The 243,793-nt window shown below is 32.2% G+C and overlaps 32 protein-coding genes, 1 long non-coding RNA gene and 2 other non-coding genes across 48 annotated transcripts in view; 15 read left to right on the top strand and 20 right to left on the bottom strand.

Annotated features, from left to right (window-relative positions):
* The window catches only part of LOC114187594 (pentatricopeptide repeat-containing protein At4g31070, mitochondrial), a 2,129-nt gene extending 1,040 nt beyond the window's left edge, over positions 1-1,089 (bottom strand). The window contains exon 1 of the mRNA XM_028075872.1: positions 1-1,089. This exon is cut by the window's left edge and continues 838 nt beyond it. Coding sequence (XP_027931673.1) covers positions 1-1,063 — 1,063 coding nt within the window. The 5' untranslated portion in view covers positions 1,064-1,089.
* Positions 1,090-3,031: 1,942 nt separating this feature from the next.
* LOC114186934 (anthocyanidin 3-O-glucosyltransferase 7-like) lies at positions 3,032-4,763 on the bottom strand. The gene has a single exon (XM_028075012.1). The coding sequence runs from the start codon at positions 4,665-4,667 to the stop codon at positions 3,300-3,302; it is 1,368 nt and encodes a 455-aa protein (XP_027930813.1). The 5' UTR covers positions 4,668-4,763; the 3' UTR covers positions 3,032-3,299.
* Positions 4,764-16,002: 11,239 nt separating this feature from the next.
* On the top strand, positions 16,003-19,299 carry LOC114187141 (gamma-glutamyl peptidase 3-like). Its single transcript, XM_028075283.1, has 4 exons — positions 16,003-16,399; positions 18,520-18,675; positions 18,756-18,923; positions 19,012-19,299. The coding sequence occupies exons 1-4, from the start codon at positions 16,082-16,084 to the stop codon at positions 19,129-19,131; spliced, it is 762 nt and encodes a 253-aa protein (XP_027931084.1). The 5' UTR covers positions 16,003-16,081; the 3' UTR covers positions 19,132-19,299.
* A 4,029-nt stretch (positions 19,300-23,328) lies between these two features.
* Positions 23,329-25,265, bottom strand: LOC114189042 (coiled-coil-helix-coiled-coil-helix domain-containing protein 10, mitochondrial-like). Its single transcript, XM_028077739.1, has 5 exons — positions 25,087-25,265; positions 24,547-24,588; positions 24,306-24,377; positions 24,046-24,218; positions 23,329-23,606 (listed from the first exon to the last, which is right to left on the bottom strand). Exons 1-5 carry the CDS (start codon positions 25,100-25,102, stop codon positions 23,508-23,510), a joined length of 402 nt encoding a protein of 133 aa, XP_027933540.1. The 5' UTR covers positions 25,103-25,265; the 3' UTR covers positions 23,329-23,507.
* Positions 25,266-26,020: 755 nt separating this feature from the next.
* LOC114188217 (dynamin-related protein 3A-like) lies at positions 26,021-34,200 on the bottom strand. Its single transcript, XM_028076783.1, has 20 exons — positions 33,826-34,200; positions 32,701-32,983; positions 32,586-32,614; positions 32,383-32,484; positions 32,087-32,155; positions 31,947-32,006; positions 31,217-31,330; positions 31,047-31,095; positions 30,786-30,895; positions 30,214-30,306; positions 29,922-30,014; positions 29,703-29,840; positions 29,351-29,464; positions 29,153-29,248; positions 28,989-29,031; positions 28,549-28,820; positions 28,312-28,458; positions 27,412-27,464; positions 27,216-27,315; positions 26,021-26,793 (listed from the first exon to the last, which is right to left on the bottom strand). Exons 1-20 carry the CDS (start codon positions 34,198-34,200, stop codon positions 26,518-26,520), a joined length of 2,616 nt encoding a protein of 871 aa, XP_027932584.1. The 3' UTR covers positions 26,021-26,517.
* An 8,897-nt stretch (positions 34,201-43,097) lies between these two features.
* On the top strand, positions 43,098-46,184 carry LOC114188220 (gamma-glutamyl peptidase 3-like). The gene is made up of 4 exons (XM_028076786.1): positions 43,098-43,494; positions 45,217-45,372; positions 45,627-45,794; positions 45,888-46,184. Exons 1-4 carry the CDS (start codon positions 43,177-43,179, stop codon positions 45,987-45,989), a joined length of 744 nt encoding a protein of 247 aa, XP_027932587.1. The 5' UTR covers positions 43,098-43,176; the 3' UTR covers positions 45,990-46,184.
* A 9,998-nt stretch (positions 46,185-56,182) lies between these two features.
* LOC114188221 (coiled-coil-helix-coiled-coil-helix domain-containing protein 10, mitochondrial-like) lies at positions 56,183-58,054 on the bottom strand. The gene is made up of 5 exons (XM_028076787.1): positions 57,876-58,054; positions 57,335-57,376; positions 57,094-57,165; positions 56,834-57,006; positions 56,183-56,394 (listed from the first exon to the last, which is right to left on the bottom strand). Exons 1-5 carry the CDS (start codon positions 57,889-57,891, stop codon positions 56,296-56,298), a joined length of 402 nt encoding a protein of 133 aa, XP_027932588.1. The 5' UTR covers positions 57,892-58,054; the 3' UTR covers positions 56,183-56,295.
* Positions 58,055-58,798: 744 nt separating this feature from the next.
* Positions 58,799-70,518, bottom strand: LOC114188218 (dynamin-related protein 3A-like). Its single transcript, XM_028076784.1, has 20 exons — positions 70,144-70,518; positions 69,019-69,301; positions 68,904-68,932; positions 68,701-68,802; positions 68,405-68,473; positions 68,265-68,324; positions 63,871-63,984; positions 63,701-63,749; positions 63,440-63,549; positions 62,868-62,960; positions 62,576-62,668; positions 62,357-62,494; positions 62,005-62,118; positions 61,807-61,902; positions 61,643-61,685; positions 61,326-61,474; positions 61,089-61,235; positions 60,190-60,242; positions 59,994-60,093; positions 58,799-59,571 (listed from the first exon to the last, which is right to left on the bottom strand). The coding sequence occupies exons 1-20, from the start codon at positions 70,516-70,518 to the stop codon at positions 59,296-59,298; spliced, it is 2,493 nt and encodes an 830-aa protein (XP_027932585.1). The 3' UTR covers positions 58,799-59,295.
* On the top strand, positions 63,991-67,944 carry LOC114188219. Its single transcript, XM_028076785.1, has 2 exons — positions 63,991-66,774; positions 66,864-67,944. Exon 1 carries the CDS (start codon positions 65,095-65,097, stop codon positions 66,502-66,504), a length of 1,410 nt encoding a protein of 469 aa, XP_027932586.1. The 5' UTR covers positions 63,991-65,094; the 3' UTR covers positions 66,505-66,774; positions 66,864-67,944.
* A 1,038-nt stretch (positions 70,519-71,556) lies between the features above and the next one.
* Positions 71,557-73,408, top strand: LOC114187034. Its single transcript, XR_003605184.1, has 3 exons — positions 71,557-71,648; positions 71,750-71,819; positions 73,203-73,408. It is a non-coding gene; the product is annotated as an uncharacterized LOC114187034 (long non-coding RNA).
* A 1,386-nt stretch (positions 73,409-74,794) lies between these two features.
* Positions 74,795-78,009, top strand: LOC114188628 (probable glycosyltransferase At5g03795). Its single transcript, XM_028077195.1, has 5 exons — positions 74,795-75,334; positions 76,222-76,511; positions 76,639-76,871; positions 77,067-77,224; positions 77,494-78,009. Exons 1-5 carry the CDS (start codon positions 74,795-74,797, stop codon positions 77,593-77,595), a joined length of 1,323 nt encoding a protein of 440 aa, XP_027932996.1. The 3' UTR covers positions 77,596-78,009.
* A 2,296-nt stretch (positions 78,010-80,305) lies between these two features.
* On the bottom strand, positions 80,306-85,193 carry LOC114188079 (KH domain-containing protein HEN4). The gene is made up of 7 exons (XM_028076590.1): positions 84,412-85,193; positions 83,493-83,978; positions 83,100-83,375; positions 82,254-82,661; positions 82,084-82,166; positions 81,153-81,264; positions 80,306-80,750 (listed from the first exon to the last, which is right to left on the bottom strand). The coding sequence occupies exons 1-7, from the start codon at positions 85,003-85,005 to the stop codon at positions 80,613-80,615; spliced, it is 2,097 nt and encodes a 698-aa protein (XP_027932391.1). The 5' UTR covers positions 85,006-85,193; the 3' UTR covers positions 80,306-80,612.
* Positions 85,194-87,563: 2,370 nt separating this feature from the next.
* On the bottom strand, positions 87,564-95,421 carry LOC114187018 (protein EXECUTER 1, chloroplastic-like). Its single transcript, XM_028075118.1, has 11 exons — positions 94,961-95,421; positions 94,429-94,545; positions 94,273-94,338; positions 93,436-93,542; positions 92,036-92,117; positions 90,404-91,138; positions 90,130-90,253; positions 89,845-90,014; positions 88,529-88,603; positions 88,293-88,385; positions 87,564-88,175 (listed from the first exon to the last, which is right to left on the bottom strand). Exons 1-11 carry the CDS (start codon positions 95,240-95,242, stop codon positions 88,083-88,085), a joined length of 1,944 nt encoding a protein of 647 aa, XP_027930919.1. The 5' UTR covers positions 95,243-95,421; the 3' UTR covers positions 87,564-88,082.
* A 3,203-nt stretch (positions 95,422-98,624) lies between these two features.
* LOC114188851 lies at positions 98,625-101,284 on the top strand. Its single transcript, XM_028077510.1, has 6 exons — positions 98,625-98,945; positions 99,020-99,115; positions 99,243-99,283; positions 99,660-99,777; positions 100,323-100,403; positions 100,967-101,284. Exons 1-6 carry the CDS (start codon positions 98,742-98,744, stop codon positions 101,015-101,017), a joined length of 591 nt encoding a protein of 196 aa, XP_027933311.1. The 5' UTR covers positions 98,625-98,741; the 3' UTR covers positions 101,018-101,284.
* A 3,826-nt stretch (positions 101,285-105,110) lies between these two features.
* Positions 105,111-109,310, top strand: LOC114186817 (uncharacterized protein At4g38062-like). The gene is made up of 3 exons (XM_028074849.1): positions 105,111-105,212; positions 105,421-108,221; positions 109,061-109,310. Exon 2 carries the CDS (start codon positions 105,456-105,458, stop codon positions 108,174-108,176), a length of 2,721 nt encoding a protein of 906 aa, XP_027930650.1. The 5' UTR covers positions 105,111-105,212; positions 105,421-105,455; the 3' UTR covers positions 108,177-108,221; positions 109,061-109,310.
* A 109-nt stretch (positions 109,311-109,419) lies between these two features.
* Positions 109,420-110,622, bottom strand: LOC114186818 (magnesium-dependent phosphatase 1). Its single transcript, XM_028074850.1, has 4 exons — positions 110,363-110,622; positions 110,104-110,275; positions 109,896-110,012; positions 109,420-109,815 (listed from the first exon to the last, which is right to left on the bottom strand). The coding sequence occupies exons 1-4, from the start codon at positions 110,476-110,478 to the stop codon at positions 109,645-109,647; spliced, it is 576 nt and encodes a 191-aa protein (XP_027930651.1). The 5' UTR covers positions 110,479-110,622; the 3' UTR covers positions 109,420-109,644.
* A 395-nt stretch (positions 110,623-111,017) lies between these two features.
* LOC114186816 (probable ubiquitin-like-specific protease 2A) lies at positions 111,018-120,573 on the bottom strand. 3 transcript variants are annotated; one of them, XM_028074846.1, is made up of 18 exons: positions 120,276-120,573; positions 120,099-120,173; positions 119,772-120,010; positions 119,571-119,658; positions 119,369-119,421; positions 118,034-118,231; positions 117,874-117,949; positions 117,452-117,569; positions 116,414-116,491; positions 115,614-115,745; positions 115,094-115,294; positions 114,961-115,016; positions 114,787-114,880; positions 113,117-113,207; positions 112,922-113,041; positions 111,954-112,343; positions 111,523-111,816; positions 111,018-111,437 (listed from the first exon to the last, which is right to left on the bottom strand). In XM_028074846.1, exons 1-18 carry the CDS (start codon positions 120,451-120,453, stop codon positions 111,174-111,176), a joined length of 2,745 nt encoding a protein of 914 aa, XP_027930647.1. In that variant the 5' UTR covers positions 120,454-120,573; the 3' UTR covers positions 111,018-111,173. The 3 variants fall into 3 exon arrangements, with proteins under 3 accessions (XP_027930647.1, XP_027930646.1, XP_027930648.1); XM_028074845.1 differs by having other exon boundaries at positions 119,571-119,664; positions 120,276-120,572; XM_028074847.1 differs by having other exon boundaries at positions 117,452-117,560; positions 119,571-119,664; positions 120,276-120,570.
* A 6,365-nt stretch (positions 120,574-126,938) lies between these two features.
* On the bottom strand, positions 126,939-132,198 carry LOC114188967 (MADS-box protein JOINTLESS-like). Of its 4 annotated transcripts, XM_028077654.1 has the most exons (10): positions 132,114-132,177; positions 131,889-131,942; positions 131,463-131,688; positions 129,045-129,126; positions 128,748-128,806; positions 128,568-128,667; positions 128,460-128,501; positions 128,276-128,314; positions 127,349-127,398; positions 126,939-127,247 (listed from the first exon to the last, which is right to left on the bottom strand). In XM_028077654.1, exons 3-10 carry the CDS (start codon positions 131,642-131,644, stop codon positions 127,220-127,222), a joined length of 582 nt encoding a protein of 193 aa, XP_027933455.1. In that variant the 5' UTR covers positions 131,645-131,688; positions 131,889-131,942; positions 132,114-132,177; the 3' UTR covers positions 126,939-127,219. The 4 variants fall into 4 exon arrangements, 3 of the variants coding, with proteins under 3 accessions (XP_027933455.1, XP_027933454.1, XP_027933453.1); XR_003605533.1 differs by lacking the exon at positions 131,889-131,942 and having other exon boundaries at positions 128,460-128,482; positions 131,463-131,709; positions 132,114-132,171; XM_028077653.1 differs by lacking the exon at positions 131,889-131,942 and having other exon boundaries at positions 132,114-132,198.
* A 2,557-nt stretch (positions 132,199-134,755) lies between these two features.
* LOC114187603 (MADS-box protein JOINTLESS-like) lies at positions 134,756-147,147 on the bottom strand. 8 transcript variants are annotated; one of them, XR_003605292.1, is made up of 9 exons: positions 146,958-147,147; positions 146,576-146,760; positions 138,015-138,093; positions 136,980-137,041; positions 136,783-136,882; positions 136,569-136,626; positions 135,375-135,413; positions 135,150-135,247; positions 134,756-135,001 (listed from the first exon to the last, which is right to left on the bottom strand). XR_003605292.1 is itself a non-coding variant. In XM_028075889.1 (9 exons), the coding sequence occupies exons 2-9, from the start codon at positions 146,755-146,757 to the stop codon at positions 134,983-134,985; spliced, it is 639 nt and encodes a 212-aa protein (XP_027931690.1). In that variant the 5' UTR covers positions 146,758-146,760; positions 146,963-147,147; the 3' UTR covers positions 134,756-134,982. The 8 variants fall into 8 exon arrangements, 6 of the variants coding, with proteins under 6 accessions (XP_027931690.1, XP_027931692.1, XP_027931691.1 ...); XR_003605291.1 differs by having other exon boundaries at positions 135,150-135,250; XM_028075889.1 differs by having other exon boundaries at positions 135,150-135,265; positions 136,585-136,626; positions 146,963-147,147.
* Positions 147,148-157,639: 10,492 nt separating this feature from the next.
* LOC114187919 lies at positions 157,640-159,642 on the top strand. The gene has a single exon (XM_028076337.1). It carries the CDS (start codon positions 157,878-157,880, stop codon positions 159,381-159,383), a length of 1,506 nt encoding a protein of 501 aa, XP_027932138.1. The 5' UTR covers positions 157,640-157,877; the 3' UTR covers positions 159,384-159,642.
* Positions 159,643-162,756: 3,114 nt separating this feature from the next.
* Positions 162,757-166,039, top strand: LOC114187920 (beta carbonic anhydrase 5, chloroplastic-like). Of its 2 annotated transcripts, none has more exons than XM_028076339.1 (9): positions 162,757-163,078; positions 163,184-163,254; positions 163,808-163,969; positions 164,054-164,102; positions 164,277-164,390; positions 164,499-164,552; positions 164,989-165,074; positions 165,167-165,269; positions 165,615-166,039. In XM_028076339.1, the coding sequence occupies exons 1-9, from the start codon at positions 163,013-163,015 to the stop codon at positions 165,813-165,815; spliced, it is 906 nt and encodes a 301-aa protein (XP_027932140.1). In that variant the 5' UTR covers positions 162,757-163,012; the 3' UTR covers positions 165,816-166,039. The 2 variants fall into 2 exon arrangements, with proteins under 2 accessions (XP_027932140.1, XP_027932141.1); XM_028076340.1 differs by having other exon boundaries at positions 162,758-163,078; positions 163,176-163,254; positions 165,615-166,037.
* A 4,491-nt stretch (positions 166,040-170,530) lies between these two features.
* On the bottom strand, positions 170,531-171,898 carry LOC114188629. Its single transcript, XM_028077196.1, has 3 exons — positions 171,260-171,898; positions 171,038-171,172; positions 170,531-170,956 (listed from the first exon to the last, which is right to left on the bottom strand). Exons 1-3 carry the CDS (start codon positions 171,896-171,898, stop codon positions 170,531-170,533), a joined length of 1,200 nt encoding a protein of 399 aa, XP_027932997.1.
* Positions 171,899-181,795: 9,897 nt separating this feature from the next.
* LOC114187541 (RNA-binding protein 12-like) lies at positions 181,796-182,412 on the top strand. Its single transcript, XM_028075817.1, has one exon. The coding sequence runs from the start codon at positions 181,871-181,873 to the stop codon at positions 182,204-182,206; it is 336 nt and encodes a 111-aa protein (XP_027931618.1). The 5' UTR covers positions 181,796-181,870; the 3' UTR covers positions 182,207-182,412.
* Positions 182,413-184,473: 2,061 nt separating this feature from the next.
* LOC114188630 (protein PELPK1-like) lies at positions 184,474-184,758 on the top strand. Its single transcript, XM_028077197.1, has one exon. The coding sequence runs from the start codon at positions 184,474-184,476 to the stop codon at positions 184,756-184,758; it is 285 nt and encodes a 94-aa protein (XP_027932998.1).
* A 15,854-nt stretch (positions 184,759-200,612) lies between these two features.
* LOC114188094 (protein PELPK1-like) lies at positions 200,613-201,290 on the top strand. The gene has a single exon (XM_028076617.1). The coding sequence runs from the start codon at positions 200,704-200,706 to the stop codon at positions 201,067-201,069; it is 366 nt and encodes a 121-aa protein (XP_027932418.1). The 5' UTR covers positions 200,613-200,703; the 3' UTR covers positions 201,070-201,290.
* A 2,984-nt stretch (positions 201,291-204,274) lies between these two features.
* LOC114188093 (protein PELPK1-like) lies at positions 204,275-204,980 on the top strand. The gene has a single exon (XM_028076616.1). The coding sequence runs from the start codon at positions 204,348-204,350 to the stop codon at positions 204,807-204,809; it is 462 nt and encodes a 153-aa protein (XP_027932417.1). The 5' UTR covers positions 204,275-204,347; the 3' UTR covers positions 204,810-204,980.
* Positions 204,981-206,381: 1,401 nt separating this feature from the next.
* On the bottom strand, positions 206,382-206,671 carry LOC114188095 (dolichyl-diphosphooligosaccharide--protein glycosyltransferase subunit 4A). The gene has a single exon (XM_028076618.1). The coding sequence runs from the start codon at positions 206,651-206,653 to the stop codon at positions 206,540-206,542; it is 114 nt and encodes a 37-aa protein (XP_027932419.1). The 5' UTR covers positions 206,654-206,671; the 3' UTR covers positions 206,382-206,539.
* Positions 206,672-206,989: 318 nt separating this feature from the next.
* TRNAH-GUG lies at positions 206,990-207,061 on the bottom strand. The gene has a single exon. It is a non-coding gene; the product is annotated as a tRNA-His (tRNA).
* Positions 207,062-207,161: 100 nt separating this feature from the next.
* Positions 207,162-207,233, bottom strand: TRNAH-GUG. Its single transcript has one exon. It is a non-coding gene; the product is annotated as a tRNA-His (tRNA).
* Positions 207,234-209,407: 2,174 nt separating this feature from the next.
* Positions 209,408-211,734, bottom strand: LOC114187658. Its single transcript, XM_028075965.1, has one exon. It carries the CDS (start codon positions 211,127-211,129, stop codon positions 209,987-209,989), a length of 1,143 nt encoding a protein of 380 aa, XP_027931766.1. The 5' UTR covers positions 211,130-211,734; the 3' UTR covers positions 209,408-209,986.
* An 898-nt stretch (positions 211,735-212,632) lies between these two features.
* Positions 212,633-213,957, top strand: LOC114187158 (peptidyl-prolyl cis-trans isomerase FKBP12). The gene is made up of 5 exons (XM_028075306.1): positions 212,633-212,874; positions 212,993-213,026; positions 213,103-213,164; positions 213,275-213,327; positions 213,664-213,957. The coding sequence occupies exons 1-5, from the start codon at positions 212,787-212,789 to the stop codon at positions 213,763-213,765; spliced, it is 339 nt and encodes a 112-aa protein (XP_027931107.1). The 5' UTR covers positions 212,633-212,786; the 3' UTR covers positions 213,766-213,957.
* Positions 213,958-219,723: 5,766 nt separating this feature from the next.
* On the top strand, positions 219,724-223,317 carry LOC114187710 (transcription factor SAC51-like). Its single transcript, XM_028076033.1, has 4 exons — positions 219,724-219,804; positions 220,472-221,048; positions 221,253-221,411; positions 221,505-223,317. Exon 4 carries the CDS (start codon positions 221,522-221,524, stop codon positions 222,548-222,550), a length of 1,029 nt encoding a protein of 342 aa, XP_027931834.1. The 5' UTR covers positions 219,724-219,804; positions 220,472-221,048; positions 221,253-221,411; positions 221,505-221,521; the 3' UTR covers positions 222,551-223,317.
* Positions 223,318-227,155: 3,838 nt separating this feature from the next.
* On the bottom strand, positions 227,156-230,442 carry LOC114189039 (root phototropism protein 3-like). Its single transcript, XM_028077737.1, has 4 exons — positions 229,624-230,442; positions 229,343-229,412; positions 227,928-229,217; positions 227,156-227,845 (listed from the first exon to the last, which is right to left on the bottom strand). Exons 1-4 carry the CDS (start codon positions 229,734-229,736, stop codon positions 227,294-227,296), a joined length of 2,025 nt encoding a protein of 674 aa, XP_027933538.1. The 5' UTR covers positions 229,737-230,442; the 3' UTR covers positions 227,156-227,293.
* A 3,544-nt stretch (positions 230,443-233,986) lies between these two features.
* Positions 233,987-236,484, bottom strand: LOC114189040 (pyruvate decarboxylase 1-like). Its single transcript, XM_028077738.1, has 5 exons — positions 235,887-236,484; positions 234,951-235,765; positions 234,756-234,873; positions 234,488-234,676; positions 233,987-234,381 (listed from the first exon to the last, which is right to left on the bottom strand). Exons 1-5 carry the CDS (start codon positions 236,373-236,375, stop codon positions 234,211-234,213), a joined length of 1,782 nt encoding a protein of 593 aa, XP_027933539.1. The 5' UTR covers positions 236,376-236,484; the 3' UTR covers positions 233,987-234,210.
* Positions 236,485-240,894: 4,410 nt separating this feature from the next.
* LOC114186739 (pentatricopeptide repeat-containing protein At5g09450, mitochondrial) lies at positions 240,895-243,566 on the bottom strand. Its single transcript, XM_028074727.1, has 3 exons — positions 243,436-243,566; positions 242,977-243,229; positions 240,895-242,054 (listed from the first exon to the last, which is right to left on the bottom strand). Exons 1-3 carry the CDS (start codon positions 243,468-243,470, stop codon positions 241,161-241,163), a joined length of 1,182 nt encoding a protein of 393 aa, XP_027930528.1. The 5' UTR covers positions 243,471-243,566; the 3' UTR covers positions 240,895-241,160.
* Between the last annotated feature and the right edge of the window lie 227 nt (positions 243,567-243,793).

Genomic DNA, 243,793 nt, shown 5'->3' on the forward strand with positions numbered 1-243,793 from the left:
GTTCAGTTTCCTCACTTCTCATCTTATTAAAAAGCTCCAATGCTTTGTAGCTATCCCCTCTTCGAGAATAGCTCCCAATGATCGAACTCCATAACACCACATCTCTACAACAAGACCCTTTAAAAATTAACTCCGCAAGGTGCAGTGATTCTCCACAATCACAATACATATTTATAAGTGCCGATGAGAAACTAGGACTTGATTCAAACCCACGACGAAATGCATATCCGTGAATCTCCCTCCCATGCTTAACAAAGCCTGGCTCGGCACATGCTGGTAACAGAGCAATTGATGTCACTCTGTTTGGGCAAACTCCCTCAGCCTGCATTTCTCGGAAGCATGCAAAAGCCTCATCATAATCTTGGTTAGCAATGCATCCAGATATCATAGCAGTCCATGAAACCTCATTTTTCACCTCCATTCCATCAAACACACGCAAAGCCATCAAATAATCATCACACCGAAAATAAAAATCCACAAAAGCTGTTGACAGAAACACCGACTCTCCTATCCTCTCATCAACAACAACAAGAGCATGAATCTGTCTCCCTATTCCCCTTGAACCAATTTTCCTCCCACACATGGACACCACACTAGCTAGCAACTCAGGCTTAGGAACAAGACCATGAAAATACACATCTTTCAACACTTCCAAAGCTTCTTGGAAACACCCATTTTGCAGATAACAATTAATCAAGGAGTTCCAGGTGATGGGGTCTCTGTGAGAGATTGTGTCGAACACTTGCCGTGCTGATTCAACATCTGAAAACTTGGCATACATGGAGATGATAGAATTGGACACAACTGCTTCGGAGTGAGAGGCTGTCTTGAGAGCCAAGCAATGAAGCTGTGTGCCAAAAGCATGAGATTGAGCAGAGGAGCTTGCCTTGATGACTGAAGGAAGAACAAAGGGAATGGAAGAGTGGGCAGAGAAATGGAGTTGAGTGAAAAGTTGAAGTATGTGATGATGCAGACCCTTTGAAAGGAACGTTTTGATCTGGTCGGAAGGGGAAGAACATGTGGGGGCCACAGTGGTGAAAAGGCGACGGGTGAAGAAGGACATGCAGGGCAGAGATACTCCAAATTCAGAGTCACAGACACTGCATGCCCACTTCGTTCAAGCTTCACTCTTATATAAATTGGGTATACTTTTACTCCTCTAATTTTATTTTTTTAATTTAATTTAATTTAGTCTTTCGATTAGTTAAAAAAGTTTAATTTATAATTTTTCGTTAAGTTAGAATTAAAACCATATATAAACACATGTTAAATCAGTGAAATCTTTAACTTTTTTAAAAAAAATTTATAAATTATTACGTGTCAGATTATCCGTCGTATTACTGTTTTGACATATAATTTTAATAATAATTTTTTTCGGTTTAATCTTTTAATTAAATTTTTTGTTCAAGCTACGATTCAATCTTGTCTTCTCTGATTTGAAATCAAGTTATTAAACAAACTTAATTAAAATTATATATATATATATATATATATATATATATCATAATAATTTTGTTGAATATATATATTAAATCACTCTGTTCAAATACCCAAATTATTTTATTTTTTACATTTTTTACTTTTATAATGTTTTACAAAAATAAAATTTTGTACATTCGTAAAAAATAAAATAATTTGAATATTTAGATATAATGATTTAATATATAAAACAAAAAGAGTTATTTTAACATACATATATAATATATAAATTATAATTAAATATATTTACTAATTTGGTTTTAAATTAAAAAAAAATATCTAATTTCTTTTATAGTTATAATTATATTATATTATGTATTTATTTTTGTTATATTATTGATAATAATAAAATCTATAAATTTTAAATATTTTATTTTTTGTTGTCCCAAAGTTCATGATAAGATCCGTCGTTGCCTACTACACTTTTAGTTTCTCTTTTCAAAATATTTTGATAGCTTTGTTTGCTTTCTTGTCATTATGTATGGGGATGAATGCATAATTATTCTTCTCAGATCCATGCATAGTATTTATCTAATAAATCAATAGTCACTTCCTTGTATAAGATTTCTCTACAAACTTATTCAAAATCATCATCAACCAAAAATATATATGCACTCAGTTTTTCAATTGTCTTCTAATATGACTTCAAATCATCAGTCAGATATCTCAGTTTTTCAATTGCATTATGCTTCATGACTACTTTTCTTATAATGGTCTTCCCTAAATATCTCAACCAAATTAACGTTCTATTATTTTGTTTAGTTGGTAATGTCACGTGGTTCAAAACAAATAGATAACGCAACACTTTTATTATTTTGTTGTTTTTTCAAAGATTCTCTTCTTGAGTGAAATCAATCGGAAAAACAGGAAAAGTGAATCCAGAATACGTGTTATATGGGAACAACAACATCGATTACTTAGTCTTGGCTGCAATCCTCTTTTTCAACCCTTTTCAATTTGTAAGTTCCTTACAATGTTTTGTTTTAAACAAGAATATCTGACTACAATTTCTTGAAAGCCTCTTTCTTGGTTTTTCTCATAAGATCTTGTTTTTAATGGAACAAAGCTTTCCCAATCAAGATCTTTTTCCAGCATCCAAACCTTCTTCTACCACCACTGCATATCCTATGTTTCCCTCTCATGAAGCAATGCAACAAGAACACAATGCCTCGATGAAGAATAAAACCTGGGAAGGTGTTCCTCTTCCTCTCAAGAAAAACTATTCGGGTTTAAATGGGTTTTCAGAATCAAATAAAATGCATATGGTCCTGTCAATAGAAATAAGACACGTTGCTCGCAAAAGGGTTTAATCAAAGTTCTTCAATTTGATTTTGCAGAGACTTTTTTTCTTGTTACTAAACCAGTCCCTATTTTTTAATAGGTGATTTTATAACCCAATTCATGACAGGATACTGTGATCGCTATTTGTGATGACGATGATGAAATCAAAGCCACATCTTTTTTTTGTTGGTTCAAATGTCGTAAGTGATGTTTAATTTTTTCAATTTCTTTATCTCCATCTCACTCAGATCATTCCTAAAAAATCACGGCCTTGAAGACTTATCGTATATTCTATTAATTTTCTTGAAAAATAACTGCAAGAAAAAGGTAAAGAAAATAACATTCATGGCTGAAAATTAAGTTTTCGTTCTCACTTGACGTGTGGGAATCCTCATCCAACTTTCTCCACTTTTTATTTATGGTCAACTACTCCCACCAGTGAAAGATGAGACATTGATCTTATTATTCCTCGACAAGAGAAAATATGTAAAAAGAAAATTACAGTTATAAACTGCATTCTGACAACAGCAATGACCTAATTAAGATCTAGAAACCACTTCCACCAAAGTGTTCAAATCTTGTGCTGCTTTACCTTGTGCTCCAGCTGCATCCACCACTGTTGTTTTCACTTTCACAGCATTTTTCTTCATCAGATTCCCCTCTTCCTCCACCAGAATCAGTCTCAAGCATTTCACCAACCCATCTTTCGTGAACACCCCACCTTCCACTCTCACACCAATCTCCCAAACATCCTCAACCATCCTCCCAGTTAACCCATGGTCGCCAAAGAAAGGCCTGCATATCATAGGCACTCCATTCGACATGCTCTCAAACACCGAGTTACAACCGCAGTGAGTCACGAACACTCCCACAGAACCATGTCCCAAAACCTGAGTCTGAGGAGCCCAAGCCACAACTTTCCCACGTTCTCTTGTCCTCTCAAGAAACCCACTTGGCAGAACACCCTTCAGATGCTCCTTCAGAGACCACAAAAAGGGAAAGCCACTTGCTTCCAACGCTTCCGCCACCGCCACGATCTCATGTGGCGGTGGTGTCACCACTGTCCCGAAGCTAACATACGCCACTGACCCACCCTTCTGCTTGTCCAACCACGACAAGCACCCAGTGCCGTCTGTGTCTGATGGAGGCAAGGGTGGCAGAGGCAGTGAAAGAGTGAGGAAACCAACGTAAAGAAAGTACTTGAACTTTGACTTCATGTCCTTAGCCAACAAGGGTGGGTCTAGTTCCTCAAAGAAATTCACAACCACTGCCTCGGCTTGAGGTAACACACTTCCCAATGACGCTAGTGTCTTCGAAAACAGTGTCTCCTCTTCACCGACACCTTGGATCACATCTTCTGGCAAGTCTTCAACTCGCATCTTAGACAATCCAGGAACAAAATCCAAAGGGGTGTCTCGTGCTGCAGAGTTACACCTGTGGCGTATCAAATCGGTGTAGAAATGTGCAGAGAGCGAGCATGACAAAGGAGGCCAAACCGCAACCCATGGAACGTTCAGGCGCTGAGCCACGGTGAGAGAGGGTGCGACAAAAGCATCAGCGATGACAGAAGTAACTCTCTGTTTTGTGTGAGCCACTGCCATGTCTATTCCCTTCTGCAGGTTGTGAGGACAAGCCTGAAGAAAAAGGTTGACTCTTTCAACTGGGTGGCCACCTGGAACATGACCCTCTGGGACTCCATCGCTTATACTGTAGAACTTGATGGTGTTTGGGATGTGGGGATTTGAGATGAGAAGAGGGTTGTTGGAGTGTTCAGTGCCTATGAATGAGAATTGCAAGTTGGGAGCAGCATTAGCCAGCTTCAGCACCAGGTTTAAGAGAGGAGTAGGGTGGCTTCCAAAGGGGAAAGAAAACACTGCAACATGTTTCTTCTCTTCTGAATTTGCCATAATTTTATCTCAGAGAAATCAGAGCAATGGAGTTTTGAAGTTCTCTCAACACTTAAATATATATTCATGATTCCATCAACCGTTCCTTCACCATCTATCTGGGAAGTGTCTACTTGTCCACTTTACATCCATTCATATATTTTTTTTCTATTTTTTAGACAAATAATTATTTGTAAAAAAATAAAAGGTAAAATAAAAATACCAAAAGAACTTATAAATTTTTGGGACTATAATAATAATTTCGATAACAATTTATAAAATTAAAAATTATTAGTTACTAAAATCATTAAAAAAAATTAAATTTTGTTTTTAAAATTATTTTTTAATTAAGAATTTTCTTATATATTATAAGTGTACAAAATTATTAAATGTAGTTTCATATAAAAAAATGTTAAAATTAATCAAATATGATCATCTCCCTTGTTTTTTCTTCTTTCGAGTTCCTTCCATTCAAGTTGTGGTTGGGGTTATAAATCCCTTAGCACCACGTGAACAGAAGGTCACTCTCCGGTAACAATTTTTTTTTTCCAAGGATTTTTAATAAAAATTGAAATGAACTTTTTTTCTTACTTTAGAATTACCTAATACGTATAAACTCTTTCAAATGTATTAAAGCCTATACCCCATGAAGCACCACAAGTGTGAAAAGCTTATAATTTCTGTAATAGGAGAAAAGTATTAATTGATGTGTAGTGTATAAAAGTAATTGAGGAGAAAAATTAAAGGAATAGGAGAATATGAACAGCTTATAATTTCTGTAATAAAAATATCTTAAAATCTTATGCTTTAAATAAAATAATATATTTGTGTTTCAAATATTCATCTTAAAATAAAAGTTGCAGCACCTCTGGGTAGGGATGGCAACGAGGCGGGACGGGGACGGGTTTCACTATTCCATATTTATTTCCGTAAAAAAAATTCATCATCATCCACATATCCAAAATTAACGGGTATCAAACTTTTGTCTCATCCTCATCCCCACCGGGTAACGGATATAATCCCGTACCCATACCCGTACCCATTTTCTTACTACTTTAATATTAATTTTAATTAATTTTTATAAAATAATAAAAAATTACGGTAAAGGAAACATAATATTATCAAATATTCAATATTAGGAGTATAGTTGTTTCTTCGATATCAAATACTTTGAAATAAATTATAATTGTTTACATTTTAGATTATAATACCAAATAAAATTTAGTGAGAACCAAAACATTTATTAAATTTGCAAACATTAATGAAACCTAGTTGATAAATTTTAAAAATATTTTTAAAAAAATATAAAAGGAAAAAATATTTAAATTAAAATATATTTTAAATGTTTGTTTACTTCAATTTTTTAAATTATAATGAATATATTTTTTATATACTAATAAAAGTTATAATACATCACTTGATCAAAATGATGCAAAGAACAAATAATAAACATAATAATAAATTTTTAATATAGATCTTGTATCTTTTGAACCACAATATATGTTGGATGATGGTAAAAAAATATTCATGGCAATTACATTAAATTTTTATATTGTAGTAAATAAAACTTATTTATACAATTATAGTGAAAAAATTAAAGTATGATTGTCATGAGTTAGAAAATAAAAAATAATTAGATAAAATTTATCGAAATAGTATTCTACATGATGAAAATAAACAAAAAATAAAAATATTAAAAAATTAACAAATGTGTGTCTTATAAACAATTTGTAGACTATTGGAAGGAATCACACAAAGGAAAACAAATATATAATTAAGGGTATGATAAGATGAAAAATATCTTAGAGATCTAAGAAAACTTTTTAAATATCAACATATATACTCAATAGTTGATAAAAAAATGACACAAAGAACAAATAATAAACATAATAAAATTTTATCATAGATCTTGTATCTTTTAAACTCCAATATATATTGGATGGTGATAAAAAAATATTCATAGCAATTACATTAAATTTTTATATTATAGTAAATAAAAATTATTTATACAATTATAGTGAAAAAATTAAAGTATGATTGTAATGAGTTAGAAAATAAAAAATAATTAGATAAAATTTATCGAAATAGTATTCTACATGATGAAAATAAACAAAAATAAAAAGATTAAAAAATTAACATATGTGTGTCTTATAAACAATTTGGAAACTATTGGAAGGAATTGCACAAAAAAAATGTATAATTAAGGTTATGATAAGATTAGAGATCTAAGAAAACTTTTCAAATATCAACATATATACTCAATGGTTGAGAAATAACAAAAATTGTTTTAGCGAAATAAAACAGTTCTTCAAATGAAACAAAAATTAATAATAATTATAAGTAAAGAATTTTTTTATATTACCTAGTAAATGAAATGTTTATGCTATTAAACACTTAAATTGAGAGTATTAAACATTTTAATGTGAAAGAAAAATATACAATAAATCAAAATTTAAAAAATAATATAAATATTCAAATGTTAGACATAAAATTTTTTAATTGGCATACATCCTTTTAACATAATTACATAAAGATTATGATAAGATAGAAAAATATATTGGAGATGCGAATGAGTTTCATGACAAACCAAATATTCAGAAGAAATAAGAAATAGAATATATATATATATATATATATATATATATATATATATGATTACTTAATTAATTGTGAATATTTTAATAATTTAAACGAGGATGGAGATATGGCGGGGACGGGTATCATGGCGGAGATATATTTATCCCCATCCCCATCCTCATACCCAATTGAAAAAATCAGAAATTCCCCATATCCATACCCAGTCAATGCGGGAATTTTCCGTCAAAACGGAAACGGATTCGGACAATATTCACGAGAACGCGGACAATATTCACGGGAACGAGTTTATTTGTCCGTATATATTTATTATATTTTCAAAATATTTGAAATTAGAATGGTTGTTGTCTTGTTACGTCGAAGTCAATGCATTTAATGCTTGTCTTGTTGCGCCTCCAATTTACTATTACATGTTCCTCTTTTAATATAATTTATTCAAAAATTTATGCTGTGTCTAAAATAATATTTGGACAAAATTTTCTGTAAAAAAAAAAAAAAAACCTTATATGAAAATCATTTAATATGTAAGTTAGTTAATAAAAAACGTTATAATTTCTCCAAAATTTACTTATTAATTTTTCACAAAGTAGTTTAAATTTATAAAAAAATATTTGTACAGTATTCCTTTTGAAGAAATCTCTTCCAAACACAACTTATATAAATTTACCAAAGAAAATTAACTTACTTTCAAAATTATTATTACGTAGCTAATAGAGTAAATTGCTTCAAAGAAATGCGAATAGGAATGTGTTGTTTAGCATCTGTACAACAATGCAAAACATTAAAAAGAAAGAAAAACTAAATTATATCATTTAAAATAAAATATTTAAATTCTAAACATTTTGTAAAAGAATTTGATTGAAGACAGATTCCTCTGGTGAAATAAAACCAGATCGCATAACATGATTGACGTGGGCCTTTTAAGGATGTTGGTAGGTTTTGTGTAATTATTGACCGGGCCTAACTCTTCAGTTCATGGCCCAGCCTGAACTTAATTTAGGGGAACTTAATTTAGGGGCTTCTCCCTGTACCTCAAACCATTTTTCCTGTACCAAAACTTTTCCCATTTCCAATTTTATCCACAATTAAAAGATAAATGAAAAAAGAGAAAAAATAGTAAAAAAATATTAATTTCACTACACCCTTGCACCAGCCAACGAATATGTTTTTGTTGTAGACTTTTGCACTCCAAAAAATCAAAGAATCAAAGAATCTTGTTGACCTAAACGCACATTTAAATTCAGCCTGCTGCTGCCTCCTTCTTTGTTTTCATTTTTCCATTCACCCATTGACGTTGCTGAGTTGTTGTGTGGAGAAGATCATCGAGCACCAGCAAGCATCAACCCAAGAGCAGTCTGTGACGACGCTTCCAGCATTCACATACAGCCTTCTCCTTCTGCAGTTAATCCACACACGTCGTACAGTTAAGTTTTGTCAAATTTTTAATGTTTTTTCGTGAATGTATACGATGATTGATGAACATATATATATATATATATATATATATATATATATATATATATATATATATCATGATTCCATCTGTGCCAAAACTTGTTTTTGATATTTTTTTGTGTTATGAAACAAATTACAAAATTCGTTTCATGATTTTTAGAAACGGATACCAAAAGTCGTTTCTTGCGTTGTTTATATGAAACGGATTACAGAATCCGTTTCATGTTTTTTATAAACGGAGTCCGAAAGTCGTTTTGTAAATATTGCATTTTTTTATATGAAACAGATTACGCAATCTGTTTCACAACTTCCAGAAACGGATTTTGAGATCCGTTTTGTAATTTGGTGTTGTTATTTCTGAGACTGATTTTGCGTTCCGTTTCATGTATTTGGAAAACAGATTTTGATATTCGTTTCGTGTTTTTTTAATATTTTATTTTATTTTATTTCAGTTTTAATATTTATTTTGGGAAACAGAGTGATATATATATATATATATATATATATATATATATATATATATATATATATATATATATATATATATTAATTTAAAGTTAAACTCATTTTAAATTTTACTTTTTTATTTAATTTATTTCTTAATTAATTATATAAAAGAAAAATAGTAATACAAATTAAATTAAAAAAATACTTAATTTGTAAATTAAAAAAATTGTATTATAACTATTTTTAATTTATTTAAAGTATATGTTTTTTAAATTTTAAATGTTTTTTATTATTTATTATTTTTTGTTTTATTTTATTATGTTTTCATATTTTTTAATATAATTGAGAATCCACTTGAGAATCCAAGAAACTCAAATAACTAAAATGATGATCTTCCATAATGAGCTATAATAAAAAAATAAAATATTTTGTCAAACAACCCTATTAAGGGCAAGCACATAATAACAGATAAGAATATTAGAAAACAATGCAACCGATATCAGAGAAAACAATGCAACACAACATGACATCTCACTGGATTGTCTCACCTATTACACAACACACACTACATATGCAAAGTAAAGTTCTCATAGAGATGCAAAGTTCTCAGACAAACACGAAGTGAGACACAAATTCTGCCAACGATTCATCAATTTCAAAACTGTTTTAGTCAATTCACATTCAAAACTGATTGCATGGTGGTGATAGAGAATACAAACCATTTTCACCTCACTCATGCACACAATATACACTCACTCACAAACTCACGCACACCACTGCACTCACTCACCAACACACCAAATCCACAATCAACACGCACATAAACAACATTATTCTATTTCATTAATGGAAACAAAATATTAGGGTTAATAAAACGTCAAGAACCCTTCATTTAAAAATTTCAAAAACGAAATTCGCATTTAAAATTTTCAAAAACGGAATTCGTGATCCGTTTCAGAAAAGTATGAAACAGATCCCAAAATCCGTTTCATAAAGAAAACATGAAAATTTATGAAACGGATTTTGGGATCTGTTTCATACTTTTCTGAAACGGATCACGTATTCTGTTTCTAGAACAAAATTTAAAATTTGTGAAACGGGATTCTTGATCCGTTTCAAAAAAGTATGAAACGGATCCCAAAAGCCATTTCATCAAAAAAACATGAAAACTTATGAAACGGATTTCAAAATCTGTTTCATACTTTTCTAAAACGAATTACGAATTCCGTTTCTGGAAAAAAAATTACCAGACGGTTTTTGAAATTCATTTCGCTTTCTCTTGAAACATATCACGAAATCTGTTTCACATAATAAAAAGGAAAAAGAAAATACAAAAATGATATTAACATTCCAACCATTCAAATCAAATTCCAAAACATTATGGAAGAAGGATAACCTGCAGAGAAGACAAAAGGAGAGCTTTCCAAAAAAAATTATGAATGAAACTGAACCTCGGACAGGGAACACCTTCAAGGACAGAATGAAGCACAGTGAGAATGAGAAGAGAATAAACAGGAGAGCTTTCAAAAATAAAATTAATGAAACTGAACACACGAACATCGGACTAGGGACCACCTTCAAGGAGAGAATGAAGCACAGAGAAGAAAATTAAAATGAAGGGACCACTCATAAATGGGGTCACACTCATAATGGAGAAGAAACAGAGACGAGAAAGAAGCTATCGAAATAATTTGGGGGTGCAGCTCAGATAAGCAAAATAGTTGTTGCAGTAAATATCATTTACCGCTCTTCCACCCGTTTTTACCCACTGCCACCCACAAATTAATTAGGGGTAAAATGGTAAATTTGAGAAGTATTAAAGAAGAATTGGAGGTGCAGGAAAAGGCGCCCTTAATTTATTAGTGTTTAAAACTTGCTTCCATTTGCATGTTTGGGAATTAATTACATTTTTTATTTTGATCTAATATGTTTCTAATTATTTAAACTTGTATATTTTTTATTCTATAACTCAAAATTAAAAAATTCTTTTAGATTTTTCTAATTTCAGAAAATACATTTTTTTGATAATAATATATGCTTTTAAAATAATCATATGAAAAAGAATTTTTAACCCGTTTTTTTAAATGATTTTTACTCACTCAAAATTAAATTTCAAAAATTTAAAAATAAAATTTTAATCTTCTAAGTTTAAAAATATTTTTTAGTCCCAAATTTGAAAGTTGCCTTTTTAAGTATTGTAATTTTAAAATAATTCATTTTTTATTTTTAAAAATGGCGTATTGAATTAGATAAATGTGTTTAATTCGAAAATTATTATTAGAATCATCTTTGAATTGTTTTTTTTTTTATTTATTGTTTTCTCATCCTCATAATCTTCTTTATAATAGGGAATTAATGATTTTATGATATATGCAAAAATTTTGAATGTATTTTAAAGTATGAGTTTTTCAAAAGTAGGTTATATCATGTCCATTATATTCTCTTCTTCCACCTCCAACTCTACCTCATCTTCTCCCACCCCAACCCATCTTCTTGTTCCAATTCCACCCCATCATCTTCTTCTACGTATATCCTAAAAAAAATTCATAAGTATCCATTAAAACAAATTAAAAAAAGCATGAAATATGAAGGGTAAGGAATAAGATTAAAATCACGAATAAAATATGTGGAATGTAAGTTTTTTATTTCATAATTCATGTGCATCATAGATTTATAGATTGTATAATCTGAAATATAATTTTGTATTACGGATTATACAATTTAAAATACAAATTTATAATGTAGATCGTACAATCCTTAATATCTACAGATTATCAAAACCATAAATAGAATAGGGGTATAATGGGTATTACAAAAATATGGAGGTGAAAAACGAAAATATGGGGTGCACGAAGAAATTTCCTACGTTACATCAATCCATTTAAGTTTAATGCTTCTTAGAATTCTTATGAAAATGTTGACAAATGTCTAGGACAATGAATTGAGAATTTGATTAACCAAAATGACCTTTTCAATGTGTACTTCCTCTCTTTCAAAGTTCATATACATTAGTAACTTTTTGAAAAAAAAAAATTACTTTCTAAGTGTTATTTTTAAAATTTGAAGATAATATATGTTTTTAACTATATCCTTATTTTAATTTTATCAAACATTGAAAACTGTTTAAATAAAGAAATTAAAAGTTATGTATGATGATATCTATACATTTTTATAGACATTAAAATTAAATTAAGATATTATACTAATATTTTATAGAATGTATAAGTATTTAGTTTTGGTATTCATTTTTTTTTAGTTTTCATTCCTCTCTGTCTTTTCCTTTTTGTTTGTCATTATTATTAACTTTCTCAAAAGTAAAGAAATCAACAAATGTAATGTCAGTAAAATTGTCAAATTAACAATGTTGATGTTATAAAAAAATGTCTGGCGAATAACGAGAATGAATAAAAGATTATATACTAATAAGAACCAAAATAAAACAAATATGCTATTTATATGCGGACTAAAAAACGATATATTTGTGATGATAAAAGTTAAAAATGACATATCAAATAGACTAAAAGCTAAAAAATAATTGCAAATAGTAAAAATATAAAGTAACATGTTTAAGGGACCAAGGTAAAGAAAGTAACACATTTTTTTTAAAAAAATCTAATAATTTTCTATAATCAATATTTAACAACTAAATTTATCACGAAGGATATACTAAATAACGAAAATCACTAACATTCTTGAAATAATTATATTTAATTCACTGTTTTTAAAGCTCTACATAAAATTATGCGATTTTGTAAGTTAAATTGTCGTGATTGTAGGATTTAAAGAGAAAGTGAAAGAGTAATGAATAGTTGTTGTATTAAAATTTATTTTATTAATCAAATTTATCTTTCACCAAGTTATTTATTATATTATCAGGAGTTTTAGGGTTCCTTTAACTAACTTCTTGGTAAGAATTTATAGAAAAGTAAAGTATGATAAAAATTATATTAATTTTTTTATAAGTTAAAATCAGCTCATAAATCAGTCAATTTGTACAGAATCTCATATTTAGCCCATGTAAAAATCAATTTCTCTTTTTCATATTTTCCTCTCGTTGAAGCCTTTAGAGAGAACTTTGTCCATAAATCATCTTCCCATAATGCCAAAATATATTTTGTCAACGTGACTTCTTAATTCTTCTAAATACATTAATTACTATCTCTTTTCTTGTACTCAAGAAAAAAAAAAGTTCATTCATAAGACTAAGTTAAGTTTATTTATTTATTTATTTTATTTTACTGCTATAATGGTAATTTTCCCAAAATATCGTAAAACAAATAAAAACACATATTATTATTATGAGAAAAAATAGTAAAATAAAGTAGGTAAAATGTGTTCATATGTAATAAACAATATGATTTTTAATAAATAAAAGTAAAATAGTCTTATCTTAAACTTGATATCATATATATAGAAGTGTTAATTTAGTTCAATCTATAAGATTTTGTTCTTCATCCACGTGAACTAGAACAAAAAAAACCTATAAGACCAAAAAGCTCCAATTAAAGAAGTTCAGAGGGCAAAAAAACTTCACAAAAGCCTTGTGGATTGGCTCGTCTAGGTTGTTGATCCAGGTCGGTCCAACTCATATAGGTGGTTGGATCGGGTCGATCCGTTTGGATTGTCGGACCGGACAGTATGTCTGAGTCGTCGGCCTGTCTAGGTAGTCAGTCTGGATCTGATGACTTGATCTTTGGTTGTGACCGACTGAAAATACTTGATTTAATCTTTTAGTTTGACTTAAAATATTATTATTAGGAGAGCCTAACTAGCCTTGACCTTAAGTCACTTGACGAGACTTTAGGAACTTAAACTTTTTTTTCTCTCATTTGAGTCTATTAACCAAATTAATATCTCTAATCATATACCGATGATGCTTATGATAAAATTAACAAACATTACATTAAATTTAATGAAAAAAAATTAACAATGAATATAACAAAAATGAATTTATATTTTACTTAAAGAAAAAGTTGATCAGGCCAAGAATCCATTTTCACGTGATAGAATACGAAAGTCAAATTAAACAGTGACATTGTTCCCTTCACGCTATTATTATTATTATTATTATTTTTATGTTAAAGTCTCCTTTATTTGCTCTCAGTTTCCGTAATATTTCAGTGTGTGAAATAAATAAAAATATAGCGAATATGGGCCACTGATAATAATAATAAGAAGAAAGAGAATATTGTTAATGGAATTGTTACCCACGCACTCTATTAACACCCCTTCACGTCAAATATATGGTAATAAAAGCCACGCAAAAACAACGTGTGGAAGCTTCCAAAACGCGCACCCAAACATTTCCAACGTGTAAACCTACTTCACACGCATACCCACAGAGCGATTTCACTGATTTACGATCACCTATGTAAACCTAGGAAAAAATGGTCACATACTAGGATATCCAATACAAACTGTTTCTTTACTCTTCCAGATTCAATATACATAAAAAATTCACAAAAACTTTGTTTAAGAGTTAACAACTAATAATAATACTAATTTGCTTTTAAAAATAATGAACTGAGTTAATAACGTTAAAAATAGTAAAATAAAATTTAAAAATTATTAGGACGAAAAAATAACTAAACCAAATGGTAAAAGGTAGGGCGATGTATAAGAAAAATAGGGATAACAATGCGGTCGATCCAGCTCGTTTAGGCCAAGTTCACACATTATGGGTTGGATTGGCTTGTCATGCAGAGAAGTTGCAGGTTTAGAAACGTGATCTGTCTTACATGGGTCTACAAGTAAATTTGTATATTTGAACATTTTGAATTAAAAAAAAAATTAGACATCATAATTTTAATATTTGAAGTATGAAAACATTTAAATAATAAAACAAATCCTATAACATCAAAAGAAGTCCAATAAACAACATCATAACATTCCAATAAAACAACTCATCAACCACAAAAAAGTTAAGATAAGAAGCACCGGCGGATCTTGACAAAAAAATGTTGGAGGGATCAAAATAATATAATTTTGAGATCATTAAATTTGATTATTAATATAATACTTCAAAGAATGTGTTTTCATTCACAGTTTCTTTTTTTATCACTTTTAAACGATAAATTTATTCTTTTATTTTTTATCAATGTACACTTTTTTTGTAAATAATATTAAAAAATAATTTATCATAATCTAATAAAAAATTGAGACACGTAAAGATCGGTTATGAAAGAACACATGATGCATTATATTTTTTCTATAATACAAAAATGAACAAAAAGCTGATGAGATAAAAATAATGTTTTTATTATCAAATGGGACATGAGACAAAAAAGAAATAGAATAATTGAGAAATAAAAGCAGAAATAATGAGTTTGTGTCTAACTTTTTTTTTTTCAAAAAGAAAAAGAAAACATACGAGAGTGAGATATAATTACAATTTGTGCAAAAAACTAAAAACACAATAAGAATGAAAAAAAAAGTTATCTTAATAAATATTTGGTTTAATTAATCTTTTGATTCATGTTTTTGTTTAAAAATATTAAGTCGATTCTCTAGTTTTTTTAGTCTTAATTTGGTTTTGATTTTTTAAAAAACTAATGCAATTTGGTCTTTTACGATACATTTCTTTAAATATCTTAAAATGGATCAATGATTCTTTCATTAAAATTAAAACTCTTAATATGAATGATTTGCTTTGTTGATGTAATTAATATAATCCTATTGTTAATTTTTGATAAAAACAAGAACTAAAAGAGAAATTAAACCAAAATATTTTTATTTTTTATTATCTATTAACATTAGAGGTGAAAAACCCACGTTGTCATTCCGATAAAAAAAGACAAATAAAGAGGAAAGGACAATTTAGTAATAAAGGTGAAAAGGTGGGCCTTTAAAAAGGAGGCGAGAGTGGGAAAGTTAGTTATGTCCCTGAGAGGAAGCCAACGAGAACAACACCAAATCGTTTCTGTGTGTGTCTCTCTGAGATGGGTGAGGTCGGAGAGAAGAGGTATGCGGTGCTGATGTGCGGTGAGGATTCGGAGTACTTGTTGAAGATGCACGGAGGTTGTTACGGGATGTTCGGGAGAGTGTTGGCGGAGGAGGGAGAGAGGTGGGACCTGTACAAGGTGGTGCAGGGAGAGTTTCCGGCCAACCACCACCTCTCTCTCTACGATGGGTTTGTCATCACCGGAAGCTGTTACGACGCCCATGCCAACGATTCTTGGATTCTTGAACTTCTGGAACTCGTTAACAGATTGCACTCTATGCACAAGAAAATCCTTGGCATTTGCTTCGGCCACCAGGTTCCTACTTGTTATATTTCAATTTCCTCCCTTCAATAATGTTTATGCTTTTTTAATTACTTTCTCTCTCATATCTCATAGATCTCACAATCTATTTATTGTTTCATTTTTAAATCTTCACAAAAAGGACCTCACCAATATTCTAATAACAATATAGATAAGTCTCATTGGTGTATAGTTATTTGTTTCATTATTATATGACCATTGTACACTTTTTTAACTTACCTAAATGCCCATTGTACTGTTAAGAATGTTCATCTCTTTTCAAGCAGCATATTTAGTTGACTTTTTTTCTTTTTATAGTATTTAAAACATCATGGTTAGGTAAATGTTAAACAGTTCGAACCTTCTTCATCACAGACTGGAATGAAATAAAAGATTGAATCCATCTGTTGTTAATATAGTTTGGTTCAAATTTGAGAAGAGGGTGAATACCTTTTCCATTCGATTTACTCCTGCAGTGATAAAACTCTTTTAGCGTTTCGAAAAATAAACCAATAAGCTGAGTTAGAGAATTTAGTACGAGGAAAAAAAACAAGTTTAGAGATACATATTTGGGAATTGACGTGTGATACTGTATTGATTTTCTCGTACTCTTGTCAGTGATGTTGGAAGGGTTGGTGATCCTATCCACAGTGATCTTTTAACAGGAGATTAAAGTTTGAAATGTCTTACATTTTGTAACTAAACACTGCACTGCTCCATCCTGTCTTCTCCACGTCACATCTCCCAGGTTAAACTTTGTCAGTGCCGCATCTAAATCTAATTATTCAGTAACGGTATTTAATTATAAAAATTTGTTGGACAGTTAATTCTCTTATTTCAATTCTTACACAATTCATCAAAATTAATTTATTAAAAACATTTTTTTTAATTAAAATGTTATTTTTACGTATTTAATGGGAAACTTTTTTCTTTAACGATGAAAAAGTTTTAGTATTATTGGTTTTTCACCGATCAAAATCATAGATTTGATAAGATAAAAGGACGTGAAAAGTTATATAATTACACATGAAAAAAATTATATATTAAGTTAAGATAGTATAAATGTAATTTTTCATTCACATTATCTTAACTGAATATTAATTCTGAAAAATTGTAACTTATTCTTTTTAGTTTTTAAATTGAACGTACATACACCATAGTACACATTTATGGTGTTAAGAGCATTCTCGAAAAGTTGTGAATTTTGGGACGGTCGGATTAATTGTCTTGTGTTTCATAATTAATTTTTATTTTTCGTGAGGAATATTATACATTTTTAATAATTTCAAGAATATTTTTGGATGATTTCTTTTGCTTCTTTATTACATTGTTTATAAATAATTTAAGTTTTTTTATTGAGTGAAAACTTCAATTTATTTATTTATTTTTAGTTCTTTCAAAATGGGGTTAATTGTTTTTTTCTTTTTGAATTTTGTTTCTTTTCATTACCTCGTATTTTAGATTTATGTCAAGATTTTAGATATAAAGAAACAATATTTTTATCTAAAAGAAACTCTCTTCGTGATGATTGAATGCTGTTATTCTTTCATTTAATATACATTTCTCTCTTCCAAACCATATAATTCTCAGACATTCTAAAATTTGAAAAACTAGTATACGTGTATGTAAATTTATTGTATATTAATAATATTCTTCTTTTTGGAATTTTTGTGCCAAGATAATATTCCCTTCTTGCATGCTCCTAATTTGTCTATTTTGGTCCAACAAAAAAAGAGGTGAGCCTTCTGATAGAAGGCAAAATAAAGCGAGCACAATGATGTAATTTCATTTTTAAAATATCTTTAAGAGTGTGTTTGGATTGAAAAGAGAATTTAAAAAAGAGCGAGCGTAGTTAATAATTTGAGGAGATGAGAGGGAATGTAGAATTTGGATTCTGTACCGGTTTTCTGTGTTATTTCTCTGTCTTGTCTTCAAACTACATCCACAGTGACTAATTTTGAAATTTTAAAATATCTTGAAATATAGTGTATTTTTAATGATCAAAAGAGAATAACAATAAAAAAATTCAATAGAGAATCTCGATTCGATGAATTGGTTTTGTTTGGATTAACGAATGGAAATGTAAGTTGAATGAATTTGAGATGAAAGTGTATAATGTGTTGAATATGTAACAGATAATTGGGCGTGCATTGGGAGGGAAGGTGGGTCGGTCTACGAAGGGTTGGGACATTGGTGTTAAATCTATAAACATCTCATCATCTCTGCCATTCTCTTTCTCTTCTCTCAACCTCCCATCACACCTTTCCATACACAAATGCCACAGGGACGAGGTCAGTGTCTCTGTAACTTTTTCTTTTTCTTCTTCGAATTATGTTATATATATAGATATATTATGTTGAACTGCATGCAGATTCTAGAGCTCCCTCCTAAAGCACACCTCATTGCTTCCTCAGAAATGACTGCAATTGAGATGTTCAGCTATGGAGATCACATCTTTTGCATCCAAGGCCACCCAGAATTCACCCACGACATCCTCTTCCACTTTATAGACCGTATTATTACACGAAATTTGGTCCAGGTATTTTATGTTTTGTCTTGTCTTGTACTGTTTCTTCTGATCTGTCTATGTGGTCGAGTTTTATGGTGTTTTGTTTGGAATATTTTAGGAAGCTTTTGCTTTGGATGCAAAGGATAAGGCGGCACTACTAAAACCAGACAAGGACATTTTGAAAACATTATGCGTCAATTTTCTTAAGGGTCGATCATCACTTGCTACTATTCAATAAGATCAACACTGTAAAATAGTACCAGCGTGGTAATATTTGAGATGTTATTATTAGTCTGATTAATATTTGGCATGCTAATGCTATGTTGGCATCCATTATGAAGAATGAGTGTAATGTACCAGAATTCCACAATAATGATCTTAGGTAAATCCGAATTTTTCTTCTTAATACTTCAAATTTATTAGTATTTTACGTTATCAACAAATGATGCCAAGTCCACTCACGCTGATTAAGCCCTTATTTTTTGGTGTATAGCATCCTATTCTCTTTTAGTTGAGAATAAACTCCTTTCAAATATGAGGATTAAATTTAACATGAGAATCCAGATCTTTTCAATAAAATTTTATAAGAATCTCTTGCGAAATATAAAAGGCGCAGAACTAAATTAATATTCCTGTAATAAAACTAGTTTAATATTGAAATAAATTATAGTCGGAAAAAGTATGCAACCTAAGTTATATTTTCGTAATATTCAAGACCTTATTTAATATATAACTTTGATACAAAAGATTATAACAAATTAATGTATCTTTAAGAAATTGGCGATGTATAATATTTCAGTTCCACCATTAAGGTTAAAGTTCTGTGGATCCCTGGAAAATTATCGATTTATAATATTTTAGCCTGTTATCATATATATTGCTTGAGGTTTTATGTAAAAGTAACACAAGAGGAGGGAGACTTGAATTGTGTCATCAAAAAATATTATGGCACTTTAAAATTTATTCCTTTCTTATTTTTTTGTAAAAGCAGATTTGGATAGAGAAGGGAAAAAAATTACACAAATATATTTTACATTATTTTTTATCAGCACAAACTGATTTTTGGGTAGTACCTACGAAAACCTTTCATGCATTACTAATTGTAAAGTATTACAAATATTCTTCAGTATTCACACACGACATCAACCTAAATAATCCTTTTATTTGCTCTTTCAATCAAAATTTCCAAATAATTTTTACACAATAGTCTCTATTTTGGATTAAGGTAGATACTTCATTCAATTTGAAAGATACAGGAGTTATTAGATTGTTTTATAAATGGAGGAAAAGACAAATAGCATATACTGACTGCTTTTGAAACTTTCCAAAGTGTAAGCATTAACCAAAATATTATGAAAAATAATTTTTTAACGATTAAATATTAATAACTTTCTTTTTACGATATGAAATTATATATTTTAAGTAGCTTTTTAAATTTTTTATATTTTAAAACTATTTAAAAAATGTCATCAAATATTATAAAAAAAAAGTAGTAAAAGTATTATTGTCTAAAGATAATATCACAACACGTTAACATACATTTTTATATGTAATTATTGTGGTCGAGTTTCTTCAAGATGATGACATATATTCCAAGAAAATACACAATACACAATGCTTCTTTAACTTATTACGTTAAATAAGAAGACAACAATCTATATATAATTATGACCAAAGTGATTAGGGTGGTTTCTTCTTACACCCCATTTGTTTTCACCTGCAACCCCTAGTTTTTGAACTCTCGCACGTTTTATCTGAGTTGTGGTGGTGGAGCATGCATTCTTTAATGGTGGTTGCCAACTTTTACATAATACAATATTATCTAGGAGTATACTATTTGGATATATAGGACAATCCAAAATTGTAGTGATTGCTAATTTTTAATGCTACAAATGGTATGATTCTAAAGGATTTTTTATGCAATGATTCGGAAAAAAACACATAAGTATCATGAATCCAAAACGCTTATTCTAGAAAGCAATGGATACAAATTTCAGAACACGTATTTTGGATCTCTTAAAAAACTCTAAAACAACGTGTATTAATAATAACAAAGAATGTATAGTAAATAACGCTGACTATTTATTAAAACAACTTTCATAAACTAACGAAGAATGAAAGACATCATATTATTAATTAGTTATATTCACATAGTACTTTTTTTTGTATCACTTTCTATAATAGTTACTTTATCGTTTATTATATTATTATCTTATCATGATTAATTTATTTCATAAAATTTGTGTGTGATTATATTACAAACACAAAAAAATTCCACTGCAAACATACTCAGTGGAGAAAAGGATATTCCTATAATTTCCTACTAAATCTTATAATTTTAATAAAATAATAAAATAAACGACGCAAAGAGTCAAAAAAATAAAAAATAATAAAGTTCATCTTTTGAGTCGAAATAAACTACGCTTAAATCAACACAAATGTTATAGCTGTTTGGATTCTAATAAGCTTGTGGATCAATTTTATATTTGAAATTGATTTTACATTCTAAAGTCAATTTCATTTTTAGCTGTTTGGATTTCAATAAGCTTTGTGGATCAATTGTATATCCATTTTTTTATATTTTAATTAGCTTGTAAATGGATTTTATATTCATGTACTCTTTCAGATTTTGATCCGTTCAATATTGAATTTAGTTTATTAACAGATTTGTATAAATACACTCAATGGAGTGGGTATTGTGAGAATTTTATATTAGTGCATGCAAAAATATTGAATGCGAATGTTATGTTTTCTAAATAAATATGAATGTGAATTTTAAGCATGATTATGACTTAAAAGCGATGACTAGCAGCAACAGTAATAAAAATATTTTTAAATTAACCGACGATAAGTTTTTTAATTCTTTTATTGAAGCCGGTAGACACACACGCTGCATTTTAAAATTAATTAATTAATTTTTTAGTGATGTCGCATTAAAGGTGAGTGAAACCCACGTTTTCAGCATGGACGCATGACCGTCTCTACTTTTTATTTAGAGTGGGTTTTTCAATCATAGTGTCTGCTTTTTATCGACTCTTTTCTCCATTAAGACAACGTGTATTAATAATAATAACGCACGTTTTCAATCATAGTGTCAGCTTTTGATGAACTATGTTTTCCATTTTTGTATAGTGCTAAGTAGAGCTGTCAAAATGGGTTAAAATTTGTGAACCAACTCGGTTCATCACGGGTTTAGACAAGGTTGGATTGAAATTTTTTTACAAATTTTAATATGTGTTGATTTTTGACCCAGCTCATTTGGAACCCGGCTCATCCGGGTTGAACCCGTAGTGAGCCGGGTTAGCTCACCTATCCGTAGATAAAATGGTCACACAAGTGTTTTTTTTTATTAAGTTGGGCTTTACATTTGGGTCATGTTAAGTTGTTTTTTTATCCAACACATAAACAATTTGTATTTTTTTTTTATTTTGGTTTGTATTTGGATTGTATAAAAGTTTATTTAGACTTTAATTATAATTACAATTTAGTTTTGACTGAAAAAAAAATATTTTTTTAATTAAGTGAACCTGTGAGCCAACCAGTTTAACCCGTCAACCCGTGATGAGTCGGGTCGGGTTCAAATTTTTTTGGCTCACTAAAAAATGAGCCGAGTTGGGTTGGCTCATTAAATCATCAATCCGTGGTGGGTCAAGACAGATCGGCCCAAATTATCCGTTTTGACAGCTTTAGTGCTAAGACGTGTATTAATTAATAATAACAAAAAATGTACAGTAAATAATACTAATATTTATTAAAATGGTTAAATATTTAAAATTAGAATTAATCTCTATTAATTTTTTTTACCAATTAGTTTTCTAACTTTTAAAAATGTTTTGAATTGAATTTTTTTTTAATCAAGTTAAATTTATTTAATATTTTATATGTGTTTTATAATATTTTTTAAGCTTTTTATCTTATTTAACGTATCGCTTCGATGTTAGACCAAAAAAATGTGTTTGAATCCTCGTTAAATATTTCTAGTAAATGATTTGACATATATATATATATATATATATATATATATATATATATATATATATATATATATATATATATATATATTTTGAAAATAGATATCTAACCTAACTTGAAATATTTGTGTTCAATAATAATTCGAGCGAACCTCGATAATATTATCCTAATTCTTTTTCCTCTTCTTTCTTTCGTTATTTTCTATCAGGTTTCAACATGAAGCCTTAGACACCTTCTGATCCAAAGCTTTGATGATGGTAGGTTTAAGGAGTGGTATGCGATGAAGAGATGAACAGTGACTGAGAGAAACTCACACCCAAAAAACCTACAAGAGTTCCATGGAGAGAAAAAATCACTTCCGAATTACATGTTCTACATTCCAGCATTAGTTACTCGAAATTCTTATTCTATGTGGTATACACAGTAATAACAATCCAGAGAAAATTTGGGACAAAACCAATTATAATTTATTTGTAATAAATTAGCAATGTAGAACAAATTCATAACGGGTTCATGCCAGTTTGTAAGTGTTTACCAACACGGGTTGTTAAAAATGGAATATGTGCTATAATAAAAAAAGTAGTGCAAAGTCTTAAGTAATAGCATTGCAAGGCAAAACAAACGAAGGAAACATGTTCTTCTTCATGCGCTCAATGTGGCTCCGGAGTTCCTTCTGCACTGTGCTAAGCTGTCCATGTAAAACTGACACTTGCTAATGTCACTCCCATAGCTGTTCAGGCACTGCAAGCAATTCAACATCACCTTCAGTAATATTCTCATACAAAACAAATTTGCATTTACATAGAACACAATACAGAGTTACGAGAAGATTTTGTACATGTTCGATTCTTGTTTCACCTGTTAGTTTTAAATTATTTTATAAAACAAGTTCATACAACTCAAGAATCAATTTCTCATACAAAATGTGTCAAGTTTTGAAAATTACTTGTAAAAAGGTATTTCAGAAACCAGAAAAAAGAAACAATTGGAAGAGAAATGCTTTCAAATGTGTTCAGGAGGAAAACACATGCAAATGTATTCACAGGACAAACAAATTTTAGAAAACAGTAGAGAAACAAAACCTTAATTAAGCCTACCACCAAAAACACAACTTCATTACTACAATAAAATGGGGATTTATCAACAGAAAAGAACAGAGCCAGAACATATTGAAACGTACATCGTGGAAAGCCTTCAAGTGAAGATTACATGCATCACTACCAAAACTGTTAGCAGTTGCAGCTGGGACAGTAGAAGACCCAGTAGCTACTGTTTCATGTTGAATAATTCGAGGACCCAAAGCAGAATCCAAAGCCCTGTTGACCACAGCAACTCCACCACCGAAAGCCATTCCTAGAAAATGAAAAGGAAAATAAACTTAATTCAGTACCAGAATGTACATGTGACGGATGAAAAATCGTAGTGATACATATGACATACCTTCAGCTACGGTTCCTAAGAGAGATCCACTGTTGCCATTCTGAGCAGGAGCTGGAGGTGGAGCAGGGTTAACTGCATCAAGAATTAAGAAATTCATATATAATGCAAATCTGCAAAATAATTTAGATAAGAAAGTAACAAGACAAAAACTAAATAACCACATCTTCTTTCAAAAGATACATTATATATTATTAAGGGTTCAGCAAAACTTAGCCAAGTATACTAGCGTATTCATTCTGACCTGTCCGTGGAGCAGGACGTGGAGCTGAACGGTCAGATCCACCTGCAGACATAATAAACAACAACTCAATATGATTGACATAACCAGAAAAAGGGCATCGAAATGCAAAAACCATGTTCTATAAATAAACAAATACTATTTGATCGGCCAGAACAATCTCTTTTAACTAATATTAATAACACCAACACGTTTATTCAACGCATTCTTCGATTGTGATCCCGATCCTATATGGCTATATCATGGCAGAAACAGAATTAAACATGGCTAAGAAAGATTGATTTACAAAAATATCACAAAGTATAATAATCATCGGCATTGTACATACCTAAAAACACATACACCAACCGAACCGAGAATATTTATAAACAAAAACTGCGATTAAATTACCATAAAAAAAAAGGAGAAAAAGAAAACACTGGGCACAATCATTGAATCAAACAACTGAGACGCATAGAAAACTAGAAATTGTAAAACTAGGATTGATTAAAATAAAGAAAATCGAACAAAAGAAAATGGATGGGAAGAGATGGAGAGGCTGACCACTACGGCGAGGCATTTTACTCAAGACAAAGAAGGGAGAATCTGAATATCGACTCTGATCCTGCTATAGAATTTGAAGGATGAACAACACAAAAAGCAGTTACACTTCTAACGCTATGTTTATTGTTGCTAAGGTTTGAGGCAGTTACACTTTCTTGGATTTTGACAGCAGTTCCTTGCGGGCGAAGAAAAAGGGTTTTAAAAAAATTATTAACAAAAACTAAATTAATTGACTATTTTATATATATATATATATATATATATATATATATATATATATATATATATATATAAGCATAAACACAAACGTTGTATATGTATTTCTTTAATAGATGATGACGTGTTTCTCTTTTGTGCCTATCTTTTTAATTCCTATTTCACCTATTATTTTAAAAATAATTTAAGATGTAATCGTTATTTTACAGTTATTTTATGATTTGTTTTCTTCTGCAACACTTTAATGTTCTGTGGGCATCTTTTTTATGATTGTTTAATAATGTGCTTAATTTCAAAAACATTGAATAATGAGACAAGGGTAAAAGGAAAATAATTTCTTCACCAGTAGTTCTTAAGAAATATTATTAATGTTCTCTATTACTTTAATATCATTTACTATTAAATGCAAAATTCATCAAATAAGTAGAATTTACATTTCTGATTAAGATGTATAAGAGTGGATACAATGCGCTCACTTTAGATTATAAAACAAAAATAATTATTAAAATTATTAAAATAAAAAATGTGAATATATTTTAAAATATATATTATAAATAGTTGTAAAATATATAATTCTCATAATTTTATCATACCTTTTTTTATAGTACATAATTAAATTTAAAAAACTTAAATAGAAAAATAATAAGATGAGATATGCTAATAAGACTACAATTAATAATAAATTGTATAGAAAAAATAAATGACAGTCATACAACAATTATAGAAAGAATCCTCTTCATTGATAGGTATAATAAATAATAGTGCAATATCAGTCACCAACCTACATTATAACTAAAATTGGTAACTCCATATTGCTTGCAAATTCATATAGCCATGACGTCCTATTACTTCAAAATAGCAATTCATCCGATCTTTTTTGAAAAAACATCTGAATCTGACTAACGAACAAAGACAAATTCATATACACGAATGTATAGAAAGCCGATTCTCAAAAATGTGAAAGATCACCTGCTCCTATTATTCTTTCTCTGGAGCCTAGTAAAAAATGCCAATGCTATGAGAGAAAAAGTGAACTTATGAAAGAAAGCAATGGCCAACATACAAAGACCATTTTAGTTAGATAGAGTAATTTCATGAAGTCCAGCTCCGGGAGGCAGAGTTCTATATCCCGAAAGTTGTAGCGTAATCAAATGAATAAAATGCCTTGGGTTAACTCTTCAACAGACCAGTGAGCACATTCAAGTCACGTACAGCTCATGCATCAACCGTGGGATAAAAGCCTGACGTGAATGGCCTTCCACTTCCATTGGAATCTGATATAGCAACATGCATCGGTGATGGAAGTTCCCCTGAATGTGAAGACCTTTTCGACTTGGAGTACTTTGGAGAAGCTGCATAATAGTCTCCAGAATTGCTAGTTGAGTACATAGATGATGTTGGCAATCCATGAATTTTGGGCAATCCAGTTGTTTCGGGCAAACTGTATCCTCTTTCAACCGTCTCAGCTTCCATTGGCAGTTCCTCCAAGTCCTACAAACACGTAATACAGTTATCAGATCAGTGGCTATATGTTGCTAGGTTAGGCAGAAAACCTAAATAAAATAAATAAATCTTGGACCGCATAAATAAATCATGCGAGTAGAAAAGAAGCATCACATCATATTACAACCATAAACATGAATTTATAAAAGAAAAGGCACATCATGTTGCAACTACAACCCTTGTAATTGACTTACTATTTCAACTGATCACATAAATTTAATTTTGGCCATTTATGTATATGATTTAAGTGTCACGATTAGTTTCTCACCACTTCCAATAACATACACCTCCAATTAGAGATGAGTAACATGAGAAAGCAACCAACTTAAATAGAATAGAACATAACTAACATGCCAAGTAATACAGAAATTTTATAAACAATGCCCATTGAAAGTGCTAGGACTATCAACCTTAAAAGCCTGTTGATAAGCTCGAAGAAGTTCTCTACAACGCTTTCTTTTCAAGGCTATCTCATCAGGTTCTTGCAACATTTCTTCAAACAGGTTGTCTCTGGTTTGAATTTTAACATACACAGTACAAGCAGTAATCCAAGTCAGAGAAGCATACATCAGAATGAATTAGCATGCCACAGCCACTATATGTTACCTGTATAGCTTTTTAATAAAGACGTTGTGCAGCTCTCTCTTGGTGTTGTTTACCTGATATGATTTCGTAAAAAAGACAGTCACCAGTATTTTATTGAATGCATGAAAAATCAAGTATTGTCAACCACTCGAAAATAAATAGCATATAGTACATAATCAAATCAAATATTAAGAGCATAAGCAATAGGACACCCCGTCTTAAAAAACAAAGTGAAATGCTGAGCAAACTTAAATTCAGAAACGAGATATCACAATACTGATATTGCTTGCAACAGTGCAAAAAAGTAGGTGTCTACTCAATAAAAACCAACTTCTTGAGTACACTCACCATTTTCAGTGGGAGACACAATATACCTCAGATCTAGTAGACAATGTCATTTAGTTTAAAAGTACAAAGAAATTCCAGTGCAGAATAGAATTATTTTATTTACATACTCGCATAAATTCGAGTACCATAACTGTTAGATGTTTATTGGTTTAGTTCACACAACAAATTGTGTACACACCTGTCTACACAAGCTTTTTCATTACAAAAATGGATAAAAGAAAGTGGAATAGAAGCTTTCTCATTACAAAATGGATAAAACTCGGTTATGTTTCTTTTAAGAAAAGCAACTCAATCGATAGTTTTTGAAAAATATTCTAAAACCAGCATTTTTAATTTTTTACATTAAAAAAATAGATTATCTTCGAGTTGTTTAGGTTTTCTTACTTTTCTATTATCAGTTTCTTCTTATTCGTGTTCTTCTTTACACACATCTTCTCCCCCTTCTGTCTACAAATTGCTTTTGAAAATTGTTTCATTAAACAATTTTTACAAACTAAAGAAAATAACGCAATCAAACACGCTGAGGAAACTACTTATTTCTAATTGCAAGAAGTAGATGAGGCAGTAAAGTACCAAGAAGTGCATAATTGCTTTAGGGATAAGATCCTCAACATTTTTCCTGACAATGTCATAGTACGATCGCAGAAGCAATTTTGTCACTGCTATTTCAATAACTTCTGTCTCTGAATTGCTCTCAGATGGCCTCAAGACAGGAGGTGGCTACAAAATCCGAAGAACATTGTGAAATTTATACCTATAGAACATATTGATCAAGCTCAAGCTGACAATAAATGTGTCATGTACACAAACCTGTCTCAAGTTGATCATAGAGAATGAATGCTCCACACTGTGAATTGGTTCAGTAGGCGGTTTATACCTATAGAACATATTGATCAAGCTCAAGCTGACAATAAATGTGTCATGTACACAAACCTGTCCCAAGTTGATCATAGAGAATGAATGCTCCACACTGTGAATTGGTTCAGTAGGCGGTTTACTAGCCATATTCTCCTTCACGGTCATTCGGCTATCACCTCCACCAAAAATGGATGATATACCCCAACTTGATCCACCAGTGTTTCCTGAAAGATATTAAGCATTAAAATCATGAATGCCTCAAAATAAAAATAAAGCCCCTAGAGAATAAAATCACTTGACTAAAGATTGGACAACCAAACGATAATCTTCAAAACAAGTCCATAATAAAATAAATGCAAAAACCAAAACATTAAACAGCACATGTAAATTACCCGACGGCACACTTTTTTCAACATCTGATGCTGCTCGGACACCCTGTTTATCATTTATATAATAAGAATACAGTAATAACAACGAGATACTAAATTTAGTAGCCCTTAACTAGATTCCCACTAAGAAAAATTTATTGTGAATTAAACAATATAGAATTACAAACCGGATCAGTATCTACTCCATTAGCTTGTCTTGCAAGAATAGACCAGGATTTCACACTTCTCTCAGAGGCTGATCCTTTATCAGACTCCAGAGGATCCTATGGGAGTATGGTAAGAAAATTTTAAAAGTAAAGAAAGGCTTGCATAAATTACAATACATATCTCATGAAAATGTGGGGCATATTACGTAATAAGTATACCTTCTGCCTAGAAACTGGTATAGCAGCCCGAGAAGACTTGGACTGTTGCACAGCAATTTCTAGTGCCTTGCTTCCACCAATAAAATTTGGGTGGGAAGTGTTTATGTAGTCCATCTGTGGAATTATTGAGTAGTTCGAATAAGAAATCATGGACAAGGAAATTGATGATTCACTCTAATAGATTGCCCGTCACATATGACTACTCATTTACAGTTGAAACTGAAAGCAGTATGAAGAATGACATTTTGGGTATTATGTAATTGACACAGTTTTGGCTCAACAACCAATTCTGATAAGCTATTTTAAGTAGAGAGTATACATTTATACTTAAACAAGTTAAATTTCAGCACACCTCCATTTCTATCATGTGCGCAATCATATTCTCCGATGGTTCAAGGCCTTCTCGTAAAAAGTTCCCAATAACTTCATCCATACGCTTTCGCAAGAAAGGGAATCGCTGCAGTTCAGTAACCATACAGCGATGGCTGATCTGAAGAGAAGGGGTGTTGTTTAGGCACATACTTGATAATGCAAGACAAGAGAGATGTCAAGCTTAAAAACCTTTCACTACCTTTATTAATTCATCATATATAAACCTGGCACACTGAAGACTTGGATCCAATAAACGAGATATTTGCCTTCGCACAAGGACCTCAAATGGCACCTGATGAGATGGAAATAAATAGATAAACTTATTCTAGAGTAGGTTTTTTTTATAGACATATTTATGCATTTGGATTCACAAATTATTATGAAACATTTACAAAACCAACCAAAATTTTAAAATGTAATTTATATTCTTATTTTAAAATATAATTTCTATCTCAAACTTTTAAGGAAAAAGGTTGGGTAAAAAGACCTACTTCTGGAACAAACAATGCTGATTTAGGCCCTGTAGCATTCTGTATGGCAGTACGAATGTCATCATCAGTCAGGCCTTCACATGGATCCACCTCCTTCATGATAGCATTGAGTCACAAGGAATTAGCGCATTTTGCCTATTGCTTACAACTCGACATCATATGCTGTGCTTATAATAAAATCATTATTTCTCTGAATTTGCTGAATTATAGTCTGTCATTTGCTTAACCCATAATAATAAAATGATAACATTCAGCATATCATTTACAAAATTAAGATGAAAATCTGTTTAGCAACAAAAATGAAATTACATATTTTCATAGTTAAATCATACATACAATCACAAATATTCAGTTTTGTTTGTTTAACAATGTTTGATTAATATCATATGCGTAGTATATATAAATAATAATAAAAGGTAGGATAATAGTGCCTCCATCCATGAAATCCAATACGGTTGACAGGCTAATGAGTTAACTATAGCCTCCTCCGCATTTTCCATTTTTAATTGAATTGTAGCATGAGAAAAGACATTTCTAACAGTACCATATGGAAATACAGAAGAATTATATACCTCTAAACTTTTGACAAATATGGATTGAAAAATGTAATGGATTCGTGCTCCACCAGATAATTCGGATGTAGACATCTCTTCATTCTTTCCCTCAACCATTGAGGAGAATGCTGTTTTCAAGAAGAATGAAATTGAAGATACCATTTGCTTAACAGGGAAAAGTAACAATATGTGGCATAGCAGTTAACAAATACAGAAAAAAAGAAAACACAACTTCATTAATAAAAGATAAGAAACTAGGCTCTTGGGATAGTTAAGTACCTTCACAATATTTTGAAAGAATATTCAGGAGAAGTGCACCCTGACCAGCCTGTTAGAGATTAACACTTATAAATAATGCATTGCATAATTACAGCCAAAGTAGAAAAAATGCCGCTTCTTTTACAAAATAAGGAGAACATATGTGCGGCATACTTAGTATTAACACAAACCTTGGACTCAGTAATCTCTCCATAGCTTGCGTGCTCCTTTGCAACAGAGACTAGTGAAGTACTTATACGTGCTCTCAGCCCAGGTAGCACAGCCTTTATATGTTGTGCTAGAATCTGCAAAAGGATAGACAGGTAAATGTGCATACCATGTATTGGCTTGCATTAGACCAGAAATCTCAATCTTAGTATCAATCCATAATGGTTTAATATTTTATGGGATTTGAAAGAATTCAGTTCTATCGAAGAAGAATCTAACAATATTCTTTCTCCAAATTTGACACTGTAAGCCTTTACCCCAAGCTAGTATTAATCTTGCTATTTGCATACACTCTTCAAACTCTTATCCTTTACAGACCCATGCAAAAAATAAAGTTCATTCTTTCACAGCACTAAAAAGAAAAGAAACTTCAGTCTTTCAACCCTCCTTCCTCTTCTCCCTTCCAAAAAAAGATACAAATGATTCAAAGAAGAATTCAAGAGCCACCATCAAAATCAACAATGAAGGTGAAATAACTAAGTGCATTTCTTTGATACCTCCCTCCTAAAGATAAAGGATATACTATGACAATTTTGACTGCTTTTGTATAAAGAAAAAACCTAAATATAAAGTATCAATTAAAGAATGAAAAAGTGTGAAAAACCAAACTTTTACCCTGCATTTGAAATCCTTAAATAAGGTTAGTATTATAAACAATAAATATGCATGTTGTTAGTGTCATGAAGACTCTACCTGGTTCAATTTCTTTGCTAGTTGAGGAACACCACAACTATCTGCCAGACCACTGTATACCTATGAATAACATAAATGGATGAGTAAGCGTGTATAAGTAAAAGAACTTGACTATTAACTACAAATAAGAACTTCCTTACAGGACGACTTCGGAAAAATTTCTCTTCAGCAACAAGAGCATCCTTTATACTCCGGTTCATTTGAATATCCTAATATGATGAAACAATAACCAAAATATATTTCAGCAATCAACTCATATTTACCTCCACATCAATCAAGCAAATTACAAATATTTAGTTATTTGTATTTACGAGGTATCCTTATTTACGGTATTATTAAACAATGACCAATACTTTTAACAAAATATCAATAAGAACATGCACACAGGTCAAAGTAATTAAACAGAGCTATTAGAACTATAGTATAACATCATTACCTCCTGACTACGATTTACAACACCTACATAACCAAGTCGGAGGGGGATAACTTTTCCGAGTAACAGATTTCGGGCATCAGTACCTCTGTCCATGATATCCAACTACATTCCAAATAATAAGAGCCTAATATTGTCAGAACAAGGCAAAAGCTTAACAAATTTCACAATTGTGTCGGATAAAGTGTTACAAGAGTGTACCGAACCTTTGTGATTACGCCGATTGTTCTATTACCTATAATGGAAACAAGAACCTTTAAAAATCAAGTTAAAGAGGTATGAAAAGATTGAAGTTTCAGACACATGGAAGTAAAAACTCACCATCAGGATCAGCAATCCCTGCCATCTGAAGAGCATCTGAATTAGCCAAATCTGAATTTGCCGGTGTGACAGCCAGAATGAGACATGTAGGAGTTTTGATGTATGACATGATCATTGTTCTGATTCGAGCTTCAATATCAGAAGGTTGGTCACCGACAGGAACCTTCGTAATGCCTGGGAGATCTACAAGTGTGATATCGAGAACATTTGGTGAAAAAATCTTCAATCGAATCTGCTTGTCGGAGACACCTTTGTTCCCCCCTGCTTCCCTATCAGTTTCAGCCTACAGAAAGAGAGTGAATGTATATATAAAGGTAAATGAAAGGGATTAAACTAGTACACAATAACTCATCAGCACATCACTAGCAACGGTATTACATTCTATATAGATGCAACTAATGTCTCAAATTTAACCACATTTCAAGCTTAAAGCACAGAAATCACTTTAAGTAGATAATGGACCCTCAACCAAAACAGTATCACCGATAGATATGATAAAAACATTGACGACTGTCAAGCAATCAATATTCCTCAAAGTTCATTCAACTAACTTACACATTCTATTATACTCCATTATACTAGTTTCAAAGAACCAAGTATCTAAAGTGTCCATGTATTCCATTTTACTGTTGGAGCATTGGAAGCCATCTAATACCAAAGCCAAACACGATACACGCACATGAGCACCACGGATAGCCATCAGATCATACCCAAATTCAACTCAGTTCAGTAGCGGTTAATATGCCAAAGTGTGTGCATATCTTGTTAATGGGTGAATAAGTAAAGAAAACTGGATACAAAAAAAGTGTGAGAGACAAAATAATCTACATTAATGAAAGGGTCACCCTCCTTATTAAAGGAGTCTCTTCTCCCTTCCACTTAGATGCCGGCAAGCGAAAGTAATGTTACAAAAGGGAAAGCAGAACTCTAGTGTTCAATAGTCATTCAAAATACAAGGCAAACGCGAACCGAACATGATAACAATATTCTACTTCTCTTCTTCACTATTATTTATTCAATGACCTAAAACGGTAATCACCTAGCGAGTAATCAATGACGATAAGCTGTCGGCGTCACAAACATGTAAAAGACAAACGCAGAGGGTGGAGATAAAAAGTTCAGCACCTGAATTTCCCGGCGAATGTCGGAGAAATCGTGAAATTTTCTGCCAGGGAGATGGAGGAACTCGCCGTACTCATCATCGGGGGCGTCGGGCTTGCGCTTGGTCTGGACGAGCTGGAGGACGAGTGGACGACGAGTGCAGATGTCGTTGCCTCGGGGGAGAAAATCGCGGCCAACTAGGGCTTCGAGGACGCTGGACTTGCCGCTGCTCTGGCTGCCGACGACGGCGACCTGAGGGAGGTCGATGGTGGATTGGCTTCCGACGCGGGCGAAGATGTCCTGGAGGCGGTTCACGAGGGAGATCACGCTAGAACCAAGAGGAGAAGTAGCAGATGCCGCGGGAGCAGTAGTAGAAGAAGAAGAAACCTCTTCTGCCATGATGGATGGATCAACCGATGGAAGAAACCCTAGCTAGGGTTTTGGTTCGAAGCGATCGATTGAATGACTGGAGTGGAGTGGGGACCAACTCTCCCGTTGCTGGCTCGGCTTTCCCTCACCGTCTATTCTAATTCGTCTTGCGTTGGCGTTAGAGAAAGTTCAAAATGAATGAATGAATAATAATATAAGACTTTTAGGTCTTGTTAAATGAATTTGGGAGCGCGGATCATCAAATATATGGTATTCCATTGAAGGAATTCAGCTGATTTAAGAGCGAGGGTTTAAGGGATTCCTCGATTTTTCAATCCGCGCTTTGAAGAGAGGATTAGCGAATAAAATAGTGCTTTACCCATTTTATCCTTCATTTTTGAGTCTCGCATGCGAGAGGGTGGTCAGCGGGGTGGTGGAGTGAGTGGTGTTGGAGGTGGAGTGAGGGTGGTGAGTGAGGTTTTCTGTGGCGGTGCGGTTTGGTGGTGAGGTGTTCTGTGGGGTGACACCGGTGGCACCGGTGTGCTGCTTTGCATGGGGTGATGGCACCGGTTATGTAACCGGTGCCTAGTTTGTTGAAGGAGCGCGAAACCGGTGTCGTGGGTGTCTATTTTTTTTTTTTTTACCTTTTTCTTGACTTTTTTTTTTAATTTTTTAACTTTTTTTTAACTTTATTTAACTTTAGTTTAAAATTTAATTCTATAATTTTTTTAAAATTTAATTGTATAATTATTTTACATTCATAAAAATTTAATTTTTTTATTTTAAAATTTTATATAATTTTAATATTTTTTTAAGCGTATTAATTAATTATAATTATTTTTATAACATCAAATTACAAAATTATTCTCTTTTTTCGTCAAGGGTATTTTGGTAACTTTCTAATTCTATCTATTTTTACAATTTATTTTATTTATCACATCAATCAAATCTTTCACTAACTTTCATAAAATTTATCTCCAAATCTACTCACTTTAATCTCTAAATCCACTCAAAAAAACACAAAAATTCATCCACCCAAATCTACACAAATTCATCTTCACACTCTCCACCATATCCATCCTATCAAAGGAACACACCCTTAGACTTGAGAGTTGCCTCTGCTTGTGACGTGTGAGAGTTGTTGTGGGGCTTTATGCTGGAAGAGTGTTTGTTACCATCTCAGTTCCTAATTGTGTGACCACCAATTGCTTGGCTTAATGACTGAATAAATAAATCAGGCCAAATGAAGGAACAGAGAAATGAAAAGTGAGCAAGGATTGGAGAAGGGGTAACACAAATCTGAAATTTGAAATCAAAGAAAAGTGGAAAAAATCATGAAAATTATTTTAGAAGTTGTTTTTTAACTTAAAAACAGTTTGTTACGGTACGTGATTACTACCTCCAAACGGGATCATTGGGATTTCTAAAAAAAAAAATCTTTGGAAGTAATTAAATCCTACAAATTAATGTGTTATTTTTAGTAAAAACTTAATTTATTGCATTAAAGAAATTTAAGAAGAGTAATATTATCAAAAAATTTGAATTTTTTTGTGTGGATATTCCTCAAATCTATTCTTAGAAAATAAAAAAAAATGTTATTTTTTAAAGGATAAATCAAATGTAAAAAAAAACGTTTTGAGTTTTTTTAACAGTAAATTAGAAATTTTCTCATCTCCCAAATATTTCCTTAGAACATTAATTAAAAAATATATTTGAACACGTTAAAAAGATTAAAAGGGTTTTTTTGCTATTTTAATAAAATATTATCTTTATCAACACTATTAAAAGGAATTTCTTACCGTAAAAAATGTGGATATTATTTCTGAAATTAATGGTTTTAGGAAATAATTAAATTCTAAGAATTAAAGTGTTATTTTTACTTTAAAATAAAATTATCATCATAGTAAATAATTTAATAAAAGTAATATTATCAAGGAAGTTATATTTTCATCTTATATATATTTTTTGGAAATTCGTTTCATGAAGAAAACATGAAAATTTATGAAACGGATTTTGGGATCTGTTTCATACTTTTCTGAAACGGATCACATATTCTGTTTTTTGAACAAAATTTAAAATTTGTGAAACGGAATTCGTGATCCGTTTCAAAAAAGTATGAAACGGATCCCAAAAGCCATTTCATCAAAAAAACATAGAAACTTATGAAACGGATTTCAAAATCTGTTTCATACTTTTCTAAAACGAATTCCGTTTCTGGAAAAAAATTACCAAACGGTTTTTGAAATTCATTTCGCTTTCTCTTGAAACGTATCACGAAATTCATTTCACATAATAAAAAGGAAAAAGAAAATACAAAAATGATATTAACATTCCAACCATTCAAATCAAATTCCAAAACATTATGGAAGAAGGATAACCTGCAGAGAAGACAAAAGGAGAGCTTTCCAAAAAAATTATGAATGAAACTGAACCTCGGACAGGGAACACCTTCAATGACAGAATGAAGCACAGTGAGAATGAGAAGAGAATAAACAGGAGAGCTTTCAAAAATAAAATTAATGTAACTGAACACACAAACATCGGACTAGGGACCACCTTCAAGGAAAGAATGAAGCACAGAGAAGAAAATTAAAATGAAGGGACCACTCATAAATGGGGCCACATTCATAATGGAGAAGAAACAGAGACAAGAAAGAATCTATCGAAATAATTTGGGGATGCAGCTCAGATAAGCAAAATAGTTGTTGCAGTAAATATCATTTACCGCTCTTCCACCCGTTTTTACCCACTGCCACCCACAAATTAATTAGGGGTAAAATGGTAAATTTGAGAAGTATTGAAGAAGAATTGGAGGTGTAAGGAAAAGGCGCCCTTAATTTATTAGTGTTTAGAACTTGCTTCCATTTGCATGTTTGGGAATTAATTACATTTTTTATTTTGATCTAATATGTTTCTAATTATTTAAACTTGTATATTTTTTATTCTATAACTCAAAATTAAAAAATTCTTTTAGATTTTTCTAATTTCAGAAAATACATTTTTTTGATAATAATATATGCTTTTAAAATAATCATATGAAAAAGAATTTTTAACCCGTTTTTTTAAATGATTTTTACTCACTCAAAATTGAATTTCAAAAATTTAAAAATAAAATTTTAATCTTCTAAGTTTAAAAATATTTTTAGTCCCAAATTTGAAAGTTGCCTTTTTAAGTATTGTAATTTTAAAATAATTCATTTTTTATTTTTAAAAATGGCGTATTGAATTAGATAAATGTGTTTAATTTGAAAATTATTATTAGAATCGTCTTTGAATTGTTTTTTTTATTTATTGTTTTCTCATCCTCATAATCTTCTTTATAATAGGGAATTAATGATTTTATTATATATGCAAAAATTTTGAATGTATTTTAAAGTATGAGTTTTTCAAAAGTAGGTTATATCATGTCTATTATATTCTCTTCTTCCACTTCCAACTCTACCTTATCTTCTCCCACCTCCACCCATCTTCTTGTTCCAACTCCACCCCATCATCTTCTTCTACGTATATCCTAAAAAAAATTCATAAATATCCATTAAAACAAATTAAAAAAAGCATAAAATATGAAGGGTAAGGAATAAAATTAAAATCACGAATAAAATATGTGGAATGTAAGTTTTTTATTTCATAATTCATTTGCATTATAAATTTATAAATTGTATAATCCGAAATATAATTTTGTATTACGGATTATATAATCTAAAAAACAAGTTTTTATAATGTAGATAGTAAAATCCTGAATATCTATAGATTATCAAAACCATAAATAGAATAGGGGTATAATGGGTATTACAAAAATATGGAGGTAAAAAACGAAAATATGGGGTGCACGAAGAAATTCCCTACCTTACATCAATCCATTTAAGTTTAATGCTTCTTAGAATTCTTATGAAAATGTTGACAAATGTCTAGGACAATGAATTGAGAATTTGATTAACCAAAATGACCTTTTCAATGTGTACTTCCTCTCTTTCAAAGTTCATATACATTAGTAACTTTTTGAAAAAAAAAATTACTTTCTAAGTGTTATTTTTAAAATTTGAAGATAATATATGTTTTTAACTATATCCTTATTTTAATTTTATCAAACATTGAAAACTGTTTAAATAAAGAAATTAAAAGTTATGTATGATGATATCTATACATTTTTATAGACATTAAAATTAAATTAAGATATTAGACTAATATTTTATAGAATGTATAAGTATTTAGTTTTGGTATTCATTTTTTTTTAGTTTTCATTCCTCTCTGTCTTTTCCTTTTTGTTTGTCATTATTATTAACTTTCTCAAAAGTAAAGAAATCAACAAATGTAATGTCAGTAAAATTGTCAAATTAACAATGTTGATGTTATAAAAAAATGTCTGGCGAATAACGAGAATGAATAAAAGATTATATACTAATAAGAACCAAAATAAAACAAATATGCTATTTATATGCGGACTAAAAAACGATATATTTGTGATGATAAAAGTTAAAAATGACATATCAAATAGACTAAAAGCTAAAAAATAATTGCAAATAGTAAAAATATAAAGTAACATGTTTAAGGGACCAAGGTAAAGAAAGTAACACATTTTTTTAAAAAAAATCTAATAATTTTCTATAATCAATATTTAACAACTAAATTTATCACGAAGGATATACTAAATAACGAAAATCACTAACATTCTTGAAATAATTATATTTAATTCACTGTTTTTAAAGTTCTACATAAAATTATGCGATTTTGTAAGTTAAATTGTCGTGATTGTAGGATTTAAAGAGAAAGTGAAAGAGTAATGAATAGTTGTTGTATTAAAATTTATTTTATTAATCAAATTTATCTTTCACCAAGTTATTTATTATATTATCAGGAGTTTTAGGGTTACTTTAATTAACTTCTTGGTAAGAATTTATAGAAAAGTAAAGTATGATAAAAATTATATTAATTTTTTTATAAGTTAAAATCAGCTCATAAATCAGTCAATTTGTACAGAATCTCATATTTAGCCCATGTAAAAATCAATTTCTCTTTTTCATATTTTCCTCTCGTTGAAGCCTTTAGAGAGAACTTTGTCCATAAATCATCTTCCCATAATGCCAAAATATATTTTGTCAACGTGACTTCTTAATTCTTCTAAATACATTAATTACTATCTCTTTTCTTGTACTCAAGAAAAAAAAAAGTTCATTCATAAGACAAAGTTAAGTTTATTTATTTATTTATTTTATTTTACTGCTATAATGGTAATTTTCCTAAAATATCGTAAAACAAATAAAAACATATTATTATTATAAGAAAAAATAGTAAAATAAAGTAGGTAAAATGTGTTCATATGTAATAAACAATATGATTTTTAATAAATAAAAGTAAAATAGTCTTATCTTAAACTTGATATCATATATACAGAAGTGTCAATTTAGTTCAATCTATAAGATTTTGTTCTTCATCCACGTGAACTAGGACAAAAAAAATCTATAAGACCAAAAAGCTCCAATTAAAGAAGTTCAGAGGGCAAAAAAACTTCACAAAAGCCTTGTGGATCGGCTCGTCTAGGTTGTTGATCTAGGTCGGTCCAACTCATATAGGTGGTTGGATCGGGTCGATCCGTTTGGATTGTCGGATCGGACAGTATGTCTGAGTCGTCGGCCTGTGTAGGTAGTCAGTCTGGATCTGATGACTTGATCTTTGGTTGTGACCGACTGAAAATACTTGACTTAATCTTTTAATTTGACTTAAAATATTATTGTTATGAGAGCCTAACTAGTCTTGACCTTAAGTCACTCGACGAGACTTTAAGAACTTAAACTTTTTTTTCCCTCATTTGAGTCTATTAACCAAATTAATATCTCTAATCATATACCGATGATGCTTATGATAAAATTAACAAACATTACATTAAATTTAATGAAAAAAAATTAACAATGAATATAACAAAAATGAATTTATATTTTACTTAAAGAAAAAGTTGATCAGGCCAATATCCATTTTCACGTGACAGAATACGAAAGTCAAATTAAACAGTGACATTGTTCCCTTCACGCTATTATTATTATTATTATTATTATTATTATTATTTTTATGTTAAAGTCTCCTTTATTTGCTCTCAGTTTCCGTAATATTTCAGTGTGTGAAATAAATAAAAATATAGCGAATATGGGCCACTGATAATAATAATAATAAGAAGAAAGAGAATATTGTTAATGGAATTGTTACCCACGCACTTTATTAACACCCCTTCACGTCAAATATATGGTAATAAAAGCCACGCAAAAACAACGTGTGGAAGCTTCCAAAACGCGCACCCAAACATTTCCAACGTGTAAACCTACTTCACACGCATACGCATACCCACAGAGCAATTTCACTGATTTACGATCACCTATGTAAACCTAGGAAAAAATGGTCACATACTAGGATATCCAACACAAACTGTTTCTTTACTCTTCCAGATTCAATATACATAAAAAATTCACAAAAACTTTGTTTAAGAGTTAACAACTAATAATAATACTAATTTGCTTTTAAAAATAATGAACTGATTTAATAACGTTAAAAATAGTAAAATAAAATTTAAAAATTATTAGGACGAAAAAAAAAAACTAAACCAAATGGTAAAAGGTAAGGCGATGTATAAGAAAAATAGGGATAACAATGCGGTCGATCCAGTTCGTTTAGGCCAAGTTCACACATTATGGGTTGGATTGACCTGTCATACAGAGAAGTTGCAGGTTTGAAAACGTGATCTGTCTTACATGGGCCTACAAGTCAATTTGTATATTTGAACATTTTGAATTAAAAAAAAAAGTTTTAGACATCATAATTTTAATATTTGAAATATGAAAACATTTAAATAATAAAAAAAATCCTATAACATCAAAAGAAGTCCAATAAACAACATCATAACATTCCAATAAAACAACTCATCAACCACAAAAAAGTTAAGATAAGAAGCACCGGCGGATCTTGACAAAAAAATGTTGGAGGGACCAAAATAATATAATTTTGAGATCATTAAATTTGATTATTAATATAATACTTCAAAGAATGTGTTTTCATTCATAGTTTCTTTTTTTATCACTTTTAAACGATAAATTTATTCTTTTATTTTTTATCAATGTACACTTTTTTTTGTAAATAATATTAAAAAATAATTTATCATAATCTAATAAAAAATTGAGACACGTAAAGATCGGGTATGAAAGAACACATGATGCATTATATTTGTTCTATAATCAGTGGCGGATCTTGGCAAAAATTTATGGGGGAGCCAAAATAATATACTCAATTTATATATTTAAGATTTTTGTCATTAATTCAGGAAAAAGTAATACATAATTTAATATAGCTATAATTATAACAGAAAATACATATATCTAAATAATATTGTCATTCGTTTTTTCATATTCTTGAACTTATTAAATAATTGAATCATAACTATATTTTTTAGCTTTTTTTTTTCAATGTAAATAACCATATTATCTGCAAAATATTGATTTTCCATTTTACTAATATGTACATATCGATTCAAAAGTCATCACAAGTTTTTGTTCTCATCTTCACTTCTTTTTTATCAATTTTAAAAAATAAATTTATTCTTTAATTTTTTTATCAATATACCTGTCTATAAAACAAGTTTAAGACTAAAAAAATAATTTATTATAATTTAATCAAAAATTGAGAGACATAATTACTACAAATAACTATGATAATCAAGTTACACTTAAAAATCCTCTATAAAAGATCACATAATACATTATTTGCTTTTCTCTTTTCATAAAAAAATGAATATACAAAAGGGTAATGAGATAAAAAAAAAGGACTAAATATTAAACAAGTGTTGCACTACCAAGTGAAACAAGAGAAATTTTTTTCCTTTAAGAATAAGAGAAGATATGAAAAAGATGAAGACAAAAGTAATGACGTTTCTGCTTAACTTTTTTTTTTCAATAACAAAAGAAATCAGATAAGAGTAAGAAACGAATACAAAACATGAAAAAACACAAAAAACAATATAAAAAAAGATAAAAATTATCTTAACAATTTTTTTTTATTATATTTAATTTTATATTGTACTATTTATTAAAATTAAATTATGTATTTCATAAAAAAATATCTAATTTATTTTTTATTAATTTTTAATATATTACTGTCTAATTTAAAATGATATACATAATTTAAAACATTTAAAAATATATAATTTAAAAAATTTTAAACACATAAAACTTAAAAAAAAAAAAAAAGTTGGGGGGGCCGTGGCCCCCGCCTGCTCTAACGTGGCTCCGCCACTGTCTATAATACAAAAATGAACAAAAAGCTGATGAGATAAAAATAATGTTTTTATTATCAAATGGGACAAGAGACAAAAAAGAAATAGAATAATTGAGAAATGAGAGCAGAAATAATGAGTTTGTGTCTAACTTTTTTTTTCTTCAAAAAGAAAAAGAAAACATACGAGAGTGAGATATAATTACAATTTGTGCAAAAAACTAAAAACACAATAAGAATGAAAAAAAAAGTTATCTTAATAAATATTTGGTTTAATTAATCTTTTGATTCATGTTATTTTTTTAAAATATTAAGTCGATTCTCTAGTTTTTTTTAGTCTTAATTTGGTTTTGATTTTTTAAAAAACTAATGCAATTTGGTCTTTTAGGATACATTTCTTTAAATATCTTAAAACGGATCAATGATTCTTTCATCAAAATTGAAACTCTTAATATGAATGATTTGCTTTGTTGATATAATTAATATAATTCTACTGTCAATTTTTGACAAAAACAAAAACTAAAAAAAAAATTAAACTTAAATATTTTTATTTTTTATTATCTATTAACTTTAGAGATATAAAAACCCACGTTGTCATTCCAATAAAAAAGACAAATAAAGAGGAAAGGACAATTTAGTAATAAAGGTGAAAAGGTGGGCCTTTAAAAAGGAGGCGAGAGTGGGAAAGTTAGTTATGTCCCTGAGAGGAAGCCAACGAGAACAACACCAAATCGTTTCTGTGTGTGTCTCTCTGAGATGGGTGAGGTCGGAGAGAAGAGGTATGCGGTGCTGATGTGCGGTGAGGATTCGGAGTACTTGTTGAAGATGCACGGAGGTTGTTACGGGATGTTCGGGAGAGTGTTGGCGGAGGAGGGAGAGAGGTGGGACCTGTACAAGGTGGTGCAGGGAGAGTTTCCGGCCAACCACCACCTCTCTCTCTACGATGGGTTTGTCATCACCGGAAGCTGTTACGACGCCCATGCTAACGATTCTTGGATTCTTGAACTTCTGGAACTCGTTAACAGATTGCACTCTATGCACAAGAAAATCCTTGGCATTTGCTTCGGCCACCAGGTTCCTACTTCTCATATTTCAATTTCCTCCCTTCAATAATGTTTATGCTTTTTTAATTACTTTCTCTCTCATATCTCATAGATCTCACAATCTATTATTGTTTCATTTTTAAATCTTCACAAAAAGGACCTCACCAATATTCTAATAACAATATAGATAAGTCTCATTTTGTCGTACTCTTGTCAGTGATGTTGGAAGGGTTGGTGGTCCTATCCACAATGATCTTTTAACAGGAGATTAATGTTTGAAATGTCTTACATTTTGTAACTAAACACTGCACTGCTCTATCCTGTCTTCTCCACGTCACATCTCCCAGGTTAAAATTTGTCAGTGCCGCATCTAAATCTAATTATTCAGTAACGATATTTAATTATAAAAATTTGTTGGGCAGTTAATTCTATTATTTCAATTCTTAGACAATCCATCAAAATTAATTTATTAAAAACATTTTTTTTAATTAAAATGTTATTTTTACGTATTTAATGGGAAACTTTTTTCTTTAACGATGAAAAAGTTTTAGTATTATTGGTTTTTCACCGATCAAAATCATAGATTTGATAAGATAAAAGGACGTGAAAAGTTATATAATTACACATGAAAAAAATTATATATTAAGATAGTATAAATGTAATTTTTCATTCACATTATCTTAACTGAATATTAATTCTGAAAAATTGTAACTTATTCTTTTTAGTTTTTAAATTGAACGTACATACACCATAGTACACATTTATGGTGTTAAGAGCATTCTCGAAAAGTTGTGAATTTTGGGACGGTCGGATTAATTGTCTTGTGTTTCATAATTAATTTTTATTTTTCGTGAGGAATATTATACATTTTTAATAATTTCAAGAATATTTTGGATGATTTCTTTTGTTTTTTCATTACAATGTTTATAAATAATTTAAGTTTTTCATTGAGTGAAAACTTCAAATTATTTATTTATTTTTAGTTCTTTCAAAATGGAGTTAATTTTTTTTTTCTTTTTGAATTTTGTTTCTTTTCATTACCTCGTATTTTAGATTTATGTCAAGATTTTAGATATAAAGAAACAATATTTTTATCTAAAAGAAACTCTCTTCGTGATAATTGAATGTTGTTATTCTTTCATTTAATATACATTTCTCTCTTCCAAACCATATAATTCTCAGACATTCTAAAATTTGAAAAACTAGTATACGTGTATGGAAATTTATTGTATATTAATAACATTCTTCTTTTTGGAATTTTTGTGCCAAGATAATATTCCCTTCTTGCATGCTCATGCTCCTAATTTGTCTATTTTGGTCCAACAAAAAAAAAGAAAAGAGGTGAGCCTGTGTTCTGATAGAAGGCAAAATAAAGCGAGCACAATGATGTAATTTCATTTTTAAAATATCTTATTGAAAAGAGAATTTAAAAAAGAGTGAGCGGAGTTAATAATTTGAGGGGATGAAGGGGAATGTAGAATTTGGATCTTGTACTGGTTTTCTGTGTTGTTTCTTTGTCTTGTCTTCAAATTACATTGACAGTGACTGATTTTAAAATTTTAAAATATTTTGAAAAGATTTTTAAAGTAATAATATAGTGTATTTTTAATGTTCAATAGAAAATATATAAAAAAATTAATAGAAAATTTGGACCGGATGAATTGGTTTTGTTTGGATTAACAAAGAGAAAATGATGATGTGAGTTGAATGAATTTGAGATGAAAGTGTATAATGTGTTGAATATGTGTAACAGATAATTGGGCGTGCATTGGGAGGGAAGGTGGGTCGGTCTACGAAGGGTTGGGACATTGGTGTTAAATCTATAAACATCTCATCATCTCTGCCATTCTCTTTCTCTTCTCTCAACCTCCCATCACACCTTTCCATACACAAATGCCACAGGGACGAGGTCAGTATATCTGTAACTTTTTCTTTTGGACAAGTATATTCTGACTATTAAATTTTGATAACTTTCTCTTATAATATGATGTGCCATCTTTTAAGTGATTTTGAAATATTGAGAATAAAAAAATATAGAGATGGAGAACCATTTAAAAGATGTCACGTAAACAAAAATTATCAAAATTTAATAGTCAAAAAATCATTTTCCATTTCTTTTTCTTCTTCTTCGAATTATGGTACACATGTTATATTGAACTGCAGATTCTAGAGCTCCCTCCTAAAGCACACCTCATTGCTTCCTCAGAAATGACTGGAATTGAGATGTTCAGCTATGGAGATCACATCTTTTGCATCCAAGGCCACCCAGAATTCACCCACGACATCCTCTTCCACTTTATAGACCGTATTATTACACGAAATTTGGTCCAGGTATTTTATGTTTTGTTTTGTCTTGTCTTGTACTGTTTCTTCTGATCTGTCTATGTGGTCGAGTTTTATGGTGTTTTGTTTGGAATATTTTAGGAAGCTTTTGCTTTGGATGCAAAGGATAAGGCGGCACTACTAAAACCAGACAAGGACATTTTGAAAACATTATGCGTCAATTTTCTGAAGGGGCGATTGTGACTCTCATCACTTGCTACTATTCAATAAGATCAACACTGTAAAATAGTACCAGCGTGGTAATATTTGAGATGTTATTATTAGTCTGATTAATATTTGGCATGCTAATGCTATGTTGGCATCCATTATGAAGAATGAGTGTAATGTACCAGAATTCCACAATAATGATCTTAGGTAAATCCGAATTTTTCTTCTTAATACTTCAAATTTATTAGTATTTTACGTTATCAACAAATGATGCCAAGTCCACCCACGCTGATTAAGCCCTTATTTTTTGGTGTAATCCATAGCATCCTATTCTCTTTTAGTTGAGAATAAACTCCTTTCAAATATGAGGATTAAATTTAACATGAGAATCCAGATCTTTTCAATAAAATTTTATAAGAATCTCTTGCGAAATATAAAAGGCGCAGAACTAAATTAATATTCCTGTAATAAAACTAGTTTAATATTGAAATAAATTATAGTCGGAAAAAGTATGCAACCTAAGTTATATTTTCGTAATATTCAATACCTTATTTAATATATAACTTTGATACAAAAGATTATAACAAATTAATGTATCTTTAAGAAATTGGCGATGTATAATATTTCAGTTCCACCATTAAGGTTAAAGTTCTGTGGATCCCTGGAAAATTATCGATTTATAATATTTTAGCCTGTTATCATATATATTGCTTGAGGTTTTATGTAAAAGTAACACAAGAGGAGGGAGACTTGAATTGTGTCATCAAAAAATATTATGGCACTTTAAAATTTATTCCTTTTTTATTTTTTCGCAAAAGCAGATTTGGATAGAGAAGGGAAAAAAATTACACAAATATATTTTACATTATTTTTTATCAGCACAAACTGATTTTTGGGTAGTACCTACGAAAACCTTTCATGCATTACTAATTGTAAAGTATTACAAATATTCTTCAATATTCACACACGACATCAACCTAAATAATCCTTTTATTTGCTCTTTCAATCAAAATTTCCAAATAATTTTTACACAATAGTCTCTATTTTGGATTAAGGTAGATACTTCATTCAATTTGAAAGATACAGGAGTTATTAGATTGTTTTATAAATGGAGGAAAAGACAAATAGCATATACAGAGTGCTTTTGAAACTTTCCAAAGTGTAAGCATTAACCAAAATATTATGAAAAATAATTTTTTAACGACTAAATATTAATAACTTTCTTTTACGATATGAAATTATATATTTTAAGTAGCTTTTTATTTTATTTTTATTTTTTTATATTTTAAAACTATTGAAAAAATGTCATCTCATATTATAAAAAGAAATAATTATAAAAGTATTATTGTCTAAAGATAATATCACAACACGTTAACATACATTTTTATATATTCCAAGAAAATACACAATGCTTCTTTAACTTATTACGTTAAATAAGAAGAAGACAACAATCTATATATAATTATGACCAAAGTGATTAGGGTGGTTTCTTCTTACACCCCATTTGTTTTCACCTGCAACCCCTAGTTTTTGAACTCTCGCACGTTTTATCTGAGTTGTGGTAGTGGTGGAGCATGCATTCTTTAATGGTGGTTGCCAACTTTTACATAATACAATATTATCTAGGAGTATACTATTTGGATATATAGGACAATCCAAAATTGTAGTGATTGCTAATTTTTAATGCTACAAATGGTATGATTCTAAAGGATTTTTTATGCAATGATTCGGAAAAAAACACATAAGTATCATGAATCCAAAACGCTTATTCTAGAAAGCAATGGATACAAATTTCAGAACACGTATTTTGGATCTCTTAAAAAACTCTAAAACAACGTGTATTAATAATAACAAAGAATGTATAGTAAATAACGCTGACTATTTATTAAAACAACTTTCATAAACTAACGAAGAATGAAAGACATCATATTATTAATTAATTATATTCACATAGTACTTTTTTTTGTATCACTTTCTATAATAGTTACTTTATCGTTTATTATATTATTATCTTATCATGATTAATTTATTTCATAAAATTTGTGTGATTATATTACAAACACAAAAAAATTCCACTGCAAACATACTCAGTGGAGAAAAGGATATTCCTATAATTTCCTACTAAATCTTATAATTTTAATAAAATAATAAAATAAACGACGCAAAGTGTCAAAAAAATAAAAAATAATAAAGTTTATCTTTTGAGTCGAAATAAACTAAGCTTAAATCAACACAAATGTTATAGCTGTTTGGATTCTAATAAGCTTGTGGATCAATTTTATATTTGAAATTGGTTTTACATTCTAAAGTCAATTTCATTTTTGGCTGTTTGGATTTCAATAAGCTTGTGGATCAATTGTATATCCATTTTTTTTTATTTTAATTAGCTTGTAAATGGATTTTATATTCATGTACTCTTTCAGATTTTGATCCGTTCAATGTTGAATGTAGTTTATTAACGGATTTGTATAAATAAACTCAATGCAGTGGGTATCGTGACAATTTTATATTAGTGCATGCAAAAATATTGAATGCGAATGTTATGTTTTCTAAATGAATATGAATGTGAATTTTAAGCATGATTATGACTTAAAAGCGATGGCTAGCAGCAACAGTAATAAAAATATTTTAAAATTAACCGACGATAAGTTTTTTAATTCTTTTATTGAAGCCGGTAGACACACGCGCTGCATTTTAAAATTAATTAATTAATTTTTTAGTGATGTCGCATTAAAGGTGAGTGAAACCCACGTTTTCAGCATGGACGCATGACCGTCTCTATTTTTTTATTTAGAGTGGGTTTTTCAATGATAGTGTGTGCTTTTTATCGACTCTTTTCTCCATTAAGACAACGTGTATTAATAATAATAACGCACGTTTTCAATCATAGTGTCAGCTTTTGATGAACTATGTTTTCCATTTTTGTATAGTGCTAAATGGAGCTGTCAAAATAGGTTAAAATTTCCTAGCCAATTAAGCTCATCACTGATTCAGATTGGGTTAGGTTGAAATTTATCTACAAATTTTAATATGTGTTGATTTTTGACCCAGCTCATTTGGAACCCGACTCATCCGGGTTGAACCCGTAGTGAGCCGGGTTAGCTCACTTATCCACAGATAAAAGGGTCACACAAATATATTTTTTTTATTAAATTGTGTTTTACATTTGGGTCATGTTAAATTATTTTTTTATCCAAAACATAAACAATTTGTATTTTTTTTTATTTTGGTTTGTATTTGGATTGTATAAAAGTTTATTTAGACTTTAATTATAATTACATTTTAGTTTTGACTGAAAAAAAAATAAAAAAATTATATTTTTTTAATTAAGTGAACCCGTGAGCCAACCCGTTTAACCCGTCAACTCGTGGTGGGTCGAGTCGGGTTCGAATTTTTTTGGCTCGCTAAAAAGTGAGTCAAGTTGGGTTGGCTCACTAAATCATCAACCCGTGGTGGGTCAAGCCGGATCGGACCGGGTTATCTGTTTTGACAACTTTAGTGCTAAGGAAACGTGTATTAATTAATAATAACAAGAATGTACAGTAAATAATACTAATATTTATTAAAATGGTTAAATATTTAAAATTAGAATTAATCTCTATTAATTTTTTTTACCAATTAGTTTTCTAACTTCTAAAAATGTTTGAATTTAATTTTATTTTAATCAAGTTAAATTTATTTGATATTTTATGTGTTGTATAATATTTTTTAAGCTTTTTATCTTATTTAACGTATCGTTTCAATGTTAGACATAAAAAAAGTGTTTGAACCCTCGTTAAATATTTCTGGTAAATGATTTGACACACATATATATGTATTGAAAATAGATATGTAACCTAACTTGTAATATCGGTGTTCAATAATAATTCGAGCGAACCTCGATAATATTATCCTAATTCTTTTTCCTCTTCTTTCTTTCGTTATTTTCTATCAGGTTTCAACATGAAGCCTTAGACACCTTCTGATCCAAAGCTTTGATGATGGTAGGTTTAAGGAGTGGTATGCGATGAAGAGATGAACGGTGACTGAGAGAAACTCACACCCAGAAAACCTACAATAGTTCCATGCAGAGAAAAAACACTTCCGAATTACATGTTCTACATGTAGACAAATAAGTCTCTCTAGATAAACACTCTTTGTATTCAGATTTTGTTGTATCTTGAAATGAAGCACTACATGGTCCTTTTATAGGCTTTTGGACATTACCCTTCAACTACATTCATTAAATATAACTACTACCTAACTCACAATTAATACAACAACTTTTAACTACCCACCTTCCAACTACCAACTACACACCTTCCAACTACCAACTACCCACATTTAAGTTTACCTAACAAAATCCCCCCATAAACTTAAATGCTCTTCTTGTCCTTCATTCCAAGTATCATCTTGTTGTTCTCAAACAGAGAGGATGGCAGCGGCTTTGTAAACATATCTGCAGCTTGTGCACGACTTTCAACGTGCTCCAACTCTACATTTCCTTCTTTCACTTGTTCTCGGATGAAGTGAAATCGAACATCAATGTGCTTGCTTCTCTCATGATTGACCGGGTTCTTTGCCAATTCAATGGCCGACTTGTTATCAACTTGGATCACAGTCCCCTTTTCTTGCTTCAATTCCAGTTTGCTTAGAAGGTTTCTAAGCCAAACTGCATGGCAGACACTCCAGGATGCTGCAACGTACTCTGCTTCACATGTTGACAGTGTTACAATGGGCTGTTTCTTTGAAAGCCAGGTGAACGCCGTGCTCCCCATGAAGAATACATATCCAGACGTGCTTTTCCGGTCATCAACATCTCCACACCAATCACTGTCTGAGTAGCCGACTAGTCGATAATCATCCGTCCTAGTATACATCAGACCAAGTGACACAGCTCCTCTCACATACCTTAAAATTCTCTTTAGGACCTTCCAATGAGTATACCTTGGTTCCTCCATATACCGACTTGCTATTCCAACACTCAGCATTAAATCTGGTCTGGTATTTGTAAGATACCTGAGACTTCCAATCAGACTTCGGTATTTGCTCGCATCAACTCGGTCTCCATCTACATACTTAGAAAGTTTTGTGCCAGGTTCCATATGGGTGGAAACCGGGTTGCAACTTGTCATCTTGAACTTCTTTAAGACCTCCTCAGCATATCTTTCCTGCGACACAAAGATACCGTCCTTCCCTTGAATGACTTCCAAACCAAGGAAATACTTCATAAGACCTAAGTCGGTCATCTCGAACTCCTTCTTCATCACTTCTTTAAATGCTTCAATTAGCTCAGCATTATTCCTGTGAAGATAAGATCATCGACATAGAGGGCAATGAACATCACATCTTCTCCTTTCTTCTTTATGTAAAGAGCATGTTCATAAGGGCACTGCTCATACCCATTCTTCTTGAAGTAAGTGTCGATTCTTTCATTCCATGCTCGTGGAGCTTGCTTCAGGCCATAAAGTGCCTTTTTCAATCTCAACACTTTCTTCTCTTCGCCTCTTCGCATGTATCCAAGTGGCTGTTCAACATATACTTCCTCCTCTAAGACTCCATTCAGAAATGCTGACTTCACATCCATCTGCAAGATTGTCCATCTGTGTTGAGCTGCTAAGGAAATCAACAACCTGATTGTTTCCATCCTCGTCACTGGAGCGAATACTTCATCATAGTCTATTCCTTCCTTTTGCTTGTACCCCTTCACTACGAGTCGAGCTTTGTATCGCTCAACTTCTCCTTCAGCGTTTGTTTTCTTCTTGTACACCCACTTTACGCCAATAGGCCGAGCTCCTTTGGGCAAATCGGTTAGCTCCCATGTGTTGTTGCGTTCGATTGCTCCGATCTCTTCATTCATTGCAATTTGCCACTTCTCCTCCTGCACGGCCTCTTCAAAGTTCAAGTCTTCCGAATCTGCCAAGAAACATACAACATGTACTTCGTCAGTCGAGTTGTATATGTCTTGCAAGCTTCGTGCTCTAGGCTGTAGAGGTTCATCTTCTTCATCAGAGATCTCATGATCTCTCACAGCTGGTGGTGTATCTACTTCCAAACTTCTAAACTCCTTCTCCGCGTTGTTCCACTTCCACTCGCTCTCTTCATCAACTTGAACATCTCGGCTCATAATCACCTTCTTTGTTATTGGGTTGAACAACCTATACGCCTTGGTTTTTTCATCGTACCCAATAAACACGTACTTCTTGCTCCGATCTTCAAGTTTGGTCCTTTGTTGAGCTGGAACATGACCATAAGCAATGCTGCCAAACACTTTGAGGTGAGACACACTCGGCTTTCTTCCACTCCAGACTTCTTGCGGTGTCTTTTCGTTCAACTTAGCATGTGGACATCTATTTTGCACATAGATGGCACATTGCACTGCTTTCGCCCAGAACTCCTTAGGCAAGTTCTTGCTTTTCAACATTGTACGAACCATGTCAAGTATGGTTCGATTTTTCCTCTCAGCTACTCCATTCTGTTGGGGTGAGTATGGTGTTGTCAGAAATCTCCTTATTCATTGCTCCTCGCAATACTTCATGAGCTCGGATGAGATGAACTCGCCTCCTCGGTCAGACCTAACTGATTTGATAGGCATGTCTGTCTCCTTTTCAACCATTGCTTTAAACCTTTTAAACACTTGGAACACCTCGAATTTCTTCTTCAAAAAATACACCCATGTTTTTCTTGAAAAATCATCTATGAAAGAAATGAAATACCTTTTTCCACTGAAAGATTAAGGGGTAATTGGTCCACAAATGTCTGTGTGAATTAATCTAAGTTGTTCCTTTGCCCGGTACTCGGCAGTCCTCGGAAATGAGGTCCTTGGATACTTCCCGAGCACGCACTCTTCACAGAATTTCTTTTCAAACTCCACAGTCGGGAGTCCTCGCACCATCTCCTTTTTCACCAACTCAGCTAGTCCACCAAAATGCAAGTGGCCAAACCGGAAGTGCCACATCATAGCTTCATCCTTCACGTCAAGTTTCAAGCACCTCTCTTGGACTATTTTCAAGTCCAGCTTGTACATCCTGTTCTTCTTCATCTCTACACGGGCAATCAATCGATCCGACTTGTCTTTCAAGTATAGTACTCGATCTTTCATCAAAACCGAGTAGCCTTTCTCCATCAGCTGGCCCATGCTCAATATATTGCTCTTGAGATCGGGTACATAGTACACATCTCTGATTTCTCCAACTTGGTCGTTCTTCTGTAGGTACCAGATTTTACCCCGACCTTTTACTGCCACCTTTGATGCATCTCCAAATGATACGTGTCCAGCGTCAACTTTGGTGAGCTCCTTAAAAAGATTCTCGTCCCCACACATGTGGTTGCTTGCTCCTGTATCAAGGTACCAAACTAAGTTGTCAGAACAACTCGGACTTAGCTCGGCACCTGATCTCCTGGACATCATCAATATTCCTTCTTCCTCAGCGTCTTCAGAAAGGAAGTTCGTTTCCTTCTTGCTTTCAGATCGGCAATCCTTCGCGAAATGTCCAACCTTCCCACAATTGTAACATTTGACTCCTGAGTAGCAGTCTTTAGCAAAATGACCGTACTTACCACATTTGAAGCACTCAACTCCTGAGTTGTTCGAATGACCTCCTCGGCCTCTACCACCACGACCTCCACCTTGTCCTCGTCCACGCCAGTTTTGTTGGCCGACCTGTTCTTGACTTCTTTCATATCCTCCTCTGCCTCTACCACCTCGGCCTCGAGTGTTCTGAGTATAAGGAACCTTCTTCTCCCTAATGGTTGCCTTTGCTTGGAGTGCTTGATCAAGGGACTCCTCCTTCTTTCTCTTTCTCCGCTGCTCATGCGCTTCAAGCGACCCAGCAAGCTCTTCCACCGAGAGCGCTGTCAAGTCCTTTGATTCCTCTATTGCGCAAACTATATTCTCGAAGTCGTCGGTTAATGACCTCAAGATTTTCTCCACCACTCGGCAAGCAGGCAGCGTCTCTCCATTTCTACCGAGCTGATTCGCTACGGTCTCAACTCGGGAGACGTACTCGGCAACCCCTTCATCTTCCTTCATCCTCATCCTTTCAAGCTCGCCTCTGAGAGTTTGAAGCCGAACTTGCTTCACACGGTTATCCCCTTTGTATGCCTTCTCCAGAATATCCCACGCTTCTTTTGAAGACATAGCATTTGCTATCTTCTCAAAGCCGGACTCATCAACAGCTCGGTACAGCACGTACAAAGCCGTTTTGTCCTTTGCTCGTGTTGCTTTTAACGTAGCAATCTGGGCTATCGTCATTTCTCCAATATCCTCTGGTTCTTGGTGCCCATTTTCGACCACCTCCCATACTTCTTGGGAACCAAGGAGAGCCTTCATCTGCAGGCTCCAGTTATCATAGCTGACGCCTTTTGATAACTTCGGCAGGGGCATGCTGTTAGCTAAGTTGGCCATCTCGATCAAACTCTCTAACTCACTCAAACACTCAGGCTCTCAAGCTCTGATGCCAATTTGTTGACAAACAAGTCTCTCTAGATAAACACTCTTTGTATTCAGATTTTGTTGTATCTTGAAATGAAGCACTACATGGTCCTTTTATAGGCCTTTGGACATTACCCTTCAACTACATTCATTAAATATAACTACTACCTAACTCACAATTAATACAACAACTTCTAACTACCCACCTTCCAACTACCAACTACACACCTTCCAACTACCAACTACACACCTTCCAACTACTAACTACCCACATTTAAGTTTACCTAACACTACATTCCAGCATTCGTTACTCAAAATTCTTATTCTATGTGGTAACAATCCAGTGCAAATTTGGGACAAAACCAATTATAATTTATTTGTAATAAATTAGCAATGTAGAACAAATTCATAACGGGTTCATGCCAGTTTGTAAGTGTTTACCAACACGGGTTGTTAAAAATGGCACCAGTGCAGGAAGGGCCTTTGGCAGCGGTTGTTTATCATATTCTGCACCAGTTTGCGAACCGAAGCATATTGGGACGAGGCCAAAAGAGCACAGCTTTTGGCCCCGGTTAAGGCCCGAAGCCATAGAGTGCCCTTCTGCCTCGGTTCAGACGAACCCGAGGCCATAGAGCCCACCTTTTGGCCTCGGTTTTCTGTGCCACCCGAGGCCATATGAGCTGCTTTTTTTTTTTTTTTTTAAATTCGAAATCCTCCATCGTCATCATTTTCCTCTTCCTCTCCCTCTTCAGACCCTGCAACACTCAAACATGCTCTTCCAGTAACACAAACCCGTGTCCTCCGTTCTCCTCTCACCCTCCTTTCCCTTTCTCCTCCACACCAGGCTGTGGCCACCCCTCCTTCCACATAACCTGTACCAGCCCCCATTCTTTCATCTCCATCAACAACCTCTCCTTCTCCATACTCTCCCTACTTCACTAATTGCACCATCTGCCGCGCCAACAACAGCACCTGCGGCTTCAACTCTTCCTCCCAGAACAAAAAGTTCCTCTGCTTCGGCTACCGCTCCCAATCCACCCTCGCCCCACCATGGATTCGCAAATTCAAACCGAACAAAATGGCCCTTTTCAGCACCGTCATCGCCATCACCTCCCTGCTTCTCCTCATCTCAGTAGCCACCGCCATCCTCCGCTCCGCCAGATCAAAGGCCTCCTCCGCCGCCACGCAGCAAGACCCCACCACGCTCTTCCTCCGCCTCCACCGCTCTGCCACTCTACTGCCCCCGGTCTTCTCCTACGACGACCTCGCTGCTGCTACCCACAACTTCGACCCCAAGCGGAAAATCGGCGACGACGGGTTTGGGTCCGTCTACCTCGCGCAGCTCCGCGACGGCTGTTCTGGTTGTTGCTGCCGCTGGTTTTGCTCCTGCAGAGAGAAATGGACGAGAGAAATGGAGGAGCAGCGCGCGAGGAAGAAAGGGGCTGCAGTTTTGAGCCCTAATTAAACACTATGGCCTCGGTTCAATTTAGAACCGAGGCATATACACCATTTTGCCTCGGGTCCCCACCACCCGAGGCCTAACAGGGCTTTTGGCTTCGGGTTTTTCACAACCGAGGCCTATAAGTCAAAACGAGAATGGCATTTTTGAAATTTTGGGCATCCTTTTTGGCTTCGGGCCTTCTTAACCGAGGCCTAACAGGGCTTTTGGCTTCGGGTTTTTTACAACCGAGGCCTATCACTGGTTTTGGCTTCGGGTTGTAGGGGAACCGAGGCATAAAAGTTGCCAATAGTTGCAAAATTGCCACCGCGCCATTATAGGCTTCGGTTCCTGGCCAACCGAGGCCTATAAGACGAGGTAAAAATCCAATTCTGCACTAGTGTGGAATATGTGCTATAATAAAATAAGTAGTGCAAAGTCTTAAGTAATAGCATTGCAAGGCAAAACAAACGAAGGAAACATGTTCTTCTTCATGAGCTCAATGTGGCTCCGGAGTTCCTTCTGCACTGTGCTAAGCTGTCCATGTAAAACTGACACTTGCTAATGTCACTCCCATAGCTGTTCAGGCACTGCAAGCAATTCAACATCACCTTCAGTAATATTCTCATACAAAACAAATTTGCATTTACATAGAACACAATACAGAGATACGAGAAGATTTTGTACATGTTCGATTCTTGTTTCACCTGTTAGTTTTAAATTATTTTATAAAACAAGTTCATGCAACTCAAGAATCAATTTCTCATACAAAATGTGTCAAGTTTTGAAAATTACTTGTAAAAAGGTATTTCAGAAACCAGAAAAAAGAAACAATTGGAAGAGAAATGCTTTCAAATGTGTTCAGGAGGAAAACACATGCAAATGTATTCACAGGACAAACAAATTTTAGAAAACAGTAGAGAAACAAAACCTTAATTAAGCCTACCACCAAAAACACAACTTCATTACTACAATAAAATGGGGATTTATCAACAGAAAAGAACAGAGCCAGAACATATTGAAACGTACATCGTGGAAAGCCTTCAAGTGAAGATTACATGCATCACTACCAAAACTGTTAGCAGTTGCAGCTGGGACAGTAGAAGACCCAGTAGCTACTGTTTCATGTTGAATAATTCGAGGACCCAAAGCAGAATCCAAAGCCCTGTTGACCACAGCAACTCCACCACCGAAAGCCATTCCTAGAAAATGAAAAGGAAAATAAACTTAATTCAGTACCAGAATGTACATGTGACGGATGAAAAATCGTAGTGATACATATGACATACCTTCAGCTACGGTTCCTAAGAGAGATCCACTGTTGCCATTCTGAGCAGGAGCTGGAGGTGGAGCAGGGTTAACTGCATCAAGAATTAAGAAATTCATATATAATGCAAATCTGCAAAATAATTTAGATAAGAAAGTAACAAGACAAAAACTAAATAACCACATCTTCTTTCAAAAGATACATTATATATTATTAAGGGTTCAGCAAAACTTAGCCAAGTATACTAGCGTATTCATTCTGACCTGTCCGTGGAGCAGGACGTGGAGCTGAACGGTCAGATCCACCTGCAGACATAATAAACAACAACTCAATATGATTGACATAACCAGAAAAAGGGCATCGAAATGCAAAAACCATGTTCTATAAATAAACAAATACTATTTGATCGGCCAGAACAATCTCTTTTAACTAATATTAATAACACCAACACGTTTATTCAACGCATTCTTCGATTGTGATCCCGATCCTATATGGCTATATCATGGCAGAAACAGAATTAAACATGGCTAAGAAAGATTGATTTACAAAAATATCACAAAGTATAATAATCATCGGCATTGTACATACCTAAAAACACATACACCAACCGAACCGAGAATATTTATAAACAAAAACTGCGATTAAATTACCATAAAAAAAAAAGGAGAAAAAGAAAACACTGGGCACAATCATTGAATCAAACAACTGAGACGCATAGAAAACTAGAAATTGTAAAACTAGGATTGATTAAAATAAAGAAAATCGAACAAAAGAAAATGGATGGGAAGAGATGGAGAGGCTGACCACTACGGCGAGGCATTTTACTCAAGACAAAGAAGGGAGAATCTGAATATCGACTCTGATCCTGCTATAGAATTTGAAGGATGAACAACACAAAAAGCAGTTACACTTCTAACGCTATGTTTATTGTTGCTAAGGTTTGAGGCAGTTACACTTTCTTGGATTTTGACAGCAGTTCCTTGCGGGCGAAGAAAAAGGGTTTTAAAAAAATTATTAACAAAAACTAAATAATTGACTATTTTATATATATATATATATATATATATATATATATATATATATATAAGCATAAACACAAACGTTGTATATGTATTTCTTTAATAGATGATGACGTGTTTCTCTTTTGTGCCTATCTTTTTAATTCCTATTTCACCTATTATTTTAAAAATAATTTAAGATGTAATCGTTATTTTACAGTTATTTTATGATTTGTTTTCTTCTGCAACACTTTAATGTTCTGTGGGCATCTTTTTTATGATTGTTTAATAATGTGCTTAATTTCAAAAACATTGAATAATGAGACAAGGGTAAAAGGAAAATAATTTCTTCACCAGTAGTTCTTAAGAAATATTATTAATGTTCTCTATTACTTTAATATCATTTACTATTAAATGCAAAATTCATCAAATAAGTAGAATTTACATTTCTGATTAAGATGTATAAGAGTGGATACAATGCGCTCACTTTAGATTATAAAACAAAAATAATTATTAAAATTATTAAAATAAAAAATGTGAATATATTTTAAAATATATATTATAAATAGTTGTAAAATATATAATTCTCATAATTTTATCATACCTTTTTTTATAGTACATAATTAAATTTAAAAAACTTAAATAGAAAAATAATAAGATGAGATATGCTAATAAGACTACAATTAATAATAAATTGTATAGAAAAAATAAATGACAGTCATACAACAATTATAGAAAGAATCCTCTTCATTGATAGGTATAATAAATAATAGTGCAATATCAGTCACCAACCTACATTATAACTAAAATTGGTAACTCCATATTGCTTGCAAATTCATATAGCCATGACGTCCTATTACTTCAAAATAGCAATTCATCCGATCTTTTTTGAAAAAACATCTGAATCTGACTAACGAACAAAGACAAATTCATATACACGAATGTATAGAAAGCCGATTCTCAAAAATGTGAAAGATCACCTGCTCCTATTATTCTTTCTCTGGAGCCTAGTAAAAAATGCCAATGCTATGAGAGAAAAAGTGAACTTATGAAAGAAAGCAATGGCCAACATACAAAGACCATTTTAGTTAGATAGAGTAATTTCATGAAGTCCAGCTCCGGGAGGCAGAGTTCTATATCCCGAAAGTTGTAGCGTAATCAAATGAATAAAATGCCTTGGGTTAACTCTTCAACAGACCAGTGAGCACATTCAAGTCACGTACAGCTCATGCATCAACCGTGGGATAAAAGCCTGACGTGAATGGCCTTCCACTTCCATTGGAATCTGATATAGCAACATGCATCGGTGATGGAAGTTCCCCTGAATGTGAAGACCTTTTCGACTTGGAGTACTTTGGAGAAGCTGCATAATAGTCTCCAGAATTGCTAGTTGAGTACATAGATGATGTTGGCAATCCATGAATTTTGGGCAATCCAGTTGTTTCGGGCAAACTGTATCCTCTTTCAACCGTCTCAGCTTCCATTGGCAGTTCCTCCAAGTCCTACAAACACGTAATACAGTTATCAGATCAGTGGCTATATGTTGCTAGGTTAGGCAGAAAACCTAAATAAAATAAATAAATCTTGGACCGCATAAATAAATCATGCGAGTAGAAAAGAAGCATCACATCATATTACAACCATAAACATGAATTTATAAAAGAAAAGGCACATCATGTTGCAACTACAACCCTTGTAATTGACTTACTATTTCAACTGATCACATAAATTTAATTTTGGCCATTTATGTATATGATTTAAGTGTCACGATTAGTTTCTCACCACTTCCAATAACATACACCTCCAATTAGAGATGAGTAACATGAGAAAGCAACCAACTTAAATAGAATAGAACATAACTAACATGCCAAGTAATACAGAAATTTTATAAACAATGCCCATTGAAAGTGCTAGGACTATCAACCTTAAAAGCCTGTTGATAAGCTCGAAGAAGTTCTCTACAACGCTTTCTTTTCAAGGCTATCTCATCAGGTTCTTGCAACATTTCTTCAAACAGGTTGTCTCTGGTTTGAATTTTAACATACACAGTACAAGCAGTAATCCAAGTCAGAGAAGCATACATCAGAATGAATTAGCATGCCACAGCCACTATATGTTACCTGTATAGCTTTTTAATAAAGACGTTGTGCAGCTCTCTCTTGGTGTTGTTTACCTGATATGATTTCGTAAAAAGACAGTCACCAGTATTTTATTGAATGCATGAAAAATCAAGTATTGTCAACCACTCGAAAATAAATAGCATATAGTACATAATCAAATCAAATATTAAGAGCATAAGCAATAGGACACCCCGTCTTAAAAAACAAAGTGAAATGCTGAGCAAACTTAAATTCAGAAACGAGATATCACAATACTGATATTGCTTGCAACAGTGCAAAAAAGTAGGTGTCTACTCAATAAAAACCAACTTCTTGAGTACACTCACCATTTTCAGTGGGAGACACAATATACCTCAGATCTAGTACACAATGTCATTTAGTTTAAAAGTACAAAGAAATTCCAGTGCAGAATAGAATTATTTTATTTACATACTCGCATAAATTCGAGTACCATAACTGTTAGATGTTTATTGGTTTAGTTCACACAACAAATTGTGTACACACCTGTCTACACAAGCTTTTTCATTACAAAAATGGATAAAAGAAAGTGGAATAGAAGCTTTCTCATTACAAAATGGATAAAACTCGGTTATGTTTCTTTTAAGAAAAGCAACTCAATCGATAGTTTTTGAAAAATATTCTAAAACCAGCATTTTTAATTTTTTACATTAAAAAAATAGATTATCTTCGAGTTGTTTAGGTTTTCTTACTTTTCTATTATCAGTTTCTTCTTATTCGTGTTCTTCTTTACACACATCTTCTCCCCCTTCTGTCTACAAATTGCTTTTGAAAATTGTTTCATTAAACAATTTTTACAAACTAAAGAAAATAACGCAATCAAACACGCTGAGGAAACTACTTATTTCTAATTGCAAGAAGTAGATGAGGCAGTAAAGTACCAAGAAGTGCATAATTGCTTTAGGGATAAGATCCTCAACATTTTTCCTGACAATGTCATAGTACGATCGCAGAAGCAATTTTGTCACTGCTATTTCAATAACTTCTGTCTCTGAATTGCTCTCAGATGGCCTCAAGACAGGAGGTGGCTACAAAATCCGAAGAACATTGTGAAATTTATACCTATAGAACATATTGATCAAGCTCAAGCTGACAATAAATGTGTCATGTACACAAACCTGTCTCAAGTTGATCATAGAGAATGAATGCTCCACACTGTGAATTGGTTCAGTAGGCGGTTTACTAGCCATATTCTCCTTCACGGTCATTCGGCTATCACCTCCACCAAAAATGGATGATATACCCCAACTTGATCCACCAGTGTTTCCTGAAAGATATTAAGCATTAAAATCATGAATGCCTCAAAATAAAAATAAAGCCCCCAGAGAATAAAATCACTTGACTAAAGATTGGACAACTAAACGATAATCTTCAAAACAAGTCCATAATAAAATAAATGCAAAAACCAAAACATTAAACAGCACATGTAAATTACCAGACGGCACACTTTTTTCAACATCTGATGCTGCTCGGACACCCTGTTTATCATTTATATAATAAGAATACAGTAATAACAACGAGATACTAAATTTAGTAGCCCTTAACTAGATTCCCACTAAGAAAAATTTATTGTGAATTAAACAATATAGAATTACAAACCGGATCAGTATCTACTCCATTAGCTTGTCTTGCAAGAATAGACCAGGATTTCACACTTCTCTCAGAGGCTGATCCTTTATCAGACTCCAGAGGATCCTATGGGAGTATGGTAAGAAAATTTTAAAAGTAAAGAAAGGCTTGCATAAATTACAATACATATCTCATGAAAATGTGGGGCATATTACGTAATAAGTATACCTTCTGCCTAGAAACTGGTATAGCAGCCCGAGAAGACTTGGACTGTTGCACAGCAATTTCTAGTGCCTTGCTTCCACCAATAAAATTTGGGTGGGAAGTGTTTATGTAGTCCATCTGTGGAATTATTGAGTAGTTCGAATAAGAAATCATGGACAAGGAAATTGATGATTCACTCTAATAGATTGCCCGTCACATATGACTACTCATTTACAGTTGAAACTGAAAGCAGTATGAAGAATGACATTTTGGGTATTATGTAATTGACACAGTTTTGGCTCAACAACCAATTCTGATAAGCTATTTTAAGTAGAGAGTATACATTTATACTTAAACAAGTTAAATTTCAGCACACCTCCATTTCTATCATGTGCGCAATCATATTCTCCGATGGTTCAAGGCCTTCTCGTAAAAAGTTCCCAATAACTTCATCCATACGCTTTCGCAAGAAAGGGAATCGCTGCAGTTCAGTAACCATACAGCGATGGCTGATCTGAAGAGAAGGGGTGTTGTTTAGGCACATACTTGATAATGCAAGACAAGAGAGATGTCAAGCTTAAAAACCTTTCACTACCTTTATTAATTCATCATATATAAACCTGGCACACTGAAGACTTGGATCCAATAAACGAGATATTTGCCTTCGCACAAGGACCTCAAATGGCACCTGATGAGATGGAAATAAATAGATAAACTTATTCTAGAGTAGGTTTTTTTTATAAACATATTTATGCATTTGGATTCACAAATTATTATGAAACATTTACAAAACCAACCAAAATTTTAAAATGTAATTTATATTCTTATTTTAAAATATAATTTCTATCTCAAACTTTTAAGGAAAAAGGTTGGGTAAAAAGACCTACTTCTGGAACAAACAATGCTGATTTAGGCCCTGTAGCATTCTGTATGGCAGTACGAATGTCATCATCAGTCAGGCCTTCACATGGATCCACCTCCTTCATGATAGCATTGAGTCACAAGGAATTAGCGCATTTTGCCTATTGCTTACAACTCGACATCATATGCTGTGCTTATAATAAAATCATTATTTCTCTGAATTTGCTGAATTATAGTCTGTCATTTGCTTAACCCATAATAATAAAATGATAACATTCAGCATATCATTTACAAAATTAAGATGAAAATCTGTTTAGCAACAAAAATGAAATTACATATTTTCATAGTTAAATCATACATACAATCACAAATATTCAGTTTTGTTTGTTTAACAATGTTTGATTAATATCATATGCGTAGTATATATAAATAATAATAAAAGGTAGGATAATAGTGCCTCCATCCATGAAATCCAATACGGTTGACAGGCTAATGAGTTAACTATAGCCTCCTCCGCATTTTCCATTTTTAATTGAATTGTAGCATGAGAAAAGACATTTCTAACAGTACCATATGGAAATACAGAAGAATTATATACCTCTAAACTTTTGACAAATATGGATTGAAAAATGTAATGGATTCGTGCTCCACCAGATAATTCGGATGTAGACATCTCTTCATTCTTTCCCTCAACCATTGAGGAGAATGCTGTTTTCAAGAAGAATGAAATTGAAGATACCATTTGCTTAACATGGAAAAGTAACAATATGTGGCATAGCAGTTAACAAATACAGAAAAAAAGAAAACACAACTTCATTAATAAAAGATAAGAAACTAGGCTCTTGGGATAGTTAAGTACCTTCACAATATTTTGAAAGAATATTCAGGAGAAGTGCACCCTGACCAGCCTGTTAGAGATTAACACTTATAAATAATGCATTGCATAATTACAGCCAAAGTAGAAAAAATGCCGCTTCTTTTACAAAATAAGGAGAACATATGTGCGGCATACTTAGTATTAACACAAACCTTGGACTCAGTAATCTCTCCATAGCTTGCGTGCTCCTTTGCAACAGAGACTAGTGAAGTACTTATACGTGCTCTCAGCCCAGGTAGCACAGCCTTTATATGTTGTGCTAGAATCTGCAAAAGGATAGACAGGTAAATGTGCATACCATGTATTGGCTTGCATTAGACCAGAAATCTCAATCTTAGTATCAATCCATAATGGTTTAATATTTTATGGGATTTGAAAGAATTCAGTTCTATCGAAGAAGAATCTAACAATATTCTTTCTCCAAATTTGACACTGTAAGCCTTTACCCCAGGCTAGTATTAATCTTGCTATTTGCATACACTCTTCAAACTCTTATCCATTGTAGTAAGTATCGTACGATTCACGATACGAATCGTACGATACGATACGATACATCCTCTCCGCGATACGAATCGTTCGATGTATCGTTTTTACTCCCGAATCGTAAACGTATCGTACGATACAGGTGCGAATCGTAAGAATCATGATTCGATTCGCGATACAAAAATACCCCCAAATTAAAACCCTAAATTTTTCCCCCCTGCCAATTTACCCCCAATTTAAAACCCTAAATTTTCCCCCCTTTATTTTATTCACATTGAAACTCTCTCTCTTCCAAACATATTAACATTAACGAACCTCTCGACTCTCGTTCTCGACCTCGACTTCGACCTTTACTTGCACTGTGGTGGTGACGAGGTGGTGCTGTGGTGGTCGCACGGTGGTCGCACGGTGGTCGCGCGGTGGTCGCACGGTGGTCGAACGGTGGTCGCGCGGTGGTCGACGGTGGTGGTTGCGTTTCGTCTCGCGAACGCATCTTTTCGTCTTCTGTTCGTGTGTGCGGTGGTTCTGTGGTGGTCGCGCAGTGGTTCTGTGGTGGTCGCGCGGTGGTCGCGCGGTGGTCGCACGGTGGTCGCGCGGTGGTCGTGCCGTCATCGCGCGGTGGTTGCTGCGTTTCGTCTCGCGAACGCCTCTTTTCGTCTTCTGTTTGTGTGTGTGGTGGTTCTGTGGTGGTCGCGCGGTGGTTCTGGTGGTCGCGCGGTGGTTCTGGTGGTCGCGCGGTGGTCACGCGGTGGTTGCGTTTTTGTGTTGCGAACTACTCTGTTCATCTTCTGTTTGTGTGTGCAGTGGTTTTGTGGTAGTTGCGGGGTGGTTCTGTGGTGGTGTGGGGTTCTGGGTAGGGGATTTTTCATATGTGCAGCTGCTGAACTTCAAACATGAGTAAGTCGAAAAGGGAGGCCGACATTACTTGGAATTACTGTGACAATGTTCCACCAAATAGGCTACAGGTTAAATGCAAGTTTTGTTCTCACACTTGTTGGGGTGGTATAGCAAGAATGAAGCAACACCTTGCTGGAACAAAAAAAGATGTTATTCCATGTTGTAGTGTCCCTGATGATGTGAAAGATATATTTGTGAAGATGCTAAAAGGTAAAGAAAAAAAGACAGAGGATGGCAGCTTTGATTGTGGAGGAGACTTATCAAGAGAGGTGACAAAGGGAAAAAATGATCTTCAACAAATGACAATCAATGCAACATATAAAAATAGAGAAGATGTAATCAGAGAAATTTGCAGCTGTATTTATGGCAATGCATTGCCATTTAACCTTGTAAGGAGCCCTCTTTTTATACAAATGTTGAAGGCTGTTGGAGAATATGGCAAAGGATTAAAACCTCCTTCTTATCATGAGGTAAGGGTTTCATATCTGAAAAAAGCTGTGGATAATGTTAAACAAGGTCTAGAAAAGTATAAAACTGATTGGGAAAAATGGGGATGTACATTGATGTGTGATGGATGGACGGATGGTAAAGGAAGATCATTGACTAATTTTCTTGTTAACAGTCCAAGTGGGACTGTTTTTCTGAAATCTATTGATACTAGTGATGTCATTAAAGATGGGAAGAAAATGTTTGAGTTGTTGGACAGCATGGTGGAGGAAATTGGAGAGGACCATGTTGTCCAAGTAGTTACTGATGGAGCTTCTAACCTTGTGGCAGCGGGAAGAATGTTAATGGAAAAAAGAACCAAATTATTTTGGTCCCCATGTGCAGCACATTGCCTTGATTTGGTTCTTGAAGATATTGGAGAGCTTCCAGTCTTTTACAATACTATTAGCAATGCAAAGAAAATCACCACATACATATATAGGCATACATGGGTCCTTAATTTGTATAGAAGCTACTCTAATGGAAGAGAATTAGCAAGACCCGCTGTCACACGATTTGCTACTTCTTTTCTCACATTAAATTGTATTAAGCAACAAAAGAATGCTCTTAGATCAATGTTTGCTTCAGAGGAATGGGCTACTAGTCCACATGCTAATAAAAGTGAGGGTAAGCAAGTTATGAATTTGGTGTTGAGTGATGGTAGATTTTGGAGATCAATCACCTATTGCTTAAAATGTGTGATTCCACTTGTAAAAGTGTTGAGGCTTGTAGATGGTGATGCAAAACCAGCAATGCCATACATTTATGAAGCAATGGATAGAGCAAAGGAGCAAATTGCTGAAAATTTCCAAAAGATAGAAACAAGGTATAAAAAAGTGTGGAAGATTATTGACACTAGGTGGAATTTGCAACTACATAGGCCTCTCCATGCAGCAGCCTATTATCTCAATCCTAGGTAATGCATATTTCACCTAAATTTTTCCTACCAAGTACCTTTATTTTCGTTCTTCTCATGTCATCAATTTATTTTTGTTGTGTTAGATATCACTATGACAAAAATTTCAATCCGGATAGGGAGGTCTTGATTGGTTTATATGAAACATTTGAAAAAATGGTTTTGGATGTTAGCACAAGAGTTACAATTGATCAACAACTTGAAAAGTTCAAGGGAGCTAAGGGGCTTTTTGGAATGCACATGGCAATAGCTACTAGAAACAAGAAACAACCTGGTAATGAAATTACTCTCATTACCACTTTTATATGATTTATAATTTTTAATTACATTAAATTATAATTCAATACTTCTTTATTTTGATAGCTCTTTGGTGGGAGAGTTATGGAGGAGAAGGTAAAGAGCTACAAAAGATAGCCATGAAAATTTTGAGTCTCACATGTAGTGCAACAGGGTGTGAAAGGAATTGGAGCACCTTTGACCAAGTTCATACTAAGAGAAGAAATAGATTGGAACAACAAAGACTAAATGCTCTTGTCTATGTCAAGTACAATCTCCAACTTGAGTTGAGACAAAAGAGTAGAGAAGAGAAGGGGGAAACTTATGATCCCATATGTTTGTCAGATATTGAATCAGATGATGAATGGATTACAGAAAAAGAAAATCCTTGTTTGCCTATTGATTCGTCATGGATGGATATACATGAGTGCTTTGATGATGAAGAGGGAGCTCCAAATAAAAAAAGGAAGAGAGGTAATTATTTCTATTCACAAGTTGAAATTTGAATGTCAACAAACTAGAACTAAACTTTATTTCTTTTTCTTTTGCTAATATAGGACCAAGAAACTTAAATGCCAAGACCAATAAAAAAGGAAAATCCGTAGTAGGAGATGAGGAGGAATTTGAAGACATTAATGAAGGAGAAGAACTTTCACTAGAAGATGAAGATGACTTAAGTGATGTAGATCTTGGAAATGATGATGATGAAATATGAATGATTTAGACTAGAATGTTTTTTTGAGGTTCTTTAGGATCCAAGCAACAACAACACTTATTTTTTGGATGGCTATAATGCAACACTTGTTTAGTAGCATATAGCCATACTTAAAGAAATCTTAGGCAGCAACCACAATGTTTTTTGAAGGCTGTGTTGCTGAAATTGTGAATCTATGTGGTATATATACATTGGTGAAATTGACTATGACGTTGTTTTGTTATTAATTGTCTCTTTGCATATTTATATATCTTATATATTTAAGTATATGTTACATTTTTTTAATGTTTATGAATCGTACGATTCACGATACGATACGATTCACGATTCAAAATTTAAGCTCTCCGATACACGATACGATTCACGATTCAACTACCATGCTCTTATCCTTTACAGACCCATGCAAAAAATAAAGTTCATTCTTTCACAGCACTAAAAAGAAAAGAAACTTCAGTCTTTCAACCCTCCTTCCTCTTCTCCCTTCCAAAAAAAGATACAAATGATTCAAAGAAGAATTCAAGAGCCACCATCAAAATCAACAATGAAGGTGAAATAACTAAGTGCATTTCTTTGATACCTCCCTCCTAAAGATAAAGGATATACTATGACAATTTTGACTGCTTTTGTATAAAGAAAAAACCTAAATATAAAGTATCAATTAAAGAATGAAAAAGTGTGAAAAACCAAACTTTTACCCTGCATTTGAAATCCTTAAATAAGGTTAGTATTATAAACAATAAATATGCATGTTGTTAGTGTCATGAAGACTCTACCTGGTTCAATTTCTTTGCTAGTTGAGGAACACCACAACTATCTGCCAGACCACCGTATACCTATGAATAACATAAATGGATGAGTAAGCGTGTATAAGTAAAAGAACTTGACTATTAACTACAAATAAGAACTTCCTTACAGGACGACTTCGGAAAAATTTCTCTTCAGCAACAAGAGCATCCTTTATACTCCGGTTCATTTGAATATCCTAATATGATGAAACAATAACCAAAATATATTTCAGCAATCAACTCATATTTACCTCCACATCAATCAAGCAAATTACAAATATTTAGTTATTTGTATTTACGAGGTATCCTTATTTACGGTATTATTAAACAATGACCAATACTTTTAACAAAATATCAATAAGAACATGCACACAGGTCAAAGTAATTAAACAGAGCTATTAGAACTATAGTATAACATCATTACCTCCTGACTACGATTTACAACACCTACATAACCAAGTCGGAGGGGGATAACTTTTCCGAGTAACAGATTTCGGGCATCAGTACCTCTGTCCATGATATCCAACTACATTCCAAATAATAAGAGCCTAATATTGTCAGAACAAGGCAAAAGCTTAACAAATTTCACAATTGTGTCGGATAAAGTGTTACAAGAGTGTACCGAACCTTTGTGATTACGCCGATTGTTCTATTACCTATAATGGAAACAAGAACCTTTAAAAATCAAGTTAAAGAGGTATGAAAAGATTGAAGTTTCAGACACATGGAAGTAAAAACTCACCATCAGGATCAGCAATCCCTGCCATCTGAAGAGCATCTGAATTAGCCAAATCTGAATTTGCCGGTGTGACAGCCAGAATGAGACATGTAGGAGTTTTGATGTATGACATGATCATTGTTCTGATTCGAGCTTCAATATCAGAAGGTTGGTCACCGACAGGAACCTTCGTAATGCCTGGGAGATCTACAAGTGTGATATCGAGAACATTTGGTGAAAAAATCTTCAATCGAATCTGCTTGTCGGAGACACCTTTGTTCCCCCCTGCTTCCCTATCAGTTTCAGCCTACAGAAAGAGAGTGAATGTATATATAAAGGTAAATGAAAGGGATTAAACTAGTACACAATAACTCATCAGCACATCACTAGCAACGGTATTACATTCTATATAGATGCAACTAATGTCTCAAATTTAACCACATTTCAAGCTTAAAGCACAGAAATCACTTTAAGTAGATAATGGACCCTCAACCAAAACAGTATCACCGATAGATATGATAAAAACATTGACGACTGTCAAGCAATCAATATTCCTCAAAGTTCATTCAACTAACTTACACATTCTATTATACTCCATTATACTAGTTTCAAAGAACCAAGTATCTAAAGTGTCCATGTATTCCATTTTACTGTTGGAGCATTGGAAGCCATCTAATACCAAAGCCAAACACGATACACGCACATTAGCACCACGGATAGCCATCAGATCATACCCAAATTCAACTCAGTTCAGTAGCGGTTAATATGCCAAAGTGTGTGCATATCTTGTTAATGGGTGAATAAGTAAAGAAAACTGGATACAAAAAAAGTGTGAGAGACAAAATAATCTACATTAATGAAAGGGTCACCCTCCTTATTAAAGGAGTCTCTTCTCCCTTCCACTTAGATGCCGGCAAGCGAAAGTAATGTTACAAAAGGGAAAGCAGAACTCTAGTGTTCAATAGTCATTCAAAATACAAGGCAAACGCGAACCGAACATGATAACAATATTCTACTTCTCTTCTTCACTATTATTTATTCAATGACCTAAAACGGTAATCACCTAGCGAGTAATCAATGACGATAAGCTGTCGGCGTCACAAACATGTAAAAGACAAAAGCAGAGGGTGGAGATAAAAAGTTCAGCACCTGAATTTCCCGGCGAATGTCGGAGAAATCGTGAAATTTTCTGCCAGGGAGATGGAGGAACTCGCCGTACTCATCATCGGGGGCGTCGGGCTTGCGCTTGGTCTGGACGAGCTGGAGGACGAGTGGACGACGAGTGCAGATGTCGTTGCCTCGGGGGAGAAAATCGCGGCCAACTAGGGCTTCGAGGACGCTGGACTTGCCGCTGCTCTGGCTGCCGACGACGGCGACCTGAGGGAGGTCGATGGTGGATTGGCTTCCGACGCGGGCGAAGATGTCCTGGAGGCGGTTCACGAGGGAGATCACGCTAGAACCAAGAGGAGAAGTAGCAGATGCCGCGGGAGCAGTAGTAGAAGAAGAAGAAACCTCTTCTGCCATGATGGATGGATCAACCGATGGAAGAAACCCTAGCTAGGGTTTGGGTTCGAAGCGATCGATTGAATGATTGGAGTGGAGTGGGGACCAACTCTCCCGTTGCTGGCTCGGCTTTCCCTCACCGTCTATTCTAATTCGTCTTGCGTTGGCGTTGGAGAAAGTTCAAAATGAATGAATGAATAATAATATAAGACTTTTAGACTTGAGAGTTGCCTCTGCTTGTGACGTGTGAGAGTTGTTGTGGGGCTTTATGCTGGAAGAGTGTTTGTTACCATCTCAGTTCCTAATTGTGTGACCACCAATTGCTTGGCTTAATGTCTAAATAAATAAATCAGGCCAAATGAAGGAACAAAGAAAGGAAAAGTGAGCATGGATTGGAGAAGGGGTAACACAAATCTGAAATTTGAAATCAAAGTAAAGTGGAAAAAATAATGAAAATTATTTTAGATGTTGTTTTTTAACTTAAAAACAGTTTCTTACGGTACGTGATTACTACCTCCAAACGGGATCATTGGGATTTCTATACAAAATATCTTTAGAAGTAATTAAATCCTACAAATTAATGTGTTATTTTTAGTAAAAACTTAATTTATTGCATTAAAGAAATTTAAGAAGAGTAATATTATCAAAAAAGTTGATTTTTTTTTGTGTGTGTGGATATTCCTCAAATCTATTCTTAGAAAATAAAAAAATGATATTTTTTAAAGGACAAATCAAATGTAAAAAATTGTTTTTATTTTTTTATTAACAGTAACTTAAAAATTTTCTCATCTACCAAATATTTCCTTAGAACATTAATTAAAAATTATTTTGATTAAAAATTATATTTGAACACGTTAAAAAGATTAAAAGAGTTCTTTTCTATTTTAATAAAATATTATCTTTATCAACACTATTAAAAGGAAATTCTTACCGTAAAATGTAAGACCCATTTAAAATATGTTAACTTTTCTGTCCTAAAGTTAGTGGGCCTAAGGCCGGCCCAACATATAAAGTCACTAAGTCTGCCCTAATTTCACAATTTACTCCCACACTTGCAGAAATCAGCAGCCGTCGCCCTTCCGCACTAGAGCTCTGCTAGGGTTTGTTCTTGTCTCGAACCAGTTCGTCCCAACTAACGATTCCTGCTCCACGTAAGTAACTCTAACCCTATTGTACTTACCTCCTAAAGCTTTACATTCGTTTTCCACCGATTAAAGCCCGAAAATAATCGTGTCCTTCGCTGTTCCGTCAGTTCCTAGGTCCATCACTCGAGCTGCTGTGCTCCAAGGTCCCGCGTCGAAGTTCTGTTAGCCGCTTTCCAGGTACGGGAAGTAAGGGTTTCAGTCTTTTGGGTGTTGTCTTGGCTGTTCTTGAGATAGTTAATGATTTCATGAATGAATCCTTCGTTTTGGTGTGATTAAATGCTTGTTATGCTTGATGGATTTGATAAACATGGCTGTGACAGTGAAGAACAGTGGCGAGACCTGTTAATCTCGCCCAAGCAAGTCCATCTCGCCTAGGCGAGATGAAACAGGGAGCTCGCCTAGGTTTATTGCGCGAAAAGTCGCCCAGGCGGCTCGCTCAACTTTTGAGCGAGCAGGCAACTCGCCCAAGCGAGAGGGATCTCGCTTAAGCGAGATCTCGTGTTGCCCAGGCCCTGGTTTTCCTTGAGCCCTCGCCTAGGCGAAGGGGGGCTCGCCTGAGCGAGCCTGTCTCGCCTGAGCGAGACCCTTCAGCCTGAGCGAGGGGTTTGGGCGAGACAGTGCGGTGTTGGGTTGCATATTTGTTCTTTTGTGCTTGGACTTGTTTGGGTATGACTGCTATGATAAGATGCATGTACTGAAGTATGAATATATGCCTAATGGGTTGCTATATGTGCGTGACATGACTCATGAATGATGAATGATGAGAGTGGTGGGGACTTAGCATGTGAAATGAGTATGCGGTTTGAAACTAAAGGATCATGGTATAAATACGAGACTAAACCCCAGACTCATTGGGGGTGGTGATGATCAGGGGTATGGATTTGAGATGTGATTGACATGAGGATTAAATTTCGAGTTGATATGGAATTGAAAAACATAATTCAATATTCTCTTATTGCTAATTTATGAACGTTGGTCCGTGTCAGCGTGTAATTCCTTGGGGTCTCTAGGTGAGACCTTCGGGGTCGCGCTTCAGTGGTCGGGATGTAATTCCATGGCCCCTGCTAGTGGGTGTTCTTGGTGGTGCCCCATCTGTATAACTAGGTAAGGATTCAAGGTAAGGTTGCATCCTGACGCTCCGAGGAGCCAGTTAGTCTCACTTAGAGCGGACTGACTCTTGTGGTGGGAGTAGCAGGAGGCCTGAAACTCATTTAGGACTAACCTTGTGGTGGGAGAGATTTTTGATTCATCGTAACACTGGTAACACATAGCTCAGGATCGAGCAGCTCAGGGTCGAGTAGGGGTATCCACCACAAGTGCAAGCATCCGCTGAATCCGACCGAGTTATACGTATCCGGATGAGTCGAGTCGAGTCGAGTCGTAGTGTATTGAATGAAGAGTCATAACCTGTTTGGTTGCTATGTGGATGAGATGATGAAAAAATATTTGATTGCATGTTGAATATGTTGATTGGCTCTAGCTTACCCGTTTTGTTGCATGGTTGTGATGTATGTGGCTGTTCTTTCTTGCGATGATCATCAACTTGGTTGATGGGAGCAGATGGGCGAGGTCCTCGTGGTCAGCAAGGAAATGGAGATTCTGCCGCTTAGTCCGCGTGGATTGGATTATATTCGTTGTTGTACTTTTCTTTAGGGCTATGACCCTGTATGTCGTTGTTCTTGGTTTTGTAAACTTTCGGTCGAACCGTTATTCTGTTTTGGTTGGCATCGCGTTGTGCCTAGTTGTAGGGGTAGCTTTATGAACCCCAGGACTGCATTGTTGATTATCTCTGTGTGGCGTTCCTTTAATTTTACGTATATAAATTAAATGGGGCGTTACATTAAAAAATGTGGATATTATTTCTGAAATTAATGGTTTTAGGAAACAATTAAATTCTAAGAATCAAAGTGTTATTTTTGCTTTAAAATAAAATTATCATTATAGTAAATAATTTAATAAAAGTAATATTATCAAGGAAGTTATATTTTCATCTTATATATATTTTTTGGAAATTTGTCATAACTTATTCTCAGAATATTAAAATGTTATTTCGTAAAAGATAAATCAAAATTGTTTTACAAATTCATATTCAGAGTAAACTAAAAAGTTTCTGTTCTTCCAAATGTTTTCGAGAACATTAATTCAAAATTTTAAATATTTTTATTAAAAAGTTACATTAAAAAAACGTAAAAGAGTTTTTAATTTTAATAAAAATCATTTTAATTTCTCAATGTCTTCGAGATACTAATTTACATTTTCAAGCAAAAAAACATTTAATGATTATATATTATTATATAATAAATTTGCATTATCATTTTAGAATAAAATACTGTTTATTATAAAATCAATTGAGTTTATTATATAACAGTTGTGAGGAAATGATAGTTAAAGATTATTTGATTTTCCAAGAAATTTTTGTTCTCTTACAAATAATTTTTTATTACTTCTTTATTAAAATACACCCGTTCCTAACGTCCACTGTTTGACTAGTTGTATTTAAAAAATGATATATAATAAAGCTCATTCTTCCGTTTCAATAACGTTTAAAAAACATAAAAATGTTGTTTAAAGAAAATCTTTTGTTATAAATCAAGCTAAGTTATTCTTGATATTTCTAACAAAGTTATGACGTCCTTTCCATGAAATTTGAAAGGGTCAAGTGTTTTTTTTTTTTTTAAGTTTTTCTATGTTTAAATATTTTCTTGAGGTCTTAAATTTTACAATTTTGAAGAAAAAACATATTATAGAATAAATTTAAAATTATTTTTATTACGAGACATTTTAAAATTAATAATTTAAACAGTTGAAATTTATTTATGGATTTTATATTTTACAATGTATTATAAAATCACTATTTCGAAATATATTAATTTTGAATGCGTAATAAGTACTTTTAATATATTATAGTTTAAAATATTTTTTAAACCAAAATATTTTAAAATGTCATTTTTTATCATCGGAAGAAGTTATTATTTTAAAAATACAATAATTGAGATAATTCTCTGTTGTACTTTTCTGCTTTGTAAATTCTGAAAATTAATTTCGCAAAATAATTTAGAAAACTATAACAAAACTCAATTTAAGGCACCTTTCTTCAGACCTCCATATAGCAGGAAGAAGATCGTTACAACGAATCTCATTTTCCCGCCACAATGTCACCTTCCCAAGAAAGATCAATTTCCGTCGAAAACCTTCTGGGGATCAGAAACCACCCCCGCGGCTCTTGCGGCTGCGTACACCGCACCACCGCCGCGTGCATAGTCGTCAACATCATCTATATGCTCGTGCTCTACGTCTGCTTCAAGCAACTACACTCTCCCCTCCGCCAGGTTCCTTTCAAGTGCTCTCATCTTACTTTACTTCCAAATCCAATCTTACATTCACACCATTTCGTCACATCGAAGTTCGATTCCTATGCGCAGCGTGTCTTCTTGTTGGATTCCACTGTGTTCCACTCTCCGGAGGAAGCTTTCCACCTAGACTACGAGCGGATGGAGGAGGAGTTCAAGGTGTTCGTGTATCCTGATGGAGATCCTGAAACGTATTTTCACACGCCAAGGAAACTCACCGGCAAATACGCCAGCGAAGGATACTTCTTCAAGAACATCAGAGAGAGCCGATTCGTCACCGACGATCCGCGCCGAGCTCACCTCTTCTTCCTCCCTATTTCTTGCCACAAAATGCGAGGCAGAGTATGTCCTTTTTTTTTTCGTTTCGACACTAGTCGAATCAATTATCCAAAGCTAATTTGTGAATGAATTCACAGCGTGATCTCAACCATATCGATCGGATTGTGTAATAATGTAACTAAATTATTGCCATATTGCAGTTAATAGCTTAATAAGATAAATTTCACCATTGGATTCGATCTGTTCTGAAATGAAAATACCACTAATTTTGACTCCGAAACTTTAACCTCACTGTATGTAGTCAGTGATGAAACTGTTTAATTCTTGAAGCATTTGAATATTCATCACTTCAGTCCCTAAATGTATGAATTTAAGTAAATTTTAGGAACTAATTTGAATTATTTTTTAATATTGAAGAATTACCTAACATGATTTATACCACTACTAAGATTACTTACTTCCATTTAGGAGAGAGGATAATATGAGGAAACCGGTATTTTAGTCGTTCTCAAATGGTTTAACCATTCAACAAGCCTATTTAGTTAAACTTCTTAATTACATTTTTATATAAAATAATTATTAATAATTTCAAAACTATCTAGCATTTGTGACTCATTCTTGGAGGGGATTCCTGGAAAAATTTAACAACAATAAGACCTATGTTAAACTTATACAAAAAAATTACATTGCCTCCTAACTAAAACTTAATATGAAACTTCTTCCTTATTCATGTTACTCAATAGATTAAAAAGGATATAACACTCTCAATACCTAATTATTTATTCATTCCAAGTTAATTTTGCTTAAATTTAAATTGTTCATAAATCTGCAATAGATTCTCGAATAGTGGATATGTTTGTGTCTATGACCTTCAAGTGTTATATAGTGGTGGTGGAAGCTGCCTATCCTAGTTTTCGATGTGAGTTGTAATGCACAAACTAATTATGCAGGGGTTGACTAACGAGCGAATGACTGATGAAGTAAAGAAGTATGTACAATACGTAAAATTTAAGTACCCTTACTGGAACAGAACCTTGGGTGCTGATCATTTTTTTGTGACTTGCCACGATATTGGAGTCAAGGCTACTAAAGGTGTTCCGCATCTGATGAAAAATTCTATTAGAGTGGTTTGTTCATCACGTTATGACGACGATGATTATATTCCACACAAGGATGTTACCCTACCACAAGTGCAGCTACCATTTTATAACCCTCCAGGAGGGAATGACTTCAAGAATAGGTTAGCTTAATATTTTATTTTGTTATATTCTAAATCAATCCAACAGAATTGGTATCTGAACAAAAACTAGAATTCTTTAACCCACCAGAAACAGAAATTTCATTTCATGACAATGGAAATATTGCAGGAACACACTTGCTTTCTGGGCTGGTCTTTCTGATTCAAGATTGAAAGATAATCTAAGAGCTATGTGGAACAATGATACTGAACTAGACATCCAGAACAACAGAATTGATTTTCGATCGACTGGACGTGTGGTATTCATGGACAGACTTTATAAATCCAAGTTTTGTTTGTGCCCTCAGGGGCCTATCGGCAGCAGTCGTATCTCAGACTCGATCCACTTTGGGTGTGTACCAGGTAAACCATATCCGGCACCTGAAAATCACAACTTCTTGTGCTCAATATTTTGTTAGTTACCTCAAACTTTTGGTCTTACTTCACATATAAGCTATGCCTTTAGTTGCCATAAATAAAAAATATGCTGTTGATCATCTCCCTTATTTGTCTTGAAATACTGTTCCCTAATGGAAGCTCTTGTCGGTCTTTCTACAGTTATCATGTCAAACTATTATGACTTGCCTTTTAATGATATTCTGGATTGGAGGAAATTCTCTGTTATACTGAAGGAGAGGGACGTTTATCGGCTCAAAGATATTCTCAAAAGCATGTCTGACAAAAATTTCATGATATTGAATCAGAACTTAGTAAAGGTACTATCAATATAAAGTTCAGTTTATCAACCTATAAATATTATGCGATTCGATGAGAGATGATGAGGGTAGGGTAGCAGTAAAAGAACTGATGTTGGTTATCGTAGTATAAGAAGTTGGAAGTTTGACATCTACTTTCTTTTCAGTTACATCATCCTTCCAAATTTCTAAATCAAAGAAAGGAAATGAGACATTGAGTATTGCTCGTCAGAAGATGATAACTCCTATTTTTCCTATCTCTCTTTTAATTTGTTGCTTTTGTTGTTCAGATCCAAAAGCATTTCACTTGGAATACACCTCCTGTCAGACTAGATGCATTTCATATGGTCATGTATGAACTCTGGCTACGCCGCCATCTGATTAGGTACTGATTTTTTCAATGAATTTACGCAGTGTTATAGAAAGCAAGGAATTGTTTCTGTACTTAAAAGTTGATTCACCACTCCTGACCCCACGTTCGAAAATCCGCAAAACAATTGTAACCTGGACTCAAAATTGGCAAGGAATTGTTTCTATACATAAATGTTGATTCCCACTTCTGACCCCACCTTGGAAAATCTTCAAAACAATTGTAACCACAAAAGTAATTTTTTAGCTCGAGAACTTCTCTGTATAAAATACGGGAAGTAACAGAGCCCCTTTTAGTAGAATAATTGTTTAGGTCTGCACGAAACTTCAAACAGTGGAAGAAATAAAAGGTATTTTGAAATGTGCTTGCGAGAAAGCAAAAGAAGCTGGTGCATATACCAAAAGACTGTTTAGGTCTGCATGAAACACTAGTGTACCTTCAGGAGTACTCAAAGACTTCATTGCAGAATTCTGTGATTTTCTTAGCGAGATTGCTTTCCTAACTTTTTACCAAATAGGATAGTTTTTTAACATCTCCAAGAAAAAAATTTCAGACTTCAAATTCCAATCCAATGAAAAGCCGTAGACTAAATTCTAATCAACTGTATTTCTCTTATACTATTTTGGTATTAGAGAAGCTTTTATTAAAGTATTTCTTTTAAGAAAGTAATAAATTCTCTTAAATAACCATCTCTTTTGGAATATGCTACTAAATCTAGTTCTTAGAAGTAAACTTTGTACTGTGAAAATCAAATTTAGATAAAATTATTAATAATTGTTTATAAAAGAAGATAAAATAAATTGTAAAGGTATAATGAATCAAGGTTTTTGATTGAAGTAAAAAATTAATTGAATTTAACTATATGAGAAGTTTAATTATTTTGTTTTATTTTTCTACTAGAGCTTATAAAGAAGTATGAATCCAAGTGGCTATATTTTTGTGGGGATAGATAACAAAAGAGTGGAAAGAGATCAAATTACATCTTTCTCACTTCTACCATATGCTACACCCTTCAAATATCTTTCAATTAGATCATGTCTTTCAGATACTCACAGTTAGATTGAAAATTCTTTTTACATATAAAAGTATATATTGTCTTATAATCAACGCGATACATATTTTTAAAATATGAATCATTAGATCACTTTGGTGTTGTTTACTTTTATAAAATTAAAGTTTTATATGAATAATTAAAATGATATAAAATTATAGTTATAATTATTTGATGATTGTTTAGTCAAAAGTAATTTTCTTATCCCCACTTTCATGTTTGTTTTTTCTAGTAAAATTATGGTGATTAGTGAATCACCCTTGACTATGCGTGGTAGTCCTACAGAATTGCCCATAATGTGACTTCAAATCACTTCGAAGCTTTAGTAGTATGACGAAAGATTCATCGGCAATCTTTGTGCATAAATCGACATAGTTGAAAAATGTTACTTAGCAACAAATTTAAATATTTAATAAATTTAAAATTTAAGAAAAGTATATCAACGTATCAAAATACCGGGTTTTTTTCCCAAACTGGTGCAATTTTTTTTCAATTTCCTAAAATTGTGCAGTTTTTTTTTTTAATTCCCGGCAGAGGTAAGTCGTGAGAAAATGGCACGACTTCATCTTGAAGAAGTCGTGCCAAAATAAGGCGATTTTAATTAAAATAAGCTGAAATCGTGTCAACATGGAGAGACTTCTGTGTTATGAAGAAGTCGTGCCATATTCAGACGACTTTAATTAACATTTTAAGCAAAGTCGTGCCAATATGGAAAGACTTCAGTATTAAATTGTTAATGAAGAAGTCGTCCCATATTGGAAAGACTTCAGTGTTGTATTGATAATGAAGAAGTCGTACCATATTGGAACGACTTTAGTTTGAAAAGAAATAAATATTTTTTAGTCATATTAATTAGTTAAATAATAATGCATATAAGTAATTAAAAATTTCATGATGATTTTAGTTTCTTATAATAGGGCATGAAAGTGATCTATGAGAGCCTGTGTCACAAGGAGGTCTTCTTCGGTGTCGTCTAGGTCTAGGTGAAGATAATGATGATGACGATCCAGTTCAGAGACGACACCGAAGAAGACCTCCTTGTGGCACAGGCTCTCATAAATAACTTTCATGCCCTATTATAAGAAACCAAAATCATCATAAAAGTTTTAATTACTTATATGCATTATTATTTAACTAATTAACATGACTAAAAAATATTTAATTTTTATTCGAACTAAAGTCGTTCCAATATGATACGACTTCTTCATTATCAATACAACACTGAAGTCTCTCCAATATGGGACGACTTCTTCATTAACAATTTAATACTGAAGTCTTTCCATATTGGCACGACTTTGCTTTAAACGTTAATTAAAGTCGTCTGAATATGACACAGCTTCTTCATAACACAGAAGTCTCTCCATGTTGGCACGACTACAGCTTATTTTAATCAAATTCGTCTTAATTTGGCACGACTTCTTCGGGATGAAGTAATACCATTTTTTCACAACTTACCTCTGTCGAAAATTTAAAAAAAAAAAACTGCACCATTTTAGGAAATTAGAAAAAAAATTGCACCAGTTTGGAAAAAAAACCCAAAATACCGTATCTTAGTTCATATTCTATGATTCATTTCCCTATTTCCTTTCTCCTGTAGTCATCATAATTTTTTTTCCTAATTGACTAAAATTATAATCAGCATAAAAAAGCATACACATCAATACATTACGATGCATCATAATTAATATGAATTAAGTTTTCATTTTCTTAAAACGGAGCCTATAAATATCCGATGTAAACTGTACGAGTTGAAAGAAGACATCTGGTAGTAGAGATACTAATCAGATGAAATCTTAAAATGAAACCATCGATCGAGCTAAACTGCTGCTTGGTATGCACTAAAGAATCAAGTAATGATTGATGTTAAATAGCTACACTACACTACACTACACTAACGTCACTAACCAAAGATAGTTGGTGACTGTTTTTGAGATTGAATAAATCATACAAGGCTGGATATTACAAGATTTGTCATGTCCTCTATCCTGTCATGATGAGCCACTAAGAATAAATGCTTGGAGAAGGCTCTGCGCTGCTTTGGTTTCATCAGGTGAACCAGATATGATAATAGTCCTGTCTCTTGTTCCAGGACGACGTTCATGGACAACCACCTTCGCACCCGATATCTGATAGGGACAATAAAAATAAACAAATTAACTTCATATGACAAAGTAAAATAAGAAAAATGATTCATAATATCAATTATAAAAATATTAAAAAGCACCTCAATTATTGAAAATGCAAGAAAAAAAGGACTATTTTATCATCTAGTATAAAATTGTCATTCCATCAACCCTTTGCTCAGTCCATTGGTGAAAATATCAAGAGACCAAGTTGATAATGATAAAAAAAAAAAATCACATGATTTTCGAAAATGGCAGACTGAAAACAGACACTTCCCTAACAGATAGATAATTTAGAAATCAAATCAAATGTGGATCACAAATGCAAGTTCATAAGGATGACATGATAAGTGGTGAACAAGTTAACAAAAGTTTAACATATATAACTTATTCAAGCTTATGCACCTGTCTTAGACGAGCCAAATTGCTACCATTTTCCCCGTATACAGAATCAATAGTATCATCAGGAACCACAATTTCTACTGTCGTATTAGTCACGATGGCAGATTTACTTCCACTGCAAAACATAAAAAGAATAATAAGAAATTGACAATTGTGGCATTCTATTTTATATGTTCAGCTGTATTTTCATCACTTTATGTTGCCTACAACTTTACCCAAAAGCAAGGATTTCAAATAAGAGAAAATGAACAATAGCACAAGAAAAGCAGTGGCAAAAATAGTATATATACAATGGTTTGTCACCAGACACAGAACATCAATCAAATGAATGAATACAGAAGTCACGTAAAATAGAGAAAGGCAGTTTCTAATTCTAATACAGACTTATTACAGAACACCTGGCGCAGGATATGGTAGTTTCTATTGCATGTTCAAATAATAAATTAACTTTCCTAACTTGTGCCAGTGTGAAAGTTATAACTAAATTATACCTTAAAAACACTCAACTTTTTAAGAATTATTTTCATTTTTCCATCACATACAAAGTATTTATAATGCATGATACAATGTCACTAAATATTCTTGAGTTCAGAAAAGAGAAGGCACCCTCAGTATTGCAAGTTAGAAAATATTACAAGACGGCAAAGTTAGGCAAATTCTCGAGAGCGCTACTTGAAAATGTCAAGGGAAGTTCAAGACTCATCCACATTACATTACATCACACTAGAAAAATTAGCACATTACTGATACTAAAATCTTAAAAATTGAGATAACAAGAAACCTTGACGTTAGTTTTTGACCTATATATATATATATATATATATATATATATATATATATATATATATATATATATATATATATATATATATATATATATGTAGATTTGCTATTTGGGTTAAAACAAGGCTAGTTTGTTTAGTAAATCAACAACCTGACAAGTTCTAAGCCTCCTCTACGAGATGTCAATCCCCAATTAAAATCATTCACTCCTCTTGAATTTATCCCAGCCATTGTCTGCATCAAATTCAAATAAGAAATAGTTAATAAAAATAATAATTTCTTAGGGTAAAATTGATAGCAGAGAGAGAGAGAGAGATGTACAGGTGGTGTCCATAACCCTGGTGAAGAAGGACGATCTAAATTTCTCGTCCACAGCCCTGGTGAAAAAGGACGATCTAAATTTCTAGCCCACAGCCCTGGCGAAGGAGGACGGTCTAAATTTCTAGTCCATAATCCTGGGGAAGAAGGACGATCTAAACTTCTAGAATGAGCAAGATGATCAATGTCACGAGAAAAAGTATGCCTATTCAAACTATGAGAAGTGACTGCGGGTAGTTGGCTTCCAAGAGGAACAACATCATGCAGTCTCCCATAGGGGCTGTTATCAACTCGTAGAGAAGAAAGACTCCTTGTTCCAGCACTATTCTCAGTGCTGGCAAAAAGATTATCTCGCAGTCTACCAGTTGCATTATATAGTGCATCTTGCACACTTGAAAAGTCTCCTGATATCTGAGGGAAGAAGACAATATAAATGGTATAACTTATAAACACCTAAACATCATTATCATGCCTAAAACAAATATAGCGAAATACATATCCTAGGAGTTTTAGGCAAACATATAAATGCTTTGGGAAACAAGATTGATCTCTGGTAAATTCTTATCAGTGCAAGGAAAAACTACAGATAAACACTTAAGGGTGATAAATATTTCAGAATGAATGACGAAAGAACAGATGCATATAATTTAAAATATTCAAATATCACATAATCAAGATGAAAAAGGTGACTATCATTACCAAAGTAGCCCCATGAAGGATGAGAAATTATATTTTAGTTTGATGCGTAACAATTTATTGGTGTTGCCAGATACACAGAAAGTTTTCTTCAGCATATTTTAATTGTAAAATGAAAAAAAAAAAAAGGAAAAGAAGGTCTAATCTCCAAACCTGCACAACTTGATCATTATCTGAAGCACATTTTGGCACTTGCTCAGTCCCAATTATTCTTATGCTAGCCCCAGTAGCCTTCCGCATTTCTGATATTATTAGTCCACCTTTTCCTAACAAACAACCAACTTGGCTTGATGGGACTACAAGTCGTGCAGTAACAATTGACCTGTTACTTAATCCAGAGTCTAGCCCCCTCTCAAAACCAGATTCAATGGACCTGGAGTAAACAAGCACAGCAGCCTTTTGTGCTGGGGAATATCTTGACTCAGGATTCTGTATAAATTGAACCCACGCTTAATAAGTTGATAAAAAACAGTAATTATAATAATAATACACACAGAACTGAAAGACACAAAATAAGTAAAAATGGAAAGAATATATTTATCAGACCTCGGAAGCAGTAATAGTAATTACTCGGTCCTCACAACCAGCTACTGAAGGACCAATAATTATTCTAGCCCCGGTCTCACTCTGAAGAGCTCTAATAATATTGCCTCCCTTTCCAATAACACCTCCAACTCTATCATTTGAACAAAGTATTCTAAAGGTGACTTCCTGCTGAAGTGCCTTTGGTTCCAGGGAGGAGACTCTATTAACTTCCGCTGGCAATGAGTGAACTCTGGTACCATAGCTGTTAGAGCAACTGGACAAAGAAGACAATGCAGAGCTCCTTAGCGGAAGACGATCTATAGTTTCATGTGGTACTGCAGTAACTGCAGTTAAAGCCTCACGAGGAAGTGCATCTATGGCTTCATACTGAACCATTTCATAAGGTTTGCTTCCCATTATCTTTGTTCTATCAACAGGAGGACAATCTTGAAGACGTTGGGAGACCGCAACAAGTGCCTTCTTTACGGATGACACTCTACCTTCTATCTGTCACAGTACACAACCCAAAGATATTATCTCAGCATAAGAAAAATCTTCACACCATAAAAATTTTGAAGCCTAATTACCTCCAAAACACGAAAAACTAACCCCACAACAATAAACTAACAATCCATATAGAAATATGAAACACTTTACCCCAAAAGCTTGAATGAAAACTAAAATCTTGACCCTGAAATATTAAATGAACACACACTTGACCCCGAAACCCATTCATGTCTAAACAGAAAAACTAATCCACTACAATAAACTAACAAACCATATCTAACAGATGAAGCGCTTGATCATAAAAACTGGAACGATACTAGACAACGAAGCAACAGAATAAACAATAGCAGTGGTAATCGAATGCCTCAGCAGTGTTATCCTAAAAGTTCAAGTGACAAATCCAAATGTGAAGCAGAGCGAGAAGCAAAACTACCTCAATGATTTCATCCGAAGAGGAGGCACAAAGCGGCAAATCATCAGTTAAAACCCTAATTTTACATCCGGTGTTCTTCTTGATCCTCTCCACCACTCTCCCGCCCTTACCGATGACGGAGCCGGCTTGCGCCGCGTCCGCCACAAGCCGGCAAGACATGAGCATGTCGCCGACGTCAACGCCCTCCGTCTCCGCTGCCACATCGAGGATCCTATCGAACACCAACAGCAGCGCTTCCTGCGCCTTCGAAACCTCAACGGCCTCATCATTTCTCAGCAGAACCTTGCCGCTGACGGCAGCATCGGCAATGACCAGGATGATGCGGTCCGGCGACTCCGGCGACGCGTCCTCGATTCGGATCTTGGCACCGGTCGATTGTTGGAGTTTTTTAATGATGGAGCCGGACTTGCCGATAACGCCGCCGATTCGAGAGGCGTTACAGAGCAGGCGGAAAGACGCGTGGCCCGGCGGCACGGAGAGCGGCAGCGGCGGAGGCCTGGACGACCTGGAGCGCTTGGAAGGCCCGTTTGGAGGAAACGGGTTCGGGTCGGGTGCGGAACGCTTTGCTGGCGGAGAATGAAAGGTGCTTCCCATAGTTATCTTCTTTCTCTCTACAAATGAATAAAAAATTTCGACAAACTTTTGAAAGTAAGAGTTGCAGAAAGAGGAAGCGAATGAGAGGGTTCTGCACTCTGACGCTAAAATGCGCAGAGGGAGAAACGCCGGTGCGCACCGCGCCTAGGGTTTCTCAACGCGCGCAAACAGAGGCTTTGCTTTGTCACTTTTTTCTTTTATTTTATATATATATATATATATATATATATATATATATATATATATATATAATATAAATAAAATGACATATATATTTCAGTATCATTATGAGACGACGACGTTGACGACTTGATGGGGTGACGTCACTACTTAGCGTCACCACCAAAGCTTTTATATATATTCAATTTTACTAAAGGGTTTTATTAATAGCTTTTTATTATAGAATGTATAGAATGTATATATTTGGATTTAAGTTAAGAGAATTTAAAAGTACTTCGGTATCTCAAATTTTATTTTTTCCTTTAGATTTTTCGGAATTAACAGTTAATTCACACACATTTTTTTAGTTGTATACCAGACATAGTTAATATTGCTCTAAACAATATTTTTTATCATTACTTGAATGTGACCATGTAGATTCTAGATTTTATGTTGTGTTTCCATAAGTGCAAGTTAAAAGTATGGATTTTTCATATGCAGATTGTTTGTGTGTTTTCTATTTAAAGCATTTTTCAAATCCTTTTAAAATGTTTTTAGGTGTTCTTTTATATATTTTTTTAATTATAGTTACCATATACAAAGATTTAATGGTAATTTAATAATATTGGTTATCTTCTGGGTTATCCATTAAAAGAGAATAAAAGTCACTATAAATCCATAATTTAAGAGAAAATTGGGACTACGCTGTTGTTCATAATTTACATGACATTATTTAGATGTTGACTTGTAAAATGATAACAAATGTTAGATAATAAATAAAGACATGTATGGCCGCTTTTTTTTCTATTTACACGTGAAATATTTATAGTCTACTTATTATTGTTGATGATATTTTATCAATGAATATAGTAAGGAGTAAAACTATTATGTTTGAGTTGAGATTACATTAAATTAAGTGATGTTTAAAACTTGGTAATATTACTTTAATCTAAAGTATAAAGACTTTAATCTTTGGCATAAATATAATGGCTGCCATGGATATATGGATATATAGTTAAGTATTATTTAAGGGACACATGTAAAAGTCATGTTTTAAAGAAAAATAGTGATTACTTAAAATGGAGTGTTGGTATTAAGGCATGAGAAACATGCACAGTTATTATTTAATAATAAAAAAATGAAATTGTATAGGATTAGATCATCATGAATAAATGTGAATAGTAAAACATTTAGGATGTTTTCTGAAAAAAACATTTAGGAAGTTTGTGTTTTCAATGCTAATTATTTCTCTCATAATGGAAGAGAATTCATATTTGTATGGAATGGAAATTAATTTGGGTTTCCTTTGTATGGAAATGTTAGACTATTAGTAAGGAAGTTCATGAAAGAAGATAGTTACTATATTTCTCATCTCTATTTCCTTGGGTTAACATGTGAAATTAGTACAACTTAATTGACTTAAATTTCTAGTGGGTTTCATATTTGTAATTCAGCTCATTAGATCAAGCCAAAATAATTTGTTTTTCTTAAACTAAATATACACAAATGTTACAATAAAATAAAATAACGAATAATATTTGACCTTGACTAGGATCTTATAGCTCCACCTAGTCCATGGGACTTAACCTTTTTTTTTAAGCTTAAATTTTATGAGCCCGCTTTGGTATATTTACGACCATTTAAACAGTTTCCTAAGGAACTTTATTTTATTAAAAAATGGAAATGGTTTGAAGAGTTTGCAGATGTCTGGGTTGAATAAATAACTATTATTAGGAATTATTGTGGCATGAAGGTTCGAATTGTTAGATCCCTAAATCAAGACAGTGGAGAATTATGGGTAAAACTAGTCGCTAGGATTAAAATAAATTAGCTAATTTAGCACACAGAGTGAGAAATCGAATTGAATTAAAGCTCGTGTTTGGAATTATAGATGAAATATTAGTTGATAAAAAGGAAGCCTAAAAACTGAGTCTTTATTTTTTAAAATTTTAGTGATAGTTTTCTCAAAATTATCCTTTGCCATTCATATTAGGATGTTATTTGTGAATAACACTCAATTGCTAAGAATGATAGTTGTTCTCATAACTTACAAAATGTATTACTTGTACCACCCCAGCACTTTTTGATGTCCCATTAATAGTTTTGACACTAGTTAAGAATTGAATTTACTAGTACCTTCAATGAATACAAGGAAGCCTCTCTAACTATAAACATTTTTTTGTGTTAGGCCTTTTTTTTTTTATTTCTTTGTTATTTACAGTATCTTTCTTTCGGGTTTTCCTTGCACCTTTTTGTTTATGCGGGGAACACTATATTTAATAAACTGTTTACAAAATTCTTTCTTGGCTAATAATAACACGGTGTAGCTAATAATGATGAGCCAATAATGGTGTTTCCACCACAACACATACAGAAGATTGTGTAGTGGAAATATTCTGTAACAAAAATATTATATTATATTATATTAGTGATCTATCATTATACTTTTATTCTAATACAAATGCTGGTGTTTGCGTATGGCGATAGGATTACAAGTTCATAACCGAGAGAAAACAACAGAAAATGAATGGACAATACAAAGCCAAGACGTAACTCAAACGAGCTCTTCATTCCATCTTCTTGTCTAGCAAGGAGACACCATAGTATAAAGAAAGGAAACCACGTGCTAACAAAGATTGAGACGCCATAAAATTCATTACAGAAAAGCTAGATTCAAATACTCTGTTATAAATACAAGCTCTTTTTGCTCCACCCAAGAAGATAATTGCATATTAGATCAATTTTACTCATTAACCATGCCAACACTACAATTTATTGCTGAGAAGGGAAAAATAAATAAATAAATTTTCTGAGCTGAAGATTAATATGATATAATCTTAAACGTGGTCAGCATAGCTTCAGAATCAGTAGAAAGAATTTACAGGTTGACATTTTGTACAAGTAGAACAAAACCAATCCTATTCTTGAAGCCTCAGCCGAGTAAACAATACCAAAAAAGGACGTTCAGGGACCCAGTACACAAATCCAATAACAGGCCCTATTTTGTTGTACTGCAAATCAAACATAAAAACTTCAATCACAGACATTTGCATGATAAATTGTAAGGATGAGTTCGAACCGGACTCAAAATGGCAGGATAAAGCAATTAGACAAAACTGAACAAGAACCTTTCTGTTTAGTATCACAAGTTCACCGTCAACCCATCGAGGATTTTGAAATTTTGGCTCTGCAAGCCTCCCTTGACCTTTATAGCGTGCAATCTGTGATGCCAATTATGTCAGAATATTAAGCAAACAGCAATAATCATTTTTTTTTCACTCTGAACTAATGAAAAGAGGAGGAAAATGATAGAGAAAACAGTGGAAACAACTATTGGGGTACCAAGTGAAAACGCATTGCCTACCAATCCAAACTCTTCGGGAATTATTCCACCGAGAGGAAGCTGATGCCTCTTTCCAACTTTTGCTCGAAATGCTACCTAAGAAGATAAAGGAACATGACACTTTGACAAAAGTAGCTCAAAAAAGTAAATGCAGATTAATACAGCAACAAAGAAATGATTTAGCTTATAGTAAAGCTTAGGCCAATACAACATTGATTAGCTAATTCCCAGAGGAAAAACTGCTAAAAGAACAAATTGAATACTTTCCCTAAACGGTCAACCTAGTAACAAGCTTGATGTTTTGGTGCTTACATAACCAAACAGAATACATTGAATAATTTCCCACAACATAGAGTTTGCACCAACTGAAAGCACTGTGTTTGAGTTAACGTGTAATAGTGGCCTTTTTGTCTATTGTATACTTAATCCCGACACTGATATAAGCTCGATGAGACATACCCAACTTACAGCAGTAAACTCCAGAAAAAATCACGGCAATAGATTGAGGGCCACAAAATGGCTCGCAAACTCAGATACAACCCGTGTGACCTAAGTCACAAATTAAATTACAGTAATGTTGTTTGATTTCATGTTCAACCACTACAACCCATGTGACCTAAGTCATCAATTCACCATGCAAGTGAGTGAAAATGTGCGAAGGTATCAAAATTTAAAAATCTTTACCACGCAGATGCAATTCGAGTTTGTCTATATATATCGACACGATTTTTAAGTATCTAATTACCTAAATAAACTTATTAATTGAGTTAGCAATACATTTTGTTTATTTATTTAGAAAAAATGTTTAATAATATTAAAATTAATGTAACTTTTTATTTGAACAGTTTTTATTTGTAATTACTGGTGTGAGTGTCAAACAAGGTATATTAAAGACATGTTTAAAACTTAGCGGGAAATAAAATGTTAATTAATAGGAGGTTCACACTGGTGCTTCAGTGTTCAGAGTCAGACTGACATGTATGTCTTCAGAGTCAGACTAGCACACTCTTTTTGATCTGAAAATTATTAAACATGTCAATTTGCCGGATAAAGGTTAATGCGTTGTCCTACTTCCAAGAATCTGAAAACCTATATATATAAAGATAAAATACATGAAATTGCAATTTCTTCAAAAATAATTTAAACAAATCAAAGCAAGACTTGCTGCTCTTCTCGGACTCAGATACAAGACTCCTTTTTCCAAAAAAAAAAGAAAAAAACAGGGTAGTGGGGTCTAAGTTGCTACAAAGAAAGCAATATAACAAAATAGTAAAGGATGGAGGCATAAAATATTTTACATTGTTTATTAAATCTATCCAATAAATTTAGAGTATTACCTGGCCTGCTGGCACATAAGGATCCCCAGTCAGTTTCAAGGCTTCCACATACTGATAAAATTCAAGATCAGAAGACTCCTTATTCCCACCATCTTCTTGCCAATGGCCATATCTACATCTCAATTGAATTACTTCAGATGAGTAAAGCCCATGTGCACTAATATATAGACCTGATGAAAGTGAAAATATTTAATATTCAGTATACACTCAGATTAAAATCTTACAGTGAGCAGGCAATCTCAGCACCTCAAAAATACTAAATTAACAAGTTCTCTAGAATATCACCATTCAAAGGATCTAAAGAAGTTGGTATTTCAATGCGACTGAACATAGTAGACCCAGACAATCGTTCAAGGGGTCCATCCCGGCTAAGATTACGTCTTACTAACTCTCCCAAATCTTTAAGAACCTAAAAGATTGAAGCAAAACATTATCACATAAGCAATTTTGCAGCTAGACTCAACAAATGCGACAAACTTTGCAAACACTACAATTTGGAGGTTAATATTTTACTCAGAATAAGATCATATTAATTATCAGATAGTAAACATTAACCTACCTTTGAGGGTAATTTCCCCTTTCCAATGAACTTAGCAAGATTAAACATAATACTGTCAACAGAATGTTGGCCTTGAATTTTTGTTGATTTATCTGGTGAACGTTTCCCTTTGCCATGACCAACCTGTTCATTGACTAATTCCTTTATGGTAAACAAAAATGAACCGTGTCCGGACATCTCCAGCTTCGCAGGAACTCGAAGCAACAATTCTCTTGTAGGCAAACTGCTGGAAATTTTCTGAACCAGACCACCAATGACAGCTTTGACTGCTTTATCTTCTTCTGCAAGATCAAAAGCTTCCAGACCAGATCTTAATTCATTCTCATCATCAGTTTCAGACTCAACATCTTTCAGTTCTGGAGTTTCTGTCTCATTGTCCTTGTTAGAATATACATCTTCATCTTCATCTTCATCCCCTTTTTCCTCAGTTATCTGCTCAATCACATCAGATATTATATCCTTGTCTACTTTGTCTGGAGTTGTGAACTTCAAAACCTTCATCTTAACACCAGGGATTGTATCCTTCAAGATATTCTGAAATACAGGCATTCCATCAGTTGGATCAGAGCTATCATTCCTATCATCAATAACCTCCGGATCTTCAGGACTCTCAACAAATAGCTCACTTTTATCTTCTGGTGACTCAACAGAACTCAATCTCTCAGCAGCATCCAAAGCTTTAGTGGATTTTGTTGGGGGACTATAGGAATCTCCTCTCTGCTTGAAGTATACAGCCTGAAAAGCATAAGAATGAATAAGACCAAAGGTACTATTGAGTTTGCAACAAACAAAGAATTAAATCCAAATCAAACCATGGATTGGTTAGGCAATTCTTAAATAAACGACTTGTCACTTGGTTAGGTTTCTGAAATATGTAAACTGTGAAGCATGGTTGAGTAAAATTTTGATCCTCAAGCAAATTAAGCGGCAACATGACCAATATAGGCCACAGCTAGAAATATAAGTTGTCCTAAGTTTTCACTATTAATTTGTGTTTGTAACCCACTCTTAATTTGCCATGAAAAACAAGTTTTTAAATTTGGTGACATTCGTCATTTGAAAATTAAGAGTCAAGCAATATGAACCTCCTAATGAACTAGCATGCTTGTTTGGCCTAAGTCAGTATATATTTTAAACTAAAAAACAATGCAAAAGAGAATCATGTCCATCAATATTCTAAATCCAACACAGTGTTAATAATACAAATTGATTTCTATTCTAGACTGTTCTTAATTTATAGAAATACAAATATTTGTGTAAAAGATTTCATGAACAATTCAGATAGTATGGCCTGTGAAGTGAACGAAGTCTTTGGATCATAAGCAATATATTCCATTGTTGCATATAATCCCTGATTCCTCTATCATAATGCTTATGATAAAAAATTATTTACCAACAAATTATTGAAAGAAACTTTTGTAACGGCCTACAGAATATCATCGTAAGCACACTCATCCATACTCAGTTACAAAAAAGTTCAATGAACAACAATCCATTTTGAGTGCAATTAGTTGGCAAATAAAATAAGGTAATTGAACTCAAATTTTTTAGAGGAATGCTAATTGCTTATGTTGTAATGAATGATTCCAATAAAAATTATAAAAAATTAAGGGATTAGTTTAGAAGAGCTACCTGTGACTTAAATTCACCACTCTTATTCTTTATAAGAAAAAACTCAAATAGAGGAACACCAGCGGCAGAAGTAGCAAGTTGCCTGAAAAATTACAATGAAGGTCAGCACCGTGACCACCTAAAATGTCTCAAGTTATGAAAAAGAAATGCTCTTAAAAAACAGAACAGAACATCTTCTATGATAGAAGAGGTAGACACCAAAAAAAAACTTGGTAAACGTATCTCTAGCTTGGGAACAATTTTTTTTTTGGGGGGGAACACTCAAATGGTTGGTGAGTAACCACTTATTGACATAACTGATTGAATATTGTACCTAATTTAGAAAATTTTACTAAGATTTCCTTCTTTAAAAATTTGTCATAGTAAATTAACACCATAGGATATGGACAAGGAGCACACGAAGCAATCACGGCATGAACTTATGGAACATGAAATTCATAAAACAATTATATCTCATTATCTGGAATATTGTTGTCTACCTTTAAAGTATTTCATTCAATCATTGATAACTTTCTCAACCTAGTTCAAGGCATCACCATTATGACTAGGGACCGCACTCATAGATGCTCACAAGTACAACATGCTACGGATTAGATTTGGACAGTTTAACAGGTATTTGCAGGCAAAATAAATGAATTACTTCTTTAGTCATTAACAGGCAGGGCTGCTGGTAACGTACCTGTGTTGTGGTTGCCCACAATTTAAAACTACTTAGATACCCCCAATTATACAAAGTACGTTGCCCTACAATTGTTTCAAGAATCGAAAGACACAGTTTAGAGATACCCCAATATATGATTGAGTGGTTAAAGGTGATGAAGGAATTGTGAGGTTAAACCCACTGTCATCAAGTTGATCAAAGGTAAGCAACAAAGGACAAAATAGATTATAAATTTCCCACACTACTAAAAGGCACAAATTCATAAAGAGGAAGTTGAAGTCAAGTTCAAATCAACTGAACCTTGTAACACTTATGTTGTACAGAAATCTGATTTCTATCTTAGACTTATAACCAAATTACTCCATTAGAATCTTCTGTATTTTTATATCTAAGTGTGCAAACCAAATTATACACTTCAAGATTAGGCTGGTCTGTCTTCTCCACTTACTCTGCCCCTGTCACACTATCATGCAGTCAACAAGCTGGTAGAGAAAGACGTTTCATTTCAAACCATATTTTTACTTTCTAGTGAATTAAAGTTACAATTGTGTAAGCAAATAAGCCCAAATCAGTTCTACGTTATATACGATAATTCAATCCCATCTCTAGTTAATGTGGGATTTCTAAGGTATATAAAAGTATTGAAGTTCTAACATACATATCTAAATTCTAAGGTAGCATCTCTTTCCCCAAAAATAATTTTCCCTTTCATGAAAGAACCATAAGTAATAGAAAATACCTAGGACTATAACTCCTTGCCACGTATCTTCCATGCTCTGGAGTTATGCGAATAATTAGACCACGTGGACCATTGGTGTCTTTCGACATTCCAGCCCACCAACCCACCTGCAAAAGCCAGAACATATTGATGTCAAAGTATATCATTACCGGTAAGCTCAAGTCTTGAGATGTTACCACATCATGGTTATATTTGGATGCTTTGAATAAAATAAAGTGAAGAGTAGTTCAGACCATTAAGCCGAACAGGAGTCCCATTGGCGCTAGGGAAACCCTCATCAAGTCCCAATCATGGAAGATAGGTATTCACTAAAAATTTGGAGAGTTTTGGATAATTGAAAAAAGAGATTAACGGGATGTGCCATTTTCAAATCCACCATATCAGGCCACCAAAAAGTAAGGGAGAAGGGAGACATCATACAATGGTTATGGTTCCCATCATTTCCCATTTCAGTTTATTGCTTAAAATATCCCAAACCTTGGGTTTCAAACCTTTTCCTACACCACTGTATCAATTCAAACATAACCAATAGGTGAAGATCACATGTCCAAAAATATGAGCACGTTATAGGCTGGTAAGGAAAACAAAAAGAGCCACACCAAGACATTATTCCATCCTGGTCCACATTCTTAGATTTAACTGAACTAAAACAGTTCAAATCACGAGTATGAGCTATAGCAAGGAGTGTCTTGATAGCGCATACAATTTTCCAACCTATGTGATAGCAAGTTAAGTATAGTTACAATTATTACAGACTCTAGGATCACCTTTGACGTTGCATTTCAGATTCGTTTCCATAAAAAAATATACGAAGACATTCTTGCAATGAGAACTCACAAGTCCGGTGCCAGCTTCATCTCTGAAGAAAGCTGCATCACTGTACCGCTCTTCCTCTATGGCCCTCTGAAATATTCGGAAGGAAAATAAAGAAAGTCCAATGGAATGCAAAGAGAAAGCAGAAGAAATAAAGGCAATTGGACTGAAAATTTATACATTTAGAAGAGATATGACCGTTCCAACAGTGTCATTGGTAGCTATAGCTGCAATGGCCACCTTAAGCGCAGCCGCATCATCATAATCCTCCAAATTCACAGCAACACCGAAGCGAGACTGTTTCGTTGAGCACAAAAACATGTCATCGTCATTTATTAGCAGCATCATTAAAAGTTCAAACGAACAATGTACTGTAAATCATCTCTTTGATCCTGAAAGCGTCATGTGTGGTCTAAAATCAAAGAAGTCTTTGAATATTTCATTTTGGTCTTTGAAAACATCATTGAACAGGTGTAGGATAGAAAATTAAGGAAATTTCAAATAAGTCCTTGAAATTTGTGACTATTTCAGAGACTTCTCTTTCAATCTCTAAACATCTGCTAGTATTGAAAAATTGCACCTTTTAGAGGCTTAATTTGTTTTATTCGTTTGTTTGAAGACTAATGTCCTGTCGTTTCGTTCGTCAAAAATAGCTTTTTACCTGGATATTCGCAGCAAAAAATTTGAACTAGGTAGAATAGTGAGTGTGTACCTTGAGAATGTGGAGGAGACGCTCCTGTTCATCGACCTCGTGGAAGTGGTGGCGCCATTGTTCCCAATCCCATTCCGCGTCTTCCACGGAGGCAGAACAGCGCAGAGAATTAAAGTAGGAATTGAATTTGTTGAGGGAATTGGAAACGGCGTGGGATATGGAAGGAAGTGGAAGCGAGCATGGAGAGAATGAGAAGTGAAAAGAGGAACACAATTTGGAGTTTGGAAAGTTGAAGTGTGTTGTTGGTGTTGGAGACGATGATGATGATGTTATGGAAGCCATGGTGGATGTGTGAGTGTGCTGTGTTGTGAGTGTGCAAAAGTTGTGACTACTGAGGAACGAATGAATATGAGGCGGTGAAGTTCACGCTATGGCTAGAAACGGTTGGTTTGAGCAGAGCAAGGGATAAGGACTAACTTCGGTTCCATGGTTCCGTGATTTGTCATCACCTTAACTTGGTCAGAGACTAAAACGGCACGCGGTGGTGAATCTAGTTCTTAAAAGTGGGAAATTTATAAAACAAAAATAACTAACTTTTAATTTGGTTATAATTTAATTTTGTTATAATGCTAAACTAATGCACATGTATAGGTGACAGATGTCATATTAAGTTTAATTTCTCATGTGATTTTGATTTCTATAATAGTTTTGAATCTTTTTGTTAAGTTAGTTATAACAATATTATTATTTTTAATTTTACCTTTTTATTTTTTCCCCCCTCACTTTATTAATTATTTATCTTTATATTAGAGTCACAACTTAAAAACTTAAATACTTACTAGAAAGATAAATATGTGAGATATGCTTTTAGATATTATAAAAAACAGATTTAAAAAGTAATAAATTTAATTCAGACATAAGATTTTATTTGAAAATTTATAAGACATGATTATCATATTCTCAAATTTAGTTAATAAATATTGTTATATAATCAAATATAATCATTTAATAATTATAATAAATAGTAAGGTTGTTATTAATAAGTTAATCTAACTGATGTGGATCATTTACTACTGAATGAATTAAAAATGAGAGTACAGATTATTTTGTAATTTGTTTTTATGTTTTTGTCGTCTTCAAAATAGCTATTGTTCGTTATATTAAAAAAGATAATATACTTTTAGAACATAAAAATTGGTGTACAATTATATGTTTTGAAGGTACAACGTAAAAATCAATACAAAAATTTCAAGAGAATTCAAATCCCTAAGTAGCTTAATTTTTCAATGAATAATTTTTTTTACAAATCAATTCAATCTAACATATTTATAGATAAGTTAGGTTGATTTACTTCAAAATGAATTATTATCCTAAATTATTTTATATATTTATTATAAGTCGATTTTTCACTTAATTTTTTTTATCAATCACAATTATAAAATACAAATTAAAATTTTAGATAAATAAATTAATTAATTATGTATCAAAATTATTCAAATATTATTAAATAAATTTATCATTTTTAAAAATATTAAATTATCGATCTACATAATTAAAAAAGTAATAAATAATTATAATAAAAAAATTATGAAAAAAAGTAAAAAATAATAAACAGTGGTTATTGATTTGTCATGGAACAACAAATTCCAATCCGACTTTAACTTTTTAATTTGTAGATTAAATAAATCGATTTATTGTGACATCTGAACTATATTTAAAAAAAAAATGATAATTTTTTCACATTCTACCCAGTAAAACCAATTTTGATACCTATAATAAATAATACTTGTTCATTCACTTTTATTTATTTATCTAGTTCAAAACAATAATATTATAGAAAAATAATTCAAACTTAACATATTTTAAAATAGTAAGTATTTAAATATTGAATATGGTGAATTTAATATGAAAATCAACTAGGAGACCAAAAAAGTCGTGTATACAAATTATTCTATGTCTTAATAAGTGAATTGAATTTTTGGGTGAACTACAGTAACATTTAAATATTCTTCTTAAAATTTCGCCAACCTTATACGTTTAATTAACTGTTTCGTTTACATTTTCCAAAATTATGTTGAAATATTTTCAAATATTTAGCTTCATGTTGATTATTGTTATAAAATTAATTTTGAATAACTCTATGTTGGATAAAAAATCATATTGAATAGTACTATTGATTTATTTTAACAATAAACCTATTCATTTAAATCATACTGTACATTTAATTTTATTCAAAATCAAAATTCTCCAACCATGTATTGAAACGCGCGTTAGAGAGTTGAATTTCCCAATATATTTTCTATATTAGATGGATAATTCAATCCCCGGAGCACATAATTGAAAATTTTGTTTTCATCTATAAATAATTTTTTTGCTAGCAAGAGATGAAACGTAATGATGCATATTTTTCTATGAAAAACGTAAAAACCACCCATTATATATGCGACACTAAAAACGTTTCAAAAGTTTTAATGGAGACATTTCGATCATGAATATTAAGCTACATACTTTTTATTAAATTCGTTTTTTATCTTTTTTTTTTAATTATCTAGTGTACTAAGTCTAATACACATGTGAGAGTTGGAAATAAATAATACTCATTCTTGTTTATTTATGTAGTAAAATCTGATTGAATATAACGAACCACAACTAATTAATTTGCTGATAATTTTACTAATTTACCCTTAGTTCCTTACTTACAAGTCAACCTACATTCGAATTTAACACCAAGAAAGAATTCAGTTCGGATTTGTTAGGCAAAAAAATGGTTGAACATTAGTTTTTTTTTCATTATACACTAATGAAAATCGCCATTAGAAATATAACGATAAAAAGTAGTTAAATATAATGGAAACTATAATTATAAAAAGTGGAAGTAATTTTTGGTAGCATTCCTTTATATATAAATAAAAGAAATTATATTAGATACCTATTTTATGTAGATTTAAGATTTATTTCTAATTATTTTAACAATATTTAACTCATACTGTCAAAATAAAGTGTAAAGTAATCCACGCAAACTAAATTTGAGGATGAATAATTTCTGCAATGTTTAAAAATTAGAACCAGTCCATTCAAGCTGAATTCGTTGTGATGTAGTAGGGCATTAGGGGGAAGGAAATAAATTGATCATATAATTAGAAAACTAATATTCAATTACAACTTTAATTATTTGATTTTTTTATGTATTATATAAAAATATATAAAATTTTATGTAGATGGACAATAGTAATATTAAAATTAAAAAAAAAATTGGGTTGAAAATGAATTGATGTCATCACATGTTCATTTATTTAATACATTATGTGTAATGTTTAATTATTAATTATATAAATATTATTTTTTATATTTGATTAAATACATATAAAAATTCTAAAAGTAAAATTTGTTATTATTAGTTTTAAATTGAAGTGAGCTGATTTGTTTAATTCTCAACGCACATACCACAGGCCAATAGTTTTAGAAACAATATTAGGTAACTTGAATTCGACTTAATTAAAACAATTTGTTGACAGCCATTCCTTTTAAAAATAAAATATAAAGTTTTAAAATAAAATAATAATATATTTAGTTACATATATATGATATAAAATTTTCAAAGGGGTTAAATAAGGGTTTGTATACCGACACGTGTAAGTTGTATGCATGGCTTGAATGGCAGGTGAAGAATCGCACCCTGGAGAAGCAAACTGTGACATACAAAGTTGGAATTGGAATTGAAATTGAAAATAAAAGTGTGAGGGAAGAAAAATCAGAATGAAGAAATTATATTAAGCCATTAGATGAGACAGAGTTTGTTATATTAATTAGGAGTTGAAAAGTTGATTTGAAGAGTGAAAAAATGCGTAGAGAAGGTGAAGGTGAGAGAGAGAACGTGCCTCAACTAACTGCAAGTTCCACCAGGAGAAGGTTGAGAACGAAATTCAGACCAGACCCTTTCTTGTCACTATGCAGATGCTTCAGCTTCCTTGTCATTCTCTCTTCCTTTTTCTGCATCGCCGTTAACGTCCTCTCTGCAATTCGCTCATTCAAAAACCAATCCGATGTCTCTCTCTCTCTCTCTAAAGTATAATATTATTCGTTTCGTGTTCAGTTTTAATTGCGTGTTGTGTCTTTCAGATCTTCGATGGCATATTTCGGTGTTACGCCGTTTTCATAGCGTGCTTCGGGGTTCTGGCTGAGACGGAATGGAGCTTCATCATCAAGTTCTGGAAGGTTAATTAATTAATTAGTTAGTAGTTTCGTTCTTTTCTAATTTATTGTTATCGGAACGTGGATGCTGAGCAAATAAATGATGTTGCTGTTCTCACTTCCTGCTATCTAATTTCATGCATCGTTACAGGTTATAGAGTATTGGGTTGCCAGGGGTTTGCTGCACATTTTGTACGTTTTCTCTTTAACGTTGATGCTTTTTTTGCTTTCGATTCAATTATCTTTGTTTTTTTTTTTCTCTTAGTACCTACATTATCTTTATTAATTCTCTCTCATGAATAAGAAAAAAGGTAATAATGTGTGGAACAAATCTCAATTGACACCATAGACAGGAGTTTCTAAAATTAGAGAATACTTGAGTGTTTTGCATGTGGATGTTTTTGAGTTCAGAATACTTGTATTGCATAATTGGTTTTGCTACCACTGCCTGTTGTTAATGTCCAATAAATGTAGTGTACGGCGTAGAATTGCAAGATTTTGTTTGTTTGTATTATGAATTGATAATGCACAAATTTGCTTCTTAGTCGTGTTTTTTCTGTTTCTGCAGTGTTGCAGTCATGACTAGGGCCTTCCCTGACTATAGTGGGGAGCGAAAAGAGCTGATAGTTCTTCAGAGCATAGCGTGCTATATGCTTCTTGCTTGTGGCGTAATTTACGTTGTGTCGGTAAGATTTTTGAAAAGAACAAACTAATTAGTCAAATGACTAGGTTTCTGTAGTCGTGTATGCTCGGATGTTTGTACATGATTTAAACGAATTGATGCCTATTGTATATATGTGCAAAGTCATATTCAATTTGCATTTTATATTTTTTTTTTGTTGATTCTTCAAATTATTTCGCTGTGAGTGTTTTCCAATTAGACAGAGGTTAATATTTTTGAAAGCATCATGACCTGTATTAAACCAGGTTCTATAACATCTTACCTTTGCTCTTGTTTTAATACTTTTCAATTTCACTTTAAAAAAATCATTCTAAAATATTTTAACGGGCATATCATATTTCTGAGCAGAATTCCTACTTAATTCGTTTCTGCTGCCTTTGGACATGGTTCAATGAACTAACAATTTTCTATTTTATTAGATTATTCTTTTATATATATATATATATATATATATATTATAAATAGATAGATATTTATATATGAGCTTCCCTAGTCAATATTCTAAGAGTTCTAAATAAGAATTTCTGTTACATGTATTACCATTTTAAGGGAGTTCTTTGCATTGGTTTTCTGAAACGTTCCCGCCAGAAGCAAGAGATATCCAGAGAGCAAGCAGAAAAGGATCTTGAGGTAACGTAGCATATATTGTATTGCATCCACGTGCATATCAGTAGTTTTTGTCTTTCCTAAATACCTTCGTAACATAACATTGCACTCACTATGTGAAAATTTAAATTCTGGAACCTTTTCCATGACCTTTTATTGCAATCTTTTTTTATCTACCTCATAATAATAGCCCATGATTTTTTCAGCTCCAAATGCATTGTTTCAAATCAAGATATTAATTGACGTCTTCTCTTAATGAGCTAAAGAACAGAGAAAAGAAATCAAGGATTTTAGAAACCATATTATTATTTCTTTTCTTTAAAAGATTATATCCACAAGATGTACCATACTTGTTATTTCAGTAATCCTTAGAGGTTTCGTTGTCAACAACATCGTTTTCAGATTACAATACTACCATTCTCCATCATCTTTCGTGCACATTGGGCACAAAGATTCATAACTTGGACTTCTGTTTTTCCCTCAGAGTTCATAATATTATCTCTCAGAAACCTTCTTATCTCCATTTAATTCTTAATTTTTACTAAAAGATCAACCGAAATTTACTTGCTTCTATGAACACTTAACAGGAGTTGGAACGCCGTAGAGAAGAACTTGAGCAACTGCTTATTACAGAATAGGTTGAAGCTTTTGAAAGTAGTGCTGAAATTGTCTCATTTCGCACCGAACAAAACCTCCACGGGCAACAACCTATGAATACCGGTTTATGGCAGTGCTGTTGGCTACTACTGTAATACTTTTTCATTCTATGAAACAAATTAATTGCATTCTTTAAGGGAAAATTGACCTGTTGTGTAAACATGTAGAAGTAATATTCGAAAAGATTCCTCATGACCAATGTTCAGATAAACTCTTTACCATACATTAGTTCCTGTAGCAAGAATTATAATTTGATGGTAAAAGAAATTGAAATTTATAAACAGATTACAATTGATTTTGTGAAATTAAATTAAATATAATCTTACTTAATAAAAACGAGATTTGTATATTTCATATATTATTTTTTTTCTTTTATTTTAAAATACTATACTTACAAAATATAAATGAAATAAATTGAAGATTAAATTAAAATATAATATTTTTAAATATATAAAATCATAAAGAGATCACTTTTATATTTTCTAAGATATTCTAGAAAAACGCTCACATATTGTATCTAACAATTTATTTTCGACCCTTGGTCATGTATAAAATTTTTTTAAACTTGCATGTGAAATTAGGTTCTAATCTAGAGGGTTAGAGAAACAATCATATTCCTCACTTTATAATAATTAATTAATAAATCAAATAATATATTTTCATATTTATTTATTTAATTTTTTATATTAAAATATTTGTTCTTCAAATACCTTTTATATTAAGGTTTATTATGATTTAATGATGATATATAGAAAAATATGGAATTTTTGACATTTCTGGGCTCTATTAACATGTTTTTTTTTAATTATATTGTAACATTATACGCGAAAATGATATACCACCCATGAAACACAAACGACACAAAATAAAAATAGATTGAAAATTACAACTTTACCTTGACCAACAAATTTGTCTTGATTCAAAACAAAATTCATCTTTTTTTCCAACTATAACAAGAATGTTTCTCCAAAATATAATTTCTTTCAGGTCTTTTATGTTCTAAAATTTGTCTTAGGATCTGTACACTTTCTTTTCTCTTTAGAACATATTCTTTTTTGTTGTGTTTGTTTTAATTTTAGCACATTAAACCTGTTGAATAATTTTGTCATTTCAAGAAGTATTCCACACACATCGTTTAATCATACCTGTGGAACATTCTCACACTAGTCATCATCGTTACGTCACATTTTTTTTTAATTTACGAATCTCATTAAATCTAAACTAAAATTAAACTCATTAATTATTGTATGAAAACTAATAATTTTCTTTTCTTTTTTGCACTTTTCTTTTTTGCACAAAAGAATGAATTTTAGTTGTTGCACCATAAGTATATTTCTTTTAACTTTTAATATATGATAACTAATGTTTCAGGTATAGATATCTATCACCTATTTAAAATACTCAATTTGTCTTTACTTTCTCCTTGTTCAGACAATCGGGGTACATGTGTTTTGATGTTTAAGTCAGTTCAAGTATGTTTGGGTAAATGCAATTAATACTGTAATAAATGCGAAGTAAAAGTCTTTATCAAGTTACCTTGGGTTCCTGCTTATAGTGGTTGACATGGGTCTGTGATTAGGATTTTCTTAATCATGACCCAATTACTTTTTAAACTTGATTATTGACTTGTTTTACATTAATTTTCAGATTTGGTCTAATGTTCTCGACCGAAGGATCCGTGCGTGTTGTCGAGGGCCCATATTTATGTTATGGCGACAAAGTTTCACTGTCACGGATGGGCTGTGGTCGCTCGGGTCGTGAGCTCCCTAAAATTACTCTGGAAAAATTGTCATATCAACAACCCAAGAGATTATCCGTCTGTAGTGGACAGCCTTCGACCGCTTATCCTTAAGCCGCCTGACCGAAGGTCTGGCTAGGAATGTTAATTGATCATACAGTACAACTAATTTTTTGTTTTTTCTTTTATATAAATCCTTTACTTTTTATATTTCAAATTTAACTTTAGTATTATTTTTCTTTTAAATTTAATCAATACGATAGTTTTAAATAAAACAAGGAAAGTGGGTGCCACCGTATTAAAGTATTAAAGTTTATGGAATGTGAATATCATATATAAAAAAATTAGGAGATTTTGAGATCTTAATATCTATTTTAGAATTATCTTTCTACAAGAGATAATATAGGTATTATTTAAAACAACTTTGCTAACAATAATTTAAATTTCTCTTTAAATTTATTTAATATTTTATACTTAATTTATTTTGAAATTTATCAATGATGCGCGGGCTCTTTTTCATATGATGATGCAAGTCATTATATATTATGTTTTAAATCACATGTAATGTCATTGAATGTTATCGATAGTTATAAATAGGTATAAATACTGATTTGGTACCTAACTTTTTGGAAAAGTTCAATTTTGGTACCCGAACTTTAGTAATGTTCAATTTAGTACCTAAATTTTTTAAATGGGTTTATTTTAGTACCTTCCATTAAACTACATAACGACGTTTGACTTCTGTTGAAGTGACACTGTGCTGGGGATATGTGGCAGAAACGTTCGGATAAAATGAGTTGGAATTCCATTTTATTTGTAAACTTTAAGTGCCCTAATTTGTGGAGAGTGCCTTAATAGGTGGTTTTCTCTTCTTCTGATTTATCTAGACATTGAAGAAATGTCAAGGGCTCAATTATCTTCCTCTTGCTCTCACAATTCATGGTTGATGCAAAATCAAAGCTTGTCTTGTAATAGTGGTGGCTATAGAGGGTTGGGTGAAGCACCCACATGCAATTGCAGAGTGGAAGTTGTGCTGAGAACGGCTAGAACTATCAAGAATGGTGGGAGACAATTTTGGAAAACGGCTGAAGCTTCTTCTTGCTAGCTTCGCCCTCTCCAACGAACAGAAGGAAATCTTCGTCCTTCTTCTCCGATCAAACGCAAATCAACCACCGAACCCTAATTCCCAAATTTAGCTTCTACCCTAATTTTCCGTTCTGCAAATTTTTCGATTTCACATCCCTAATTTTTTCCCCAAATCGACAACAACGCTTTTGTAAAATTTTTTACTTCACAAATTATTTACTTCGATTTTTTTTTACCATAAAAATCATGTGCCCCACCATGTTTCTGCCACGTATGTCCTGCACAGTGCCACCTCAACAGAAGCCAAACAACGTTATGTAGTGTTTAATGGAAGGTACCAAAATAAATCCGTTTTAAAAGTTTGGGTACCAAATTGAACATTCCTAAAGTTTGGGTACCAAATTGAACTTTCCCAAAAAATTGAGGTACCAAATCAATATTTATACCTTATAAATAGTATTTTGATTATTTTGGTAGTAATATAATTACATTCATCCCGTGACTAATAATGATTTAACTAGTGCACCAAAACATAAATCCGAAAGTTAATTTATATTTATATTTATTATATATATATATATATATATATATATATATGAAAATGGGTCGGATTTGATATACATAGTGTTTATTTACAAAATAAATTTACTCGTTATCTGTATGAGTATTTGTTCATAAAATATTTGTGAATAATTTAAGACTCGCGTGTACTAGTGGATAGCCGCAAATATTTAAAAAAATTATAAATGTTTAAAATTGAAATTAAATAAAATTACAAAAAAATGTAAAATTAAATATAAATTAAATTAAACATAATTTAAGTTTAAATTTAAATTAATCTAATAAAATATAAATATAAATTAAAATTTAATTTTAATTTTAATTAAATTGAACTTAATAAAACATAAATTTAATTTTAATTTTAATTTTTTCGGTTAACGATATTCACGGGTACAGATAATATGATATCCGTATTCAACCCGTTTATAAACAAGAATTAAAATATCCATACTCACAAATACAGATATTTTTGTCATCTCATATATATATTTATAATAATATATAAAAGTAATTCCTCTTTTATGTCTACCTCTTGTAATACTAATTCTATCTTTTATAATATAATTATTTATTAAATTTTTTAAAATTAACGGTCACTTTTACATATTTTTTAAATTATTTTTTCTATTTATTTTACTTTATTATTTTTGAACACAGGCGCGATAAGAGGAGCCTTTGTTTTGAATAAATTCAAAATCGAAAAAGAGCGCGACCGGCGCAGCCGCAGTTTGATGAGTGAAGCGACGCTCTTCGGTTGGCTTTCTGAACAACGCACACTCGCGCAGCGTCAGGTAAAACTCCTAACCTAATGTACTCTTAATTGCATATTCGCTTTTCATGTATTGTTACGTTTTAAAAATACGATTTTGCAATCAGATCCGCTAAAGTCGCCATTGTTCAACCTTTGTTTGATTTTGATTTGTGTATTGTATGGCTTAATACATGCTTGAATCCAATTAACACTGAATGCGTGTGTTGTGCACTTTATTATGTTATCAGTGAGTTAAAATCTGTGTTGGAAGGGAGATAAAGGGATGGAAAATGTGTACGCCGAGTTGGACGATGCCAGAGCGGAGGTGGAGAAGCTCAAGGCCGAATGTCGACTCAAAGCTCAAATCTTTGAGGGTTTGAAGCAAGATCGCGCACAAGAATTTCTCAAATTTCAAGAATCTAGGAAGCGGGTTGAGGAACAGGCACGCGAGCTTGATCTCAAGTCCGAGGAGATCCATGAGCTGAAGAAAGTTCTAGAAGAATTGAAGTCTAGTTTGCATGAAAAGGAAGCACACGTGGAGCGTTTGAGTTCGGAGAATAAAAGGATCCAAACAAGTTCTGCTGATAGGTTGGTGAAATTGGAGGAGAGTAATAGAGAGCTGGTGTTGGCTTTGGATGAGTTAAGATTAAGAAATGAATCTCTGGAGCAGAATGCCTGTGCCAGTAGTCAGGAAATTTTGAGTCTTAGGGCATTCTTGTTGGCCGCGGAGAAGAAGTGTTCAGAAGCGGAGGAAAAAGTGCAGCATGGTATAATGTTGAAAGGGAGAGATGGTGTGATACTGCAATTGGAGGAAGAGAATATAAGAATGCAAGATAAGATTAAATGGAGGAATGAACAGTTTAAGCATCTTGAAGAAGCTCACGAAAAGCTTCAAGTTGAGTTCCGATTGTGCAAGGAGGAGTGGGAGAAGGAGAGAACTGCATTGCTCGAGGAAATGTCTTCCTTGCAAGTTAGGTTGGATTCTCAGACAAGAAATGTGGAGGGGTTGCAATCCCGTTTGGAGATGTGTAACCATGCATTGGCTCATGAAGAGAGCAAGAGAAAACTCCTGGAGGCTGAAATATCCGAGTTTAAGACTAGTTTTGAAAATGTTTATGCTCAGTGTGAGAAGAAGAATTCAGAGATTCAACAATTAAGCATTCTGAGAAATGACGAGATAGCACAGCTGAGAAACTCACTAGGGGAGAAAGAGATGGTGGTGAGAGAACTGGATCATAAAATTGTTCAACTTGAACATGATAATAAGGAATTGGGAGATTTACTTAAAGAACTCAGGGAAGCTCAGATCAATAATGGTGGTGCAAATTCTCTGACATCAAAGCTCCGTAACAAGCTTAGACGGTTGGAAGATGTGCATAAAAGCTGTGCGTCAATTCTCAGGTCTAAAGAATCTCAATGGAGTGATCAATTGACAAAGATGGAAGCAGATATTGCTACATATAAGTCTGTATTGACCAATAAAGAACAGGAAATATGGAGTCTTCAGGTGGAACTGGAAAATTGCTATTGTACCGTTGAAGAGAATCGTATGGGACTCTTGATCTTTAAATCAGAACTGGTTGAGGCTTACTCCAAATCATTCAGTGCAGACTCTGAGAAAGCATCATTTGATGTCAAAGGGAATGAAAATAGGATTCTAATTTCTATAGAGCAATTGAAAGTGGAAGACAATCCTCCGAAAAGTATGGCACTACAACATTCTCGGCTGGTGGAAGAGCTTGAACAAAACAAGAAAAAGCTTGAGGAATCATCTGAGGGTGAGGTCATGTTGTTAGAGCAACTAATGCAGATGGAATACACACAACAATATGAAAGAAGTGCTGCTTTTGAGGCTCTAGAAAGGCTGGAGCTTGAAATAACCTGTAAAAATGATGAAATATCTCGATTACATTATGAAGTACAGGATTGGAAGTCTGCGACTGCAACCCTTAAAGTTTCCTATGAAGAAATTCAGGGAACTATTAAAGTAATGGAAACTTCCCTGGAATCAAAAGTGGAGAATGAAGAAGCCCTTAAGCAGGCCAATGAAAACCTTCTCTGTATCGTCAAGGATCAGGAGAGAAAAACTGAAGACCTTCTACTGCAGATTGGTTTATTGGAAAGTTGCAATGCAGAGAAAATGAAGGAAGTGGAAAGATGCAAGCAGGAGAAAGAGGGTCTTATCCAAATTGTAGAGGATAAGGAATGTTGCATAAAGGATCTACAGAAAGAAATAGACATCGCCTACTTGAAACAAGAATCCACAGAAAACAGATTAAAAGTTGCAATTCATGCTCAACAGGAAGCAGAGCAAACCCTCAAGCAGGAAAAAGAGATTTTTTTGAAGATTAAAGACGAGAAGGAACGTACTATAGAGCACTTTCAGGAGCTAGCTACGACATCAGAGCAAGATTTGTTAGATGCTCTCTCTTTTTCTTTCTCAAAACAAGTGGAAAATTGGGTTGAGGTCAGTTTGCTTAGGGATGCTTTGAAAAATGCAGAATATCTGGCAATGTTAGAAATTGAAGAAAAGAACAGCCGAATAGTGAAATTAGAAGACGCATTCTCCCATTTAAAACAAGAAGCTGAGCAGCTTCGAGCATCAATGGAAGCCAGGAAGTTTGAAAATGAAAAATTGATGGATAAACAGCAGACCATGGAATGCGTAATAGCAGAGCTCAAGCTTCAGAACGGAAATTTGCTCCAAGAGATCATTAACTTATCAAAAAATGGGGAAGATATGTTGGCACATTTTGAAGACATCTTTGGCAAAATTGGTGAGTTGTCTTGTTGGGATACGCAATTGGTGGAGATGCTGGGGAATGTGTTGAATACTTCTGAAGATGAAAATGAAACAGCAATGGGTTCAGTAGTTTGTGATAAGTCACACGAGTCTGCTAGAGATGGCACAAATGGTCTTCATATTACTCCCACAACCAAGAAAACTGAAGAAATTTTTGATGGACGATCGCCATTGAGAGAGGTTAATAGCCTGCATATGTAGACCAGAAGAAGATTCTGTGATCTTGCTGACAAAAAAGCCAAAAAGGTATTCAATTTCAGAAATATTTTCCTCTTCGCATTGGCATGTTTAGTTCTTGATGTCATTAAATGCGCATGCAAGCAAACTGTCCCCCAAAACTATCTTTAGGGAAGATGTAAGATAAGTTGAAAATGGTGGTAATGAATAGGCTGCAGGCAGCAAGCTTATGATGTATTTTTTTTTCCCTGAATTTCGTATCACATTTTTTTTCTCCAAACCCTAACATTTTGAGCAAGATTAACTGAATTTGCCATGTGAATGCTTGAGGCACCAAAAAGTTCCCCATTATTGATCATGGAAAATGTTGGTGCTATTTTGTTTCGTAAGTCCATATAGCTAGTAGCTAAATATTTGAAGGTTTAATTACATTTTCAGTTTTTCTTAGTTTCGGCTAAAGTTTTATTTTTTGTTAAATGTTAAAGTTAATTTACTCCTTTCGTCAATAGTTTTCCACCTAAAACACCAAAACTTTAATTTTTTTTACTGAAATAGTTGTGGCTTCTATGATAAGTTTAGGAGAAGAAACAAGTTAAAGATTTAGAAATTGGAAATATAGTGAAAATTTGAAAAAAAAAAAGGATCTTGTTGGATGGGAGATTAAGATTTAAAAAGAGAAGAATTAGAATTATAGTCGGTGAAATTTGAGTTTGAAAACTTGGTAAAAACCAATAATTCGAAATTTCAAAACAATAAACGGCCAATTCAATTAGTTTGGAAAAAGCTTGAGAACCACAGTTGCATGCAAAACAAACTATAAGGAATATAAATGTAATGAAGCCATGTTTAGTGTTATTTTGTACTTGTCTTTTGAGAAGTCATCTGAGAAATACTGTGGATTGGTGCAGGTATAGACAAGGCTCCAAACATCTTCATATGGTATTAGTAGCATATAAAAAGGAGCGGAAGATAAAACGCGACATCAGTCTGTATTCTGTTATTTAGTAATTAGCAATATCTGTCTGTATTCTGTTGTTTCAGAAAATTGCCACACGTTTCTTCATGAGTGGTCAGAACTATTTAACAATGTTGGCAACATTCTTTCCGATTCTTTGGCCATACGGTCAAGATTATTTAATTTATTGTATTCTTTGTTAATTTATGCGGAATTGCATTGACTGTTTTTAGATAAATTTCATACTACCAAACATGCGTAGTAGTATTTTGCAAACTGGAATTTCATCTAAGCAAAATTTCGGCTAAGTGATTACAATACACAACACCCACAAATTAATGAATTAGTTTCTGAATGAAATCCACAGAATTGCAATTCAATACTATACAAAATGTCGCTGATGCTAAGATCTGTATAATATTTTCCAACTAAAATTCCCAGTTTGGTTCACTTTATTTGAAGGGCAACGACTAGTACAAAATATTGTGTGGTTCTGAGTAAAATCCTGAGAGAAAAAACTCAATGAGATATAAAAAATCATGCAGCGGGGTTGGAAGTATCCGGCTTGTTAGAGTACTTGGAAAGCCATTTCTGCTTGTTCTTCTGTGAAGCGTTCCAGTTTCGAGAGAATTGAGTAAGACCTTCCCTTAACGACCCAAGATTTACCCCATCTCCAACCAAAATGCTAGTTACTCCCATTTTAGAGACCTAAGGCAATTATTATACGACGATGATGATGATGATGAAGAAATGAATTTAAAAGAAAACGTGAGAGTTTATATTATTACCGATTGGATGTTCCTATTCTCATCATCGAAAAAGAGCATGGAGTTGAAGGGGACAGCGGTCCTCGAATGAATTCTCTGAAAATGATCGGTTTTATGTGTCCAACTGGAATATATTTCCTGAATAAACCAAAGTTCAGAAGAGAAATAAAAACCAATGCATGCTGCATTAAATTTGAACTGAAAAAGAAAGATAAGCAAAAGAGTTCACCTGTGCGACGAAGAGTGAGGAGAGGCCCAATTTGTTGAGGAAAGCTGTTGCTATGTCAGCGGTTGGAGAGCGAGAAGCGATTGCAACGTCGATACCTTTCTCTTTGAGCGCTAACAATATGCCTTTAGCGTGAGGATACAGAGAAGGCATTTCACGCTTCGATCGACACTCACTGAATTTTCAACAAGATTGATTTCATAAACTAGACAGTAAAAATGAAATTAGGTTAAGGAAAAGAGGGTAGGAAGTAGGTATGAACCAGTAGAAAGGCCAGAGAGTGTAATCGAGATCAAAAACCACGAGCTTTGGCAGAACCTCAAACGCTTCGATTATCTGCACCGCCTCACCCTTCACCTTCTCCGTCTTCTCCTCCATCACTCTCTCTCTCTGCGTATATAGATTATTTTTTATCGTGACAAAATGGAGACTTATATGCTGGATTCATTTTTATGAAGACCGACGAATATTATAATTTAGAAAAACATTATTTTACCATAAAACGTATACTTGTGATAGAACATAAATATTAAATCACTGTATTTAATAGTTAAAATCAATTTCAGTTGTGATTTTAAATTTCAAAAACATGGTCTCAATTTATTAAATATAATTATTTTTTAAATTTAGTAAAAATGATTTGTTCACTTTATACAAATAATTTAGCTAAATTATTTCTTTTTGCGAATTTTAATAATTTTTAAATTATAAAAAATAGTGTAAATAAAATAATGAAATAAATTCTTATAAGGCCTTAACATTTGCAAAGTAATGATTGAACCATTTAAAAAGTAGAAAAATATCTATGAACTGTTTTAAGATCCTTAAAGATGACCCAGTTTCTTAAAACATTTAGTATACTTTAAAAAGGACCAAAATTGAGTGTCTTCGTCTAAATGAAAACAGTCCCACCAAAATTATGACAAAAAAACGGTATTAAGCATTTTTATAGTGCAAGGGTGAGGCGAAAGTATTTTGCAGATTTCTTCACCGTTTGGAGGAGCAGTAGTTAGTATGAACAAAAGCCTTGTAATATATTTCTCTCCTACGTATTTCAAATATTTAATGTTGTTTTAATGTGGCCATAACACAGAAGCTGCTTTTAGCATGCTTCTGGTTAGCACGCGCCTTAGAGCACCACCTTCGTTCATAAGCTTCGGCCTTTTGGTATCTGGATCGTATTCACGGAATGAGGAAGGAGACTCAACAACATTCAGATCAGAATCATGGCCATCGTCTGTCCCCGGAGAATCCGGAACAACGTATGCATTTGGCCTTTTGGCATCTGCTCCATCAGATTCAACTGTCACTGCCTTTTCCTCTTCAAGACTCCTCTTCTGAGTAAAATCAAGTATTTGATGGGTTATTAATGAATTCATATATTCAAGGAATGATGAACGAGGAATGACTTAGAAAACTCACATCAGTATCATTTGCCGCTGGAGAATCACACACAACATAGTCCGTAAACTCCTCACCAGAAGTCGATGGATACTCAACTACTGTATTCAATGGGAACGAGGATATTCTAGATGTTCTTGACAGAGAATGGTCATCAACAGCTTTCACAAAATTTACAGAAAATCCATGCTCCGATGATTCTGATGCTCCGTGATCTTTTCTGACACATGATGTGGATGGAAAATCATATACCAATTGGGATTTCTCCCTCTCTACTGATAAAGAAGTTTCCTCCTCACTACATTCATCAATTTCCTGTATTATTATAGCATGAAAAGGGAAATTCTTCAGTTAGTATAGCAGTATTTTCATATTCTAAGCAGATACTGGGTGGCCAATTTATTTCTTCACTTCTACTAATTTAGATAATGAAAATGAGAAAAAAAATTTACTTTTAATGGTGACAAGAAACCGCCCCTCTGCAGACAATCAGAACGTGAAATTACTCGCCAGTCCTTGGAAACAAGTGAAGGTCCTCCCAAACACGGTGAAACTCTTCCGGGTGAAGCCGTTGGATGCTGAATATCAGCAGTCTCTAGTTCAGTAGAGGAATTTAAAGGAGGATTTTTTACACACAAATCTGAATAGCAGCAACCCGTAAGGGAATCTTCTTCCACTTTCGTCTGGACAACAATGGCAGGATCTTCAGAAGGAAGACCTTTGTCAAGGCAATCGGTAGGACGTGCTTGCAAAGAATTATTTTCAAATATATCATAAATTAGGTTCTGTATGTGAGATCGTTTCAGAGAAGCCTCTGGTGGAGGAAACCAATCACTGCTCAACTGGAAATTATGAGAAGAAATTTAACTGTGACTCAACTGCTGTATAACATGAAAAAAGGAATCACGTGGCCATCCCACACAGACGATGGTGAAGACGTTTTAATAAATGCAGGTGCCAATTAAAACAGATGCATGTAAGAATAGCAATCAAGAAATACTATATATCTAAATAACCAAATCAATATAATAATGTTAAAATTCACAAACACACACATCTGACACACCCAAGCACAAGCACCAAACAATCTGAAATTCAAAGTCTGATTTTAAAAGGAGAAAAATAGTGCATAAAGGTCTCTCATATATCCCTCAGTTCAGATTCCCTGATGTCTTGCCAAATTCAGAAAAAGGCAGAGGAGAATAGCAGCCTGCATTTTGTGATATGAATTTCCTAAAGTTTTATCATCTAAAACATAATACTTAACTGAATCACCCAGAGCATCAACGGATTACAGAATCATGAAAGCAAGATAAGTCAAGGAAACTTGAAAGAAAGTCAAAGAAACATTATATCACTGAAAATGAAAAATGAGACTGCATATCCTGATCAAGTTTTAATGCCACGGGAAGCCACTTACAAAGTTAGAGAACTTCGTAATCATAAAAGGGTTAAAGTTTACAGGAGCTTCTTCCAGAAAACGTTCCACATAATGGAGCAAAAAGAGGCCACAATCGTGTAAATTATCCTGCTGAGGCAGCTGAAATAGAAAAGGCAAAACCAGTCTAGTAAAAGTTGCACTGGATTACTTATAGGGAAGTTAATAATAGACTACCTCAAGTGAGATGAATCTCATATGTAGAAATTTAGAAGACACATCATCCACCACATCACCGTGCCTCTCTTTCCATTCTTCACAGAGGTAACTACCATTACAAAATAAGAAAGGACTGTCAGATTCTGCACAACGACAGAAAACAGATTAATTCTACTTATTCAAGCTTATAATTCATTGAATAGAGTTTCGTTTCTACTAAATTTTGTCAAAACAACTTTCTGTAGTAGCTATCTAAATTCCTGTGAGGAAATATATCTGTCAACAAAGCCTTGTTAAACCATTTAATCCCAAGGTTCAACCTCAGACAAAATATCGATACAAGTCAACAAATGAACTTCTGGCAATGACAAAAAGTGACTACATTCTAGTGATTGATGATAGTAACCAAAGTAACCATTCATTGTTAACTGTTGGTAAGAAGTGGCATCAACAAATCAACTGCTAGTAAAATCAAAAGGTGACTACTGTCGAATGATTAATATATAATAGCTCGAGTAACTGTTGAAAAGCTACTGTCATGTAAAGATAAACCCCTGCTGTCGGTATATTTCCCCTATGGAGATCTTTCACAAATTTTTATTGTCAGTTGATGTAATTTATTTTCCACATACCAAGTATACATCCCATCTTTGTTTGTCTTACTGTATAAAGGGCTTGCTTGATAAACATGATATAATTGGATAAAAGAATATAATATGATAAGATAAGAACATGACGGGATAATAATAGGATAATGTTCGGTGTACAGAAGATAAAAAACTAAATAGTATCAGGTATAACATAAATTATGTTTAAATGACAGTTTTTCATTAATATGATATATAATATTCTAAAAATTGACTTTTTATTATAAATTATGAAAACTATTAAAAAATAAATATTAACTAAATTATACAAATTTATATAAGATTTCAAGATACAATAGTATCTTAAAAAATATTATATTCTTATTATTTAATTTAGTATTTTAAGACATAATATAATTTAAATTTTTGCCACTAATTATAAATATAAATTCATATAAGATAATGTGTTAAATAAAAAATTATGATATATATCATCATATAAATTAATATCAACAACATTATACATATCTTATTTTGCTCGTTAATTTTTCTTAAAATTATTAGTTTTTATAAAATGAATATTATGATGCAAATATTTTTCCTTAAAAACATATTTGAATAATAAGAATTTCTTTTATAGTTTAATTACCATTATAATTCAAATTTATGTGTAGGGTGGGGGTGGGGAGAGAGCTTATCCTATCCTATACCTATTAAACCAACTGAACTTCCGCTTTGTGCTTAACTATACTCCCCCTCTAGGACAAGAAATAAACTTTAGTGATAAGGTACAATAAGTGACAAGGTAACAAACATAAATTAGATAGTTATCATATCATCATGTTCATCAAACGGATCCTGAAAGAAATAAAAAAAAAAAGCTCCCACAAATTGAAACCAAAGTATGAAGCACACTGAATCAAATTACAAAATAAGTATTCAGGCAACTTCATACAGCATACCTTCCAGTAACCAAAGCAAAATGTTAATTTTTGTATGGAAAGAAATTTTGAGAACATGGTAATATTTATTGGACCTCCAAATTGACATTGACTAGAAAATAGAAGGTTATATATGCTATCTCTGCCATCAGGATCCTACCTTTGAAAAATATTCTTCAGACCTTTATGTGTTCCTTTTAGGGAATCCATGTGCAAGATGCAAGGTACTTTGGAAGATTCATTCATTTCTTCGTCTACAATACAATCAAATAAATACAATAGTAAAATTCTGCGAATAACAATAGAAGACTAACTGAAAGGAAAGATATCTTGCCTTTGTAGCATGTCAGTTCACCAGGATGACAAATGACAATCAAACTCCAGTGATGACTGGCATCAAGAAACATTAATGACTCTCAAGATGTAAAAATTCGTACAGAAAGCAAGATGTTGTCTTGGTCTCTTACCTATAGTTTATGGGAATCAAGATATAATCCTTTTCAAAAAGGTTCACTTTCCTTGTCCATTTGCGTACACGCTGAAATGCTGCTCTACCATCACAAGCACTCGCTGGATCTTTGTCTAAATCAGCCAGCTTGCGAAAGAAGAAGCTATTGAAAAAGTGAAACCGGTCCTGTTCATCAGTAGGGAGTTTATTTTTCAAATACCTATACATAAGCCAAATTTAGCAAATGTCAGTTCATAAGCAGGGGAAAGTCTCAAACATAGGGAGTGCTTGTTTGGATAGATTGTTTTTGGCAATTATCTTTTTTCACAAGAATTCAGATAAGTTGGCAATTTTTTCAATCAACATAAAAAATAAAGATACAAGTATCAGTGATGAAAGTAATAAAAAGATCACATGTACGTTCATGTACGAGAGAAAGGTAGGCGAACACCACTTTATGACTAATATAAGTCAATAAGTCAATTATAGCAACATTCTTGAATCCATCAAAAAGTTTAAGTTTCCACCACCATGCTTACTTGATATAAAAGTCAATGATGGTATCATTAATGAATGCCTGCGGCTGTAAAAGCTCAACATCTCTCTTACTAATAGAAACAGCATCGGGCTCCCCCTTTGGATAAATAACTTCATCAAAAGCCTCATCAAAACTGCATAAAATAATATCACATAAACAAACAATAACTAAGATAATACAAATATTACCTAAATAAATGGAGTGGCAAGAAAAAACTAGCAAAGGGCGGACACAACCTACAATTATTGGCTTACTCAAGAATAAAACATCACAAAAGTTCAAGCTATCAAATGCTAGCTCCATAAATTTGTTTGGTTCAACAAAACACATAATTGTTTTTCACTTTCGGCGTGGATCGTGTGCTTGCCCCCATGGATCAATAGTGCTAGCCCCCCACCCCCAGAGCTGTAATTTAATATAATTGGGATAATGAGCATGGAAAAATTTAATATAATTGGGATCAATAGGGTATATTCAAGTTTTGAATGCTTGACTGAAGAGGTTCATATACTGTGTCAAGAACCAACTATCAACAGCATAACCAATTACGTGCATTCTCATGAATTTCGTTCATCATTTTCTATAACCTTAAAAGTACAACAATTATATAAAGCAGCAAAATAAACAATTTACCTTCAGTAGCTAGGAGCTCAAGAAATTATGGTACATAATCAAAGCAAGTAACAGAGACAACTGGTGAATTAATGTAATGAAGAATCAAATTCTAAAATTTATTGAATGTGAATGTGACATGGATCATATTTCTAAAAACTTTAACAGAAGCAAATAAGTTGGACTTACTTGGGGAAATAGCGGTGCTGAGAGAAAAAGTAGTGCTTCCCCAATGCAGAAATATTTCTACTGTTATCTACATCAATGCTGCATGAGGGGAATAAGTAAGACTAATTAACACCTTATAATATTGAGCAACATACTTCTGAACAGTCGAGTAACAGAATTTTGACCAGTTAAGCAACAACATTTTGTACACTCAAGTACTAAGCACCCAAAAACCACGAACAATTAAAAAAATAACAGCATTGAAAAACATCATAAACGAAATCAATCTCACCACAACAAAAACTGAAAACTAAATAGGATTAGATACTTGGTCCATGTATCGGTCTTTTACCAATAGCTGTGCTATAAATCTCTTTGGCTCTTTACTTCCCTCCTTGATGCAAGTTTGAGCTTGAGGGACTGTGGTCCGTGTATCAGTCTTGGGCCGATGGGGAAAGTCTTGGCTACATTGGTCTTTAAACAGTACATGTGCGATTCGGGTCTTAGTACTCGATTATATGGCCCATTTGTGCATCAGATAAAAGGACTATATATCCCAGGTCAATAGGTGGTTGTATGTCAGTGCCTAAATTGATGTCGCATGAAGCGGGATCAGTTATTGTAGTCGTATGATCATGGGCTAAGCAACTGCTCAAGTGGCACGAGATAAGGGGGAGTTGATGTTGATATATAGAGGATACCTAATAACTTGCAATTCCAAGGGGGATAAGATACTTGCTCTAAAGATTGCAAGGCAGAGAGAGAGAGAGAGTACACTTGAGTTTCTGTTAGCCTCATTAGCTTAAGCAGGAACAATACTAAAACATAATACTAATTGAGATATATATGATCTATATCTAAGTAAAGAAAAAAAAAAAAAAACCGAGATATATTTCGTTAACTAAGGCTAATAGTATGTAGATACACCTTCAGACTCAAAATTTTCTATGATCAATGATGATAAGAGAATTTGTAATGCTTTCTTTGATCCATAAAAATCTAAGTCAGGAATCACAATACATATTTTACACTCCACAAAATGGCAAATAACATTCTTACTCAAAAAGTGTACTCCATATATCTGTGTATCTTGTGTCCAATAGTTTGATTGCTTCTTCTGCCTTGTACCAAAAGGAATCATAGACTGCAAACTTTAACAGCTTAAAACCTGCATAAACTTTTAAGCAATGCCGAAATATTATAACAAGATTATCACAAACCCCTCCACTCAAAGAAATGAAGCAATGAAAATACAAATAGTATGGAATCTGACTAAATTATTCCTGAATAGGAAGGGAGTTTATTGTAATGAAATACCAAATAGAGTAAAATAAATTAAAGGAATACCATCATATCCATATATTCACCATTACAGTTGCAATTAATTAAGGACTTCAAATTTTAAAAATAAGGAGAGAACAAATATCCTCCGCATTGATCATAAAAAAGATTGATAACATAATTCTTGAAAGTAGTCAGACCTGGATTTTGATTTGTAGTTCCAGCTTCACTATAATCTTTTGATTTGACAAGAAGGTTGATCAAGGCTGTTTCAATCTAGTGATGGAAGAAAATCGAATTTATTTGTAAGAGAGACAAGAGATTAATAAAAGATGGGAGGGGGGGGGGGGGGGGACTTACCTTTCCAAACCAACATGATTCAATTTTTATGATATCTTCAGTCGGCCACTCAATTTTAAGTGTTTCCCTAGTTCCATTATTTGTTGAGCCTTCAAGTTTCAAGGAGTTGCATGAGAATGTTAACTGGGACCTAGTGGAATACAAATCCTCAAATTGAATAAAATCAGGGATGACATCAACCACCTTTTCTTCGACATTCTGCACATGAAAAAGTACTAAGTCCATACATACATTTGATGTATCAAAGAACTAGATCCAGCATAAAAAATAAATCATTTTAAGACTGAGTTGGCCATCATCAGAAGATACAAGCAGACTAAATGAATTGCAAGAAGAAGATCAAATGACAAGTTCAGTTCCTTTGAAAAATGAAAACTACAAGTTTAGGTCATTAGGTTATATTTGAATGCTGAAGATCAAAAGATGAATGCATGAGTTTTTAAAGCCATCGTGTGACCAATAACTTTTGATCTTGATCATATATGTATGAGTATATGGAGTCCAGATTTATAGTTCTCATAGATCAAAAACACTTCTTAAATCAAGGTACATTGCCTCTGTGGTCTTCTACATGCAACGATTCACCATCCAGAAACATTTAAACTAATTGCCTTCTTTGTCGAATCAGAGTGATCGGTGTCCATTCCCTTCGTCCAAGTGTGCAGAACAACACAATTATCCACCGTAGCCTCCTCAGTCCCCCCATTGACAACCACATAAACACAAATTCAGACTATTATTTCAACGCTGGGTATTTTCTAATGAAGAGGTCTTTTTTGTTCGAGTTTGAGCATTTTGTCATGTCAAAATGGTGGAAACAATGACATTGTTGTGGCAATACCAAAGAGGGAATATCAGTTTCTTGAACAAGAGGCCTTCATCATTTGGGTCATTGTTGAGGATGCTTTTGTTTCAGTGCTACAGGGGATGAAGTCTCCAATCTTTCGGCAAAGGGATTTCTTTTTGTTGGCGGTTCAGCATGAGATATGACGATGACAAGAGTTCATTGCAGCATGTGCCTTCACCTTAAGGAAAATTTTAATCTTAGCTATTATTTGTTAATCCAAAGGCTACTATTTATTACTAGCTGTCGATTCTCATTTTAGGAAGTTTCCCATTTGAAGCGCAACATAACCTACTGGACGCAGAAATAGTCTTTTAAATGCCAAAATCAGATTTCTTGCCCCCTAAAGCAAAAGGGATAAGAGAATATAGAACAAATTTCATTCTTTTCCATAATGAAAAACAAAGTTTTGACATATAATCTCCACATATTACAATGATCAGTTAAAACAAAAGAGATATTAATTATAAAAACATGACAAGAACACTTACAATTACAAATGCAGCCGAATCGTCATGCTCCACTAGCTGGTCTCCGAAGTTAACTAAAGTATTAAAAAAGAAAATCAATACCAACAATAAACATAGGAAAAATCAGTATGGATAAGCAAAACATTAACACCTCAAATATTATAAAAAAAAAAAAAAAAAAAAAAAAAAAAAAAAAAAACTCTTAAAGCGGGGAAAAAAATACCTTCATCTTCAGATGGATTTGAAGACGAAATAGAAGAAGAACTCTTTTGACTAGCGTCGTCGTCGTCATCTGAAGCCACGCCGAGTGACTGTTTCTGAAACAACATTAAATTAACGGTCGCCAAAAAGAACCAAAAGTTTCTTTCGCCCCAAGCATGTTAGCATGAATTGCAAAAGGGAAAAAATAGAGACGGTTACTTACTTTCGAGTCAAAATCGCTTTCTACAAAATCACTGCAGCCGGAAATTTCTTTATCAGCAGAGAGTTGTAGCGGCGTGTCTATCGAAGACTGAGTATCAATTTTTTCTAGATCATAATCATCATCTTGTCCACGGCCATCATCATCATGGCCATCATCATCATCATCATCATCGTCATCAACAACAACCTCTAACGGTTGATCAGCAAGTTCCTTCGCTGAGCACCGTGTCACTTCTTCTTCTGAACAACATGAAACACGAGAAAAATACATAAACAATAATCAGACAGACAAAAAGGGCGAAAGAGTTCGTCCAGGAATGACACGTACCTTGTTCGTCATCGAGGTCGATATGATCGGCGGTAATGTCAATGGATACAGGTCTGGAATTTGAACCGCTCGCAACTGCGGAGAAAAGTGACGAGGAATGGGAACGAACTAAAGAACGAAAGAACGAACGAACGAATGATCGAACGGGAAATTGAAAGAGTGGAGAGAGGTGCTTACAGGCTTGGAGGAAATCATATTTGGTGACAGGGGAAGAGCGAGACCTGCTAGGGTTTTGGAACTTGCGGAGAATCTTCTTAGAGACCTTCTCGATGCTGTGGTCTTCGTCATTGAACTCGAACACGTCGAATTTCTTGGTTGAGAGAGAAGATGAAGATGATCGCGGGCGCCGAGTCATGGAGCGAGTGAACAGCGAGTGAACGAGTGAGGCAGAGCGAGTTGGAGAGAGGGAGAAAATCGCTAAGAAGAAAAATTACAAATGTTTTACTGAAATGATTTGCAACATTTATACTGTGATACATGCTTTTTGTGAAGCCAGTTTTGTCTCTACATTCTTCACTCGCCCTACTCACCTCCCCACTCACACCATCTTCATTTTCTACACTCAAAATCCAAAATTTATTAATTTATAATACAAATTTAAGGTGATTCCACCCTTTTGAAAATCATTCATACCGTAGAAAACAGATTAATTTTATTCTTTTTCTTTTTCTTTAATCTCTCTCACCAAATATATAATTAATGTTGCCTCTTTCTTCTTCTTTTTTTTACCTTTTTTTCAATCAAATTTAAAATTTGGAACTAATATATTTCTGAAAATACGTTTTTAAGTGATTATAAAAAATATTCACTTTAATTTTAAAAAATGTTAAATATTTTAATTTATAAATATAATAGTTTTTTCCTTGATCGTCGAGTCTTCTAAATCAGGATTGTTGCCTTGATAAAATACATTAACAGGTTTTAGTCAAAAAATAATAATACAGTAATGATTTTAACTTTTATTATTATGTATATATGATTACAGAATGAATTAAATTTAAGAGACCTCACCAATTTTATTAGTGTGAATGACTGTATATTTATGAATACATAAACTGTATTTTGTTATGTTGTGTATGATTATGTTTGTGCTTACTTTAGTGTATTTTTTAAACAATTTTTTTATTTATTTTGTGGCTGAATTATTTAAATTTGCATTGGAACTGAAGTATGTGGTTTACAAGACATTGATAATAATGCAGACATTCTACAAGAACGGCTAATCAATGAAAACAAATAGTATAATTTTAACATTTTTGTCATGCATACTTCTAAAAGTTTAAATGAATTATAAACAATTTTTTAAATTAGGTTTAATTATGTTTTAGATTCTTATTGATTTTGAAAAAAAAATTAATTGAGTTCTTAATATATTTTTATGATCGAATGATTTTTTATTTTTTGATTCAATTTCTATCGTTATATCTTTCTATTAACTGAATGACAGCTGTTAAGTAGTTACATGTTAAATTATGAAATATGATTTAATTTGAATTTAAAATTTTGTACGTTTAATTTTATATTTTTTAAAATTTTAATGTCATTAGTTATTGGACCTATGATTACAGAGTACAACATGAGTACAACATTTAAACGTACAAAACATAGGCCTACAAAATTTAATTTATACAAATATATACAAAATTTAATTCATACAAATATATAGGGTAAATGGTGATTAAATTCGACAATACTTATCCGTAAAATCATAAAATTTTAAAATTATAAAATTATTATATACACAATTTAAAAATGATAAAATTATAGCCACAAATCAAGTAACATGATAAAATAATACTTATATAATTACTTAACAACCTTATTTCTTAGTTAATCGACAGAAAAGTTGAATAGTAAAACTTAAATGAAAAAAGTAAATTTTTTAAGTACATTTCAAATACCTAAAACATAATTAATTAACCAATAATAATATTTATTGTGATCATTGTTTTATTTGTAATCCAATTTCAAATCCACCTCCGATGATGTCTGTTTGTGTGTTTATTAAAAGATTTAGAAATTAAAAAATAAATAGTATTTTTAAATTTATAATTAAATTTTAAATATAATTAAACTTAAAAATAATTTCTTATTTAAGAGAATAATTTTTATTTATCAAAATTTTACAAATTTAGTTTTTGTTCTCGATATTCTAAGCTGTTGCTTTTCTCCTCGTAAACATATAATTAGTTATGAATTGTTGAATTGGTTAAAACAATTCAGCTGTCAAGAATGATTCACTTGGAACTTGACAAAGAATGAAAAATCAAATTGACACCTTAAAATAAATTGAAAATACCTGTTGGAGGTCTTGAATAATGCAAAATAAATAGAGTCAATTTTAAATATTATTAATTAATTAAATAGAATAAAAAATGAGTAAGATGAAAATGTATAATGAAATTTATTTAATTCTTCGAACAATCATAATAATTATAAACTTATTTTTAAAACCCGGGTGATGTTACTTAATAATGGTTTTCTCTTCATTTAATTTCATATTGATTTTAAGTATACTCAAATATTATTGAAATCACTTATTCTCTTAATTGCAACATATGCTTATAATATATTGATCAATGTTATGCAATTAACTTATACTACTAAAACATAGATATAGAAGTTAAGATAATATGTTGTGAGCAACATAATATCGTACTTTTAATATATATATATATATATATATATATATATATATATATATATATATATATATATATATATATCAATGGATGATGCTATCAATAACAAGTACTATTATTTTATTAATACATTTCTATAGAAATATGTATTAATGTCAATAATATAATTAAAAAAATTATTGAACTAATAATTATAGTTTGACAGCTTCGTATTAAAATATATTAATACATACTAATTTTATATTTACTAATTTATCATTAATAGTATTATTTGTATTAAAAATATTACTGACAGTAGGAATGTAAATAATCTATATAAATGTATTTATTTAGTATTAATAAACATGTGCAATATTTTAGTCATCATCTAACTTCTATAGTTACATACCTTATAATTGTTAAAACCTAGTAAACTTTAGTCATCAAAAGTATATTGGGGTTAACAGTATTTTGATTAAATATGCAGAGATTAAAGAACATCAACCTAATTTTAATCATTAAAAAAAGTTAAGCCATATATTTGTGAGTGATCACGTGTATATAAAAGATTAAAATAAATTACATGTTTTACAAGACAAAAATAAACCTTCCGCGTATTAAAAAATATAACTTACTTTGCATTTTTTGCTGCAACATATCACATTTAAAAAATTAAATTTTAAGGCGAATTTAATTTATAATTTCTCTTATTTAAAAGTAAACATTAAGTTGGATTAATATTTAAGTTTATGTATAAAAAATTTGTCTTATTTTAATAGATATAGAATCTCTATCACTATATAATTTATTTCAAAAATTTTAAATAATTTTTATTTTCAGATTTTGAATCCACGAATTATAAAAGAAACTTAATAAAGATTCTTATTGCAACGAATACCTTATATTATAAATTTTTGACATTAGGATATGATCAACAAATTGTAGTCTATAACAGATTTTTCAAAGTGGGAGTATGTTGAAACAACAATAATAAGAACAAAAAAATTGGTCACAATAACGAGAAGTAACAGAGTAGAAATATGTTGAAATACAAAGATGAGTCAATTAGAGGTTAAAATTGAATTGAGAAGGACAAAAAATCAAACTAGCACGAACTTGAACATGATGCTTCCAAACCAAAACAAAAAAGAATACAAAAAAAATAAACTAGCACGATCTTAAATATGAATGTTTTTGACACAAAATGAAGAACATAGAAATAAAAAACTTTTCTTTTTCACAACAAAGAAGGAAAAAAGAATGAGTTTTATAGTGATGATAGATAACAATTGCTTTTCAAATAAACAAAAAATGAAAAAAAAAAAAAACCATATTCAAGAAGGTTTAGGTCGTGTTCTTTTAAATGATTTTTTAGTTCCATTGAATTGATTTGAGAGAGAGTGGTAATGCATGATTGATCCTTCATGGTATCTTGCCTCATGCAAAGATATTTGTGGGATAAAAATTTAGTTTTATAGAAACACCCTCATTTAAAATCACTTGTATATCATAGACACTACTACTCTTTGTTATTATATTGTTAGTATTTTTCTAGCAACGAGTTCAAGTATGTTTACTATACAGATGTACACTAATATATGTTTTTTTAATTTCTGTAATCAATATTTACAAACATACTCTAATTATAAAATGTATTATCACAATCCTAATTTTAAAAGATAAAAGATGTTTTCGTATTAAATATTAATCATGTCATAAAAAAAAATCTTTGTTTCTTTACGGTAATCATTAATATCTAAATATTTAATTTTTCTTTTCAAATAATAAAGAGATTATTTAAAAATAGATATTATGTTTTTCAAAATTAATGAATAATAATGTTAAAAAAATTAACTTATTTAAAATTCATTTCATATTTTTACCATCAAGGCCAATTTTGTAATTTTTATTTTTTATTTATTAACTTTTTGATCTATCAATTTAAAATAGACATGCACTAATAAACTATTTAGAAGTGATTAATCTTCTTAAACTGTCCAACCGGACAATTCAAGATTAAATACATTTAAATTATTAGTATTGTCTCCTTTTAAAAAAATACACATTCTTTAAAAAAAATACTTGGAGACAAGTAAATAATTTTCGTATTCAATCTCAAACGGGAAACTATGGCTAACTCCATGCAACGACAATTTGAGATCAAACAAAATAAATTGATTTACTTTAAAATATAAATAAAAAACATACTAAATAAACAATATACTAAACAATTATAAGCTCATAATAAAATTAAGAACCTAGAGTGTGAGACGTGAGTAGCAACGGAGGAGAATCAATTGTACCCACAGTCGGACAACAGGGATACTACGTCAACACTGTCAAAAGTTTAAAATAAATTCTCATGAAATTGATACATACTAACTCCTAGGATCCAAATTATCTTCTAGTACAAACAATCCAAAATTTCTTCCATATTTTTAATAATCTCAAATTCAAGATTGAAAATATAAAAACATACAAGCAATCCAAAAAAATTAAATCCAGCGGATCCAAAAATAATCCAAATCGTAAAAATAAACATACCAAGGAGCGGTGGATTGAATGGAGGCAATGGCAACGGCACCGAAAGAACCTCCTCGAGCTGCGTGCAGTGGCGGTGGAGGCAGACTGAACAGAATTGCAGTAGCCGTTGGTGATGATTGCTCGAAGAACAAACACGCTGCGGCTCCGGTGGCAGTGCACGACTCCTCAAAGGTGCAGCGACGGTGGTGGTTGGTCGAAGAAGAAGAAGAAGCCGCGGCGGTGCGGTGCTGCGACGAAACGATGCCCTGGAACGTCGGAGGTGTACGGGATGGTGGGAGCTCTACGTCGGAGGTGTGCGGGACGGTGGCGCAGAGCTGCGCTGGTCGTCGGAGAAGGGCGGAGCAGTGCGGTGGTGGTTTGTCGAAGAAGAAGAAGTCGCGGCGCTGGAGCGTCGGGACGGTGGCGCAGAGCTGCGCTGGAGCGTCAGAGGTGCGCCGGAGGTGCGCCGGACGATGGGACCTGTGCGTGACGGTGGTGCTGGTCGTCGGAGAACTGAAGGTTGGCCGGAGAAGACGAACTCGCAGAACAACGGAGAAGATGAAATCGCAGAACAACGAAGGAATTGGGGTTTTTTAACCCTACGAAGGGATACTGCCTCGGTTATTCGAAACCGAGGCATATTCTACACTTACTGCCTCGGGTAGGCTCTGAACCGAGGCATATATTACACTTACTGCCTCGGTTATTACAGAACCGAGGCATATTCCTTCAGTAAAAAAAAAAAAATTCAAATTAGGGGTCAACGCAGTGGTCAAAATAATTAAGTGTCTCTACTGCCTCGGTTAAGAGAGAACCGAGGCATATTGCATCAGTGAAAAAAATAAATAAATTAAATTAGTGGTCAACGCGCTGAGTCAAATTTTTTTAGCTCTATATGCCTCGGTTATTATGACAACCGAGGCATAAAAGTTCAATTTAATTACAAAACTGCCACCGCGTGCTTTTATACCGCAGGTCCACATGAACCGAGGCATATACAGCGCTGTAAAAGCTCTAAAATACACTAGTGTCTTATAAACTTCACTCTCAAATCCACTTTACTATCACCTCCAAATTCCTTAAAAAAAATAACATAAACTTCATTCTCAAATTCATTCAAATCAATCATCTTCCTTTTCTTCAAATCATTTATCTCAAAAGAACACACCCTTAGACTATGATTAAAATAAAAATGTAACATAATCCGTATAAGCTATGTTAAATCATATATTTGCATTAATGATTATTCATAATTTTTCATTTAACAAACAGTGAAAACTTATTTACCACATTAACAACTATATATACCTAATAATAAAATATTAAACAAAATTATGTGTTATAAGATAGGACATAGTAAAATATCCATGTCATCTAATTTTTTTATTATAAACTCTCCAAGCAACTTATAAAACCTAATTTATATTGTTATCTACTCTACACCATTTAACATATTTTAATTGAATCATATTATTTCATAATAGTTAAAATAATTTAGGAAATTTAAGAATCAAAGTTAAAGTATATTTAAATACACATTTAAAATATATAAATATATATATATATATATATAAATATATATATATATATATATATATATATATATATATATATATATATTTAAATTAAAATTGTAATATAACACCAACATTCAAAACCAACAATGTATAGATAATTATAATTTAAAGTACTAGATTCATGTTTAAGTTTAAAGGAATATATTATTAACCTAGAGAATTTGGAGATGAATATGGTAGTATTATATCTGAATGCATCACTGTTATGCTAACAAACAGAAATTACCTGAAAATAAATATTGGCAGAACTGTAAGAGAGTGTCACTATTGAAGACTCTGCAACTGCAATGATCACCTTATGTATATATATACAAGAACCATTTTTTTTCTTGGTGGTTCACTCTTCCTTTTTCTCACTAACTAAAATACTGCATCGTGGTTCACTCAATACTCAGAAACTCTATTTTGAGCCAGAAGGAAAAGGTAGTCTGCACAGTATGCATCAAAATAATGAAGTTTCAGTTTTCTTATTCATGACTTCTAAAACTACATCAAACAAAAAACACTCAACTTTTTCCAAGAAACTTACCCCAATGTGAGGGAGGTGTCAAAGGATTGGTCTTCTACATTCGTTATCCTCTAAAATCACAAACAAGAGGAACTGTTAAAAACATCACATACTAATAAAAACACTACTGCTAAGTATCTTTATTGGTAATTCTGATTGAGTTACATTGAAAACAAAAGCAGAGTATACTAGTTTTTTCAGCACTTTTTTCACAAAAATATTATTTTCTGTTTGGTGTTTAAACCCTTTTATTCCATAAGATTTTGCTGTTAGAAATAACAAAGCTGACATTTTCCTGCGATTTTCTTTTGTAACAGGACCAGAACTTAGAATAACAGTATGAATGAGATTAATACGACAAAATTTGTGGGAAAATAAGAAAACCCTAACGACCTACGAAGCCTAGACAAAGATACGACACGGACACAGAGATACGGCTAAATTGAAAAACATAAGATACGGGACACGACATGTATATATATATATATATATATATATATATATATATATATATATATATATATATATATATATTATTTTCAAACTTTCAACTAACACATGGTCAACTAACATAGAAATGAATCTAATTTATTTATCTAATATAAAAAAAAGTGAAAAGTAGTGATCATATAATACTTTTTTCTTATTTTTATAATCATAATAGGAACTTATGTGATAAATTTACAAATTTATGGATCTTTTAGAAAATAATTGTATTTGTGGTTATTAATATTGTGTTGGAGTCATGTCAAAATCATGTTAAAGACAAAAAAAAATGTCTTTAAAATTGGACACTTTACTGATACGTATCGTAGAGTGTCATACGAGTGTCAGTGTCCGATACGTGTCAGACACAGGACACATCCATTGATAAGGCGTGTCCGGACTTCATAGCTAACGACCGAACAATTTTATTGGTGAAAATAATAAAAAGTGAAAACTAGTTACCTGTTTTATGAGTCGGTTATCTTCCTTGAGTTTGTTTCCCTGCATAGGGAAATGAGAAGTTATAACTGAGCATCATAGAGCCAGAGTGTGGCAGAGATTATTAAGACAACATATAATGCAGAGGATTTATGATAGCAATACAAAACTATATCCGACACTGACAATGAATGAGAATTCTATATACCTTGTGCGTAAGAATACTGATCTCTGCTATAAAATTTTGAACCTGAAAGATGTTGAATGTTAAAGAGTGTAATAAAGAAAAGTGATGAAAGGAGAGGGAATGATGGACCTTGGCTTTATAAACACGGTCCAAGGATGAACCAAGTCGTTCTTCTAATTTCTGCAGTTCCTTTAGGCTCAATCCTTGCAATTCTTCTCCATTCAGTTGTCTAAGATGAAATTGTAAATTTACAATACATGAGAATTTAAAAAATAAACCCTTTCTCTGATGAATTTACAATACACATACCTCATTTCACGACTCCTGTCTTCCACTTGCTTCTTCAAAGAAGTATAATTACTTGTAATCTGTACAATCACCACACAAAGTAGATATGAATTTTGGTTCCTTCAATGTTTTTACCACTCTTTATATATGTAATTTTTACTGAAATATTCTATTTAAAAATCAAAATTGTTTCTTCCCTATGATCATAAAATCCTTTTCTAGAATAATCAGAATCATAAATATTGATGTTTTTTCAAATCCTTGAATCCACAGTTAAACACCAGTGTTGATATTAAAAAATAAAACCGAAAAAAGTACCTGATCCGTAGGATGTGACTGGTCTAGTTTGTCAAGGTTCAACTCTGAACATAAAATATATCTTTCAGTTATTTTCTGCATACTTCAAACAACACAAAAAAGGCTTCACGTTAATTTCTTCAGGGGGAGCATTTGCATTACATTATGTTCCTCGTCATGTCTTCTGTTTAAACAATGACATCAAATATCTATCATAAAAGTTTACATAAATATATTCACCTTTTAATTGAAATTTACAGCAAATGTATAAAGTACAAATAACACATGTAATACTTCATTCAATCATAAACCACTAATAACTCATTTTTTATAATAACTATATCTAATATAACATTTTGTCATTAGTTGATAACCAATCTATATTTTATATCCTTACATAATTACTTTTAAATTTGTTCCATTGAATACAATAGTTTTGTTTTTCGAATCTTATGATATGTTCGGATGAGACAATTTAAGAGATTAATTCATTTGTTTAGAAAATTTGAATTCTTTCAAGAAAAATTATATGTTTGGATGAGGAAATTAAAAAGAAATTGAAATTGAAAATTTTTAAGAAGGTATTTCAAATAACTAAAATAGAAGAAAATTTAAAATTTTCAAGTTGTAGAATTGCTCATTGCACTATAAGAAAATGTTTCTAATAATCAATTTTAGTGACCAAAAGTTATTAGTTATGGTAACCAATTTAAATACCAATTTAAAAAATAAATAGGTAAAAATCACTATATAAGATAAACTTTTTTTTACTTTTATAAGAACTAATTAAAAGATGTATCCATCCAATTTTTTAATTAACTAATATTGTAAAAATACTATTCTAACGATCTATAGAAATTAAATTCAGATTTAGTTAATCCAAACCTTGCTAGGAATTTGATCATTATGCTAATATATAAAGAGAGAAAATGAATACCTTTCTTTAGCCATTGATTAATTATTTTTTGTGGTTCAGATCTCCAGCCAATAATTAATCTGTTCTTATTCTGTTGTAAGAATTTGTAAAAGCATAGCTTTGAAATTAGATTCTTAGTGACTTTATCCTACTTAATTGATCTTAAAATCATATTATATATCAATATGGTTTATGAGTTCAATTTTGATACACTTTTTAATTTTTCTTTTACACTCTGAATCCAACATCAAAAACCATATATATAGATATATAAACCAAGAGTTTAATGTATTTAATTCTCTTTGAATATAAAAACAGTGATGTGATCTGTATTTCAATCATATATATATAACTCGACTCAATGACTTAAGTCTAGGGGGACTTGTAGTTACAATATCAATAAATGACTCATTAAATAAAATATTAAAATTTCTTAATAGAGATGACTAATTATGAATGTGTTTTTCAATAATATTGTCTACCATTTTGTACAACTTTGAGTGTCCAATAATTTTAAGTATTCATGGAGACAGTATTGCCTGGGTCAATTACTACGTTTAAAATATTATTTGTTTCAGAATTTAGAACTTTATTACGATTTCAGACATAAAAAATACTTTGAAAAATTAAATAAAAATATATACTTGAATTATTTAACTCTTAAATAATATAAAACTATAAGATATATATATATATATATATATATATATATATATATATATATATATATATATATATATATATATATATAAACATTTCAAAGCGCGTGTGAATAAAGTATATATTTCATTCATAATTTCATGGGAAAAGTGAAGTTAGAAAAATAAAAACTACTAGTTTATATGAAACTATGATTTATGACATTTTTGCAAAGTTTCTTCATAACATAACAACATTTAGAAGAAAAAAAATATTATATCAGAAATTAAAATTAACTTATATAAAAATAAAAAATGATGTAAATGAACTTTTATATACTAGCGTACATTAATTTTAACTATGCTACACTAAAGAATACTAATCCACATGTGCACATTATATGATGAATCATGAATGTAGGAATGAAGGTTTAAGGAAAGCATAATTTTGTTTTGAGTTTTTTTTTTCTTTGATCATGTATAAAGCTAATGCTAAGTTAAAAAACCTTTTTGGTCATACTATTTATATTATATGTAAGGAAATAGGTTACAACACCCACATTTTGGTAAACTAGTGTATATAATATCTGTTGTTTTATCATAAAAAACGAATGTTAAATAAAAAAAAGGTTAAAATAAAAAAATATTAGTTGTTGTTAGGAATCAAAGTGTGAATCTAAGTTCTACATTTTATGGTTTGCCAGAGTGTTAAAGGTCAGGTTTGGGGTTCGATACCCACTGACAACAACCTGCCTTGCAAAGTGGGGGACACTTGGAGCGAGGAGTTGGAGTGTATTGGACTGCAGACCTGATACTACTGGGGTGGGCCGGGAGGTGTTATAGAAATAGCAAAAGAAGCTAGGGTGCTTAGGAAGAGGAAAGTACCTTGAACTTGCATAGTCGAAGAGTTTGCCAGCAGGTGAAAAGACTATGAGAGCAATCTCAGCATCGCAGAGAAGAGAAAGCTCACGTGCCTTCTTCAGAAGCCCACTCTTCCTCTTCGAGAATGTCACCTGCCTCGCCGTTACATCCACTATTTTCTTGATCGGTATCTTCTTTCTCACCATTTTCGTCAAAATCAAGAACACCAGAAAATTGTGCCCTATTGCTTCTGAGAGTGAACAAGTTTCAACTGTCACAAATTGTTCTGAGAGATTAAAGAACACGAATAAAGATTCGCAATTTCGGTTTTAAATGTGAACCCGTTTTCATAAAAAAGAAAGAGGGTCACATCACATGTATTCTTGTTTTGCAAAGAAAGAAAAGTATGTGTGCTTGAGCCGTACAGAAAAAGGTGAAGAAAATTGATACCTGCCGGAAAATTCTATGTTAAGAAAGTGATGATCGTAGGTTACTTGTTAAGATCTTCACAAAACGGGAAATCGAAGATCGAAACAAAAAAAAAAAAAAAAAGTAAAACCAAAGGCAAAGGAAAAGTCAAAGGAAGTGTGAAAGCAGAAGGAACCTAGATAAATGGGGGTGAAAGAGAAGAGATTAGAAAAAGGGTGGGAAAAAAAGAAGAAGAAGAAATCTAACCTGTGTTTGTCTCGAAAGAAAGAAGACGAAGGGAAGACATGGGCATACAAATCCTTCTTCTAACTTATCTCACCATTTATTATCGTACTCGCTGAAACTGTCACACATCAATTCATAGATTTTTACAAGCTTCTTCCACAATTTGTTTTTTTTTTTTACTACTTTTGGAGGAAATACTTTATCACTCAGCAATTCAATCTTATTATTGAATAGAAACATTTTCTTTCACAGCTCCAAATTAATGTATTGAGAACTGTTTTTAAGATTGTATTTAATTAGTTAATATCATAAACATTTTACTCTAGTAATATACAAAACTTGAACTTAGTTGTGTAATTTATGTAAATTGGTTAAATCAAGTTAAATATTTGAAATCAAATTTGACTTTGAAATATTTAAAGATTCTTCTTGGTAAAAAAAATTAACAGTTTCAACCAATTATAACCAATTATAATTTAATTTTAACGAAAAACTTTATAAATAATTATGAAAATATAAATTATAAATTAATAATTAAATCAGAAAAACTAATTTTTTATATAAAATCATTAATGATGTACCAATTCATAAAGCCTAATTCGTGTAATTTGATTGTGTATCATATGTGTGTATTATGATTAAACTATCTCTCTCTAAAATTGTATTAAAGTTGTTTATGTTGGCTTTGATTAAAAATAAAATAAAATCCAATTTAATAGTTAGTTATCTGTGGTCTGTATTTTGAAAACTTTTCTTAGAATCTAAATAAGAAAGAACGGTGATTTCGATTCAAATTTAGTTAATGGGAATTAAAAATGATGGTTGTTTTCACTTTTATTAATCACTAATAATGTTTGTTCCAACAAAAATAGAATTCTGATCAAGAATATCTTGATGTTAGCTAAAGTTAGATTCCCACAAAACGTTAGACAAAATTTGATCAATTAAATAATTATTTTTTCATTAAATGTTTGCATCACATCAAATCCAACATGGAGATCAATAGAGTTATCATAAGAAGTGTTTAAGGTCGTTTTATAGGGTGAGAATTATTTCACTTATATAATTAAAATTAATTTTATTTTTAATTGATAATTACAAGATCTCAAATATACGTTTTACAAAATTCTATCCTTAAAGATAAGGTCTCCTATTCTGAATGGTAGATAAATTTTTATCCTAAAAGATATGGTCCTGTGCTGAATGCTAACATTAATGCCATGGACTCTTTTTCCATAATCTGAATAATCTGAATGCTAACATTCTGAATGGTAGATAAATTATTTTATTTTTATATTTCAAATTTAATTTTAATTTATATTAAACTTAAAATTTTGATGTAATGGGTTTAGGGATCTTAGAAATTACAAGAGGAGCTAGACCACATAAGAAATGATATATTTTTAATTCAAAATCTATAAAATAATGGATTTCTGAATTTTCTAGCCTGATACCACTTATAAGTCTGTAAAAAGATTTACCGAGAAACACAAACACGGATAATATTTTAGTTAAATCACATTTAACCTAAAATTTTAAAACAATAAATTTATTGTATATTACTTATCTTTTTTATTTTTATCTAATATAAAATTTAAATTCAGATTCTCAACAAAATTATTAACAAAATGCGCAAGAAATCGGGCAAGATACTGATTGAAGTGCGAACCATGATTCGCATGAAGCAAGACACTGACCAAGTGTTACTAAGAGACAAAGTTAAAAGGCTGAGTCTACTACAGTGGGGAGCCACCATAATGGTCGGTTGAATTATCGACATGCATGTTTAGAAAAAACGATTCATTATTTTTATTATTTTCTTTACATGAACTTCAAGATGACATACATCATAGATCCTAATATAGAAACAAACATAAAAATTAATAAACAAAAAATTAAGCTAAAGTATGAAATTGGCTTTCATCATGCTTTTGTTCAATACACAAGACTATGATATAACAATTAAATCTAAATACGTGAGTACCTTTTGAATTTACCTAAAGTTTTACTTGTCTCAATTGATTGGAGGAATCGGAAATATATACTAAAAAAATAACTATTTTCAAATAATATAATTTAAATAATAATAATAATAGCTGAATAATAAAAATTGAATTGTATATTCAACCTAAATATGATTTAATTAATTTTACTTTTATTTTTTTATTTATTAATTAAGGAATATACTCTGAAAAAAGTAAGTAGAGCACGTGTCTTAGAATTTAATATTTGACATGTGCATTGAGGTTTGCGTTTCTGTATACATTTATGTCAGACAGATGGTCATTAATGGAAACTCAGACACGTAGTTTCACTGGTTATTAATATTTTTTACCGGAACAAATATTATTATCATAACCAATTACTAATCAATTTGTATATATATAACAGTTATGTTGTAGGCAGGGCTAGTTTAGCAGATAAAAAGCAACTTGTTTACACACACTGTATACGATGTGCCTATATAACTGTTTAATGGTTTATAGAAATTGTTCAAAATGAATATGTTTCCACTTGTACTAATTTTTATATCATTTATATTTTTAAGAATTACGAACGAAACAAAATACTATATATTTATCTTAAATTTATTGAAAATTGAAAATACAAACAAACCAAAACTAAGTCGGAAGATTTCTTTTTCTCTGTCCTAAATTTTTAGATTTATAAAATAACCATTCCTGTCTATTTAACCAGCCACGTATGGCATAATAACAATTACAATGTTCTGTTTAGGTTACAAAATAAGTTACCCAGCTGTGAATTTTTTCCAGCTGCTACTCATCAAAAGCAAATTGTTTGTCAAATTCCAAAACAACATTGATCTTGTCTTTCATACAGAAAACGAAGCTAATCCAGTTAACTTCTCACTATGGTTCTCTGAACCATTTCATTCAAATAAACGCAGCCTGCATAACCATAGAGATTATAGATAAACACAAATGAGAAGGAGCTTCTGAAGTAACATTAAACATGTTGAGATGTTAATTACAATAAAAGACTAAAACATGTTGTAATACAATAATGTTCGAAGGATGAAATGAAGTATAAACTAACCCCAACTTGAGAGATGTATCAGAACTACCATTGTCTGCAGGAAAATCAGATGAACTGCTAGTAATTGACTCATAACACTGCCTTTGTTCTCGAACCAACTTCTGTTCATAAAAATTCTATTAAAAACAGTAATATTGATTATTGCTAAGTTCGTTTTAAAGTAGATATATCTCAGAAACTCATGGACCACAAATAAATGAGCTAGGTTTTGAAAAAGCCTATCACCTGCTTCAGTTTCTGGTTCTCTTCTGTAAGTTCGGCCTCCTTCACCAGCAACGTTAATTGCCAAATATCATTGCAGAAAAAGGTTGAGTGAATAAAGATTCATGAAAAAATCGCCAACAGGCTGCATTATTATAAACAAAAAAAAAAAAATTCGTTTTTACTATCAGGGTGTCTGAAAATTATTCAAGAACATAGTTTTCCACATCCAAGCAACGATTACCAGCTTCAACCAAGACATTTTAAACTTAAATGCACTTTTGATATTATTTTTCTAACGAACATTATGACGACTAAATAATATACCTTTAGCATATTTTCTATCACATCTGTCTCTCCCTGTTTATGAATCACATAAATGGCTTCATCAAATTACACTACAATAAAAATCATTTTAGAGAACACCAAACGTGACCACGAATATAAAAATATGGTCTAAATATAGTAAAGACAACAGTTTTTTAGACGTGACTTAAAAACTATCTTAAACAACATTTAAATATTGCTCGTAAGAAGTGTGGGCTAATGTGTGTTCTAAAATACACTCAAAATTAAAGCTTTTAGATTAGAAAAATTCTCTCCCTCCTTTTTTGACTGAAAATGCAAAACTTAGTTTCAAAAACACAAAAATTTGAATCTCTTCCCTACCTTTAATTTTAAAGTGAAAACTCCAAGAACTCACGGTGTTGAAAATGTGAAGTTTTGAAAAATATGTACATCAAAATCCTTGCCTTTTATGAGGATTTTAAGCAGCAGTTTTAAAATTGTTGCCGTAATGAAAATAGTGGCCTATTATTTATAGTTACGTTCACCTAGACTATATCTAAAAAATTGTTGTCTAAACTTTAGTTCACGGTTTTGTATTGTTGTCTAAAGCGATTTTTGTTGTAGTGTTATTTTAACTAGACGAGTTGAACTTATACATCTTCTAGGTTTCACGTCAGAAATTCAAGTATGAGTTATTAACATGCACTGAGAAAAAAACATAAGGAAGTGTGACCTATATATTCAAGGTTGTGGAGTTTTGGATGAATAACTGAATATGAAGTGTCCAGTTTTTTAGGTTTGTCATTGGCATACTAGCCCTATTGATAGAAAATTTTGTCGTTGGTTTAGAATGTTTAATAATATTTAAGATACAAATTGATTTGACCAGAAAATACGAATAATATCTCAAAGACATATAGGATTTGGAACCTGTGTGAGCATTTACCTTTGTTTTAAGGCTGTTGATCTCTTGTGTCATTTTTTCTTCCTGGAATCAACACGTTAATTGATTAGTATTGTACGTCAAAAGCATGCACAATTTACGTGTACAACGTTGACTTCCCAGGTACAATTAAGTTCTAGATTTCATCTCGTAAGGGGAAACAGCTATAACGAAGTTAGAGTACAAAAGTTTGGGAGAAACCTTAATTTTTGAAATAGTGGTCCAACGTCTTTGGAGAAGTTCCTCCAGTTTCTGCAATTCTTGTATTGTCAATCCTTGCAAGTCTTGTCCATTCAACTGACTGCATTAAACATGTGCATTCATGGAAACCATATCTGTCTTTCGTGCATGGATATTTTATCTAAGTCTAAATTAAAGAAGTTGCAGTGAGTTCATACCTCAGTTCATGAGTCTTATCTTCTACAACCTTGCGCAGCATGTCAAAAGACTCACTTCCAAGCTATATATACATAGATTGTATTAGATTTTTCATCATTTTTTAATTGTTCATAAGCAAGCTATCAAAGACAACTATGTCCAAATCATTTTTTTTTCGTTGTTCCTATGTTCCTCCCAAGTTAAGGATGTAGAATGGTGCAGAAATATTATGTCATGAGAATCATAATCTACCATATGAAAATACATGGAATCATGAGACACTTTTTCAAATGACGATGAGAATTGCATAGCTCCAAACAACAATACTTGTTCCACTAGATAGAGTTATTATTAGACAAATCAAATCAACAACATTAGACTCTTTAAAACAAAAATTTGTGTAAAATCATCAGACAAACCAAGACACCAGTATTAGGTTTACAAAGGAAGTTTCATTGGAGAGATATAACACTAATAAGACCTAAGCCCAATCACATAAGACATTAATACTACTCTCAACTCAAAATCTTAAGAGAATAGATTTATGGGTCTTTATCCTTATATAGTGCTCTACTTTCTCATTTCTAGCCCATGTGGGACTTAGACTAACACTTGGATTCCTAACAATCTCTCCTTCAATGATGAGTCCCTTAATCACATTGGTACACTCCCACTCCAACAAATGACTCACACTTAGGATTGTGAGATGTGATTCTCTATTTTTACTATATAAGAGACCCTATGTAAAACTTAAGATACACCAAAAATAAAAATACTTCCTAGTTGTGTAGTCGTGGACGTAGGCATACACATTGTACGTCGAATCACATTAAATTCTTCTGTCGTTTATTTTATTCTTTTTATTCTTTCATTTATTAACTTGTTCCTAAAAATCACAGATAGAAAAATAAAAGAGAGGCAAAACAGCGGGACTACTCTACTGAACTAACATTTTTCATTGCAGTAAAATATTCAATTATCTCTGAGAAACAGAGCTCTTTTGGTTTTGATTGATTAATGATTAAAGGAATATTAGAAAGTAAACGTAGTTATACCTGTTGTTGTCCAGTAGATGAAATGTCTGATCCTTGAACACCTGAATGCCGATTACGCCTTTCAAGTATTTGTTGCATGCTGAAACAGACAAGGGCGTTGAAATTAAATTCAAAACTTTCCCTTCCTTTTCCTTTGTGAAGACGCAAGAGGCTCATAAAATCAAGAACTTTATATCATCATTTTATAATTATTTTTTATTTAATTGCTATATATCAATTAGTTAAATTCATATTAATAGGTTTGCATTGAGCTCATATGACCTAGTCCAAGTGGGCGTATCTAGAAGCTAGTGACTAAATCCTGAAATAACATGTTAGTTTTACTATAAATGATTGGATAGAGTTAAAAAATGTTAAGCTAACTTAATCTTATAAAACCAATTTATAAGACAAAATTTATTTCCACTTACATATTGTCAAGTAACTTCATTTCTAATTTATGTGAGATCCCTACCATAAATAGTGGAAAAATATGGTTTTGAAGTAGGTATTAACCAAAGTTTCATATTAAATAATATGAAGAATAGAAAAAGTATGAAGTAATTACAAAATTAGAGAGTTAATTTGAGACTTGTCAGCACAACTTAAAAAGCCTGGGGTTTGGATAATTGTGTGTCACAAAAAATTGTATTTTTTTCAGAGAAATTGTACTAGAAGATTTGGAGTAAACATTATTTATTACATGGTTCTAGTGGTATCAGTAACCAAGGGAGGAAGAAGAGCAATTTGACATGTGTGTTATGTGTTTGGAGATAGTTTAGTGTTAATGACTTTGATGATGTATTTGTGGTAGGATATTGGCCGGTACAACAATGGATTTCGACTTGAGTATATGTTGGCAGGTAAGATTTTATTCCAGAGCACGAAGAAGATTGGATGATGTTGAAGTTTCGTTGGAAAATTACTCTCCGGTTCTTCATGAATAGGAATGTTAAAGTGAGTCAATTTGACTCACACGGGTTGACTTACCATAGGTTAAGCTAAAATAGGATATGTTTAACCCAACTCACCTTTTTGATGAGTTAGAAATTTTGTAACTGATAAGTGTCTAAAAAATGTTAATTTAGACATAAATGTGACACTTATCACACTTTAATTAATTATATTTTGTAAGCAAGCAATCCTTCTTATCTTATAATTACATAATGAGGTATGGAGAATTATAATTTCTTGAATTTAATGATATTTCAATGAATTTCAGTGATTTTTTAAAGAATTAAGGAATGATGCAGCTGAGCCTTAAAATGTGTTGTTGAGTGCTAAGAAAGGCAGTTTGGAAATATCTGGAATGTAGCTTTTGCAGCTGAGCCATTAGATAGTAGTTGAAAATTAAAATATTAACATATTGACAAACACATAAATTAAACATCTGAACTATTCAAACATTATTAAACAACATTAATATTTAAAAATATCAAATTGTGAACTTATATATTTAGAAACACTAAATAATTACAATACAAAATTTATAAGAAAAATGGTAAAAATATTAACAAAACGTTATTGGTAGGCTAGAGATCAATCCACTCTCCACTCTAACATAACTAACTCGTGGGTTAAGTGAGTCAAATTCAATTTGTAAGACTTATCTTGATATGTATTCATGAGTTATTATCCCAGCTTGATTTTATTATATTTGTTGTTTTTGCACGAGGCTGAGATTTTTGTATAGACATCTTCACATGTTCATTAGAGCTTTAATGCGCTTAATTTGATGATTCAATTTTCTTTTAGATAGACATATGTTTCAGACCTTTTCATGTTTTTTCATAAAGTCAACAACTTTTAGAATTTTGAATGTTCTTTTGTGTAGAAAGTTGTTCAAAATATGTTGACAAGAAAAGTGTTGCTTCTTTTCTAATCAATCTGGAAATTAAGCTTATCAACTATTACATCCTCTTCAAATGGTTTCTTTTTCTTATTGACAACAGAATATTCATATAGAGAGAGTACTAAAAGTACTCCAACCAATATATAATTTGGGTGTGTATCTTGATTCTTTATTATTTTAATATCTGATAATTTCTTATTCGAAGCATTATCAAATTTCAACAATGTTGATGTTAAATTAATTGTAAGAACTGTTTATCAATAGACTGTATATGCTAGACCATTCAGGTGTAAATGAACTCTACTGTTATGTTGAGAAAACTGAATAAATTCTGAAACCGAATTATAGCTTTTGAATCAAATGCAAGGAGAACACCAATAAATGCTTAAGAAAATGGAATCAATAAAATGGGAAATCTTTCGATTTAAAAGACCAGAAAACTAAATATAACTTCAAGTGAAACCACTTAAACATTCTCAGGAAAAACTGCGAGATTAATTCTTAAGTAAAAAAAATTATGATTAAGTAAGTCTTATTAGAATATATAATTCCAAAGTTTAAACCTTTTACAATATTGCTAGGAAAATTCTTCGTAGAATATAGGGATATTCATTTTTTACTTTGAATATTTTTTGATTAAAAAGTCACCCGAACTAAACATAAAAAATCAAATGTTATTTAATTTAGATTGATTTTCATTTGATATTCCAACTTAATTAAATCAATTGTTTGTATTTAAATGACTTTTGCAGATTTTGTTACTACGAAATTATTGAACATTTTATTATTAAAAATTATCAATTAAAAAAAAACATGTTTTGAATTTTTTATAATTTTTATATTTATAGTTTCATCTTTCTTACCAATAAAAAAATAAATCATATAATCTCATAATCAAGAACTGTAACACAAATTTGTTATCATGTCCATGAATGTAATATAACTACAGAATGATCAAACAGAAAAACAGTCTTAAGAGACATATCCACCTATTGCTGTTAGTTTCTAATTAACTTTAAATACATAACATTATATTTAAATATAATGGATAGAAAATAAAATACAATATATTTAGCTAAAAATTCAACATTTCATTTTAAAAAATCACATTAATCTTCTCTATCACTTCACCATTACCATATATTTTCTTAAAGATGGGGTGTTAAAATTGAAAAAAATAAAATAAAAAAACTAAGAATCCGATAAACTTGTTTTTACAAAGACAATAATCATTAAGAGAATGAATTGCGAAAAACAAAAATAACAGTTAACAGTTAACTGTTAACAGAATGATAAGGACAGAAATATTTAACCGTTAACAATTGGATATAGACAATTCCAACAAGAGAAAAAGAAAGAATTAGTAGAAAAGAAATACTTATTTTATAATTTTCTCTTTATCAATATGAACACATACATAATTGACTTAACCTTATTATCAATTATATGTATAATTAAACGACATTTACTTTCTTTCTCATAAATCGTATTATAAAATAAAAGTAATTTTTCAACGCATTCCCTATATTTCTCTTCTTTTTACCAAAGCACTAGCAAGTTCAAATCATTTCCTTCAAAAATTCTTAAGAAGTGTATATGAGATTCTGGGTTTCTTTCGTCTTGAGAACATAGCTTATTTTTTAGTTTTGTTGTGCCATGTTTTAAGAGACTGAGAAATCGAGGGAGTGATCCAAAATTGTCAATGTTCCGATGGTGGAACCATTGCCAAAAACCTATTTTCGACATCGCAATTAAAAACTATGAGAGTTGGGAGAAGAGCCATGAAGATGGGTTAGAAAAACAAGTTCTGGTTTCTTGATGGAGTTTTCCCACACCTAATACTTTTGATCCAAGCTTCAACGACACTTAAGAATATTGAGTTACATCAAGAACTTTTGGCTTTCAAACAACAACTGCATTCTGTAATATATTTCTCCAGTGTACATGCAGATTCAAACGTTCGTGAGAAGATGAAGAAAGTATGAAGCCTAAGACAAAATTCAGAAGTTCGTTCTTGTTATTTAGAACAAATTTCATTCTTCCGTCAAGAACTTACAATGGCCCAGAATTTAACACGCCTTCCTTCTATGGTTCTAAACATATTCTCCATTCTCCATCAAACTAGCTTTGCAGAAACCCCGACAAAGCAACAAAATATACATTGTAGATAGAGGATTTTCTGTTTCAATCTAAGTTGTCTGCACAATTTTGAGGTGTTATTTTACTCGTATATTTAATGCATTTTTCTTAGATTTAGACATAAACTTTCTCTTAATTCTTTAATTTCTATGTGTAGGATAGGTTGGGGAATAACATTGCTTGTGATATTAAAAATGAAGATACGGAGACATGAGAACCAAGGAAGATAAGTGGTGAAAATATGTTAACAAACTTGTTGATTTAAGGTTTTTCGTTAAAGATGTCAAATCTTTTATATATACTCATAAAATCCACATCTCTCACATTAGATATCAACTCTTCCAGTATGTGCCCTTGAGGAACCAAACTATTAGAGTCGTATGTGGAAAATGTTATACAAATAGATGATTCGTGTTTTTTTAAAATCATATATACATATATTTCTACTAGAGACGCTCTAAACCTTTTATACTTTATATACATTCATTATTTCCCTTTATAATGGATTTACATTCTAAAATCATCTTTACTATCTTCTGAAACATCGACTCATGAGTAAAACACTTTTGAGGTGAAGCAAAAGTTTGCAATGTGCAAAGATTCAAGTTTATGACTACTGCTTTAGTCCCATGTTCATCTTTTTTAGGGTCTTTTTAATTTTTGTTGGATCTCTATGATAGGTTATATATTTTTTCATATATGGGTTAGGTTATCGTTATTGAAAGATTGTGGTTCTATATAGTTATATGACTCACACTTGGACTATTCCCAACATCTCCCCTCAAGGGTGAGTCCCTTGTTTTTTTCTTTTTCATATGGTATATTTTCCTTCAGGTGTATGAGTGACCCCTTTGGTTGTGGTTATGCGGTCAGTCACATCGGTGACCCCTTTTTGTTTATGGTGGTGGTTATGCGGTCAGTCACTCCGAATCTGATACCACTGATAGGTTATATATATATATATATATATATATATATATATATATATATATATATATATATATATATATTTTCACATATATGGGTTATATTCATCATAGGCATGGTTATGGATATTGAGAGATTGTGGTTCTATATGGTTATATGACATTAATCTTACACATATAAGACCTTAGACACCACTTTTACACCAAAACCTTAAGGCAATGTTGTTATGGATCTTTATTCTTATATAGTGTTTAACTTTGTCTTTTCTATCCAATGTGGGACTTTTTGACTCACACTTGGACTATTCCCAACACTCTAGTTATTGGTTGTCATGTTTTGAAAGGTTTCAAAAACAAACTTTTGCATCCTTTTGTACAGGTTATTGATCCTTTTGTAAAAGAGTTAGAGCACCCCATAAGTGCTCTTCTTTAATTTATTCATTCTTTGATGAAAAAAAAAGGTTTAATTATGCCTTTGATCCCCATTTTGGAGTCAAAATCTCAAAATGGTACCCAAATTTTTAAAAGTCTCAAAATGGTCCCCTTTTTTGTTGAAACGTCTCACGTTTGCCCTTCCCGTTAAGTCAAGGTTGACGCCGTTAGAGGGAGTGCCATGTGTCAGTTCCTCGATTTTTTGAAATTTTTTATTAATTTTTTATTAATTTTTAATTTTTTTTTGAATTTTTTTAAAAAAATCAAATAAATTGCCACGTGTCAAGCTGTCATTGTGCCACGTGGCAATGACAATGACACATGTCAGTATTACGCCACGTGTCATTTTGTTAGTCTCAATTTGGTCCCTTTATTTGAATTTGTCTCAATTTAGTCTCAATTTTTGTAAAAATTAGCAATTTTGTCCCCCTTCAAATTGAAACAAAATTTAATTTTATATAAATGTTATACAAATATTTTTATTAAATTTGATATTTGTATTCAAATTGATATTTTTATTATATATTTTTAACATAGCTAAGTTTAGTTAAAATTATGTTTCACATTCAACTTTACTTAAAATTGTTTTAAAATTTTAAATTTATGTGTTTTATTGTAACATGAACTAGGTAATTTATGAATTTTTTTCTATTAACATTATTTTCTATTAACAACTTTTAAACCATTTTAAATAAAGTTCAATGTAAAATATTAATTAAATGAACTTAATTTGGTTAAAAATATTTACTTGAAATATCAATTTTGATGGAAATATTTGTGTACATTTATACAGAAATTAAATTTGATTTCAATTTGGAGAGGGACAAAATTGCTAATTTTTACAAAAATTGGGACTAAATTAAGACAAATTAAAATAAAGGGACCAAATTGAGACTAAGAAAATAATACTGACACGTGTCACTGTCACTGCCACGTGGTACGATGACAGCTTGACACGTGGCAATTTTTTTAATTTTTTCACAAAAATTCAAAAAAAAATTCAAAATAAAAAAAATTCAAAAAAAAATTAATAAAAAATTCAAAAAATCGAGGAACTGACACATGGTACTCCCTCTAACGGCGTCAACGTTGACTTAACGGCAAGGGCAAACGTGAGACGTTTCAACAAAAAAGGGGACCATTTTGAGACTTTTAAAAATTTGGGTACCATTTTGAGATTTTGACTCCAAAATGGGGACCAAAGGCATAATTAAACCAAAAAAAAATGTGCAAAGATTCACACTAGAGGTAAAGATGATAAGAAACTTAAGTGTGAAGCCAAAAGTCCTACATTGAGTGAAAAATAAGTGAATGAATATTATACAAGGAGAAAGATTCATAGATATTACCTTAATATTTTGAATTTTAGATAAATGTCAAGTCTCTTATAAACATTTTTAAGTGAACCAGGAGTTTGCAATGAGCATGCATGATCTTCCTTTTTATTTTCAAGATTTATTTTTAAGGTTGAATATATTTTTGTCCCTTAATTTTTAGTGAAAATTGAAATTAATTTATTTTCAAAACTTTAGCTAATTTAATTCATCAACTATAGAAATGTATGGATCTAATTTTTTTAACCCAATTTTGTTAAGTTTGTTTTATGTTTTAAACGAATTTCATGATAGTATTTGAGTTATTTACCCCGTTTGACATATTTTTGATTCAATGTTAACTGATAATTGTGTTTGAAACGTCAAATAAACTTAACAAATAAGTTTTTATTAAAATGACTAAATCTACTCATTTCTGAAGATAGGAAACTAAATTGATCAAAAATTTCAAAGAAAAATTCATTTCAATTTTCACTAAAAGTTAAAGGACAAAAAATATATTTAACTTTTATTTCTACTATAACTTAACAAAACCCCTTTTCACAAGGGTTGACGAATCTAAACTGTATTCAAATGTAATATGTATTCTTTCTATCCAATTCGAATTTAGAATTCATAGTCTTTGTGGTTTTACTATGTTCTAAGAAGTACTTTTCGATTAATTGTAAAAAAATATTCATAGTTTGTTTTACAATTGAAAAACGCAGACTATAACCATGATTAGCATAAGTTTAGGTGTTTACAGGAATAGAACAGTGTAATTATGAGTTCTTAATAATCTCTATTCTCCTTGCTTAATCGAAATGTGTATATCACTATACAAATGATTATAAATACTATTTTAATTAAAAAGGTTTTAAATCTAGAATTTCTTAATCTATGTTAATATATATAATTTGAACTATAATTTCATGGTTTGACTTCTGTCATATACTTAGATACAGGGAGACAAAGAAGGAAATACTTATCCTAGTCACGTTTTAAGACTCCAATTTCTGTGAAATTTACTAAACTTCTTGCTATTTTTCTTCATACCAATTTTAGTTTCTTTTTTTACTTCAATCACGTTTGCATTGCCGAAACAGTTTTAATGTATAATTATGTACCAGTCCTTGTAAAAACTATAACCCATAAATTTGATGTATTTTTCAAATTTTCATCTGCGGCCATTGCAGCCACTAGGTGGTTTTATTATATAAAACGTGAGTCTGTCTATATATCATGAATTGTGTTGTTGATCATACTTCTAATTGGAGTGGATCAATTTTATGAAAGAAATTCATATATTTTTATACTGTCTGTGATAAAGTATCAGCATTTACATTTTTTTGGTCATTGTTATGCAGAAAGAATGTTATCTTATACACAGTAACTTTGGGAGAGTGTTTTCGTTTTTCTATTTGTTTCACTCCCACTGCTAAATTTTAATCAAGCATTGCAAATAATATTCCAAATCAAGTTGAATATGTAATTATTAAGAGCATAAGTTGCATACAGCCTGAAAAAACAAATAATTTATGGAAAAACAAAGTTGCAGGAGTTGAGAAAAAATGAAAGTTGTAAGGAATATAGAGAACTGTTTGTATAGTGAATTGCAAAACCAGACAACATCATACAGTGTTGTCTATCATTAACACTATAGTAAAATGAAATTTAATGTTTATTTTCATGCTGTTAAAATATACAGTGAGTTGTGCAAAGAAAGTTTGGTATTCTGTAGTGACGAAAGATATATATGAATGAGTGTGTGTGTGTGTGTGTAAAAAGAAAAGGTAAAAGGGTTGCACATGCACATGGATATATATATATATATAAAAGAAAAAAGAAAATGATAAAAGAAAAAAGAAAGAAAAAAGAAAAAAGGAAAGAAGATAATGGTACGGAAAGAAAGACATATACCTTGAAGTGGCGTACTCGAAGAGCTTGCTGGTTGCGGAAAAGACTATGAGAGCAATCTGAGCATCACAAAGAGTTGACAGTTCCTGAGCCTTCTTGAAAAGACCTTTTCTCCTCTTTGAGAATGTTACTTGCCTCGCGTTTATGTTGTCGATCTTCTTGATCGGTATCTTCTTTCTCGCCATTTTCTACACTCAATCGATTTCATATTCATCCAAATTCAACCCCAATTCAGGCTCATAAAATCAAATATACAGGTGCATGTATACTGTCACAGATCTTCCACAAACAAACCAGCAATTTAACAGATATTGCAAAAGGAAAGGGAAAACAAACACAAACAGAAAGAAAATTAAGGTGTGTTTGAGTTTGAGTTTGAGTTTACCTTACCTAGCTTGGTTGTTGTTATATTACCAGAAATGGGTGATTAAGATGTTTGGTGAATGAGAAGATGATGGGGGTTATACCCTCACTCACTCACTCACTCACTCACAAACTCTGACAATGATTCCAACAAATATCTCTGAGTAGCGTGTGTGTCTTTGTTTTCCAATTTCTGGCTGCTATTCCTCACTTTCGAATGTAGATAGGAGAAATAAATACCCTTTTATAATGTTTACCAAAATAAGTATTTTCTATATTTTATTGCTTTTTCTATTTAGAACCTTTTTTTCTTTTTTCATTTTCTTAGATTCTTTTTCCGTACAGATTTATACTGTGTGAATCGCCAACTGATGTGATCTCATGTCTACCCATTTGTAGTAATCCCTTTGCAAACTTCTTTCTTATCTTTTTTAAGCGTCAACCTCTAAAGTAAACTCTATTAAATTAATTGAAATTAACAAAATTTATTATTCCAACTTAGTGTGTGAATTAATCAATTTATAATGTGCGGAATATGACAATATTTTATAATCATTGTTTAATTACTTGAATCAAACCTTTAAGAAGCGGAGGTTGGTGTAATTATTTATAATGTCAAAAGAAAGTCTTTATGGGTGGTTTTCTTTCACTTCATGACTTATCTAACTCCATTTTCATCATACTTTTGTCGATTTTGAAAGTTGTCTAACTAGATCTTCATCAAACTTTTGTCCCATTTTGGGAACATTATGTACAAAATACATATTAAGTATATTTGTACTTTTAATTTGAGTTTTAAAAGTTTCCTCTTTTTATCACATGTTTCTACTGAGAATTTAAGCGTGATTTTAAGTCTTATATTATTAGAACTAAAAGGATAGAGTGTTGTATAATGATAAAGATCCATGAACCCATATAAGATTTTGAGTTGAGAATAACATCAATGTTTTATATGGTTGGACTCGGGTCTTGTTGGTGTTGTATCTTCTCAGTAAAGCCCCTTTTGTAAACCTAACATGTTTTAAAAGTTTTCTCTTTTTATCACATGTTTTATATTGATTAAAAATAAAAAAGTAGAGCATTATAAGGATTGAGACCTATAAATCCATGATTTTGAGTCGAGAGTAATGTCAATATCTTATATGGTTGGACTCAGATTTTATTGGTGTTATATCTCCCTAGTGAAATCTCTTATGTAAACCTAACATGTTTTCTGTCTCCCCAAAATAAAAAGTTAATTAAGCTTTTAAATTTGATTAATATATGATAAAAAAATTAAATGCTTTTTACATAAATGTTTGATAAAAAAATATTGGAAAATGTTAACTAGTGTCCTTAAGGTACTGGTTAAGGATAATTAATATGTCTTTAATTTTACAAGAATGCATAGTTAATTGTAATATTAAATGAATCTTGACTTAATCATCATAAATGCAATTTTACTTTATTTAAATGACAAAAATGTCCACAATTAAATACAAGTCTAATTAATAATTTATTTGATGCACAACTATAATAAGTTAAAAAATAATTAAATAATAAAACAACTCTATTTTAATGTTTTTAAAAATTCAAGTAAAATAAAACGTAAAAAAGAAAAATTAATTTGAAGGAGTGACAAAATGTATTATGAAAAAAGGATAAATTTTTTTCACATGAAAGTGCAAAGATTGTAAATTTCATAGAGATTTTTATTTTTTATTTTTTATTTTTGCAAAAATTAAAGACTATATCTTTTAAACATTTCAAACTTTTATAGGGAGACTCTTCAAACGTTAGAGAAATATTTTTTGTCACTCCTTCAGATTAAATTTTTTTTATGTTTAATTTTATTTTAATTTTTAGCAATATTAAAATATATTTATTTTATTATTTAATTTTTTTAAAAATTTTATAGGTTTGCATCAAATAAATTATTAATTAGAACAATATTCACTTGTAGACATTTTTGTCCTTTAAATAAAGTAAAGTTGCATTTATGATGATTACGTCAAAATTCATCTAATATTAGAATTAACTATAGACTTGTACAAGATTCAAGACATATAAATTATCTTTATCTAGTAAGCACTGATTAGCAAGACAAAAAAAATATGTTTAACAAATATAACCATCATCATCATCTTCCTTTTAAGACTTGAAATAATTACTCGTTGGTCCAAAAACCCATGAGACTAAAGACATCCAAAATCTTGCCAACAAAAGTTTGCAATCATAAAAAAATTGAAAAATTATCGAGATATTCATCTCAACTTCCTCTTAAAATACCACATGAAGCTAAACAATGACTACCCCTAACTACACCTCTACCTGCACCACAAGTGTTCACCTTCAGTCGATTTGTTATAAAAATGATGTTTTAATAATGCAAAGATAACGTTCCTACAGTTTGTGATATCGAAATCTCATTGCTTCGGTTTTGATATTCGCCTAACAATGCAAAGATAACGATGCTGCAGTTTCTAATATTGAAATCTTATTATTTCCGTTTTGATATGCAGCAAACACGTTACAACATTATTTTGACCGTTGTGAAACTGTTACAATCCAAGCATGCCATGGGATTTTTAGCCCATCACAATTCTCTTATATCTTCAAGCTCTCCTCTCTCTCCTTTAATTTTCTTTTATTATCTTGGTTTATTTACTTTACTCTTTTAAAAGTATTGTCTTGTTAGTTTTGAGAGACACTCGAAAGAAAAATTTGGGAAGTCCTCATTGTATTACGCAACACACTATGAATAAATTTTAAAGGACAATAAATATACACGTATCAGGAAATGCTATTTTGTTTGTGATTTATCATCTTTTTCAATACACTTTACATATATAACTTGTCATACTAGCAAAGAGAACTTAGTTTATTTATATGGGGTCATGGCCCCCTCAAATTTGTTTGTTCTATGTATATACAAATATATATATATATATATATATATATATATATATATAAATATATATATATATATATACATAAATATATTTTTTAATTTCAATGTATTTGATATATTATTTTCTCTAAATTTAAAAAATGAATGGATATAGTCATTTTCATCAAATTTATATGAAAAAATTTTAAAATGTCAAATGTGTTTCATATTATCATTTAAATATTTTACACCGTCTAACATGTTTCCGCTTTAATATTTGTTGGGAGATACGTTTGACATAAAAAAAAAATCAATATTATTGTGTTAATATATCTATTAATTTGTTTAGGTTAAAATTACTATATTCAGTCATTTGTAAAATTTGCGGATCAAAATGTATGAAATTTTTTGACAATAACGAATCCATAACTTTAAATTTTAAGGATTAAAAACATACTTAACCTTCTATCTTAACCCCCCTTAAATTTTATTCGAAGATTCGCCATTGCATACCAGGTCCATGAAACCATTATTCCCTCACTCACCTCTCTAATATTTCAATAAAATGACATGCAAGAGAATTTTCATTTTGAATACGCCTTTATTTTCTAAACAAAAATTACGAAAATAAATTTCTCCTTACTTTCTTTATTAAACTATATATTTTTATTATTTATGAGGAATTCTAACACGTAACCAATGAATAATTTTGCAATTTAAGACAAAAACTAGTTGTGTGAAAACGTGTTGTAATCGGTTATTATTTAATTAAGAAAGTCCATAGTGTATTTTTTATATATAAAATATAAACGTGATTTTTAAAAAATAAAATTAATTTAAAAAATACCCAATTAAGTTTTGGTACTTTTTATTTATCAAAATAAAGTCGTTTATTATTTATGATTTTCCTTAGGGTTAATTATGTTTTTCGTCCCTCAAGTATTATGCGATTTTGTTTTTAGTCCCCAACTAACATTTGCTTCAATTTGGTCCCTCATGTTTTGAAATGATTGGAAATAGTCCTCCTTTTTGGAGGCCGTTAGTTTTGTTTGACACCTGGCAAACGGACTGCCACGTATGGATACCATTTTAAGCTGTCTAAGTGGAGTGTGTTTCTGCATGTGCTAATTACAGAGAATGACATCCAAATAAAAGAGGGGTTGGGAAATTTTGAAACCCTAAAATTGAAATTTGTGAATTGGGGCTTCGAGATAGTGAGGAATTGCTGCATATCGTCACTGGGCAGGTAAAGTTTGGCATAGTTATTGCGTTCTTGACTGATGAAGAGTGGTAGCAAAGGGTTTCCATGTACGCCGGGAATACAGGTTCGAAAATGTCGTAAAGTTGTGCGTCATCTTCAGAAATGTCATCCAAAGTCTGTGGGTGTGGGGAAAGATTGTTGCTCCTAAAGACATCTACTGTGAAAAACAAAGGGAGATTATTTTGGAGATGTCGAAATTGGACTGTAAGTTTCAAATCCCGTGACTTATTGGATGTTGCTTTTGTATTTGTGGTAATGGTTTCATCTTTTTCTTTGGCAGACCAATTCACATTGTAATTACTTTGAATGGGTTGACGACGACGACGAATATGATTTTCAAGGGAAAGAAAAAGAAAGTGAAGCCAGTGGTGAAAAAAGAGTTGATGGTGGGAAAAAAGGTGAAGAAGATGAAGTTTCTTTGAAAAGGGAGAAAATTATGCTTGATTTGATGAAGAAAAATGAGAAGTTGAAGATGAAATTGCAACAAGAGAAAAAAAATTGGGACATTCCTGTTTTTTTTAGGGTTTCAAAATTTCCCAATCCCTCTTTTATTTGGATGTCATTCTCTATAATTAGCACATGCAGAAACACACTCCACTTACACAGCTTAAAACGGGATTCATACGTGACAATCCGTTTGCTAGGTGTCAAACAAAACTAACGGCGTCCAAAAAAGAGGACTATTTCCAATCGTTTCAAAATATGAGAGATCAAATTGGAGCAAACGTTAGTTGGGAGACTAAAAACAAAATCGCATAATACTTAAGGGACGAAAAACATAATTAACATTTTTGCTTATGTAATGAAACCATCACTTTCATAGTATTTGGTATTCATAAATTGAGGGATTATAGTGGTTAGATCTTCTAGGGCCACGTTATCCTCTGCATCCCAGAAAATTTATTACACACCTCTGTTATGTCCAAACCACATTCATTTTCATACATAACATTTAATGAGGGACTCAGCATCCTAGTTTTAACCTTCTGTATTTTTATTGTACGAGACTTTACCTAAAATGTTGCCCTTTCTTTATTATTGTCTCTGTTCTATTGTAAGACGTGATATGTGTACTCATATCAAACAGAGAAGTAACTAAAGAAAGGGTGAATTTTCTTGTATCTCAGTTTTGTTTGTTTCATTTTCTATTTGTTTAATTCTAAATCGAGTTTTTAGAATATAAGCTACTATTGGTGCTAAGTAGAGTCATATAATTTCTAAAATCTTATATCATTTTTTCTTCTAATGTAAAGGTCTTGAAAGTTTCTTTTAATATCATTTTTTTTTAACTTTTGTGAATAAAGTTTTATTTAAGACTTAAAAACTTAAATTTGTTGTTATATGAGCATACTCCAGTTAAAAATATTGTAAAACTAAGGTGTAACCATTAAAAGGTTTTAAACCAACTAATATTAATGTGGTTATTTTATATTTATCTCACTTTCCCAAAGCATGTGGAATACAATATAATGTCATTGGTAGAACGGTGAAAGGCGATCCAATCTTTGATTACTTAGAGGTGGCAAAACGGCGGTCCAGCCTGTTTTGGCTTGACTTATCTGTGGTCCGCCAAAAACGGATTGGGTTGAGCTGGCATGCCACCAAAAAATGCTGCATATTGTAATCCATCCTGTCTTAGCATAGGTCGGCAGACTGGTTTGCCTTTTTTTTTTTTTCAACTTTTTTTAAATTTTTGATTATAAATCTATTATATATATATATATATATATATATATATATATATATATATATATATATATATATATATATATATATAAATTTATTTATATAATATAAAAAAATATTATTTTTAATTTTAAACATAAAAAAAGGGTTAAATATGTTTTTGGTCCCTCAAGTTTGAGCGAAATTTGGGTTTAGTCCCTCATCAAAACTTTTGACCAATTTAGTCCTTCATCTTCTAAAATGCGTGAATTTAGTCCTTTTAACCAAATTTTGTTAAGTTTATCTGACATTTCAAGCGCATTTCATGATAGTATTTAAATTATTTATACTGTTTGACACATTTTTGCTTCAATGTTAACTTAAATACTATCATGAAATGCGCTCGAAACGTCAGATAAACTTAATAAAATTTGGTTAAAAGGACTAAATTCACGCATTTTGAAAGATGAAGGACTAAATTGGTCAAAAGTTTTGATGAGGGACTAATTCCAAATTTCGCTGAAACTTGAGGGACCAAAAACATATTTAACCCATAAAAAAAACAGGTTGACGGATCAGAGTGGACTAATTTGTTTTGGTCTGCTCAACTGACAGATTAGACAAACCGTATTACAACGAGTTGGCGGACTGAAAATTTTAACTCAATCTGCCCTTTTTTGACGAGCTGGCGGGTCGGTCCGGTAGGTCTAACCTATTTTAACAAAAGATTCTTTAATTTTAATTTTCAGAGTCTTTTACAACTTCCAACAGCTATTAGAATTACCAATTTTCTCTTTTATTTCAACCATGGAGGAAAAAAAACAGAGAGAGAAAGAATAAGAGAATGATATACGTCGTTATTAAAAAATAAATTACAAAATATAAGTAAATTAAACTTTTCGCACCAGATTCACAAAATTGATATATAATTTTCGTTCTATATAATTTTTTAATATTATTTTCACAAAATTATAACTATATATATATATATATTAAATTGTATTATTTTAATTAATCAATCATAAAAATAATGAAATTATATTATTTTAATGAAATAAAAACAGTGAATACACGTGTATCTATTATAGTTATAGTAAAATAAGCCATTGAAATAATATTACTAAAATAACAAATAAAATAAAATAATGATATAAATAAACATATTTAATTATTTTTTTACTCATTCATTTAATTCAAACAAATTTAAATTTTATTATTTTTTTCTGACTTTCCTTTTTCCGTATTTAATCTTTTGTTCTTTAGTTCCAGCAAAGTCTAATATGATATATTTTTTTAATATATAAGTGATTTGTACGAAGAAAAGAGAGTCCACCTTAGACTTTTCCAGTGCAGTATAAGATTCATTTGTCTGCATTTACAGTGTTGGAGCTGACATAACACATTTCAGTTCTTCTATCTCATCATTTCTGAAAACTAAATTTTGAGCAAACACAGATTGAAACCTATATTTTATAACATGGCTTCCTTCTTATTGTACTTGAGATCCTTCAACAATTTGTTTTATAATGTAGATGATGATAAAAGGGTGTTGCAGAAGAATAAACTCATTCAATTTAAAATCTGGAGTTGTTCATCATTACAACTATGACAACCACGGTTCAGAACAATGGGTCTGATTATTAGTATCTTGACCAACCATCTTCAGATCAAATCACACACGCCAGAGAATAAAGGGTTTTTTCTGAAAATAATTAAATTATACTCTGAGTTCGATCGCTTTTACTAATCACATGGAAAATTAAAATTGATTTAGTAGAGTTTAAAAAGGAGGATGTGACAAATTATAGCTTCAACTTTCCAACTAACAAAATCTAATCACTAACCATTACAGACAAAAAAAAAACATGTTCCTGTTAAGATTTTTAGGAATTTTAGAAACATAACATATGAAATATATGTGATATGTTATACAAATAAACATATTTTTGTATTTTATTAATATAATTTATATGTAGCACAAAATATAACAAAATATCAAATATAAAATATTTACGGTATCTCACTCTTAATTTTACATCTTAGTCCTTCCTTTATAAAAATGTGACAGATTTCCACATTACCTTAAAAATACGGTCATTGATATTAAAACAAAATTATAAACGATAAAGAAAAATTATGATAAACAGCATGAACAACATTTTTTGTGAATATGAAAAGTCCAACTCACCAATGTTTACATATTTTAAAATTAAATTTCAAAATGTTAACTAAATTAAGGTTAAATATATTTTTTTCCTTAACTTTCTGTGCATTTTGGAATTAGTCCATTTTGAAATTTTGGATTAATTTAGTCCTTCATTCTTTCAAAGACGTGGATTTAGTCATTTTAATCAAATTTTGTTATATTTATTTGATGTTTCGTATGTATTTTATGTATTTGAGTTGTTTATACTCTTTGATATATTTTTACTTTAATGTTAAGTCAAATACTATTATGAAACGCGCTTAAAATGTCAAATAAACTTAACAAAATTTGATTAAAATGACTAAATCCACGTATTTCAGAAAATAGATGACTAAATTAGTTCAAAGTTTTAAAATAAACTAATTCCAAAATTCACTCAAAATTAAGGGACAAAAACATATTTAATCCTTAAACTAAAATAATTATAACTCAGAAAACTCACACGTTTAATATACTATTTTCAAATTTTTTCTCTCGTCCCACTCTATTTTATTTCACGGTTATCAAGTCCAGCAAAACAATGTCTTACAATTTTTCTTGGCGAAGCAAATATGCTTCTATTAAACGTTAGCTAGTTCATCGTAGTTTATAAAAGTAGTTAATTTATTTCATAACCATATTTAAGTTGAGTTTTTCTATAGGTAATATTCGATGCAATTAAGAATAAGGAAACGGGTGAAGAATAAATATTTTTTAAGGCGATAATAAAAGCAGAAAATACTCAATCAAAATATATTTAATACATTAACACTGTATTAAAACTTTAATAAATGTTTTCCGTACATTTATTAGTAATACATAAATTTATTAATCCAAGTTAACTCCTTAAAAAAGTTGAGTAAATTGTTTAATTCACCCTACAATATACATGAGTTATAATTGACCCCTGAACACCCAACAACATAATTGCTATGATAATTCTTACTTGCCTTTTATTTGGTCTTAATTCTTGAATAGGATCCATTCTTTAAATAAAAAATAAATCTAAAAAACTCAACATTTGTCGTGACAAGTCGTGAGACTAATAAATAAAAGTTATTTAGGGTACATTATCCAGAAAAATATTTTTGATAAATTAAAGAGTGTAGAGAACATTTATAGAAAACACTTATTTTTGCAACGTTGTAAATATATGTAATCATTTTACATGAAATCATGGACCTAATGCAATTCACAAATGTTGTGTACATAGTTTAACAACCGTTAAGAAGTCTAAAATTAGAGGGGTCCAAGAAAAAAAAAACTCTAAAACGCATATGAATAATAATTATTGAGAAAGCCGTTTTATTATGCACATTAATTTATTTTTTCAGTTTCTGTTAATTAGTATAATTCTTTTCTACACTCATTTATTTTTTTCCCAGATCCAATTTAATATTTTTATCTTGAACATTATATGATTCCACATCATCAAGCAATTTACTTTCAATCCAATCCTTAGTTAATTGAAAAACTTTAATTTCTGTCCGTAATTGAACTGTTTTATGTAACATGCATTTTTAAAATTATCGTCTTTGAAGTTGATTGTTATTAATTAAAGTAAAATTTATGATTTTAAGCTTTAGTACTTTTACTTTCAATTTATGTAAATTCCATGAGTAAAACTTATAGAAAAAGTATTTTTATTTTTATTTTTGCAATTTTAATTATGAAAAATGAAGTTTCAATGACCATGAATGGTTAGATTTAATCTATTGAACAGTGAATTGCGCAGCGGATGTAGTTATTTTATATGATTTTTTGTTTTGTTATTATTTAAATTGAAAATAAAAAATACTATTAATCCAAAAAGAAAAAAAAAAAATCGTTATCGTAGGGTCTTGGTTGGGTCTAATTTATGAAAAGAAATGACCAAAAATACCCAATTATTAATTTTTTGGGCGAATTGTAGTTTCCCAAAAATAATGAGAGTACTATTACTAGTAGTTGTTAAAATAGAGGGTGGAGGAGTTGCACACGTAATAACATCACTGTTTAAATAAAATGGGCACGAGTTTGAAATTTCTACAAAAATTGTTTGGTGTGGATTTTTTTTTCGGATAAAAGTTGGGACCAATTGCTTTTTTTTATACTATAATTTTCAGAATCACACTTCACTTAATTTACTTACTTTAAGATTTTCCCCTTCTTGTAATTTTCATTCGAGAAAAAACAAAAAATAAGATGTTTTAAGGATGGTAAAACTCAGAAATTCCATGCGTTTCCGATGATTTAAAACACCAAAAAAACCACAATGAATGTTTGCGGGGATATTTATTAAGGTAATAAAAGAAGGAAAATAATAAAGAAAAAAGTATAATAAATATTTAATTTGAGTACTTTGCATTAACTGTGTTGAATAAATATTTTGAGTGCATTAATTAGTTTGCAAGTTACATTTAGCAGCTTTAAAAAAATATAGATAAAAATAGGATTATGACCGACAAGGGCGTGACATGCACCGTTTCTAATTAACTTGAAAACCGTTTAAATACAATTTAGAAAACTGAAAACCGAAAAAACTGATTTATTCAGAATAAAATATGGGCAATGAAAAATAATGTAGTGTGTAGAAAGAGAGAGCATGCAAGGAAATTTAGAAGAGAATGAAAAGCGACAGCGTTTAATATGAGAGGAGGGAAGTCAAACGTGGGAAGGTGGGTCCCAGCGTGAAACATAGTTTGTCTTTGTCTGAAGAAGGCATATAAATGAGATATGGGAGAAGGAAGAGGAATGGTAGAAGAAGATGAAGAGGGTGTTGTTGTTCATGTGTGAGCAAGGTCAATGTCGATGTCAGCATTCCATGGCCATGTGAAACTCGTTTCTACAATTTGTAGTGAAATTACCAAAACGCCCTCTCAACTCTCATACTCGTTCCAATTAAGGTGAGCACAGAGAGAATGTGAGTGAGGAGGGAGTGAGGGAGAAGCAAAGAAAAAAAGCGGTTTCAGTTTTGTTGTGAATGGAGGGTCACGGAGGAGGGACAAGAGGGGAGGCGGAGCGGTGGCTATACACGGCGAACAAGGTTTTAAGCGCACGTGACTTGCACGGGGCTCGCTCATTTGCGATTCGAGCCCGAGAGTCCGACCCGAGATACGAGCCCACCCAGCTTCTTCTCACGGTTATCGATACCCTCATGGCCGGCGAGGCCCGGATCAACGACCACCTCGACTGGTACGCCATCCTCCAAGTCCTCCGTTACACTCAGAACATCGACTATATCGCCGCGCAGTACCGCCGCCTCGCCACCCAGCTCGACCCTCACCACAACCCGTTTGCCTTCGCCGCTCACGCGTTTACTCTCGTCAACGACGCCTGGTCCGTACTCTCCAACTCCACCAAGAAAGCCTACTACGACACCCAACTCAGACTCCTCACTCAACCCCCTCCCCCGCCTCCTCCTCCACCGCCGCCGCAACCTCCCGCTCCTCCGGTTACCTTTTTCCCGATTCAACCTCCGCAACCGAACTTAAACCCGAATCCGACTCCGACCCCGTACCAAGTCCCTCAGCGGGAGAAAAGCCCCAGGCCTTGGGTGGAGGTGGAGGTGCCGAGTCAGGAGGACAATGCGAGCGAGTTGACTCGGGAGACTGAGACCGGGAGCGAAGGGGCGAGTTTCTGGACCGCATGCCCTTATTGTTACGTTATGTACGAGTATCCGAAGGTGTACGTGGATTGTACGTTGCGGTGTCAGAGTTGTCGGAGGGGGTTTCATGCGGTGGTGGTACGGCCGCCGCCGGAAGATGGTCTTGGCTCGTTTAGCAGTTGGGGTTTTTTCCCCGTGGGGTTTTCTGGAGATTTTAGAGACATTAGCGGTTCTTCTTCGAAGTGGAACCCTTTTTCCCCTTTGATTCCTTGCGCTTTCAAAGGGGAGGAGCAGCAGGGTGGGAAGCAGCAGAAGGAGCCTTATGTTTTCTACGATGATGACGCGTCCGCGGAGTTCGCGGAGGGTTCCGACACGACGAAGGATGATTCCGATGATGATGATTGGCATGGCGGGAATCAGAAAGGGATGGCGACGGAGACAAAGAAGAGGACGAGGAAGAGGGGGAGGAAGAGAAGAAATGGTAGCGGTGGTGGTGTGAGGAGGGAACCGATTGAGAGGCCTAGGAGAGGGGTCCATAGTCATAGTGGTGGTGGTGGGGATGTTAATGAGAATGTGGAGAATGGTGAGGTTGCGGATGTTGATGGTGTTGCGGCGGCGGCGGCGCCAGATTCTGGTAAGAAGGGTGCGTTGGGTGGTTGTAGGAGGAGGAGTGAGAGGAACTTGGGGAAGTTGGATTTGAATGTGGAGTTCAGCAATGAGGTTGAGGAGTCTTTGCATGAAGTGGATGAAGGGAATGAAAATGGGAATGGGAATGCTGAGGATAATATTGAAGGGATTGGGTTTTTTGAGGGGCTGGACGAGTTCCTTAGTAGCTTGCCTATTCTGAATGCTGTTGCAGATGACAAGGTCAAGGGTCATTAGTTCTAGGTTGTCCACCCTGCTTTTTTGTTGTGTTAGATGATGTTTACTTTCTTGTATGCCGGTACTCGTGGCACCAAATGAAGCTGATGAGCTCCTTTTTTGTTCTTGTTTTGTTAGTCTTTTAATAACTTTCGCCAAATACTTCCTCGCCAAGTTTTCAACTATCTGGGGAGTATTTCTTTTCTTTCTCTCCTGTTCTGTTCTGTTTTGTTCAGGAAGGATATATTACTCATTCAACTTTAATCTACTCTCTCTCTCTCTCTCTAACAATCACATGCAGTAGATGATTTTTGTTGGCAGACTAAGTAATTAGGCAAAACATGCTCGCATTGTTTGTTTTCATGTTCTATTGATTCAGTTGTATTGTGCTGTTTTATCTATTGGCTTCTTCTTTGGTAATTTTGTGGCTTTTCTGAACAAGAAAAGTTTTTGCTTGCTAATTGTTCCCCCTGTTCAATGTAGTGAATGGGAAAAGTTGAAGCTTTTTTATCTTGGAGCATTACTGGTACTCCCTCTCAGTGTCTCACTTCACCAAAGTAGTGTTTTTTAAAATGCAATAAGATCAGGTCTTTGGTATTTGCCTACAAGTCCAATGGTGTGTATGTGTTTTGGTATGTTATTATTCTTCCACAAATGGCATACTCTTTTTAAGTTCCTACACACTCCTTACTGTTGGTTGAAATTGATTGGGATTCATGGAATGTTTAATACTATATCATCCACAATTTCATTTCATGCGATTAAATAAATTTTACTTAACATGTTAAGAGCATTTTTTTTTTTAAGATTTACCTATAAACTATTGAATTTGTACCTTAAATTGTTGTTCCTGTGCCTGTGCTTTTGTTCGCTTTCAGTCAGAAACAGGCTTGATATTAGGCAAAAATCAATGAGAGTAAGTATTAGTCCTCTTCTTCCTTTCTGCTGTGCATTTGAATCTTGGGAAGGATTCAGCAGAAAGAATAACTTTCTGCTATGCAAAAATGAATCTTGAGTTTTTAACCGTGTTTTAAGGGTACTTGTAAGCTACCTCAATCACTAATAATTGAATACGTGCATGGACCAGAGATTGGGGTGTCATAAATATGTTGAACTATTTCCATTTTTCTTTCTTCTAAAATTGTAATGCTTCCAATGTAGGTCTGGTCCCTCACTCGTAGGCTTTTATCAGACTCACGAGGATCATTCCAACAAAATCATTTGACTCAAATCAAACATCCTAATTTGATTAAATTAGGTCTGCGTTTGAACATGCTTTTCTGTCCATTTTTCCCTCGTCCTGCGCCTCTTTGTTTAAAATTTCACTGAAACGTTGATTTATTTGTTAAAATAAGAATTAACGATTATGCCGGTTTTATAAAGTATGAAATTAGAAATTTTGCTTCTGATTTTAATTATAACTGTGTTTGTTTATAAACTTTATTATCAGTTAATTTAATTCCTTATAATTTAATTGGACTAAACAACAGGCCGGTTTGGGCCAAAAAAGCCCAATCTAACGTAATCTGTAAGTTGTTGCTTGTAGATCCAAATCTTTCCAAGAAACCATTAGGGTTGGATGGTTTCAATTTGTGTGGGTTTTGGTTAAGGTGCTTGGATTCGCATGCTTATGTACTTAATTCGGTTCAAATTTATTTAATTGGTCGAAATTAAATTTTATCCTTTTATTTGTAATTATTTTTCTTGTAAAATTTTCAATTTTTTTTTAATGTTTTTAATATAAATTAATTAAGCTCACTTCTAACCTGAGTATAAAAAGACTTAAATACTACCATTTACGACCTGTTGCCATTTCTGTTTTGCAAATAAAATATTTTGTGTCCACAAAATTAATCCTTTTAAGATGTAAATCACCATGTTTGGTTTTTTCGAGGATTGTTTTTGGGTAAAAATGTTAACTATTTTTTTTTATTAAATTGGTATTTTTCATATAATTACTTATGCATATTTTTTTTTTAAAGTTAAGTGAAAACAAGGTCAAAATAAGGCGTTTCATAAATTATTTTGAAGAGTTTATTAAAAAAATTGTAAACAATTTATGAATACATAATAAATTATTTAAAATTTGCCAACACTTACATAAATGTTTATACCATAAGATATATAAATAATCAATTTTTTAAAATCACAGATTTAAAAATTTAGAGAATTATTATAGTTTTTTGTCTCCAAAACCAGAATGGATTAACATCAACATTTAAAGAATAAAGTAAGTTAATATATTATATTTATTTTCTGTAGCAATGGCACAGACTGAGTAAACTTACTTTTAATGTAGGCAAATCCAAACTCATTATGATCCTACCCAACTATTAACATAGTTTTTACATCCTTAGAATCTGCCTCAATCTGTGCTATTGCTGTTTCATTTGTTGTACTTTTTGCAACAATTGTCTCAGTTTCTCATCATTTTACACGTGTAATCCATATAAATAGACGTCTTGGCTAAATGTGAGCTACAATCTCAAAGACAAAGATTCTCCATTCTCAAGCATTTGGAATTTTTGATGTTTTTTTTTTCTTGTCGTCTTTTGTTCTGTTTACGCGGAGAATAAAATAAAGAAGAAAAGCAACAGAGGACAAAGGAATTCAAAAATAAAATACAACCAAACTTTATTTCATTGTTCTCACTTTTTTAACAAATTAAAACAAAAAAAAAGAGAGAAATATTCATCTCTTCTTTATTTTATCCTCTCTAATTCCATCCCTGAGTTTTATCATTCAAACACGGAGTTCAAATTCTTTATATCATTACCAAACATGAATGGACTTGTTGGATATAAACTCTAGAGAATTTCTAAGGTCCTAATTCCCTTATGGTCAAAGTAGCTTTTCTAAAGGAATCTCAAATTTGCACCATTCATGTATAGTGATTAGATAACAGCAAACACTTATTTTCACATTTAATTTTAGTCTTTTAATTATTTTCATTGATTTATCATATTTTTTAAATGATTCCCATATCACCCAGAAGTGACTAGTCATACATCTGGTTTTTTTTTTTTCTACAATATTAAAAGATGAATTTGTTATCTCATATGTGTAAATCTTCTATCACAAATATATTATGTTATTATTATCATTAACATAAAAAACAATGAAATAACTCAAACTGTACCTAACTCATAGTTAAACAAAAAAAATTACAAAACCAAAAATATCTACTTATCAGAAGAAATAACAGTAAAAATAGGGTGTATGATTGATCTGATATGATCACAGGCTTATATCTGCGTCTCTTGATCTATCTCTGCATTTCCTTTTGGGGGTACTTTCTATTTTCACCGTACACATGTAATATTCTAGAACTTTCCAAAAAATTACTTGGTCTTATCCTCTTGTGGGCTTAAATGGAATTGTGATCTGTGAGAGAGGTCAGAAAGTCAAAAGCAAAGGTTGAGAGAGAGTACCATCACCACATCATGGGTAACTGGTGGTGGAGGAGCAAAGGAATAACCTTTTTGTTGTCCCTTTTACCTTTGTTTAAATACCTTGATTTCTCCGTCTTTCTTGGAGACAATCCAGCAACACATGACTCTAACCAACTTCACCAACTACTATTTTAATTCCCAACAAAACAATGCCTCTTTTATTCACACTTCAACCTTGTTTTCAGTTTCATTTCAGTAATGGCAGTTCCTGCACCATTCTCTCTTTCCTCTGATCCCTTTGCTTCCAAACCTGCCACATCAACGGTATTTATTGTTCTGTACTCACATCTCTTGTGTTTTATCTCTTACATGCCCGTTTTCTTATTCTACTTGTGAATTTTGAATGCACTAATCGTTATAGCTAAGCAGATCTTTGGTTACTCCGCGCCGAAAAAGGGGAACTTTGAGCATACCCATTTCAGTTTCTTCACGGCATTTAGGTCAGTGCCCATCTGCCTCTGCTTCAATCATGCTCGGTTCTCTTATTTTCTAGTCTTGTGTTGATTTTCATGTCTTGGGTGTTCGTTCCTAGCTAGTTTAATTAGCTGAAACTTGCAAGATCCAATCTTTACTTTGTTTAGTGGATTTGTAAATGTTAATCTGGCAAAGATAAATGAAAATGGTTATAAACATTGAGTATCCCCTAAACATTGAATGAAAAACGAATTTAATGGGTGAAACTGAGTATTCTCCGTTCTGATCCCTAGCTGATTTAGGTTACAGAATTGCAGATTCCTTGTGCTTAGTTGCTTATTGATATTGCAATCTTCTCCTGTTTCATAACTTTAAATATGTTAATACTCAATCTATTAATGAGTATGCAGATCTAATGTTCTTTCCGTGTAATCAGTATGTTCGGGCTCTAATTCTAACATTTGTCTGAATAGATTACAGTTTTTGCAGATATTTCCTGGAAGTAAAAACAATTTATTGGTTTATCAATTCTTCCTTTTCTTTTTACGTGCATTCTATATGATGTTCTAATATTTGCAGGAGAAATCAAGGTTGCACTTTAAAGGCTTCAATGGGGCCTCCGGGATTTACAGAGAAACTTAATAACAACAAGCTAAATACTTTAGTTGATGCTGAAGATGGGTGTGATATATTTAATGACCTGAAAGACAGGTTTCTAAATTTTAAAAAGAATAAATACTTGTAAGTTTCAGAATGCCCTTATTTGAAATGTTAATTTTTTATGCCTAGTTTAGGGAGAAGCTTATATAATACTGTTTATGGCAGGAAAGACATTAATCACTTTGAAAATCTTGCGAAGGTTCAAACACCAAAGGTAATTGACCTCTGTCTTCTGTCTTCTATTTTACCTATCTACCCTTTCGGCCAAGCCTTTGGTTGTTTATTAATTTGTCATTTATGGTTTGGTTCTTATTCCATTCAGTTCATTTCAAGTTTTCTACTGAAGCATTAATAAATAAGCATTCTTTACTAACAATTGCCGGAACAGTTCATGGTTATTGCTTGTGCAGATTCTAGGGTATGCCCCTCAAATATCCTGGGATTTCAACCAGGTGAAGCATTCATGATTCGCAATATTGCTAATTTGGTTCCTACCTTTGAGGTACAAGTCTCACTGCAATTGGTTTGGCTGCCTGTGTTGACCATATTATTATTATTGCTAATTTCTGAACGAAAGAGATACCCTTCTAATTCCTTTTTCCCGGTGCAGAGTGGACCCTCAGAAACAAATGCCGCTTTGGAATTTGCTGTGAACTCCCTTCTGGTAAGCATTTTTTTTACTTAGAAATTGTAAGGCAGGATTCATCCTCATCATTTGAAACTTCTATGCTTTTGTTACTTTATCTATCATCTATTTAATTATTCTCAGTTTCTTCTGGCGGATTGCGTAGTTTTTTGAAGTTCAAAATGACTTTTGTTAAATATCGACTGATTTTATGATAACTACAACTTTTATGTAGAGATTGAATTTTTTGTGTCTTATTTATTTATAAAAGCAATGCTAAGTTGATTGCAAAATACTTCATTGAACTTGGAAACAAGCGAAATCGACCGTGTTTTAATAACATCTCATAAGACATAGCGTCTAGTACTCGAGGCTTGCAAGAAATATCTGCAAAATATTTGATTGCATAAGGTTCTAATAACTTCCTAAATTACTGGTCCAAAAGCTCTAAGATTTGTTCTTTCATTCGTTGCAGGTTGAGAACATATTAGTCATTGGCCACAGCTGCTGTGGCGGTATACGTGCCCTGATGAGTATGGAAGATGATGATGTTGAAAAAAGGTACTTAATTTTGGATATGGTTGTCCTTACGCTTTTTTGGAATGGAATGTGCCATAAATTTCTAAATTGAAAATATACTTTTGTATTGGTAGTTTTATAAAAAGTTGGGTCATTGGTGGGAAGAAGGCAAGAACAAAAGCCAAGGCTGCTGCTTCTAACCTCAGCTTTGATGAGCAGTGCACGCATTGTGAGAAGGTGATATATACATTTTTGTTCTTAGATTTATGTGTGTGTGTTTGTATTATGTTTTCTGTTGCTTTTTCATTCTGTTAATCCTTCTCCCCAGTTTTGGATTTTTGTATCTAAAAATACTTGATTGTAATGCATAATTGGGGATTTGAATGTTGACTCCTGTATTGGCTTCCAATGCATTGTAGAAATGAAATCTGTCAAAAAGAAAAGATGCCTAGATGAATCACTCTCCCCTATTTTCTGACAGTCCTAACTCCTCAACTGAAGTTCGTGTTGAGAAATCAAACACCTTTCTGCAAAATGTTGAATACTTTAAAGTTTAATGCTTTAAAAATTCTTCTTATGCAGGAATCAATCAACCATTCCTTGTTGAACCTACTTACTTACCCCTGGATAGAAGAAAAGGTGGCGAATAAAGAACTCTGTATTCATGGTGGTTACTACAACTTCGTTGACTGTTCATTTGAGAAATGGACACTTGATTACCGGGGAACTAAGTTGGAGGAAAATGGCAGAATTGCTGCCAAAAACAAAATATTTTGGCGTTGAAGTTTGAACATTTATTTTCCTGTGTAATGCATCGAAGTTTGCTAGAGTTTTAAGAAGCATAGGCCGAGTTATGTATCTTGTAGTATTTATTAGATAGTATATGGATTGATTTGAATAAACCCCTACCAGGTGAGTGTGTCTGTTGTAGCATTTTGAAGAAACGTTGAGGTCATAATGTACTCTTGGTTTGATGAAATCTATGTTATTTGATTCCCTCTCAAATATGTTTATTCTGTTTACCCAATAATCTACACGGCTTTTGTAAATGTTGTTTAAACCACACTCTTCAGAATTATTTCCCCACCAGTTTTCCTTTGAAGGATTTGCGTTGCTTACTAACTTCACCAAGCCTCTCCAAAACTCGTTGTCAAATGTTTTTGAATCTACTTATCTTTTGGAAATAACATTTCAAAATGTTTTTGAATTCAGTTTTAAAAATGTCAGTTTATAATGATAAATGTATAGGTTATTCCTCACTGAATTATATGAAATAGTTAAATATTTATTCTGAATTATATATCTTATATCTTTCATTCCATAATTAAGTTTTATAGAATGTTTTTGAAATATATATAAAGTTTTTTTATTACACTTTTAAATAACATTTTCTGAAAGGTTACTTTATCATTCCAGTGTAATGGAGAGGTACAAGAATCAATTGTAGGAGTGCAGGAAATAAATGGCTTGTGCTTCATTGCATGTTTGTGCAGGCCTAATGGGAGAGTGGCATGGCCCGGACCAGTTAAAGAATATGATAGACAAAAGCTAATTACAGCTAGAAAGTTAGAGTTCATTTTTGTATAACATGGAAAATGATATTTGAACATGAGAATCGAACTCAATTTTGACATGGGTGACGTGGCACCCTTTTTTTAACGTTTTTTAAATCAAATAGAAGCCATGGTCACGTGCGCGTGGAGAGAGAAAGTTATTCTTTTTGCCAAAAGTAAAGCAGACGTGGAGAGAGAAAGTTGTAGAGTGATTGTGAGACAGGGAGGGAGAAAGTCGGAGGAAGTGGGGGGGACAGTTTCTGGAAGTCGGAGAAGAGTCCAAAACACCGTGAGAAAGTCGGCGGAAAGGCGGCGACAGCGTGAGCACCTCGAAGGAAAGGCGGAGACAGAGAAGTTGCGGTGACCGTGAGACGACACACCTGCGACAGCGACGATAGCGGAGGGGATCGAATGCAGTGGAAGCTCGTCGACGGCAACGACAACCAACCAACTGGAAGCCGTTCCGCAACACTGTTTTAGTGTAAGGTTCGTCTTTTAGAACGTTACCAATCGTCTTTTGAGGTCGACCACGTCCAAAAACAACCTATAGTTGAGGTTTACATTAATGGGTGCTACTGTGATGTTGCAAAGTCCATAGATTTAGTTTGATGTTATTACATCCACACAGATGTGTGTTGAAGTCTTTTTAGTTTGTTGTTTTCATCAACATCTGTTTCATGTTTGGGAAATCAATTGCGTAAAAAAGGTGGGGAGTACAGCTTTCCCAAGTGGGGAGTGGTGTTATCTATTTTGGTTCAGCGTGCCACGTTTAACAACCATTTCAATTTTCTGAATTTTATGAGGCAATTAAATATTGTATTTTAATTATGACCAACCAAAATTTACGCTAGGAGTTTTAATATCATTTTAATTTGGGAAGGAAATCAATTGATCTTTAAACTTGCAATTGCGTAAAAAAAGTGGGGAGTAAAGCTTTCCCAAGTGGGGAGTTGTGTTATATATTTTGGTTCAGCGTGCCAGGTTTAACAACCATTTCAATTTTCTGAATTTTATGAGGCAATTAAATATTGTATTTTAATTATGACCAACCAAAATTTACGCTAGGAGTTTTAATATCATTTTAATTTTGGAAGGAAATCAATTGATCTTTAAACTTGCAATTGCATAAAAAAAGTGGGGAGTAAAGCTTTCCCAAGTGGGGAGTTGTGTTATATATTTTGGTTCAGCGTGCCAGGTTTAACAACCATTTCAATTTTCTGAATTTTATGAGGCAATTAAATATTGTATTTTAATTATGACCAACCAAAATTTACGCTAGGAGTTTTAATATCATTTCAATTTTGGAAGGAAATCAATTGATCTTTAAACTTGCAATTGCGTAAAAAAAGTGGGGAGTAAAGCTTTCCCAAGTGGGGAGTTGTGTTATATATTTTGGTTCAGTGTGCCAGGTTTAACAACCATTTCAATTTTCTGAATTTTATGAGGCAATTAAATATTGTATTTTAATTATGACCAACCAAAATTTACGCTAGGAGTTTTAATATCATTTCAATTTTGGAAGGAAATCAATTGATCTTTAATCTTGCAATTGCGTAAAAAAGGTAGGTAGTAAAGCTTTCCCAACTGGGGAGTTGTGGTATATATTTTGGTTCAGCGTGCCAGGTTTAACAACCATTTCAATTTTCTGAATTTTATGAGGCAATTCAATATTTTATTTTAATTATGACCAACCAAAATTTACGCAAGGAGTTTTAATATCATTTTAATTTGGGAAGGAAATCAATTGATCTTTAAACTTGCAATTGCGTAAAAAAAGTGGGGAGTAAAGCTTTCCCAAGTGGGGACTTGTGGTATATACTTTGGTTCAGCGTGGCAGGTTTAACAACCATTTCAATTTGCTCAATTTTATGAGGCAATTAAATATTTTATTTTAATTATGACCAACCAAAATTTACGCTAGGAGTTTTAATATCATTTCAATTTTGGAAGGAAATCAATTGATCTTTAAACTTGCAATTGCGTAAAAAAAGTGGGGAGTAAAGCTTTCCCAAGTGGGGAGTTGTGTTATATATTTTGGTTCAGTGTGCCAGGTTTAACAACCATTTCAATTTTCTGAATTTTATGAGGCAATTAAATATTGTATTTTAATTATGACCAACCAAAATTTACGCTAGGAGTTTTAATATCATTTTAATTTTGGAAGGAAATCAATTGATCTTTAAACTTGCAATTGCGTAAAAAAAGTGGGGAGTAAAGCTTTCCAAAGTGGGGACTTGTGGTATATATTTTGGTTCAGCGTGCCAGGTTTAACAACCATTTCAATTTGCTCAATTTTATGAGGCAATTAAATATTTTATTTTAATTATGACCAACCAAAATTTACGCTAGGAGTTTTAATATCATTTCAATTTTGGAAGGAAATCAATTGATCTTTAAACTTGCAATTGCGTAAAAAAAGTGGGGAGTAAAGCTTTCCCAAGTGGGGAGTTGTGTTATATATTTTGGTTCAGTGTGCCAGGTTTAACAACCATTTCAATTTTCTGAATTTTATGAGGCAATTAAATATTGTATTTTAATTATGACCAACCAAAATTTACGCTAGGAGTTTTAATATCATTTTAATTTTGGAAGGAAATCAATTGATCTTTAAACTTGCAATTGCGTAAAAAAAGTGGGGAGTAAAGCTTTCCAAAGTGGGGACTTGTGGTATATATTTTGGTTCAGCGTGCCAGGTTTAACAACCATTTCAATTTTCTGAATTTTATGAGGCAATTAAATAATGTATTTTAATTATGACCAACCAAAATTTACGCTAGGCGTTTTAATATCATTTCAATTTTGGAAGGAAATCAATTGATCTTTAAACTTGCAATTGCGTAAAAAAAGTGGGGAGTAAAGCTTTCCCAAGTGGGGAGTTGTGTTATATATTTTGGTTCAGTGTGCCAGGTTTAACAACCATTTCAATTTTCTGAATTTTATGAGGCAATTAAATATTGTATTTTAATTATGACCAACCAAAATTTACGCTAGGAGTTTTAATATCATTTTAATTTTGGAAGGAAATCAATTGATCTTTAAACTTGCAATTGCGTAAAAAAAGTGGGGAGTAAAGCTTTCCCAAGTGGGGAGTTGTGTTATATATTTTGGTTCAGTGTGCCAGGTTTAACAACCATTTCAATTTTCTGAATTTTATGAGGCAATTAAATAATGTATTTTAATTATGACCAACCAAAATTTACGCTAGGCGTTTTAATATCATTTCAATTTTGGAAGGAAATCAATTGATCTTTAAACTTGCAATTGCGTAAAAAAAGTGGGGAGTAAAGCTTTCCCAAGTGGGGAGTTGTGTTATATATTTTGGTTCAGTGTGCCAGGTTTAACAACCATTTCAATTTTCTGAATTTTATGAGGCAATTAAATATTGTATTTTAATTATGACCAACCAAAATTTACGCTAGGAGTTTTAATATCATTTTAATTTTGGAAGGAAATCAATTGATCTTTAAACTTGCAATTGCGTAAAAAAAGTGGGGAGTAAAGCTTTCCCAAGTGGGGACTTGTGGTATATATTTTGGTTCAGCGTGCCAGGTTTAACAACCATTTAAATTTGCTCAATTTTATGAGGCAATTAAATATTTTATTTTAATTATGACCAATCAAAAATGTAGATGGCAGTATTAATATCAATTTCAATTTTGGAAGGAAATTAAATGTTCTTTTAAGTTCCTATTGCTTTAGAAAATGGGGACTAATAAACATTGGGGAGTGAAGTCATATGAAGTGGGGTGTTCTGTTATGTAAACAAATAAATATTACTGATGCACAAAATAAATGCAAAAGATCTATAAACCTGCAACATACATTTTGAAACACACATACACATAACGGAATCATGGACATATTTTGTCCTGTAAAATCAATCCAAAACAAACATTGTTAAATAACTCTAAATTAAATACCAATGGTGTTTTCAAATTAACAAAATTAACCAATTTGCAGGGATTTCAACTTGTTCTTTCCATAAACAGAATATGGTGTCTTTGTGGCAACACTCTTGAACCGCCTCCTAGGTCTGGCCTTCATACGGTCATACATATTGCTTTGTTGTGCACCATCATCTTTTTCATCAGTCATTACGGATGCACGTGGATCAATGAAGACATCATCACCAACCTCATCTCGGACCTCGTCCTTCTGTTGTTGACCCTTCCAATTTGCAACCAACTCATCCAATGCGGACATAGATTGTTCCAAATCAGCTATCTCGGCTTCATGATGTTCTAACAAACTCTGTAGCTCTTCCTTGTCCTTCAATTCTTGGGTTTTGAATTCAGTGCCGAAATGTTCAAATGCTTCTCTTACAATAGCATGATCAAGTTCTTCCTTTGACACCGCCACATCAACAATAGCCTACACAACAAAACACATGTCTTACTTCAATAAAACGTTACAGCTAGCAAACATAACTAATGTAGTTAAACACGTCCAAACCATGTCGTGATCAAACGCAGTCTTCATGACCTTGTCACCCACGCTCACATTCATCCAATACAACAACCGTGGGAACAAGTTCATCTTACAATTGAACATTGATTGGCAAACAACCAAATGATCAAATGACCATAACTGAAAAAAAAAAAACCATTAATAAAATCAATTTATGGAAAATAAAATCCATATGTAAACAACACTACAAATAATAAATGAATTTACCTCAAGCAAATACGCACATCCAACCACATAAAACTCAAATCGACTTGGTTCGTTCTGCAACGCCAACGAAGCACTACACAAGCTAAACACCAAATACTCATACACTAATGTACCCCAATTATATTTCCCAATATTTTCCATGTCATCAACAACTTTAAAAATAACGGGGAAAACACAACCCTTTTTACTTCCAAGCAAGAACTCTGAAATACCTAACACAACATATAGCTTGCAAAATAATTCAACATCACCAACATCATCATCAAATTTCATCAAAAAGTCATATATGAACTTAACATCAACTCTTTGACGCCCAAAAGTATTCCACGTCTCACTGTCCACAACTTCCTCATTTAAATCAATTTTTTCACCGACCACCCTCAATCCTAACCCTAAACAAACGTCTAATAAACTAAACTCAACCACTGCACCACCAACATCAAAACCACCCCTTCTTTCAACCCATCTACAACATAAGTGAGATAAAACGTTTCTACTTATCTTCAATGATTGCTTTAACATCGCAAACCACCAAAACGGGGTGCTTGCAATGTACTCCTTTTGTGCGACAGTTAACTTTTCGTTCAAAGCACCAATGAACTTCGCTTTACAACAATGACCATATCTGTAAAAAATCATAATGTTAGGACTTTCACAAATGTTATATACATCAAATGAACAATTATTTGACCACCTCAATCAATTATTTCAACACCCCCCCAAGCTCCCCTGTTTTGTACACTGATAAAATCAAAAGCAGCAATACACCCAAATGGAAATTTCTCAATACTCAACCAAATCCACAATACATCATTCAGAAGATTCTGGTATTCACAGTTACATATTTAAAATGGACGACCCACGACAAGGTCAACTACACCGTGACCTCACACACATGTACATATAATGAAATGAAACTCAGTTAGGGCTGGAATGGGTTTCTCTCCTTTCCTTGGACACATCCAACAAAATTGAAATAAAATATCTCCTTCCAGAGGTGGGGAGTGCTGCGAGATTAAGTGGGGAGTGGTACAAAAGATTTTGGTCTTCCCAATTTCAAAAAAAAATTTCAAACACCCACCACAAGGACAAACGCATCATGACCTCACATACAGATACACAAAATGAAATGAAAGTAAGTAATGGCTGGAATGGATTTCTGTCCTTTCCTTCATTGCATATGTAAAATATTTCAAAAAAAATCTCCTTCCAGAGGTGGGGAGTGCTGTCAAAGTACGTGGGGAGTGGTTCAGAAGATTCTAGTATTCACAGTTACATATTTAAAATGGAAGACCCACGACAAGGTCAACTACACCGTGACCTCACACACATGTACATATAATGAAATGAAACTCAGTTAGGGCTGGAATGGGTTTCTCTCCTTTCCTTGGACACATCCAACAAAATTGAAATAAAATATCTCCTTCCAGAGGTGGGGAGTGCTGCGAGATTAAGTGGGGAGTGGTACAAAAGATTTTGGTCTTCCCAATTTCAAAAAAAAATTTCAAACACCCACCACAAAGACAAACGCATCATGACCTCACATACAGATACACAAAAAGAAATTAAAGTAAGTAATGGATGGAATGGATTTTTGTCCAGAAAAAGGTTTCTACTCACCGTCCTCCTTTCTACCCACCGTGCTCGTTCTTCTCTGCCGGAAATGTTCGATTTCGGGAACCCCTACTACGCCGTCAATGAGTTCTGCTCACACACCTGTTCTCTGGCAACGCTTTCCTCTGCCTCTACTCCGACTTTCTATCTCAAGCGAACTCCGATCTCCGATCGCCTTTCTATCTCCCTCTCTCACCAAAACTACTCAATTTTGAATTTTCTGTGACTTTCTCTCTCATGCCAGTATATTCGCACAGAACCAACCCTAAACACTCTACAAATTTTGGGACACTTTCTCTCTCCACAAGCACGTGACCATGGCTTCTATTTCATTTAAAAAACGTTAAAAAAAGGGTGCCACGTCACCCATGTCAATATTGAGTTCCATTCTCATGTTCAAATATCATTTTCCTAAAAAAAATGTAGATTATATATCAAATAATAAATGTAAAGTAAATGAATAGAAAAATTTAAATGATATTTTTATATCAAATTTTATTTTATTTGGTTGATACAATTATATTATTGGTTATTTATAATTTATTTTAAACTGTTACAGTTTTTATTTATAGATTAATGATTTCAATTACATTTTTTTTGGTTTAAATTAAAATACCCTTTTCATATTATATATTTTACTACTAATCTTATACAATATTTTAAAATAAAAATAAACTTCACAATTTCATTATATGTTGATTTGAGTAGTAGTTAACATGCTGCTATAAAATCTACCTTATTTGAAAAGGGGTAAAACGCAAATTTATTAAGAATTAGAAGGAGAAATGTAAAGTTATAAAAAAAGATTTGAAACTAGACTTTTACAAGTTTTGAATAAACTTATTTACCAAATACCCTCTCATTCAAAATAATAATCGTTCTAACTTTTTAATTTTTTTTTGTTTCAAAATAATAGTTCCTTTAGTCTTTTTAAGCTATTTTAAAAATGATTTTTTTCCTACGACATCCTATTATTTGTATCGAAAAAGAGACACAGAATTTTTGAAAAAGAGAAGATATTTTTGTTCAAGTTTGTATCTATTAAGTAATTATTAAAGCTTTAATATGAAGTTAAAAGAATAATTTCGAAATAGAGAAAATACTATTTATTTATGAGGCCAAATAAGATTTTTCACTAATAAAAAAGTTAGAAAGTAACTAAAATTGAGTTTACCAAATATATTGTTGGATATGAACTAATTGCTAATTATAAGTGTGAGTTAAAATTTCACATCAGTTAACAAAATTAAATAGTATATAAAAGAAATGTTAACAAAATTAAATAGTATATAAAAAAAATATTATAAATCCTTTATGTCAAGGTTTTGCGTTAAAAATGTTGTGTATTCTTTGTGTGAGTTAAAGCAGATGTTACATTTATATAACTTTTTTCTGATGAATTCTTGGTGACCTATCTTAGACCGTTATAATAAAAACAACAACACCATAACCACATCTTGATGAGAAATATATCACATAAAAAAAGAAACTCGGTCTTGAATTCAGTCTTTGAGGAGTAGATCGTTAGGAATAATTCATGTAATTATTGATTGATGAGAGTAGTGATTGGAACTTCATGAAATTCATCAAGTTTTGTCTTCGAAATAGGCTAAGAAACACAACGGCTTACCTTTTGTAATTTTTACTATGTCAGCTAGGCCTAGGAATTATCTTATTCTGTCTGGCAGAAAAAGGATGTTACATGCAATGCCAGTAAGACATGGTAAACCAAACAAAAGTTCTTCAGGAAAGAAGTTAATTCATTGCAGTTCTTCCTCATTCTTATCTTTTTGTTTATTTTGAACCATAAAATAATGTCACATCTTATTGATTGAATTTCAGGGATATAGCTGATTAGCTGTTTCTGCCAGTTACATGATTCTTTAATAATTCTGTTATCATTGTAGCTTTTAGAACATGCATGTGTCCACTTCCTGCACATCAGCACATGAAAGTGTTTGGTATCGGATATAGACATTCATGTTGGACATAGTTGTACAATCTACTACGTTTCCTCACTTTTCTGGTTGTAAATACATAACATATACTCATTTTATACAATGCTGTCATGTGCTTCAAAAGGGTGGCCAACGCAGAAATTGTGCTATTTCATGGCCATGTTCATTGCGGGAGTTTTTTCTTCTGCTGTTTCAATTGAGTTTCTTGATCTGATGAAACAGAGTGATGAAATGATGTAATAAATATAAGATGCACTACTGAGGTAATCAATCAAAATATATTTTCTGATGTACTCTAGTTTTAACGAGACCAAGGCTTGGAATCAATACAAATATATAAAACTTCTGGAATTTAATATATATCTTGCTGTGACAGAATGTTATATCCTAATCTTTTTATGCGTGTAAGCGAGAAAAAAGGTCTTAATTCAACTGAAAATAGAATTCTCTCGAAGCATAGAATGCTTTATCAATCTTTGGTCCATACCAGAACTATAAGATTTACGAGTTTGAAATTCTGCATACTAAAGTTATGAATGCAAACAATTTAAGTTCCGGGTTTTTAATTCCATCTATTTGTATTCTCTTCAGATAGGTAAGATCTGAGCTGTAGTATTTGTTCATTATTTATACACCATACAGAAATTATCCAAGTATAAATGGCCACATTGCATTTGTCTGCATTCTTTAAAACTAAAGAACAGTTCAGGTTCTAGATGCAGGACATTGTATGAACTGCATCTTGTAACTTCATCCTCCCAATTAGAGGCCTCCTTCTGTACAGCAAGGTGATGAATACTATTCATTGTGACATTTAAGAATCAGCCACTACATAGAACAAGTTGTTTCTGGTTTCACTGTCACTTCTGCAAATTGCACATGTCTTTTACTAATACAAGCTGTGCATCTTAATTAGGTACTACAAGACAACAATTTTGATGACTGAAGATTATTACTTCTCATTGAAATATTTTATTTGACCCTGACATAGTTAATCATTAAAGACGGAAATCAAATCTCGAAATTCTGAATACTATAGTTGACACGATTTTATGTTCTGGCATACTGCATTATATATGAACTAGTTTTACATCTGTTTCAGTAGTTTCATAAAATTTACTAAACTGCAAGAGTTACATTGTGTTTCATCACGTATATGAGTAATTAAAAGTAAACAAATGAGGCTAAGGAATCTAGCTGTAGGTAGCAGAGAAGAAGCGGATAGAGTGATGTGCATGTGGCTGAATCTGTGTTTGGAATACTATCATGATAAGTTGAACAAAAGCCACAAGTTATCCATAATGAGACAACATAGTCTACTATGTTCTTTTGGTTTATTACATGTGCCAGCTTCATTCTGTGGATTTGACCCCTCCAATATGACAAAATGTTTCATTTTATCGTCTGGTAAAGCTGGAGCCAACGAGTTCTTATCTCAATACCTTCTGGCCCAAACCTTTCATGCTCAACTTTTTTGTTGTCTGGTAAACTTCACTCTCCACCATAACTTCACTTCCCCTCCTCCACTGAAGTGCCACCACAACATTACTATTATTATTATTATTATCCAAAGTATGATTACTTTAGACATCACAGAGTCACTGCATGCTATTACCATGTTTTGTGTGGAATTGCATGCATGTACCCGCGAATGCTGGTTTAATACAGATATCATTGAGCAATTCAGATTATTACGTTGTTTCAGCAGCACATCCTTAACCAAAAAAAGTTGTTTTTTCTGGTTGACTATAACATCTTGTATATCGCTTATCAACGCAGAATGAAAAACATCGACTTACATCTGATTAAAACTTGTCTTACTAATGTTGAGAAAAAAGTTCTCATAACATCGACCACAAAGAATATATTCCTGTCAACGCTGCTAAATGAAAAAGGAAGTTTATGTTAGAATTATGGTGCTTGATTTAGTCCCACATCGCTTAGAATAGTGAGATGTGGTTCTCTATTTTACTATATAAGAGACTCTATGTAAAGCTTTAAGATACACCAAAAATACAAATACTTCCTAGTGTAGTCGTGGACGTAGGCATACACATTGTAGCCGAACCACGTTAAATTCTCTGTGTCTATTTTTCTCTCCTTTATTCTTTCCTTTATTGCCTTGTTCCTAACAATTGGTATCAAGAGCCATTTTTCTTAGTATGCTCTGTGGTTGCAGCATTGTCTGATCTTCCACATCAGAAAAGATTTGGTTTCTATTTTTTCTTCTTGGGGATCTCAGTTAGTGGGAGCTTTGGTCAAAGGCAGCAGGAGCTTTGGTCAAAAGCCGCAGCAGGAGCTTTGGTCAAAGGCAGCAGGAGCTTTAGTCAAAGCAGCAAGAGCAATGGCATTGGAAGAAGGGAAGGTGAGGATTGAGAAGTTTGATGGCAGTGACTTCGGGTTCTGGAAGATGCAGATAGAGGACTACCTGTATCAGAAGAAGTTGTATCTACCCTTAACAGGGCAGAAGCCAAATGACATGGAGCAGGCAGAATGGGATTTGTTAGATCGGCAGACACTCGGTGTGATCCGGTTGACATTAGCCAAGAATGTTGCGTTCAACATCATGAACGAGAACACAACCGTAGATTTGATGAAGGCATTGTCAAATATGTATGAGAAGCCATCTGCAGCCAATAAAGTGTATTTGATTCGCAGGCTAGTCAACCTAAAAATGGGTGAAGGTAACTCGATTACTAATCATATTAGTGAATTCAATACAATTATTGCGCAGTTGACATCAGTGCAGATAACATTTGATGATGAGGTGAAAGCATTAATTTTATTATCATCTCTTCCGGAAAGTTGGAGTGCAACTGTTACTGCAGTTAGTAATTCTGCAAGTAATAGTAAGTTGAAGCTTGATAACATCCGTGACCTGATCTTAAGCGAAGATGTTCGCAGGAAAAGTTCAGGGGAATCTTCCAGTTCTAGTTCCGGTTCAGCATTGAGTACTGAAACTAGAGGAAGAAGTAGCCAGAAAGGTCATAATCAAGGCCGAGGCAGATCAAAGTCTAGAGAGAAATCAAAACCAAAATTCCGGAAGGATATCACTTGTTGGAATTGTCAGAAAAGGGGTCACTTTACAAGTCAATGTAGGGCTCCAAGGAAGAACAACAACAAGAGGCAAGATGATGATCAATCAGCAAATGCAGCAACTGATGAAATTGAAGATGCACTATTATGTAGTCTAGATAGTTCTATTGATTCATGGATTATGGATTCAGGTGCGTCATTTCATACTACACCTTCTTTAGAACTATTATCTAACTATGTTCCAGGAAAGTTTGGGAAGGTCTACCTTGCAGATGGAAAATCTCTTGATATTATAGGAAGAGGTGATATCAATATCAGAACCTCTAATGGAAGTGTGTGGACTTTGAAGAATGTCAGACATATTCCAGCCTTAAAGAGAAACTTAATATCTATAGGGCAGTTGGATGATGAGGGGCATTACACCACCTTTGGAGATGGACACTGGAAAGTAATGAAAGGTAATCTTGTTGTTGCTCGTGGAAAGAAGCAAGGATCTCTTTACATGATTGCAGATGAGGATATGATATCAGTTGCAGAAGTTGGCAACAGTTCCTCTTTGTGGCATCAGAGACTTGGGCATATGAGTGAGAAAGGAATGAAGCTCATGGTCTCAAAAGGTAAAATACCTAACTTGAAGCATGTTGACGTTGGACCTTGCGAACATTGTATCTTTGGAAAGCAGAAAAAGGTTAGCTTCTCCAAAACAAGTAAGTCGTCTAAAGTTGAAAGACTAGCACTAGTGCATACAGATGTTTGGGGGCCAGCTCCAGTGAAATCTCTTGGAGGTTCACAGTATTACGTAACCTTCATTGATGACTCTACAAGAAAGGTATGGGTTTATTTTCTTAAAAATAAATCTGATGTGTTTTATGTGTTTAAAAGGTGGAAACAGGAGGTTGAGACTCAAACAGGTTTAAAGATTAAATGTTTGAAGTCTGATAATGGTGGAGAATATGACAGTAATCAATTCAAGGAGTTTTGTTCAGAGAATGGGATCAGAATGATCAAGACGGTTCCAGGAACACCAGAACAAAACGGTGTGGCAGAAAGAATGAACAGAACCTTGAATGAGAGAGCAAGATGTATGAGAATTCAGTCAGGATTACCCAAGGTATTTTGGGCAGATGCAATAAGCACAGCAGCCTATCTCATAAACAGAGGACCATCAGTTCCTTTGGGCTATCAGTTACCTGAAGAAGTATGGTCTGGAAATGAGGTAAACCTTTCACATCTGAAAGTTTTTGGTTGTGCTTCATATATTTTGTTGAACTCTAATAGTAGAGATAAATTGGACCCTAAGGCAAAGCGATGCTATTTCATTGGCTATGGATCTGACATGTATGGCTACAGGTTTTGGGATGACCAAAACAAGAAAATTATCAGAAGTAGAAATGTTACTTTTAATGAAAACATGTTCTATAAGGATAGGACTGCAGAATTTGCAAATGCAAATAAAAGGCCAGAGCAGGTATCATTAGAAGAAGTTTCAGAAAGTGATGTAGCCAACAGAAGGCAGAATACAGAAGTAGAGCCTGAGTCAGAGACCGAGTCAAAGTTTGGGTCAGAACTTGAACAAATAGTAGAGTCAGTAACTCCTAAATTACCGACTAGAAGGTCTAGCAGAACAATTGTAGCACCACAAAGGTACTCCCCTTCATTGCATTACTTGTTATTGACTGATGCTGGTGAGCCAGAGCATTTTGCTGAGGCTATGCAGGGAGGTGAATCTATTAAGTGGGAGCTAGCAATGGAAGATGAGATAAAGTCTCTTCAGAAGAATAAGACATGGTCTTTAACTAAGCTTCCAGAAGGAAAGAAGGTTTTGCAAAACAGGTGGGTCTATCGGTTAAAAGAAGAACCAGATGGCAGCAAACGATATAAAGCCAGACTCGTAGTGAAAGGGTTCCAACAGAGACAAGGAATTGACTTCACAGAAATTTTCTCTCCTGTTGTCAAGATGACTACCATCAGAGTTATCTTGAGTATAGTAGCTGCAGAAAATCTTCATCTAGAGCAGTTAGATGTGAAAACTGCATTCCTACATGGAGATCTTGAGGAAGAAATCTTTATGGCACAACCAAAAGGTTTTGAGGTACAAGGCAAAGAGAATCTTGTATGCAAGCTTTATAAAAGTTTGTATGGGTTGAAACAAGCACCGCGACAATGGTATAAGAAGTTTAATGAGTTTATGAGAAACTCAGGATTTCACAGATGTGAAGAAGATCATTGTTGTTACGTGAAGAAATATGTTGATAGTTATATCATTCTTGCCTTGTATGTTGATGACATGTTGATTGCTGGTGCTAATATGGCAGAAATTGACAGGTTGAAGAAACAATTGTCAGAAAATTTTGAAATGAAGGATCTTGGTCCAGCCAAGCAAATTCTTGGTATGAGAATTTCCAGGGATAGATCTAAAGGTATTCTAAATTTATCTCAGGAAAAATATATAGAAAAATTGCTTAGCAGGTTCAATGTTGGAAATGCTAAAACCAGGAATACACCTTTGGGAACTCACTTAAAGTTCTCAAAAAGGCAATCTTCTCAGACAGAGGAAGAAGAAAATCACATGTCTAAAGTGCCATATGCATCTGCAGTAGGGAGCTTGATGTATGCTATGGTCTGCACCAGACCTGATATAGCACATGCAGTGGGAGTTGTGAGCAGGTTTCTATCCAATCCCGGAAAGGAGCATTGGGAAGGCGTGAAGTGGATATTGAGATATTTGAAGGGCACTTCAAAGATGCATTTGTCCTTTAAAAGAAGTAATCTCACTTTACAGGGGTTTTCTGATGCAGATTTGGGAGGTGATTTGGATGGTAGAAAGAGCACAACAGGTTATATTTTTACGTTGGGTGGCACAGCTATCAGTTGGAAGTCCAAACTTCAAGGAAGAGTCTCCCTTTCAACCACTGAAGCTGAATATATAGCTATCTCAGAAACAGCAAAAGAGATGATATGGTTGAAGAATCTTCTAAAAGAATTAGGAAAAGGGCAAGATGAACCTTCATTGTTCAGTGACAGTCAAAGTGCCATTTGTCTTGCTAAAAATCCAATTCTTCACTCCAGATGCAAACACATTGAATTGAAGTATCATTTTATCAGAAACTTGATAAATGATGGAGATTTGATTTTGTTGAAGATTCCAGGCGCAGAGAATCCAGCTGATATGTTGACCAAGACTGTCACAACAACTAAGTTGAGGCTTTGCATTGCCTCAACTGGCCTTCGAGAAAATTGATGATGAAGGCACTACACTAGGTGGTAATGTAAATCAAACCCCAAGTGGGAGAATTGTTAGAATTATGGTGCTTGATTTAGTCCCACATCGCTTAGAATAGTGAGATGTGGTTCTCTATTTTACTATATAAGAGACTCTATGTAAAGCTTTAAGATACACCAAAAATACAAATACTTCCTAGTGTAGTCGTGGACGTAGGCATACACATTGTAGCCGAACCACGTTAAATTCTCTGTGTCTATTTTTCTCTCCTTTATTCTTTCCTTTATTGCCTTGTTCCTAACAGTTTAACTGCGTTATTTGGTTATGTTTGTCACTAAAAAGTAATTGTTTACTTTGCTAATATACTGTTCTCTCATAAAATAAGCTATTGTCATCAAATTAGCATCGTCAATCATGCACTGACGTTGAAATATTGTAAAGTGTCTTGTGTGATTGACATGATGTGTATTTTCGGATTCGCATGGCACTGAAACACCGGTAACATGATTTAAGTAGATGCTGATATGATTAATTTGTGAGGCCAAAATTAATTTCGAAATGCAGACATTGTTGATAGTATGAATAATACGGTATAGTATAAAAGAATTTATAGTTAGTTTAAGTGTTAACATCCATACTAATACATGGCAATAATGGGTATCCATGTGCAGCAGCATTGAATGTCATCTATAAAAGGGCACCAAGAGGCGAGTACTACCTCAAGCTTAGCAAAACCAACTTTGTTTGCAGAGAGAATTGATTAAGAAAGGTGGTGGAACAATGGGTCGTAGCAGTTTGTCAATGGTTTTAAGCGTTGTGGTTCTAACATTTTCATGGATGATGATTGAGTCAAGGATCGCAGTGGCACGCGTGGTGCCAAAATCAGAGCTTCCATTGGACTCGAAAACTGCGGTACCTACTCTTCCAGTGCCACTGCCGGTGTCACTTCCTGATCTGCCAACTCTGCCGGTGCCAGTTCCTAATCCTTCGGTGCCAGTTCCTTCCCTGCCAGTGCCAACTACTTCCCTGCCGTCCCTGCCGTCCCTGCCGTCCCTGCCGTCCCTGCCGGTCCTGCCAATTCCAACGCTAAAGGTTGAAGGTGTGAAAATCCCATGAGCACTTACATTTCCTGAAATGTATCAGTTTTACTACTACTACTACTACTGCTTTTGTTCCAGTGACTTCCACTGTTACTCATTCACTCTACTGTTTACATTTTGTTCTTCTTGTTCTTGTCCAAGGTTGTTTAAATTGTACTTACTTTAGTTGTCATTCAATAATGTAATCTTCAGTTTATATTATATGTTGTTTCACTCACTTTATTTATGTTGTGTCAATTTCTAACTAAAGCACAGAGAAGAAAACTCTGGATGACATAGACTACTACTGCAAAGATAGGTCCAAGTAAACCTCAAACCTCGTTAACAACAGAATATGTATGAAAAATAACTTCCAATTATGATGGTAATTTGTAAATGAATCACACTCATGATGATGTTGATACAAAAGTAACTTTATCAGACATCGATTGATATCAATTAAAATACACTTTACTAAAAAATCTACCTAAAATTGATTTAAAGGTAACAGTAGTCAACATCGATAAAAAAAACCTAATCCTAATCACAAAAATAAAAAATAATCACAACTCTAGATGAACAAAAATTGTGATAATTATATGTTAAAAAATAATATTAAGTTAACCATGCTTGAATCTCGGCTAAACCAACGATGTTTCATACATGTTATTTGATATTTTCAAAAGTTAAATTTACATACACTTATATATATATATATATATATGAAAAATTATATTTTAACTATCATTTTTTAACTCTCATCATTTACGTCTGATATGATTTAGTGTGAATCATTAATTCTTTCAAAAAAAAATATATTATTAATAATTTATATTAAGTCACATAAAAAGTAAAAGATGAAAGTTAAAAGACAGGAGTCTTAATATTATTCTACTTACACTCCCGAGAATCCCAAACTTGCTGCTCCATGCCGTTTCATAATGTAACCCTTCACCTCAAATATACCTATTTTACATATTTATATATTAGTTAAACTAATACAATAATTTTGTTAAATTAGTAAAACTATCAATTAATTTCATATTTAAACTAATATGTCAATTATAACATATCTATATATTATATGATCATCAAAAGATTTTTTAAACTACATAATCATCACCAATCTTATGATAATATAAAAATAATTATTATTTTATTATAATGAAGGCACATAATAAATAAATTATATATAATTATAAATTAAAATCTACATAAATAATATGAAGTTGGTGTATATAATTTTAATAAGATACATCGATGAACACACTGTAAACCACAAAAATGAAACTGAAAGAAGGACCAGTTATACCGTGTGAAAGTTCGACATATGCCCACGTGAAAAAGAATTCGTGACCGTCGATTGAATGGTCGGAATGTTACCACGAAAACCTTCTTTCAAGGTAAATCACCCAGAAATTATAGTTCCACATCCTTAAAAAAATTCTCTCGCTTTGCAATTCTCTGTAATAACATACTAATTTATATTAAATTTTTAAATTAAAATATAAAATAAAAATACTTAAAAAATAATTATTTTAAGTTGTCAAGTAAGTATTTATTTCATGATTTCAAGAAACCATATAGTTAAAAAAAAACGAATCACCTTAAAATATTTGACACCCTCATTTAAAAACATTCACATTATTACAAAAAATGTTTTTAATAGTAAAATATTAAAATAAGATATTTAATTACAATATAAAGTACATTATTCAATAAAAAATAAATAAAACTAGTTGTGAAAGTAGGAGTTAAAAATTTGAGAGGGGACCAATCAACCATCATATAAACAATTTCACACTTTATTTTTATATTTTTTCTCTCTTTACCTTTTTTTTTTTTCATCTTTTCTCTTTGCATCATACCATCCCAGAGTCAATACTTAATTTTAATAATTAAGAAACTACAATATAATTAAATATGTTAGGAAATGTAGGTTATCACAAATTGAATTAGAGAAATTTTAGATGTATATATAGATATCACTGTACAACGACTTTCAATCGAGAAAGAAGAAAAAGAAGGTCTGGATTTTCAAAATAAGTTGTGAAATATAAGAGACAATTTCAATGTTGGAGTACCTACCACATTTTAAAACCAACAACTAAAAAACAACTTTTTCCTCAGGAAAAAAAAATGTTGGATGTCCTACTTCTGAATTTGAAATGCTTTACAAACCAACCACTACCAGGTTGTCCAACAACACAGTGATGAAATTTGTATAAAAGGCGAACCTGAAAATGAACACAACTCACCAAGCTGAAAGCAAAAGTTCCCTGAAGAGTAATTAAGTGTTTAGCCATGGCCTCTCACAGTTTCTTCATCTTTGCTTTTCTCGTTGCTATTTCCTTCTCAAACATGGATATTGGGCTCGCAGGTCGTCATCTGATGCAAACAACACCAGCGATTCCCTCTTTGACTAACCCAACATTGCCACCTTTTCCTACTTTGCCTACAATCCCAACACTGCCACAACCATCTCTTCCTGGAACCCCAACCATCCCACAGGTCACTCTTCCACCACTTCCGAACCTTCCCTCCTCATTCCCTTCTCTCTCTCCACCACCTTCACCTTCCACTCCTTGAATCAACCTACTTTTCCACTGTTCCAGAGTTTGCTTCTCATCGTTGCCTGCGTTTATCTTTCATCCAGACATGTTACACATATGTGATGCTTATGTTATACGTTGTTCTCTTATGTTGTTCCGGACTTTGCATTTTCCTTTCTTCTTTCATCTTATTCCATGCATGTCTTCCCTCTCTTTACTTCTCTTCATGTATTTCAATATCATCTGTTGTTGTTATACGATACGTTATAGGATACATAATAATAAATAATTCGTTGGTTTCTCAACTCCCTCTTCACTTTTTTCTATTCAAAAATATCTCTGACATAATACGTAATTTAGAATAAGAATAAGATACTTTGATTCTATTTTTAATTTTTCACTCTAATGTTTTTAGATCATCACGTCATATTATTAAAAAAATTTAAAATAAATTATTGAAGAATGATTAGTTGGTATATTAAAAATGGATAAAAAAAAAAGGGTCAGAAAAACATTATCTTTAAAATAATGTTACAAATAGTTATTTCATCAGGACTTCAATATAAATAAAAAAAATAAAATGGCTCAAAATATATCCAAATAATAATTAATTTCATCTTATTTATTAAAATATTTTAAATATTCTTAATTTAACTGGGATTGTATTTCTTGTTACTCTCTCACACTCTCAAAAAGTAGAATTTAAGAGAAGTATTATTTTAAAATAAGATCAGAAAAATTAAATGATATGTTAATTAATTTTGTTAGTTAAAGTCGGATTTTTAACTTAAACTCGAGACTTGAACAAGTAGTTTACACCGTTTTTATTATTACAATTAAGCTATGTATTACTTCTTTATATAAAACTTTTTTTAATCATTAATTTTTTATGAAAACAGTTAGACATTATTAAGAACTTATAACATGCGTATAATTTGAGAGTATTCTTACCGAATTATCACACAGAAAGATTTATTGAATAACCTTGATAGCAACCTTACGAAATAAAAAATATCTTTCGTAAATAGACAAATCATTTATGAAGAATAAAATTAATATTATGAAAAATTCTATATATATATTATCACTAAAGACATTTCATACACTTTTAATTCAAAATTTTCTGAAAATATTGGATTTATGGGTATGACGTTGTCTTCTTTATCCATGGGATGAATTACTTTTCGATACCAACCCACCATTAAAATCTTTGGATTGTGTCGAATCGCATAGTGATGGTCGGGATGTAAAATATCAGTAATTAGTTAAAAAAATATTTAAATTATCCATAAAAAATAATCCTTTAAAATTTTACATCGAAACAAAAATATCAACGTTACCAAACTTGTCAGTATCTTGTCATAGGGGTTATTTTTTAATAAAGTTGAAAAAATCACGTCAATGACAGCTGGAAAATACTACCTTTTAAGTTTTGTTCTTAAAAATTAAGTAAAAGAAGAAGGAAGTTTAAGTGTGAATTTAGTTAAGTTTGTGATTAAAAAATAGGATAATTATTTTTTGAATTTTATTTTTTTTACTTTCATATTTTATTCTTTGATGTGATTTAATGTAAATTATTGATTTTTTTTTAAAAGATAATAATATATTAATCAATAACTCTCACTACAAAAAGTAAAAAATAAAAATTATAGTACATTGTTTTAAAAAATAACAACTTATTTTACGTTCTCAGAGAAAAGAAACTATCTTGAAATTAGGATCATAAAATATGTGGGGATTTAGAAATATAGTAATGTGATGTAGGATTGATAGGATAATTTCTCTGGAAAATAATTTAAGTATGAGTCAAAAAATTTGGATAAAATAGATAAAATTAAAGTATCGATACGAAAGAATATATAACCCATGAGAGCTGTGAAAGAATTGTGATGGAAACCTAATTTTGATAGTATTACATGGTATGAAAGAATTTAGAGAGTTTTACTTTTACTGAGAAGGCCCCATCCATGTGCAACGGGATGCAGTTCCTGATCTATAAAAGGGCACTTCCACCTCAAGCATACTCAACCCAATTTTCTTTGCAGAAAGCATTGATTAAGAAAAGTGTTGTCCTTTGTTAGCTCTTGAAGAATGGGTCGTAGCAGTTTGTTTATGGTTTTACCTCTTCTGCTTCTGACATTTTCATCCATCATCATAACTCACTCTAGGGTTGCAGAAGCACGTCTCACCCCAGAAATACTGTTTCCACCAGAAGATGATTCACCTGCTCTGGGTATTTCAGTTCCAAAAATCTCACTCCCTGATATCATCCCTAAATTGCCATTTGCTGACGTAATTGGTAACTATGTGCCACTTCCCAGATTGCCATTTCCCAAGCTAACTGCTAATAAGGCCGTCCAAAAAACCCCATGAACTTAATGTATCACTAGTAACTCCGTGCTTTACTTCTTCAATCTACTATTTCTAATTTCTTCTTCTGCTTGTGTTGGGTGTTTTATGTGTCCTTCATTTACTTCTCATCTTCACTTTCTATGTTGTTTCAGTCACTTTTACTGAAGCATAATAATTACTCTGTTTGTGACGTTGTATCAGACTTCTTGTCTTCTACTTCAATAAATTATTGAATTTCTTTGTTTGGTTGCTACAAATCTTCCATTTCTGAATACTTCTCACTATTCTTCCTTTCAATGTCATCTAATTAACCTATTTTTTAGCTTCTTCTGTTTTTTCTTTGGCTGGATTCATTACACACATTAACAAATACTACTAATTGTCGTCATCATGGTATGTAATTATCAGTATTCTTTACAAATTTCAACTAAAAGTATAATTTTGGTGGATTCTCCCACATCCAATAATATTCTGTCCTTATAAATTAATGTCATTAGTTTTACCTTTCAACTATAAATTAATGTAATGTTATCTCAAGAACTAATTTTGTTATTATTAGTAAATTGAACACTTCGATTGTGTTACATTTATTTGTAGAGCTTCAGAACTAACATATTAACTTCAAAGATCTAACTAAAAGAGCAATGCAGGTTCCTTATGTAGGACAACATACAAGATGATGCATAATTTTAATCCCTGAATTTTAATAATCTGCCATACATGTTCTGATTTCTTTGTTTTTCTTAGAAAAAGCACAATTTTTACAAATTAATACAACCTTATCTTTTTGGAAACACACTGTTGTCAACTTAACCTTTAAATATGACATTTCAGGTAAAAATATATCATCTCTTTGTTATAGGATGTGTTGAACATACACGTTATAATAATAAATAATTCATTGGTTTCTCAGCTCCCCGTTTACTTCTTTCTATTCAAAATATCTCTAACATAATAATCTCGAGGCTTAAATACTTTTTTGGTCCTCATTTTCGTAGTGTTTGTTGCGAATGGTCCTCATTTTCACAGAATGTTTAAAATGATCCTCATTTTTACCGAATGTTTAGAATGGTCATCATTTTCGCAATTCGTGTTTTATTTGGTCCTTTTCTGTAACGCCGTTTAAATCATTAACGGAGCATTGTACATGTGGCACGATTTGTACTAGGGTGTATTACGTGTACTGTACATGTGGCTTAATTAGATATTTAGCGATAAATAAGTGAGCTAGGGCTTTGGTAGGGAATGTTTGGGCAGTTGGTGAGTTTTGGCAATCTTGTTCCTGCATTCCCAATTGGTATTGCTGCAATCTTCTTCTTTCTGCAATCCCATTATATAGGTATGTTACGGTTCCAATCTTCTTCCTTTACCTCTGGTTGTAATCGTTGGAGGCAACCGTATTGTATCACTTCGTGCACTATTGATGGTTCAACGAGAAACGAATTAATCCCGATTTGTAGTTGCAGAGAGATGACTGCTTTGAGGATGACAAGAACTCCAAAGAATATTGGTAGAAAATTTTGGGTACAATCTATTTTTATTTTTGTGTTAATAATAAATTGGTTTTAATTTTTGGTTTATTGATTTACAGAGTGGTGGTTCCAATAATGTGGGCTGCAACTTTTTCAAATGGTGGTGTTGATGAAAAGGATGTCATCATCATGACACAAACGAGGCAGATTAATGATTTGGAGAAGTCAAGGTTGCTGAGAAGAGGCTGCAATTAGTAATAGGGTTCACTTGAGTTGTTATTGTATTATTCGTACTGTTATTGTGTGTAATCTTTTAAAGTCCAATTTGTTTTGTACTATTGTTAAATGAAGAAATGAGTTAGTTTGATTATGTTGATATTAGTCCCAACATGTTCAAAATGACATCTTAATCTGAGCATTGAAGTGAAATTGATTTAAGTTTGCGAAAAATTAAATTGATATAAGTCTGGAAGAAGTTAAATTCATAACATTAATTCATCCTCATCAAAATGCACTACATCAATGTTTGGCAAAAGTGAAACTGAACGAAGTTTAAGGAAAGTCAAAATGTAGTACATCAATAATGAATTCTACCTCAGAAATTCTAAAAAAATAACTAAGACGTTTGTAGCTGCTATCATGGCCTCCTCCTAATCTGTAATTTCATCCTAAACTGTTGAGATGGTTCTTCTGGTGTTGGTAGTGGTGTTGCTTGACTCTCCACTTCATTCCTTGATGGTTGAGTTGTTTAAGTTTCAGCAGTTGGTGCATTTTTAGCAGTTTGGGCATCTGGTGCAGTCTCAGCAGGTGTTGCAGTCTGCTCATCCACAGGTTTATCTGGGCAATTGGGAATGGAGGAACAAGATTGCCAAAACTCACCAACTGCCCAAACATTCCCTACCAAAACCCTAGCTCACTTATTTATCCTCAAATATCTAATTAAGCCACATGTACAGTACACGTAACACACCCTAATACAAACCGTGCCACCTGTACAATGTTCCGTTAATGATTTAAACGGCGTTACAGAAAATGACCAAATAAAAAATGAATTGCGAAAATGAGGATCATTCTAAACATTCGGTGTAAATGAGGACCATTTTTAACATTATGTGAAAATGAGGACCATCCGCAACAAACACTATGAAAATGAGGACTAAAAAGGTATTTAAGCCTAATCTCAAAATATATAATTATATATATATATATATATATATATATATATATATATATATATATATATATATATATATATTCTTAGTTTAGAATAATGTTACAAATAGTTATTTGCTGAGGACTTTAATATAAATGAAAAAATAAATTGGCTCAAAATATATCCAAATAATAATTAATTTCATCTTATTTATTAAAATATTCTTAATTTAACTGAGATTGTATTTCTCGTTAATTATTACTTACTCTCATAAAATAGAATTTAAGAGAAGTATTATTATTTTAAAATAAGATCAGTAAAATCAAATGATATGTTGATTAATTTTGTTAATTAAAGTAAGATTTTTAATTTAAACTCGAGACTTGAAACAAGTAGTTTTCACCATTTTCATTATTACAATTAAGTTGTGTAATACAGGGAATTCAACTTGTTAAGTCTACAGAGGAGGTTTTATTGGAGAGAACAAACATCAATAAAATTTGAGTCTAATTATATAAGACATTAACACTATTCTCAACCCAAAACCTTAAGACAATGGACTTATGAATTTGTATCCTTATATAATGTTATACTTTCTCATTTCTAACCAATGTAAGACTTAAATTCATATTTAAATTCTTGACACTAATTGTCCGAATGTTCATATGTATCTATCAGTTATTCTTACCGAATTATCACACGGAAATATTTATTAAATAACTTTGATTGCAACCTTACGAAATCTCAAAAAATATCAATCATATATCTTTCGTAAATAGACAAAAATATTTCTGAAAGCAAGGACATAGATATTTACCAAAAGGGTTACCAGCTCACCCAAGACTGAAGGCACGTGAAATAAATATAGTAATTAAAAATATTTTTTATGAAAAATAAAATTAATATTATGAAAAAATCTCTATTCATATCGACTTTTTTTAAGATTTATTGTCAAAGCTTCAATTAGTAGTAACTATCTCTTTGGGGTTGCATAGACAGATTTGGATTTTATTTAGTGGAAACAAGAAATCTTATTTACTTAATTTGTATTGATTTGCAAGCAAAAATAATATTAGGTTCTCTAAACAAAAACAAAATTATTTCGAGGAGAAGTTTTTATAGATTTGAAAAAGAAAACATGATATTAAGTACAACAACACAAGAAATTATCAGGTTGCCATTATTTATTACCTAACTGTGGAGATTATTTTTTTTAATCTTAAAAATCCAGTATGTATTGTTTTTTTATACGGATGTAAAATATCAATATTTGTTACAAAATATTTTAAATTATCCATAATAAATATTTTTTAAAATTTTACATGCAAACAAAAATATCAACGTAATGAAACTCGTCACTGTCTTGTCAACGAAGTGAAAAAAAAGAAGGAAAAACTTATATAGTTATTATTTTATAATAAAGTTGAAAAAATCATATAAATAACAGTTGGAAAATACTACCTTTAAGTTTTGTTCTTAAAAAGCTTAGGTAAAATAAGAAGGAAGTTTAGGTGTGAATTTAGTTAAGTTTGTGATTAAAAAATAATCGTTACCTTCTCTAAAAAATAATATATCTCGAAAGAAAAATGATATTATGACTATCATTCTTTGAATTTCATTTTTTATTTTCTGACGCGGTTTAGTATGAACAATTGATTAATGTACCACTGTATTTGGTTTTTTTTTTTTGAAAGAATGAATAGTCCATACTAAGTCACATCAAGAAGTAAAAGATATGAATAAAAAAAAATGTCTCTCACTTTTTGACTCTCATCTTTTATTATCTGACATGATTTAGTATGAACCATCCATTAATCTACCATTTTCTTTTCCTTTGAAAAACGTTAATGTCCTATGATATTGACATGATGATCTCCATTGGCACTGAAATAATGGGTACCATGATTATGCTAAAGAACTGTGAGGAAAACCTAATTTTGATAGTATTATTACATGGTACGAAAGAATTTAGAGAGTTTTACTGATAAGGCCCCATCCATGTGCAACGGAATGCAGTTCCTGGTCTATAAAAGGGCAGTAGCACCTCAAGCATACTCAACCCAATTTTCTTTGCACAAACCATTGTTTAAAGAAAAGCGGTGTCCTTTGGTAGCTCTTAAAAAATGGGTCGTAGCAGTTCGTTTATAGTTTTACCTCTTCTGCTTCTGACATTTTCATCCATCATCATAACTCAATCTAGGGTTGCAGAAGCACGTCTCACCACAAAAATACTGTTTCCACCGGATGAAGATTATGATTCACCTGATCTGGATATTTCCGTCCAACCCCCACTCCCTGACTTCATCCTCCATCCTAAATTGCCACCACTTGATGACATACAATTGGATTTGCCATTTCCCGAATTGCCATTTTCCGAGCTAACTGCTAATAAGGCCGTCAAAAAAACCCCATGAACTTAATCTATCACTAGTTACTCCATCCTTTACTTCTTCAATCTACTATTTCTAATTTCTTCTTCTGCTTGTGTTGGCTGCTTTACGTGTCCTTCATTTACTTCTCTTCTTCACTTTCTATGTTGTTTCAGTCACTTTTACTGAAGCATAATAATTACTGTGTTTGTGATGTTGTATCAGACTTCTTGTCTTCTACTTCAATAAATTATTGAATGTCTTTGTTTGGTTGGTGCAAATCTTCCATTTCTGAATACTCTCACTATACTTCCTTTCATTGTCATCTAATTAATCTATTTTTTAGCTTCTTCTGTTTTTTCTTTGGCTGGATTCATTACACACATTAACAAATACTACTAATTGTCGTCATCATGGCATGTAATTATCAGTATTCTTTACAAATTTCAACTAAAAGTATAATTTTGGTGGATTCTCCCACATCCAATAATATTCTGTCCTTATAAATTAATGTCATTAGTTTTACCTTTCAACTATAAATTAATGTTATGTTATCTCAAGAACTAATTTTGTTATTATTAGTAAATTGAACACTTCGATGATGTTACATTTATTTGTAGAGCTTCAGAACTAAAATATTTGGAAAATTATGCATTAATAAAATAATATCTTCAAACGAAAATACACTCACAAATAAAAGTAGCAAAATATAAATATTTAATGTAGTTCGGCACCTCAAGACTTACATTCATAAACACTCAACAAAAAACATTATCATCCAAATGTAATTTTTCGGGCAAAGATTGTAAATTTTCGTACAATTTTTTATAATTTTTTATGGACCAAAGTTATAAACCTTTTGGTACAATTGTTCTGACAAAAATTGTAAATCTTCCAATGACACAACTATAAGTCCTCCATATACCCAAAAAATCAATTGATTTCGGATAATAATTCCAAAAATAACTCTTTATTTTTATAATAACTTTTTACTGTTCTCTTTTTCATATTACTCAATAATGTGTAACTTTGATAAATACTTGCTTAAGAATTAACGTATATCAACTTCATATATGTAACTAAAAGAGCAATGCAAGTTAGGACAACATACAAAATGATGCATAATTTTAATCCATGAATTTTAATAATCTGCCATACATGTTCTGATTTCTTTGTTTTTCTTAGAAAAAGCACAATTTTTACAAATTAATACAACCTTATCTTTTTTGGAAACACACGGTTGTCAAGTTAACCTTTACATATAACATCTCAGGTAAAAATATATCATCTGTTGTTATAGGATACATACACGTTATAATAATAAATAATTCATTGGTTTCTCATCTCCCTCTTCACTTCTTTCTATTCAAAATATCTCTAACGTAATAATCTCAATATATATATATATATATATATATATATATATATATATATATATATATATATATATATATATATTAGAATAATGTTACAAATAGTTATTTCCCGATAACTTTAATATTAATGAAACAATAAATTGGCTCAAAATATATCCAATTAATAATTAATTTCATCTTATTTATTCAGAGAAGTATAATTATTTTAAAAAATAAGATCAATAAAATTAAATGATATGTTGATTAATTTTGTTAATTAAAGTCAGATTTTTAACTTAAACTCGAGACCTGAAACAAGTAGTTTTCACCGTTTTCATTATTACAAACTATGCATTATTTCTTTATATAAAACTTTTTAATCTTTAATTTTTATGAAAACAAATAGACATTATTAAGAACTTATAAGATGCGTATAATTTGAGAGTTTAAGAAGTTAGAAAAAGGATGTACAGTTCTTCTTACCGAATTATCACACGGAAAGATTTATTAAATAACTTTGATAGCAACCTTACGAAATCTCAAAAAATATCACTCATATATCTTTCGTAAATAGACAAAAACATTTCTGAAAGCAAGGACATAGATATTTACCAATTACCAGCTCACCGAGGACTGAAGACACGTGAAATAAATATAGTAATTACAAATATTTTTTATGAAAAATAAAATTAATATTATGAAAAAATCTCCATTCATATCGACTTTTTTTTAAGATTTACTGTCAAAAGCTTCAATTAGTAGTAACTATCTAGACAGATTTGGATTGAATTTAGTGGAAACACGAAAACTTAATTACTTAATTTGTATTGATTTGCAAGCAAAAATAATATTAGGTTCTCTAAACAACAATAAAATTATTTGGAGGAGAAGTTTTAATAGATTTGAAAAAGAAAACATAATATTATGTACAACAACACAAAATATTATTAGGTTGTCATTATTCATTACCTAAGGTTGTGTTCTTTTGAGAGAAAAAGGATTAGAAGGAGAGGGAGAGGGAGAGGAAGAGATCGAAATGATTAGAGGGTGAAGTTGGTGTTATTTTTTTTAAGTGATTTAGAGGTGATTTTAGAGTGAATCAGATAGTGAAGTTTGTGAAAGTTTGTGACTAAATGGACTGATATGATATATTAAAAAAAATTAATAGAAAAAAAAGTTAGATTACCAAAATGTCCTTATTGTTATAGTTAATATAAAATTATATATAAATAATTTAAATTATTTTATAAATTTTATTGAATGATTGAAAATATAAAAAATGAATAATACAATATATTTTGTATAAAAATAAATTTAATATATAAGATGGAAAATAATTAATTTACATGGAAACTTTTTTTCTTTTTAATAGTAATTTTAGAAGTAATAATTTTTTATTATAACCATAATAAATTATTATTACTGTTAACATAAAATTAAGAAAGTGAACTAAAACCACCACATGTATTGATTTTAACCGCTAAATCATATGTAACAAAAATTAAAAAATGAAGGGTAATTTGATAAATCCAATTGTGTCACCCTCTAATCTCACTATAGATGGTGAGATTCCCTCTAATCATCTCCTCCCATCACCTTGTATCATCTTCAAAAGAACACACTATTTACCTTCTCAATGAAATGAACAAGCACAAGGAAAGACTTATATAGGTGTTATTTTTTAATAAAGTTGAAAAAATCACATAAATGACCGTTGGAAAATACTACCTTTAAGTTTTGTTCTTAAAAAGCTTATGTAAAAGAAAAAGGAAGTTCACTTGTGAATTTAGTTAAGTTTGTGATGATTAGAAAATAATCGTTACCTTGTCTGAAAAATTATATATTTTGAAAGGAAAATGATATTATGACTCTTTTTTTTTTCTGACATGATTTAGTATGAACAATTGATTAATGTATCACTATCTTATTCTTTGAAAGAATTAATAGTCCATCCTAAGTCACATCAAGAAATAAATGATGAGAATAAAAAAATGTCTCTTATTTTTTGACTCTCATCTTTTATTCTCTTATGTGGTTTAGTACGAACTATTGATTAACCTATCCTTTTTTTTTTTCCTTTGAAATACGGTGATCTCTTGTGATATCGTGGCGATGATCTCCATTGGCACTGAAACAATGGGTAACATGATTATGTCAAAGAATTGTGAGGAAACCCTAATTTTGATAGTATTATTACATGGTATGAAAGAATTTAGAGAGTTTTACTGATAAGGCCCCATCCATGTGCAACGGGATGCAGTTCCTGATCTATAAAAGGGCACTACCACCTCAAGCATATTCAAGCCAATTTTCTTTGCAGAAAGCATTGATTAAGAAAAGTGTTGTCCTTTGGTAGCTCTTGAAGAATGGGTCGTAGCAGTTCGTTTATGGTTTTACCTCTTCTGCTTCTCACATTTTCATCCATCATCATAACTCACTCTAGGGTTGCAGAAGCACGTCTCACCACAAAAATACTGTTTCCACCGGATGAAGATTATGATTCACCTGATCTGGATATTTCCGTCCAACCCCCACTCCCTGACTTCATCCTCCATCCTAAATTGCCACATGCTGACATACTTGAGAATATTCCATTACCCGATTTGCAATTTCCCGAAATTCCATTTACCGAAGCTGCTAATAAGGCCGTCAAAAAAACCCCATGAAATCTATCACTAGTAACTCCATCCTTTACTTCTTCGATCTACTATTTATAATGTCTTCTTCTGCTTGTGTTGGCTGCTTTATGTGTTACTTCTCATCTTCACCAGAATAATTACTGTGTTTGTGATGTTGTATCAGACTTCTTGTCTTCTACTTCAATAAATTATGGAATGTCTTTGTTTGGTTGGTACAAATCTTCCATTTCTGAATGCTCTCACTATAGTTCCTTTCATTGTCATCTAATTAAGCTATTTTTTAGCTTCTTCTGTTTTTCTTTTGGCAGTATTCATTTATCATATACACACATTAACAAATGCTAGTAATTGTCATCATCATGCCTTGTAATTCTCAGTATTCTTTACGAATTTAAACTAAAAGTATAATTTTGGTGGATTCTCCCACATCCATTCTGTACTTATAAACTAAAGTCATTATTATTATTAGTAAATTGAACAGGTGTTACATTTATTTGTAGAGCTTCAGAACTAACATATTAACCTCAATGATATAACTAAAAGAGAAGTGCAGGTTCCTTATGTAGGACAATACAAAATGAAGCATAATTTTAACCCCAGAATTTTAATAATCTGCCATACATGGGACAATGTCAATGACTTCTGATTTCTTTGTTTTTCTTAGAAAAAGCGCAATTTTTACATATTAATACAACCTTATCTGTTTGGAAACACACTTTTGTCAACTTAACCTTTAAATATGACATCTCAGGTAAAAATAAAAAGCATGACATTTCAGGTAGGGATGGCAAAATGGGCCCGGCCCGATGGGCCGGCCCGTCAGCCCGGTTGAAAAGGTATGGGTCGGGCCACGAATTTCAGCCCGCCAGCCCTTAACAGCCCGGCCCGTCAAGCCCGTTGGCCCGTCGGGCCAGCCCGCGGGCCAAAACGGGCCAGCCCGGCCCGTAAGACAAAAAGAGGTGGAAGATGGCAAATAAAATAATCAGAAAACTGTTTTATCAAAGCATCATTTTAAAAGAAAAAAACAGTAATTGTTGTTACGTGTTTGTTTTGGCTTTACAAATAAGATAATCAGAAAACTGTTATTCAAAAATGTCGCTGTTACACACATACACAATTCTATGCTAGCATTTCTTTTTCTTCACTGTAACTCGTCGATTATCATTAATATGGTGAGATCTTTTCTTTAGCATTTCCTTTAACTTCTTGTTAGATGTTTTAATGTTTATAACATAAGTTTTATTCACTTGCAACTAATTCAATTTGATTCTTTAATTAGGCCGTAATCTCCCTAAATCATTTCGAATATTAATTTCTTGAATCAACAAACTTTTATTTCGAAAAAAAAAACCTTAATTTTCAAATGGTAATATTTTAAAATATACATTCAATTTCTTCAAATTTAAAACAACACTAATGTTTTTATTTTTAATAAAGTTACACCTACCTCCTATATATTTCTATAAAATATTTGTTTTCTTTTATTTAAAAATAACATATTTATTAAGATCAGTTTTAAAACTAAGATTTTAAAATAGAATTAAACACTCTTTTCGTAAAATTTAAATAATTTTAGTTGTTATATTTAACCTTATCTATATGTTGTAGCTTAACTATGTATAACAAAAATAATAAATGTAGTCAACTAAATTTGAAATGAAAAGATTTAAAATTTGATTTTGGGCCACAAAATGAACATATCAGGAAAAGGATGGCGGGCCGGCCCGCCGGCCCGCCGGCCCGCCACCCCACGGGCCGGGCCCAAAAAAACAACCCATTTTGCCTTGTCGGGCCAGCCCGGCCCAGCCCATTTTAAACGGGCCAAAAACGGGCCGGGCTGGCCCGTTTTGACACCCCTAATTTCAGGACAGATGATTTTTCTCTTACAATGAATAGATGGAATCAAAATATAGTGTTTACAAAGCGTTTCCAATAACTCATTATATTTGATCTTTTAACATATTTAATCTAGAATTTAAAACATAATGTTTATGTCAAATATAATTATATAGGAATCAATTATTATATTTAACTGAGTGAAATGTTATGTCATGTGATTAATATAAGCAAAAGATACTATATTCAAATGTAAAATGATGAATTATTTTTATTGTTCATGTTTGGAGATATGTTGATGATGAGGTGGTCATTTTTTTTTCATGACTTTGGTATTATTATTAATTGATGGTTTGTCACCGCCAAGATATTTTCTAATCCAATATATTTTAATTAAAATAATAAAAATTATTCGTCATTTTATATTAATTATAATATTACTTTTATATTAAATAAAAAGTCTTATAATTTTATAGGATTTATAGATGAGTAAACAAAATAAAACAAAACGATACTCACGCACAATTAACAAAAGAAATTAAACATAGATACTGACTTAAAGAAATATAAAAATTGTGAATTTTATTTAATAAACTGAAACTTCTTTCAATAAACATTCAATCGAAAATACTCAAAATTCATATGAAGTTGAAGTTTAATTAAATTTACAAGTTTATAAGAGTGTTTTTTATACATAGATTTAATTTTTCTTTTAAAATTTTATTTTTAGTGTTTAGATTTAAAAATAATATAATTTTAGTTGACATTTTATATAATTTATGAAGATTAAATAGGAAATAAAATTAAATGAAGATTAAAATTTAAAAATCATGATTTCATAGAGTCCCTATCATGCAGCAGAGAGAACATGTTATGCATGTGAGTATTGTAGCTCCCTTTGAGTGTACCAACATTACTGGAAAAGTTTGGTGTTATGGGAAAAAACAAAAATGAAAGAAGGACCAATTGTACTGTCCAAGAATGAAAGGTCGAAGTGGGGATATCCATCCAACACGGGTTCACGCCTCATTTTTATCTGTAATGAAAAAACAAGATTGTGAGGTGCCATATTTTTATTTAAAATAAATTAACCTTAGTGTCGAAAATTAGTAGAGATGTCATAAAATACAATTTATATATGAATCTTAAAATTATTCTTATAATTGTGATGGATAGTTGATAGATATGAATAGATATTATATGTGAGTAGTAGATAGCGGATACTTTAATATTCGTTCATAAACGTTCATAAACAGGTTAGATGCAGACATTATACTACTCGTATCCACATATCATGGATATTCATTTCCAACAAAAAATTAAAATTAAAATTTAATTTGTTTTATTTTAATTAAAATTTAATTTATACTTTACTAGATTAAATTAATTTATATTTAATTTAATTTAATTTATATTTATATTTAATTTAATTTTTTTATTTAAATTTTATTTTACAAAATTATAAAAAAAATTTAAAATAATTGGGTGGGGTTACCCACGAATTTTAAAATACCGTGAATATTTTTTTAAAAATAAATATGTTTTTGTTCCTGAGGTTTAATCTAAATTTACAAATGGTCTCGACAGTAATGTCTAAAATTTAAGGATAATTATTTTTTCTAAATATATGTAAACATCCAAAACCAAAAAAAAAAATTAAATGATTATCTAAACGGATAATGAATCAGATAACAAATCAGATTTTTTATTATGAATCGAGTAGTAGGTAAGCGCTATTTTTTCCTAATCCGGTTGTCATCTCGCAACCCTTTCATATTAAAAAAAGTATAATTATAAAACAAAATTACTAGTAATATAGGTTCGCAATATTTAAAAACTGTCATTATATTTTGATATGTTTATTAACCGAAACCTATACATTGATTTCAAAAACTAAATAAGCACTAGTGTCTTACCTCTTATATATATATAGAAAATGCTGATATTTATTTATTAACTAAAAAAAGTATAACTAAATAAAGGTGTAAAGTAAACTTTGATTTCAGAAAATTTTAAAGATAAAAAGTCATTACTCTTTGATTAATTAGTTATTTATAAATTAAAATATATATAAACTAAGTTAGATGAACCAACTCATCCTATTCTTGACATATTGAAATAGTGGAAGAAGGTGAGCTAACAAAAACATTTTTGGTTATCGAAAGTTGAACCATTTTCTCATATTTTCAGTTCCAATCCATTGATTCAGCCATGGCCTCATTATTTACATGCACTGCAGCAATTAGTCCTGTAGTTTTATAAACAAATATGCACATTATCATTTTGTAATTCTACTTTTTCCTATATAGTATCTAATTTGCAGCCCTTTAATTACATAAATAGGTAACATTAATTGCTTCTGGATAATTTGTAATAAATTTCTCAACAATTTTAAAAAAATAAAATAAGTTTCTCGGCAAAATAAAATCATTTTACGTATAAATTGAATTTTACAAAGGAGAATCAATTGGACGGTATTACGAACAAAATAAATAACAAATCGAGATAAAAACTTAAAAGCCTTTTAAGATGTGTAATTCAATCCAACAAAGTTAGATGAACCAACTCTTACGTTTTTCCCCGAATTCCCAGTTCGGTTCTTGTTAGATATAAACACTGCTAAATTATTCAAATATGGGAAGGTGAACTAACATAAACGATTGGTAAGGCTCTATTTGCTTCCCTTAACCTATATATAAGAGCAAGCACCATGTTTCAACCTCATACAATCTCAAAAAGCAAATACATAACAGTTTCATATATATTCTGCAACTCTTCTTCATCATTAGTTCTCATTGATTCAGCTATGGCCTCCAGCAAATCACTGATCACAGTTTTTGTTCTTGCTCTGGCCTTCTCAAGCATGAGCATGAGCCTAGCAGCACGCCATCTTTTGCAGAATACTGCACCAAATTTTCCAACAATTCCCTCTTTGCCTAAACCAGCAGCATTGCCTCCTTTGCCTTCACTTCCAACACTACCTCAGACCACTGTTCCACCTTTGCCTTCACTTCCAACAACACTGCCATCTCTGACTAACACTCTGCCTCCACTTCCACAGCTCAACCTTCCTCCAATGAATTCATTGCCCTCAATTCCCACCTTCACAATTCCAACCACCATGCCCTCCATCCCCTTCCTCTCCCCACCACCTTCCACCTCCTCTCCTTGAAATTATTGCTGCTTTCATTTCTTCATCCTCGGCTACGTTGCATGCGTGCATGGTTTCATTCCTTTCGTTTATGTCACACCTCGTATGTGCTGTATTTGTTGTTTGGTGTCAATCACAGTTATTGTCTTTTCAATTTATGAATTTCTTGTAATTCTTCCTTATGTTGTAGATTGTTACTGATTACACAGTTATACAATTATCATGTCTTTTCACTTTTAAAATCTTCCAACACCAGGTAACGAGTAGAAGTAAAGAAAGAAATCAATACAAAAACAAGTTATAACAACAATATATATTGTTTTCGTTGATTCTGAGAACATGAATCAATGGATTTGTTAAGGCTTGTAAATCGCTGTCTTAAATATTTATCTGCACTGCACTGAACTTAGAGGTACCGTTGAAATCACCAACCTGTGATATTTAACGAAACAACAATCGGAGAAATCCTAAAAGAAAATGGGTTCAATGCTGGACAATAAAATTAGAAGAAGAGGGAAACTTTCACACCCTTCACACTCAAAGCAGTTAAGCATTTATGCAAATAATCGATCTTGGAAATATTCTCTGCGCGTATACCAATATTCAACATGGAAAAGAAGATCTTTAACTGCAATATAAAACAGCATTAAAATGAACTGGTTAGCTTTTGCATCTATATACGAGAAAAATCTCCAACACTTCTCTTCCCTTTCTTCTTCACTGCTTTGCCACTTAATGTTCAATTCAGTAGAAACGCTAAGCATCAACATTGCCTGATTTGGGAAATTCTCCAGCTGGGATAACTTTTCCTCCATTTCCCTCACCCTTCATTCGCCATCTTCTGGCTTTCTCACCAATACCTCCCAAAACTACCAATCTTCATAGCATTACTACAACACATACATGCTCCGCAGCAGATACATATATGTAGCAATGCCTTGAATTGCATATGTGCAGTAAAATAAAAATTCAAGCACTACCTTCCCCAGTGTCATGTTTATTTACTACTTTACTGTCATCCAGTGGCGGAACTTCATACAATACGTTGGGGGTGTCAAAATTTTGGTTAAAATTATTATTTGGTCCATTTTTTTGTCTAAAAATATCATATTAGTCCTATAGTATTTTTTAGTTTCAATTTGGTCTGGATCTCATAAAATTAATGCAATTTTATCTTTTACGTTAAATTTTTTCAAGTGGAACAAAGATTTTTCATCAAAATTGATACTACGATTATGCCAATTATACCAACAAAGCAAATCATTCACAACTTCAATTTGGATGAAAAATTATTAATTTGATTTAATAAATTTAACGAAAAAGAACAAAATTACATAATTTTTTAAAATTTGGATCAAATTGAGATTAAAAAAGAAACTAGATGACCAACTTAATATTTTTGAACGAAAATAGAAACCAAAAGAGTAATCCTAAAATTTTTATATAAACTAGTCAAAATATTGTATTTACATTTTTTATGATAATAAAAAATAATAAAATTACAATAATTATTATTATAATTATAAAATTAGATATAAATGATTTTTATAATTTTAGTATAATTAATGGTTCAATTTTAAAAAATAAAAAATAATTAAATTAAACAAATAACCATTTAAAAATAATATTAATAAAATAATTATTTTTATTTAAAAAATTAAATTAAAAAATAAATGTGAAAAAGAAAACATAAAAAATATAAATGTGTAAATATTTATTAAAATATTAAATTTAAAAAAATATATTTAAAATCATATATTAAATTAAATTTAACAAAAAAATTGGGGTGTGTGTGCGTGCGTGCGTGCGTGCGTGTGCGCCAAACCAAGTTAAGGTTTAAAGGGGAAGAGAGTTCGTTTTTGAAACCACATTTTCATACTTTGAAACTCAAAGCCCTTGCTAGAGTCTTGTCCTTAAAAGAATATCGAAAGATTGAAAGAAAATAAATGTATTTAAATTAAGAGTGACAATTTGAGCTTGGCTCGATAGGCCGGTCTGCTGACCTGTCAAAGAAACGCAAGACAAGTTAAGATATTGAGCTCGCTGGCCCACAAAAGTCTGTAGCCTGCGTAGACTGACTTATGCAGGCCAACCTATTGACCCACATAAAATAAAAAATAAAAACAAAAACTTACAGTTGTGTATATTGGTTACTCTCCTTCTAGACTTTTCCATGGATGTTCCAAATTTTTAAATTTTTATATGACTAGAAAAGACAAATATTATATATTTTTTAATGTGTTAAAATTTGAATAATACATTGTGTATGTCAAAGTACATATATGATAAAAATGTTGAATTATCAATTTATCATTTAACTTTCTAAAATTTTTGTTTAATTTTGTTAAAGTTTCTCAATTTGTTGAATATGGAAAGTTTTATAAAAAAAAAATTCTTTTTTTAAAAAGGCATGTTGGCCCCTGGGCCTAATTTAAATTGTGGAAGTTCTTGTTAGGGTCTTGTCTTTAAAAGAATCTCAGAAAGATTGAAAAAAGAAAAGGTGTATTTTAAATTGACAATAAGATTAATTTCTAATGAATGTGTAACTATTAAATATATTATGGAAGCGGTTCTGATTAGACGAAATATGAAGACATGTATCTCGGCTTAACTTTTGTTCCGAAGTGTGTCTAGTTAAGGGATACATTTTTTTTACTTGATTGATAGAGTACGGCCTTTAAGAGTTAGATAAGAGAATGCAATATGTATTTTTCGTTTTATTTTGTTAGAAGATATAAGTTTAAACTGAAACTTTGCATCAGTATTCTGTATCGTAAAAATGAAAATAGTGGGAAAGATTATTAGAAAAATTTACAAGAATAAAATCCTCTTACAGGGTGGTGAAAATAAACTCGGTCAAAGCCTCAAAATGGTAGCGTGACTCGAAATGTCTAAAGCTTGAGTGTGTGAGAAGGCATTGAGTGTAAAGGGTGACGTCTGGCAGCTGAAATGAACTGTGTTAGATGAGCCAACTCAACTCAACTCTCAGGCTATTCCCCTTTTTTCCAACCCCAAAATATGTATGAGTTGGTCATCCTACGTTTGACATATTGGGAGCTATAACACTTAATAACACCCAACCACCTTATCAGTCCAACATAGTAAAATTATTATTTATTCAAATAAAGGAGGAAGGTGAACTAACAAAAACTTTCTTTAGGTTCTATTTGCTTCTCCAAACAAAGTTCAGCTGAAATGAAACCATAGCAAGCCCTATATATATCCTTCACCCTTTCATACAATCTCAAACAAAATACACACCATTTTCATACATAGCAATATCTCATCTTCAGACAACTATGGCCTCCAACAAATCATTCATCACAGTTTTTGTTCTTGCTCTGACCTTCTCAGGCATGATGAGCATGAGCCTAGCAGCTCGCCATCTTATGCAGGCAAGTGCACCAAATTTGCCCGGCATTCCCTCTTTGCCTAAACCAACATTGCCACCTATGCCTTCAATTCCAGCCCTTCCTCAGGGTAATGTTCCTCCACTGCCCACTATCCCATCTCTCCCTACCACTTTGCCTCCACTTCCTACCAACATCCCAACAATTCCAACAATCAATGTTCCTCCATTTCCCACATTCACAATTCCAACTACTATGCCCTCCATCCCATTCCTCTCCCACCACCTTCCACCTCCACCCCTTAAACTACCTTTCATTTCTTCATCCTGGGCAAGCTACCATCTCAGTCTGATTCCTACCAGTGCCAAGTTGCATGCTTGCCATAGATATTGCCTGATTCCTTTTGTGTGAGAGCCTTCTGTGGTGTTTTCCTTCTACTTTTGTCGTATGGTGTGAAATACTGTATTTCTTTTCAGTTTATGTGTGTTATCGCTATTGTTTCTACTTTTTCTTGTATTATAGATTACAGATTGCGAATGATTACAGCTATACAAATTATAATGTCTCGTTCTTTAATTTAAACTCTTCCATCATCCTAATTAGATATCTAACTAACTACATTTACATTATTACAAGTATTTCACTTGGGCCCTTGGGTTTCGTTCTCCATGTTTTTTGCTTCTGTAGTTTGTTTTGGTCTAAGAGAATAGAGAAGAAAGGAAGAAAAACATCACATTAATTTAGTTGATGGAGAAAGGTAAAAACACAAATAATACACGGATATAGTCCTATTATTAAGAATAATGAAGGAGATGAGATATAAAGTAACATATCAAAATGTAATTCATACAATTCATGAGATATAATATAATCACTGTTCTCTTCTTTAAATTCTTCTAATATTGAAGAAAAGACAAAAATAGGAAATAAATATCTATCGTTTTCTTCTCCTGATATTCAAACTTTCAAACTATCCCTCCACTCCCACCATGGAAACAAAATAGCTAAATGAAAGATAGAACACCAATAAAAATGCACGAGGTACATCTACAAGGAAGAACCCGAAAAAAATTTCATTAATATGGTAGAAGCAAAATCGCACAGGTAAATCTATCTGCATTTCATCCAACCCGAAATTTAAAAACCTGAACTAAAGAAATCACCCCAATTCTCTTGAAAAAACGCAGAGGCTTAAGCTATTGACTTACAATTAGTAGATACGAAAATTCACATCTCCACCACGGAAGCAAACATACTATAAACCTATGTTCTGGAAAGCCTTCTGCATCCTCTGAACTACATTGAGTTTAAAGATGTTTCTGCAAAGTTACATTCAACTTCTTGAAAACTGAAGTCAGACTATAAGCTATGCATGTTGAACAATTTGTACATTCTATCCAATATAGAACCTGTTACTACTATTTGCTCTCTAACAATAAGTCTCTCCCCACCCCACAAACAAGTCAGACATTCACAAACAATCCTTGGAAATATCATCTCCATACCAATTTAACCCCAATAAATTTTGTGGCATCAACATTGCCCAACATGGGGAATTCCCCTGTTCGCGTGATTTATCCTTGATTCCCCCTAATAGCTAACTGGCCAGAGTATAGGTTGCCATTCATTCCCACAGTTCCACCCTTCTCCACCACTTCCTCCCACAATTACTAATCCTTGTCTAGGTAGTTCCATTATCAAATTGCTACAATATATACATACTGCACAGGAGATAAAAATACCGTAATTAATGTTGCTTATGTGCAATTCTGCAGTAAAACAAAGGTTCACACCACAGCACTAGCTTTCAATTCCCATCATGTTTAGTTACTTAGTTTGTTTTGCTCTGATTTATTTTTCCCTACAATTTTGGTGTACAAGGGAACTAATGAATAAGGGTCAATCAACAATTCACATTCTCAATTAGTTAATTCAAACAATTCCGCGCGCATTGTACCATTAAGCATCCATAGCTAATCTAGATATACAAAAACATGGTTACCATTCGATTCCAAAGTATTTAAGATTCAGCCGGTATAATAAGCCTCAATCAAATTCTAGTTTCATAAAAAAGTCATACATAGAACCCTTCGATCAGCAAAACTGAATACATATCAGAGATAAAATTTGAAGTATATATCTTAGCTGGCTTCATATTTGGGGTCTGCTGTGACAAAGTGGTAAGCTATAACCAAAGCAAAAATCAAGATGCCGAGAAAATTGGCAATGACTCCCAAGGCTTCATCATCAATCATATCTCTTACGTTCTAGATCTGGACATGACAAAGAATAAAATCAAATCAAATAACTAAGAAACACACTCGTTGCTTCACAGTAATCAACGTAAAGGAATTGAATTCTCCGTCATATTATTCTGCGAGCACAGCAAATAGAGAAATTAAAGTAATTAAATAAATAAGAAATCGACCTTGAGAGTTGTTGAATGAAATTGTTTGATGGATCGCGATATGGTGAGGAACACGCACTGCCCCCGACTCTTTAAGAAGCAAGGGTGTGTGCGTTGACCTAGACTTTTTGGCTACATTCTAAACGCCGTCGTTTATTTCAAGGATTTAAAATTAAAAATACAGTGTGGCTGCTGGGATTCGAGCCCAGGTCTCCACGGCCACAACGTGGAATTCTTACCACTAAACTACAGCCACTTCTTTATGAAGCTAGAGTGTTTGTCTTGATCGACTTTCTACACATTCTAATGTGTGTGGTTTACTTCAACGAGTTAATGCATAAAATAAAAAATTACAGTGTGGCTGCTGGGATTCGAGCCCAGGTCTCCACGGCCACAACGTGGAATTCTCACCACTAAACTACAGCCACTTCATGAAATAAGCGGTGATCCATTTTTAAAATCTTTAAATCTAGTAATTGGATTCCAAATAAAGGAAAGATAATATGTTAACACAGTTATTCGAAATTTTAAATATAAATCTATAACTATATAGAATATTCTCTCTTTTGTGCTCACATTTTATAATTCTAACTTTATCTCTTATGATGTACTTATTTGTTAAATTCTTAAAGATTATTGGTTACTTTTACAAGTTTCTATAAAACTATTTACTATCTCCTTCTTCTTTTTTTCTCCTATTCATCTAACAATTACTTTTTTCATATTTTGTCCATACATTTCAATTTATTTTTGATAAATATAATTTTATTTTTGTTTATTAACTTAATAACATTACAATATCATCCATTACTAATATAATATCATGCATATTAAAAAAATGTATACACACGCGATATCGCGCCTATGTTTATCTAGTATAAATAATCACGATACTTATTCCCCGCATGTATTATTTATTGATAAGATTTGCGGCGAATATTTAATATTGGAAGTATAGAATATTTTAATATATATTTATAAATAGGTTAGGTGTGACTATCCGTATTCATGGATATTTTGTAAAAAAATTAAAACTAAAATTTAATTTATATTATATTTAATTATATTTAATTAAATTTAATTAAAATTAAAATTAATTTATATTTTATTATGTTAAATTTAATTAAAATGAAAATTTGATTTATATTTATTTTAATTTATATCATATTTTATAATTTTATTTAAAAAGATTATAATATATATATATATATATATATATATATATATATATATATATAATATTTGTGAGTATATAAGTATCAACGGATTCTCACGAAATTTAAAAACTCTACGAGTATTTTTTAAACGAGTACATGACAGATAAATGGGTAGGTAACAAGTGAATTTTTGTTTTTAGGTCAGATAGTGGATAGATACTATTCGTGTTTGACCCGACTCGTTGTCACCCCTATATATAAAGGTGTTTCAAAATATTTTGTAGTCCTTAGAATTAACATGATTATTAAAAAGTTTATTAATAAGAACAAAATTAATCAATTTTATGTTAGACTATGAAAGTTATATTCATGCTTATGTATAATGTAGTACATTATAGAAATTTATAGACATTGAAAAAAATACATAAATAGCAATTAAAAGTTAAAGTTATTTTCATTTCTCAATCATTCGATGTGTATTATAACCTTAAGTTCACAGTCGAATTTGATGTTAAATATGATTTTAGTTCCTAAACTAATCTAACATTTGAATTTGTATCTGTCTTAGACTTTGTTATATTTTGATTCCAAACTTATAAAAATTGAATGAATATAGTCTTCTTAACTGCATTAAATCGGATATGTCAAAACATTTTAGGATGACATTTGAGTTATGATTATGATACTTTGACAAACTTCGTTTTTTACAAAGTTTACTCTTCAACACACATCAAATCTTTCTCATCTCATTCTTAGTCACATGAAACCTTTTTATTCATCCATTGAGGTGGTACCATGTGTGCATTATCAACAAAATTTTGTTAAAAAATAATTTTTCGCCAAAAATTTTCCATTAATAAAATTAAATATATTACTTTTTTTAACCAAAATAAAGTAACAAAGTAGTACTTTTTTTTTAACCTAAATAGATAGTTTGTCACAGTTAGTATTATTTTTCATTGGGTTAAATATGTTCTTGGTCCCTTAAGTTTAAGTGAATTTTAGAATTAGTTCCTTTTTGAAACTTTATACCAATTTAATCATTCATATTTAAAAATGCGTGAATTTAGTCATTCTTATCAAATTTTGTTAAGTTTATTTGACATTTTAAACGCATTTTATGATAATATTTGAGTTAACATTAAAGCGAAAATGTGTCAAACGATATAAACAATTCAAATACTATCATGAAATGCGTTTGAATCGTTAGATAAACTTAACAAAATTTGGTTAAAATGACTAAATTCACGTATTTTTAAAAATAAAGGACTAAATTGGTCAAAAGTTTCGAAAAGAAACTCATTTCAAATTTCATTTAATCTTGAGGCACCAAAAACATATTTAACCTTTTTCCGTTTGTCAACTATTGAAGTGTTCCTTCTTCCGAAAACATCGGGAGTTTTTCAATTGTTATTACACCTAGATAAACTTCAAGAAACCTATAGATTGATGCATGACATTACACCACTTGGAGAAACTTAAGAAACGAAGTAAAGAAAAAGAAAAGAAAGGAAGGATCTCTTCTATATAACTCTAGAAATCACTCACTTCATTCAATATGAAAAAAATGTTTACAAGAGAATGAAGGGCTTTTAAATAGCCTTCGTGCGTTGACTTTCCTAAAGACTTCGGCTAAAAATATAAAACATGCGAGGTAGGAAATTAATTAAAAATATATCCATAGCTTAAAGTGGTTGGTACTGTTCTCTGTGTCTGAGTCGCATCTTCTATGCTCACTTTCTCACTTGTCACGTCTTCACTTCTCCTTGCTACACCTTGCTCTCTTAGCTGAGTTTCATATTGTGCTTCCATCACCATCCATGGCCTTCATTCACTTCGTAATGCTCCAATAATGCATACCCATAACTTATTCGATTTAACAGACTCAAATCACAATCGTTACTTGCACCTATTTTACTCATAGAAAACAAAAGTAAATTTCTAAGTTCTAAAATTTACAATCAAAATTTACAACCAACACTAATCTCAGTAGAAGCTTCAATGTTGGATATTAATTCATTGAATTAGTCCCACCATTGGTGCACTGCAACTCCTGCATCCCTTAGCCTCCCATACAAAGTGAGACACTCCCAATACGCTCTTCCATTCATGGTCTTCTCCGAGTGCCACCACTCGTTCTTACACTCCAGGAACAGTTCATCCACCAAACCCACTGCTCTCTTCTTCACCATCATCTCCTCAACAACCTCTGCTTCTGCCTTCATCACCACATAATCTTCCTCCCTCACATTCTTACATAACCAACCAGAAACATCACAATGCTTTTCCGGCGCCGCCACCAGGCTGTGAGTCTCAAACTTTTTATTCTTCGTCGGGTAGTTTCTGTTGAACCATTCCATCACTCTCTCGTTCTCCTCAGCCAACCCTGCACTGATGAACACTCTCCGGTTGTACCCTTCTAGAGAATCACCCACCACGTCAGGTAGATACTTTATACTACTCGAGTAATTTCTCGACTTAACCCAAGCCTTTCCCGGAGGCTCCAAATGAACATCTTCAAGACCCTCCAGCGCCTTTCTCTCCTTCGCCAACTGCTTCTTCTTGGTGGAAGAATCAGAATCTTCCATCCTCTTGGCTGGCCCAGTTTTCTTCAACCCGACAATAAGAAACCCGTATCGCATAATGTGAACAACTCTGTAATTAGCTTTTTCTCTGAATGCATAATCTGACGGTTTAGGGCCCAGAGGGAAAGCCAAAATGCCGTTGATTTTCAGAATGCGGTCAATAAAGTCGACATCGATGGAGCCATTCGTTAATACAAAATGGTAAGACTCGTCCACGAACAACTTCTTGCTCTCCGAATCAGAGTCCATGAGAACGTGCATCTCATTGTCAAAGCCATTCGGAACGGGAGAGTTCACAAGGAGTGTCTTGTCGTTATCTTTGAGGAGACCCTCGTCGGCGAAATTGTCAAGAATAAAATCCAGTTGTTCCACATTCAGAGAGCCATGTGCAGCGTTGGGTGAGGAAGATAAACCTATGAGAGCTTTTAGCAGGAAAGGCAAGGAGGCAAGGACCAAGATCAAGAACAAGGAGCGCGACAAAATGCGCAAAACGAGCGCATTGGGAGTCCTATTAACGACGAAAGTATTGATTTTTCCATCGTGCAAATGGTTCTTCACGGTGGTCCCCATGGCGGTTTCCATCGGAGCAAAACGAGATTTTGTTTAAGAAGCAGTAATCAAGATCGAGACCGGTTGGATAGAGGACGCAAAGAGGAGAGAGATACCAACAAAGGAAATAAACTAGTAAGGAGATAAACTCAGAGACAGAGAAACCTGGAAGCGTTGGTTTTCACCCTTGAGACCGACAAGATTACTTTGTATTCTGCACATCAAGATTCAGCTGCCTCATCCTCTCAACCTCCAAAGTAAAGGTTTTGGTAACCCAGATCGGTGGCCTTCACTTTCGATCACCCAGTTGAATTAATCTGAGAACGAAGAGTGCCACCCGAACCAGGAAGAGGAGACGACGAGACAGTGACAAGATGAGGAAAATCAAGAATTTGTGACTGAGAATGAAACGCTGACAAGAAAGGGGAAGAGAGGTTCAACTTTATACAGAGAGACAGGAGAGCGTTTGTGAGGAGGCATTTTCGCTAAATACTATGTTTAGTGTCAAACCTCCACCACCATCAATCTCCTTTGCTTGGGGTTAAATTTAGGATTTTTATTTTCTTGGAACAAGGTTGTTATTGTTTTGCCATGTAATGTAAGATCAATATCTGCAAGTTGGGTGAAACTGAGCTAGATTGAGGAAGACAAGGTTGGCCTCTGAAACCATGTCACAGGTCTGTGGCGAAGCTTCACTGTTGTGTCGTTGTAAGGGTGTGTAATTCAATTTGACATGAGACGTGGGGTTAGGAAGATTATTAAAGTTAATTTCAATTTTATTTTTTCTGATTAAATGTGTTTTATAAAGATAGGTTTTTGGATAATATAATGAAATATGTTTTTAACCGCCACTTTAATTCTTGTAAACATGGAGACAAATACTTTTGGATGTACTATGATAATATGGATTAAAAATATTTTATTATATTCTTTTAACGAATCAAATACCTATGAAATTTAGAAATTTGATTTAGTTTTAGTGTTTTTGTATTTATAATAATATATAGTGAAGTATTTTTTGTTGTGTATGTTTTTATTCAAACATTTAGTAAAATTTTCAAAATGCATAATTAGTTGCAACATAATTGTTGATTCTCTTTGAAACAGTTTCGCCTTTTTTTTATTTTTCATAAATATCTAACGTATAGAATTTATTTAGTAAGAAAAAAGATCAGTTACTGATTTATTTGTATCGTTTATGACCTAGTTCAGTCATTTGGTAAGTATTTTTTAAAGCAGTTTACCTTAAGAAAATTTTAGTGATAATAAGTTATAAAAAATTTTAACTAGCTAGTAACTTTGTAATTTTTTTATTACTATCCCTTATATTTTAGTATATTTATTTATTATATTTAATTTTGTTTTATTTATTATTATATATTATATTATATGAGATGTGGTTGTCTTATAATTTAAATCAATGTTAGTATAAAAGGAATCATGACTCCATTTTAGAGTAATTTAAATAAATATTAGTTATTATAAAAATAATGTAATTAAAAAAGTATGAAATATATGCTAAAACTGAGATGGTTGTATATTGTTATAACTAAAAAATAAATATCAAAGTAGAGATCTCTGGAAGGAGGGAGTATAAAAGAAGAGCACGGAAGAGTAGGCATAACAGAGGAGTGAAGAGAAGAAGAAGAAGAAGAAGAAACAGAGAATAGAAGAGGAATCAGAGAAGAAAATGGGAGTGGAGAAGCAATTGTTGAGGGCTGGCACCGGTCCCAAGCCACTTCCTGGTCAAAACGTCACCGTTCACTGCACTGGTTTCGGTTCGTTATTCTCTCTCCCCCTTTCCCTTTCTAAACCCTAAATCTCTCTCTCACTTTTCCCAGCGGTGTTAGATCTCATCCTTCTTTGATGTACTTACCTTTGCGATTCTGTGCGCAGGGAAGAACGGCGATCTTACTCAGAAATTTTGGAGGTTACCTGATTACCATTTAATTTCCGTCTTCCTTTCTTTTCAATATACTCATTCATCACTCCTTTTTTTCTTGCAGCACAAAGGATCCTGGCCAAACCCCTTTCTCCTTCAAAATCGGCCAAGGCTCTGTCATCAAAGGTATACCATTTTCACTTACTTCCTATTCATTATTTCTATAATACTTTCTATTTTGTTTTCTAATGTAAATTCATCGTAATATTTTTTTTTTCAACGATCTGTGTCTGTAGGATGGGATGAAGGTGTGATTGGCATGCAAATTGGTGAAGTTGCTCGTCTCCGGGTAATGCTAGCAACTCCTTTCTCTTACATGTTCCCACTTGAAAAATCTCACAGCTTCTTGAATCTTTTGCGTGGCTTGCATTCTCAATTCTTGGAATATCCTTCATCTTTGTTTTCTCCTCTACATATATATGCTGCATTACTCAGTTTATTTTTCTGATATTACATCCAAATGAGTGTTGTTGGTGTCAATACAATTAGCTGTATCTTACCATTTGTTGGTACTGAATCCATAGTACTTTTATTAATTCCTTGATGTTTGTTTGTTGCCTCTTTTGGGGGTGGAGGGTTATTTAATTTTATAGACCTGTTGTTCACATTGTTGATGATCTTGCAGTGCACTCCTGATTATGCTTATGGTGCCGGTGGCTTTCCTGCTTGGGGAATACAGCCCAACTCTGTTCTGGAGTTTGAAATCGAAGTCCTAAGTGCGAATTGAAAACCTTGTTAGTTTGTCTGTCTCCGCGCAAAGAATAAGATCATCTATTTTCATGGACATGTGTAATGGTATCCCAATGCAATGAGTGATATTTACAGTGACTGAGTTGTTTAATCGAAATGCTAAATTAGTTCTTGAACGATCTCAAACTCTCTTAACATTATATTTCGTACCCTTTACTTTCTTTTTTCATTTGTTGGGCAAATTAATATTATCTGGTAACGGCATCACCTTATTTTCTGCTTCCATGCGAAAGGCTGTAGATTTCTTTTCGTATCGTATAGAATCTAGTCTTTGACCATTTGACCGTTCTTCCCTAATCTATTGTGACCACCGCACTTGTAGATTGATAGCAGGCTTTGCTATTGTTAATAGTAATAATAGGGATATAGTTATCAAGATTTGCTTTTGTTGGTAAAGCTGTTGCTACAAGCCTAGATTTATGGTAGTTGCATGGGAATAGCACTATTTACAGCCATCCTTGGATTTGGAATGTGTTGCTTTCTCATGAGCATATTTAGGTGCCGCTTAAACCCCGATGCAGCCTCAGCCCCGGGTCTTTTTTCTTAATCAGAGTTTGCATCTTTTACTTGAGTTATTTCCCTCTTCTGGTTCAATTTCTTAGCTTGACCCAGTTGATAGAGCAACTTGGAATTATGAGAATAATTATTCTTATTAATGAAGAGAAGTGAAGGATGTTAAGAAATTATGATAATGCTACTTCACCCTTGAATTGTGGACTATCAGCTCTAAACACTAAACTCGCTTAACCCTAAGCTAATACTTTTACATCTAGTTTTAAAAAGCAACTGTTTCATGTAATGCCCTTAAATTGGCCGTAATCAAGGTAACAATAATTCTAAGAGGTACTGCCCAGCGCAAGAATTTTTTTTAATTAGTGATACTAAATCCAAGGGTTTACTATTACGCCTTTTAAAAAAAAAATCTGAAAAATTATCCTCTCTCATATATAACTTAATGGAAATGTAGAGCTGTCAACATGGGTCACCCAATGTAACCTGGCTCGATCTGTGACGGGTTGGACACTTAGTGGGTCAATTCAACCTGACTCACTTATTAGTGAACCAACAAAATTAGAACCTAACCCGATCCACCACAGGTTGGCGGATTAAACGGGTTGGCTCACTGGTTTACTTAAAAAAACACACAATTTTGGGCACTTAGTGGGTCACAATTTTGGGCACTTAGTGGGTCAATCCAACCCGACTCACTTATTAGTGAGCCAACAAAATTAGAACCCGACCCACCACAGATTGACAGATTAAACGGGTTGGCTCACTGGTTTACTTAAAAAAAACACACAATTTTTTCTTTAATCTCAAGAAAACTAAATTATAATTTTGATTAAAATTTAAATAAACTTCAATACAATCCAAATACAAACCAAAATCACAAAAATATAAATTACTATATAACATCAAATCATTATTATCACTCATTAAACTATAGTATTAGAATCTTAAATAAATAAATCCATAACATTTTCATCTCTTGAAACATCTTTTTTTTATCCCCATCTACAAAATATATATATATATATATATATATATATATATAATATATATAATATATATATATATATATATATATATATAATATACATATAATATATACACATATAATATATACACATATAATCTATACATATATACATATAATATATATATATATATAATATATATCTATACATATATACATATAATATATATATAATATATATAATATATATATATATATAATATATAATATATATATATATATATATATATATATATATATATATATAATATACATATATAATATATAATAATTTAATATTTAAAATTTATTGGCGGATTGGTGAGTCAATCCGGCTTATCACGGATTCAATCGAATGAGCCGGGTTCTTAATGGGTTGGGTTCATATTTAACCCGTATTGAAATTTGTATTTTTTTTTTAACCCAACCTGATCCAAACTCATGATGAGTCGGGTTGGCTCGCGGGTTATAACCCATTTTGACGGCTATACGGAAATGAATTTCCTTTTTTACATTACAAAAGCTACTTATTATATTATTAATTTCACAATAAATAAATTCTGTGAAAGATATTTTGTTGAAAAAGGTATAAAAACTGTGGGCAGCATGAAAGAATGAAAAAAGAGTGGTGTAAATAGCAATGGCCTAAGTGGAAATAGAAGCAAATGGCATTGCTTATTGAATAGGGTAGCTTCTTACTTAGGGAGTTTTTCCCCCTTGAAAAATGTTTTTGTGCTTTTAGAAGTATATATAGACTAAAGAAGTATCTCTTGTGGTACAATTGTGCACCAATACCTTATGTGGTGTTGGGTAAAGTCCTCAAACTGGTGACTTCAATATTGAAAACTTGACATTATATATTATGCAAATCGTCATTTCTAGTTTAGATATTAAGTTTTCAGCAAATTTTAGAAAAAAAAAGGTTTGCGTGGTTTATACGAAGAAATGAGTTATTTTTAGTTTTGGTATTATGGATCAAACTATTACCGATATAACATTCAAATGTGGAAAAAAAAAATCAAATTGTCAACGCTGCATTCCCATCACAAGACCTTCTAAATTTTCACGGTGAAAGGATGCAAGATCTCTTTCAATGCAGTGATGATTAAACCATGATGAAGGTTTTCAAAGAGAATAATTCTACATTGCAAATCATTCCAATATTCCAATACTGCTAAAGTTGGTTTCAAGCAGAGGAATTCAGAACAAAGATCTCATGACAGTATTCTGATTAATAATTTGCCATTTTGCTCAGAAAAACAAAAAAAAAAGGTATTTAGTAGGACAACTACTATCAGTGTTTCTGATAAAGCCATCTGAAATATCATTTGAAGTGGAAAGAAAGTGTTGCGGAGCCTAAAGGTATGGATTTTTTTTCCCTTTCTCTTTTAAAAGGGATAAAATCAGAAATCAATCAATTCATGTATGTGTTATTCAATGAAAAAGGTGAAAGGAATCCCTGAATTGTAGCATCCAGTCTCTGAAATCCAACCGCACTTTGGTGTAGCTGTAACCCAAAGGAAGGACCTCATTATAGATTTTGGTATTTGGTGCTTGTGCCCTCTCCTCCAAGCAAAATGGTATTATTTCTTTTATGTTCTTTCACACATTTTTTTTTTCCCATTAGATTAATCGTATTCATAATGCCATGATTATGTTGACTTGATAAATCTTCATACCCAATAAGATTAAACAGCTTCTTATTATATGGATCTGTGAGCACAATGTATGAATTGAAAGTGTCTGAGGAATTCACCCCAGCACCCTACAGATAACTTACAATATATGCATGAATTATTACATGGTATAATGGTATTGCCCTTTTATAAATTTGGAGTCTTTTGTTGTGTTTGTTTTGGCTTTTTCATGAAATGCACGGGTGTAGTATGTTGGATTGGATGATTGTGGTTGGTGGGCTGAAAATGGGAGCTGCACTTGATGAACATGATCTACTATTTGCATAATAATTCTCTTATTTTTATGGTCGTGCTTTGTTGCATCATTGGTTCCATGTACCTCGTGCCAGTGTGGTGACTTTGGTGGGGGCGATTGGGCCCTGGAGTTTGGTTTCGTTTCAATGACTAGCTAACAACAAATTACGAAGTTAATGAGTGTATTAGATTATTCATGAGTGAATGGCACATGTTTGTGTCTTTGCTCCACTGAACTCTGGCTTTTGTTTGGGCAATGTTATTGTCATCATAATTGTTTTAATTATAACCATTCAACCCTATGCCAATGCTTTTGCTTTGATAATCGACAGATAATTAATTAGGGACATCTTCATCAATTCATTTCTTAAGCAACTTTCACATTTTGCTTCATACATTGGGAAGCAATGAATAAATCAGGACTGTTGTGGAAGTTATATGTCACCAAAAGAAAATCATGGCTAAATCTTCAATCATTACATAACAACTAGTAAGATCGTGTAATTTTGCAATTTCACTTGTTTCGGAAGGATAATTTAAAGGTTAAAATACTCCTTTTATCCATGTTTTTGTTGAAAAATCTCAAATAGGTCCTAAGATTTTTTTTAGTTTCAATTAGGTCCATATTTTTGAAAATGTGTAACAATTAGGCCCATTCTGTTAGTATGGTGTTAACGGTGTTAAGGATATGCCATGTGTCAGTTTCTCATTTTTTTGAATTTTTTTATTTTTTTTTATTTTTTTAATTTTTTTTTAATTTTTTTTAATTTTTTTTTTTAATTTTTTTAATTTTTTTTTAAAATTATTCATGCCACGTGTCACATCAATATTGTGCCACGTGTCAAGTAGGTGACACATGTCAAGTCATTGTTTGAATCTCAATTTGGTCCATATATTTGTTATTTTAATTATATTTCAATCCATTTTTTTTTTAATTTTCAATTTTATCCTCTCCAAATTGAGATCAAATTTAACTTTTATATAAATTTTATAATGATATTTTTATTAAACATTTTAATAATATTAAGTTTATTTTATATTTTGTTTTAAAATTTTAAAATATTTATTTTAACTTGTTACAAAATTGTTTTAAATAATTTATATACAAATGTTAGAGTTGGTTTAAAATTAACAATTTTATAAATTTAAATATAAAATTTTAAAACAATTTTGTAAAAAGTTAAAATAAATATATTTAAAAAATTTTCAAAAAATGGACTGAAATGTTATAAAAATAATAAATATATGGACTAAATTGAGATTCAGACAATGATTTGACACGTGTTACCTTACTGACTTGACACGTGACACAATACTGATGTGACACCTGACATGAATAATTTTCAAAAAAAAAATTAAAAAAAAATTTTAAAATATGGACTTAATTGAGACTAAAAAAAATCTTAGGACCTATTTGAGATTTTTCAACAAAAACATGGACCAAATGAGTATTTTAACCTACTTTAAACAACAGTTTAAAAAGTAAAATATATTTATGATAACATTAGTATCATTTTAATATACTTAGATTATTAACATTAATTATTTCAATAGCATTAAAAACATTAGAATCTTGATTAAAAAGATTATTCAATAAACACAATTTGATCATCGGTGGAGCATTTTAAATTTATTTTTCTTAAGTCAATTAAAAAAATACATAAATTAATAAAATTTATCGTTGTCTTAAGAAAGACACTTCTTTAATATATTTTTTTCAGAACAAGAGATTAGTGAATTTCTAACTTGATTGCTAAGAACCTACCGTAAAAGATGAAGAACTCCCCCAGGTTAAGATTTCACAAAAATTTAATGTTTGAACTTACAATACCAAAAAAAAAATAGTTGGGGTAAAAAAAAATAAAAATAATGCATAAATATTTTTATAATATTATAGAAAATAATGGTTAAAAATCTGGGTTTTAAATCATCAGAAGAGACTTCTCTATTACTTAAAGTACAAAATAAAATAAAATTTAACAACTAAAAATGCCGATAAAAAAATATAAACTAAAATTTATATATTTAACCAATTTTTTTTGTTAGAAGTGGGTTTAAAGTCTACCTCAATTCCCACAAAATAAATCCCTCACTATTTTTTTTTAACAATAACTTTGATACTATGTTTTTTAAGTGAGTTTAAAGTCTAACTCAACACCACAAAATCGACTTGTAAGGTAAAATTTACATCTCACTTATATATTATGAAATTGTGTTATATCTAGTAGACGTAGGACTCAAACATTTTTTACTCGAAGTAAATGATAAATACACTCTCAAATAATTAAATATCAATCAAAAGAATTGTTTAAAGGTAAAACAGAAAGAAAAAAATAATTTTGAAGGAAAAATAAAATCATTATTTTACCTAACAAAATAGCATAGGTGGAGAAAAGGTGAAAAAGAAAAAAAAAGGAAAAAAAAGGAAGGGCAAAAGTGGGATTTGATTGTGTATATAGTGGGGGGCATGCACACCACTGCCCAACCTCCCTCCACTGCTTCTTTCCCACATTTTCTTGAAACCGTTCACTGTCTTTGCCTTTCTTTCTCTCAGCCAATCCCTCCGACTGTAAGTCTTTCCAAATCTGAGTAACCTTTTACTCGTTTCTCATTTTTCTTATCTGTCCTTTGGTTTGTTATTGGGTAACACAAAATCATGTTAAAGGTGAAGGCTTTGAATCAATTGGGGTTAACATCTCCGATATAGATAAATTCAGAATATTTTTTTTTCTTTTAATTGCAATTATCTTGGCTAAATTAACAACCTTTTTTGGTTGCTGACAAATTTCACGATCACAGAGTTGTTCAATTTTTACTTTTTATTTCTTGTGGTTGAGTAGAAACAACTACAATTTTCAAGGAATTAAAAAAAAGTAATTGGGTAATTACCCTACTGGGTCACGTGGCCTTCATGGCCTTCTTCCATTAGCTGCCAACAAGTTAACATCATGATGATTACTTTCTCTGTAATCTTATTATGTTCCTTGTTTAGCCAGATTAGTCTCTCCTCCAATTGGATAGAAAATTAAGAGAAGTCCACAGTTTCATGTTTTTGAAGAAATGAATAAATGAGTTGTTTTCAAGAATTAGTTTTCCGCTGTTACTGGTTATTGATGTTTTCTCATTTATAATAAAATAAGACACTCTGCTTTGGTTTTTATAATTTAACACTTTGTTGTTGTTTTCCTGCTGTTACTGTGTTTGCTAGCATCAAATTTGTTTTAATCTTGTTTCAGAGTAATTGGTGCTGAGGGCATAACATCTTGCTGAAGCTCTAAGCGATTGTGAAATCTTAAGTCACACAGGAAGAAATCATCATGCGGTGGTTGGGTCTTATGGTTTATGTATATCGTCAAGTTGTACGCTTGAACTTATATTGTAAAGTTATTCTATAGGTTCCCAGTCCCGTCAATCCTTTTACTTTGTTACTTTTAGAGTTTGGTTCCTTATTCTTAACTACTGTCATGGAAGACAACCACTGTTTGTTAACTTCTTCAGATAAGTATAGAATTGGCTGAAAGATTGGGAGGGAAGATAGAGCCTGGTATTTGTGCCTTCAGTATTGTTGTATTTCTGTGGTTCTAGCTGATTTTGATCTATAATTAGCTTGGTTCCTTCACTATCACATTCCATTGGGACCTTTTCTTGGGTGTGCATTACATTCTAGTGTGGTAGGATCCAAAAGAAGTTATGGTGTGCCAAGCAGCGAGCCAAACAAGATTTCGGGCTTTGAAACATGAGAATGGCATTGAAGGTGAACCGACGATTATTGTTAGAGTGATAGCATGCTTTCAACCTTTGCACGATTGTCAGGTTAGTAACCTATTGCTGATTCTTAGTGTTTTGCAATTGCATTTCTTCCCTAATACTGTAGACATGATTTTGAAACCAGCTGTTTGAAGAAAGTTTTCATTATGCCCCGTTTCTGCATATAGAACATTTACGATCAATGATCACTAGATCTATGGTATCAGCTATTGTACAATTTTATGAGTGATATCTTCTAATTCTTTGCAGGCTGAGTATTTCCGTCATCTGCTTAAGCCTGTCACGTAGATTGCTTTGCATTTATTTCTCTTTAAGCTGGAATTTGTAGTTTTCTGTTTCTGTCATTTGTTCTTAAGAGAGGCAGCAAGTCATTGAAAATCCCATATCAAGACGCCATAACATCTACTGGTATGTATTTTCAAATGCTCTTTTCATCTTCACGTCTGAAAGGTTCAAGTGTTTCATCATCAGCATTGATCGGTCTGTTCTATTGTTCTTTAGGTCATATTTTTCATTAGATGGTTAAGGCTCATAGGTCTTGGCCTTACCCACAGCACGTGGCTTGGCCATCACCTTACTTTAATAGCCCCTGCACCTCAGCAGAGCCCAGTTCGCTTGTTCGTTCAACATACATGAACTCTAGCACTTGCATCTTTCCCGGGTTCACAACTCCTGCTACCCCAGATTTGAAGAGTGAGCAGACCAATGAAGTGCAAGGATTCCTTCAGCATCCCAGTTTCAAACCATGTTTGAACGCAACACGTACTGGAGAGGCTATGCAAAATGCATCTTTGCAGAAGAAGTTGCTTATGTTTGACCACTCTGGTAGTAAGACAAGGTTGCTTTATAGTCCTGTCTTCCCTTTTGTCCAGAGTCCAATTGTTACCGCTACCCAATTTACTCAAATTTATGATGTAAACGAAGAAGCACGGGCAACTAATATAGGTCTAAAGCATTGGCCCGTGTACACTTCACCAGAAGAGACTCGAAAGGATCGTATAGATAATGAAGAAAGTGAAATGCATGAAGACACAGAAGAAATCAATGCATTGCTTTATTCTGATGATTCTTATGATGATGATGATGATGATGATGGTGATGATGATGAGGTAACTAGTACAGGTCATTCTCCATTGGTTACTGAAAAAACATGTGTGACTCAAGAACAGTTTGTGGATATGAAGGAGGAAGTTGCTAGTACTGATTGGCCAAACAAAAGGCAGAAGTTAATTGATGGTGGATTCAATAGATTGCCACCACTTGTGGAGAGTGCTAGTTCCGAAAGGCTAGATAAAATGTGCGAGTATGCCAGTGATGTTGAATCAAGCTATTCTAGTAGTAGTGGGGTGTATTCTACAAGGCAAACTAAAGATAAATCAACAGCTGATGATATTCAATTGAAAAAGGATAAAATCCGTAAATTGTTGAGAGTTCTTGAGAACTTCATTCCAGGAGCAAAAGGAAAGCATCCCCTATTAGTCATCGATGGTACCATTGAGTACTTGGAATCTCTGATGTCCCAAACTGGTACACTGAAATATCACTAAGTGCCCATTGTGGTGGTTACAAAATGGTTGAAGGGCACATTGATGGTGAAAAAAGTTGTGTTGAATCATTAGATTTGTTGCACTATAAGTTTGAACTTATCATCCTTGCATCTTTGGTCTTCTTCCTCGAAGTGTATTTATATTTTACCACTGAAATATGGAGTTTAGGAGATTTAAATTTGATGAGGATTGAAGATATTTTATCTTTTAGCTTTTGAAGGATTAAAGGTCACACAGAGATTGAAAGGATGGGTGATGGTAGTGGATGGCTGTGCTGTAAATGAGGACACTTTTTTCTCCCGGAGTGTTGAATTCTCTTGTTGATTGAATGCATGCGCGTTAGGTAACTGGGGTCCCACTTTCCACCCTCCCTTTAATTCCTGATTTTATGCTCTGTCCTCTCTTCCAACCTTGGCTTGTACACATATCATGCTAGCGTAGACTATAAAGTACCAAGAAAGTTCCATGTTGGGGCGTGCTTGAATGAGGAGCGTGGCGTTTCATCATCACTTGTTGGGACCCTTTGTTGGATTCACACAACAACACGTTGTGGTAAAGGTTTCTTTGTTTTACGTGTTGAGGGTGGAATCATATCATAGGTGATTCTATTTTCTACGTTGTAATTGAGAGGTGGGTTGAGTATTCTAGATTTCTTTTTCATGATGTTACTATGTATGTATCTGTCGGTTGTGTGATTGTATGAATAATTGGAGTGTCAATGTTTGTATTCCGGTTTCATGTTTTCTATCTTCATTGTCATTGTCTTATCTGTTCAATACTTAAATACCACCAATCCATCATCCATAACTTCTTCCATTTCAGTAGATTTTGCATTAAAGTAAGCCAGAAAACGTGCAATAAGAAATACTAAAAAAATGATAACCCTATCTTTTCACCTGTGAGGAAAGACTGGAAATTTCTCACACCTGATGAGATGGGTCCCCACCAGTTTGGTAAAAGCTTTATGCAACCAATATTCTTCTGTCAAAATAATGCAAACAAAAGTTGAATTTAACTTTAGAATAGTGTCTGTCTGCGTTGTGCGAGTGCGACACTTGTAGCTTACATGATAATTTTTTTAATATTTAATCTAATCATAATTTGGATTTGTTTTGTATTAGTTAATCTAAGGATCTGTGTGGGAATTAAAGTTTAATTAATTATTTTGTTTAGTCCCGTCACACTCTTAGTCTAGGTAATTTTGGCTTTGTAGGTCTATCTTTTGTGTCATACTTTGTTGACATAAAGCAATGCTATTCAATCATGCCGTCACTTAATAATTTGAGATATTTTAACTGCAAACCATTAACAGTGGAAATAATCTTTGTACTAACTATCAACTAGAGTTCAGATGTATGAAATTAGCTCTGTGAAAGTCTGTTCAAAGAGAATACTACTGTAATTATTGAAGGATGTTTCAAATATTTAAAGGACAATTTCTTAAGAAGTTGTAGGATACACTTACCCTTCCCAAATTTTCAGTACTGTATTTAACAATATGATAGCTTAAGAAAAATTTCTGCTTTTCTTAGTTATTCTGAAACTTTCATATTGGTTTTACTTTACCATTTATTTCTCAAGTTTTTTGCATGAGATAGCGAACTCAATAACCCAAATGAATACACGGGAAATAGAAGATGCTTCGTGGTTGACTAATGTCAACCATGAATCAGAAGAGGCTACCTATGCAACTGAAATAAACGCAAGGTATGACTTAAAAATGAAAGAAAAAAACACAAACGAATGCTATATTTTTGTTCAGAACTTTTTTAAGTTTGGAAAATTTTCAATTTCATATGAAACTAAATTTAGCACAAAGCATTTCAATTTGAAAATTGGACTTTTAATTTGAAAAAAAAAAATAGTAATTCATGTTTCTAAATGAAATTTTGGAAGCAGGACTTTATCGAATTTTAATTTTTAGGTTTCCTTCTGAATGATTTCTATTTGTAAGTTTTAAGAATTTACATATTAAAATCAATTTCTAGTTTAGGGTGAATTTTAGATTAAAAGTTAATTTAAATAAATGTTTGTGCGATGGTTATAATAATAATGATCAATGATGCTGATGATTAGGGGTGGCAATGCGGGCCGGTCCGGCCCGTTTAGGCCAGGCTCGCGTAAGGTCCGCACAACGCGGGCGAGCCCTTTTTTTAATTTTTTTTAATTTTTTTAATTTTTTTTAATTTTTTTTGTAATTTTTATGATAAAACTTTCAATGTTTAAAAATTGGAAAACTTTAAGAAGTTCACAAAATTAAGTAAAGACTTTGGGGAATTAGATGATAAATTTATAATTCAACATTTTCATCATATTCATAATATGACATATACACTGTATTTTTTAAATTTTAGCACATTAAAAATTACATAATACTTGTCTTCTCCAGTTATACAAGAATTTGAAACGTTAATCAAGAGTCCATAAAAGAAGTAATTAATATACACAAGTACAATTTTTTTTTAATTTTATGCGGGCTTGCGTGCTGGCCCGTGCGGACCGTGGGTCTATGTGGGCCTACGGGCTCGCTACCCTGGTCCGTTTCGCATTTTTTTCGCGGGTCTGCAAGTTGACTCGACGGACCTGATCCTAATTGCCACCCCTAGTATGATTAATAATGATAATTGTTTTTATCATTAAGACAATGATATTATTCAATTGATGATAGTATTGATATAGCAATAACGACAAGAAAAAAAACTATTACTAAGTATACTAAAATATTTCTTTCAAATAAAAATTAAATATACATTTTATAAATAAATATTAAAAAAAAAATTTAAAACTGCGTAAAAATGTTTCAATTCCATTTTTATCCAACAAAATTTATTTCAAAAACTACATTTTAAACTTAAAAGTGAAAAACCTGCTATCGCTTCTAAATGGGACCTAAGCTAAATAAAGACTAGTTCCTAATCATTGATATGAATTTTTATTCCCTTCCTAAAGTACTTTTAATATTTAAGAATATTTTCAAAATAAAAACAAAAATAATTTAAATTATATATATATATATATATGAAATTTAAAATAAACTTTTAAAAATGATTTTTCAAATACTAGCGTAGGTTTTCTTTTTTTAACATAGACATGCTATTTAGTACTGTTTTTTAATTAAAACAAGAAGTACGAAAGTTACTATTTTTTTTTATCTGGCTTTAAATTATAAAAAGGGAAAAAAAGAATTAGAAATTTGACAGAAAACATGCAAGTTCATGTATTTTCGTGTTTTATCAAAATCGGTTGGTACCACTTAGCACTTTTCTTCTAACAACTTTAAAGACCATTTTAATAGGTAAAAGCAGAGGACAAATTTAATAATTATCTTGCAACTTTAAAAAATTAATTTGACAATAGTAATATTGAAAGATTATTACAATAATACTTCAATGGTATTATGTTATTTTTCCAACACATCTCCTCTCGTGTATGAAATAGAAATTAATAAATAGTCCGTTAACGGTATGATAACTGATAAAATAGAATGTCTATATTATCTCTAATCGATATGAAACTGTCAACAAGTTCAATTTTGAATTCTGCATGAAAAGCTTTGGTATATCAGTTTTCAGCAAATTTTCAACTAATGTTAGAGAGTTAAGCATGAGTTGGAATCTTAAGTAAGAGTAAAAAAAAATGTATTAAAGAAGATATAAGTATATTTAAGATTTTTTTATTGAAAATGGTGAACTATTTTTGTTAATATCTGATCTCTGCCGGTGTTTTTATTAGGAAAACATGCAATTATGAAGCATTTGACATTGATATTGGGCACAATGCAGTGCAATGACAGCTTCTGGAATCTCATGAATAATATCCAATCAGCTGAAGGCCAACAATCATTTATGGTCACTGTTTAGCAGAAATGGTTCTTGGCACCCACTGTTTAAACTCGAGGCTATAATTATGAGTTGGTTGGAAAATCAGTGATTATATATATTATCGCTCTGCTTCTGATGCCAAATAAAGTTCTTCCAAATGAGCACAGAGAAGAACATTATTAGATTCAAATGGATTGTAGAAAAAGACTGCCACTGAAAGATAATTATTAACATATTAAAGTGTTTTACCCTTCAATTCCTGGTTGGTGCCGTGAAATGTTCTAAGCCGTTCATTGGTTTTTCGCTTCAAGCACATGCCATCATAATCCTTTCTCATGCTGCTAAACTGTAGTTGATGATGAAAGCTTCAACACAATCCTTCACCGTCATCTAATCTCATTCAAAGATTTACTTGTTGCCGATTTCGACTCATACTAGTCTTTTGTCTTGTCACATGACAACTGTGTCACTGTTTTTGTGCAAGATGACATGATTAATGTTGGAATATCTAATCATGTTCCTTTTTCCTTTCTAGTTCACTGCTTCTGGACACTTTCTTATTTTGAAAACTGTACATATATATCTACTAACATTTTCTTGTTCTCTCTTTTTACTGGTTGATTCTGTTATTTACAACACAGAAATGAAAATTAAAATCTGCAAGTGTCTGTTTTATCCAGAGGAATATAACTGAAGATTTTTGAATATGTACATAATGTTTTTCATTTTCATGAAATAGCAGCATGAAAAAGGAGGCTTGGTGGTGATTGAAGTGCCAGTAGAATTCACACTTGAAAGATATGATTAATTAGCTTTGATGACAAATTACAATTTAGCTTGGATATTGTGGAAATTGCTGTAAGATATGAAGAGGGAAGAAGAATGAGTTTCAAAGAAATTGAGAATTCTGATATGCGAGGAATCAGGATATTGAGTTTCTCCTCCACCTTCTAGCAGTCTTTCTGTTGTGTTCTATCGAATCTGGAATCTTAGGAGAATCATCCTGGTTTTCTACTAGATTTGTGGTCCTTCCAAGTTTGCTGAGTTTCTTCCACCCACTGCTCCATGCAGAACTATGTTTCTGCTTTAGCATCTTATCAAACTGTTTCTGCAAACTGGCCATGTCATTTTGAAGCTCCATGTACTTGGCTTTCACACTCTCAAGCTCAAACTTCATTGTGTTGATGTCTTTTTTAGCAGCCGTCCATCCTTCTTGGAACGATTGTGGTGTCCCTTCCAGAAGTGTTTTCCGGTTCGTTACCATTGCATGGCTCTCAGATTCAACATCTTTCACAGAACTCGTGGCCAGTGCATTGCTTATCTTCACCTGTTCCGCGAATAGAACTTGCACTACAACCCTTAATGGAAGCCTTTCATTTTGAGCAGCATGCAAGCATGCATCAATGGAGAGTTTCTGACAGTCCATCACACGGCACAGTCGCTTCCTCTCATGCTCAGAAAGTGTTGGGTGTGCCTGTTATTTTGTTGTTGCACATGTCAGAAAATCAGAACTAGGAATTGAAAACAAATTATAACACAATAATATATATATATACCTTGAGATAGGAATCAATTGCTCTGTAAAGTCCATCATCACAGGTCCTAGCTGACTCAGGCAAAGCTTCTGCAAGAACCTGAAACTTTGTCAGGGAAAGGTTCCTATCTCTTGAAACCTCTGTGAGATAACTGTCAACAAGCCTTGCCACTCTTGCCTTAGCATTTAGGATGCATCCCATTCCCATGTGTTGTTTATCAGAAAATGATTGTCTACTCGGACTAGAACTTTCAGTCTGCTCCTGAACGATAAAATGTTCTAAGAGCCTCTGAACAAGATCAACGTCATACATAGTTTCTCCTTTACTGTAAGAAGGAATCAGAAGATCAGCGAGTGTAGCCTGTTCAAACTGCATTCCCACCCTTTTCTCTAATTCAGTAACCAGTGCAGGTGCAACCTTTAACATGATTGCCATTCTCAGTAGCCTGAGAAGAAAACTGCACGAGACACTGTCCTTCTGAGGTGGAATAATGCTGACAAGGCTCTCCACGATCATCCTTTGCTCTTTAGCTTGAACGCTTGAACTGTCTTCTTTTGTTCCGGTCACAACCATATGAAGTCCCCCTTTCCAACTACTGCCACCACCACTACTACTGCTGTTACTCACACTGCAGTTGCTTGCTTCATCACCTGGGTTTGCTGTGTCACTGATCAATCCCGGTAGCCACTTAGTCGCGTAATGCATTATTGCAGCACCGACCAATTCAAATCTCATGCCCTTTACCTTAATGGCAGTGATGACTCTGACAAAGTGATCAATCCTAAGGATTGAGGCATCTTCGAACCACCAATCAGGAGGAACCTGCTGGTTCCTACTTGGGCTCGATTCCTTCATGTCATTCCATGTTGGGCTGGAAATTTTCGCTGGTCTTCCAGTGTAGGACCACCTTATCCCTTTGGGATTAGCACACGCTTTCCAAGCAATGGACTCGCTGCATCTGCGAACAATTTGAAGGTTCTCTGCCCATGGTGACAGCTTCTCGCAGCTTTTCAGCACAACTATGGAGTCTCTCCATGAAGACAAAACAACATAGCTTAGGAAAGCTTCTGCCTTGAATATAAGGTTCCCTTCTTCTAAGTCCTCGGTCATTTCTAGATACTCTGCAGCACATCTTAGCCCTGAGATGTTGCCTGCTGTTAAATCAACGGCAACTCCATAGCAGAATTTGGCCGCAAGCTCAAAAGCCTCTGCCCCACCAGGGATATCATCCATGACTATTTTATTCAAATCTGGATCGTGCGTTTCATATATGATTCTACTCAGCTTTCCACTCCGAGATACCAAGGGGTACTTTCGCACCAAAGGGGAAACAAAAACAAAAACACAACATTCAACGCTACAAATCAATGCTTTCTGATCACTTGAGATATAACAAATGAAATCATGAAATTCGAAAGAAAAAACAAGATAGCTACCTTGTGCAAGTGGAAGCTAGCTTCTCCGATTTGAACTAGAAAGTCACTTGGAATATCAGTAGCAACATACCTGCATGGAGAGAGGAAGTACCTTTAGGCAGATTTCATTCTCTATCAATCATACTTGTTCAAGACATATAATGGATAAATTAGTTATATACAAACAATATTAGCAGAACTTCCAATCTTATTTTCTGTCTCTGTGTCCTACAATTTGGATTCACCAGAATTAGCACAGCAAAACAGTGGTTGTAACTGTGGTTATTATGCATCTAACATACCAAGAGTTGCCTCTTTGTACAAATCCTTCAGTCTTGACACCATGGTTAGTTGAAGTGAGAAGTCCACCCCCATATTTGTGTCCTGTCGCTGACTCACTCTCAGATTCCCACATGCTGAAAACCAGACTCACAGAATGCACTGCTCTAGATTTTTGTTAGGACAGTACCTTCAACTGGGAGTCACAACCAGAAAAAAGAGGGGGCAGAGAAAAAGAGCAGAGTGACTAGGCAAGCACAGAATTCGGTGAAAGGAGGAGGGAGCCACATGGGATGGTTGGAAACTTGGAATTATTAGTCATGTTAAAATTGTCGGTTTCTTGTGAAAAAGTTTGAAGGACCTCTTACAGGCTGTGATGAAATGGGCATAATCAGTTTTTTTCTGTGAATGATCGATCTTCTAATCTAAGATTGTGTTTCTTCTAGCTCTGAATATTTGTACTCTCCGAGTCAATGCTTAAAGACATGCAGTTTCAGTTTCAGTTTCAGTTTCTTGATGCTTCACCAGTGTGACCACTCATCATACATGTCTCTTCCTTTTCAGCTCAGTTTCTTAAATTCTTATTACTGAATTTCGTACATCACAACCTCATACCTTTGACCATGAAAACGCTGTGCAGTAACAGGATTTTGGCTTTACGATATAGCCAATTGATGACCGATGATCCCACCATTTGGCTTTTCTATGTTTAATCAGAGTCAAATTAAAAAGATAAACCTCTCTTAGTTAGCATAGCCATATCTTTCTTTCTTTCTTTTCCCCTATGAATGAGGATAAATTTTGAAGAAATAAAAGTGAAAGGAAAAACAAGTGGCGTGGATGGAAGGCAAAATGAGTGTGATTTGTGGCATATGTTTTGTCCTACTGATACCAACATGGACAATTGCCATTTTCACAACTCTTGGGATTTGTAATAACTGTTTGGTATATTTGGGAGTTGCAAATGAATGATTGGCTTAAGATAAGTGCAGTATAAAACTGTACTTCTGCATCCCTCTGGATTTTACCATTTCTGTTTCTCTAAGTTACACCTTTCTAAAATAAACAACTTTTAATAATGTTGTAACATTCTCTCCTCTGCAACTTGTCTCGTGGCATCGTTAAAAGATATAAGTGAGAAACATATAGTATTTATTAGTTCATAATGATTTAAGTAATTATTACGTAGTGGTTTGTTTTCTCCAATTTTGTTTTATATTTTGGTGAGAAAGGTGTAGGACATTTGAGAATAAATGAGGGAAAAAACAAATGTGACCAATAGAGAAATAGATGTCATTTTGAAGTCACATCTGATTTTGTTGGGCCAACCCATATTGAAAACTTCCCCACTCAATTAGATATGCTTTGCCATTATATGCACAAGCTGAATCATAGGCACTGTAGATTCGTGATAACTTGTTTTTGGTTGGTGTTGTGAGTTATAAAAGGGTGAAAATGGTTGAAAGAGAAAGAGAGAGTCTTTGAGCATTGCATGGTGCAACTTCTGCCGCGTTGCTTCCAACTCTTTCATCCACACATTACTTTTTCATAATAACACAAACTCAAAAGAATTCTATTTTCTTTAGTTAGTGAAGTCAAATGGTATTTAAGTATAATTTGACCAAAGATAAATTTAGTACTTTTCCTTAATATTAAAAAAATATTTTTTTTATTGATTAAATTTTTTTATTTATTATGCTTCTCCGGTGATGTTCGTAATCGGAGTATTTATGAATTAGTAGTAGTCATATTGCAGCATTTATTGAATCACCAGTGCATGCATTGTTTGGGTTCACTCATTATTGTTTGGTTTTGAGCCCAATCTCGTTCAAATCTCTTTTGAAATCAACACTTCGTTTAGATTTATTCTTTGATTGCCCACTTCGTTGTTTGGATTTACAATACTGAATTGCGATGTTTGTGAATGCTGCCATTTATATGTGCACAAGCTTCCTCCTTCTTCAACCATAGAAGATGGTATCAGTGCTTTTAAAAATTATTCGTGATTTATTGATTTAAGTATGATTAAAATCACGGTTTTATTGATAATAAGAAATCTTGCATGTTTTAATATTAAGTAATGTATTAAAATCATTAAAGCCGAAGTGGATTAATTTTTAATATAAATATATTCACATATTGATATAGAATCTTCGAGCGAAATAAATTTGAAGACAAATTCTCTTCAAGAATGAGGGAATGATAGAAGATTATCCCTAAATTCTATACAAGAAGAACTTTTACCATTTAAAAGACCTATGACAAAGGCAAGGAATAAGAGATTGAAAGACTATTCAAGGCTCCTACTGCTACAAGTAATCTGAAATTCAAAGAATATAAAAATCATGGCTTGAAGCACATTTGAAGATAGTTTTTAGGAAAATTAGTTTATGTTTTTAGACTTTGGGTTTCCTCTTATAAATTAGTTATGTTGTATGTTTTTGGGCTTTGGGCTTTCTTTTATAAATTAGTTTATGTTTTGATGTTTTGGGCTTGGACCAGGGTTCTCAGGTTTTCTTAAAGTTATGTGTTTATATATAGAGGTACCAAAAATAATGTAGGGACTTTTTAGTCATATATTAAATTTGAATTCATTAAAAAGAGGATTCTCTTTGTTCTTGGTTTAGACCTCCGATTCTTATCAAATATTAACATCTTTGTGGCAAACCTTCACTTGACTTATCAATCTGCTAGATTGTGGCGTACTCAATCTCTATCTTAGTTTGCATTCTTCTCTGATTTATTCGTGCCGTGCCTCTTGAGAATTCAAATTCAGAAACGATCATACTCTCGATATGACAAATGATATAGCATAAAATAATTGAATAAAAGATTAATATATATTTTAGAGTTTATCAAAATCATATTATTGGCTTTATGCAAAAGAATAGACGTATTTAATAGAATTTCGTGATAGATTTACATTATATATATACACTAGCGTACACGCTATGACGTATGTGTATAAGTATTTTTTAAATATGAATGATAGTATCTTAGTATGTGATAATAATGTAATGTTATTAAGTTAATATATAAAATAAATTTATATTTATTAAAAATAAAGTGAAATGTTAAAAATAGAGTGAAATGAATAGAAAAGTTAATTTTTGATGAATAAAAAAAAAAGATAAACAATTTTATAGAAAATAAGTAAAAAGAACCATTAATTTTAAAAATAATAAATAATTATATTATAAAGGGTAAAATTGGTATTATGAAATGTGGACACACAAGAGGACATTCTCTGTATCATTGTTATAGATTTAAACACATATGAGAATGAGATTATTTTGGCCTATAACTCAGAACAATTTCATTTATTAACAACATGTGACATCAATTATTCCGTAACGAAGATCAAGTGGGTCAGGTCATACTCTAATCTTTAAACTATTACACTCTTAAATAAAAAAGAGTTATATCCTGACTAATAACTATTCGATCCTAATATTTAGCAATTCAACAACATTTGAAGATTTCAGACATGAAGGGATGCTTCAAATTTAATGTCACTGACGCTAAGCTTTAGGAATTAAAACTTTCACATAATTATATTTTTGAATTTGTAAAATAGAATTTATATGGTACTTCATCCCATCTTGAATGATAAAGATAACTGATCATACGTTGGTTTAAAATATGAAAAAAATAAAAAAATATTTCCCTTAATTTAATAAAATATACGTTTTATTAGTTACAATTGAGTTGTCTATGTCATATAAAGTTACGTTCATTGGTGTCAGATCCTTAACAATTGTCTCAGATTAAACTAGACAATTTAATATTATGTAATAATTTATCATTTATCTTATTTTGAATCACATATTTTATTATTAGATGTTACCATTTTGAAAAAAATATTTATTGCATAAGGTTTTTTTTGTCATATATTCTATATTTTTGTTTTCTTTTTACTTAGTTACATTGTAATTTGTCCCGTAAAAAGTGTTATTTTATTATTAATGCTTTTAAATAACGATGGTTTCTTACTATAAGATGTGTTAAAGTGACTGTTATAATCTGTAAAATTTGAAGAAAAAAAAACACTTTAATGATAATATGCAAATATAAAAATTTTGAAAATAAAATGCACAGATAATAAAGTTTTTAAAATATGTATTCAGGTCTTTATTTTTACAAAAAAAAAAAACGTGACTCGAAAATTTCTCTTTTTTAAACTTTATTTTTAGTCAACTAATTACTAAATAAGAGTACAAGGATATTCCGCCTTTACAAGCAAAACCTTCGAAAAATACACACCAGAACTTGAAATTGAATATGTAGAATTAAAAATAAAATCTACTGTATTACACATAGAAGAAACCACTCAAATACAATTTATTTGTACTTAACATAGTACTTAATACCAATTACAAACCAATAAACATACAAACAGCAAAATCACCGATAATCAAACAATCCTCTTTTCTATTTATTTAATACAACTCATAGATGTAAACATGAACCTTGCCCTATATAGACTACGTTCTTAGTAGAAAAGTATTTGTTGATAATCAATTTTTTTTTTTAAACAATGGACTAATAACAATTTGTAATAATGATAAAATATTATATTTGGATGATGATAAATAAATTTTAAACAACAGTTAATTATCCTTAGGTGGTCGACCATTAAAAGCCGAAAGCCTGGTTCCCAACACAATCAATTCCTTGCTTGTATCATTGCTCTCAACTATCACTTCAATGAAGCATAGGCAACTCTTTTTTCTCTCCATTGCTGTCTTTATTGCTTCTGTTAGCTCCTCCTCACAGTGCACCTTCAAATACAACATTAAAAATTAGTAAGTGTTTTTCTGTTGAGGATGTTTTATACGAGTTTCCAAATTCCAAGTGTTTTTTCTTTTAAGAATATCTCACACTCACCTTGGTAGTCCAGCACTTGCCTTCACCATTGTCTATTTTCTCCACCAGTCCAGCATAGTCCCAGTTTTTTATCACATTGTAAGGTCCATCATGGATTTCTGTCTCTGTACAGTATCCGCCATTGTTGATCAGAAAGATTATGCAATTTTGTCCACACCGTAACATTGTTGACACTTCCTGCACTGTCATCTGCAACAAAGTTTCAAACCTAATTAATGGCTTATAGATATAAATCAGTCTCAAAACCTCTTCATTCTACAATATATACCTGGAAGCTACCATCACCAACACAAGCAATGACTCTCTTGTGTGGAGCAGCCTGCGCATAACCAAGACTTGCACCAACTGACCAACCTATTGATCCGTACTGCATCTGACACTCGTACCTGTAAACCTAATATATGTTAATGTTACTCTCTTTCTTCAATTCTGCATTCAATATATATACAGAAAACATACTCACCCGCAGCCTTGTGGTAGTTTCAGCTTCTGACATGTGAACCAAGTGTCTCCTGTTTCAGCAATCACAGCAGTGTCACGAGACAACATGTTCTGTATGTGCATGAACAAAACATTGACCCTTAACTTTTCCTTTGGGTTAGGGTTACTGGGAAGGCCATTTCGGACGTGTATTCTTTTGTAGTTGTCAAAAGCAGTTGTGTTGCGTTTAAGGCGTGTTGCAAGTGCTTCGAAGAAGCTCTTCATTGAAACACACCCGATGGTAGGTCCATTTGGGATCATTACCCGATTAGGCAACACTACAATTGCTTTCTCCTTTTGAACGGGTATTGAGAACCCTAAAGTGATAACATCATTGAATACTGGACCAGCAAAAAGGTAGGCATCTGCAGAATGCAGAATTTCTGCACAAAAGGGAGTGCTAATTTGTCCCCAGTAAGTTCCAATGAAGTTGGGATGATGTTCTTCCACCATCCCTTTTGCTGAAGGCAACACTGCGAAGGGATAACCCGAAGCATCTACCATTCTCATGAAAGCATCACTGGCCTTTGCCATCCGCAACTTTGGCCCTCCCACCATCACTGGTTTCACTGCCTTGTTCAAGAACTGTGATGTGGCTTCCACCGCAATTTCCAAACAGCTTTCATCGGTCAATTTTGGAGTCAGATAAAAGGGGACAGGGTCATCAGTGAAGGAATGGTGAGGGATGCTAACCAAGTTACTGGCTATGCTGATATACACAGGCTTGCTTTCCCTCAAAGCTGTTGCAATGGCAGTGTCAATGAGTTCATGTGCATCCTCCAAGTTGTTTACTACAGCCTGAAATTACAATAACGCATAATAATCAATCCATTACATGCATGTTTTTTCTTCTTCTTAAACCTACAAAAATTAACCTTTGTTTTTCTATTTTTACTACCATCTTCTACAGGGAGTGTACCTGGTGACAAGTGACAGGCTGAAAGCAACGTAGCTCTTCACTGAAATCTGACAAGCCAATGGAGTGGTGAATAATCCTTTGGCTGCCATAGTCGTTGGAATTGGGAGCTCCAACAATGCATATAACCGGAAGATCCTCGCTGTAAGCACCGGCAATGGCGTTGAGAATGCTGAGGCCACCCACATTGAAGGTAACCACACATGCACCCACACCTTTGCATCTGGCGTACCCATCAGCACCATACCCAGCGTTGAGCTCGTTGCAGCACCCTATCAGGTTAAGGTCAGCTTCAGCTACCAAATAATCCAGAAGCCCAAGGTTGAAGTCTCCAGGAACACTGAAAACATCCTTCACACCAATCTCAACCAGACGCCGTGCAATGTGGTGCCCGATGCTGCGTTTGTTGCCTCCCTCCGTCGGAAAACAGACAACCTTGTTATTGCATGTGTTGTTGTTGTTCACGTTTATCATGTTGCCACTGGCCTCCATGGAAGGGAACCAAAGAAGCAACAAAAACAATTCAAAGTGTGAATGTTTTGTTAAGAATATATGTGGTTCACCTTGCCTGCTACAGCTAGCAACTACAGAGATACATTCAAACACTCAAAATCTATCTATATATATAGATCATCCACGACCTCTCTTGTTCACGGTTCATTTAAGGAAAAAAAAAATTATATGAAAAAAAGGAAAAAAAAAAAAGACATTAGTTTGATAGTGACATGGGGTAAAATAATTATAAAAAATGAAATTTTATTAGGAAAATGAATTTTTGACTACTAAATTTTGACAATTTGTGTCATTTTTTAAGTGATTTTTCATTTTTTTTTTCTCATTTTCAATATTTCAAAACCACTTAAAAGATGACATGTCATATTGTAAAAGGAAGTTGTCAAAATTTAGTAGTTAAAATATCATTGTCCTTTATATTTATATAGAAAAAGATAAAATGAAAGTTGGTGAAAGATATTATTAAATTAGTGTACAAATTTTGTGTCAAAATTTTAATATTTTTTATTTAAAAGATATTTCAACCATCTAATGTATCATAATTTTTATTTTTTTTAAAGCTTTGAAGCTCAATTGCTTACACGCTTATATATAATTATCATTTAATTAAATGAATATTTTTAAACAAAATTTTCACTTCGTTGTTGTTAAATTCGTTTTTAAGCATTTTTATTCCTAAACATTATTACAAGAAAATCTTCGAATAACAATAAATTTTAATAAAAAATAATTAGTCATTATAATGACTAATTTAAATATTAATTTATAAACTAAATATTATTTATAACTAAAATAATTTTAAAAATTATAATTAATTTTTAAATTAATAACTAAAATAATTTTTATTATGAATTGATTTTTACATCGATCACTAATATTAATTACTAAAATTTTAGTTATAAAGAAATTATCTTTAGAAAATTAATCTTTAAATATAATTTTTATTACTTGATTATTATTTAATAGTTTTTTTTTGTAGTATATGCTTTAAAAAATCAAATTTTGGGTGAGTTTATAAACTTATGCAATTTTCATGATAAGAAATTGTTTTTTAGGAATCCATTTATTTGACTTTAAAAGAGGTGGGATTGAGTGAATATTTGACACAAGATTGGTCTTTTATACAAAAATTCACGATGAGTTTATTTTAGGAAAAGAAATTCAGCTAGGTGCGGATTCATTTTTATTTTTGTATTATATCACATGTAATTAATATAATGTGTCATATGTTATTATAATACTTAATGTGTTGTGGTGCACGCCTGTTTTCTTTTCTTTTATTTATTGTTATTATTATTATATAAAATCAACCTCGCATAAATACTATGAAAATACTACTTATGCGTGTGCCATGTGCTCTTACTTATTCCACGAAGCTTATGTAACAAGTTAACAAGCCTAAGGTCAATCAACTATAACCCATTAACTCCATTCAAAAATATTTTTAAGAATTTATGTACAATACTCCTTTTAATAATAATATTGTTTTAAGTTTCTTTATCAGTTTTACTTACAATTAATCGATGTAAAAAATAAAAAAGGAGTGGTAACCTTTGGAGGATATATACTTTGAATCACATTCTTGATTCGTACAACTAAAATTGATGGCATTATTTATGTTGGATTTATATTTTATCATAGGGTTCAAGAAATTATGATTCTATATATATGATATTTGTGTTACACATATAAGATATTTGATATCATTTTTATCTAAAATATTAAAATAACGGTGTTGTAGATCTTTATTTTATATATAGTGTTTAATTTTGTTTATTATATCTAATATGAAATTTTTGACTCATAATTAGACTATTTAAACGGTTTACGATACTTATCATGAATTCAACTTACGTCTCTTTTTAAATTTTGATGAGTTAATGATATGGAGAAGTGTTTCACGTTTGTTATGAGATGTTGATTTAAAATGATTGATTTAGGGGTGGCAGACCGGCAAAGAAAATGTGTTGGGAGTGGAAGTTCAAAATCACGTGGGTGGGCTTTGGCTATTTAATTTTTTCAACTCTCCTCAACCAAATTGTACTGTGAAAATTACGTGCAAGATTAGAATTTAGAAGAGAACGGTTTTACACCAAACAAACAAAAACACAGTGACTTCAATGTTTTTTAAAATTATTTAAAACATCATTAGAATCAACGTGAGACTTAGTAATGTTCATAAATGAGTTTAAGTTAAAAAAAAAAATAAGTCGACCGAACTTCATAACATTTGGGAGATAATGGGCGTCTGATTGTATAAATATAAATAAATATGTAGGTATTCGTAAAAGTTAAAATATAAAGAGCTAGAAAATCATATTTTACAAGTAATATTATTTAAAATAGTGAGACTTAATTATTTTAATATTAAAAAAATTTAATATAAATAGAATTGTTATAAATGAGTTTTATTATTTTTAAACAGATTATATCTTTATAAATCATTTTTACTTTTATATAGTTCTTTGACTTTTCTCTAATTTTTTTTCTCTCGTTTGTTTGAAGATTAGAGATAGTTACAGTGATCTTCTTTGTGAGCTCTTTATTTTTATCCGATCAATTTTTTCAACTATGTAAGTTAAATTTTTGCTTGTTTTTCTGTGGATCTTCTCTATTTTGGTTTGCATGGAGTCTTTTTATGATTGCATATGTCATTTAAGTCATTAATATGACTCTCTCTTGACCAGTGATCATAAAGGTATGTTTTGATCGTCTTTGTGATGTGTTTATGTGTAGATAGGGATCCTGTAAAACTAAAGGTGTTGAGCTATCTGAGGGTTGTTTGTGCAATTTGGTATTGTAAGAAAATTTTTTGTGTGTTTTCTTGGTTGTTTTGTGTGGTGTTTTTCTTTTTCTTTTTTTTTTTCAATGATCACTTCATCCTCACCTGTGTAAACAGACGAAGTTGTCAGTTTTTAGAGTCACCTCTGGGAATAAGGAGTCATCAATTAGACTAGTGGAAGGTCTAAAGATTTTAGTAAGGAACTAGTTTTGAATAGAGCTTGTAGATTTAGTTTGAATGTATAAATGTTATATTTTTATAATCCTATCTTTTGTAAAGAATGTATTAATATACTTTATACAATAAATTATATGTTTAGAATACTGTGATGAAGCATTGTATTTTACTAGTTTTAAGTTATTAAAATGGAATGTTACATAAAAAGTGAGAAAAAGTTATCATTTTTTAACCTTAAATTTAATTATCTTATAAAAATAACATTTTATTGTAAATATAATAATTTAGATTAAAAAATTAATAACTAATAATTTACTATTTATTACAAGTAAAAAAGATGTCATATTATGAAGAAAAAAATAAATCACGAAATAAAATTTAGATTTTTTTTTTAAATATATTATATTAATGAAATAATAAATAAAAATAGTTAATCATATTTAACAGACAAATCATACTATATACAACTATTAAAAGAAATAATGTGAGGTAGGGAGTGGGATAGTAATAGTATACCATCTATTGAGCTTAAATGTGTAGTCTATCCTACACTTTTCTACCGTCAGTCTACTATGCAACCCAACTCTATTAAAACAAAAATATTTTACATCAACTTTAGAGGTGTCATTTAGAAATAAAAAGTAATATTTTGACATAATTCTTCACTTGAACAAATTCATTTTAATAATATATAATAAAAAATGTAACTAAAATATTAATATTTTGATTTATTGAATAAATATATTTTTTATATGAAATATCTCCTTGGTAATATATATATATATATATATATATATATATATATAAGAGTTAAAATAAGATCATAGAAACTTATAAATAGGATAAGATCATTTTTCTAACAGATAAAAGTTTATTTATTAAAAAAATAATGTGTTTTGGTTCATAAAACAGTCCTTTATGCCTTACAAGTACTAAATATTATTTTATATACTTTTAACCCTAAAAATATTTGATCTGATTTTATTTCGATGTTAAGAAATCCTACATGGATGAACCATAGAAATGAATTTCATAAAATGGTAAATTCACTAAATTATTTCTTATTTATTGATACTCATGTTTCTATTCCTTTTCTCATTCTCTTAATTTCTTTTAAACCAAACACGTTTAATTTTTACTTAATCTTTTATTTATTTCTATTCAAAAATTCATTTTCATCCAACAATTTTTTTTTTTATTTTCGTGTTCATCAAAGCCTTAGCATTCGACATTTCCTCTGTCCGTATAATATTTCCAAAGCAAAATTTCAGTTGAGATTGAAGAAGTGTTCAATTCTAAAAAAAAAGCGTCAAAATTTTGTTTTAATAGATGTGTTTGGTGCTTCAGTATTTCTGCACTTCGTCCAATGACAAACAAGTGAAACTTACGAATAATATTTTGTTTTTTTTTCTAATTCAGAATGTATTTTATTCTTTTAATTGAAATTTTGTACAGCATAAAACACAAAATATGCTTTTGTTTAAAATAATAGTTCAGGCAGAAAAGGTAACAGTAAAAGTTGGAAAGTAATTCAACAACTAATGCAAAACACATCCAAATTCTAAGGAATAAATATGATAATGACAGAAGCATCACCACTGAAAAAACAAAGGTTAGAAGCAATGCAATGGAATCTTGTGCATCCACCAAAGCATTGCAAGACTTCCATTTCATTCACCCAGCAGGTTTATTCATTCACCGTGCTGATAAAATTGCAAAAGAAATATATTCTCCCTTCTGAAAGTTGCAAAATTGATCTCAAATCTATGTATTCTACATTACATTCAAGCTCAGAGAACCCCCAGTTAATCATTTCCCAGGCTGAGATTATTCTCAATGAGAATCTTATTCAAGTTGTCGGCTATTTCAGCTAAACCAATGTTCCTAAAACCAACCATAATCTTTTTACAGGCAAGCATATCAAAATCTGTGGTCGTCGATTGCTTCCACTGATCAATAACTTCACCTACTTCTTTCGAATGACCAAGTATGAGATAAGAAGAAATAATAGAGATGTAATTCCTGCTGATCATTTTCTGTTTGGTCATTCTCAAGGAATTCCATATCTGATCAAGCTTATCCTTACTTCCCAACCCACCATAAAGAATGATTAAGAAGTCATAAGTTATCCATTGCCCTTGGGTGATCCTTTTCTCAGTCTCAACTAGCGTGTTGGAACTTGCATTATCAAGATGACCTACACTAAGATACATATTGGCCAGGTTCAAATACCTTGTCCAGCTTTCATTAGAACCAGTACCATGACTCATTTCATCGAGAATCCTCCTAACCTCATCAATGTTAAGAATGGCGGCACAGGAACTTATCCATAGATTATAGGTAAAGATATCAGGTGAAACCTGTTGCTGTTTCAGTTCTTCAACAACCGTAGGGACCTTTTCAAACTGGCCCACTGACATGTAAAGAGTCATCATTTCATTGTAAGTAAGGGCATCAAAGCAGAGGTTTGAATCCTTTATCCTTTGAAAAAGTTCCTCAGCCTTGTCGGTCAATTTTGCTCCCGCATAAGAATGTAGGAGTGCTGTGTAAGTTTCGGTCGTCTTTGTCGCATGAGGTAGACCCTCGAAATAGCGTTCTGCAGCATCAATGCCAAACACTTTGGTCATCAAATCTATGCGCACTGCATAATCAGAGTCTGATAACTCGTATTGCTCATGGCTAACCATCCATTCTGATATCTGCAATCATCAATAGACACATATTGCAAAGCTTTACATCCAACAGAAAAAGAATGTAGTATTCATAAATCATCAACATCATCATAATAATAATCAAAAAGTGTTACAAATTTGTAATCTAGTCACTAGAAAAGAAAACATAAATAAAATTGTGTATGGCTGAGTCATTAGAATTTGGAAGAATTAGAAATTGCAGTTTGTTGGAGGAAAAACTAATATATGAAACTAGACAGAATCAGAAAAGTCATGAATAGGTAATATCCAAATAATAATTTTAATTCTCATGTTGTGATAACCTCATTTGCCCCAGGCCACAGTACTGAACAACGTTTTCATTCCAACAATTATAAGCACTACAAAAATAAGTAAACTGAATACTACCTAACGATCTTTCCTTTTTCTTCTTCTGAACCTTACAAAAACCACATATATAGCAAATTACACTCACATATATAGCAAATTCACACTATACCTGTCCCTTTTTATGTTACAATAACTCCCTTTACAAGAATAAACACTGTAATATCAACGTAACGAATTTAAACCGATTAAGAGGGGTTATTGTCCGAAAAAAGACAATAGTGTCGGCGTGAGTTTAAAAAATTCACACTGATGTTAGTAAAGTTTACTCTTAATGATAACTAGCCTGCTGTAACTTGAAAATTCAGCAACATGCTCTAATTTGTTTAAACAGAAAAAAGATCCAAAAGCTTGCATGATCTGCTAGGTGGCATTTTACAGATTTTTGTTTCTACTTTTTCCTAACCATTTGTGAAAATTATCCTTAATTCCCCATCACAGAACTACATAAACTTTGCAGTGCTTAGGTAGCTAAAATGTTTGAAATTCGAATCCTGTGTATTGCTCTTATTTAGCTATTATAAGGGAAAGAGGGTATGAATGAGAAAAGAAAGGGTGAAACCTCCAAAGCGTGTTTGTAACGTTGAGATCTTCGAAGCTCTTTGGAAATATCCCGAAGCTGAGAGAGCGTAACAGGATTCCCTTGAAGGACCCATTTTTGAAGAATGTTTGTGGCGCTTCGCTTGGGGAGCCTCAGCCTCAAGATTCTGCTCCTTAGGTCATCACCTTCCACACTCTCTTCAACTAAATCACTGCTCACAGCACCCGAAGACGCAAATCTCGTTCTGTTCTGGACACAAGCTAAACCGCTACTTCTGCATGATGAAAAGATGCAATTTTGAGATCAATTACCCATACCCAAAAACTCAATTGTGATTGGTTGCCAAGAAAGTATGTAACTTGGTTCTGATCCGAGTCAGGGGATCGGAAAAATCAGTTAAGATGCAGAATCATAAAAGATTGCAATTTTGGGTTGTGTTTTTGTGGAGAACCAATAAGAGAACGTGAAAAATGGGCTTACCGTCTGAGAGAGAGGAAAAGTGAGCGATGCGCCATTGGCGGCGTTTCTCACTTGCTTCCTTCTTCACCTCCTTCTTGCTCTTTCCAAGAACAAAATCCTTAATCATGTGAAATTTTATTTTATTTAAAATTGACTAAAATTGGCGTAAAGCATGTTTTGTTAACATGAAGTTTTCTTTTTTATTATTACAATATCATATTATTACAATATCAAAGGTTATAGGTTATTGGGTTATTTTAAGGGGTGTTTGGAGTAAGGTTGGAGATGATAAAAATGAATACATGAGGAGAGGGGGTAAATGTAAATTATTAAGATTAAGAGAAAGATAGGAAAAAAATTATTAAAGTTTGTGTATGTT

The sequence above is a fragment of the Vigna unguiculata genome, chromosome 6 (assembly GCF_004118075.2).
Source record: "Vigna unguiculata cultivar IT97K-499-35 chromosome 6, ASM411807v1, whole genome shotgun sequence".
NCBI lineage: Eukaryota > Viridiplantae > Streptophyta > Magnoliopsida > Fabales > Fabaceae > Vigna > Vigna unguiculata.

What these genes read in the sequence shown, in the direction of transcription:
- LOC114188629 (XM_028077196.1), bottom strand. Translation starts at nt 171,898, where the DNA reads ATGATTTTTTACAGATATGGTCATTGTTGTAAAGCGAAGTTCATTGGT. An exon ending in GATGTGCGTATTTGCTTGAG is followed by an intron (nt 171,173 to 171,259) that starts GTAAATTCATTT and finishes TTTTTTTTTCAG; the next exon opens with TTATGGTCATTTGATCATTT. An exon ending in CTGCGTTTGATCACGACATG is followed by an intron (nt 170,957 to 171,037) that starts GTTTGGACGTGT and finishes TTTGTTGTGTAG; the next exon opens with GCTATTGTTGATGTGGCGGT.
- LOC114189042 (XM_028077739.1), bottom strand. An exon ending in CTTAGGAACCGTAGCTGAAG is followed by an intron (nt 24,219 to 24,305) that starts GTATGTCATATG and finishes TTCATTTTCTAG; the next exon opens with GAATGGCTTTCGGTGGTGGA. An exon ending in ACTTGAAGGCTTTCCACGAT is followed by an intron (nt 23,607 to 24,045) that starts GTACGTTTCAAT and finishes AATTGCTTGCAG; the next exon opens with TGCCTGAACAGCTATGGGAG.
- LOC114186817 (XM_028074849.1), top strand. Translation starts at nt 105,456, where the DNA reads ATGGAAAATGTGTACGCCGAGTTGGACGATGCCAGAGCGGAGGTGGAG.
- LOC114187710 (XM_028076033.1), top strand. Translation starts at nt 221,522, where the DNA reads ATGGTTAAGGCTCATAGGTCTTGGCCTTACCCACAGCACGTGGCTTGG.
- LOC114189040 (XM_028077738.1), bottom strand. Translation starts at nt 236,375, where the DNA reads ATGGAGGCCAGTGGCAACATGATAAACGTGAACAACAACAACACATGC. An exon ending in AGCCTGTCACTTGTCACCAG is followed by an intron (nt 235,766 to 235,886) that starts GTACACTCCCTG and finishes TTGTAATTTCAG; the next exon opens with GCTGTAGTAAACAACTTGGA. An exon ending in AAACTACCACAAGGCTGCGG is followed by an intron (nt 234,874 to 234,950) that starts GTGAGTATGTTT and finishes TTAGGTTTACAG; the next exon opens with GTACGAGTGTCAGATGCAGT.
- LOC114188094 (XM_028076617.1), top strand. Translation starts at nt 200,704, where the DNA reads ATGGCCTCCAGCAAATCACTGATCACAGTTTTTGTTCTTGCTCTGGCC.
- LOC114188630 (XM_028077197.1), top strand. Translation starts at nt 184,474, where the DNA reads ATGGCCTCTCACAGTTTCTTCATCTTTGCTTTTCTCGTTGCTATTTCC.
- LOC114186816 (XM_028074845.1), bottom strand. Translation starts at nt 120,453, where the DNA reads ATGACTCGGCGCCCGCGATCATCTTCATCTTCTCTCTCAACCAAGAAA. An exon ending in CGACCTCGATGACGAACAAG is followed by an intron (nt 120,011 to 120,098) that starts GTACGTGTCATT and finishes CATGTTGTTCAG; the next exon opens with AAGAAGAAGTGACACGGTGC. An exon ending in CTGAAGAATATTTTTCAAAG is followed by an intron (nt 113,208 to 114,786) that starts GTAGGATCCTGA and finishes TTGTAATGGTAG; the next exon opens with TTACCTCTGTGAAGAATGGA.
- LOC114188851 (XM_028077510.1), top strand. Translation starts at nt 98,742, where the DNA reads ATGCGTAGAGAAGGTGAAGGTGAGAGAGAGAACGTGCCTCAACTAACT. An exon ending in AGGGGTTTGCTGCACATTTT is followed by an intron (nt 99,284 to 99,659) that starts GTACGTTTTCTC and finishes CTGTTTCTGCAG; the next exon opens with TGTTGCAGTCATGACTAGGG. An exon ending in GCGTAATTTACGTTGTGTCG is followed by an intron (nt 99,778 to 100,322) that starts GTAAGATTTTTG and finishes TACCATTTTAAG; the next exon opens with GGAGTTCTTTGCATTGGTTT.
- LOC114189039 (XM_028077737.1), bottom strand. Translation starts at nt 229,736, where the DNA reads ATGTGGGAATCTGAGAGTGAGTCAGCGACAGGACACAAATATGGGGGT. An exon ending in GTACAAAGAGGCAACTCTTG is followed by an intron (nt 229,413 to 229,623) that starts GTATGTTAGATG and finishes CTCTCCATGCAG; the next exon opens with GTATGTTGCTACTGATATTC. An exon ending in CTAGCTTCCACTTGCACAAG is followed by an intron (nt 229,218 to 229,342) that starts GTAGCTATCTTG and finishes TTGGTGCGAAAG; the next exon opens with TACCCCTTGGTATCTCGGAG.
- LOC114187158 (XM_028075306.1), top strand. Translation starts at nt 212,787, where the DNA reads ATGGGAGTGGAGAAGCAATTGTTGAGGGCTGGCACCGGTCCCAAGCCA. An exon ending in CGTTCACTGCACTGGTTTCG is followed by an intron (nt 212,875 to 212,992) that starts GTTCGTTATTCT and finishes TTCTGTGCGCAG; the next exon opens with GGAAGAACGGCGATCTTACT. An exon ending in CCAAGGCTCTGTCATCAAAG is followed by an intron (nt 213,165 to 213,274) that starts GTATACCATTTT and finishes CTGTGTCTGTAG; the next exon opens with GATGGGATGAAGGTGTGATT.
- LOC114187603 (XM_028075889.1), bottom strand. Translation starts at nt 146,757, where the DNA reads ATGGCGAGAAAGAAGATACCGATCAAGAAGATCGACAACATAAACGCG. An exon ending in GATAAGACTCATGAACTGAG is followed by an intron (nt 136,883 to 136,979) that starts GTATGAACTCAC and finishes TGTTTAATGCAG; the next exon opens with TCAGTTGAATGGACAAGACT. An exon ending in CCACTATTTCAAAAATTAAG is followed by an intron (nt 136,627 to 136,782) that starts GTTTCTCCCAAA and finishes TGTTGATTCCAG; the next exon opens with GAAGAAAAAATGACACAAGA.
- LOC114188628 (XM_028077195.1), top strand. Translation starts at nt 74,795, where the DNA reads ATGTCACCTTCCCAAGAAAGATCAATTTCCGTCGAAAACCTTCTGGGG. An exon ending in CCACTTTGGGTGTGTACCAG is followed by an intron (nt 76,872 to 77,066) that starts GTAAACCATATC and finishes GTCTTTCTACAG; the next exon opens with TTATCATGTCAAACTATTAT. An exon ending in TGAATCAGAACTTAGTAAAG is followed by an intron (nt 77,225 to 77,493) that starts GTACTATCAATA and finishes TTTGTTGTTCAG; the next exon opens with ATCCAAAAGCATTTCACTTG.
- LOC114188219 (XM_028076785.1), top strand. Translation starts at nt 65,095, where the DNA reads ATGAGTAAGTCGAAAAGGGAGGCCGACATTACTTGGAATTACTGTGAC.
- LOC114188221 (XM_028076787.1), bottom strand. An exon ending in CTTAGGAACCGTAGCTGAAG is followed by an intron (nt 57,007 to 57,093) that starts GTATGTCATATG and finishes TTCATTTTCTAG; the next exon opens with GAATGGCTTTCGGTGGTGGA. An exon ending in ACTTGAAGGCTTTCCACGAT is followed by an intron (nt 56,395 to 56,833) that starts GTACGTTTCAAT and finishes AATTGCTTGCAG; the next exon opens with TGCCTGAACAGCTATGGGAG.
- LOC114187141 (XM_028075283.1), top strand. Translation starts at nt 16,082, where the DNA reads ATGGGTGAGGTCGGAGAGAAGAGGTATGCGGTGCTGATGTGCGGTGAG. An exon ending in ACAAATGCCACAGGGACGAG is followed by an intron (nt 18,676 to 18,755) that starts GTCAGTGTCTCT and finishes AACTGCATGCAG; the next exon opens with ATTCTAGAGCTCCCTCCTAA. An exon ending in TTACACGAAATTTGGTCCAG is followed by an intron (nt 18,924 to 19,011) that starts GTATTTTATGTT and finishes GGAATATTTTAG; the next exon opens with GAAGCTTTTGCTTTGGATGC.
- LOC114187919 (XM_028076337.1), top strand. Translation starts at nt 157,878, where the DNA reads ATGGAGGGTCACGGAGGAGGGACAAGAGGGGAGGCGGAGCGGTGGCTA.
- LOC114186934 (XM_028075012.1), bottom strand. Translation starts at nt 4,667, where the DNA reads ATGGCAAATTCAGAAGAGAAGAAACATGTTGCAGTGTTTTCTTTCCCC.
- LOC114187018 (XM_028075118.1), bottom strand. Translation starts at nt 95,242, where the DNA reads ATGGCTTCCATAACATCATCATCATCGTCTCCAACACCAACAACACAC. An exon ending in GTCTCCTCCACATTCTCAAG is followed by an intron (nt 94,546 to 94,960) that starts GTACACACTCAC and finishes TCAACGAAACAG; the next exon opens with TCTCGCTTCGGTGTTGCTGT. An exon ending in TTCTTTAGATCCTTTGAATG is followed by an intron (nt 90,015 to 90,129) that starts GTGATATTCTAG and finishes CACTTTCATCAG; the next exon opens with GTCTATATATTAGTGCACAT.
- LOC114187541 (XM_028075817.1), top strand. Translation starts at nt 181,871, where the DNA reads ATGGGTCGTAGCAGTTTGTCAATGGTTTTAAGCGTTGTGGTTCTAACA.
- LOC114186739 (XM_028074727.1), bottom strand. Translation starts at nt 243,470, where the DNA reads ATGGCGCATCGCTCACTTTTCCTCTCTCTCAGACG. An exon ending in CTTTTCCTCTCTCTCAGACG is followed by an intron (nt 243,230 to 243,435) that starts GTAAGCCCATTT and finishes TTCATCATGCAG; the next exon opens with AAGTAGCGGTTTAGCTTGTG. An exon ending in GTTACAAACACGCTTTGGAG is followed by an intron (nt 242,055 to 242,976) that starts GTTTCACCCTTT and finishes TGATGATTGCAG; the next exon opens with ATATCAGAATGGATGGTTAG.
- LOC114188217 (XM_028076783.1), bottom strand. Translation starts at nt 34,200, where the DNA reads ATGGCAGAAGAGGTTTCTTCTTCTTCTACTACTGCTCCCGCGGCATCT. An exon ending in TCTTTCAAAATATTGTGAAG is followed by an intron (nt 30,896 to 31,046) that starts GTACTTAACTAT and finishes TCTTGAAAACAG; the next exon opens with CATTCTCCTCAATGGTTGAG. An exon ending in CTTATCAACAGGCTTTTAAG is followed by an intron (nt 26,794 to 27,215) that starts GTTGATAGTCCT and finishes ACGTGTTTGTAG; the next exon opens with GACTTGGAGGAACTGCCAAT.
- LOC114188220 (XM_028076786.1), top strand. Translation starts at nt 43,177, where the DNA reads ATGGGTGAGGTCGGAGAGAAGAGGTATGCGGTGCTGATGTGCGGTGAG. An exon ending in GCATTTGCTTCGGCCACCAG is followed by an intron (nt 43,495 to 45,216) that starts GTTCCTACTTCT and finishes TATGTGTAACAG; the next exon opens with ATAATTGGGCGTGCATTGGG. An exon ending in ACAAATGCCACAGGGACGAG is followed by an intron (nt 45,373 to 45,626) that starts GTCAGTATATCT and finishes ATTGAACTGCAG; the next exon opens with ATTCTAGAGCTCCCTCCTAA.
- LOC114188218 (XM_028076784.1), bottom strand. Translation starts at nt 70,518, where the DNA reads ATGGCAGAAGAGGTTTCTTCTTCTTCTACTACTGCTCCCGCGGCATCT. An exon ending in TCTTTCAAAATATTGTGAAG is followed by an intron (nt 63,550 to 63,700) that starts GTACTTAACTAT and finishes TCTTGAAAACAG; the next exon opens with CATTCTCCTCAATGGTTGAG. An exon ending in TATTTGTCAAAAGTTTAGAG is followed by an intron (nt 62,961 to 63,439) that starts GTATATAATTCT and finishes GCTATCATGAAG; the next exon opens with GAGGTGGATCCATGTGAAGG.
- LOC114188095 (XM_028076618.1), bottom strand. Translation starts at nt 206,653, where the DNA reads ATGATTGATGATGAAGCCTTGGGAGTCATTGCCAATTTTCTCGGCATC.
- LOC114188093 (XM_028076616.1), top strand. Translation starts at nt 204,348, where the DNA reads ATGGCCTCCAACAAATCATTCATCACAGTTTTTGTTCTTGCTCTGACC.
- LOC114186818 (XM_028074850.1), bottom strand. Translation starts at nt 110,478, where the DNA reads ATGGAGGAGAAGACGGAGAAGGTGAAGGGTGAGGCGGTGCAGATAATC. An exon ending in ACTCTCTGGCCTTTCTACTG is followed by an intron (nt 110,276 to 110,362) that starts GTTCATACCTAC and finishes TTGAAAATTCAG; the next exon opens with TGAGTGTCGATCGAAGCGTG. An exon ending in AGAATAGGAACATCCAATCG is followed by an intron (nt 109,816 to 109,895) that starts GTAATAATATAA and finishes TAATTGCCTTAG; the next exon opens with GTCTCTAAAATGGGAGTAAC.
- LOC114188967 (XM_028077652.1), bottom strand. Translation starts at nt 132,159, where the DNA reads ATGCCCATGTCTTCCCTTCGTCTTCTTTCTTTCGAGACAAACACAG. An exon ending in TTCTTTCGAGACAAACACAG is followed by an intron (nt 131,710 to 132,113) that starts GTTAGATTTCTT and finishes AATTTGTGACAG; the next exon opens with TTGAAACTTGTTCACTCTCA. An exon ending in GACACCTCCCTCACATTGGG is followed by an intron (nt 127,248 to 127,348) that starts GTAAGTTTCTTG and finishes CATACTGTGCAG; the next exon opens with ACTACCTTTTCCTTCTGGCT.
- LOC114188079 (XM_028076590.1), bottom strand. Translation starts at nt 85,005, where the DNA reads ATGGGAAGCACCTTTCATTCTCCGCCAGCAAAGCGTTCCGCACCCGAC. An exon ending in ATAATGATCAAGTTGTGCAG is followed by an intron (nt 82,662 to 83,099) that starts GTTTGGAGATTA and finishes TTCTTCCCTCAG; the next exon opens with ATATCAGGAGACTTTTCAAG. An exon ending in ATTTGGCTCGTCTAAGACAG is followed by an intron (nt 80,751 to 81,152) that starts GTGCATAAGCTT and finishes TGTCCCTATCAG; the next exon opens with ATATCGGGTGCGAAGGTGGT.
- LOC114187658 (XM_028075965.1), bottom strand. Translation starts at nt 211,129, where the DNA reads ATGGAAACCGCCATGGGGACCACCGTGAAGAACCATTTGCACGATGGA.
- LOC114187920 (XM_028076339.1), top strand. Translation starts at nt 163,013, where the DNA reads ATGGCAGTTCCTGCACCATTCTCTCTTTCCTCTGATCCCTTTGCTTCC. An exon ending in ATTTGGTTCCTACCTTTGAG is followed by an intron (nt 164,391 to 164,498) that starts GTACAAGTCTCA and finishes TTCCCGGTGCAG; the next exon opens with AGTGGACCCTCAGAAACAAA. An exon ending in AGTGCACGCATTGTGAGAAG is followed by an intron (nt 165,270 to 165,614) that starts GTGATATATACA and finishes CTTCTTATGCAG; the next exon opens with GAATCAATCAACCATTCCTT.